Raw genomic sequence first — 255,087 nt, forward strand, 5'->3', positions numbered from 1 at the left:
CTTCAGCCTGAGGCAAAGCAGCATGTCTCTGCCATGAGACTGGGCCTGAAGGAGCATGTCTCTGCGAGGCACCAGTGGATGCACTGGTGCAAGAGAATGCCTCTACCTGTGTGTTGTTTTAGAACTTTGTGTTTCAGATTTTGCTCTGTATCTGCTCTGAAAAGGAAAAAGAAAAAGCCCACTGGCAGGCAACAAAGACCAGGGTACAGGCACCCACAGCCCTCAGCCTAGCTGGCTTAGACCCAGACCAGACTGCCACAGGGCTTCAGAAACTCTCCCACTCCCCTTGGAGAGGCCCTGGCCAGAGATCTAAAATCATTCACCGAGAAGGAGACTGACCCAGTGTTACTGCAGTGTGTAGATGACCTCCTTCCAGCCGCGTCAACCCAAGATGGGTGCTGGGACGGCCCTTGCCAGCTGTTCGAACTGTTAACCAAGACAGGGTACCGGGTGTCCTTAAAGAAGGGGCACAAATTGAAACAGAGTGGGCACACTGCATACTCATCTCAGAGCTTGGGAAAAGTAGAGTGCATGAACCAGACTCTCAAGGAAACTCTAGCTAAGTTCCACCAGGAGACTGGACGACCTTGGACTGATTTGCTGCCGCTGACACTACTTAGAATTAGGAATGCCCCCAAAGTCTTTAGGAGACCTCCTCCCATCCTCAGAATAGATAAAGGGCGGGGGGGAGATGTAGCAGGAGACCTGCTTAGACAAGCCCAGACCAGTCAGAAGGACATGGTCCGGTTTTGTGGAGCCACTAAGATAAGGAGGGGTAAGCAACTAAGTAACTAAGAAGTAAGAACAAAAGAACATTGTATGACCCTATCAGCAGCCCTGCTTTCTTGCTTCTGTAAACCTGCTTAGCTATGTGCTGCTGCTGTGTGGACACTGCAGCAGTCAGGTTCTCTGTGTAACTGGTTCTGATGGGAATGGCCCTGGTTTTGAAGGTCATGAACTGAGGTCCAAGGCTGACCATCTGATTTATAGGGTGTTTGCAAGGTCTAAGCTTCAGAAAGGTGCATAATGTCCCTGGGAATCTAGGGACTTTTACTAGAAGATGCCTATAGAAGATGACTATAGTGCTGGGGACTTGTAGCTGCCAGATACTGAGTTTAAGAATAATCCTTCCCAGTGTGGGAAAGGAACAGGGATTAAAAGTGAATTATGGATAAATCTGGATAGGTAAAAAGGCTGTAGAAGGTTTATAAATATTGTAGAAAGTCTGTGGGAAGTTATAAAAATAAATGGAAATGTGAAAGTTTTGGAAAGAAATTATGTGGTGTTAGTATAGAAGGTATAAGGCATGGAGATGCATCTTGATGGGTATTAGGAGAAAGATTTTCCTTCAAGCTTTGTGTTTTTCTCCTTACCCGATCCCTCCAGAATTTGGCATTCTGAAGGAATAAATGATAACATAAGGTTTCTTTGCATAAAACCAATAAGACCAGTCATTAATAGTGGTTTTGTTAACCAAGACTTTGACTGGAATGTCACGCCTGAAGGAGGCATTTATGGGTTCTGGTCATTACCAGAGAGCTCAGAGGAACTGGGATTGACCTGTGAAGCTAGCAAAAGCCCACGAGAAAAACCTGGTACTTTGGTTGGTTGTGCGGTTCGTGCCAGTCTTTCTGGGGAAGGAACGAAGGTTGCCTTCCTGAAAGATGGCTGAAAAGAAACCTGTAGGCATAATAGAGGCTCAAGGATTTGAGTGAAATGACTGGTACAGGTGAAGCAGATGGCAGATGTGTGGCTCTGCTTCTGTGCCCTGAGGGGCGGACTGAGAAGTCAGTCTAAGGGTTCCCTGTGTGAGTTCCAGCAAAGCGGATTTAAGGGTCATAAGTGATCCAGGCTGCTCTTGTTGTCTTTATGCAAATGAACAGTCAAAATCAAAAGTGGGACCCAAAGTAGTCCCCGTAATAACAGTAAGGGTGATCTTAAGGAGAAAAATTATAGTTCAAAGAAAATCACTATGCTCAGTATTGGATATCAGAATGGCGCAGCTATCTTAAAACTGTGTTATTTTCATTTAAGAGTTGAAACCAGGTTTGTGATGTCACCAAAGATGTACAATTTACAGGTGCAAAGGACCTGTCAAATTGCCACTGTTAAATGTAATTTCAGGAAGGACCTTGCAATGGAATGGCTTCCCAAGACAGTCTCACAGGCACAGCTACTGGATTGGGGATTATTATGTGAATTAACCTGTGTGTTCTTCTGTTTTCATAGGGCGTATGCCTATGACCTGCCTATGCCTATAGATGATTAGTTACAATATAGGCCGCACTTAAGGAGCCCATCTACGTCATCGCCCCCCAAGACTCAATGGTTTGATTGAACTAAGTAGTTAGGTTGATAAAGGGTTGGGGCAGTCTTGTGGGCTTCACTTTAGAACTCATTTTCCTTTTCTGTCTTGATAGCTTGGACAGAAAGGGCTCAGAAATCTGAAAGGAGGGAAATTATAATGTATTTCCCTTAGCCCAAGTGAAGTATAATGGGCCACAAGTCTTGGATAGGTGTAGCATGCCTTGTACACCTTCCTCCAGATAAGGCATTCTTTACTGAAGTCCCTGCCTTTGTCATTTAGTGATTATGATTTAATCGTGCTTCCAATTTCTTGCCTAATCTGTCACCTCCAGAATATGACATGACTAGAAGACCAACAGTCCAATAATGCCAGCCTTTGGACACCAAGCCTGCGACTTCCTGGTGACAACCAACTGACCAGGACCCTGTAAGGTCCTTCCCCTTGCAGGAAGGACTCCCTCCATGCTGCATCCCCCCCTCCTCTTTCAGGGTACCCCTGACCCAAGGGTAAGTAGGACAATGTCCATGTCCAGCCGGAAGTAGTTATAAGAAGATGAGACCTTCATCCATTGTCCTGTATATGATTCCAGAAGGAGAAAGGAATCTCAGAACCCCTCCCTAATAGTAAATCACAGGAGGAGAAAAATGATGAGGAAAGAAACCTCATTAATGCTCTGAATCCAGGAAAAGGGGGGCTTTGTACGTTCTTAGGAGAGAAATGTTACTACTATGTAAATCAGTCAGAGGTCATAGCAAAGAAAGTTAAAGAAATCGGAGAGAATATAAACCGCCACACCAAAGAAACAGAAAGTTAGAATTAGAGAACTGGGGAATAAACCCTCAAGCCCGGCTCCAGTGGTTGCTCTCCTTCCTGGGACCCCTAATCATCATTTTCTTAGGCCTGAGTTTTGGCCCCTGTGTACTACGGACCAGTCTAGAGACCACAGTGACTTGCAGAACAACCGCCAAGATCCTGTCCCTCCAGAGACATCATTATCAGAAGATACTCCAAGATTATAGGCCAGCCTTTTAATGATGCTAGACCAGCTAACGGCGCTGTCAAGCATCAAAGCGGGGAATGTTCGGGGAAATTGATAGCTGTTTTAAGACACAACACAGTGACTAGAGAGTGATTTGTTTTTGCAGCCCAGTTGTTTTTGCAGCCCGGTGGCTTGTTTTGGCCCAGAGGCCAAAAGCCTCTTTTGGCTTCTCTGGACTGTTTATCGTCTACATACCAGAGATAACGCTTTGCTCCTTCTGCTTCTGTAACTGCCTCCTGCTTTCGCATCAGAAGTAAGGGTCTGAAGGACGGGCCCTCCTCCCTTGCTCTGTAAAAATAACTGCTCCCCCGCTGCTCAGGGCCCAGAATTTGGAGACTGAGTCCTCTGGGTCTGTTCACGCACGTAAAATAAACTTCCACTCTGTACACCGGAAAGCAGCTGAGTTGTTTTCTGTAACACTTGGTCCTGAAATATCCCTCCTGAATTTTTATCCACCACACATGGGCATGGGACCACCTTGCCCTTCCATGTTTGCATCCCTCCTATCAATCTGGATGGATGTGGTTTCTTTAATTCCACAGCTGTCTGACTTCCATTCAACTCTATTTCATAGTTGTGAGGCTTCTTTCATCTCAATTTCTGATGGTTCTGATCGATGGTTCTTTTATCTTTTAGTTATAAGTTTGATGTGATTGTGCAAAAAGGCAAGCCATGTCTGCCTACACTGCAACTTTGACCAGAAGTTCTTCTAATTTTCTTTTATTTTTAAGTATATTTTATTGATTATGCTATTACAGCTGTCCCACATTTTTCTTCCCTTTATCTCCCTCAGCCCTGCACTACCCCTCCCACCAGCATTCCCCAACCTTAGTTCATGTCCATAGGTCATACATATAAGTTCTTTGGTTTCTCCATTTCCTATACTATTCTTAACCGCTCCCAGTCTATTTCATTTTATTTTTTAAAGATTTTGTTTATTTTTTAGAGAGGGAAAGGGAGAGAGAAAGAGAGGGAAAGAAACATCAGTGTGTGGTTGCCTCTCACATGGCACCTACTGGGGACCTGACCCACAACCCAGGCATGTGCCCTGACTGGCAATCAGTCCAGCAACCCTTTGGTTCATCCACTGAACTACACCAGCCAGGGCTCCCTCAGTCTATTTTGTACCTACCAATTATGCTTCTTATCCCCTGTACCTTTTCCCCCATCCTTCCCCCACCCACTCCCCACTGATAAGCCTCTGTGTGATCTCTATTTCTGTGATTCTGTTCCTGTTCTAGTTATTTGCTTAGTTTTTGTTTTCATTGTTTTTCTTTCTTTTTTTTTTTTAGGTTCATTTGTTGATAGTTGTGAGTTTGTTTTCATTTTACTGTTCATAGTGTTGATCTTCTTTTTCTTAGATAATTTCCTTTAACATTTCATATAATAAGGGCTTGGTGATGATGAACTTCTTTAACTTGACCTTATCTGGGAATCACTTTATCTGCCCTTCCATTCTAAATGATAGCTTTGCTGGATAGAGTATTCTTGGATGTAGATCTTTGCCTTTCATGACTTTGAATACTTCTTTCTAACCCCTTCTTGCACGCAATGTTTCTTTTGGAGAAATCAGCTGATAATCTTATGGGAACTCCATTGTAGTTAACTCTCTCCTTTCCTATTGCTGCTTTTAAGATTTTCTTTTTATCTTTAATCTTGGGTAACTTAATAATGATGTGCCTTGGTGTGTTCCTCTTTGGGACTCTCTGAGCTTCCTGGACTTCCTAGAAGTCTATTTCCTTTGCCAGATTGGGGCAGTTTTCCTTCATTTCTTAAAAATAAGTTTTCAATTTCTTCTTTTTCCTCTTTTCCTCATGGCACCCCCATGATTTGGATGTCGGAATGTTTAAAGTTGTCTCAGAGGTTCTTAAGCTTCTCTTCATTTTTTTTGAATTCTTATTTCTTCATTCTGTTCTGGTTGAATGTTTATTTCTTCCTTCTGTTCCAAACTGTTGATTTGAGTCCATTTCCTTGCCTTCACTGTTAGTTCATTTTTTTTATTTCACTTTTCATAGCCTTCACTTTTTCCTCTATTTTGAGACCATACTTGACCATTTTTGTAAGCATCCTGATTCCAGTGTTTTGGACTTTTCATATGGTAGGTTGGCTATCTCTCATTGCTTAGTTATTTTTATGGGGTTTTGATCTGTTCTAAAATGGGGCCATATTTCTTTGTCTCAGTGTACCTGTTATTTTGTAAGGGGCAGATCCTTAGGTATTCACCAGGGCAGGGCAACCCACATCACTGCATTGTGGTGCTGTATGTAGTGAAGGAGTCTGAGAGGGAACCATGCCACTTGCTCAGCTCTCAGCTGGCTTTCAGTCACTTTTCCTGCTACCCCCAAGCAAGTTGGGCCCTTCTGGTGCTGATTCCCAGGTGGGTTGGTTTGTGTACATCCTAGGACCCTGTGGGTCTCTCCAACGAACTTTCCTGTGAGGCTGGGAGTTTCTCCTGCTGCCACAACCCTCACAGGTTTTTATAGCCAGAGGTTTTGAGGCTTCAGTTTCCTGTGCTGGAACCCTGAGTTGCTCAGTCTGTCTTACTCCCCAGTTATTCCTCCCAGCTTATCTGCATACTAATGTAGGACCACCTGGTCTGCCAGCTGCCACCTCACCTGCCTGGTCCACTGCCTTGCTGTGCATCCTCTCCACCCCAGCTGCCTGTCTCTGCTGCTGCTACTAGTCTGGATGAATGTTCCTTCTTTAACTCCTTGGTTATCAGACTTCCATACAGTTCAATTTTCTGGTAGTTCTGGTTACTTTTTGTTTTTAAACTGATTATTGTCCTTCTTTTATTTGTGTGAGGAAGTAAAGCATATCTACCTATGCCTCCATCTTGGCTGGAAATCTACTTTTATTTTTTATATTTAGATTTGGAGTTGATTTTTATTAATGGAATGAGACTGGATTTTATACTTATCAGTATTTTTCAACTATATGATTGTCTAAAAATCATTTATTGACTATTAACAGATTTTACCTCAAACTTTGAAATGCCATTTATAACATATAATAAATTTCCATATGCATGGGTCAATTTCTGTAAACTATTTGTTTCTACTGAATTATTCTTTTTATTAATTAAAAAAATTGCTTCATCCTCACCTGAGGACATTTTTTTTCATTGATTTTTTAGACAGAGAGGAAGAGGGGGAGAGAGATAGAGAGGAAAACATCAATGTGAGAGAGAAACATCGATGGGCTGCCTCCTGCATGCCCCCCAACCAGGAATACGACCCACAACCCATGTATGTGTCCCTATGGGGGATGAAATCCAAAACTTTCAGTTTATGGGATGATGCTCCAACCAACTGAGCCACACCAGTCAGGGCTGATTTATTCCTGAGCCAATATGACAAGGTATCAATTGCTACAGCTTTATAGTATGCTCTGATTTTCATTCAATCAAGTTTCTCTTCTTTGTTCTTTTACAACATTGTCTTCGCTATTCATAACATTTACTTTCATATAAATTTTAAAATCATCTTGTCAAATTGTATTTAAAAATCCCACTGGGGTTTTTACTGGTTGCATTAAATTCATGAACTAATTGAGAGAAATTAACTAGGAGAAAAATGACACTTCACAACCTTGAGTTTTCTTATATCACATAAATGTGGTATACTCTAATCTTACCATGGGTATCAATTACCTTCTTGACTGGTTTTAAACCTCTGCTTATAGATAAATTCCTCTTTTCAGTTTTCTAAGAACAGGATCTTCCCTTTTTTAGCGCAGTAGTCTCCAAATTATTTTGGTAACACATCCCAATGTGTAAAATTTGTGAGCATGAAAAAATATATACAAATTACTTATACACATTAGTATACTAATATATAGTTTATAAAATATACAAAGTATCTAAATAATGAGGTAGATTAAATAAGAATTATTTTGTAAATGAATTTTAAAGGGAGCAGGGAGAGAGAGAGAGCTGTTATTCCGCTGATTTATGCATTCACTGGTTGCCCCCTGTATATGCCTTGACTAGAGATAGAACCTGCAACCTTGGCACATCAGGATAACACTCCAACCGAGACACCTGGCCAGGGTAAACAATGATTTTTAAACAAATGCCTTATTTCGTTAAACCATTTGCTCCAGTTAAAAATCATTGCAGTTGCCCTGATTGGTATGGCTCAGTGGTTGGGGGTCATCCTGCAGAGCAAAGTGTCACTGGTTCGATTCCTAGACAAAGCACACGCCTAGGTTGCAGGTTTGTCTCCAGTCGGGGTGCATTCAAGAGACAACAAATCGATGTTTTTCTCTTGCATCGATGTTTCTCTGTCTCTTTTTCCCTTCCTTCCTGTCTCACTAAAAATAAGTAAATAAAAAATTTTTTAAATCATTGCAGTTGGGCCCTGGCTGGTGTGGCTCAGTGGATGAGTGCTGGCCTGCAAACCAAAGGGTTGTTGGTTCAATTCCCAGTCAGGGTGCATGCCTGGGTTGTGGGCCAGGTCCCCAGTAGGGGGTACTCAAGAGGCAACCACACACTAATGCCTCTCTCCCTCTCTTTCTCCCTCCCTTCCCCTCTGTAAAAATAAATAAAATATTTTTTAAAATCATTGCAGTTGGAAAACAGCAGTGGTAATATTTTAGTGAGAACAAGGTGCTTGCATATGCTTAAACATTTCATGAAACAGAAATGTGAAAGGCTGATTTTCTTAATATGAGGTATAGTTTATATGTAATAAAGCGTACTCATTTAAACTGTACAGTTTAATAAATTTTGAAAAATGTGTAATGTACTCATTCCCCTGTTTGAGCATCATCACAATCAACATATGGCATAATTCCACCCCCCACAAGACATCCTCTTGTCTTTTATAGTCAGTGCTAAGAAAGTGATATGTTTTCCACCATTGTGAAAATAGGTCCTAGAATATGAAGCACTTTCTAGAATAATATTATACATAGTCATAAAATATGGACTCGGTTATTTATGTCTGGATTCTTTGACTTAGTATGATGATTTTTGAGATTAATCCATGTTTTTGCATATACCCAGAATTCATTCTTTTTTACTGCTGAGTACCACTTCATTATTATGGACATGCCATTATTTGCTTATTAATTCACCTGTTGGTTGACATTTGGCTTGTTGCTTGCATGGTATATAGTGAATTGAGCTGCTGTGAACATGCATATACAAGTCTTCGTACTGACATTCATTTCTCTTAGATAAAGACCTGCAAATGGAATTCCTGCATCATATAGTGGGAGGATTTTCACCTTTAAATTTTTTATTGTGGTAAAATATACACAATAAAATTTACCATTTTCACAATTTTTATGAAAGAAGTTTATTGGGAATTTTTACATTTATGTTCTTCTTTTATGTTCCACATTTATGTGCTTTTCCTCTCCTGCAATGCCTTTGTCTGGTCTGGATATCCAGGCAATGCTGGAACCGTAAAAGGAGTTAGAAAGATTTCCTTCTCTTCAGCTTTTGGGAAGATTGCTCTTTACCTTAAATGTTTAGTAAAAAACACCAGTGAAGTCATCTAGGTCTATAATTTTCTATGTGAAAAGGTTTTTAACTAAATCTGAATTTCTATGATATAGTTATTCAAGTTATCTATTTCTCTTGAGTGAGGTTTGGTAATTTGTCTTTGAAGGTATTTGTCCATTTCACTTAAATTGGCAAATTTAGTGCCAAGAACTTGCTCATAATTTTCCTTTATGGTGTATTTTGCTTGTTTGTTTTTTAGTTGTCTAGAAACATTTTAAAACCTGAACTCTTACTCTGAGATGGAGTTATTGGACACTTTGAGCAGAGGTATGGAATGAGTTCTTAGTTATAGAATTCTTCTGGATGTTGTGATAAGAATAATCTGAAGAGTAAGGTTAAGGGCAGAATCAAGTAGATAAAGTGGTACTTAATTACGAAAGACTACACTGGCTTGTACCAGTGCAGTGGTAGTGGTGGCCAGAAAATGGTAGAATCTTAAGTTAGAGCTGATTGAGCCATTGGAAGAGTTGGTGTTGGGTATGAAAGAGGTAAAGGATGCTTTTAAGGTCTTCGCCCTGAGTAACTGAAGAATAGTTTCATTGAGAAAGGAAAGACTGCAGGAGGAACTGAAGGGAGGGTAAGACAGGTTCCCTTTAAGATGCTTATTTAACCTCCAAATGTAGATTTCAACATAGGCAGTTGGTTACATAGACTGGGGTTGAGGGGACTGGTTGGTGCTGGAGATACATACTGAATCATAACCATTTGGATGGTATTTAAGGTCCCAACTGGATGAGGTCATCAAAGGAGTGAGAGCAGGTGGGAAAGAGATCCAAAACTAAATCCCGAGTTAGAGTTCCATTCAAGGTCAGGTAAGGGTGGAGAGGAGAGGACCTGCAACAAAATGAAAACAGCCAGAAAAGTAGGCAGAACAACAATCAAGTGTGGTTTCTTAGAAGCCTGGAAGTGTTTCAGAGGTTGTAGTGATTGGTTATGTCAAATGCTGATCGATCAAGTATTCATAGACTGAAAAATGACTACAGATTTAACAATGAGGAGGTCACTTATAACCTTGGAAACAGCACTTTTAATGGAGTCGGGTGGGTTAACTGGAACTGATTCAGGAAAAAAATGAGAGCCCTGACTGGCGTGGCTCAGTTAGCTGGATGTCAGCCTATAAAGTGAAAGGTCCCTGTTTCCATTCCTGGTCAGGGCATATGCCTGGGTTACTAGTTTGGTCCCTGGTTGGGGCAAGATGCAGCCAATTGATGTTTCTCTCTTACATCGATGTTTTTCTCCATTTCTCCCTCCCTTCCCCTCTAAGAAAAATACAGCCTTTTAAAAAAAGAAATGAGAGAAATTTCATATTTGTTAATTCACCTACTCACTAAAATGTAAACTCAAATTCCACCTTTTGAAGACCTGTGCAGAGTGGCAGGTTTGAGTTGCTGGCTGCACACGTTCCCAGCTGAGGTAGAACAAAGCGACGGTCTGATTTCAGCTATCTCTCTGGACTGTTTCATGCTATGTTTTCATATTTTTGTACTCTTCGTTGGTTTTGCTATTTAAAATGCCTCTCAAGTGCAGTGCTAAGGTGTTTTCTAGTGTTCCTAAGCACAAGAAGGCTATGATGTGCCTTTTATAGAAAATACATGCTAGATAAGCTTCCTTAGGCATGAGTTACAATGCTATTGGCCATGAGTTTACCTAATGAATCAACCATATATAGTAAATATCTTTAAACAGAAACACACATATAAGATTATATATTGATGGGGTCACAAAAACGTAATGACCAGAGCCTGGAAGAAACCTAACCTTGTATTTTCCCTGGTAGAAATGGTTCAGCATTTGTTATGACTTTATAGAACAGAACTCTACTGAATAAGAATCAACCCTAACATAACAAACATTTTCAAATATCTTTTTAAAAAGATTTTATTTATTTACCTTTAGAGGGGAAGAGAAGGAGAGAGGGAGAGAAATATCAATGTATGGTTGCCTCTCATCCGTCCCCCCACTGGGAACTGGCCTGCAACCCAGGCATATGCCCTGACTGGGAATAGAACCGCGATCATTTGGTTCCCAGGCCCGCACTCAGTCCACTGAGCTACACCAGCCAGGGCTTCAAATATCTTTTTTTGATTTTAGAGTGAGTGTAAGGGAGAAATAGAAACACCAATTTGTTATTCCACTTATTTATGCATTCATTATTTGCTTCTTGTATGTGCCCTGACCCTAGATCAAACCCACAGCCTTGGTGTGTCAGGACCCTGCTCCAACCATCTGACCCACCCAGCCAGGGCCAAACATCTCTTTTTTAAATGATGTCAAAAAGGCAGGTACTTTCTCAACTAATTGTTGAATTATCTTTACTTTGAAAGTCGATGAAAAAAGAAGAAAACAGCCATCTACCAGGAAGCATATTTTTGTTAACCACCTAAAAAATATCAGCATATTTGGGACACATCTTTTTACAAAAGAAACTATGTATTAGAACACATATTAACTTCAAGACAGCAGTTACCTTTTGTCAAGGAAAGGCAGAGAAATGAGGCCGTTCTTCAGTTATCTTTTAGTATTTTTTTTCATATAAAGAAAGCATAATATCCTAAATCTGAACAATGGGTAAAAGTTTTATTATCCTATTCTTTTGACATATTTAAAATAAATATGTAACTAACTCAATCAGATTAAATACTATTGTAATACTTGACTATTTGTTAAATTGCCATCATCAACTGATGGATAGCTCTTGACTGGTCACTGGGAAGGACACAGCGTGTCCTGACACACTGTTACAGTTTATAACAAACAACTCTGGCTTTAAGGCAGCTTCACTGGGCATTGGAGTTGTGACCTCACCCCTCTAAAGCTACACATTTCAACCATACGAAGCACATGAAATAACCGCAAGAAAGTACGTCCACGTTTGGGGGCGGTATCCAGGGATGAGACCAGACACGTGTCAGCAGTCAATCAAAGGCTGGAGAGGGATGATCACGTCTAGCCTTCAGCTAAACAGGGCTGAGAGCCTCCGAACAAACTCAGTGTGCATCTGAACTGGATTCGGCATCACCGGAAACGGCAACTCCCACTTGGGGCGCTGCGGACACACGAGTTGAGGCTGCCTTCCAGGAAGCCAAAAAAAAAAAAAAAGGGGGAGAAAGAGAAAAAGGAGGAATAGTGGGAAGCAGGCCCTCGACCGCCATTCACACGACACGATTCACACGACGCGACCCCCCCAACTCTTCGTCGCCCCGGCTGCCGCCCTTGGCCTTTAGCCGCTCCCGGGTGGCCTAACCCTCGGACCTCGCGGCCCGCCGGCCGCTGCCCACTGGCTGGGACCTCAGGTGCGTACCCTGCCCCCGCCGCCATTAAGAGCGGGTGCTTTTCTTGGAACTTTCTCCTTCTGCGGGCCCTACAGCTCCGAAAGGGATGTTTACGGAGGCCGCCCGCCCAGGCGCACAGAGGGAAGAGCCCCGTTCCCCGCTGGCTCGGCGGGCCCCGAACCCCTTTGCTCGAGGGTAAGGCCCAAGGAGTGGGGGTGGGGCGAGGAAGCCCTGTGGTGGGGGGCAACGGTCTTACGCACAGAACGCGCATTCTTCTCCCTTCTGATTGGCTGGACGGAGCGATGGAGGAGGATGCTGCAAGCCCTGGGCTCTCGGGGGCCTGGGTGCCTCTGAGCTCACAACCAGTCTAATGTCTCGCTCTGCATGAAGGCGTGACTGATTGGTTAGGCGAGGGGGCGGGGTTTCACCTGTTGCTAGGTAACGGCGCCCAGGTTCCATAGTGAAGGTTCTCTGACTGTCCCTCACATTGCGCGTTACCCGTTACTGAGTGACCCGCTGCGTGGGGTTTTTAGTGGACGAGGTCAGCCCGGCAGTCTTCAGCGGTATGATGGCAGAAAATAAACCCAGAGGCATCAAGAAGAGTTTCTCGTCCAGGACTGTAGTCCATCATTTATGGTTTAAAGACAAAGTGGGGAAAAGGCTCTCAGAGCTCCAGATTCCAATAGCAGTCATTTCCCATGTCCCACCTTAACCCCTTGCAACCACTAATGGGCGTTCTGTCTCTATGGCTCTGACTATTCTGAACATTTTCCTTAGATTTTTAAAAAGATTTTATTTATTTTTATAGCGAGGGGCAGAGAAGAAGAGAAATATCAATGTGTGGTTGCTTTTCCCATGGCCCACACTGGGGACCTGGCCTGCAACCCAGGCATGTGCCCAGACTGGGAATCTAACTGGCCACCCTTTGGTCCGTAGCCCACTCAATCCACTGAGCTACACCAGCCAGGGCCTTAGATGGTTTGATTGATTCTTTTTTATGCTGAATAATCATTGTATGAGTATAACACATTTTCACTCTCTGTCAATGTCAGTTTGGTTTGTTTCCACTTTTTTGGCTGTTATGAATAATGTTGTGAGCATTTGTGTGTGTGTTTCTGTGTACATATGTTTTTAACTTGGATATATATCAAGAAAGAATAACTGGGCCAAGTTTTGTGTTTTAAGGGGGAAATTTTTTAGTTTAGTTTCATGCTGGAATTTGAAATAAACATGTTTAGATAGGAGGTTGGATATTGTTCAGAGCTGCAACTGAAGAATTAAGCAGCCTTTTCTTCCTCTTTTCTTCCACTTGGAGAGGAAGGCTTGATCAGTGTGACTAGCCACCTTGCCTTCAGTGGACACAGGGCTTGGCGCCAGCTGCAGAAGGTGTTACTCTGCAGTGGCGATTGGGAGGTCGCGGTTCTTCCCTCCTGCCTGTTGTTTAGCCCCTGATGTTTTCTGCCCACAGCTTTGCCCACACCTTCCACTGGGACAGTTTTTTCCCTCATTCTCAGGCTGAAGAACTTGCTCAAGTGCCCAGTTGTTGGCTCTGTGTTCCCACATGCCCTGGAGCAGTTGAAGGGTGTCTGGCTTTCATTTTACCGTTGTTACCTGCTATTTGCCCTATTCGTGCAGGTCCACCTCACCTCCTCATATGTGCAGGAAGTGGGTTTTATTCATCTTTGTTTCTTCCATGCCCATCCTGTCAGTATGTATGTTTTCACATATGAGGTGCTCAATACATTTTTGGTGGTGGTTTTTTAAAATTTTTGTCAGTGCATTTGGCTAAGCTAAACAACTTTACCATTTGTTAATCATTTAAATTCTATTGAAAATACATGTTACTTATATTTCTTTTCCATACTCCTGTATCATTGCAGAATAGAAAGAATACTTTGTGAAATTTGTTACTTTTTTTATTTTGAGTTTTATTGAGATATAATTGACATATAATATTGTTTTAGGTGTCCACTGTAGTGATTTGATAATATGTATGTGTTGTGAATAATTGCTACAATAAGAGTAGACATTCATCACCTCATATATTACAATTTTTTGTTCTTGTGGTGAGATCTCTCAAGATCTACTCTGTTTGCAACTTAGTACAGTATTGTTAACTGTAGTCACCATTACATTACATCCCAGGACTGACTTATTTTAAACTGGGAGTTTGTACCTTTTGACCATCTCAGTACATTTCTGTTGAATACTGAGTTCTGGAGAAGGTGGCATCTCAGGAACTTGTTAATTAAAAAATCAAGACCTTAGAGACCTGAAAAATTAACCTTCAGAAAACAAAATTAGAAACATTCTAAAAAATAAACCAGGCCTCCATTTCAAGATTTCAGAGGTTTGATAAACAGAGTGGATGACATTCCAAGTGATGAAAATTGTGAGTGATGGAAATGAATTCTAGATCAGGGATGGGCAAAGTTTCTCTGTAAAAGGCCAAATAATATTTTCGGCTTCAGCAGCATGTGCTCTCTGTCACATGCATACAACCCTGCCTTGGTGGGAAAATGGCCATAGACAAGATGTAAATGAATGAGGCTGTGTTCCAATAAAGGTTTATTTATAAAAATAGGTGGCAGTCTGGATTTGACCCACAGACTGCAGATTGTTGACCCCTGTTCTAGATTTATTAAAATACTATGTCGAAAAGGCAAGACAGTCCTCCAGGATTGCTAAGGGAGCTATGTGAGATTTGAGAGTCTTTTTTAGTTTACATGTCCAGTTTCTAAAGAGCAAAAAATTAAGTGTTATATAAAATCTGTGACAGAAAAGAAGTTAATTACCATATAAACTTTGGGAGATTTTATTCTGTGGTACAAGCTTTCGTTGTCAAGAATTTTTAGTTTAAAAAAAAAGAATTTTTAGTTTTATTGGGATGAAAAGATTTTTTTCTCAGGGAAATGTATAGTGTGGGGGGAACCCCATGTTAGCTTATAACCATATTTCATTATTTTTAATGTTGTATTAATGCATGGTGTGTTCTAAATTAAAAAATATAAAAGACGAAAAGTTTCTGCCTAGATTCATTAAGTAAAAGATACAAACAAAGCAGTAATTATAAAACATGCATTTTTAAAATTTTTGCTGGTATCCTAGTTGATACCAACTAATATCATTTTGAGATCCACCTACTTTCATTCAGCCTATTCTTTTATTCTCTCAAAAACCAGAGTTTGACATCACAGTCCTCTTAGGGATTGCAGTGGTGTAATTAGCAGAAACAATTATCTTTACCACTGGCACTAACAGATATTGATCAAGCAATTTACTTTTGTGTTTTAGAGTAAGGCTCTGTTGGAGTCTTCTCTAAGGAAAGAATTGTGTGAAATAATAGACAATGGAATCACAGTATGGTTGAGCTGCAAAAATGAAAGGAGAAGAGTGCCTATTAAAATATTTTAGGCACTTTCTGCCGTTCCGATACAGGAGCAGCAAGCATGAGCTGGGAACCTGGAATTTGCCAGTCCCTGCTTGAATAGTCTTTCTGGGACAGATACTGCTCCCTTGGATAACTTGGACGATGCTTGAATTTACCTTTGGGAGTACCTACTTCCATTGTAAATAGGACTCTGCTGTATGAGATCTTGCCTTTGTTTTTTTTAAACAGTGTTTGAAGTAGTTTATTCTGAAAGATAATGGTCAAGAATACCAGTTTCCTTTTTTTTAAAAGATTGTATTTATTTATTTATTTTTAGAGAGAGGGGAAGGGAGGGAGAAAGAGAGGGAGAGAAGTATCAATGTGTAGTTGCCTCTCACATGGCCCCCACTGGGGACCTGACCTGCAACCCAGGCATATGCCCTGACTGGGAATCGAACCGGCGACCTTTTGGTTCACAGCTCACACTCTACATCTAAAATCCACTGAGCTACACCAGCCAGGGCAAGAATACCAGTTTCTTAGTCATAATTTTTTAAAAATATTTATTTATATATCCTTAGAGGGGAAGGGAAGGAGAGAGGAAGAGAAACATCAATGTATGGTTGCTTCTTGTGCATCCCCTGCTGGGAACTGGCCCCTGCCAGGAACCGGTCTGCAACCAGGCATGTGCCCTGACTGGGAATCGAACCGCGGTAATCTGGTTCGAAGGCCCGCACTCAATCCACTGAGCTATACCAGCCAGGGCTCTTAGTCATAATTTTAAATATCAATAATGTTCTGAAGAGTTTTGGTTGTAGGTATATCTTTATAACTATGTGCATTTACCCTCCATTAATGCTTTTTTTAAAAAAATGTATTTGATTGATTATGCCATTACAGTTTTTCAACTCCCCCCCTTCATTTCCCTCCACCCTGCACACACCCCCCACCATTTCCCCCGTTTAGTTCATGTCCATGTGTCACAAGTTCTTTAGCTTCTACCTTTCTCATACTATTCTCGCCCTCCCCCTGTCTATTTTCTACCTACCATCTATACTACTTTTTCTCTGTACCTTTTCCTCCACTCTCCTCCTCCCACTCCCCTGTTGCTAACCCTCCATGTGTTCTTCATTTCTATGGTTCCACTCCTGATCTAGCTGTCCTCTTAGTTTGCTTTTGTTTTAGGTGTGGTTGTTAATAACTATGAATTTGCTGGCCTTTCACTGTTTGTATTTTTTATCTTCTTTTTCTTAGATGAGTCTCTTTAACATTTCATATAATAAGGGCTTGGTGATGATGAACTCCTTGAATTTGACCTTATCTGAGAAGCACTTTATCTGTCCTTCCATTATAAGTGAAAGCTTTGCTGGATAGAGCAATCTTGGATGTAGGTCTTTGGATTTCATGACTTGGAATACTTCTTTCCAGCCCCTTCTTGCCTGTAAGGTCTCTTTTGAGAAATCCACTGACAGTCTGATGGGCACTCCTTTGTAGGTGACTGTCCCCTTATCTCTTGCTGCTTCTAGAATTCTCTCCTTCATTTTAATCTTGGCTAATGTAATTATGATGTGCCTTGGTGTGTTCCTTCTTGGGTCCAACTTCTTTGGGACTCTCTGAGCTTCCTGGATTTCCTGGAAGTCAATTTCCTTTGCCAGAGTGGGGAAGTTCTCCTTTATTATTTGTTCAAATAAGTTTTCCACTCGTGGCTGTTTCTTTTCCCCTCTGGTACCCCTATAATTCATATGTTGGAACGTTTTAAGATGTCCTGGAGGTTCCTAGCCTCTCCTCACTTTTTTGAATTCTTGTTTCTTCCTTCTTTTCTCTTTGGTTGTTTCTTTCTTCCTTCTGGTCCACTCCCTTGATTTGAGTCCCAATTTCCTTTCCATCACTATTGGTTTCCTGTGCATTTCCCTTCATTTCAATCAGTTTAGCCTTCATATGTTCCTCTAATTTGTGGTTAAAATCAACCCATTCTGTGAGTATCCTGATCATCAGTATTTTGAACTGTGCATCTGAAAGGCTGGCTATTTCTTGGTCACTTAGAATTATAGGCTCTGGGGCTTTGAACTGTTCTTGAGTCATAATGTTTGGTCTGTTTGCACCTGTTATGTTTGAGGGGCAGAGCCTTAGGTGTTCACCAGGGCCGGGGGACCCAGTCGCTGAGTTGTGACACTGTATGTGGGGGCAGGGTCAGAGAGGGGGAAAATGGCACTTTGCTCTGTTCTCTCTCAGATTTCTGTCCCCTCTGTGGCTTTCCAGAAGCAAATTGGGCCCCTCTGGTGCTGGTTCCCAGGTGTGTGAGCCCATGTACTCTCCAGGACCTTGTGGGTCTCTCCAGTGAACTCTCTGAGCCTGGGAGCCTCTCCCGGCCCCTCGACCCCGAGAAAGTCTTTCCACTTGGTGCTTTCAGGCTCTAATTCCCGTTGCTGGGGCCCTAGCCTGAGCGGTCTGTCTCACTGTTTGCTCCTTCGCTTGGGGTGTGAATGTATGACCACAGTCAGCCAGCCACCCTACGCCCTCACTGGATCCGCCTGTCGCCGCCCCACACCTGGGATCCACCAACAGCCTCTGCCTCTGCTCCTGGGTCGGTTGGACCCAATGGTCTTTGCAGGCCAATCCCACTCTGCTGCTGGCTCCGCCCCTCTTACTGGTCTGGCTGAGTGGTTCGTTCTTGTCGGACTTCCATACAGTTCAATTTTCTGTGTTTTGGCTGTGTTTTTGTTCCTAAAACTTTGCTGTCTTTAAACTTGGTTGTGGGAGAAGGCACAGTGTTTCCACCTATGCCTCCATCTTGGCGGAAGTCCCATTAATGCTTTTTTAAAACAAATATTTGCCTAACTTTAAATAAAAAATGAACTAATGTTCAGTATATTTACAGTTTATTTTATAGAAATCTGTGAGATATCTATAACTTCTATGGGAAAATAATTTTAATATTTCAACCTCGTAATGCAGTTAATTTAAAAAATACAGACAAGAAATTGGAATGAAAAGTCTAGTTTTGCCAATGAACATAGTCTGAATAAAATAGAAATCATTTCAAGTTTTGCTTCTTCACATGAAATTATTTCATCTGAATTCTTGATGAACATTCTAGATACTGATTTTCCCAAAAGGAATCACATACTACTGACCATATAATTATTGAAAACAGAAATGAACACGTAAGTGACATATATTTAGGTCAATTTTTGTAAGTAATTTTTTAAAATCTGAAACAATCTTGAACTCACAAAAAATTGCAAGTCTAATACAAAGAACTTTTCTTTGTATCGAACTACATAAGGGAAATTATCAACCCGGGGGCACATCACCCCAAATATGTGACCATGAGTGTTTTCTGTAAACAAGAATATTCTCCTGCACAACAGGAATATTACAATCAAAATTAACCTTAATTCATTACAACGCTAAAACCTCATTAAGTTTTCTTAAAGACTTTATTAATTTATTTTTAGAGAGAGGGGAAGTTGAGGAAAAAAGAGAGGGAAACATCAATGTGAGAAACACCAGTCGGTTGCCTCTCACACACACCCTGACCTGCAACCCGGGCTCGTGCTCTCACCTGGAATGGAATCTGCGACCTTCGGCCTGTGGGACAGTGCCCAACCAACTGAGTCACAGTGGCCAGGGCTCCTCATTAAGTTTTACAGTTGCCCAGTGATGTTCTCTCCAGCAAAAGGGAAAACTTTCACACATCACGTATAAAGGTCTTGTCTCCAGAATATGTAAAGAATCCTCTAAATTCAGTACAAAAATAAGGAAGCAGTCCAGTTTTTAAATGGACAAAAGATTTGAACAGACATTTCAGCAAAGATGGTATACGGATGGCAGATAAGCTTATGAGAAGATGCCCAGCATCTATTAGACACTATGAAAATGCAAATTTCAACCACAGAGTGGTATCGCTGCCTGCCCATTAGGATGGCTGAAGTTATTTTTAAGCTGTTAATACTCCGTGTTGACAACGATGCAGAGCAGCTGGAGTTCTGTGTTAGCAAGGGGGACACGGAGTGGTACACTCACTTTGGGAAACAGTTGGATACTTCCTTGCAAAGCTAAAAAAGTACTTACAATCAGACCTAGCAAACCCCTTTCAGGTATTTACACAAGAGAAGTGAAAACTTAGGTACTTAGGTCGACACAAAACCTACATGTGAATGGTTTTAGTGCCTTTATTCACAATCATTAAAAAAAAAACCCAGCAAATAACACAAAAGTTCTTTAACTGGTGATGTAAATTGTGTTGCATCCCTACAATGGTAAACTCAGTGATAAAAAAATACTGATACAGTGAACAGCACAGCATGAGATTGCATTCACGTGACATTCTGGGACAGGCAAAGCTACGGGGACTGAAGCCAGTCAGCTATGGGTGGGGACAGGCCAGAAATTGACTGCAAAGAGTCATGGTTTGGGGAGTGATGGAACTATCCATCCTATACTTTGGTTTTAGTGGTGGCTATAGACTTATATTTGTCCAAACATATAAAACTATACACTGAAAAGGGTGAAGTCACCATATGTAAATTACACCTTAATTAAATTTTTATGACATGAACAGGTATTTCACCTTTAATAATCAAAGAAATGAAACAATTCTAATGATGATCTAGTTTATATCAGTTGAAAGAATTTTTATAATATGATAAAAACATTCCTTTACTTAACAGGAAAGAACAAACCGTCATTTTAACCATTTTTCTTCTTGCTAAGTAAAGCATGCAGACATGGACAGTGTCTGAGCTCAGGGATGATGCCCACTCTGATCGCTTCATCCGGGGACCTCTGAGCCTGGAGGTGGTTTTAAGAACACACCACGCATGTCCTCATGATGTTTTCCATTTCACAAAGCGCCTGCGTGAGAACATTGTGTAATGCACCCTCCAGGCACCTGAGAGGGAAGGGAGTGCTGTGACCAACCTCACCTGCAAGGCAAGGTGAAGGACTGTCCTGGCCTGGACATGTGGTCACTCTAATCGTGGGGCACCCGCCCCTTGGAGGTGCTTTATCTAGGGCTTCGGTGTGCTGGTGTGCCCCTCCGCTGTGGCCCAGCCCTGCTCCCTGTGGTCCAGCTGCACAGCCCTGACAGGCCCTCTCCCCACTCTCAATGCTTCCACGGGAGTGATGTTTCCCTTAAGAGAGTGTGCGAGTGTTGAATTGGATTGTGGGAGAAGCACTGGCTCCTAGTGTGGTTCTCTGAGTGTTAATCTTCTTTTTCTTCATCCAGCCTCTATTTTATTGCACTTTATTTTATTTTTTATTTCATTTGATTTTGTTTGTTTTTTTATTGTATCTTTTCCATTACTATTTATCCCCCTCGTGCCCTCCTCCACCCACCTGACTTCATCTGATTTTTAAAAACAGCTTTGTTTAGCTAAAATTCACACACCACCCAATTCGCCCATTAGAGTGTACAATTAAATGGTTTTTTGTGTATTCATTGTCGTGTGGTCATCACCACAGTCCACTGTGGAACATTTTCATCGCGCCCTAAAGAAATGCTGGGCCCTGCAGCTGCCCCTCCCCTCGGGCCTGAGCCACCACTGATCTTGGTCTCTGCAGATTTCCGAATTCTGGACATTTCATTTGAATGGGCTCATAAAATGCGGGGTATCCTTGATTTTAACGTGAGGGGGATGACTTAGTGTCTCCCTCATAGAATAGGGGCCTGGGTGCAGCCCACTGGGGGTGCAGCACTGGGTAGTCGGGAACAAGCAACCTGGCTCTCGCGGCAGCTGGTTCTATGGGGACCATCGCATCGTGCCTCCGACTCCACATAAGCTTCTGTCAGCACCAGCAACCTGTCCTGCTTTATGTACCTTTTCATTACAAATGTAATTAAGCCTACTATGGCAGGGGCATGACAGGTATTAACTGTTGTGTGCTTAATATTAAAAAACATTCTATGGTATTAGAGAAACTTTTTCAAAGAAAAATTTCAATGCTACCAATATAGACTTTGGCAAAATTTGAAGTAAGCTTTTAAGTAGGAGAAGTCCTAACAGAAAAGGAAAGGGGATTTTTCTCTCCCCGTCTTTAGTGTGCAAACCCCCTCATCTCCTTTTTCTGTGTATGTGAACGGGTTGTGGTACCTGGCACTGCCGTGCTGAAATCGGACAGAACATCACTGGGTCAGTAAGGGCCATTTCCTTCCCCAGGTCAGCTAGGAAGTAGCTAACCTGCTTCTCTGGCATAACACCTGAATTTACTTTGTGAGGAGGTGACGGATGTCTAGATTGAGTGGAAAGTACACTGTGTGAAAGTTAGCATTTCTATACAGAGGTCTTGGGTAAATCACTTAATGTCTTTAAGTGCCAATTTCTTCAACACTCAGGAGGGTTTGAATGAGGTCAGGCGAGGACCCTCACAGCTCTAAGTGTGTGTTTGGCAGGACACTGGGTTTCTCCCACTCACTCTCTTCTTCTCTTGCACAGGGATCATGGCCCAAGTAGCGATGTCTGCCCTGCCCATCGAAAATGAGGCGTCCTCAGAGAGCAGGATGGTGGTCACGTTCCTCGTGTCTGCTCTGGAGTCCATGGTGAGACGGTCTATGGTTCTGTAACATGAGCCGTGGTTGGGTGGCTGTAGAAATACCAGAACTGTGACACACTGCACTGTCGTGTTTAATATTCAACTTGAGTTTGCTTCCTGTCGGTGTTCACTCACCCTTCTTCACAGAGGGTGATGGGCTTGGCGGATAATTCTCTTAATTCTCTTTTTTTTGTTTTTCTTACATTATGGATTTAATGATATAAATTTAAGCTTTCCAGATCTGAAAATTTAATGAAGGCACTTGTATCACCTTGTTTGAGAATATATTTTGTCTAAATTCAAAGGTAAATTAATAAGCCACTTACATGCATCTGTTTACATCCAAATGTAAACTTCACCTTATGTGTGAGAATTTGAGGCTAAATTTTTATACCCTCAAAGTATCTGATCACAAAATACTTAACTGATTAAGAAAGGGAAAACCAGTAAGTTTATAAAAGTGGAGAAAGCCCACAGACAGCCCCAGGAGTCGAGTGACAAATGGGACAGAATAACATCGTGTGTCTCTTGCTATGATGCCCTTAGAAGGAGCAGACCCAGTTCTGTGGCATTACCACCCGAAGTGCACAGCCTCAGTCTGATGGGGAAAAGATCGTTTGAACAATCTTTTCCCAAGTTAAGGGACATTCGACAAACCCAAGTACAAAACCCAAGTTAAGGGACATTCGACAAAATAATGGACTGGACTTATATAAATATCAGCATCATGAAAGATGAAGAAACTGTTCCAGATGGAAGGAGACTGAAGAGACAGGATACCAAATAGAAAATGGGACCCTGGGTTGGATTTCTTTTTTTTTTTTTTTAAAGATTTTATTTATTTATTTATTTATTTATCTTTAGAGGGGAAGGAAAGGGAGAGAAACATCAATGTATGGTTGCCTTTCGTGCATCCCCTGCTGGGAGTTGGCCTGCAGGGAACCGGCCTGCAACCCAGGAATGTGCCCTGACTGGGAATCGAACCTCGATCCTCTGGTTCGCAGGCCTGCGCTCAATCCACTGAGCTACGCCAGCCAGGGCCCTGGGTTGGATTTCTGACCAGAAAAAATATATATATATGTAGCTATTTATTTATTTTTATTTTCCTATAAAGACTATTATTGGGTCAATTGGCAAAATGCCAAGAACACACGTAACTCTCACGTACACCCATGTATGAGCATACACATTTCTTTTTCCGTATCTGCTATCACTAAGATTTTATAATATGCATATTTCATAATGAGAAAAATGCTTTCAGAAAGATCTTTTCTACTGATGGCAACCAAAGTGAGGCTAACATTTGGTGCCTTCGCCTGGAACCAGGGTCTCCATGTTAGATCAACTGCTGAATTTTGGGCTTCTTTGACATAAATGGGTTTGCTGTGAAGCTAAAGGAGCCTGAGCTCCGGGCTCCCGCTTGCCCTGGTCCTTCCGTGGTCCTGGGAGAGTCCCAGCAATAAGGGCACGTGTGTTTTTGTCGAACTTGCTAGAATAAGATAGTTTAACCACATTGGTGAAGGTTGCTGTCTCCCTGTTACAGTCCCTGTACTGGTTTCCTGTGGCTGCCATAAACAAACGACACCAACTTCATGGCTCTAAGCAGCACATATATGTATTATCTGATCATTCTGAAGGTCAGAAGGCAGAAAATGGGCTTTGTGGGGCTAAAATCAAGGTGTCAACAGACCTGCGTTCCTTCCAGGGGCTCCCGAAGGGACTCTGTGCCTGGCCTTTCCCAGCTCCCAGAAGCCCCCCAGGCCCCTTGGCTTGTGGCCCCTCCCAGCCCGTGCACCACTCTGCTCTCTGATTCCACTGTCACATCTCCTGCCGCCTCCTTCTCTTCCTTGTCAGGATCCTCATGATACACTGGGCTACCCTGGATAGTCCAAAAGTATCTTCCCATCTCAAGATCCTATAGACAGTCATGTCTACAAACTCCCTTTTGCCGTGTTAGGCACCCTGTTTATAGGGTCTGGGGATGAGGTCAGGGACAGCTGTGCAGGGCCTTTGTCCTGCCAATCGAATCACCGTGACAGGTGACGTAGGAGTGTACATTTCATCTCTGGGGTCCTGAGAAGGGGAAGTGGGGCTGGGGATACCTTTAGTTTTAGGTTAGTGGTATTATGTGGCTTGCTGTTATTCTTATGGCTGGATAAGTTATTGCTGCACATCTCAGTGTAGGAATAGTTTCCAGGATTATTCCTGCAGTCCACTGTGTCCACTCATTCAGTAGCATGACATCAGGGGACAAAGCCTGAGGTCGAATTGTGGTGTGGACATATCTGGGTAGTGGAGACAAAAGGTTTTAAATGTACAGAGCTGGAAGCTAGTCTGGGGGCAGTTCTACTCATGAAACGTTAAATTGTAGACAGAGGATTTGTTTTTCACTGATGCCTTTTAGAAACCAAAGTTCTTTGTCAGGAATATACCCAGTAATGTAGCATATGTAGTTATAAATACACCGAACATTCTTTTAACTTCTTAAAAGGAATTACACAGAGTAGAATGTATCAGAATGCTTGTCTGTAGACCATAAACCTGCAAGTATGTCTGTGTATGAGGTTTCATGTTTTATGCATTCCTACCTTTAATAATAAAAATGTAATCAACCATGATGGAGGAAATGTTAAATTATTAAAATGATATTTAAAAATTATTGTCATAGGAAGAGGCAGTCTAAAAGTCTATAGCCAAAAGCATAGGAAAAAAGACTCTGCACCTAATTGCATTGTGCCGGGCAGGCTGCCCACACCAGCCAGCACTTTTCCAGCCCCAGCTGGTGTCCCGCACTTCAGCTCAGTTCAGACACCCTCTATCCAAGGACAGCATCTGATCTGCCAGCTCAGTCCCACATGACTGCCCCCTCTTTAGATGCCAGTTGCAGTCAAGGTTGTCACCTGTGCTTCTGATCTATCGTGTCTGGTCTGTCGTCAGTGGGGGTTCCCACAACCCCCTCCTCAGATTTGATTCATTTGCCAGAACAGGTCACAGACCTCACCTTTATTCCTCTGTTCACTTAGAGACTTCCAAGGGCTTGAGAAGCTGTGTGCCAGGAACAGGGGACAAAGACCAAATAAATATATTTTTACTGTAAATCACAATATCACAGGTAGTTAATAAAAATATGTTCTTCTCCAGGTTTTGTGATGTTGATGGTATTTGCTTGATAAATTTGGTTTTTTCTCTTGGTGATTTTTCTCATTCTAAATAAATATTCATTTAGTACCTAAAATTTTGTGTTTTCTTAAAGCAGACCTCTTAGGCCCTACAAGGTCTGGATCTGCCTTTGAATAAAACACTTCATTCTTTGTGTTTCAGTGCAAAGAACTGGCCAAGTCCAAGGCAGAAGTGGCCTGCATCGCAGTGTATGAAACAGACGTGTTTGTCGTGGGAACTGAAAGAGGACGAGCCTTTGTCAATGCCAGGACGGATTTGCAGAAGGACTTTGCACAATATTGTAGGTGTTAGCAATTTTATCCTTTGTGTTCCTAAATCTTAAAGTATTTGCAGGCAAGTCTTATGTAATCTTTTCTTCTAAGCTATCATAAGCATTATTCTAAAACAGTGCTGACACACCTCCTCTGCCTGGACACAGCAGGGAAGAGCTGCTGAGGACAGTGAGTCGGGAACACAGCCATCGCCTCTGGCTGTGGGTCCGCGGCGGCACTCAGGTTTGCAGACGGTGTGTGAAGCACATACAGTAAATTGTCTTCGATTCCTAAAATAAGCCCACATTTAAAAAAATACTCTTATTTTGCTCCTTCCCCCCAAAAAGGGTAAAACTCCATCAGGATTTATTAGATATTATTTTTGGTTAATAACCATTATACTCCTTTCCCCCTTTTTATGTGCTGGCGTGTGTTACGAGTGCCCAGGGACACTAATGAGCAATGTGGTCACATTGTAGGGAAATTACACTCCAAGGCACCTGTTTCCAACTGTTTTCATCTCATGGAACACATAAACTAAGTACTAAAATTCTGCAGCACACCAAAAATACATTTTTTGCCAATCTGAAAAAAAATAGGTGTAATTTTGATTCATTCATACTGGACAGCTGTTGTGTTGGCTGTTGTCATTTTTTAATTTGACAGCCTGAAGGGAAAGGGGTGAGTGCCCCTGACTAAACAAGCAGGTGTGACGTGTTTTAAAAACTCTTATGGCACACCAGCTGAAAATCGCTGCTCTAAGGTGTTACAGCGTTTTCTATAGTGACTGACTGTACTGCTGTAGGTCATCTACCAAGTATTGAGTTAGCAATTTTGTCTCTCCTGGAATCAAGAAAGAAAAAGAAGAAAGTTTAATCAAAGGGTAGATATAGAGATAGATATAGAAATAGATATACATATAGATATCGATATATAGGTATGTAGATGTCCCCAAGGGCTGGCAGAGGGTATATATGTACACACATATATGTGTACATGTGAGTGATCTTGATGCATTTGTGTGTGTGTGTGTGAGCTTGATTTGATAGATAGACATTTGTTTTTAATTAAAATTATATATATAACTTTTTTCGAGGATGATGCCTGAGTCCTGTTGCGCGACTCACACAACATCACCTTGGTCAGACTCTGAAGGAGCCCATCAGCACAGTGTTTGCCAAGGGGAGCAGCTGGGGGAGATATGGGGAACATGGAACAGGACTAAAATTGGAAGGGGCCTCAGAGATGTACAGGGAGAGAGAGAGAACAAGCTCCTTTGGAGCCATCTCTCAGACACCAGAAAGGCAGGACATGTGACCAAAGGGGCTCAGGGCCTGGGAAGGAGACCGCAACGCCCAAGTGACTTTAAGAAACAGGCTGATTCCCAGTCAGGACACATGCTTGGGTTGCAGGCCAGTTTCCGGCAGGGGCCAGTTCCCTGTAGGGGATGCACGAGAAGCAACCATACATTGATGTTTCTTTCCTCTCTCCTTCCCTTCCCCTCTAAAAAGATAAATAAATAAAATATTAAAAAAAAGAAAGAAAGAAACAGGCTGAGATTGGGCGTGTCCACCAGCTCCCTTCCCACTCACAGGAGGCTTTCATATATATATGAGATTGATTGATTCGGACTGACTCCTAACACCAAAATGTGGGGTCTGTGCTATCATGAAGACTGATTGCAAAAGGCAGCAGTGGGTATGGTGAGTATGTGATCGATGAACAAGAAGGGGGTATTCTCAGTTCATTAATGTCAGCTGGCAATTGGATATCTAATTGTTGAAAACTAGTTACAGAGACTTTTAAAGTTTCACAATTGCATGCTAATTTTTTCAGATATAGGGCTGTTTATGTTTTCTATTTCCTTTTGCACCCATTTCAGTAAACTTTATTTTTAATTTCTTTATTTCATCTAAGTTGTCAAATTAATTGGCATTAAATGGGTTGTAATATTTGTTTTATAATTTTACTCTGTATTGATTTCTCTACTTTAGTTTCTGATATTGATAATTTGTGTTTTCTCTTTTTTTTCTTGATAAATTTTGTAAGGAATTCATCTATTTTACTTATCTTTCCAATGAGCCAACTTTCAACTTTGTGATTTTCTTTGTCTGTTTTCTTTGTCAGTTATTTTTGCTCTTATCTTTATTATTTCCTTATTTATTATTTCTTTGGATTTATTTGCTTTTCTCTTGTAGCTTTTTGATTTGGTAGCTTAGGTCATTGACTTTTAGAAAATATTGAAGTTATGATTTTCTCTTCAGGTTCTGCTTTAGTTGTATTCCAAAGACTTTGAATGTTGTGTTTTTATTATCATTTAGTTCAAAATATTTTCTAATACCCCTAGTAATTTTTTTCAACCCATAGTTACTTAAAAGAACATTTCTTAATTTCTTTATGTTTGGGGATTTTATTTATAGCTAATTAAAATTCAGTGGTGCTCCAAAAATATGCTCAATATGATTTTAATATTTTTTAATTTATCAAGCCCTAATTTATGACCTAGCATATCATTTATGTTGGTGACTATTCCATATGCACCTAAAAACAGTCTGCAGTTAATAGACCAAGTAGGTCAGGTTGTTAAATAATGTTACTCAATTCATCTGTATCATTTTGATTTTGCCTCCTTGTATTTATCTATTACTGCCAATGGATTGTTAAAATTTCCAATTATATTGCGTGGAAGAGTTTCAGGAAATTGCTGTTCTTTTTTTAAAATTTTTTAGATTATTTATTTATTTATGTATGTATCTTTAGAGGGGAAGGAGAGAGAGAGAGAAACATCAATGTATGGTTGCCTTTCGTGCATCCCCTGCTGGGAGTTGGCCTGCAGGGAACCAGCCTGCAACCCAGGCATGTGCCCTGACTGGGAATCGAACCGCGATCCTCTGGTTCGCAGGCTCATGCTCAATCCACTGAGCTACGCCAGCCAGGCTTTTTTTTTAAGATTTTATTTATTCATCTTTAGAGGGGAAGGGAAGGAGAGAAGGAGAGAAATATCAATGTATGGTTGCCTCTCATGAGTCCCCTGCTGGGAACTGGCCTGCAACCCAGGCATGTGCCCTGACTGGGAATCAAACCAGGATCGTGTGGTTCGCAGGCCTGAGCTCAAACCACTGAGCTACACCAGCCAGGGCTGCTGTTAGTTCTTAAAATATTTGATAGAATTCTCCAGTGAATCCATCTGGTCTTCAGCTTCTCACTGTTGGGGGATTTTTCGTTATTGATTCAGTCCCCTTACTCATTATTGATCTGTTCAGATTTTATAGTTCTTCAGAGTTCAGTCTTGGTGGGTTATATGTTTTGAGGAATTTATGCCTATTTTTCTAGGTTATCCAATTTGTTGGTATACAATTACTCATAATATTCTCTTACAGTTCTCTTTATTTCTCAGGCATTGGTTGTAATGTCCTTTCTTTCCTTTCTGATTTTAGTTATTTGAATTTTCTCCTTTTTAATCTAGCTAAGGGGTTTTCAATTTATTTGACCTTTTAAAAAAACCTAACTCTTAGTTTCATCGATTTTTTAATTGTTTTTCTATTCTCTATTTCATTTGTCTCTGCTCTAGTCTTTATTTTGTCCTTCATTCTGGTACTTTTGCGTTTAGTTTGCTCTTCTTTTCTAGTTTCTTTTTAAAATATTTTATTTATTGATATGAGAAAGAGCGAAAGGAAGAGAGGGAGAAAGAGATTGATTATGTTCCACTTATTGATGCATTCCTTGGTTGCTTCTTGTATGTGCCCTGACCAGAGATCGAACCCACAACCATGGTGTATCAGGACAACGCTCTAACCAACTGAACTAGCTGGCCAGGGCTCTTTTCTAGTTTCTTGAAATGTAAACATTAGTTTGTTGATTTGAGATCTTTTTTAAAAATGCTAATTTTTGTCTACAAACTTTTCTGTTAGCATTGCTTTTGCTACAAGCCATAAGTTTTGGTATGTTGTATTTTCATTTTCATTTGTCTCAAGGTATTTTCTAATTTCCATTGTGACTTCTTTGATTCATTGTTTAATTTACACATATTTGTAGGTTTTCCAGTTTTCTTTATGCTATTGATTTCTAGTTTCATTCCATTTGGATTTAAAAAAAGATGACTTTGTATGACTTTGATCTTCTTGAATTGGTTAAGATTTGTTTTGGGGCCTGACAGCTGGTCTATCCTCGAGGGTGGTCTGTGTGCACTGGAGAAGAATGCACACTCTCCTTTTGTCAGGTGGCCGTGTCTGTTATGTCCATTAGGCTTACAGTGTTGTTTCATTACCCGTTGTTTTTTCGATTTTTTTTTGTCTAATTGTCCTCTCCACCCTTTTTTTTAAAGATTTTATTTATTTATCTTTAGAGGGGAAGGGAAGGAGAGAGGGAGAGAAATATCAATGTATGGCCGCCTCTCGAGAGTCCCCTGCCGGGAACTGGCCTGCAACCCAGGCATGTGCCCTGACTGGGAATCGAACCTCGATCCTTTGGTTCACAGGCCAGCGCTCAATCCACTGAGCTACACCAGCCAGGGCTTGTCCTCTCCACTATTGAAAGCGGGGGTAGTGAAGTTTCGTACATTATGGTGTTGTTCTCTATTTCTCCCTTCATTTGTTTCCTATATTTAGGAGCTCCAAGGTCTGGTCCATAAATATTTGCAATGTTCTGTCTTCCTGGTGGGTTGACTCTTTTATCATTATACAATGTCCCTCTTTGTGTCGTAACAGTTTGTGATTTAAAGCTTGTATTGATTGACGTGGAAGAGCCATTCCTGGCTACCATTTGCGTTACCGTTCCCTTTTGCATCTATTTTGGTTACCATTCGTGTGGCATTTTTTTTTTTTCCATCCTTCCATGTTCAGCCTAAATATGTCCTTAGATCTGAAGTGAGTCCTGTGGATGGCATAGTGTCCTGCAAGTCCTTTATATCTTTTTCACTTTTTCATTGTTTTCTTTTTGCCCCTCTAACACAGTGACCTCAAATGACTTGTTTTGAGTCTATTCTTTCTCCTGCCTAATCAAGTAAGTTGTTGAACACCTCTAATTTTTCAGTTCAGTTATTGTATTTTTTAGCTTCATAATTTCTGTGCAGCTCTTTTTATAGTTTCTGTCTTTGACAGAGTTCTCCTTCTGTTCGTGTGTCATTTAGTCGTCTATCTGCATTCTCTCCAGCTCATCAAGCATCTTTGCATTACGACAGTTATTTTAAATTCTTTGTCAGGCAGTCCATAGATCGACATTTCTTTAGGATTGTTTCTGGATTTTTATTTTGCTCCTTTGATTTGGCCTGTTTCTATGTATGCCTTGTAAGTTTTTTTTTTCTGGGATTTGGGTGTTTGAAAAAACCATCCACCGCTCCCAGGCTTTGCATACTGGCTCTGTGCAGGGGAAGACGTTCACCAGTCTTCTTGCTGGGGTCCTGGGACCTCTCCAGCCTTTTTGAGTCTCTTTCTCCCCTAGTGTCTACCTGCAGAACTGCAGCTCTGACGTGCTATTCAGCCCTGTTTTCAGCAGCTGCCAAACCCTGATATGGATCCCATCAGGGCTTGAAATAATGTGAGACAGATTCTACCATATTTTGCTGTGTATAATGTGCACTTTTTTGCCCAAATTTTTTAGGGAAAAATAAGGATGCACATTATACGTGGGTATAATGATCCCGTGTATAAAGTGCACAAAAACGTGGGCGTGCGTTATACATGGCAAAATATAGTCGTTCCTCCTGTAGCCACCAGACAAGCCAGAATGTTGGACACACGACCCACTCTTTGGTTTTCCTCCCAGTTACTCTGCAGTTATGCCATGTGAAGGGAGACGCACAAATAGTCACACCAGGTGCCGGGAGTTTCCCTGCCCCCTTATACTGGAATCCCTTCGTGGTTTCAGGTGGCTCAGGTGCTGTGGCTTCACAGCCGCTCTGTGCAGTTCTCACAGAGGTGTTCTGTCTGTCGTTAATTTGCTCCGTCTCGGGGGGAGGGAAGGGCTGTTACTACTGAATCTGCTGTATTGCCAGCATCACTCTCCTGCTTTTGTTTTTGAAGAATATTTGGACTTGATATGGAATTCTAACCTGACGGTTTTTTTCTTTCAGCCCTTTAAAAATTTTATCCCATTGCCTTCAGGCTCCATCATGTTAGATACAACATCAGGTTAGAATTCTTACTTCTGTTCTGAAGGTAATGTGTGGTTTCCCTTTGCTCTGTTTAATCTTTGGTCTCAGCACATCTGGCCATGATATACTGTGGTCTTCATCAATTTTTGGACGTTCTTGCCATTGTCTCTTCAGATATTTATTCTGAGCCATTCTCTTCCTTATTTAAACATATAGAAGAAAACTGATATTGCCCCACAGGTTATTAAGGCTCTTTTCCTTTATTATTATTATTATTCTATTATTTTTCTATTTAAGCTTCAGATTGGACAGTTTCTGTTACATTTGAGGATGCTGATTCTTTCTTCAAAAGTGTGCTGCTGTTAAGTCCATCATGTGAAATTTTCATTTCCAATTACTGTTTTATTTCTAGAATTCTGTCTTCGCTCTGTCTCTGTTTCTTTCTTTTTTAAAGATTTTATGTATTTTGTTTTTAGAGAGAGGGGAAGGGATGGAAAGTGTAGGAAACATCAATGTGAGAGAAATCCTTGACCAGGGACCGAACTCGCAACCCAGGCTTGTGCCCCATCCAACCAGGAATCAGACTGATGACCTTTCTTTCTGCCGTCTGGTGTTCGATCCACTGAGCCACACCAGCCAGGGCAAGAATGCTGCTTTTTGGTTAAGTTCTATTTCCTTGAGAACTTGAGCAACTAAGGTGTCCCTACAGGGGAAAGACAGCTCAGTGTGAATCTCACTCGGGATCGAAGTTTTCCCTCTTTCACAGACAGCCTTCCTTCCTGTTTCTGCCTGGCTTTGGTCGTGCTTCAGTGCCTTCAAGTACCCAACTTCAGTATTTTGTCCAGAGCCTATCACTGTTACAGGCAAATATATATACTTCTCTGCCGTTACTGGAACTGAAATACTGGTTGCGATTCTTGAATATGTGGTGTTTGTTTCCTTCAAAGTTGTCTTGGGTATAAAAAAATGACTGTGGAATTACATCAAAAACACATTTAACTCTGGCCAGGGGCTTGGTTGGTTGGAGCATCGGTCTACGTGCCAAAATATGGCAGGTTCAATTCCTGGTTGGGGTGTATGTGGGAGGCAACTGATTGATTTTTTTTCTCTGTTTTTCTCTGTTTCACATCTGTTTTTCTGTCTGTCTCTCTCTCCTCCCCCAAACTCCCTTCCTTTCTCTCTAAAAAAATAAATCTATATACATGTTTGGGTGAGGATTAAAAAACGCACACACATTCACCTCCACTCTGAAGTTAGAAACCAACATAAATTTAGAATCACCCTGTATTAGTATTATAGGTGCCTAATATTAGAAACTAGTGTAAACCGGGAATTGGCAAACCTTTTCTTTGCTTTAACGGGCAGAGAATAAACAGGTCACTCTCTGACTGTGTACACTTACAGTCTCCACTGCAGCCCCTCAGCCTGCTGTGGTAGGTGCGTGCAAAACGGGAAAATGAAGATGAATGAGGGTGGTCAAGAGAGCCCTATTTATGGACACTGAAATTTGAATTTTGAATTTCATATGATTTTCACATGTCATGAATGATATTCTGGTTTCAAACTTTCTTTAACCATTTCTGAATGTAAAAAACCATTTCCACCTCACAGCTCATCCAAAAACAGGCAGTGAGTCTGTGGGATCTGGCCTACAACCTGTAGTTTGCTGAGCCCTGGAGTGCACCCTGCAGGGAATAGTGTCACCTCTCGATCACTCTGTTCACTCTTCACCTGTGAGCCAAAATTGTCTGAATGACCAAACACATTTTCAACTGCTTCCTTCTTTTAGCCTAGTTGACTAGGTCTAAGATGTGAGTGTGCACGAGAGTTGCTTTGCAGAACTATATATACAAAACTATGTATTCTGTACTTAATTGCCTGTACACAGTTTTTGCTTTACGTGTGACCTTAGAACATGACTCCAATGTACAGACCTCCCTACATCAAGAAATTTCCGTGAGCGTTTTCAGTGTGACAGTTGCCAGGCTACTGCCTCTCTACTCCGGGTCCTCCGCTCTCTGCCCTGCCTTGGATGTTGGAGGTGGGCCCTGCAAACACTTCTTCAGTGGGACACAGCCTTCACCTTCATCAGAGAGGGCTGAGGGGGTCTGCTAGAGAGGAAGGAGCTTCTCTCCCGGATTCCAGTGGGTTCTCAGCTGCTTGTGCCTGTGGCCCCTGGTGACCAGAAGCAGTTGGGAATCCCAGTAGCTCCCTTGCCACACTCAGGGTCTAGGCAGTTCCCCCGGCACCCCTGCCAGCTTCCCAGCAAGTCTCACAGAAAGTTCCAGAAGGGGACTTCCCAGTGAATCTCAGCAGCAGCAATACTGCCCCCACAGCTAGTTTTTCGGGAAGGTCCTCCAGGGCCCCAGAGAGTGGCTTCCCAGCGAATTCTGTTGGCATCACCCACAGCTGGTTTTCAGGGTTCCACCAGCACCCCAGAGGACAGCTTCTTTGCAACACCCAGCAAGCCGTGCAGGCAGCCAGGGGCAACTTGCCTGTGGTTTCCCCTCGTACCTCCAGGTGGGTCCTTGCTCTCTGGCCGCCGCTTGCTGCACCGCAGCCGACTTTTCCGCTGTCTGATAGGCCACGGCTGCACCCACCCCAGAGAGGTCCGATCTCTCTGGGGAACTGTCTCCCAGATGAGTCCCTTCCTCGGGGCTCTGCTTCAGCCCCAGCAGTAGGGCTGCTCCCAGTACCGACGCGGTGTGTCTCTGGAGTTCTCTCACCCCTTAGTCGTCAATCCCTTGCTAGTATAAATAGTTAATGAATTCTTTATTACACTTTCCCTGTTCAAATTAACGTGTGGTTTTTGTCTCCTGACTAGCTCTGGTTAAACCCACCTGTCCTGGCCTGGTGGTTCAGTTGGTCAGAGCCTCATCCCATGCACCAATGGGTTGCAGGTTCAATCCCCAGTTCAGGAGCGTGTTGGAGGTGACCGATAGTGCTTCTCTCTGTCTCCCTTCTTCTCTAAGGTCGACAAACATATCCTTGGGTGAGGATTAAAAATAATAAACCCACCAGTTTCAAAACTTTTGGAATAGCAGCTGACAGGGGGACAGGGGGGCTGGTAGCAGACCAGGGGGTGGGGCTGGTCTGGAACGTGTTCACTGGTGAGGGTCTCTACACATTGACTGTTACTTTCAGACCATAACAAATAACATGCCTGTTTGAAAATAACCTCCTTTGAACTACAAATGTTTCCTTGTGTGTTGAATGACTTATAGTACTTTATCAGTAGATTCATTTCAGAGGTGATCGCCACGTTACATTATCCCGTTCATTGTAAGTAATTATTTAAATAAACAGATCTTGGGTTACATTCATTGCTCTTTCTCCCTTTCTCTTTCCCGTGCACCAGCAGCCTAGCGGTTGGGGACGTGCACATGTGAATGCCTGCAGGCTGACCTTGTGCCATGACTCATTCACAGGCGTCTCGGAAGGCCTGCCTGAGGTGAAGCCCCCGCGCCAGGTGAACGGGACGCAGCTCCACTCCGGAGAAACGGAAATACTCAGAAAAGCAGTCCAGGACTATTTCTGCTTTTGTTACGGTAAAGTGCGCTTGAAGCATTCGTTCTCTGAATAGTTCCCTGTGGAGCAGGGCAGAGTGAGATCACCTTATTGCCATGACTCTTTAGGTTTTAACATTTGAAAATCCACATTCTCTTCAAGCGAAGAGCCCGTTCTTTTTCTTTAAGATTTTATTTATTATTTTATTTTTAGGAGAGGGGAAGGGAGGAAGAAAAAGAGGGAGAGAAACACCTATGTGCGGCTGCCTCTCACACACCCCACACCAGAGACCTGGCCCGCAACCCAGGCACGTGTCCCCAGTGGGAACCAAACCAGCGACCCCCCGGGTCACAGATTGACGCTCAGTCCAGTGAGCCACACCAGCCAGGGCGCCAAGAGCCCGTTCTTAACGTACCAGATCAAGTTTGTTGCAGAAGACAGTTTGCTTTGGTCTGGTCCACTGAGACCTCCGGCCTGGTCAGACTTCAGTCTTTGCTCCTGTTGTGAGGAGCCCCGCTCCTTGGCCAGCCCAGTTACTAAGAGACTTTTGTTACTGCTGTGGTCGGCAGCCTCACCCTCATCTGTCTCTCCCTCTGCCCATATCTTTCCACAGGCATTAAGACAGGGCTTTTTTAAAACATACCTACACATTGTTATAAACAGCTGGATAACCAAATAACCATGCAGGTGTCACACTCGATTGTGCAGACGTACCTTAGCATCTTAGGGCCTCAACAGCTGTGCACACTTATGTGACCTGCAGGTCCCTGTGAGCACTAGACTTTGGTGACCCCCAGCACAAGGGGCCTGGGGGCCTCAGGCCACACTCCTCCATGCGAAACGGAGCTCCAGCACCGTTGGGCTGGCGGCCAGTGTAGAAAGACACACAGCCCCCAGTGGTGACACGAGACCCTGTTGACATCATAACTTTTCCACAGGCAAGTTGGCCTGACTTGATCAGTGTGACAAAGATACAATTAAACTTTGAATAGAGGCCCTGTCCTCATTTGGTGACAGCATCCTGAGTAACCATGGGGTGCTCTCTGCAGGCCTGGTGTGCCAGGGGAATTACCCTGAATTGTACAGCCTCCAAGAGAATGGAAAAAAAAAAAGATCTGTGGTTTCCTCTTCCCTATGTGAAGGATTAAAATAAATATTCAAGGGTTTTTTTGCCCCAGCTGGTATGGCTCAGTGGATTGAGCACCAGCCTGTGAACCAAAGGGTCACAGGTTCAATTCCCAGTCAGGCCACATGCCTGGGTTGCAGGCCAGGTTCCCCAGTGTGAGGAGCGCGAGAGGCAACCACACATTGATGTTTTTTCCCTCTTTTTCTCCCTCCCTTCCCCTGTCTAAAAAAATAAATAAAATATTAAACAAAGGGGTTTTTTGTCCCCTTGGTTGGGAATTTTTCTAACTTGGGGTATGGAGAAATAGGGTGTCTCATGTTTCTAATGTATCTTCAAAGCCAGATGTCACCACCTGTGTTTGTCACACTGAGTGAGTCTGCCTGGTAGGGTTTCGTGCTCCTACCATTTAAAGTCATCGTGCCTCTTCTTCTAGGGAAAGCGTTAGGAGCAACAGCAATGGTGCCTGTTCCGTATGAGAAGATGCTGCGAGATCAGTCGGCTGTGGTGGTGCAGGGCCTTCCAGAGGGAGTCGCCTTTAAACACCCTGAGAACTACGATCTTGCCACTCTGAAGTGGATTTTGGAGAACAAAGCGGGGATTTCATTCATCATAAACAGGTGACAGGCTCTATCCCTTCATAACAGTTAGCTTAGTTAAAGATAAACTGAGGGCTTAATTGCAGTTGGTTAATTATGTTCTGTGACATTTAGAAGTTGTTTATTCCGATGTTTAATCTGTCTGTCTTGTGTGTTCATACTGGGTAATAGTGTTGGTTTTCTTGCAGGCCTTTCCTAGGTCCGGCAGATCAGCGAGGTAAGTGCCAGCTTCTCCTACTTCGTGACTGCCCTTGTCTGCTAAACACTTCTGCTTTTCTAATGAAAATGCAAGTTTGGCACATTCTAAAGCTCATTTAGTCTTTGCTTTTCTTCTTGGAGTGGAGGAGGCAGCCCCTGACATTCCAGGGTGGGTGGTCATGATGTTTGCAGGGTACACGGTCAGGGAAAGACGCCCACCTAGAAAGCTGAGACACCACCCTCCCCTGAGCCCGCACGCCAGCGAGTTTCTGCATCCAGACCGCAGACAGCAGTACACCCACCTCGTCCTTGTGCCCAGGCATGTGAGCGTTCTGGGGTCACATCCTGGTCTTTGACCACCGCCGAGGGCCAGGCATTGTTTGGTTCAGGAGTGGGTCTGGGATGTGTGACTCTTCCCATGCTTTAGAAACTCAGTCTCGGAGGAGTGAGACTGTCCAGCAGGGAACCAGGTATGGCCCACACTGTCAGAAGGGCTGGAGGAAATCCCTGAGGACCCCTGGAAAGGGGTTAGAGGTGTGTAATTGGAGGGGCTTCCTGGGGAATGGGCCCTCCAGATACACAGGGTGTCAGCAGGCTGGTTCTGCTGGGAAGCACATGCAGTGCGATCAGGCAGAGGGCGGCGTGGGGTGTGTTTGAGGACACGTTGGGAACCAGGGAGCCCTTATAATCTCCTGAACTTGTGATTATGAAGAGACAGATGATAATAATGAGAATAGTAATAGTAATTTACCAGAAGTGTTTAGAGATCTATCTATATCCAGTTTTCTCAGATTATTATTCAGAATGTAATTGGAAACCATGGCTGGATATGAAAAATCAGGTCTAACGAGGGTGTCATATTGAGACTGTGTAGTTAGAGGAGGCCTAGGGGGTGTAGGGCAGGGTACGCACAGTTCACAAGGCACACCGTGGGGTACAGCGGGCAGTGTGACATGCTCTAAGCATGGACCTCTCACAGGGCAGAGTTTGCTCCTGGAACAATGGTGGGCTCCTGGGATCCTCTCACTCACTTTAGAGGAGTGATTTGAAGGTGAGGGTGGCAGGGCACCAGGTGATTATTGGCTGGATGACTTGTGTTTTCATTATAGAACAATAATGATAGTGGCCGGCCCTTCTTTAGTGCTCATGGTGTGCCGGGCACTGTTCTCAGCACTTTACACATATTAGCTCTCACCCAGCCACCATATTCAGACAGAGGACCTGAGGCACATGGAGGTTTAGTAAGTTGCTGGAGGTCACCCATCTGGTGAGCAGCGACATGGGGTCCACACTTGAGCCCCAGCCCCAGTGAGCGCCTCGGCCCCCGTTCTGCCCACACACACGCAAACCCAGAGCGTGAGGTCAGGTTTGAGTTGGGGTCCGCCCGCACTGCCATTCCATGATGACTTAGAGGTGGGAGTTCTGCTCTGTGTGTACTTGCTTTCACTTAATATGCCTTTGAACATAGTTGTTGTAGTTCAAGACGTGGAAAGGGGCTAGTGTGTGTCTTTTTGCTCCTGCACAGGTGGACCTGGGGCTGTAACAGAGGCTGAGAGATCAATGCTATCGCCGAGTGAAAGGTAAGGGATAAATAAAAAATGTAACCCACATCTAGTCCCAAAGGGTGACTTTTTGGACCAGAAGGTCTTCCTTACTTTGATATACAGCTGACCCGTGAACAGCCTGGCTTCGAACCACACGGCCCCTCTGGCACCAGTGGTGGACCGGCGCGGTGCAGAGCCCGTCCTTCGGGGGTCGCCTGCACTTTCAGTCTGCGGCTGGGAGTCCACGTCTGTGGAGGGCCGACTTAAATTACGTTCAGGTTTTCGACTGTGTGGTGGCTTGGTGCCCCTCACCCCTCGTTGTCCAAGGGTCAGCTGTACATTCTTTATTGAAAAAGATGTTTGGGATTATAAGGCTATATTCAGTTGACACACCTTTAATTTTGTGACATTATTAAGAACATTCATGTTAAAGCTGTGGCAGTTTTGCTCTCAGTTTGCTGTGGGAAGAGGGATTTGGCAGCATGGAGGTCTGGGAATTTGAACTCACCGTGTCCAGGCGCCTGTGCTCAGTCCTCCTGCGCCTGTCTTGACCAGGGCTCCCTTCTCCTTTCAGTTGTGGCCCCATCCATGTGAAAACTGAACCCATGGAGGATTCTGGTAGGTACACCAGTGCTTTTAGAATCCAGTCACTTGACTCCTTTCTTTTGTTTTACTTAAAAAAAAAAAATCCCAGTAAACTAAGAATAGAGAACTTCCTTGACTTGGTTTTTTAAAATCTACCAAAAACTGCAACTAACATTAGAGTCAATGGCGAGAAACTAGACTCTTGCCCCCTAAGTTGCGGAGCAAGGCAAGGCTGTCCCCTCTCCCCACTCCTTTCCACTTTGTGCCGCAAGTCCTAGCGAATGCAGGCAGACAGGAAGAGGAAATAAAAGGCACACAGATCGGGGAGAAAGAAAGAAAACTGTGTTGTTCACAGATGACCTGATTGTGCAGAAAATCTGAACGAATCAACCACAGAAATGGAAAGTGAGATATTTGCAGAATAATCGTATTTTATTCACTTATCTAGGAAAGAGCCTTCTAATTCAGTAAATACTAGGTACTTTATGTTATTTAGTCGATATATTTCTGGACAAAATATTATTTTAACTATATTTAAATTAGAACCTGATTGTGAAATGAGTAAAAAGTCTTGAGCACACATTTGGAATTATGACTTGATTTACAAATAGAGCAATGTTTTCATTTTCATATTTTACTACTTTCTTGAACTCTTCCTTCATTTATAAACATTGTACAGCCCTGGCTGGTGTGGCTCAGTGGATTGAGCGCTGGCCTGTGACCCAGAGGGTTTCTGGTTCAATTCCCAGTCAGGGCACAGGCCTGGGTCGTGGGCCGGGTCCCCGGTTGGGAGCACGTGAGAGGCAGCTAATCAATGTTTCTCTCACACATCAATGTTTCTTCTATCCCTCTCTCCCTCCTTTCCCCTCTCTTTAAAAAATAAATTTTTTTAAAATAAATAAATGTTCTACAATAAACATGCATTACTGAAACAATGTATATTGGAAAAAACCCCTCTTCAGTGGATCAGAAGAGTTTATCTCCATCCCTGCCTCACCCCACTCCTCAAAAAAGAAAAATGGCATTGATTAGATGGAAAATGTTAAAATGTTAAAAATAGGTTTAAAAAAAACCTCAAATGTTTAATCAAGAGAAGGGAAAATATTGAGAGTATTAAAAGTGGAAAAGTTGCCCTGGCTGGTGTAGCTCAGTGGATTGAGCGCGGGCCTGCGAACCAGAGAATCGCGGTTCGATTCCCAGTCAGGGCACATACCTGGGTTGCAGGCCAATTCCCGGCAGCGGACACATGATACATTGTGTGTCCTCGGCAGAGGCAACCATACATTGATATTCATCTCCCTCTCTCCTTCCCTTCCCCGCTAAAGATAAATAAATAAAAATATTTTTAAAAAATAAAAATAAAAATAAAATAAAAGTGGAAAAGTTAAAAAACTAAAAATCATCAAGTACATGAAACTAGAACTCAGACCTCAAAAAGAGAAAATGAACTCTGGCTAGTGTGGTTCAGTTGGATAGAGGAAGGGTCGCAGGTTCAGTTCCCAGTCAGGGCACAGACCTAGGTTACGGGTTTGGTCCTGGTTGGGGTGCATGCAAGAGGCAACCACACAATGATTTTTCTCTCCCTCTCTTTCTCCCTTCCTTCCCCTCTCTCTAAAATTAAATAAGTAAAAAGCTGATGCTTTTAAAGATTTTATTTATTTATTTCAGGGAGATGGGGAAGGGAGGGAGACAGAGAGAGTGAAACATCAATGTGTGGTTGCCTCTAACACACCCCTTACTGGGGACCTGGCCTGCAACCCAGGCATGTGCCCTGGCTGGGAATCAAACTGGCGATGCTTTGGTTCGCAAGCCTGCGCTCAATCCACTGAGCTACACCAGCCAGGGCTCAGTAAAAATCTGTTTTAAAAATGTTAATGAATTCCACTGTGGATTTCGTGATGCAATACAAATCACTTCTAGCTCCTCGCAGGCTTCTGTGAGCCGGCCATCAAACGGGCCTTATTTCCCGCGACGTGTGGGTAGCGCTTGTTCCACAGATCAAGTGTTTAAATGGTTTTGAGTTTTGAATTCCTCTCTCTCTCTCTCTCTCTCTCTCTCTCCCCCCCTCTCCTTCCTCCCCTCCCTCTCCCTCTCCCTCTCCCTCCTTTTGAGGAAAGGCTGCAGTGAATGTTTTCATCAGCATTTCACACAAATTCCACACTGTTAAAGCTGGTTTCAGTTGCCTGGATTAAGAAGGAACTTTTCCTTGATGGCCCAGCTGTCACATACTTATCAGATGTTTCTCTTAGTAGAGTCTGTGCTTCCTAATCAACTCGAAATGTGTACTTTAATCAAAGTTTTATTATAAACTATTAACAAAAGTTATACATGTTAAATTTTTTCACAACTCAGACTTATGAGTGTAATAAGAAAAATTCTTTCTCACCCTTTCACTCTCTCCTCTCAAAACTCCATGCCCCCCGAGGCTGCCTGCACAACTCACATCCCTTCTCTGTGGTTCAGGTAACAACTTCTAACCAATTGGTAAAAATTCTTTCAGATGACTTACAAATTAGCACATAAACAGCATTTTTCTTTTTTCTTTTTTAAGCAAAAGTAGACCTCCGTTTGTCGACTTCCCTTTGATCTTTCCATCAAATTACCTTCTTGTAATTCCATCAAACTACCTCCCATTTCTGAGCAGGCTCCTCAGCGTAATCAACCATTTCACTAACACACCCATCAGCCGTACCCGTTCTGTTCCTCGGTGCTTCTAACAGATTTTCCTTTTCGATAATCACATTTGAAAGATCCAGTCTCACTATTCTCATCCCAGCAGCTGTTCATTTTCAGAAAACCCCTCAGAACGTGTAAACTGATGCTGAACAGTGAAGCCCAGGCTGTCCCACAGTCTGTATTTGATGTTATTAATATTCACGGTAAAATGACATGTAGACTTCAGTAGCAGTCATCTATTGCTGTATTAAAAGCACCAAAACTAGTGGCTTCAGTGATTCGGTTTTCTCCCAATTCTGTGTGTTAGCTGGCATGGTTTCTTATTGGAGCTGACTGGGGTGGGGCTGCACAGCCTGGGAGGCCTCGCTCCTGGTTGGGAGGCCTCAGCTGGGGGAGCGGGGCCCCGCTCTCCTCACAGCCTCACAGCCTCCAGGAGACCAGCCCAGGCTTGTTCTCATGGACACTCAGCTTCAAAAACACTAGGCTCTAGGCTCTGATGCAAACCTTCCCCCCCCCCCCCAGCCTCTGCTGGTGTCCCATTGGCCACAACAAGTCACGTGGCCAGGCCCAGCTTGAAAGGGTGAAGTGTGGGCCTGACTCCAGAGAACTGGAGTGGGCAGGTCACATGGCAGACAGGTGTGCGTACTGGATGGGAGACCACTGTGGCGAAGTGTTTCAGTCTGCCACACCTTTCCCCGATAAAGGCTTTTTTGTTTTACTGTTGTAGTTTCCCCCGGTTCTCAAGTCCATTTCATTGTGAGTTAAGATTATATGTGCCATTTCAAGTCCCACTGCAGAAGAATGTTTACATACTTCGCATAAATGCATGGATATGTTCAGCCACTTCATAAAGGGAAGCTTCCGCAAACTGTGATCTCGATCTCTTTCTCCTTCCCATCTTCTCCTCCCTCCATTCCTTCCTTCATTCTTCTCTCCCTCCTCCCTTCTTTCCTCTTATATTGATTTGATTTTATTTTTTTAAATTCTCACCTGAGGATATGTTAATTGTTTTAGAGAGAGAGGAACAGAGAGAGAGAGAGAAACATCGATGTGAGGGAAGCATCGATTGGTTGCCTCCCATATGTGGCCTGACCAGAAATCGAACCCACAACCTAGGGACGTGCCCTGCGTGTGGATCAAATCCACAGCCTTTTGGTGTATGGGATGGAGCGCCAACCAACTGAGCCACCTGGCCAGAGCTATTTTATTTTTATGGTATTTATATTTTTATACGCTACGCCATTTGTTCATAGCAAGTGAACAAGTTCCTTTGCTGATTACAATGTTGCTCTGGTAATCAAAATGGAACCTGGAAATTCTATCAGCTGGTCATATTCTCTGTTGGTGGGTTGGTCTAACACGTAATTCTGTAATTTCCATTGTATTCAAAGGCCTTCCCCTGAAAGCAGCAGTGGTGTCAGTCAAGAAAGAATCGGAGGATCCTAATTACTATCAACATAACATGCAAGGTAATACTCTTTTATACCCACTTTCTTCTCCAAAAGTTATTCTCGAGGGAAGACTAATAAAGGCCCATGCACTTCTCCCTGTGCTCTCACGCACGGTGTCATCTAAAGTTTGTCCTTAGTACTCTCAGTTTTGTGTGTTCTAGAATATTTCCCCCTTAATCCTGGCCAGTCCAGTCTGTCCCTGTGTTACTGCGAAAATGCTCAAAGTTAAAATAAATGGAGATGAGAGTTAAGGAATTCAAATGTCCCTAATAATAGTTGCTTCATTGACATCTTGCAGGTTAAATGGGGGGCAGAAGGGCGTTATTAGCAAACACACAGGATTTTGAGTGTGGCGCAGGTAGGCAGCCTGTGCAGTTCTGTGGCTCAGTCCTCTACCCAGAGATGGGAGGAATCCTGCTGGACCCCAGCGTGATGCCGGTAGCATGAGACGGTTTGTCACTTCGATGGCTGTGGTACCGCACCCCGATCCTTTCTCCATCTTTGTGCTCCCCTGGAAATGTGGGCAGAGTGCAGGACAGTTTGCAATTTCAGTCCTCAAACATTGTTATCACATTGGAAATGTTTTCTGCAAACTCTTAATTTTAAAATCTTTCAACAGCATCATGTAACTCCATAAATTTTGCTAAGAACTTTTTTATAAAAACATCTAAAGGTAGAGACTAACGGGAGTGTCTGTTTTTACTGCTGTCCCAGGCCAGGCCCCCACCTGTCTGTGGCACCCCCTGACGACCAGTCTCCCTCCCGCTGGACAGGGACCGTTCATCCTACGCCATTGCCTCCCCTCACAACAGTTGTTCTCTGAAGCCTGGGACCTGCCCACTGTCCTCCCCTGCTCACACATTGCCTGTGGCTCCTTGCCTCCTGTAAAGTCCCAGTTGGCAGCCGCACGTCTACTGCTCTTTCCAGACCCCCCTCCTTTTCAATCTGCCTCCCTCCCCACCTAAGAGCCCCCTAAGCTTGATCTTCAGCTGAATGTGGCAGATACAGGTGAACTGATCCAACAGTTTGCAAGTTCAGTTGTCACACTTGCCCTCTAGCTGTTGAAAGGCTTTCCCATCCTCAGGTGAGGATTTTTTAAAATAAAAATAATAAAATGTCTAACATAAAGAAAGAAAAGAAAGGCCGTTCCTGTATCTGTTCTGCCTGTGAGCAGCTGGGGATTAATTTGTCTCTCATGAGCACAGAGGCTGTGCAGTGGTGCACTGGAGGTTTAACAAGGCGGTGAGAGTCACGGGTTAGGGGTCCGAGGGTCTGGGAGTGCTGGTGGGAGGGCCCACAGGGGTCTGTCCTGGTCTGCGTGGGCGGCCCTCCACCTCTTACCAACAGCCTCTCCGCAGTGCACACTCCTTGCAGCCTCAGCCTCCCTCCTGCTCCTTCCCTTCCAGTATGACCAAACGTGGGCAAGATGCTGGAGAGAGAGAAAAGCTCTCTTCAACTAATTGCAGAATTTGGTGAATGAACAGAAAGTTAACTGTGATGTCAGGCTGCGGGCCCTCCCACAACACTGGCTGTGAGTGTCCCACGTGAGACATGTGAGAGTCTTCCTCCGTGACCTCAGTGGCTCTGATATCAGCTGTGGGAATGGGACCTGAAGCCCCACGCTGCTAGTCATTTCACTCTGGACAGCGGTGGCTGCTGACAGGTTTCTTTTTGTCACTCACTGGTGAAAAAGCTTCCTGTCAGGGCCCTGGCTGGTGTAGCTCAGTGGATTGAGCGTGGGCCTGTGAAACACACGATTGCGGTTCGATTCTCAGTCAGGGCACATGCCTGGGTGGTAGGCCAGTTCCCGGCAGGGGACACACCAGAGGCAACCATACATTGATGTTTCTCTCCCTCTCTCCTTCCCCTCTCTCTTAAAATAAATAAATAAAATATTTTTTTTAAAAAAGCTTTCTGTCAGTTAACTTCCATGCCCGTGTCTGCCCTTCATAGTGAAGAAAAGAATATGAGAAAAGCATGAGAGCAAGCCTTTTGGGTTTCTCGTTGTAACTGGCACACAGACATCAATTAATATAGTTAGAGTCACTGATAATAAAAACCAAAATGTGTTGAGATTCTTTTGTCTAGTAAATAAAGTATTGCTGAATTCCTCCTCTCTCTCTCTCTCTCAGAAGAATTTGGGGGAATAAAACATAAGGCTTTCAGGAAGGAGTCATAAGATGCGCCCATTTTGCAACCCCTGGTGTAACAGTGCATCTCAGCCGTGACCACCGGTGGCCATTAAAACCATTCGGACTTGACCACAGGTGGATCAGGCTGACAGGTCCTGACTCACTGGCCCAATGTTAACCTTACAAAGTAGAGGTACCCTGGTCTTATATACCTCCTGACAGGACCTAGTGTGAAGTACGCCTTTGGAATTCTTGCTCCCCACAAGCAGACCTAAGTCTGATCCAGCCTCTGGACCTAACTACCAGTTTGTAGGAAATGCGGGAGATACAAGAACATAGGAAAACACACCACAGGGACGCAGGCAGTGAACTCCAGGATGGGAGAGACGCAACAAGCCAAATGTGCTGATTTCTTCATCATATAATTGCAAGGGGTTTTTTGTTTGTTTGTTTTTTAATGGGCAGAAACCTGTTCTGCAGTAATAAGGACTTAAGAGGCATTTTGACCAGATGCACAGTGTGTGGGCTTTGTTGGGATCTGGATTTGAGCAAACCGCCTGCGAAAGGACTGCTTCCTGTGCAGTGCCAAGTGGGGACTGGTCAACAGCGGGAACGCTGGAACTGGGGAGTCACTGCTTTTTAACTGTTATAACAGAAGATTGGAGCAAGAAGGAATCATCAGTGGACACTAAATCTAGAGAGAAATTCAGTAGCGGAATACTCACACAATCTTAAAATTGCTTGTCAGTTGCAAGAGAGAGGGAAAAAAGCTAATTATACCATGGAGAAATCAAATAACACCTTGATCAGATGATCAAATTTCGCATCAGAGAGAGAGAGAGAAATGAACTCTCTCTTAGTCACTCCAGGCTGCTGTGAGAGAGTACTGTAGATCAGGGGGCTTAGAAACAACAGACATTTACTTCTCACAGTTCTGGGGGCTGGGAAGTCCAAAATCCACGTGCTGGCAGACCCAGTGTCTGGTGAAGACCCACTTCCTGGTTCACAGATGATCATCTCCCGTATCCTCCCATGTGGAAGGGACAGAAGAGCGCCCTGGCATCTCTTTGATGAGGACACTAATGCCACTCATGACGGCTCCACCCTCGTGACCCGATCACCTCAGAAAGGTCCCAGCTCTAAGTACCGTCGCACTGGGGCTTAAGGTTCCGACATACGAATATTGAGGAAACACCTTTAGTCTATAGCAGACATTACATGCTCCAGATGTGATTCCCTGAGGAGGGCACACCATCATTTAGGCAGTGTTCTGGCTGAAAAATGGAAAACGTGAATCATATCATGAAGAAACATCAGAGAAGCTCGAAACAAGGAGCATTCTATGGGGGGAGGAGGTTTCTAGTCTTAAAAAGTGGCAATGCCATCAACATCAAAGCAGACTGTGGAACTGCTGCAGATGCAAGGGACTCAGAGACGTGACAACACAACAACCGTCCTGATCTCAGACTGGATGCTCTACCGAAGAGGAGGAATTGTAAAAGACATTGGGGGCAGCTGACAAAATTGGAGTATGAATGATAAAATAAGTAGAAGTATTTGTTTCAATGTTAAATGCTATGATTTTTTTTAATTTCTAGAAGATTTTATTTATTTACTTTTAGAGAGGGGAAGGGAGGGAGAAAAACATCAATGTGTGGTTGCCTCTCGTGCTCCCCCTACAGGGGGCCTCGCCTGCAACCCAGGCACGTGCCCTGACTGGGAATGGAACTGGTGACTCTGCTTCACAGGCTGGCAGTCAATCCACTGAGCCACACCAGCCAGGGCAGTGCTGTGATGTTTGTAACTATAATGTGATCATATAAGAGAATATCGCTGTTCTTAGGGAATAATCACGAAAGTATTTTGAGATAAAGGGCCATGGTGTTTGTAACTTTCCCTCAAATGGTTCAGGGAGAAAGAAGTGTGTATATACACAGATCTCTCTCCCATATAGGCAGATTGGAGTGAAGGGGGAGGAGAAATTACAAACGATAAGGAAACGGTAAAATGTTAACACGTTCTCTGAGTAAAGGGTATGTAGATCTTCTGTTTTATTTTTGCAACTTCTCTGTAAGCTTATAACTACTTCAAAGTAAAAAGCTCCTTTTAGAAAAAAATTTATGAGACAATTGAGAAAACTTGAACAATGACTGGATGGGAGATGAGATACAGAATAATTGTTCATTTGGGGAGTCATCGTGATATTGGGGTGATGCTGAAGGAAGAGAGTCGTTGTCTCACTGGTACCTATACAGCATTTGCACATTGAATTCTGCTGTATCCGGGATTTACTTGGCACCAGGAGCAGGGTTGGGGCGGGGTGGCCTCAGACGGGGCAGGATCCCGTGAGTCAATAGCTGGTGGCGCTGGGGCCTGGGCACATGGCTTCTTTGTACCATCTCTCTGCTTTGTAGGTTTGAAATTTCTCCAAAGAACAAATAAAGGAACAAAGGGAAAATATAAAGAAAGGATCTTTTGTGCAAATGTTATTTAAAGAGTCGAAATATTTTATGTACATTCCTGTGCAGGTCTTGAATTGCTTGTATTGTTTTAAATTACTTGTTTTTAAAATTTGTATTTCTACCTTTTTAATACATCATTTGCTTTCCTTTCAGAAAGCCATCATTCCCCTGCAATCAGTGAAGTAATAGAAATGGAATTGCCAATGGAAGGTTAGAAAACCAAAGCATTTTAGTGTGTGTGTGTGTATATGTGTGTGTGTATATATATATATATTTTTTTAAGTTTACAGTATTTTACAGAGAACATGCTCTTTTAAACACACATTTGAAAATAAAGAAAGGGACTCCCTGGTGTGCTTTCTTAGAAAACTAGCTGAATCCTAGTCCTAAGATGTAATTTTTTAAAAGATTTTATTTATTTATTTATTTTTAGAGAGGGGGAAGGAGAAAGAAGGAGAGGGAGAGAAACATCAATGTGTGGTTGCCTTTCCCACACCCTCTACTGGGGACCTGGCCCACGGCCCAGACATGTGCCCTGACTGGGAATTGAACGGGTGACCCTTTGGTTTGCAGGCCAGTGTTCAATCCACTGAGCCACACCAGCCAGGGCCTGAGATGTAATGTCAGGAATGCTCACACTCTGTGCTTCCTGATCTGTAAGTGATTCTGCTTAAAGCACCTGGATGTAGACGTTAAGTGGGTAAAAGAAAAAGTCAGCACTGGTGCCACTTGTTGCTTTATTTCATTTTGACTTTCGATGGGCATGCCCAAATTCTTTTGAACTGAGTTGAAAAGTATTATAGAAAATTGTTTTTTTTTAATCCTCACCTGAGGATATGTTTATTGATTTTAGAAAGAGAGGAAGCAGGGGGAAAGAGAGAGAAAAACAGGAATGTGAGAAAGAAACGTTGATGGGTTGCCTCCTGTACTCACCCCAACTGCAGATCCAACCCATAATCTATTGTCTATGGGACGATGCTCCAACCAACTAATCCACCTGGCCAGAGCTTGGGAAATTCTTGAATTAGAACTGAAATTTGATCATACTTCCCTCCGTTCATTTATAAATCTTGAGCCTCATATTTAAAGCCTGAACTCTTAAAGTGATTTGTATATGTCCACAGTAACATTAATAAAGTAAACGTCCTCTACAAATCTAGAGGCATGGAACGTCTTTGTCAGTTTACAGGCAAGACGACCTTGTTTTTAGGAGTTGTACATCTGTCTTAGTAGCAGAATGATTTGTATTTTTCTCTAAGTCAAAAGTGTTTTCCAAGGAGCTGATTGGCAGTCATTTTATTTTATTTTATTTTAATTATTTTTATTGTTATTCTGTTACAGTTACAGTCATTTCTATAGCTTTTCTGACTTGGGGGTCTGGGGTTCTTTATTGAGGAGGACAATTCCAATGCTACCCTGAGCCATTTGTCCAGTCTGCTGACCTAAATGAATTTGGGTAAATTTTGCCAGAGAAAGTACTATGATAGATTTCTGGTGTTAGAATTGTTCATTCACTCATAAAATTAGTCATTTGAACTTAAGTGCTTTAAACCAAGAGAACAGTTAATTCTGTCATTATTTAACTTCTATTATTTTTCTGAATTATATTCAGGGTCCAGCAGAAGTAACGCCTGCTGGAGTGTGGTTGGTAGGGCAATAACATGGGTGTAATAACTTACAGTTTTGATTTGAACATTTCACCTAAAATGTTATATGGTGTGCTTGAGTGTCACATTGTTATATTACAGAATTACATGCTTATGATTTTGTAATAAGAGATTTTGTAATAAAAAGGGGGTGTTATTTGTGCTGGACCCTGTGTGTGTATATACATACACACAAAACATATATACACATGCATGTAATATATACATATATAGTATATATATACACACACTAAAATATATATGTATTTTATTGTGGTAAAAAAAGACGTAAAATAAAATTTACCGTCATAACTTGTTAAATGTGCAGTTCAGTACTGGCTGAGCCCTAAGCATCAAGTTTGTTCACATGGTTGTGAAACAAATCCTGGGAACTTTTCATTTTGCGAATCTATTTCACTAAGGAACTCCTTCCCTCCTGCCCTGGCAACCCCCTTCTACTTTGTCTCTATGAATTTGATTCCTTAAGGGCCTCATGTAAGCGGAACTTTATAGTGTTTGTTCTCCTGTGACTGATGTATTTCCCTGAGCAGGATGCCCTCAGGGTCCTTCCATGCTGGGGCATGTGACAGAATCCTTCCACCTAGTTTTGGTTTCTCTCTTTTTCTTCAGCGCAGTCTCTGGCCCCTCTGGATGTGAGGGAGGACAGTTATTTTGAATCCTGTTGAAATCTGTTCCCCCTCTACAACATTTTGCTTCCCTTTTTTAAAGTCTAAGGTGTTGTTTGTCATTTTTTAATGGATAGATAATATTTACAAAAAAGAAAACCTGCATGGGAAACAGTTGTAGAACTGGGGTTGAACTAGAGTCAGAAAGACTTCATTAGGTGTTGGCCTTTGGATTACTTTATTTCTGAAGACATTTTTATTATCACACTGTAATGGGAAGCCTATTTTTGATAGAGCTGAGTTGGTTTGATTTTTTTTTTAATTCTGAATAATTTTAGATTCACAAGATGCTGCAAGAATAGTACAGAGAGGTCCTGTATTCCTTCACCCATCCTCCCCAGAGTTACATCTCACGTAACAATAGTACAATAGCAAAACAGCTAAAATTAGTTTTGAGTGCTTGTCTTTCTTCCTTTACTAACAATTAATGTAAGCCTTGCCAGATCTTTCTAAAATAAGCCAGTGTTAAATGAGAAATCTAACCAGATTTTATCTGCATGTAAAATTTAGTAATCTGTCATGATTCTTGTCCACCAGAAAACTCAACTGTGCTTCTGTGCAGTGTAAACTGTGAACAGCCAGGGGCTGCTAGCAGGATCAGAGGGGAGCTGTTAACCAAAGCAGACAGCTTTTTCTTTATCCCGTTAATTCCTGATGACAGCAAGAAAAACTCAAATAAAAGGATATTCTGTATCCATTAGTGTGGGTAACTCTGTATTATTGGATACTGTCTGAAAGTTTCTTATTTCTTCTTACCCCTTATAAGATTATCCTTTCTTACCCTTTTTTCCCTTCTAAAATTAAAATTATCTTTATTAAGTGCAAAAATGTATTTAAAATGCCAGGATAAGCTACATTTTTGGTGTAGGAGCAGTAAAATGTTGGAACATGAGAATACATAATAATGAATGTCATTTTAGAATTTTTTTTTCAAGATTCTACTCAGCTTGTCCCTTCAGAATCGAATGAGGACCCTGAAGCCAAGGTGAAAATTGAAGGTTAGTTGCTGAAAGCTTCCTCACGTTCACACTACTAAGTACAGTTTTTATTTCTTAAAGCATTATTGTGGGGAAAAGATTGAAACTGATGTGTGTGCTTGTATGACAAGAGCAGCATGTGTTCCCATCGAATACATGGTGCTTTTGGCTTTTTAGACTTTGAATTAGGGCCTGCAGATTAGCACTGGGCCACCGTGGGAATGGAATGAAGGGGCGGGGCAGAGGAGGGGGCGGGGAAGGAAGGGGCTGGTTCACTGGAAACATTCCTCTCCTGCCAGAGTGTGATGAACAGCTCAAAAGTGGCCACCACCCAGGCCTGGAGTCTGTGAGCTCAGTCTAAGTGCAGGTATCCACAAAAGTGAACTTCAGAGTGTGATTTTAAAAAGATTTATACAAACCACTGTGTAAGGTTATTTTCTTTAAAATGCAGTCTGTTTGGGTTTTTTATTTAATGTGGCGTAATATTTTATTAAAACTAAATCTTTTCTAAAATTAGATTTATTGGGGTAACTGGATTTTTTGTTTGATGTTTACTTAAAAACTACACCTAATAGTTATAAACGTATTCTAAGGATATTCTTTACAATTAAAAATTCTTTTAGAACAAGTATAAAGGACACATGGACAATAACTAAGGGTGGGGGGTGGAAAGGGGAGGGAGGTGGGGAGCATGGGGCGGGGGGTGGGCAGGGTTGGGAATATAAGACAGAAACCTGTACTTTAACAAGAATTAAATAAAAATTATATTTAAAAAAAATAAAATAAAAATAAAAATTCTTTTAAAACATTTTTTATTGTTCATATAAATGAGACCATTTATCCTGGAGTTTGTGGGTTCTCAACCCATTTAATTAAAAGAATGTACCTATTTTCTTTCACTGTGATCCATTTAATAATCTGCTAAAAAACATTTTTATCTCTGATGCTAGAATATATGAGCTGATCCTTAGTGTCTTCCTAGTATGAGAAGTTCTTCTATTTTATATATTTAGGAATTAAGATCATTAGGTATATAATTCTATCTTAGCATTTAATAAAATCTCACTTATATGAACAGATGTGATTTTGAACTCGGAAAATCTGAATTATAAAATAGCATTAGTAAAATCTGAATTATAAAATTGCAGTTTTTCTTCTTTTTATATTTTATTTATTTATCTTTAGAGGGGAAGGGAAGGAGAGAAGTCTCAATGTATGGTTGCCTCTCATGAGTCCCCTGCTGGGAACTGTCCTGCAACCCAGGCATGTGCCCTGACTGGGAATTGAACCACGATCGTGTGGTTCGCAGGCCCACGCTCAATCCACTGAGCTATGCCAGCCAGGGCATAAAATTGCAGTTTTATCATTTTTCCATTGGAAACATGATTTAACAAGAAAACAGTAGTGTTTGGGTGATAGTATACAAACTATACAAATTATGCTTTGAAAGGAAACATTTATGCCCTCAAAGTTGTATTTACTTTTTTTTTTCAGTGAGTCCTTTCTATTTATATATAATATTACTTCCCTTGAAACATTACAGCATCTGAACTGGTTTTGCCATGATGGGAAATTTTGAGATTGAATGAATATTTGCATCCTAATTCAACTGTTCCGACGTACTTCACTTTTTTGAATTCTAAAAATGGTTTCATTAAGTTGATTATTTTAGGGGCAAGAAAACCTCTCTTGCCATTGTGTATAACAGAGAAAAAGTAGGGGCAATGTGAGTGCCTGGCAGATAGAGAATGGCTCGTGGTGATTCTTTTGGAAAAACACACACGTTCAGCAAGAAACCAAACCACCTGGCTCAAGACGAACTGTACACAAAACAGAGTGGACTAAAGACATCACAGTGTACTGTGGGAATCTCAGTTTTGCTTAGAAAAATTAATAAACGGGCTTCCATTCAAGATGGCAGAGCAGGAAAACACTGCGCTCGCCTCCTCCACAACCACATCAAAGTTACAACTAAACTGTGGATGACCGTCACTGAGAACCCCCTGACATCTAGCTGAACAGGAGACCTGTGACTGAGGCTATAAAGAAGCAGCCACCTTCAGACCGGTATAGTGAGCAGAGACATAGAATGGGCTGGTCCCACACCTACGCGTGGCAGTTTAAATCTGAAGGGATATCTTGGCTTCAGAGGTCCCCCCTGCGGAGCGAGGGATCCCAGCCCCACACCAGGCTCCCCAGCCCAGGGTTCCAGTGTCAGGAAGAGAAATCTCCATTAACTTCTGGCTGTGAAACCAGCGGTTGTGGCTGAGTAAGACAGAGGATGGCTGGAGTTTCAGGTGTTCCTCTTAAAGGGATTGCACATCGACTTACTCAGACTTACTTACTCTGAGCTCCAGCACTGGGGCAGCAGATCAGAGGGCAGCAGGGAGGTAGGGGGAGGAACTGAATTGTTCTGTTCTAGGACAAGGGCTCAAGGGACAGCTTTCTCCTACATAGAAGTACTAGCAGACACACTGCTCCTTTGTTGAGCCTTCCCACTCCTCCCTCCCACCACAGCCTGCAAGTAGAAGCAAGTGCCCTATCTGAGTCTGCATCAAGCTGGCTAATACCCTTCATCCTGACCTGTTGATTCCCTGAGACCCAAACCTATCCAACTTGAGGGCTCAAGCCTCTTTCACTGGCTTTTTCATACAAATGGCTTGTCTTTTGTCTTCATACAACGACTTTCCTAAAATCTCTCAAAAGCTCACCCAAACAAGCAGCATCTGGCCTCATTGTGCCCATACCTCTTGCTAAGCAGCCTCAAGCCTGGACTACCAGCAGCCAGCCTCAGTTTGCAGGGTTGCAGGCCAGGTCCCCAGGACAGAGTAAACAAGAGGCAACCACACATTGATATCTCTCTCCTTGTCCTCTCCTCTCTCTAAAAATGAATAAATAAAATATTTTTGAATAAATAAATAAATACCTATTTGAAGAAATAATGACTGAAAATTTCCCTTAGCTGGTGAAGGAAATAGACATACAAGCCCAGGAAGTACAGAGAGCCCCAAACAAAATGAACCCAAAGAGGCCCACTCTAAGACACACCGTAATTAAAATGCAAAAAGTTAAAGGTGAAGAGAGAATCTTAAAAGCAGCAAGAGAAAAGCAGTTAGTTACCTACAAGGGGGCTCCCATAACATTAACAGCTGATTTTTCAAAAGAAACTTTGCAGGCAAGATGGGACTGGCAAAGACCTACAACCAAGATTACTCTAATCTAGTGATTTTCAACGTTTTTCATCTCAAGGCACACCTAAACTAATTACTAAAGTTCGTCAGCACACCAAAAAATATATATTTTTTGCCAATCTGACAAAAAATATGTATAATTTTAATTAATTCACACTGGACAACTGGTGTTGTGTTGGCTGTTGTCCTTTTTTTATTTGACAATCTACAGAAAAAGAGGTTAGTTTCCCTAACTAAATAGTAAGGTATTACATGTTTTAAAGTTTTTTGCAGAGCACCACTTGAAAATCACTGCTCTATCCAGCAAAGCTGTCATTTAGTATTAAAGGACAGATAAAGAGCTTCTCAGAAAAAGCTAAAGGAATTCATGATCCCCAAACCAGTATTACAAGAAATGTTAAAGGAACTTAAGTACAAGAAATGTTAAAGGAACTTAATTACAAGAAATGTTAAAGGAACTTCTTTAAGAAGGAGAAGGAAAAGGAGAAGAAGGAGGAGGGGGAGGAGATAAAAAACATGAGTAAAAAATGTCAATAACTACATATCAGTGGTTACTTAAAATGTAAATGGATTAAATATTCCAATCAAGACACAGATTGGCTGAATAGATAAGAAAATAAGATGCTTGTGTATGCTGTCTTCAAGAGACTCACTTCAGATCAAAAGCTACATGCAAACTGAAAGTAAAGGGTTAGAGAAAGATGTTTCATGAAAATGGAAATGAAAGAAAAGCTGGGGTAATAATTCTCATACCAGACAAAACGGACTTTAAAACAAGGCTACAACAGGAGACAAAGAAGGGGGTGGTGGGGAGGGGTTGCGGGGGAAAGGCAGAAAACTGTACTTGAACAATAAAAAAAAAGTTAAAAAAAGAAAAATCTCACAATAACCAGAGGGGAGAGAGGAGGTAGCAATGGGGGAGGAAAAGAGACAAAAAAGGACCCAGCAATTCCACTTGCGGATATTTATCCAAAGAAACCTAAAGCACTAATTCAAAAAGACATGTATCCCTACGTTTACTGCAGCATTACTCACGATAGCCAAGATGTGGAAGCCGCCAAGTGTCTGTCAATAAATGAAGTAGTACTACATATACGATTCCATAAAGAAGAACGAAATCTTGCCATCTGCATGGATGGGCCTAGAGGGTGTTTATTAGGCAAAGTGAAATAAGTCAGAGAAAGACAAATACCACGTGATATCACTTATATGTGGAATCTAGAGGAAAAACGAACAAACAAAACAGAAACTCAGATACAGAGAACATTTTGATGGTTGCCAGATGGGAGGGATATTGAAGGAATGGGTGGAAGGGGTGGAGGGATAACAAAATGCAAATTGGTAGTTACAAAATAGTCATAGGGTTGTAATCCAGGGAACATAATCAATAATACTGTTAATAACTATGTATGGTGTCAGATGGGTACTAGATTTATCAGGTAAACACATCATAAGCTATATAAATGTCTAATGACTGTGCTGTAGCCCTGAAACGAATGTATTTGTATGCCAACTGTAATTGAAAAATAAAAAATTATTTAAAAATTAATATATAGGAAAAATACATGATAAAAGAAAATACCAAAAGAACTAGTTGCAGGATTCAATTTTTCCTCCTACCTTCCCTATTTCCCTAATTCTCCACAGCAAGCATACATTACGTAATTATTAAGGGGTTAAATTCAGCTATTGACCTGCTCTGTACGCATGGACAGCTTCTGCTGGGCTTTTGCCCTGACAGCCTTCCTAGAAGTTATGTGTGATGTTGTCAGGCTAACTGAGCAGTGAGGAGATGGTGTCCCTGGCCCCCAGATATTAGTGAGGTTGGATTCGTGCTCGTTCATCTGTTCTTGAAGTCAGTGGGGCCTGAGTAGGTTTATGGACAAAATGTATTTACATGGCCGAGGTTCAAAGTCATCTTAGGGTGTCAGTGTGGCATCAGGTTCCACCATGCTGAGCCATACAGTTTTTTTCCTTGAAGTTCCACCAAAGGAACCCCTTCAATTACTTCTAAAAATATTTTATTGAGGTGGAATTACCATAACATAAAATGAACTGTTTTAGAGTGAACAGTGCAGTGGCATTTAGTACATCCACAGAGTTCGGCAACCGGCACACCTCTGTGTGTAGTTCTACACATTTTCCTCTCCCTGAAGTAAAACCCCGTCCCCACTGAGCCTTCCTCCCTCTCCCCACTCCCAGTCAGCTAACTAACCCCTGCCGGCCAGCGATTTGCCTTCTGTTTCTGTTGATTCACCTCTTCTACGTATTTCATATTGATGGGATTATACGGTATGTGCCCTTTTGTGTTGGGCTGCTTTCACTTAACCCCTTCAGGGTTTATCCATGTTGTGGCATGTGTCAAACTTCCTGTTCAAGTCTGAATAATACCACCTGTTGATGGACACTTGCGTTCTTTCCCTAAAGTATGGTTTACATTATAAAGTGAAGCATCCCACATTAGCATCCAAGTCCAGCCATGATTTGAATGCCAGAAAGTGTTCTCCAAGGCAGACTCTACTGTGCCGCATCAGGATTGCGAGGGAAGTATAGGCTGGACCAGCCTTTTGTTTTGGATCGAAGTTTTTTAAAGAATTAGCCATAAATTGGCCCGGGCTGGTATGGCTCAGTGGATTGTCAGCCTATGGACTGAAAGGTCGCTGGTTCAATTCCCAGTCGGGGCACATGCCTGGGTTGCAGGCCAGGGCCCCAGCTGGGGGTGCACAAGAGGCAGCCAGTTGGTGGTTTCTCTCATTCATCAGTGTTTCTCTCTTTCTCCCTCCCTCTTCTCTCTCTAAAAATAAATAAATAAAATCTAAAAAGTAAAGAATTAGTCAAATTATTCGGCAGTTAATATAGCTACTAACAGCATACGTCTGCAGAGGTCTAAAAGCTTTTGGAAGTCCACCAAGGAGCGTTCACGTCCTTCGTCTGTCAGGGATTGTTATGTTGGCTCATAGAACGCCGACCAGATGAGCAGTTTTAAAGTACCTTACGAGGTTGTTGAGCAGTCAGTTCAAAAAGAGGCATTGTTTACGTAAAGTGCGAGTTTTAGAGGAGTGAAGACTCGGACCCATGAGTGAAAATGCCATCCATTTATTTGGAATATGTAGGGTAATTAAAATGGATTAACTGCCCATTTATCCACTAATTATAACTGGGTTTTGATCAGTTTTTGAATTGTGCTTCCTGTGTTTTGTGACGAATATTCCTATTATGAGGAGTCCAGCGGTAAAACATGAGCACTTTATGAGAACATAGTGCCGCCCACCCCTCCAGCACCCGCTCTCTCCATCCGACTGGAATGCCCTGAATTGGGCCCTGGTGTTCAGGGCTCAGTGGCATCGGCTGCCCTAGGAGAGTCCGCGTGTTTCAGGAGACCTCACAGCAGTTCAGTGGTCCCTTCATGTTGAGCCTGACTGTTAAGAATCAGACCTTGCAGGGTTTATTAGATCAGAAAAGTGACTAATTTTGAGGAAGAGAGCAGCACATTTCCCCACATTTCCTTCAGAAATATGTGTTTGGCTGCAGGAAAACCTGGCGGTGGTTGTTGTGAGTGCAGCTCCTCGTGTCCCCAAGCGAGTCCTGGCTCTGAATTCAGACGGATCACCCTAGGGGCCGAGTGCTCGCTCACACCATGCTGGCCTGAGCTCTGAGTTCCTGGGAGGGGACCAGACAGGAGCCACACTTCTCACCAAGAGCTTGAGTGAAGGGTGTGTCTATCGTTGGACAAAAAAACGGGAAACGTCAGCTCTGCTTTGACTGTCCACGCTGAGCACTTTTGTGGCTGCGTTAAATCTTATTTCATCTTCCTACTTCATTGTCTTCCCAGACACATTTATATGTGTTATGTCCTGTTTTCCCCCTTTCAACTGAGAATAACAACAAAGGTCAATATCTTTAAACATCCTTCTTTTAATATCTAATTAGACTGACTGAAGCAGTGGAGCTACGAACTAAATAAAAGCAACGGAGCCCTTTCCCCCCTGACATCACCATTAAGCTGCAGAGACTCAGATGTCAGTTAGTGCCAAGCCTTCGGGCTTTCCTCCAGCCAAATGCTCTCAAGATTTTAAAAAACTCATTCTGGGCTTCTGAGTAATGGCACTTTGACATTTTTAGAGGAGAATTGACCTAATTCTCTGTAAGTTCTAAATTTTAATTTCTGTCTTAAGGAAACATAAATTCATCCAGTACTTCAAGTTCTGCAAAAGGTGTTGAAGATCTTAACATCGTTCAGGTGACAATTCCAGGTATGGAAGTTTATCTGGCTTTATCATAGATAATGTTATATTTTTAATTTTATTATATTTTAACCATTTTGTGACATGAATCAGTCTCTTGGACTTGTGACATCTTTTGTTTTCCTTAATTCACCCTGTCAACTGTGGAATGATAATTCATGAATAGAAAATATGCTGCAGATTCCCACACACTGAATGTCTTGCTTAGAGCATTGTTAACAGATACGTTGCTCTCCCAAACATACCCTGGCGTTAGGTGGAAAATGTGTAACGGCAGACAACTCCAAGCATTAGCTACCATCGAATTAGACTTAGCCACACAGGTGAAGTTTATTTCCTGCCCATGAAGTAATCTCCTTTTCTGAGTAAGTGACGTAAAATATATCTGGAGAGACACAACAGAATCTAATAGCACAGTTCCTCCGGAGAAGGAAACTGAGAGCTGAGATAGGGGTGGAAGAAAGACGTTTCACTGTGTACTATTTTAAATCTCTTTTTAAGTATATTTTATTGGTAATGTTATTACGGTTGTCCCAATTTTCCCCCTCTGTCCCCTGCTGCCCTGTACCCTGCCCCCTACCATCATTCTCCCCCTTAGTTCATGTCCATGGATCGCACATACGAGTTCTTTCTTTGGCTTTTCCATTTCCTGTACTATTCTTAACATCCCCCTGTCTGTTTTGTACCTACAGTTATGCTTTTTAATTCCTACACCATTTCTACCATTCTTCCCCTTCCCAGATGATAACCCTCCAAATGGTCTTCATACCTATGAATCTGTTCCTGTTCTGCTTGTTTCCTTAGTTTGTTTGGGGGGGTTTTGTTAGATTCAGTTGTTGATAGTTGTGAATTTCTTGCCCTATTAATGTCCAATATTTTGATCTTCTTCTTTTTCTTAAATAAGTCCCTTTAACATTTCATGTAATAATGGTTTGGTGATGATGAACTCCTTTAGCTTTACCTTGTCTGGGAAGCACTTTATCTGCCCTTCCATTCTAAATGATAGCTTTGCTGGACAGAGTAATCTTGTATGTAAGTTCTTGCCTTTCATGACTTAGAATATTTCATGCCAGTCCCATCTTGCCTACAAAGTTTCTTTTGAAAAATCAGCTGACAGTCTTATGGAAACTCCTTTGTAGGTAACCCTCTGCTTTTCTCTTGCAGCTTTTAAGATTCTCTCTTTATTTTTAACTTTTGGCATTTGAATTATGATGTGTCTTAGTGTGGTCCTCTTTGAGTCCAACTCCTTTGGGTCTCTCTGTGCTTCCTGGACTGGTATGTCTATTTCCCTTGCCATATTAGGGAAGTTTTCATTCATTATTTTTTCAAATAGGTTTTCAATTTTTGCTCTTCCTCTTCTGCTTCTGGCATCCCTATAATTTGGGTGTTGGCACATTTGGAGATGTCCCAGAGGCTTCTTATACTATCCTCTTTTTTTTTTAAATTCTTGTGTCTTCTTTCTGTTTTTGTTGGATGTTTATTTCTCCCTTATATTCCAAATCATTAATTTGAATCCCAGCTTCCTTCCTTTCAGGAAGGAAGGAAACAGAAACTATTGGTTTCCTATAGATTTTTCTTTATTCCATTTAATGTAACCTTCATTTCTTCCTTTATATTGTTGCCATACTCAATGAGTTGTTTAAGCATCCTTATCACCAGTGTTTTGAACTCTGCATCTGATAGGTGGGCTATTTCTGTTTTGTTTAGTTCTTTTTCTGGGGTTTTGTCTGTTCTTTCATTTGGGTCATATTTCTTTGTTTCCTCAATTTGGCAGCCTCTAAGTGTTTGTTTCTGTGTATTAGGCAGAACTGCTCTGACTCCCTATAAAAGGCACCTGTAAATTGTGTGGGGCAGAGCTTTAGGTAATCACCAGGTTGGGGCAATCTGCTTTACCACTTTGTGGCTCTGGGTCAGTGGAGGGCTCAGAGAGGGGACTGTGCTGCTGCCTGGCTTCAGCACTTGCCCCATTTCCCAGCACTTGCCCAGCACTTGCCCCATTTCCCTCAGGGATCTCTCCTGATTTTTTGCCACCACTGCCTCTCCACGCCACAGTGTCTTCTCTCCTCTCCATGCAGTCTCTGTGTCTCTGACCCTCCTACCCATCTGGAGGATTGTGGCTTCTTTAAATCCTTGGTTGTTGAACTACCATACAGTTTGATTTTCTGACAGTTCTGGGTGTTATTTGTTTTGAGATTTTGTTGTAATTCTTTTTGTGTTTGCATGAGGAAGTGAAGCATGTCTACCTCTGCCTCCATCTAGACTGGAAGTCCTTTTTTTATATCTCTTGGATTTTGAACCATATAGTTTCTTTATTTATTCAAAAATTAAATTTAAAAAATGTTAAGTATTGAAAAATACTCTCTTCTAATCTTAATACATCTTTTTCCTTTTACACGTCATACTGCATTGGCTAGGATTTCTATTATAATGTTGAATAGTAATGGTGCAAGTAGACATCCTTGTCCTTCATGGTATTAAAAATGTTCCTGAAAGTAGTACGTAGTATGTTTATACAGAGTTATAATTTTGAAAAGTCTATACCATCTGTAATGGCTTCCATTTACAAATTTCTAAAATGCTTAATTTTTGCTAAAACTAAACTGAATAATAAGCTAGGTAAAATGATTTTTCATATGCCAATGAGCATTTCCTTTAACAGCTTTCTTGAGGGCAAATACATTTATAATCCTAGTTTGCACATTTGTTTAATTATTTTTAGATAATGAGAAGGAAAGGTTATCAAGCATTGAAAAGATAAAACAACTCAGAGAACAAGTCAATGACCTCTTTAGCCGAAAATTTGGTAAGTTTTTATATCATTACATATCCAAGTTTTATATATTTGCAGTATTCCTTTTTTAAATAATTTTTAAAGGTTTTATTTTTTAGAGAGAGAGAAAGGGAGGCAGAAGGAGGAAGAGAAACACTGATTGGCTGCTTCTCACATGCCCCCAAGTGGGGTCCCAGCCAACAACCTAGACGTTCGCCCTTGACCTTTCAGTTTACAGTCCAGCACTAAGCCCACTGAGGCACACCAGCAAGGGCTTGCAATATTTCTTTTTTTTTTAAAGATTTTATTCATTTATTTTTAGAAGGGAAGGGAAGGAGAGAAGGAGAGAAATATCAATGTATGGTTGCTTCTGGTGCATCCCCTGCTGGGAACTGGCCTGCAACCCAGGCACGTGCCCTGATGGGGTGATTGAACCATGATCTTTTGGTTTGCAGGCCCGTGCTCAATCCACTGAGCTAGGCCAGCCAGTGTATATAGTGTATATTTTTATTGAAGAGGTTTTATGTGGAAACACTGATTACAATAATAATAATAATATATTTGATTTACTGCATTCTTACCATGGCTGAGCATCATTTTTAGTGCTCAACACATGATTAAGCATTTAATCCTCACAAAACTCTTTTTTGGTAGATACTATAATACCTATTTAATGGACAGAGAAACTGAGTTTGCTATACTACCCATTGCCAATTTCAAAATCGGTAAGATTCTTCATACATCACAGAACTACTGGAAACTAAAGTAATCATGGCTGATCACCAGTGCTGCCCTTGATACAAATGATTTTTAAATCTTGACATTAAAGATAAAGCATAGTTTGAGTAAGTAAATGACGAACACAACTAATGTTTTCCTGTTTATCTCATCACAGGTGAAGCCATTGGCGTGGACTTCCCCGTGAAAGTTCCCTACAGGAAAATCACATTCAACCCTGGCTGCGTGGTCATTGATGGCATGCCCCCGGGGGTGGTTTTCAAAGCCCCTGGTTATCTGGAAATCAGCTCCATGAGAAGGATCTTGGATGCTGCAGAATTTATCAAGTTCACAGTCATCAGGTAAGTGAGAGGTCCCCTCTTAGTCATGAAAAGGAATCTGCAGATAGTAACGTGACCGACAAGGAGGGATACTCCAGGAGGTGGGCTGTGGGCCCCTGGGTCGACTGCTGTGACATGCTGCCTCTCAGCTCATTTTATCACATCCTGCTTCTGTGAGCTGTGTGTCCCTGTTCCTGTTTCTTGGTGATCGTGGGCAGCCTGTCTCAGTTTCATCTGCCTAGTGTAGAGTTGGCACCCATGAAGGTTTGCCAGATGGAACTAAAAGAACATTGTTGTATTCACCAATGTCTCTTTCTCTTCAGACCTCTTCCAGGCCTTGAGTTCAGCAATGGTGAGTACTTGGGGTGGTGACATCATTCCAGCCACCGAGTGTAGTGGGAAATGTCGGTGGGAACTGACCATAGGGTCCTTGCTTCATGAGCCGTAGAGCAAAGCATGCTGCTCTTTATATGCATTTTATTTTTCCTGCCAGGTGGAAAGTCTTGTGATTCTGTTCCTTGAATTTTATCAGCCAGGCATTTTTTTCACGTATCAGTCTGAGGGAGCTTGCTACACGGCAGACTATGTGTGTGTGTGTGTGTGTGTGAGCCCTTTGTGGTCCGGGCTCATATCGTGATACTGAACTACTCTGTCTCAGTTGGTAGATAGTGACTGCTTGGCCACCCCAGCCCCACCCCCTGGGCACAGCCCCAAACTCCCAGTTCAGAACCACAAGGGGCGCAGCAGGTACTCCCGTAGCCCCCCCTACCCTGCCCCAAGTGCTGAGGTTGACATCTGTTCTGATGAGCAATGCCCCAGGCACTCTGCTGGGTAAATAAATACCCTGAATGTCTGCCCTAGAATTCTTGCAAGCAAGTCAGTATCCTACAGTATGAGTGAGGCAGGAGGTGTAGAGATGTTCTCAAAAGCTTGGATTACTAGGGAACCTCTTCAAAGCTTGGAAACTTAAGTATCCTTTTCAAAGGTGCAGTTATTACTCCTAAATTCCTGCAGTTCTAAATGATTGTTTACATTTTAATAACTTTATTGAGGCATAATATACATGCCAGAAAATGCACTTGTATAGAGTATACGCAATTCAGGGTTTTTTTTTAAGGAAGCTGTGCAGCTATTACCACAGTCTGGTGTTAGAACATCGCCGTTACCTCTGCCCCCCAAATATTCCTCCCAACCATTTTCAGTCATTTCCCATTCCTACCCCAGCCCCAGGCAAGCCAACCACTAAGTGGACTTCCTGTCTCTGCATATATTTTCTTTTTTTTTAAATTTGGTCTGAAGTTCAAGCATTTAATTTTCTACTGAAAGACGACCAAAAGTAAGTTTCCATGTTTGTGTTCTCTCGAAGTAAAGCTCACCTGCCCCGGGGCCAGGTCCTTTAAATTTAAACCAAGTGAGCTCTGTGCTGTGCTACCTCCCGTGTCTTTGTGCCTCACGGCAGGTGGATTCTATACCTTCCGTGCTCATTCCCTTCCCTGGTTCCAAAGTTCTCTTGAGAATCAAGTGAAAAAGTATCTGTTAAATGCAAATATACTTTCAGATCCTTCTTGTTTAAACCAAATGTGGCAAGTGGAGCTACTTGCTGAACTTCACCAAAGACGTCTTTTGTGTGGCTCATATATCTTTTAAAAATGGGAATTATTTGCCAGTATTAAAAAGCAGGGGCTTTTTCATGAAAATCGATTTCTAGGCTTTCTCTAGAAATCTGAAGCTCTGGCCTCGGAGGGGCAGCAGTGTGCTGGGGCTGAGCGTCAGCCGTCCCTCCCTGCAGGGGGAGCTACTCTCCAGTTAACCATGCCTCCTAGCCGCTTTCTCTCTCCAATTTATCATCATGCGTTTGTGGCTGTTTTTCTAATAGTAGAGTTAAAAGGAAAATGAAATGTATTTGTCTTCATGTCTCTATCAAAAGTGGGAAAAAGAAAGATAGACCAAGAAGGCCGTGTATTTCAAGAAAAGTGGGAGAGAGCGTATTTCTTCGTGGAAGTGCAGAATATCCCTACGTGTTTAATATGCAAACAGAGCATGTCTGTGTCAAAAGAATACAACCTTAGACGCCATTACCAAACCAACCACAGTAAGCACTATGACCAGTATACTGAGAAGATGCGTGATGAGAAGCTTCATGAGTTGAAAAAAGGACTCAGGAAGTATCTCTTAGGGTCATCGGAAATTTTGTGTCCTGAGCAAAAACAAGTATTTGCAAATGTGAGTCCAAAAGAAAATGCTGCCGTGCAGCCTGTAGAAGACGTGACTGGGAACTTATGGGAGAAGTTACGTGAAAAAATCAAATCCTTTGTGGCCTATTCTATTGCAATCGATGAGATCACAGATATTAATAATACCACCCAGTTGGCCATCTTCATCCGTGGTGTTGATGAGAATTTTGATGTATCTGAAGAACTTTTGGATACGGTGCCCATGACAGGTACAAAATCTGGAAATGAGATATTTTTGCGTGTTGAGAAAAGCCTTAAAAAGTTTAATATCGACTGGTCTAAATTAGTAAGTGTGGCCTCCACTGGCACCCCTGCCATGGTAGATGCGAACAATGGGCTTGTTACAAAACTGAAGTCCAAGGTGGCGATGGTGTGCAAAGGTTCAGATCTGAAATCCGTTTGTTGCATTATTCACCCAGAATCACTTTGCGCTCAAAAGTTAAAGATGGATCACGTCATGAATGTGGTGGTTAACTCTGTGAACTGGATATGCTCCCGTGGACTGAACCACAGCGAGTTCACAACTTTGCTTTATGAACTGGACAGCCAATATGGCAGCCTTCTGTACTACACGGAGATTAAGTGGCTCAGTCGTGGGTTGGTGTTGAAGAGGTTTTTTGAATCGTTGGAAGAAATCGATTCCTTCATGTCCTCCAGAGGAAAGCCCGTTCCTCAGCTGAGCTCTCAGGACTGGGTGAAAGACTTAGCCTTCTTGGTTGACATGACAATGCATCTCAACACTTTAAACGTATCTCTCCAAGGGCATTCACAAATTGTTACGCAGATGTATGACTTGATTCGGGCATTTCTGGCAAAACTGTGCCTTTGGGAAACTCATCTGGCAAGGAATAACCTGGCCCACTTTCCCACACTGAAATCCGTTTCCAGAAGTGAAAGTGATGGTCTGAACTACATTCCCAAAATTGTGGAATTGAAGACTGAATTCCAGAAAAGACTGTCTGATTTCAAACTCTATGAAAGCGAACTGACCCTGTTCAGCTCCCCTTTCTCCGTGAAGATCGAGAGCGTGCACGAAGCGCTGCAGATGGAGGTCATTGATCTGCAGTGCAACACGGTGCTGAAGACCAAGTATGACAAGGTGGGAGTGCCGGAATTCTATAAATACCTCTGGAGTAGCTACCCAAAATATAAAAACCACTGTGCAAAGATTCTCTCCATGTTCGGGAGCACCTACATTTGTGAACAGCTGTTTTCCATTCTGAAGCTGAGTAAGATGAAGTATTCCTCCCAGTTAAAGGACTCACAGTGGGACTCTGTCCTCCACATCGCGACATGAAGAACACTTCCGGCGATTCCCCAGGGGGTGGGAGACGAATCCACCCGGCCCGAGGGATTTTGAGATGGGGAAGTGAATTATTCAATGTTTCTGTTTTTCAGTGTTTTTCACTATGACTTGGAAACATAAATTGCAGTATCATACCTGTTTTTTTAATGATATTTTATGCTTCATTATAGTCCAGTAAAAACCAAGAAAGATTTCTTGTATTTCTAGGAGTTGACTTTTCGTTATGCCTGGCCTGTGTCACTCAGTCACATACTTGCTTCCTGCCTGTAGCCATTGGGGCCGGCATCTCCAGGTTTAACTAAGTCAACTGAGAACAGGGAGGTAGACGGATATGTGTATTCATTGAGGGGCACACATGCATACACATTTATCACCCCCCCTTTCAGATGGTGTCCCTCTTGACCTTCCATGGTTCCAGGTTCAAGTAGGGTTGGTTGGAAACATGTTTGCAGGCTGTAGTATCCCTGTGTTACCGGCCCATCACCACCTCCGGGGAACTAGAAATACAGAAAAACATGGGGAAAAGGGCTTTACCTTAAAAAAACCCTAAAAGTTATGAAAATAAGTACTTTATCTTACACTGTGTTTAATTGTTTTAAGTTATAATTACAACTGAACAAGCTAAAAGGTTGGAGTGCCTATATTTAATTTTTCCACAGCTTTGCATGACAGTCCCTGAAACTGGACTTTTCCAGCAAACAGGAGCCTGCAAAAAAAAGCAAAAGAAGGGCCCAGTCATTTTCTCAAGGCCTGTCTCAGTTGTTGGATGATCACTTACCCTCCTGAGGAGCACCTGTCCCCTTCCCAATTTCTTCTGATCTCTAAGGGACCAGCCTTGCCTGTCCCCAGGTAGCCGCTCTCCCACAGGAGGACAGCTCTTCATGTCACCCATGGCCTTTGTTACAAGCTGTATCTGCAAGATTTGCAGCTCCAGTGTGCACCTTAGAGTCTTTGCATTTTGAGAAAGACCCACCAGTAAAACGTTTGAGGCCACAGGCTGGCAGTAATGCTGGGGTAAGTGGTTAGGATCTGTTCATCTGAATATTTGCTTTCTGGGACAGCCTCCTAACTGCACAGGCTCTCAGTGAGGAATCAGAGACACCTCCTCCTTATACCTAAATTACAATTTTTTTTTGTCAACTAAGGTGCACACACGAAGTCACACACTCCCCTGACCCCTTTGCTGTGTACTGCGTCCAACTTCACGACTGTTCTGCAGTGGGGCCGGAGTATGAGAAGGCATCTGGGGTCCAGAAGTTCCTCTTGCGTTTGGCCTTATGCAAACTTGATCTTGGCCAAGGCCAGGTCAATATGCAATCAGACCTCGGCTCTTGCAACTTCCCCCCTAACCTCAGCAGAGCTCACAGCATGTCTTAATTGTAGCCCAGCATCCCTCGAGTCTCTGCAGAGCCTCTGTCCACTCCAAGCAACATTTATTGAGGGTGGAGGGTAGCTAGCTAGGGCGATGCCCAGGGCTGCCCTAAGCAACCAGACCTCAGACTCTAATAACATATACAGGGATCCAGGCCAGAGGTGGCGGAGGGGCCAGAGGGTCATCTGGGGGAGGTACCCGGGCCTCAGACGGCGGACGCCAGCTTCCGCTTCGTGCTGTCGCTGCAGCGGTTCAGGATGAGGTCTGCACTGGGCCGTGGGGGCACAGCCGGCTGCGGCTTCGGGCGCTGAGTCTCCGGCTCCTCAGCTGCCAGAGAGTTCCACCGCGTAAGAGGCCCCGCCTCCCGCTCTCACTCCAGTGCCCTCTCCCGGCCCCGCCTCTCATTGCCCTCCCGTCCGGTCCCAGCCGCCCCTCCTGCTCTTATGTTGCGGGATCCCAGCGCTGGGTCTTAACTGATCACGCTGGCCCCGCCCCCAGACTCATCTCACCTTCTTGGCCCCGCCCCTCGGCTCCAGCACTTACCTAGCCGGCTCCCCGGGCTCTGCGGCCCGGGCCGCACCTGGCGGCGGCGCTGCTGCAAAAAGCGGACGCTGTTGCGCCGATAGGTGTCCTGGCTGAGGCGCTTTCGTGATCGCTGGTGGATGCTGTGCGCGTTGCGAATGGACGACCTGGGCCCAACGGGACGGGGACCTTGGTCATCGCCCCGGAGCGGCCGCGTCCCTGCCCGCGGGGACTCCTATGGCCACCTCTGGGATCCAGCTACTGCCCCGAGGAAGTGGGGAGCGACAGATGGGGGTTCGGGTGGGGAGGTCCGACGCGGCCTGACTGCGGTTGCCCTTCACCGACGCGGTCTCTCACCGTGTCGCAGAGCCCAGGTCCATTTCCCACGCCCCTCACCAGACTTCAGCCAGCCCCCTTCCCAGGAAGCCCTCCGGGCTGCCTCAGCCCATAAAGACCATCCCCAAAGACCGGGCATCAACGCCTTCACCTCCACCTCACACCCCTACTTTCCTACCACCCCGGTGCCAGTGCCACAGCGCGAGGTTGGGGAGGATGCCCTGACCCAGCGAGGGTGCTGCGTTCCCCGCCAGGCTCCGAGCTCCTACCCTGTCTCCCCAGCACCAGTTCCGCCAATCCCGGAACCACTGAGGGAACCCATGGTACCCCCAGTCCCAAGGACTCACCTACGGGGCGGTGCCCCTCGGCTCTTGATCCGGCTTTGGGCCTGGGCTATGTCCTGCCCAGCCTTCTGCAGGTACATGGACGGGAAGTAGCCCGTGATGTCTTCTTTCCTGCAGCAGAGATAGACGCCAGGGCAGTGGGGAGATCAGGGTTCCCTCTACACAGTTGGGGTGAGGCACCTGCGAGGTTGCAAGCACCCAGATGGCAAACACCAGACTCTGACCCTCTGGGCCTCAGTTTACTCATCTGTGCAACACAGACCCTACCAGCTGTGAGGCTAGGGGAGGAAATTAGCAAATCCAAACCTCCCCAGGGACATGTGTTTGCCATAAAACGTCTGCAAATACTGCATTTGTCAGTTTTTCTTTCATGGGGATTGTCTTGTGTGTACTAAAGACCTTTGCCCAACTCCACTCACCAAGTTCTCCTATGCTTTCTTCCAAAAGCTGTGGAGGTTAGGCCTTTGTGCTTGGTAAAGTCTGTGATCCAACCCAAAGAAATGTGTATGGTGTGAAGTAGGGGTCTAGGTGGGGTTTTTTTCTTCCATATGGATATCCAGTCATTGAAAAGACTTTTTTTTTCCATTCTCACAGTTGTATTTGGGAGTGAAAAAAACCTTTTCAATATAAAATTCACTCAGTAAAACTCTGATTCTTCTTGGTTGGTGGAAGAATCACAAGCAGACTCTCAGGGGTGCGTGATAGGGTTTAACAAGTGTGAGTCTAAAAGGTTGAGAAACCCTGTCTCAAAGCCTCCAGCCCTGAGCCATGCTGAGGACGGGTGTTGTGGCCACAGTTCGCTGGGGTCGTGCACCGGCCTGTGACCCAAGGGTCTGTAAGCATTGTACTGGGACCTGGGGAAGGCCCCGTGGCTCCAGGGAACTGTCTCTGCTTTCCCAAAATTAAAGGGGAAATGAGTATGGAATTGCAGCAAAAGATTTAACAGGAAAAAAATGGATGAAAGGTCTGTTCTACCAGTTATCAAACATAGCAATTAATATAAAACTTAGCTGTGTTGCTGGACAAGGGACAATAGATGGACCGGTCATGGTAAGTGACCCCAAGTCACAAAGGAAAAATGTACCCACTCTGACAAGGACACTGAACCCAAAACAGGAAGGATGGGATCACCACTCGCCTGCTACCACAATGGACACTGAGCCAGAGAGGAGCTCACCCATATCACACGGCCAAGTCAGCAGCAAGTCAGCCAGACCCCAAACAGGCCCTGCCTGGGGCCGGGGCTGGTGCTGTGGGAGGAGGCCTGGTGTCTTACCTGATCACCCACCAGCCATCCAAGAGCTTATGAATGACCTCGACGGTTTCACCCTGCTGGAGGGACAGCTCATCCTCCATTGCAGCAGTGTAGGCTTTGATGGTGACGTAGGGCTCACCTGGTTCACAGTGAGGGAGAGGGGTATGGTGTGAGGATCCGCTTAGCACAGGACGAAGCAGCCCTCCTCTCCTCTCTGGTCCTGGGGCTTCCTCCAACCAGTCCTTCTTGGTCTCCTTCTGCAGGCTCCTCCCAGCCTCTTGTGGGGCATCCTGGAGTTCTGCCCTTCTGACCCACTCCCACCCATCCCAGACCACCCCAGGGGCCAGGAGCTCCCATGACTTCGAAGCCTTGGTCAGGCCCCAGCATAGAGGCCTGGCCCTGAAGGAAGTGTGGGAGTGGAGCACGCGTCTACTGACTCCAGCCAACGGTGGGCATGTGGGGCTGAGGCCCAGTGTGCACACCTTCTCCAGTTTTTAGGGAGGATCCACAAATCCACATGAAATTGTGAAACCCTTCCATTTTAAAATATGGGGAACCAGTTCTAACTTTCTTCAAACTCCACTGGAGCCCCATTCAGCCTGGGGGCTGCCAGTTTTTTCCTCTAGTCAGCAATGATGCCTTCCTCCTTCAGGCAGCCCTCCTTCCTGAGCCTTGAGTCTATTCACCATTCAGCTTCCCATTGGACCTAGCCCCAGTCAACTGCCACCCAGTGTCCCAGGCTGGCCTCATCGTCCCCACCTCATACCTCCTCCTGGTTCCCTGCCCTGACCACCTCCTACCACAGCCCCCAAGCCAAACTGTGGGGTCTCAGCTCTGACCCCCCTTCTGCCAGGCCCCATGATGTCCAACCCCAAAGGGGTCACTCTGGCTTCTCAATATCCCCAGGCTCCTCCCACTCCTTCCTCCCACGCCCCTGTGACCATGGAGCATAAGGGGTACCTGCATAGTTGGGCTCTGGGTCCTCGGCCTCGTCGGGACTGTCCAGGGGCTCCAAGTAGGAGGCTGGGACCCAGCCTCGCTTTTTCTTCATTTGGCAGAACCACCAGCCTGTGCCCAGGATGTGAGGCAGTAAGTCAGGTCCAGCCTGGCAGCCTTCCTCAGCCACGGGGTGGTGAAGACACTCAGACACACAGACATCCAACACTTGGATTCAGAAATGTCACCTTCACCACACTCCATCATACACACCCATAACACACAGGGTCACAGAATCAGAGTTTGGAACCCGCTTCACACGCACGATGAGGAGCTGGCCTGCCCACCCGGATGCGGCCCCCAGAGATGTGCGGCGAAGCCGGCCTGTGTGCAGATGCCCACAGCGGCCCCAGAGCGCGCACTCAGAGACAGGGAGATGGCAGGGTGGGGAGGACAGCCAAGGGCCCCGGGGCAGAGCCTTGGTGGGGGCTTGCGGCCATGGGCCCAAACAGCAGGGGAGGAAGGCCTGGGCAGGGGAGGAGACTGACCGCTCTCGCCCTTCTCCACGACTTCTACCACATCGCCCATGGCCAGAGCCATCTCAGAGCCCGAACTCTTCTCATAGTCAGCAACGGCCCGGTACGTCTGCAGGATGATGGGGCCCGTGATGTCTGGGCAGAGGGAGCACAGGGTGAGTGGGTGCTTGGCGGGGGGCCTCCTGGCCTCCCTGTGATCCCTGGCGGGGCCATCAGAACTGGCACTGGCGTCCCATCCCCACCCAGCTCCAGGTATGCTACAGGCGGATGCGCCCTGCAAGCTGGAAAGCAGCAGAGACAAGCTGCACAGCCCTGCATTTAGTGAGCACCTCGTGTGTTCTAGTCACACACTTTACACACGTTCTCGCTCTCATTTCATGATGTCAGTGAGCAGTCCCTCGCACCTTCAGCGTGCACACGAATCACCCCGGGTTCAAACTGAAATGAATCTCTGATTCCATAGGTCCGTAGTGAGACCAGAGTCTGCACCTTCAACCAGCCCCGAGATGATGCAGCTGCTGGTGCCGTGTTATGGGCTGAACTGTGCCCCGACAGCCCAAATTCTCACACTGAAGCCCTAACCCCCAGTACTCTGGAATCTGACTGGATTTGGAGTCAGAGCCTTTGAGGAAGTGACTAAGGTTAAATAAAGTCATAAAGGTGGAGCCCTTATCTAATATGATTGGTGTCCTTATAAGAAGAGGAAGAGCCCCGGTTGGTGTGGCTCAGTGGATTGAGTGCCGGCCTGTGAACCAAAGGGTCACCAGTTTGATTCCCAGTCAGGGCACATGCCTGGCCTGCAGGCCAGGTCCCCAGTTGGGGGCATGTAAGAGGCAACCACAGATTGATGTTTCTCTCCCTCTCTTTCTCCCGCCCTCCCCTCTCTCTAAAAATAAATAAATAAAATCTTTAAAAAAGAAGAAGAGACACCAGGGATGTGTGTGCAGAGGAAAAGCCACGTGAGGACACAGCGAGCACGAAGGCAGCCGGCCGTGAGCCCAGGAGAGAGGCCTCCGCAGAAACCACCCCTCACACCTTGATCTCAGACTTCCAGCCTCCAGGACTGGGAGAAATAAATGTTTGTTTTTCAAACCACCCAGACAGCGGTACTGGTATGGCAGCCAGAGCTGGAAAAGACACGGCTGTGTCACCCCTGAAGGCCACCTTGCCCCTGAACCTGTTCATTCATTCAGCCACCACGTCCCCCAGCATGTGCTGGGCTCTGCAGCCACGGAGGCAAGGGGAGTGCCTTCCCCACAGCTCCTACCTCCTGCTCTTTGCCCGGCACACCCTGAGCTCAGGTCCCTGACCATGTCAACAGTCCCCTTGGGGTGACCTGCACAGGCTGCCCCTGGCCCTCTCACCTGCAATGTTAGTCTTGCCGTCTTTAGGTACCAGGTATGTCTCTGGCTTTTTCACCCTGCAAGAGAGAACAGCCTGGGTTAGGTGCTCAGCTTCCCACTGGGAAATGGGATGCTGCCGGTGGACGTACAGAATTTCCCACAAGAGAAAGGAGTGTGGGAAATGGGGCCACTGCAGACAGAAGGGGTATCGGGGATTATGGGGTGATTGTCTTGCCAGCCTGATATGGGGACCCCAAGGAAAGGCATCAGCTATAAAGACAGCAAGGGCCTCCTGCCCTGGTGCCCTGGTTCTGGAAGAGGCTCCTATCAGCTCCTGGGCCAGCTCCCTTCTTCTGGAGCCACAAGAGAGTGGCCAACGTGGGGGCGGGGCCTGCCTCTGGGGCCAGAGCTGATGGGAGCTGCCCTTCCTGCATCAAGGGTGAGTTCAGGGGTCAATAAGCACTGGCCGGAGTGTCGGTCTGTGGCAGCCCTGTCCTCCAGTCACCCCCACACTCAGTGACCAGAAAGGAACCTTCCCAGCCTGTCCCCCTGAGATCTCAGCCTCTCGGGTGACTTCCATGGGGGCCCTGAGGACAGGAGACCCCTGGGGCAGGGGCAAGCAGAGAATGAGGTGACAAAAGGGAGTCAAGGGTCCGAGAGGTGGGCAGCAGTCAGCAATGGCCACCGGAGCCCCACACCCTCTGGCGCTTCGCCATCTGTGAGCACACCACACGGAAGAAGGGCTTTCAGAAGGCGCTGGGGGCCCCCTCCCCTCAACCCATGCCTCCAGTGGCCACGCCACTCGGAGGTGGCTGAGCAAAAACTTGGATAGGATGCTCAGTGGTTAGAGGTCACACGGGCCAGAGTTGGAATCTTGCCTCCTTCTCTCTCTGTCTGTGTGCCTTTGGGCAAGTTGCTTCCCCTCCCTGAGCTTCAGCCTCCTCATCCGTAACATGGACAAAGTCCAGCCCGCGACTCGGAGAACCATCCCATATCCTCTCCCACCTGCCTCAGACCAGGGCAAGGTCACTCACTGGCTGTCCGTGGGGAGCTTAAGGTCGTCGGGGCGCACCTTGAAGAACTCAAGGAGGTGCGGGCAGCGGGAGATCTTGACTGGCAGGCCCATGAGCGTATTGCAGTACTCGGTGAGTGTGCCCTGGCGGCTCTCCGTGGTCCGCTGCCCATCAAACCACTTTGGTGCTGACCGGACCAGGAAGGGGGGCCAGAGAAACAGTGAGCACATTTCTTGAGGTCAAGTCCAAGAAGGGGTGGGGGAGGAGGGGGCAGCTTGGAGGGCAGGTGAAGAGACCCGAGACAAGTAACCCGCCCAGGTGACTCAGCCCCTCACCTGGCAGGTGGGGGATGATTCTGTTCTCTGAGTTGATGTCCCCCGCCTCAATAGGGAACATTTCCTTCAAAGTTTTCTGGACAGGATAAAAGACATGAAGTGTTTTTCATTAAACACTAAAACACACTGGACATGACCCAAATACCCTCCTGATCGGTCAGGCTACAAACTCCCGGTGGCATTCCTCTCTTTCTCCCCACCCTGCTCGAATCCAGCCACCAGCAGACGCTTTCAGCTCCACTCCAGGTATCTGTCCAGAACCTGACCCTCCTCACTAGCCCCACTGCCACCACCTTGGCCAGAGCTTCCACCAGGCCTGGGTTTTACTATCTTATGTCATTCCCTGCTTCTACCTAGTCTGCCCTCAATCCAGCCCCCAGAGGAATCCTCTTAAAACCTAAGTTGGACCCTGTCCCTTCCCGCCTCTCAGCTCACTAAGAGTGGAAGCCAAAAGCCTCGTGTCGGTCAGCAAGGCCCCACCAGACCTGGCCCTGCCCACCTCACTCACCCCTTCTGCCCCCCTCTCCCCCTTGCAAACCGCAGGCCCACTCCTGCCCCAGGGCCTTTGCACTTGCTGTTCCCATTCTTTCTCCACATATGTCAACAGTGCCCTCTCTCCTTCCCCTTCTTCAAGTCTTTGCTCAGATATCACCCTCTCATTTAAGCCTTATCCTTGGCAACTGCCCCTCCTTCCCTACCCAGTCCCCCTCCCCCACCTTGTTTTATTTTTCCCCATAGTTCTAATGACCATCTAACATGCTACACAAATTACTTATATTTTTTTTGGCCTGTTATCCTGAGTTCTCCACTAGAACTTAAGGTCTACAAGGGCAGGCTTTGCGCCCATCTGTTGTTGTTCCCCCCGTCACCTTCAGTAGTGCTTCCTGCTCACCGAATAGAGCACGCCTGGTGCTTAATGTTCAATAAATACTTGTTGAATGAATGAGGGAGTCCACCAGTTAATAAAAGGGGCTAATCCTACAATGAAGTAACTCAGAACAGTTGAAAGAGGTGAGATGGAGCCACACACCTATCGGCAAGGACAGGTTTCCAAAACGTGGCCTAGGAAGCCAGTGGCCTCCTGACAGATTTTATCCAGATGACAGAAAACGCATCCTCAACGCCACGCACATAGTTCCAGAGCTGCGCGCACATGCAGCCACCCAGGGCAGGAGCGGGGATGAGGTTTGGGACACAGGGGGCCTCCCGCTTCTTTGGGAACATTTTATTTCCCCAACCTAAAAACACCTCGCAGCGAATGGCCCGGTGACCTCAGTGGTGAGGACAGGAGCTGGGTCTGTCTGGGGCCCGTTAGTTGTCGTCACATTTATCCTCATTTTGCTGTACATTTTTCTCACAGGAGAAATTCAGGAAGCCACAGTCAGGACTCCCTCCCCGGAGAAGGAGGGCCCTGCACATTGAGTGGGCTCTTGGGGGACCCATCTGGCTTTTGCGGCCCCTCCACCCACCTGCGCCTGTCTCGGACCGGGACTAGGCTGCTGAGCTCTGCACACCCTGACCCCCCCAGTAACCGCCCCCCTAATTCTGTCCAACCAGTCGCCAGTGTGGGGCCCCATGGGGTTTCAGAGCCTGTGGGATTCGCTCATGTAAAGCTCCGTGACAGCGGGCGCCCACACAGAGGAGCGCCCAGTTTCTTGGGTGTCAGGCTTCTCAACCCTCTTTCTGACCCACCAGCAGCCCTCCTCAGGCCACTGACCGTGAGCGACAGTGCACGCCCCTGGGAAGACGTCCTCCCCTGGGAGGACGGCCATGGTGCTGGCACTGGCCGGCTGTCCCCCTGAAGGGACAGAGCATGTCCCTACAAAAGGCCCCTTGGAGCTTCTGCCAAACGGGCACAGAGTTTCTGTGTGGGAAGGTGAAAACGTTTTGGAGCTGGATGGTCGTGACCGTCACATGACATGGTGAGTATATTTAATGCACTTAAAAGGGTTCAAATGATAAATTTATGTTACGACTATTTTACCACAATAAAAAATATATTAGTAAAATGTTTCTTCAAGTTAAAAAATGCCCCCTTAACTGTGGGCTGGTGCCGGCAGACCCCAGACCCCTCACTCCCAGCTAGCACCTGGGTCGCTACCCCGCCCCCGCTCCCCCCACCCCCCCACCCCCCGCAAAAGGCAGAGAGAACTGGGGCTGGGTGGGGGTCCCGTCCCTGCCCCCCTGACACCAGCACTCACATGGAACTCGTAGATCTCCGTGAACCGCCGGTAGACCACCTTCTCAGACAGGTCCTGCCACTTCACCAGGAACATGTACACCTGGGGGCGGGAGGCTAGTTCAGCTTCCAGGGGGCCTTGCCATGCATCTGGGCCGCGCGCCCCCACCCGGTGGGAGCCTGAAGGACCGGGGTTGGAGTGCTCTCTAGGGCAACCTGGGCCGTAGAAAGGGCACTAGCCGCATGGACCCCGGAGCTGTCACTCTCCAGTTCTGCGACCCGGGACAAGATGACCAGCCTCTCCCATATCTACTAAAACTCCTCTCCTGTCCTTGGGGATAAACGCAGGCCCTCCCCCAGGACTGGTGTGAGAGAGTTACAGGAGATGAGGTGCAGACAGGGCTGGGCCCGGCAACTCGAAAACTCAGTAGGGTATCGTGCAGTTCCATGTACAAGGGGCACCCCAAAACCGGAATTCATTTATAACAAATTGTGTATTTGTTGGTACACGCTTAAACTTCAGACACCTTCGAAGTATTCTCCATTTGATGCAATACACCTATGGAGACGTTTTTCCACTGTTCAAAACAGTTTTTGAATTCATTGATTTTGTTGCCTTTTAGTGCTTCTGCCATTTTTCTTGTTTCACCTTTTCCATGGCAAAATGTTTCCCTTTGAGGACTTTTTTCATCCAGGGAAACAAAACAAAGTTGCTTGGGTGAAATCAGGTGAATAGGGAGGGGCACAGAGGTCGTGCTGATTTCGGTCAAAAACTGCCCAACACTCAGTGTGGTGTGGGCAGGTGTGCTTGTAGACCACCCATCATGAAATGGACAAATGCACTGAAAGAGTTCAAAAAATTTTTCACTAGCCCTGGCTGGTGTAACTCAGTGGATTGAGTGCGGGCCAGCTAACCAGAGTATCGCGGTTCGATTCCCAGTCAGGGCACATGCCTGGGGTCGTAGGCCAGTTCCCAGCAGGGGACTCATGAGAGGCAACCATACATTGATATTTATCTCCCTCTTTCCTTCCCTTCCCCTCTAAAAATAAATAAATAAAATCTTTAAAAAAAAATTTTTTTTCACTAAAGTTGAATGCAGCCTCTCACAACACCACCAGGTGGCACACTGATACAGATGGGTTACCAGAACACTCACCTAGTGGAGAAAGCCTGAACTACAAAGGGCCAGCACTCCAGAAGATAATTCCAGTTTTTTAGGTCCCCCTCCATATGTATATATGTACACAAAAATAAGTATATGTGTATATACCTTATATGTACATATATATACATGCACTTATTTTCGTAAGGAGAAATACAGAAAAGATGAAGCAGAATGAGTCTTTGAGTATATTTTATAAAGTTTTGATGTCTGATCACATGTGGATAGTTTACATGTTTAAAAATAAAATTAAATCAAGAAGGAGGGGCTTCCGGTCCAAGAGGTCCAGAGGCAGTGTAGGAAGATGTTGAACTCACCTCCTCCCTCAAACACATCGAATTTACACCTACAGACAGAACGATTTCCTGAAGGAAAACGGGTCACTGAGCAGCTTCTGCACAGCAAATGACAGAGAGCACGAAGGAAAGGAATTGAGTGCAGGAGACAGGCAGGTTGTGGGCAACCCACCCAACACACACCCTGCAGTCGCCTGCCCCTGGGCACAGCTTAAAAACAGTGGTCTAAAAGGACACGGAGGCACTACCGGAAGGACATTTATTTACTAACCCTAGAGCATTTGCCAAGTGGTGGAGGAAGTACAGAACTCTCCAGGGTTGAAGGCGACAAAGCGCCATTTGGGCCCCTACTTCTTGAACCAGGTGCTCTGGCTGCAGCCGAAGCTGTCCCAATGCGCGCCCCAGGCCCCCAGCAGCTCTGCTGCTTGTCCCCAGTGACCTGCTGCAGCTGGCTGGCTCCAGCTCCTGGCTCCAGCCAGCCTGTCAGGGCAGCCCTGTGCTGGTGGCCTCCGGGACTCTCCTCAGCTTCACACCTGCCCAAGCTACAGTTTCTGCCCAGGTGTGGCTTGTCCCCGGGCCTTGCTGTAGACCATGCCAACTTCAGCTACAGCCCCTGTGGTGGCTCACACCAGCTTCAGCTCCAGGCCCTGGCTCAGCTTACCCACAGGGCCTAACTAAAGCCTGAGCCCACTACAGCTACAACTCCTCCCTGCCTGCCAAGCCAGTGCCAGCGCAGCTCACCCCAGTGACTCCCCTTGGCCTGTGCCCACTCCTCCTACAGCTCCAGGCCCCAGTAAAGCTCACACCCAGGACTCCCTTAGGCCCACGAACACTCCAGCTCCAGCTGACCTGCCAAAGACACCTGGCCACACAGTGGACAAAACGGCAGCCCCTACACAAGGTCGCTCCTTCGAGACCAGGAGAGACTGCTGCTTCACCCAGTTCACAGGAACACACACAGAGAGAAAGCCAAAATGCACAGACAGAAACATCTTCCAAATGAAAGACCCAGACAAAGCCCCAGAAAAATAACTAAATGAAACAGACAAGCAACCTATCAGATAGAGAGTTCAAAATACTAGTTACAAGGATGGTCAGTGACCTCAGGAGAGGAGCAGATGAACTCACCGAGAAATTTAACAAAGAGATAGAAACCACAAAAAAGAACCGGTCAGAAATGAAGAACATAGTCATTGAAGTGAAGAATACATTAGAAGAAATCAACAACAATTTAGTTGATGCAGAATAATGAGTCAGTGCACTGGAAGACAAGGAGGTGGAAATCACCATTTCAGAATAGCAAAAAGAATAAAGAATTTTTTTTTTAATCCTGGTAGTTTAAGGGACCCCTTGGACAACATCAAGCATACTAACATTTGAATCACAGGGGCCCCAGAAGAAGGAGAGAGAGAGAAAGAGATAGAAAACCTATTTAGAGACATGATGGCAGAAAACGTCCCCAGCCTAGGGAAGGAAACAGACACCCAGGTCCAGGGAGCCCAGAGGGGCCCACACAAGGGGAGCCCACAGAGCCCGCACCAAGGCACGTCATAGTTAAAATGCCAAAGGTTAAGTCAACAGGGTTTTTCTTTAACTTCAACACTTGAAACAAACAGGAACAAACCCTCCAGTATATCAAATGGGCAACAATCATATTAAAGAGAAATGAAAAAGACTCCAGGTACCTTTTAGCTACAGTATTTCTACTCCCTCAGTCTGAAGATAAAAGGACCAGAAAAACTGCAAAGAAACCTTCTGTTGGACTTAATATGTTAGTAGGTTTATTAATAGCAGTGAGGGTGTAGTAATTCTGAAACAAGTTGATGTGTATTGTAGAACTGAGCAAAGGAGTAAATACACTGATTTGGTTGGGAGCCAGGCTTCCTGGGTGAGAGAAAGGAGCTACAGATATAGAACAGTGAGAGGAAAGAATGATAGGAAGTGGCTCTTTTCCCCAGCGTGTCTCCTGGAAAGACCTGAGCACACCTAGCTTCCAGATGGGAGTTCTAATATCACTCCCCACTAAAAAGAATCAGGAGTCCTTAGCCAAACGGCTGAGTCCAGGGCTGGGGCTGGGAGGCTAAGCCTGGACCATCTTGTGCCAGAGTAAGAATGTGCTCAAAGAATGGCAGGCACAGAAGCCAGCCTGAAGGAGTTCCCACGGCCAAGTCTGGGACAACCCGACCATCAAAATAACTCGTGGTAGTAACGGATTTTAACTCATTGAATAAAGTCAGAATCCATGGACCCATACTGACAGAAGTAAATACGGGAGAAGGAAAGACCCTGCAGTAAAATGTTAAGTAATAAATGCAGAAGGAATGTTAAAGTTTAAAAATCACTATCTCGGCCCTGGCCAGTGTGGCTCAGGTGGTTGGAACTGTGCTCATAAACCAAAAGGTCACAGATTGGATGTCTGGTAGGTTCAGTTGTGGGTCAGGACACATGCCCGGGTTGCAGGTTACTTCCCGGTCAGGGCGTGCCTGAGAGGCAACCACCCACTGATGTCTCTCTCTCACATCCATGTTTTTCCCCCTCTCTCAATCCCTTCCTCTCTCTCTAAAAATCAACGAGCCCAAATGGAGGGACAGTCTACGAAATAACTGGCCCCATCTCTTCCAAACGTCCAAATCGAGAGGACCAGGAGAGATGGGACTGACCGGGACAAAGGGAGGCTGGAGAGACGCGACGGATGAAATGCAGCAGGTGGTCCCGGCCGGACCCTGGACCTGAAACATTCTCACCGCGGAGGACGAGTGGGACAGAGGGCGACAGCTGAGTAACGTGTGCGGGTGGACAGCAGTGTTTTCTCAATGCGCCTTTCCTCGTTTTGACACGTTTGCGTCGCGGAAATGTAAGAGAATGCCGCTGGTTTTAACAAATACCTCAGTATTTAGAGGTTAAGAAACAGTCTCTCCAATTTGGTCTCAAATGTTTCAGAAGGTTTACATTCAGAGAGAGAAGGTTTGAGGGAAGAAAGGGGAGGGCAGAGGGAAAGAGAAAGGGAAAGGGGAAGGGAAAGTGGAAGGGGAAGGGAAAGGGAGGGAGGACGGAGATTCTCCCTGGTCTTCCTCTGGGCTTGGGGCCGCTACGCTGCGGTGCCGCGTCTGGGCGGACCCTTCCCCAGCTGCCCCGGGGCAGGAGGGGGCACTTCCCGGGACCCCGGAGTGCTGTCATCCTACTGGAAGGGATACGACTCTCAGGTAACTGACCCCCCGAGTGGCTGAGGGGACAGAGAGCCCACCGCCCTCCCCCAGCTCTCCCTTCGGGAGGACCACCCCCTAAGAGCTGGGATGGTCCGAGAGGGCTGCCCGGAGGAGGGCGCCCTGGACTCGAGCTCCGGCTGGCTGCCTGGAAGGGCACTGCAGGGCGTGGAGAGGGGCCCCCTGGGTGGGGCCGAGTCTGCGAAGTCTGGGGCTGGCGGGCTGAGGCCCGGACAGGGAGCTGTTTGCCCACGATCTCGCCGTCCCCGCTGATCTCACCGTCCCCACTCCGCCGCCCAGGGAGCCGGTGGCTCCGGCGGTGGCTCCCGCGCGCGCGGGCAGGGCGCTCCCGCTACTCACGTAGTGCTGGCTGGGGACGAAGCGCTTCTCGAAGCCCAGGAGGGCGATGTTCCGGATGAAGGTGTCCTCCATGGCGGGGCTGCGTGAGGCCTCACTGCTCGGGGCGCCCCCGGGCTGGGCCTTAAAAGGGCTGGAAAGAGGAAGTCGCTGCTGGGGACGCGGAGAGCGGTAGGGGGGCGAGAGGGCTTCCTTCTTCTTTCAGCTGCTGGGACTCCCCGGGCTCCCGCCACGTGGACACGGACGGCCACGCGCACGCGTGTGTGAGAGAGCGAGCTCGTGCTTGCCCTCCCCACGGCGCCTCCCGCGAGGCCTCGCAGGCCGGGGGGTCCCCACCTGCCCCCTCTCCTCGCACCCTCCCCGTCCCCGTTCCCGTCCCCGCGCCGCTCCGTCCTGGTGGCCTTTGGCTTCTGCCCCCGGAACGCGGCCGCCTCGGGGACCTCGCGCGCTGCCGGCCCGGGCCTCCTTCTCCGACAGACGGGTCGCTCGCTGCCTCTCCGGGTTTCTGCTCGGATGGCGCCTCCTCCTCGAGAGGGCTTCCACGGTAACTACACGTAAAACAGCGAAACTCCACGCTCCCACCGCGCTGCTCACCTGTCTTCACTCTGAGCACTCCCCTCAACCGACACATTACTTATTCTACTTTTCTACGATGTCTCTCCTCACCAGAGTGTGAGCGCCGTGAGAGCAAGGGCTCGGCCTGTTTGGGCGCCCAGTGGGCTCTCCACAAATGTCTGGAGAGTGACCGCACCACTCACTGAGAATGAATGAATGAATGAATGAATGAATGCATGCATGCATGCCTCCAAGGGAGGGCGTGCAAGCGCTGGTGCATATGGCAGAGTGCGAGCCCGGCTGAGTGCCCGCGGCAGCTGGGACGGGCTTTCTCACCTGGGTTCAAATCCTGATCAAAGAATAGCCCCTCGGAGCACTGGCTGGTGTAGCTCAGTGGATTGAGCAGGGGCCTGCGAACCGGAGTATCGCGGTTCGATTCCCAGTCAGGGCTCATGCCTGGGTTGCAGGCCAGTTCCCAGCAGGGGACTCATGAGAGGCAACCATACATTGATATTTCTCTCCCTCTCTCTCCTTCCCTTCCCCACCGCTGCCTTCCCCACCGAGTCTGTCGGCTGTGGCTGTGACTCGGTCGGGGCCTGGTTCCACAGATGAAAGGTGAGCGGTGGACTCCCCGTGGGCCCGAGCGGGGGTGGCGCAGGGCTGGTCCCTGCCCCGCTGGTCCCTGGTTCAGGTGCGTGGCGGTTGGATCTCCTATCTATACACCGAAGGTTGTGGGTTCCATAGGTTGTGGGTTCCATGCTCCATGCCCCGTTGGGGCACATGTGGGAGTCAGTCACTGCGTCTGCGCGACCTCTCTATACTTTTTTTAAAAAAAATAGGGGACCACCATTTCTGCCATCTCTGCCCAGAAGGGGATTTGGGAGGAAGAGGGGAGCAGGGGGCAGCATGCCCGAATAGAGGCAGGGCCCCTCTCACTATAATCAAGTGCCCTTGGTCTGGGGCACTGGGTCCAAGGAGATGGGGGCCCTGGGGGCTCGGAGGTTACAGAGCTGATTCCCAGCCACACAGCAAGTGGCTCAGACCCAGGCAGTCTGGCTTCAGGCTCAGGTGGGCAGGACCAGTTTGTGGCCCAGGGGAAGACTGCAAGATTGAGAGACATGGCCCTGGCTGGTGGCTGAGTGGATGGAGCACCAGTCTGCCACACAAAGGGTTGCAGGTTCCATTCCTGGTCAGGGCACAGGCCTGGGTTTCCGGCCAGGTCCCCACAGTAGGAGTAGGGGCACCCAGAGGCAACCACACATTGGTGTTTCTCTCCCTCTCTTCTCTAAAAAATTTTTTAAAAAGATTGAGAGACATGGCAAACACTTCGCACTGAGAGCACTCATAGCCACGGGTCCCTCAGGACCATGGGGGCAGAGGGTTGGCATCTGGCTCAAAAAGGTTTGCTTAGGAGGCCCCCTCCAGTCACTCCTGCTCCCCACACCCCACCAGGAGGTCATCAGCCCTGGGTGTGGCAAGCCTTACAAGTCCCTTCTCTGGTCATTTCCATTTATGTATCTAGGATCTTCCCGCACAGAAGGGGACACTCCACAACAGTGGAAAGGAATAGCCACACACCTGGGCAAACCTTCCAGACACAACATGGCGGGAGAGAAGGCAGATGCAAAGCACCCGTGCAGTTCCTGTATCCCAAGCTCCAAACGGTGCTAAGCCAGCATACAGTGTTGGGAGCCAGGGTGACCTGGGTCGAGGGTGGGGGCCAGTAGTGACCGGAGGGAAGCAGGAGGCAGCAGGCAGCAGGCCACTCCTTGATAAGGGTGCCAGCCCAACAAGGGTGCTCACTCTCTGAAGATGAAGAAGCCCCAGGCACAGGAGATTTGTGGACGGCTCTCTTCTGTGGGTGTGTTTTACTTTAATAAAAGGCTGAAAACAGCATGGGTTGAGTGAGGTCATAGGATGGATGACTGTCCTCACTGAACTTCCTGGCAGGAAGGCAGCCCCCGGCGGCACAAGGCCCAGGCTCACTGCTGAGCAGCTGTCCCTCAGGATGCTGCCCTCAGGTCCCCGACAGAGCCTGACCCAAGCATTGGTCACTTGGAGGCAGAGAGAGGAAGGGCAGCGTGGGACCTCCCACTGAGCGCCGGCCCCTGGCCCTCAGCACTTCCTTCTCTTCCTCCCAGGGGTCTTTCCACTCTTGCGTAACTGCCTGGCCAGACGGCCCTGTCCAGAGGACACCCGCCACAGCGTCCAGAGCCACCAGCTGCTACCTTTCCACTTCCCTCCTGTGGCCCCCCTGGCAGAGAGGCGTCTGAAGTGCGGGGTGAAAGGAACGGCTGTTTCACCGAGTCAGCAGGCTCAGAGCCTTTTGTCAGGATGAGGCAGGATTTCGTCTCATGCACGGATGGAACAAGTGAGTGACCAAGTGATTAAAAAAGAAAAGGAATAAACAAAAATGGAGGTAATAAATCAATGTAAGAGGGGGGTATGAGATAAACTTTGTAACATTTTATAACTTTTAAATTGTGACATACATAGAAACTTGCAGAAAAATGTGCAGTTTAACCAACGATTATAAAACTTTATTATAAAGTCGATACCTAGCTACACGGGTCTGGCAGAAGTAACGCCTGCTGGATGGAGTGTGGTTGGCAGGTTAATAATATGGGTGTAATAATTTATAGCTTTAATTTGACCATTTCACCTAGAATGTCATATGGTGTGCTTGAGTGTGATATTGTTTTTTTAAATATTTTATTTTTATTTATTTATAGAGAGAGGGGAAGGGAAGGAGAAAGAGTGGGAGAGAAACATCGGTGTGTGGTTGCCTCACATGTGTCCTGCGCTGGGGACCTGGCCTGCAACCCAGGCATGTGCACTGACTGGGAACTGAACCAGCGACCCTCTGCTTCACAGGCCTGTGCTCAATCCACTGAGCTACACCAGCCAGGGCATGATATTGTTATGTTACAGAATTACATGCTCATGGTTTTGTAATAAAAAAGGGACATTATTTGTGCTGGACCCCGTACATCACCTGGTACGAGAACAACGCCAAGTCCCTAGAACCCTCTTCCCCCTTCCCCTCGAGTGTTAGTGAGGGATTTAACCTGGGTCAGGAGTGTCGAGTATCTATGACCATATCTTATCCTCCTGATGAAGCGATCAGGCAGGGACTACGATCGCTCCTGCTTTACAGATGAGAAAGCCGGTCACCGGGAGGTGAACAGGTTGCCACAACTGGTAAGTGAAGAGCTTGGGTTTGAACCTAAGCAGTCTGGGTCCCAGGCCATGCCCTTAACCACTGGGCTCCCCTGCTTTGTTCTGGAATGCTAAGTGAATGAATGATGGTTGGGGGTTCACAAGGGAGGAGCTAGCCTGCATGAATACCCCAAAAGAAGGAGACTCTCACATCAGGCCAGAGTGCAGGGCGGGTAGGGCTTCCCTGTCGGGCCTCAAGAATCTTGGCTTCTCTCCAGATGCCACTTTCTCCACACTCGGACCACTTACCCAGATAGGCTGGGTGCACCAGTTCCTCACCCAGGAAATCCCCAGGGCTGGTCCCCGGGGACAGGCTGTGTGGAGAGAGGTTTGGCACCACAGCCTGAGGCCCCAGCAGCTCCTCTGAGGGAGCCTAGGGCTTCCTGGGACTGGAACGAATCAGGCCTCGCTCTAGGACAGTTCTTTCCCCAGTGTATTTATTTATTTTTGAAAATCCTTACCTGAGGATATGTTTATTGATTTTGGAGAGAGTGGGGAGAGGAGAGAGACAGGAAGAGAAGCATCGATTGGTTGCTTCCCATATGCAACCCCAAATGGGGATGAAACGGGCAACCTAAGTATGTGCCGCAACCAGGAATCAAACCCAAACACTTCCGGTGTATGGGAGAATGTTCCAAACAACTGAGCTGCCCTGCCAGGGCTTTTCTCCAAATTTAACTTGTCCCCTCTCAAGCTAGAACAGCCTGGCTCCCGGTGCCCAGCCCTGTGATGGCTTCCTGGGCCGGCCCACAGGACTGGTTCTCACCTGGCAGCTGTAGTAGACAGGGCCTGAGGCACTGCTGCCTGGCAGGCAGAGGCCACCGGTGGTGACGCCAGCTGTGTGGGGCTGAGGCTCTAGCCACAAGCATGTATCTCTGCAGAAATGCAGGTCACTCACAATCTACTTCCCAAGGGGCCTCAAGGTTTCCTTTCTCAGCAAAATCAGGCTAGGAGTGGGCTCCGTCCGGGGCTGGGCTGGACCTTGAGGTTGAATCAGAAGGGAAACAGGTGCCTGCACTTGGGACACAGGCTCAGGGCACACCAGAGTCACAGCCCTGGCAACCGCGCACTCTGAGAGTCCCTTTCCCCTTTGGCCTCTGGACATGGGAGGGTGAGCACACACTGACTGCTGGCCTGGGCACAGTGGCTTGACAGTCGCATAGACCTGCTTTGCACTCTGATTATTTCATTTCTAGTTGTGTCTTTTGGCTCGGTAATTCAGGCTTCATGCTGTTTTTTAATCTGTAACAAATATACCTGTTTCTTGGGCCACTGTGTCCCGTGAAAGCAGGCAATCCAGGCTGCTGGGACCACCTGTGCGAGGCTGGCACCATGGGGCAGGCTTGTATTCTCTGCAGGAACCGTGGGCGGAGAGGTGGGCGGCCGTGTGTGGTGCAGCCTCTGGCCTACACCTGGGAGGGCTTGGCCTTTGCTCTGCCCAGGGATGGAGCTGAGGGCAAGGCCTATGGCATCTCTCCCAGCCCAGGCTGGGCTGAAAACAGCGACCAAGGCCATACACGGAGAGCCTGGGAGTCCTGGGGGCGGGGCTGTCTGTTCCACTGTAACGCAGTTTCTGGCGGAGCTCCCATCAAATACCTAATGAATGCAGACTTCACAAGCAAATCCCACTCCAAAGCCGGGGGCCCTGACCCCTCCCACAATGGCCACCAGGGAGCCCCCAGGGCCTGCTGTACACGCCCCCTCTCCAGACCCACCTCCTGATGGTCTTCCTTACAGTGTGGGGCCAGGTGTGTCACGCAGGGAGTTATTTGAAGCTTACCAACCAACCACCAAGGCTAAAATCCAGCGACAAGCTATGATCACATGGAGTTTTGTGGTGTTTGAATTTGAAACTAACTCCTGTCATGGGGAAATTAGGCCTCTGGATCCAGTCACCAGGGCTGGGCGGCCACATCTCTCCAGCCCTGACACACAGATTGCAGGGGACCAGCGGTCAGCATGAGGAAGTCCCACTGGGACTTGCCACGAGCTCAGTACCTTGCCAATTCTAAAGGGATACAGGACAGTAAAGATACACAGGATACCAACTGGTGTGGCTTGGTGCATTGAGTGCTGTCCTGCAAACCAAGGTCACTGGTTCGATTCCCAGTCAGGGTATGTGCCTGGGTTGTGGGTTTGATTCCCAGTCACAGCACATACGAGAGGCAACTGATCGATGTTTTTCTCTCATATTGATGCTTCTCTACCTCTCCTTCTCCCTCCCTTCCCCACTCTGGAATCTATTGACTAGATACAAATTTTTAAGTGACATACAGATCTGGAGTGAGGGGACGGGGCCCCTGTAAGCAGCTGCTCCTGCACCAACCATCAGAACCAAAGTGAAGCCACCTATTGGTATGGAAGCTCCCAAAGGCCAACAAGTAACACTTGCTATGGCTTTATGACCATATACCACGAGTTGCCTGCTCTGACCTTGCCTTTTTGGAAACCTGCACTTAGCATCTTTTATCAAGGATTTTTCCTAGAAGATCTAGATGCCTCATTGTAAGGGAGAGGATAATTTTGGTCTAAATGCAAAGCACCAAGTCAATAGACCCTTTCATGACTGACCTAGACCCTCTCACTGCCCAGGTAGGAGGCCGGCTGCCTCTTCTCTTGCTGCCTCTCAGTAGGTCTACCTCACTGCTTTACTGAAGTGGGGGCGACGCCCCCTGCCCCCTCCGGCACTGCCAGGGCATGGTTGTTGACAAGGGTCGCCACCGCTTTACAGAACTTGAGCACTGTAGACCTGACAGCCTTGAGAGCACATTTGTCAACTACCTGCTCTTGCTTCTGAGGAAACGCGGCAGGAAACACCTTTACAAACGGGTATTGTACCATAGCTTGCTTTCAGTGCTCTTTTCTGACACTTCCTCAAAGTAGAACCACAAACTATGCATGGTTTGGGGGTGAGGCAGGGCAGGAGGGGGAGGTAACGTGCCCCTTGTTGACCAGAGTAGGGAAGCTAGGAGAGCTAAGAGCAAACCAATCCTGCTGTTTTTCCCAGTCCCAGGGGTGCGGAGGCCCCTCTGGTCATGATTTCCACAACCTGTGAGTGGCAAGCTGCCCCAAACTGTTCTTTGAGCCAGTTGGCAGCCATGAGGTGAAATACAGAAGCTAATCATCGCTCTGGTTGGTGTGGCTCAGTGGACTGAGTGCTGCTGGCCTGCGAACCAAAGGGTCTCCAGTTCAATTCCCAGTCAGGGTACCTGCCTGGGTTGCAGGCCAGGTCCCCAGTATGGTGCTTGGGAGAGGCAACCACACATGGATGTTTCTCCCCCTCCATTCCTTTTCTAAAATAAAAAATGCTAATGATCTCTCATGATGTAGAAGAACACTGGGGGCCTGAACAGGATGAGCGGCCCCATTCGTGCTCACCCCATCAGGCTCACTGGTCTGAGCAGCTCAGTGAGTTGATTACATGCCCTTCAGGTCATCTCAATTCTTGAAATCCTGCCCCCTCTTCCTCCCTGTCACAGGGGACACTCTTGCTGGGAGAACTCATCTTCCAAACACATACAGCCATTGAGAAAGTCAAGTACTAAGTAGCACACTTCCAGATGCCCACTAATGGTTATGCCAAGCAAGTTCCAGGAATTTTGGACAGGGGCTGGGGTGCTGTGCACACAGGAAAGACCTGGCCTTCCTCTGAAACAGACCCTTTTGTCCCAGGAGGGGCAAGGCGGGGCAGTGGGGAAGCAAGCAGAAACAAGCAAGGAAGGATGCTCAGAATAACCAACCTGCTTCAGAAGGGAACTGGCTGCCTGCTGTAAACAGCACCATCATGGGAGTACTGAGGACTAGACCTGGCCCTCAATCTTGGAGACAGGCTGACACCCAACCTCACTTCCTGTATCACAGGTAATTTAGCCCAATGAGGAGATAAAAGTAGCACAAGTGTGCTGCTGAAAACAGCAGTCGCTGTGCTCTGAGCAGTTCAGCTTTAGGAAGGCCTGGCAAAGGACAGTAGACACTCTCAGCCCGCCCTCAGCTCCTCTGACCAAGTGCCCCTTGCCCCCAAACACCCAAGGGTCCTGCTCCTGGCAACCACTAAAGGTCCAGGACTTGGGATGGGGTTAGTTAGCATTTAGCCCAATTCCATTTAATACTATGTAGACATTTCCTTGGTTTCACTTTTTTTCTAGTGGCTGTTTCCTCAGGACAACAGCTGTCTTAGAAGTGGAGCTTGGATAGGTCACGGGGCCTATGTTCCTAGTCACTCCACTCCCTCGTAAATGTTTAGCCTTTAACTATCATGGAATCAGGACACTGTTTTACAAACACTAACCACGTTGCAACTATTTCTAAGACCTATTTGAACTATACTTTAAGCCTGGTTCTTACTGACCTCACAAAGGTCTTGGTGGGCAACTTTACCTACCCGCCCCCCACCGCCCCCCGCCAAAGAATCGTGCTTTTTATCCATTGTCTCACTTATAAACTTCGTCATTCCAGGAGCTGAAGGCTTCATCTTACAACTGGGCTCTGGTTTAGTGAGCCAGGGTGACTGCCACCCAACCTCAGGGCTGACCACACTGAAACAAGGGCTAATTTTGCCATGTGGGTGTGGATGCAATTTAGGAGGTAACGATGCTATTCTAAGGGAAGCTTTTAGTAAGAGATACCCAACTGTAGGAAGCAGACTAAAAAGTATTAAAGCTTCAGAGAAGACAGTGAGTTAAAAGGAACCTGTACCGCCTCAGTTTTCCAGAAGACAGATGCAGCAGCAGCACCCCCTGCCCAACATTCAACAAAACAACAAAAAGATTCTTCTTTTTCATTCTTAAAGAGAGGACAAGAGGGAAACAACCATGTGTGGTTGCCTCTTGTACATGCCTCACTGGGGACCTGGCATGCAAACCAGGCATGTGCCCTGACCAGGAATCAAACCAGTGACCCTTTGCTTTGCAAGACAATGCCTGACCAACTGAGCCACACTGGTTGTGGGTGAAGTTTAACATTTCTTGAATGAAGCCTGTTTTATTTAGGGAAGAGACATAAGGGGACAAGAATGTTCCTTAAACCATTATAAAGTTATGAGGAAGATACAACACTGATTCTGTGCTGTTTATCCAGAGTACAGAAACTGGTCTACTTGGTAGATGTGAGAATATTTTCTTAAAAAAAAAAAAATGCTTTCTGTGTGTGTGTATAATGTGTACACATAAGACTTTTTTTTTGGATCTTGGATCTAGACACCTTTTATCTGCAGAACCCCCAATGCTTTTAATTTTTATTTTAATTGTTGTTCAAGTAGTTTTCTGCCTTTTACCCCCATCCCAGCCCACCCCTACCCACCTCCCTCCCATTTCCACCCCCTCATTATTGTCCATGGGTCCTTTATACTTGTTCCAGCACACATAACAGATTCTAACAATATATAAAAACAAAAAATGTGCATGCACATACAGGCTTTAAAAAATCTTTAGGTCGTTTTATTTTGAGAGGGATGGAAGGGAGAAAGAGGGAGAGAATACTGATGTGCAAGAGAAACATCAATAGGTTCCTCTCACTCACCCTCATCCAGGTACCTGGCCCACAACCCAGGTATGTGCCATGACCAGGAATCAGACTGGCGACCCTTTGGTTTGTGAGACGATTCTCAACCCACTGAGCCACACCAGTCAGTGCTCAATAGACTTTTTATACTGGATAGGAAAACAAATCTCTTTGGTATGTCGGTGATCCCACAATATTATAGGTAAAATAGTAAGTGCAGTTATGTATAGGAGCTGAACCCCCTTTAGAAGCCACCTCTGGAGAGAGGGCTCTCTGGCAGCTGAGCTGAGAGGAGTGGGTGAGGGCAGCACGCTGTCTGCCCATTCTTAGAGCCCTTTAGAAGGGCTCTGGGAGATTCTACTGTAGCTAGAAACCATCTCTTCCTCATTTCAGTTGGTAGATTAAGGACAAATTAGTTTCCCTGAACATAGATCGTACGGTACAGCAGAGGTAGAAGGGCTCTGCTGAGAGAACAAAAAATATCCCGAGCCAGTGGGATTTTCACATGGGAGGAGCTAATGTGTACACGCTGTTTTGGAGGGGTTCTGACCCCAACATCATAGACAGGCAGTGGGTGTACACAGATAAAAAGCGGGGGTCCCCAGCCTCCGCTCAAACTAGATGCACAGCGGTCTCAGAAACACCACAAACAATGGTGTACTTACGAGGACTGGAGCCCCTGAACAGTGCCAACCTAACCTTCATTCTGCATTCCATCTAACACCAACCCACCCACCAGTTTCCCCAGACATAATCATGAAAACACTTTAGAAAGAAATAAATTAGTGTGTGAAAGGCATGGATGGATTTTATTTATTACCCTATATCTACATTTTAATTTGAGGTAAAATATAAGCAACACATAAAAATGCCTATTTCTGCTACCATGTAATATAATTCTCCATTATGAATATTGTGATAAAGCTAATGAACACGCTATGCCATCACATACTCTAGCTTTTCGTACAGCTGGTATTTTACAACTCTTATTGTCTGAAATCTCAACACGTGTAAGATTCTCCTACAAACGGCGCAGAATATCAGCGGGTGCATAATTAGCTTATGACCCCTCACTCCCCACACTGGAGCCTCAATGTCACAAGTAGAATTATAAAATAATGAAGGCAATGAAAACCCCTTGAGATTGATCCAAACGAAAGTGTTCCAAAAAACCCCCACACAACAACAGGTTCCACGACAGTGAGGCTTTAGTGTCATTTAGCCTGCCCCAACCCTCACACCCCGTCTTCACCTTCTGGTGCACCACGCATTTTATCTGGATGAAATGTAAATGTGGAGAGGTCCTTTGTATTCACACTCTAAGCCACACGCTGAGATACTACTGACCTCTTACTACCTATTAGGTAATCCAGGTGGTTGTTTTTTTTTAATTATGATAAAAAATGTATGAACCATGATAGATAGCTTAGGAAAAGATTTAGTCAAATATACAGACACTAACTGTTCACTCAGTCATTAAGGAGAGTTGTGAACAAAAGGATGATATAATGATTTTTCAAACAGAAAAACTAAAGAACTCAACTATCTCAAGTGTTTTCTTCACTGCAGAAGCTGAGATGTTCCAGTAGGAGATGTATCTTCACTTGATTGGAAAATAGACACCATGGCTGAAGGCTCTGCTGAATCCGTAAAAAAATCCGGTGAGATTCATCCCTGTCATTTTCCCTGTCGTTTCTCCAGCATTGCTGTAAAATCCTTATAATACATTCCAAAGGAAACCAGCCATTCCAATCTACAGTCACTCTGCTCTTTAATTCAATTCACAGAACTGCTGAAAAAGTAGACATTTCTATCTAAAAGTAGAAAAAAAGGTTTGTATAGAAGGTATTTCTGTTATACAAGTATATTACACATCCTGGGGCAGTAACAGGTCCAAAAGGCTCTTCTCACCCACTGATACTTGAAGCTGAAATGGGGGAGAAAACAAATAAGAAGAGAGGTTCATCTAATTATAGGAATTAAACATTCACAAACACCACAATGTAGCACTTAAACCCACGTATGCACAGTGCAAGGCAAACTCCATAATGAAGGGTCCCCGTATGGGAAAAAAGCGCCATGAGACACAGACCAGGACTGTCAGGCTGGAACCCGTGAACTACCACCTGGTTCTAGACACCCAACAGCGCATCCTTATCGAGATTCTACAGGCGTGAGAACCAAGTTTTGCTGATTCCTGGTCTCGGGCTGCCTGTCCTGGTACTAACCTGGCCAAGTTTAAGAAGTCAGAATAACAGGATCAGGCTTGTAACTTATGATTAGTGGACATGTCAGTGTAGTGATACTAACTCAGTGAATTCTAATGTAAGGACAAAATTTACCCTGTCGATTAAAATAGTTTCCTTTTAAGGCAAAAGCGCACTTATATCTTTGAATAACAGACAGATATTGATCCAAGAAAAAAATCTCTGCTTGAATTTTGTAGCTAAAAACAATCCTATATGGCTTACACTTGGACCACAGAAGCCCTGAAGGCGGGGCCCCCATTAGAGCTGAAGCAGGGGAAACGCATGTACATAAGCAGGTGGGTTTGGACAGACACGACACAGCATCCCAGACACAGAAGCTGAGTTACCCTAGGAGAGAAGAGGTCTACCACGTAGGGTCTGGCTCTTGCTTAATCTGAGAGCTTCCATCAGTCTCCTTTATTTCTATCAAGAAAAACAAAAAAGAACTCTTTAATTGCATTATTAATGCAAATCTGCTCAATTACAAACCCACACCAATTTACTAACACGATTTAACAGGAATAACAAGATACTAAAAAATGATAACATTTTCAGAGACAACAATGTTTCTTTAGCTCTAAGTCCTAAATTTTGCTACTTAGGTTTTCCAAGTAACACACATCTTAATTCCATATGTTTGCAAAGGATCCTCACTGTTTATGCCATACGGTAGTCATTCCGTGGTTTCGGAATTCATTCAGACTCACTTGAGGGAAATGGAACCAAAGAACCCATGAGTCATTTCTGAACACAATGTTTCTGGACACAAAACAACAAATCCCATTCACCCAGAAACAAAACCAAACCACCATAGTTCTACTTTAAGAGCTGTAAAAACATAATTAATCTTTTGTCCTAATGAAAGTCTTGAGCAACTTTTTTTGACAACCAGACCACCCTTTTTACCTTCTGTTGCAGGAACCTCCAACTGGCTCGGCTCAGCTGATTCTGAAAGGAAACACGTCAAGATTCACTGTGACACTGCTCAAAAGTTGCTTTCAATTATTTCAAGAGAACAGAGGGAGCAAAACGAGAGAAAGCTCTTCAAACCGTGTACGTAAGTCACAAGTCTAAGATGAAAACAACTGCCCCAGACTCTCGGAATAAGCACAATTACTCAACTAGACTTTCAAAACTTCTGAAATGTGGTAAGTAAGCTTACCTAACCGAAGTCTTAAATAATAATGCTAATCAACTCAGCTCTAACATGAGATCAAGAAGTTCCTTTTTTATCATCCCCCTTTCTTCTGTGAGTTCCTTTTTAGTAAAAGTCTTTCCCTACTTTCAATGAATCACAGTAACAGGCCTAAATATTTGTTTCTAAGGAATTTAAAAACCACAATACATCCATTTCTACCTGACACAATTTGGCTTTCAACTACCAGTATAAACAAATGGCATGAAGAATAAAGTTTAAAAAGATGACCTTCTCACTGAAAAACTGCATTCTATATCAATGATCTCATGGTGCCTGACCCCATACCCACGCTGGGACAGTGGAGGCAAATGGTACACGGCCCATGGTTCTCAATTAGGACCTACAAGCTGAGCTGCTCCCGGCTTCCAACCACAGGAGTCACAGACGCCAAGTCCAAGCACACACACATGCATGCACTGAGGACTGACTGCAAAGTCGGACAAACATAAGTATGTGGAGCCACACGATTTTATCTGATCTATTTTACTGAGAAAAACAGGAATAGTCCTGTTTTATCCTCCTTAATTTACCTTGTATCACTGGGCCTTCTGACTCACTCTGATCAACCAACTCTGAAAATAAAGCAAATTCATTTCATAATGTAATGGCATGCTATTACATTCGAAAAGCATTTTTACAAACATTCTTTATTTTGATGCTCCAATTTTGCCATAACAGATATTATTTTCCTTATGACAAGAAGGGAACAAACATTAAGAGTTCTGGTATTTCCCACCAAATAACCAATTCATAGTAATTACCACAAAACTCTACTACAGACCTGCACAATGATGAGAACAAAACTGAACATATTAAACATAAAGAGAGTAAAAAATATTACAATACAATGTTCTCTGAAACTAAAAATCAGAAAGAAATTAGGACTAATAAAAAATAGAAAATAATTATAATGGGATTTCTTTAAATAACGAAATCCCTGGCATGATTAAAGCTGAGTGTCACAAAGATGACTTAAAAATCTTTAAAGCAAGACACACCTCTCTTTCATATGGAGAGTACCAAATACTAACATAGTTGGCCACGATAGAGCACATACCAAAAACAAAATGTATTAAAAAAGAACTCATGGATTCGGGGTATAAGCAAATGAGTAAGTTTTATGATAAATCAAATTCAAAACGTGGAGGCAAAAGAGGGGTAACCAAATCCATGGTCCCGAAGCACAAAGACCAGAGACCAGAGGTCAACAGTGTGAAGCGGACGGAATGGCAGGGGACAGGTGCAATGACAGCATACCTCTCAGGTCAGGGGGACAAACCAACAACCGAGAGACAGGCAAAGTTCTGTCTCTCAGGGGCCACTGATGAGTCCTGAACATGAGACTGAAGGGGCTTCCATTACACTTTCCCAGTGAATAAACTATAGTACTGAATGTAGACAGATTTTATTTATGTATTCACATATTTTACTCCTCACCCAAGGACATGCTTATTGATTTCAGAAGAGGGAAAGGAAGGCAGTCGGGGAGAGAGACATGAATGCAAAAGAGATACAGAATTGCTGTCCTACACAAGCCCTGACCGGGGACCGAGCCTGAGCGCCTTCCGCTCACCGGATGACGCCCAGCCAACCGAGTCACACTAGCCAGGGCAAATGCAGGTGGACTGTAAAGAATCAGAATAATTATACTAACTGGAAAAAGACTGGAATGCCAATGGTAGAAAAGGATCATTCTCAATTATAAAACAAACAAGCAAGCAAAATATAACCAAAGACACTGAAACTGAGAACAGGCTGACAGTGACCACAGGGGAGGGGGAGGGAATTTCAGGGGGAAAAGGGGAAGGGTTTGCAGGAACAAGTATAAAGGACACATGGACAACAACAAAGGTGGGGGGTGGGCTGGGATGGGGGTAAAAGGCAGAAAATTATACTTGAACAACAATTAAAACAAAATAAAGAATAAAGATAAATAATAAACGAAAAACTATCTATTACAGCATGGTAATTACGTAACAATAACAAATGTAATTAACAGTACTGATAACAATAATAGATAGATCACACTTCCTGAGGACATACTATAAGGCTAATAAGCATTGTTCTGGGTCAGGGGCCAACAAACTTTTTCATAAAGAGCCAGTTAGTAAATATTTCAGGCTTTGCAGGTCACGTAGTCTCCATTGCAACTTCTGTGAACCCTGCTGTAAGCAAACTGTTGTGGCAGTGTTTTAATAAAACTTTATTTACAAACACTGGCAGGAGACTGCTGACCCATTTTAGATGCCTGACATATAATGAGTCATTTAAAATGTCCTAAAACTCCCCAAATGGGTACTAATATTATTACTATCTTATAAATGAGTAAACTGAAATTTTAAAAAGTTAAGCAACTCACCCAAAACTACATGTACTTTATGTATGACTAGTGCTTTTAACACTAAGGGCTAAATTAACAGTGACTCTGCATGGTTACTGCTATAGGTATAGTAAAATCTGGTGAGCTAATAAGTCCATGGGCACACAGCCACACCTGTTCATATTCAAAAAAAAGAAAAAAAATTTATGAAATACTCACGGTTATTAATCACAAGTCCTGGAAATGGTCTAAAAAAAAAGAAATAAATTGCACAGCAGTTTATTTTTAATCTACAGAAATTTACAGACACATTCAACTTATACAACTAATTTTTAAAAAATATTTTATGTATTTATATTTAGAAAGAAGGGAAGGGATAAAGACAGGGAGAGAAACATCAGTGTGTGGTTGCCTCCCATGCATCCCACTCCTGGGACCTGGCCCACAACTCCGGCATGTACCCTGAGTGGAAATTGAACCGGCAACCCCTTGGTTCACAGGCCCACACTGAATCCACTGAGCTACACCAGCCAGGGTTATACAACTAATTTTTTTAAAAGAATTTTTATTTATTTATCTTTAGAGGAAAGGAGAGAAATATCAATGTATGGTTGCTTCTGGTGTGTCCCCTGCCGGGAACTGGCCTGCAACCCAGGCATGTGCCCTGACTGGGAATCGAACTGTGATCGTGTGGTTCGCAGGCCCGCGCTCAATCCACTGAGCTACACCAGCCAGGGCCTATACAACTAATTTTTAAACCATGACATGTATGTGCTAGAATGAGAAATGTTGTCCACTACTTTTTAATATTCTATCCTTTAAAAAAATCTCCACCTGAGGATAAGTTTATTGATTTTAGAAAGAGGGCAAGGGAGGAAGAAGTGGGAGAGAAAAACCAATGTGAGAGAGAAACATCAGTCAGTTGCCTCTGGTATATGCACAGACCAGGGAATGAACCCACAACCTTTTGGTTTATGGGACTTTGCTTCAACCAAGCCACACTGGCCAGGGCTTAATCTCACATACTTTATAATTAATCAATTGATATATATATGTATGAGCCCTAATATGAAAATGTTACACTAAAGATGGTGGGAAAACAAACAACATAAAAGGAACAAAGAAAGGGGAATATGTGGGGGCCTGCTAGGCCACAGGGGATCAAGGACAGAGTTCTCCACTGTGAAAATGGTGGATGAACTTGGTTTCTGGTCCCTGGAGCCGGCGGGTACCTTGACATTTTCCTAACCTTCTCGTTCCCAGCCTTGAAGAATATAACAAGATTTTGGCATAGGTGTCATGTTCCAAGACGGTTATGAGAACTTCTTGCCCTTTTGATAGCTTAAGGGAGTGCACGAACTTTGAAAAACAACATTGTTTCTAGTTCCTTGCAGTCTTGCTTCAGGCGTTAGCAGTTTGTATATAAGACAGCTGTTCCTTGAATAAAGTTGCCATTTGCCAGCAGAGCATTTGGTCCTCTCCATTCTTTTAAGTCCCTCGCCTAACCTCGCGACCACCCTTGCTGCAGCGGGCTGCGGCAGGAATAGACTAATTCTAGTGAAATGGTCTAATGGAAGAAGGTGGTTTCCTAGACCCCTTTGGCATGGCACAGAAAATAAACATTGGTTATGTAGGACAAAAATATGGAAATTTTAGGGAAAGGGTTTTGAGAGAAGATGAATGGATGAGAAAAAGCCCTGGGAGGGTATTTAGCTATTTGAGGGCTAGTCCTAAACCATTTAAACTAAGACAGTGGGAACTTGACAATGAACTGACTGAGGTAGACTTAGTGATGGCTAGGTTTTTGTGAGTTGCGAGAGAAGAGTGAAGACACCTTGGGACTTCTGAGTAGGTGGACAGAAGAGAGGTGGTGGATTTGCTGTACACGGATTGTGATAAGCATGTATTAATGATGTGATTCTCGTCCTGCTGTTGGAGGTGTACTCACCACTCCTACTCTGTGGATAGGGAGCTGATACTCCCAAAGGAAACAAGTACAATCTCTAACTGTACACAGTGCAGAAAACAGAAGGGATTTGGCTGACTTGGGACCAAACCCCTGAAATGCCTAAGATAAAGCTGACGACCGTTTTCTATAAAGGCCAGACAGTAAACATTTTAGGGTTTACAGACCCCAGTGTTTCTGTCCCAAAGACTCAATTTTACCACTATAACATGAAAGCAGTCGTAGATAATATGTAAACAAATAGATGTGACTATGTCTGAATAAGACGTTATAGAGGCAGGAGGCAGGCTGGATCTGGTCCACAGGCCATGGTTTGCTACCCTCCTGCCTTAAAACCCAGAAAATTAAGAGAATCAGCTCAGGGAAGGGAAAATCTAATAGTATAGTAACTACAGTACTTTGTTCATTTGTTACATCGTAAACTTGACTCTATTACTATGTATGACTACATGTTAGAAGAAGACAGTCTCATGACCTGCATTCACTGTTACAGGCAAGCAGGGGACTCTCTCACTTACCTAATGACTGTGAACTTAATGAACTCAGCTGAATCTAGAATCCTTCTCATGGAGCTGATTTCCAGGTAGCTGGGGGCTTTGAATGATACTCCAGGAGGCATGCCATCAACCACCACACAGCCAGGGTTAATTGTGATTTTCCTGTAGGGAACTTTCACAGGGAAACCCATACCAATAGCTTCACCTATAATGAGACAAAGAGCATAAAAGCATAGGTTAATATTTATAAAACACATGACCAACATTTACTTTAAAGACTGTCTCTACTATTAACTAAGGTCTTTGAACACTTCAAACAACTTTACGTATAAACCTAAGTTTTATTCACCATGATACTAACCATTATTAATAGTATTGATACGAACAATGCATTCTTACTAAACGATGCATTCTTACTAAAAGAACTTCAGCAAAACCAAAATGCTTATTTTATAACTTCTTTTCCTTTTAAATAATATTACAACTATCTGAACATAATCTACTGTTAAGATCTTATTGAAACAGCCCTGTTTGCTGTGACTCAGTGGACTGAGCACCAGCTTAGGAACCATAAGGTTGCCAGGGCACCTACCTGAGTTGAGGGCCAAGGTCGCCAGTTGGAGGCAGGTGAGAGGCAACCAGATTGATTTAAACCACACATTGATGCCCCCCCCCCCCTTTCTCTTCTGTCTAAAAATAAAATCTTTAAAAAAAATTTTTTTAAAGATTTTATTTATTTTTAGAGAGAGGGGAAGGGAAGGAGAAAGACAGGGAGAGAAACATCAATGTACGGTTGCCTCTCAGAGGCCCCCTCCTGGGGACCAGGCTCGCAACCCAGGCACGTGCCCTAGACTGGGAATCAAACCAGCAACCCTTTGGTCTGCAAGCCTGTGCTCAATCCACTCAGCTACACCGGCCAGGGCTAAAAAATTGTTTATTGGAACAAAATTTCCTTGCTTATTATTGCAAGCTGTAATACACAAATGAAAAACTTACCAAATTTACGACTGAAGAGGTCATTAACTTGTTCTCTTAGCTGTCTAGCTTTTTCAACTTTTGACAGTCTTTCATTATCATCATCTAAAAAGAAGTTAAGAGAACGCTCATAATAATTAAGCAATGCCACTTTAATTCTAAGTAAATTTTATGTTCCTTGTGTAACTAACTTTATGTTTTTGGAATATTTAAGTATTTTAAACTAATGAAGATTGTAATGATTTAACAACATGATTTAACAATAACACCAAACTGAAAATGCTGCAATTTTATTCCTGTGATAAAGAACTTTATCTGCTGTTTTATAGATTTTTTTTTTAAACCAAGACACTAGGTGTCTGGGTGGTCAGCAGGTTTTAGTTCATGCCAAGTCCAGTGAACTGCCCAGAGCAAGTTAGCAATAAACTGACAAGGGGATGTATTTGGTTAATTTCTGAGGGGTGGGAAGGAGAACACAACAACATGACCTGTACTCAGCAGCTCTGAACGAGTAAGGCAAACCTCAGTAACCCATACGCCGAAAGTAAAAAAGTGGAAGAGGAAAACACCCCACAAATTATGATAAAGGCAGAAAATTCATACCTGGAATTGTCACCTGAATGATGTTAAGATCTTCAACACCTGATGCAGTAGTATTAACATTGGGTGACGAATTTATTTTTCCTTAAAATAAGACACATAAAATTGTAACACAAACAAAATATTATTTATGTAAATATTTCTTTAATAAAGAATTAAATACTCTCAATTAATGTGTTTACAATTTAGACTACACAAAATGGTATTTTAACCCAAACCTTTGTTCAAGGTTTGTTAGTTTTCACAGAATGTTTTGTCATTTAGCGATCGGTATTAAGCTTCCCAAAAGGCTTTCTACTTTTTCTCTTCTGTGTGATGCCTAGTATAGCAGACACATAGATTCTCAATTACTGGAAGAACTAAAACCCATAAACTAATCACAACCCCCAATTTTGAATGAGCTTTCTTGATTTTAGCTCAATTATGGTCTTTAAACAGTTTTTAACCATTGCCACACAATAAATTTCTAACAGCATGTTTCCTGCAGCAAGAGCTTACTTGGAGGGCTCTTAGAGGAGGACGTGCTCTCCTTAATTGCCGTTTCAAACATTTCAGGCCTAAAAACCAAGAGAAAAAAACCATGTACGCTAATATTCCAATGGTAAAACATTCAAAACTAAACAACTAAAAGATTTTAAAACCAGTAATTCTCTGTAAATATACTCTAGGTTTTTAGTTATGTAAGAACAGAAAGAAAAGGTTATCTCAAGGAACACATACAAAAGGACTAATTATAACTGTGATTATAACATCCACTCAGCCCTATCTAATTTAAACAGCTGCTTCTTCCCGTGATTTTAAGATCTCCTGGAAAGATTCAGTGTTAAAGTTGAGAATGGAAACAGGAAGTGCCCTGTATGCAGCTACCCTGGAAACACAAGACAGGTGGGGAAATCTTGAGCAAAAGTTTTTCTTCTGAGGAAGCAGAAGCAGAGGCCATACCTCTACAGACCTGGATGCAAGTACAAAAAATGGCCATTATGCTTGCAATGTCTGTCAGCTTTGATTATTTAACAGTATCTCTGGGTGACTCAAAAGTCAGTGTTAATGAACAAAACCTAAAATTCATTTCAGTTAATTTCAAATAATTCCTGGGTATCAATAAGTATTTCCTAATTCCAACTATTTCCATCTGTTTCAATTGAAGTTTTAATTGTTTCAATTCATAGCTCTCCAAGCAAACAGGAGAGTAATTCAAAGTATTGTGTAAGTTGGAGAAATAAAAGGGTTTTATAAAACTGGAACCGCTTGTTAAATTCCAGTAGCATCAAACCATTAAAAGACATGACTGTGGGTAGATTTAACAAAATGAAATTGTTATCCTTCCAGTAAGCTAGAGCCCTTCCTTCCCTCTTCTAACCAATTAAGAAAAATTTAACAGACAAGAGTGCAGCTTAAAGAGCTTTCTGACGCCAGGGCTGACATGGCCCCACCACGGGGTGGATCCGTGTGCCTGCCGCCCAGTGTCAAACTGCCAATCTCATGGCCAATCTCATGTCGCCTTATTTCCTTACTTTTTAATAATAAACTTAATTTTCGCTTTGTTTCTGAGTATTTTCTCCAGCCTTGGAATGCCAAAAGTAGATGGTCTGCGAAACGGCACACCCTCAGGTAAGCCTTCCACATAAAAGTCCTCCGGGAAAGACTCGAATAATGCAAACGGCACCTTCACGGCTTGTTTAAGGCCCAGGGCTTCACCTACAAAACACACACATACACTTCTCACATTTATAACTTAAAAAAAGAGAAAGCTTTTTAAAAAATGCACTTTAAATTACATTTTATGGCAAGTAAAATTATATTTTTAAAAATTGTATTAATTTTAATTTGTAAAAAATTTCTTAATGCTCAGAAAAGTGGAATAAATTATGAAATATGCCTACACTTCCAATAAAAGCATAACTTAAATGTTGGACATTTTATTTAGCTCACATTCTTCTATTTTTAAAAACTGCCTTATATTTTAATAATAGTGTTTGAAAGTAAACTTACCACATTTTTCATTGAAAAGATTTTCAACTTTTTGTTTTAGGTCTGTGATTTTGGCATTCCAGGCCTCTGTATGTAAAAAACCAAGACAGTTAATCTGTTACTAATATTGATCAATATACTTTCCATGGCCAGGGGTTTATTTTAAATACAAAATAAGAAAATACACAGACTTTTAAAATAGTCATGGCTTGACAACTACTCTAATATAGTGACACATTATTTAACCGTTTGGTTATATGACTAATACACTGGCTACTAATAAATGACACATGCTAAAGCAAATAATAAAAAACAAATAAAGCATCCAAACCTCCCAAAAGACAACTGTAGTATCTACTAAGTGCCAGGTATAGTTCTACTCTGTACGTGATTTAGTATTTATAATCCTCATAATAACCCTATGAAGCAGAAAGTAATGTTATCTCCATTTACAAATAAGGTAATGCACAGAAAAGTGAAGCCGCTTGCCCAGGGTCATGGAATCATATGGTACAGGCACCGGCTTTGAACTCCAGCAGCCTGACTCTATGAGTAAGGGCTAATATATACTGCTTACAAAATACAAAATAATTAGTAAAATATGTTTATGAATTCCTTTTTTATTTCAAATGACAAAGTCAAAACAATAAAATGCATATTTACCAAAGGAAAACTCTCTCCCTCGGGGCTTAAAGGGAACATTAGAACCATTAGTCTGAGTAGGAGTTCGAACAGCGGACGTCTGAGGGTTGTTGTTATTAGGGCCTAAAGAAGAATTAAAAACAAAACAAAACATAATCAACACACATTTCATCACGCCTATTGAAGCCTAGCCTGTGCTGGGAAACAAAGTTAGATTCAAATAGTACATAATCAGCCCAGGCTGGTAGAGCTCAGTGGATTGAGCATGGGCCTGCGAACCAGAGTATCGCGGTTCGATTCCCAATCAGGGCACATGCCTGGGATGTGGGCCAGTTCCCAGCAGGGGATGCACGAGAAGCAACCATACATTGATGTTTCTCTTCCTCTCTCCTTCCCTTCCCCTCTTAAGATAAATAAATAAACAAACAAATAAATAAATAACCCCACAAAAACAAATAGCACATAAGCAGCCTGCAATGAAAATGGGTTCTGCTGCCAGTTCCAGAGACTCCTACCCATTTCCCTACTTCTGTCCCTACAATGAGGCATCGTCCCCAAATCAGAATTAGTTTTCTGACTCACCTAAAGTTCTTTCAACTCACTTAAGGCTTCATCATGCCCCTTGGAGCCATGTAATTTTTGGTTGCCTATGTTTGCTTATATGCTTTCCTTTCAACCCTTGAACACAAGGACAACTTTAGGTACAATTACATTATCTTCAGTGTGAACCTTTCCTCTGAATTCTCCAACTGCCCCTGGCATAGCCTTTCTTGAATTCTTAGTACAACTTAGAAACAATCAGTCGTTTTCCATTAAATGAAAATGAATGTTAGTTTCAGTGATCCTTATAAACCCTAGGCCCTAACTCTTTTTTATGTGGGGTCATCGAATGCTTAAACAGTAAGCTTATCTTAATCTGAACCTAACAATTAAAAAAATACACAGAGTTCTGGTCAAAATGGCGGGCATAGGTAGACATCGCTCCCCTCTTCCACAGTCACATGGAAATTACAATTAAAACCTAGAACCACCATCACTCAACTAAATGAGTGATGAGTTGCATGGAAGTCTGAAAACTACAGAATTAAAGAAACCAAATACATCCAGACTGATAGGAGGGGCAGAGATGTGAAATGGGCTGGTCCCACACCCATGTGTGGTAAATAAAAATTCAGGCAAAGTATCTTAGGAGTGAAGAGTCCCAGCCCCACATCCAGCCCCCCAGCATAGGGTTCCAGTGCCAAGAAGATAAGTCCCCACAACTTCTGGCTATAAAAGCCAGCAGGGATTGAGTTGGAAGAAGAAACTGCTAGAGCCCCAAGCAGTTCTGCTTGAAAAACTCATACACAGACTCACTGACTTAAGACTCACTCCCTCTGAGCTGCAGCACAGGGGCAGCAGCTTGAAAGGCATCAGTGGCATAAAAGGAGAAATTGAGCCCTGGCTGGTGTAGCTCAGTGGATTGAGCACAGGCCTGCGAACCAAAGGATCGCGGTTCGATTCCCAATCAGGGCACATGCCTGGGTTGCAGGCCAGTTCCAAACAGGGGACACAAGAGAGGCAATCATACATTGGTATTTCTCTCCCTCTCTCCTTCCCTTCCCCTCCAAAGATAAGTAAATAAAATCTAAAAAGGGGGGGGGGGAGAAAATGAGGTGTCTGGCAACAAGGTTAGCAGAGGCCATTGTCCCTTTTCTAAAGCCTCCCCCACCACAGAGCTGGCAAGTGGGTGCCATACCTAAGACTCCACCAACCTAACACTGTCCTTAGAGGTCCCCAGAGACTGCTCCACCCAACTTATGGGCCCACCTGAGCTGCTTTTCCATTTGAATGGCTGGTCTTTGCTCATGTTTTACAACTCTTACATCCTATCAAACAAGCAATAGCTGGCCTCAGTGATCCCTAGGAATGGAACTGATTCATAGCTTGGCTTGCCTGGGAATCTCCAAGCCCTGCACCAGTAGCAGCCATCTCAGAATGCTTTATAGCTCAGGTAGGGTGGCCCTGGGCAAAACAGAGGTGGGGGTTGACCTTGGCCTGCACAACCCAGGAAATCCCAGGGCCAGTGCACCCAGTGGACAGCTACATTCCATGTTGGAGCACCACCACCCTGCCCCTGCACAGTTGATCCTCCATGGAGGGTAAAGATTGGTCAGTGGTCACAGCTAATCCTTGCAGCTGGCCTGGGTAAATCCCTCCCACTGATCTGACAACAGCCACCAAGGCCTAACTACAAGAGGAGGGTGTACTCAGCCCACATGAAGGGTGCATCTTGAGTATCCAGCTTGGGTATAAGAGGAAATCTGTGCCACTCATCTCTACAGAGCATCTACTACATTAGGCCACACTACCAAGGGAGTGATAGTAGCTCATCTACCTAATATACAGAAACAAAAGTAAGGAGCCTCCCAAAACGAGGAGGCAAAAAACATGACCCAAATGAAAGAAGAGATCAAAATTCCAGAAAAAGGACTAAATGAAATGGAGATAAGCAATCTACCAAGTACAGAGTTTAAAACACTGGTTATAAGGATGCTCAAGGAACTTAGTGAAGACCTCAACAGCATAAAAAAGATCTAGTCAAAAATGAAGGATACACTAATTTAAATAAAGAACAATTTACAAGCAAACAGAAGTAGAGTGGATGAAACTAAGACTCAAATCAATGATCTGGAACATAATAAGGAAGCAAGCAACAACCAATCAGAACAATAAGAAGAAAAAAGAATCCAAAAAGCAGCCTCTGGGACAACTTCAAGAGGACCAATGTCTGCATCATAAGGCTGCCACAGGGAGAAGAGAAAAGAGCAAGAATCTGGAACTCTATTTGAATAAATAGTGAAAGAAAACTTCCCTAATTTGTTGAAGGAAATAAACATGCAAGTCCACCCAGTCAGGGCACACATGAGAGGCAACCATACATTGGTATTTCTTTCCTTCTTTCCGTCCCTTACTCTTTAGAGACAAATAATTAAAATCTAAAAAAAAAAAACAAAAACCAAAAAACATGCAAGTCCGGGAAGCACAGAGAATCCCAAACTGGATGGATGCAAAGAGGTCCACTCTAAGACACATCATAATTAAAATGCCACAGGTTAAAGATAAAGAGAGAATCTTAAAAGCAGCAAGAGAAAAGCAGTTAGTTACCTACAAGGGGCCTCCATAAGACTGTCAGCTGATTTCTCAAAAGAAACTTTGCAGGCTAGAAGGGATTAGCAAGAAATATTCAAAGACAAAAAGCAGGGACCAACAACCAGGATTACTCTATCCAGCAAAGCTATCATTTAGAATGGAAGGGAAGATAAAGAGATTCCTATACAAGAAAAAAACTAGAGCACTTTAGTGTCACCAAAACATTATTATATGAAAAGTTAAAGGGACTTACTTTAAAAAAAAAAAAAAAGGTCAAAATTATGAGTAATAAAATGGCAAAAAGTACAAATCTATCAAAAATCGATAAAAAACAAAGCAAAGAAGAAGACCAGAGACAGATTCATGGATATGGACAGCATTTTGATGGTTGCCAGATGGGAGGGGGCTGTAGGGGAATGAGTAAAGAGGTGAGGGGATTAAGAAGTACAAATAGAGCCCTGGCTGACGTAGCTCAGTGGATTCAGCATGGGATGTGAACCAAAGTGTCACTGGTTCGATTCCCAGTCAGGGCACATGTCTGGGTTGCAGGCTAAGTTCCCACTTGGGGGGCATATGAGAGGCAACCACATATTGATGTTCCTCTCCTTCTCTTCCTCTCTCTCTAAATATAAACAAAAAAATAAAATCTTAAAAAAAAAGAAGTACAAATAAGTAGTTACAGAATAGCCACGGAGATGTGAATTACAACATAGGAAATGGAGTAGCCAAAAAACTTATAACCATGACCCATGGACAGGAACAATGGTGTGAGGATTGCATGAGAGTGGGAGATACTAGGTGGACAGAGGTAAAAGGGGGAAATCAGGACAACTGTAATACCGTAATCAATAAAATATGATTTAAAAATAAACGAGAGCTCAAATAATGAAAAAAGAAATTAAATTTCTTTGGAAAATAACCAACATTCTTTCTAAAGATACATCCTGAAACCAATTTTTCCAATTTGCAGAAATGTGTGTACAGTCTCCAGGCTTTCATCTGAATTGCCATTCTATTGAGTTACCTACTTCCAATGGCTATCTTCACATAAAGACTTTTGCTTAAAGAAGATTTTCTGCAGCAATACTACTAACAGCTAAAAGTATGTAACAGTCACTGTACCAAGAATATCATATGTAAAAACTAATGTAGCTTTCATAGGCATCTCCACTTTACCTATGGAGAAACGGAGCCATGGTGGCCATGTGGTCAATTCCATTAGTGGTAAATGGTGAAGCTGGGATATCGACCTTCAGAGTCTAGCTCCTCAGCCTTTACCACTACACAGCATCTCCCTGAAACACTTACAATACTCTCATGAATCACTTTCTAGATCTAGGGAGTGGATGGCATACACAGTACACATAGAGCCACCTCAATCTTATTTAACATGGATACAAACTCAGAACCCATAAGAGTATCAGCAGTGTCTGATGGGAACGGATGATGAAGTTGAAATTTATCTGTTGTTCCCTATGAGATGTGAAGATTCAACATTCTAGTCTTCAAGTATCTCAAAACTCCTGAACAAAAACCACAACTTCCTTAGACAGGACAGTGATGACGGCAAGATGTTTCTGGAACACTTGGCTCTATCAAGCTGGTTTACAAGGCAGATACAACAATACAGAAGAAATCAGTGTATTCTATTAATCATCATTCTGTATCAGGCTACCAAGGTCATCTGACTAAAATCTCTGCTTAAACTCAATGCTCTTGAAGCGACAACAGGGCAAGACTGAAGAAATTTACGATCAGCTGACAGAACTGAGTTGAGTAAAATATTCAGTTCACATTCTAAGTATAATGTGGCCTTTGGTTTATACTTCTGTGAAGTAACACTATGCACGAACTAGAATAACTAAATTAAAGAGACTGAAAATACCGAGTACTATGAGGATGTGTAGCAAGCAACTGGAATATCCATACGTTCCTGGCAGGAGTGTAAAATAATAAAACCAGCCTGGTAAACTGCTGGGCAGTTTCTCAGAAAGACAAAAACCCAGCAACTTCACTCTTAAATATCTACTCAAGAGAAGGAAAAGCATGTATCATGTGGTATGCAAATGTTCACAGCATTTTTATCAGGGTAAGACTAAAAATAAACCCAAATGTTCACGGACAAATGTGTGAGCAAAATGTGGAGATCCCAAACATGGAGTAATAACTGACAAAAAATAGATATACAGCAATAGGCAACAACAAGTATAAATCTAATTATACTATGCTAAGCAAAAGGAGGCAATCATATAAAAAGATACAGCCAACAGTCCATTTATATGAAATTCTAGAACTGCAGAAGTATACTGTGGTGATAATGTGGATCAATGGTTGCCTGCGGGCCGAACTGTGAGGGACTGACGGCCAAGGAACATGAGGGGGAAACATTTTAGGGTTGACTTAAGTGATTATAACAAATACTTTTAAAAGCTCAAATGGTATCATTAAAATGGGTACATTTTGCCCTGGTTGGTGTGGCTCAGTGGACTGAGTGCTGACCTCAGAATCAAAGGGCCAATAAAATTTATTGTACCTAACTACTTTGATTTTTAAAGTGATAATAAATTCCACTTACAAGCATGACACATAATTTAAAACGTAATATTAGTGAGATGCAACCAAAATACCTCTTTCTTACCACTAAACTGACAAAAAGGCCCTGGACACAGAGAGAGCTATTTACAACTAAAATCACTTCAAAGCACTAATAACTATTCGGTAGTATTTTAAGCTATTTAAATTAAACTGAGAGTATTTATAGCGCTAGAAAGCTACTATGAGAAAAGCACCTCTATTACCCACATGGGTAAAGTAAAATAAAGCTACTAACTCTTTTCTTTTAAAGTAGACAACAAAAACAGAGGAAAGTGTAAGTGTGCAAAGTGAGGATTTAACACTAAGATGGTATTTCTTTTCCAATTTAGAAACATAATGGCTAGTGTAATAAACAGGTTTGTTACCTAAGCAAGAAAAGCTAAGGAGCATAGGAGAAAGATTTTAGGATGATGGCGATGTCCTCTATGTTGCATCTGCAGTTCCATAAGAAATTATCTTAATTCACATATTTATTTGCACTTACGTAAAAAATCCTAAAAAAAAATAAATGTAGTTAAAAACATGACCATACAAAGATCTGTATATGAATGTTCATTGTTGCATTATTTATAATAGCTGAAACGTGGACACAATCCAAATGTCCATCAAATAATGGATAAACAAAGAGTGGTATATCGACATAATGGAATATAATTCATCTATAAAAAGGAATGGATACCATTAGGATAGCTACTATCTAAACACCACAGAAAATAAAAAGTAGTGGTGCGGATGTGCAAACTCAAACCATTGGTGCACTGCTTATGGAAATGTAAAATGATGCCACTGCTATGGGAAAAGATGGCTGTTCCTCAAAAATTTAAACATAGAATAAGACATGACCCAGCAATTCACCTCTGGATACATAACGAAGAGAACTGAAAAGAGGCAGATGAACAGCTTTTTGTACCTCCAAGTTCATAGCAGCATGTTGCTAACAACCTAAAAGTAGTCATCAGGGACTGGGGTGAGCGGGGAAATGGATGGGGAGTTCCTGTTGGACAGATGGTTTCAGTAGGACAGATGGAAAAGATCTGGAGGTAGGAGGTGGTTATCATCCCACAACAATGGAACTGTGCACTTAGAAATGGTTAAAATGGTAAATTTTATGTGATATATACTTAACCACAGCTTTTTTTAAAGTGGGAGAAAAAACACATGGAATGTTGGACTTCCGCCAAGATGGAGGCGTGGGTAGAAACACTGTGGCTTCTCCCACAACCAAGTTAGAATAAGACAAAGGTTTGGAGAACAAAGACGCAGCCAAAGAACAGAAAATTGAACTATATGGGAAGTCCAACAACAACGAACCATTCCACCAGGACAGTAAGAGGGGCAGAGCCAGCAGCGGAGCAGGGCCGGGCAGGAAAGATCCCCCGACCCCAGGCGCCTAGGCGCCCAGGCAGCCAGGTAGCATTGGGCAGACCCAGTGAGGGCTCCAGACGGTGGGAGTGAGAAGTGAGACGGACTGCGCAGACCCCAGAAACGAACCCAGCAGCGGCTGACCTCGGTGGCACATTCAAGAGCAGTGGGACGAATCGCAAGGCCCATTTGCACGCAGAGGGAAAAATTGCCCGGCCGGTGGTGGTGGTGGTGGTGGCGGCGGGAAGAAGCAAAGGGTGCCCATCATTGTTTTCCTTCGGCCCCACCCCCACATACAGCGTCACAACCCAGCGACTGGGTCGGCCGGCCCTGGTGAACACCTAGGGCTCTGCTCCTCACACAGAACAGGCACGAGCAGTCCAAAATATGGCTCAAGAACTCAAAGCCCCAGAGCCAATAACGCTAAGTGACCAGGAAACAGCGAACCTCTCAGATGCACAATTCAAGACACTGGTGATCAGGATGCTCACACAACTGGTTGATTTTAGCCACAAATTAGAGGAACATATGAAGCCTAAACTAATTCAAATAAAGGGAAATGCACAGGAAACCAATAGTGATGGAAAGGAAACAGGGACTCAAATCAAAGGGGTGGACCAGAAGGAAGAAAGAAATGCCCAAACAGGAAAAAGTGAAATTACAAGAATTCAAAACAATGAGGAGAGGATTGGGAACCTCCAGGACATCTTTAAACGTTCCAACATACGAATTATAGGGGTACCAGAAGAAAAAAGAAACAGCCACGAGTGGCAAATTTATTTGAACAAATAATAAAGGAGAACTTCCCCAGTCTGGCAAAGGAAATAGACTTCCAGGAAATCCAGGAAGCTCAGAGAGTCCCAAAGAAGTTGGACCCAAGAAGGAACACACCAAGGCACATCATCATTACATTAACCAAGATTAAAATGGAGAGAATCCTAGAAGCAGCAAGAGATAAGGGGACAGTCACCTACAAAGGAGTGCCCATCAGACTTTTTCAGCTGATTTCTTAAAAGAGACCTTACAGGCAAGAAGGGGCTGGAAAGAAGTATTCCAAGTCATGAAATCCAAAGACCTACATCCAAGACTGCTCTATCCAGCAAAGCTTTCATTTAGAATGGAAGGGCAGATAAAGTGCTTCTCAGATAAGATCAAATTCAAGGAGTTCATCATCACTAAGCCCTTATTATATGAAATGCTAAAGGGACTTATCTAAGAAAAACAAGATAAAAAATATGAACAGTGAAAGGACAGCAAACACACAGTTATTAACAACCATACCTAAAACAAAAGCAAACCAAGAGGACAACTAGATCAGGAGTGGAACCATAGAAATGAAGAACATATGGAGGGTTAGCAACAGGGGAGTGGGAGGAGGAGAAGGGGGGAGAAGAAACAGAAAATAAGTAGCATAGACGGTAGGTAAAAAATAGATAGGGGGGAGGGCAAGAATAGTAGCGGAAATATTGAATCTAAAGAACTTGAGACACGTGGACATAAACTAAAGGGGGGAAGGGTGGGGGAAGGGGTGTGGAGGGGAATGAAGGAGGAAATAGAACAACTGTAATGGTATAATCAATAAAATATATTTTTAAAAAACACATGGAGTGCTGGTACATGCTACAACACAGATGAGCCCAGAAAATGAAAAAAAAAAACCAGTTGCAAGGAACCACTTATTATATGCTTCTATTTATAGGAAATGTCTAAAACAGATGTAACCATAGAGACAAAAAAAGAGCAGTGGTGGGAAACGGGATGTGACTACGAACTGGTACGCTTTTCCCTCCCCTAGGTGATAAAAATGTTCTTGAATTACTACTGATGCTGCACAACCTTTGAATATACTAATAACTACTCAACTGTGTATTTTAAAATGGTTAACTTTATGTGTGAATTATGTATCAATTTAAGAACAGCCCGAGTTAAGCATTACTTTTGTCCCCATTTTACAAATATACTAACTAAAACACAGAGATTTTAGTTTTGTGCCTACAATTCAAATCCAAACACGTTGGTCTCAGTACCTGTGCTTTGTTATATTTTAAATACTTTTTTCCCCTTGGTCCCCCAAACGACTCAAGCAAATGCCTGCTGGGGTACTCTAGGAGACTGCCCTGCTTTCCCTGACGACGGGCGTGGGCAGGACTGAGGCTGCATTTCCTCTGTCTTGCCATGAACGCACACATGCTCACTGAAGCTCTACGGGTCACCCTGCACCCTTGAAGGGAGGGCCTACAGCAGGGGTGTCGAACTCATGTTCACCGGGGCCCACATCAGCCTAGCGGTTGCCTTCAAAGACCGAATGAAATTTTAGGACTATAAACGTAACTACTCCTTAACAGTTAAGCAAGAGCCCAGTGCTGCCACTGGATAGAAACGGTAGGGGGCCAGATTTGGCCTACAGGCCCTGTGTTTGCCACCTGTGGCCTACAGGAAATAGTGAAGCCAAACTGGATTTGAGCTACTGAAGGAAACCTACCATCCGAATTTTTTGTATGAGAAAAGCAGGCATCTCCCTATTGGTAAAAGCACTATTGGTTATAATGGAATACAACCCTAAATTATAACCTTACTTCTACAGGCCTAATCATTTTAACTCATTACATTCCATCTTCACTTCTCTAGTTTCCTAGCATCAAACTGATAAGTTTACTTGATAATAAGCTTTGCTTTAACAGACGCAATGGATAGTTTAAAAATACAAGAGGAACTTCCAGAAGTTCCCTTGTGTGTGAACTAACAATTATGAATTAATCTATATTTGGGAAATATGCTAATTCTAACAATCTGTAAACAGTGCCTATAAAAACAGTGTGTATTAAATGGCTGCTCGAAACAATCACAGATTAACTTTTGGAGATCAGGACACCAGTGTGTACACAATGTACCTTTATACTAGTCAAAAGGAAAAAAAAAGTTTAGAAGCCGTAGTGACTTTTTTAAAACAGCTTTTTATCATAATCTGTACTTTCATCATTTTAAAATTTTTATATTTTATTGACTATGCCATTAGTTGTCCCATTCCCCCCTTCACTCCCCTCCACCCTGCACACCCCTCCCCACCATTCCCCCCTTTCAGTTCATGTCCACATGTCACAAGTTCTTTAGATTCTATATTTCCCCTACTATTCTTGCCCTCCCCCTGTCTATTTTCTACCTACTATCTATGCTACTTATTCTCTGTACCTTCTCCCCTCTTCTCCTCCTCCCACTCCCCTGTTGCTAAACCTGCATGTGATCTCCATTTCTATAGTTCCACTCCTGATCTAACTGTCCTCTTAGTTTGCTTTTGTTTTAGGTGTGGTTGTTAATAACTGTGAGTTTGCTATCCTTTCACTGTTCGAATTTTTTTCAAATACTTTATTTATTTATTTTTAGAGAGAGGGGAAGGGAAGGAGAAAGAGTGGGAGAGAAACATCAATGTGTGGTTGCCTCTTATGTGTCCCCTACTGGAGACCTGGCCTGCAACCCAGGCATGTGCCCTGACTGGGAATCGAACCTGCCACCCTTTGCTTCACAGGCCCGTGCTCAGTCCACTGAGCTACACCAGCCAGGGCCACTGTTCGTATTTTTTATCTTCTTTTTCTTAGATAAGTCCCTTTAACATTTCATATAATACGGGCTTGGTAATGATGAACTCCTTGAATTTGATCTTATCTGAGAAGCACTTTATCTGCCATTCCATTCTAAATGAAAGCTTTGCTGGACAGAGCAATCTTGGATGTAGGTCTTTGGATTTCATGACTTGGAATACTTCTTTCCAGCCCCTTCTTGCCTGTAAGGTCTCTTTTGAGAAATCAGCTGAAAAAGTCTGATGGGAACTCCTTTGTAGGTGACTGTCCCCTTATCTCTTACTGCTTCTAGAATTCTCTCCTTCATTTTAGTCTTGGCTAATGTAATGATGATGTGCCTTGGTGTGTTCCTCCTTGGGTCCAACTTCTTTGGGACTCTCTGAGCTTCCTGGACTTCCTGGAAGTCTATTTCCTTTGCCAGACTGGGGAAGCTCTCCTTTATTATTTCTTTAAATAACTTTTCCACTTGCTGCTTTTCCTCTTCTCCTTCTGGTACCCCTATAATTTGGATGTTGGGACGTTTAAATATGTCCTTGGAGGTTCCTAAGCCCTTCGTTTTTTTTGAATTCTTGTTTCTTCATGCTTTTCTGTTTGTTGTTTTTTTTTTCCTTCTGGTCCACTCCCTTGATTTGAGTCCCAGTTTTGTTTCCATCATTACTGGTTCCCTGTGCATTTTCATTTCACTTAGTGTAGCCTTCATTTTTTCATCTAATTTGCGACCAAAATCAACCAGTTCTTTGGGCATCCTTATCACCAGTGTTTCCAACTGTGCATCTGATATGTTGGCTATCGCTTGGTCGCTTAGATGTATTGCCTCTGGGGCTTTGATTTCTTCTTCCGTTTGCGCCGTAAGTTTTTGGTGTGGTCTCGCCTGTTAAGTAGTGAGAGGCTGAGCCTTAGGTGTTCACCAGGGCAGGGCAACCCAGTTGCTGGGTTGTGATGCTGTATGTAGGGGCGGGGTCAGAGAGGGAATAATGGCACTTGCTCTCTCTCAGATTTTGGTCCCCTCTGCCACTTCCCACAAGCAAATTGGGCCCTTCTGGTGCTAGTTCCCGAGTGGATGGGCTTGTGTATGTTCTAGGACCCTGTGGGTCTCTCCAACGAACTCTCCTGTAAGGCTGGGAGTCTCTCCCAGCATCTGCACCCCCATAAATGTTTTTAATCGGTGCTTTTAGGCTTTATTTCCTGTCAATGGGTCCCTGGGTTGTGTGGTCTGTCCTGCTGCCTAATTTTGCCTTATCTGCGCATGAATGTGTCACTGCGGTCAGCTAGCAACCTTGTGCGCCTTGCTGGGTCTGCTTGTTTCTTCCCCTCGCCCGGGGTCTGCTAGCCCCATGCTACTTGCTTGCTTCGGTGTGCCAGCCACCGCTTTTTCCTGCTGCGACCCCTCTCCACCAGCCACCGACTCCACCTCCTCTTTCCAGTCTGGATGAATAGTTGTTGGACTTCCGTACAGTTCAATTTTCCATCTGTTCTGGTTGTGTTTTTGTTTCTAAATCTTTGCTATCCTTCATTTTGGTTGTGTGAGGAGGCATAGTGTTTCCACCTATGCCTCCATCTTGGCCGAAAGTCCAGAAGTTGTAGTGATTTTTACAACATGTTGTCATCTGCATACAGAAGGTCTCATGCCTTGCTTAAGGTCCACAATGTTTCAAAATAAGATAGTTTGTAACTCTACCAGGGTTAACAGCAGTCTCTCCTTTTCTGAGGTACATGCTGTTTTCTTATGCCATCTTTACTCCTATATCACAGAATATATGGTATGTTGTAAAATACCTTTTCTATCTCTTTTTTAAAAAAGGGTTTTATTTTTAGAGAGAGGAGAAGGGAGGAAGGTAGGCAGGGAAAAAATATCAATGTGTGGTTGCCTCTTGTGTGCCCCCTACTGGGGACCTGGCCTACAACCCAGGCATGTGCCCTGACTGGGAATCAAACCAATGACCCTTCAGTTCACAGGCTGGAGTGCTCAATCAACAGAGCCACACCAGCCAGGTCCCTTCTCTACCTCTTAATTTAAGCACGTGTTATTCTGCCCCATCTTTCCTTCTGACTTTCACTCTCTTTGTGACCTCTAATCTCAAATGCTAGTGACATTTTGGGGCCATTACTCCTATAATGGCTCTACTCATCAATCTATCAAATGAAGACTGCATGGATCAATCATTTCAAGAGGACAACTTTCATGATCCTAGAATCAACTGGTGCCAGGACTCTTCTAGCATTGATATCTTAAAAGTTCCTAAGATAACAAGTACAGTCGGAACAAAACATAAAACCATGCTCCCTAAAAATATGAGATTATTTGTCATCAGACTGTATTACTATACTTAATCAGCACCTTTGCTCACACTATGCTCTCTAAAGAATGGCATTCCTGAGTTTCTGCCTGAACATATTCTACTCTTCCAGCAAAGCCTAATTTAAATGTAATCTTTTCTATGACGCTTCCACCACCATCTTATGCAATATCACATTGTTCATATTGTTAAAATCTATATGGTTTCAGTCCCAGGTTTGTCTGGTTCCTCACCATCTGTGTCTTTCTACTAAAACTAACACCACAAGCATCTTACTGCCCATACTTGGTACTTGAGGTCTCCCAGGAAAGTACAGGAAAACTTATGTAACAGAGAAATCTCCCTTGGATCTTTTCAAAAGGAGGAAAGTAAAGGATTGAGTACATTTAAATTTAATTCTTGACAATTTTTAACAGAAATGATTAAACTGGCGTATGATACCCATAAACTGCACAAGGATCCCTGAATAGGATGGACTGAGGTGTCACTTAATATCAACGTGAAAGCTCAATACAAAACTTGAGGTTACGGGACAGCAAAGAACTACCCTAATGAAGCTATCCTTTTCTTCTGAGTTAATGAGAAGACAGAAGGAGATGTGCACACTTAAGAGGAGGCTGAGGACCGTCTTTAACATGGTACAAAGTACTTTAATACTATGATTCTGAAAAGTAAGCCTCCCACAGACCCAATGGAAGTGGAGAAAAGGAAGTAAATCTGAGGATAAAGAAGGAACTAGTTTAATACAAGGTATTGCTATTTAAACCATCCCTAAACTTTCTTTCTTGAAAAGTACAGGAAAAAAAGGAGATTAAAAAATCCCACTCATTCCCATCAGCATCCTTACTGTTTTAATAGGATAGAAAAGCATTTCAGGGATTTTCTTGGAAGCAGTTTACACTATATTCTCAATAAGCATCATGCAACTGTTTTGAAAATTTCAATCAGAAACATTCAGGAATTTAGCTTTTATCAGGTCACCTATTCACATCTAAACAAGTTTTGTAAAACTTCATCTGCATAACAACACACACAGTAATCTGAATAATCAATAGATGAAAGGAGCGAACTGGAAAGCCCACAGAAACATGCCACAGGGGGCCTCACCTTCCACAGTGACCTCAATTTCTGGAACTTTTGAATTACTCCCAGGGCTGCGTGGTCTTTTCGGGGACTGCAAGGCTATAAAGTGAGCACACAATTACCTTTTCATATTATAAGAAAAAAACAGAAGGGGATGCTTTATAGAGCAGAGTATTAAAATTCATACAGTTTGGCTCTTTTCAAAGAAACCTGAAGAATTAAACTGGTTGTGTAATCCTCCACATGTGTCTCAACAAAGCTGTGGAAACATGAATGAAGGAGGATTGCAAACATGAAATTTCCAATGAATGTGTGAGAAAATAAAAGGTCCACTAAATACAATAACTTAAAAATATTGGCCAATGATTCAGTATGATTTGGGTAATGTTGAAAAATAATGTTTTAATGCACTGAAGTATATAATAAAGAGCATATACAATCTCTTACCTTTAGTGTTTATTTTACTAGCCATTCCAGGAGGCAAGTAGGAAATAACTAGTTCAGGTCTAGAGAAAAAACCAAGAAGCATTACAGTAACCAGTGTAATACTGGTCCTCACAGCCAGTAAAAATGATCATGACCAATGTTTTTTATAAAGGCGATCCTAGGATCATTCTGTAATGCAGCAATAATGCCTGTATTTCTGGACCAAAAACCTCACTTTTCCTTCCCACGACTATTTGCTACATAATTTTAGCAAGAGCAAATAACTTCTTTCATGGAAATACAAATTAACTCTATAGTTTCTTCAGCTACTAAAATTCTGGAGACATGTAAATAAAAAATTTAATCCATGAAATTCAGTTGTCCCTAAGTTCAATCAGCATTTTCGTCTTCCATTCAACTATTTAGGAACACTAAGAGACACAGCGTCTCTGACCAACTGGAACACCACCACTGGGAGGCAGGGGTTCCGACTCTCCTTGTACTGGTGAAGAAAAATCAAGTACGAGTGAAAGGAGTTGCAAAGGGAATGGAAAAGGTCAGGGCTGTAGCTCAGAGACATGCTTTTCCATCATGAATGTCAAAGCTTTAGTTGTCACATATAGCTAAAAAATAATTTAAATAAAAATAAAGCTTTATGATTTTAATTCCAAAAATGACTACGATAGCAAAAACAACTTACTTTTTAACAACAAACTTGATTTTATTACTGCCACGGACGATCCTTTCAAGCCGTGGAATTCCAAACCAGGTAGGGCTTCGAAAGGGAATGCCCTCTGGCAAGCCTTCTACATAAAGAAACTCAGGATTTGATTCAAACACAGGGTATGGCACTTTTACTGCTTCTGTGAGTCCAAGAGCTTGAGCTGAAATTGTAAGAAAATATAACTTACAGAAGGTAAAATTTTATACTCTTTTATTTTTGTCTGACAGCATCCTCTTTTTAATTATTATCTTTTTATTGAGGTGTAATCAACATATAACATTAGTTTCAGGTGTACAGTATAACAATACAGTCTTCATATATATTGCACAATGTTCACCACAATTAATCCAGTTAACATCTGGATATTATCAAATGTGCTATGCCAAAGTTCCTTATACTCTATTAATATCTATTTAATATGAAGGCATTTGCTCAAGTACACTGTGCAAAACTGAAGAACAAGCTAAAAGATAAGTACTTTTAGGATGAACATTTTAACACTTCAAATCAAAAGAACAGTTTATATTATTAGTCAAAATTATTTCTGTGCTCTGGGCAGAAATGAACTATACAGCCATTCCACACTGAAACGACACGCACCCAGCCTTTGTGTTGTCAACTAGGTGCAAAGTTACTGTTTAAAAAAAAATATGCTGCATATGATGCATCTAAGCAGAACCTCAGCTACAGATCAGAGGCTGAGGAATTAAGATTCCTGATCTAGGACAAAATCGTCAATACCAAGTAGTAAAACGACTGGACAAAAACCGCCCGTGAAATACTGCTATCACTCTCACTCCTTATTTCCTTTTCCATGACAGACACACCCAATAAGCTGAAACACTCTTCCTGAGCCTCCTCAGAATCCTCAAGACAGGCTCCAGGAAACTGCTATCAACAAATCTATGTTGAAACAAAGGGTGAAACCTATTTGCCATTCAGTATCAGCCAGATTTATAGTACAGACAGTGGAACTGAGATTTATCCCACCTCCATCCTTCTCTCCCATTTTGACATATGAGAAAACTGAATCCAAGAGAAATAATGTAACTTTTGGGTTAAGTAGCAAATCTAGTAGCAGAAATAAAAAAAAAGCCTCAGCTTCTGGGACCATCCTTCAGGTCCTGAACTGCTGTAATTCATTCAGAACACTGCCTTTCATTTGTTTTTAAAATTAAAACATAATCACTGAGTTTTACTTACCAAATTTCAAATTAAAAATCTCTTCCACTTGCTTTCGTAGCTTAGTAATTCTGACATTCCAATCTTCTTTAACTAGAAGGCAAAAATAAATCTAATTAACAACGGTCCTTACTGGTTCTGACACAAAATTAGATTGGAAGCTGTTTTTGTATTAGTTTTAGGGTACAATTCAGTTATACTCTTAATTGTACTTTGTTAAAGATCAAAAACTCTGGGTCTTAAGGAAGACAATGATTTCTTATACTTGTCAAATACCAGAAGAACTGAGGGAAACAGGATTCTAATTTAAGTCCACACTGTAAATACAGAACTCATTCACAGGAGCGCTCTGAATGAGTGTCTCTCAGACACTCCTCGGAGCCGCGTCGGAGAGTCCTGTGGGGACTGGAAGGCCAGCCGTGCAAGGCTCCAGACTTCCTACACCAGGTTCAAGCACAAAAGCTTCACTTTCCATACTGCCATGCCTTATTTTATTGAACAGGTATGTGCCTAGAAATCCACACAAAACACAACTTCACTAGTCACAGCAAGAAATAAATGGTAAAGAAAAGGAAATTGAAGGAACTCTCTAACCTCTTGTTAAAGAGGTTAGAGAGTTGTCACTCAAAACTACACATATCTACAACCCAGTTTATTTCCTTATCCCTTATTGTAAGACAACCACTCCTTTTTAAATGTCATGTAAAAATGGAGGAAAAAATAAGCCATTATAAAAGACATTTAGGGTGTCACTTACTGGGACAGATAATCAGGGCATGTTTGGTGAAGTTAAGGATGAAGAAGATGGATCTGGGGGACTACGGAGGGATGACTGGGGCATTGGGTAAGAAAAGGAGGTGGAGCGAGCACAAGGAAGAGCAGAGACTACAAGAATCACATTAAGTGCGAAAGTCACTACTGTTTACTGACAAAGGCAGTGGAAGACATTGGGGAAGTTCTGCAAATACTGCTAAAGTTGGTGGCCTCAGAAAGTCTTTTAACATTTTTATTTTTTACTTTTACTGTACTAGCATCTCAAGGGTTTAACATGGTAACTCAACCATTCAACCAGAGTAACTCTGGTATAAATCAAATCTGAATTATTACCATAAAGATGTCTAGCCTCTCCTTTCCAATGGCAAAAAGCTTCCCTTAACTTGTTGTTCAGTTGCCCTCTTCTGCCACATCCTTCACTTCCTTCTCTGGTATTTGCTACTCTAATAAAAACAATCTCTGAACTACCTCCTCACAAGAGCCAAGTAACACCTCCCCATTCTTCCCATTCAAAGCGCAATTACTTGGCTAGAAGCTCAATTACTTGTCTAGCATGACAACTTGCTCACAGATGACATACATCTTTTACCAGACTGAGGGCAAAGTGTACCCACAGTGTATTTAAGCGTACAACTGTTACCTAATCGCAGGCCATGCCTAGAATTAAAAAGACATTGCTCATGACAATAGTGGCTAACAAAATCCTTCTGTCCTGTAGTCTGACTTGAGTTGGCCCAGCAAAATGCTATAATGCCCGGTTCACTGCCAGAGCAAGTTAAGGTTTTGTTGGAATGAAAAATGATAACCATCAATTCTTTCCAAAATCTATGAATAACAGTAGGCTAAACATCAATGATTCAAGAATGTTAGAGAATTGAGATTCTTCTTTTGATAATGGGCCTTAAATCCTCTAAGCTAGAAGATGGCAGATCAAGTACTACTGAAAATGACACAGCTCAATCCTTGGAGTAACATCCATGGTTCCTGTACACCCTACACCCTTTCAACAACATGTTTAACATTTCCATTTGCGGTCAATATCACAACTGTCCCTAATAAAAACACTGTTGATCACATTAATTGCAGCCTTGAATTTGAGGTCTTAAGAAATGAGGTTCATACACAGACTTTCATCATATTCTCCCTTATTCATATCAAAGCTCTACCTTTGGGAGTATTTTTCCATTACTTCCCTTGGTAAAGTCTGTGTCATCTCTAATCTTCAATTCATCACCAATACTTTGTTTCTTTGCCTAAATCACAAGCATGCTGAGGAGGCCACTGTGCTGACTTTGATGCTCAACTTCATTATTAAACATTGATTCTACCTTCTCCCCTGCTAAATTCCTGGCACAAGATCATTTTTCTTCCCTAGTTCAGTTATCAGTTATCACACCATGATAAAAACAAAATTATGCAATCCATTTGGCATATTGGTTGACCTTTACCAGTTACCACAGGTATACTATGAGCTGAAGGATCAGTATTTTAGTACAAATACGCAACCTTAGCGTTCACAAGAATGATAAGCTGCATGAATTCAGAAACAACCACTGGTTCTTAGCAACGAAAGTCCCCAAAGTTGTAAAAGTTGTGGTCACCTTTCTGACATTATGCAATGGTAAACAAAGAGATGTGAAAGAGATAAAAGTACACTTATGGTTCAAATGAAGAATATAAAACCATTAACACAACTGAGACTGATGCTTCACGGTTCTTTTTACTGGGCAGGGATGTCAGTGCAGCTGCTGGAATTACAGTGTTCATCATTTAGAAAACAGGATCTGTGTGACTACAGATTCAGATCTAAACCCACATGGTCTGAATAGTCTGACACATCAGCCACATTTGGGACCAAGCACTTGAAATGTGGCTAGCTAAAATTAGACAGAGTGTAAAATACAGACAAGCACTCCAAATAAAATATGAACATATAAAATAAAACCTGTAAATTTCTTCATCGTGTATTTTTTATATAATTACATGTTGAAACACAGATTTGGCTACTAGAAAACTTTAAAATGATATATGTGGCTTGCGTTTGTGACACACCATTTATTCTTATTGAATACCAGTGGTCTAAATTCAAAGCTCAACTTTTCCAAAACTGCTCATGCTTATGTTCATACTGATATATCAAACATATGCTATTGAGCTTCCTCAAAAGATATTTCTGGGAAAAAAGAGGGAGTTCATCACTTAAAAAAATTTTTAAAGATTTTATTTATTTATTTCTAGACAGAGAGGAAGGGAAAGAGCAAGAGTGGGAGAGAAGCATCAATGTGCCTGCAAACCAAAAGGGTCTCCAGTTTGATTCCCAGTCAGGGCACATGCCTGGGTGCCAGGCCAGGTCCCCGGTAGGGGGTGCAAGAGGCAACCACACATTGATGCTTCTCTCCTTTCTCCCTCCTTTTCTCTGAAAACAAATAAGTAAAATCTTTTTTAAAAATGTTAAAAACAATTTACCTAATAAGCTTTTTAAAAAGAAATTCACAATTATTTTACCTGGTGTATTCGTTCTCGGCTGAGTAACTTCAGTAGTGCTGTGAGTCAGAAGTTCTGGTCTGTAAAAATTCAGTTGAAATTAGTCACAGAGCATTTAGGAATGCCTTAAAGGCTTTCCCCACACATCTCCGCAGTGCTAATGATTTTCAAAATGGCTCACTCTGCCTTCTTGTAGAGTGGAAAGTATCGTTTTGGTGACTACAAATTATTTAGAAAACAGCAATTTTAACAGATGCACATGGGACCACCTTTGTGTCCTCAAAGGTGTTTTAAGCTTAAATGTACAAAACTGTTACCAGTTCAACCTTCTGTTTCTAAACCTCAGATGCACTATACCACAATACAGCTAGAAGTATCTAGCTGTGCCATCCTCAAGTTGCCGCTCCTTTCTATAATTAGTACAACAAACATATACAAATACACAATCCCCAAAGAGTAAGCAAGTACCAGAGTCTACCCCCACCACAATCATTCTGTAGTAAAGACAGGCCTTCTGTTCACAGTCCCTCCCTGCTCCTGAACTGTCCACTCTGCTATCCTTTAAACCAAGGCCAAAATAGCATCTCTAAAATGCAAGTCCAAATTATTTAATGACTCCGATTGTATTACCCCCCACTTGGCCACCACCATCTACCATGCCATACCCACAAGGCATCTCACTTATTCTACACAGAATGGTACAGTCACGTAAACATTAGAGTACGTTTGACACCTCCCTGCCCCTACTTATATTATTTCCTTTACTTGAAACACCTTTTCTCCAATCTCTAGGTACAACTGACCAATCTACATGCTACCCCTCGTCTCCTCCCCCAAAGTGCTCACTGACATTTTATTTCATTTATCTCTGTAATAAGCCTTCCAAAAACAATTTTGTGTATCTGGTGCCTGGTACTAAATATACATTTGCTCAGTAAATGAATCAAAATGTAACACCTTAATTCTGAATACCAGAGAGGGGAACACAAGGCCCATTTTCATGAAATCAATCTTTTCTGAAAGACGGCACTATATTTGTTTCTGCAGATTATAATCTTACCTTTTAATAACAAACTTAATTCGATTGCCCACTTGAATGATTTTTTCCAGTCTTGGGATCCCATACCATGAGGGACTTCTAAAAGGAATGTTTTCTGGCAGTCCTTCGACGTAGAGATCATTAGGATGTGCCTCAAATTTCTGGTAAGGCACAGCTTTGGCTTCAGTGCTCCCCAAGGCTTCAGCTTTACAAAAGAAAAGCAATTCAGGAGACTAAGTTTTCACTGAAATCAAAGTTTAGTGTAATTCAAAGCCATGTACATGTCAACTTTTTAAAAAGTTAAGTATACTCTGTAAACACATACAGTAAGTACTAAAATAGACTTAATGCAGCAAATGCAAGTACAAAGGGCCCCTGATCAAGGGTGACTTATGGCAGATTTAATGTTTCCTGATTCTAAGACCATCTTAATAACACTAAATCTCATAGATTTTTTCAGTATCTTTAAAAGAAAGATTATCAAAAGAAACTTATGACACAATAAAGATCTCAACCTAAACACTACTTTTTCAAATATTTGAAGAGAGGTTTTTGTTACTTAATGTTTTGAGTACAATAATCTTTTTATTACCTCCTACAACTGTGAGATTAATATTTTTTTTGAGATTAATATTCTTTACGCTTTAAACATCATGAATGCATCATTTTACAAGGAAATAACCCTCTGCAAAGAATTTATGGAATGGGAAATAAAAATAGTAAGCGGAGACTGGTTTAGACTAAAAGAGGAATATCAACCAGTTAGTGCATGAACCTTATTTAGATCTACATTCAAAAAAGCAAAGGCTTTGAAGGTACTTTCTGGATGAATGAGGAAACTCAACAAAGGGCTGGATGAGAGTGGATACAGACAGAGTCAATCCTGTTGGGTATGATAATAAATGACACTGTGCTTGTTTATAAGAGAATGCCCACTCTGTCATGGATGCATACTAAATAAGGATAATGATACAACACCCAAAAGAGGTAAAGATGAACAAATGTGGAAAAATCTTAATGATCACTGATTTTAAAATTGGGTATATTTTTCTACTGTTCAACAGGTGTAGCATTGAAATTTTAAGATGTAAAAGTGAAAAGTTCTAATCCCTGCTCTGTAACCACATCCAAATGTAGTTTTAATAAATGAGTCAAACGGCCCTGACCAGTGTGGTTCAGTGGGTTGAGCGTCCCACAAAGTGAAAGGTTGCTGGTTCAATTCCCAGTCAGGGCATTTGCCTGAGTTGCAGGCCAGGTCCCCAGTTGGGGGTGTGAGAGAGGCAACCAATCGAAGTTTCTCTCCTCTTTCTCCCTCTCTTCCCTTCTCTAAAAATAAATAAATAAAAACTTTAAAGTAAATAAATAAGAGTCAAACAATTTACACATATATTTATCAGCATATATAGGTTTCCCTTGTATTCTGTATGGTACATTTAAATATTCTACAATCTGATGGTTTATCAGTGCCTCCCTGAAGAATTAATTTGCATTTCTTTGACTCTTAGATTGACTTTCTTCTCAAATGTAAAGGCCTTCTGTCTGATTTTCTTCCTTTATTTCATTAGCACAAAATCTGAAGGGCTCAAGTACAGGATCTCTTTGATACGAAAACGCTTTCACACTCATCTGCGAGTAGTATTAATTACAGTTCAATATAACAAGAAAAGAATATCATTATAATTCTAACAAATTTTCTGTAAAATAACAAAAGAACAGCTGAGGAAGAGCAGGAGTTTCAGAAAACAGAAATAGCCCACTGCATCGGTTACTCATCAATGAGGGCTCCTCTCTGTAATAGTCACCCTGTCTCCCCAGTCCCCTTGTTCTGCTTCAATCTCCCCGAAGTCTACTTAACACCTTGTGTAACCAATATTTAATTGCTGCCTTACTATGTGCATCTTTCCCTAATTTATTAATAAATGCTTTCTGGGGGGAGGCTACTGTCTTCTGCTCAGCCGGGCTGTCAGCACCCAACACCCAGGCGCTCATAGGTGCTGAATGACCGGCTCCACTGCTGCTGTAGTGAGAATTTACCAACTGGTCGTGTTTGACGGTTACAGAGAACCTAAGTTTTTGTCTTTCCCTTCCAGGAGACTTAATTTAAAGAAAGCAGCATTTCCGCTGCCTTCTCACTCTCTAAAGTCGCTAGACTGCCGAACCAAGTTAAGGCCATTACTACCAACAAAAAAGAACTAGGCTTTTGTTGTTTGTGGCTTAATAAAATATAAACTCTTCCCTATTTTCTTAGCTCTGCTACAATGCCAAAATATTTTCCATTAGCCACTTTTTCTTTATTTTGAACTATTTACTTACTTATTTAATCCTTACCCAAAACCCTTTTTATTTCCATTGGTTTTAGGGAGAAAGAAGAACACGGATGTGGAGAGAAGCACAGACTGTTGCCCCCTGCACATGCCCAACCAAGAATCAAACACGCCCCACAACTAGGCATGTGCTTACGGACCACACTCCAAACCAGACGAACTGATCTGACTCCTCTTCCTTCCATGGCACGAAAGTAAGCTTGCTTGGCAAGAAGCAATGATGCCATTAGGCTTGGCTGCTTCTTTTACCAGGCTCATTTCCAGAACTAAAATGTGAGGGCAAAGTTTAAGCCTATTCAGGCAGATACTCATTATTAAATGTCACCTACTCATGAATTACAATGACACTACAGTGGATCTCTAATGATAAACAATGCTCTTCATCTGATTTATTTTACTAAATTTCTTGGAAATAATTATTTTTAAAGTGAAGACTTTTAGTTTACTGTTAATTAGCTGATTTTGACAGATTAAGAAGACACATCATCACTAAGGTTCTATATTTGTGTTCGGATGTTGAAGAGGGAAAAAAACTTAAATTTCTAATTTTTTCCCTGATGTGTTAAATTCTCAGGGAGTACAGTAAGCCACAAAGTAAGTACATGGATTCTGCAAACACCACACAGTGACCTCGGTTTGTAGCTGCCACTTGAGTTGCACCTAAAAAATGTTTTACTGAGACTTTAACACCCAATGCCAAACAATCCTCTTGGAAACCACAGGACAAACAAGAATCGTCACTCGGGAGACTTTCCATGCCCACGAGAGCGGTGGCAGCTCTGTACTCTGGTCTTGTCAGTGTTGTGTGACTGACTGAGGTACATGTACGCCATGTGACAGAAAGGCCCAGTGATTTCTGAGAGCTTTAGAAGACACTTGAATGGCATGGATCCACTCCGTGAGTATTAGTTTAGCACCTGACCAAGCACCAAGCAGAGCTCTAACAGTCAACCAGACAGACAAGATCAGTTAGGGGGCTCACTCATGTCTACTGTGTTAAGAGTAAGAGGAAATAGACAACCATTAGAGTTTTGAGGAAAATAAAAGGGTGAGGAGTTACAGTATGCGTGGCAGTTTATGCCAGATGGGTACTCAAGGAAGACCTCCCCGATGTGGTCACTTACATTGAGACATAAATAAAAAGGCGAGGCACAAAAAGACCTGAGGTAAGGGTATTCTGGAAATAAGAACACTAGAAGTGCCACAGTTCCATAAAAGGTATGAGAAAAACAGAGAACAAGCACATGGTCTTTAGAGCTGGTGTGAAGTGAGCAAGTGGGATAGGGAATGAGGTGACATTAGAAGGAAGGATGGCCATGACCAGGGACTGTGGAGTTTATTCCAAGTACAAAGAAAAGCTAATGAGTACCCAACAGGGAAATGACAAGTACCATTTTGTTTTTAACCAATTAAAATCTGGCCGCTTTGTGGCACTGGCTTTGACTACAGTTGATAGACAGCAATGAGGAAGAAAAGGGTATGAATTTCGGGTGTGTTTTAAACATAGAGTCAGCAGGATGCCTTGTGAAAGTAAAAAATAAAGACTAACTAGCTCCTAGGGGATTTGGCTAGCACAACTGGGTGGAGTGAGGTGCCAACGGGTAGACCAGGGAAAAAACACATTGCAGCAGGGAAAACCAAGGTCTCTATTTAGAACATGGGAAGTCAGAAGAAGTATCAAATAGGTGGGTGAATATAAAGGTCTGGTGGTAAGAGAGTTTTTAGGACTACAGACTTCAATTTGAAAGCCACCAGGATATAGACAATATGTTAATGTAAAGATACAAGATAAAGTGTGGTTACTTATGGAAAAAGCATAACATGAAAAGAAAAACAGGAAGGGCTCAGGCCTGAGCTATAGAGAACCACTCCCAAAATTTAAAAAGTTAACAAAATGGAGGTGCCATCAAAAGAATGAAAATTAGCCCTGACTGGTGTGGCTCAGTGGACTGAGTGTCAGCCTGTGAACCAAAGGCTCATGGGTTCAATTCCCACTCAGGGCACATGCCTGGGATGCAGGCCAGGTCCTCAGTTGGGGTGTGAGAGAGGCAACCGCACACTGATGTTTCCTTCCCTCTCTTCCCCTCGCTCTAAAAATAAATAAATAAAATCTTTAAAAAAAACAAACATAAAAAAAGGAATGAAAATGACAGCCAACAGGAAAAAACTCAGAGTCAAGAGAGTTTAAAACTGTCCCATTATATTAGTCTTAAAAAAGAAAAATAAGATGAAAAACAATTCCATTGAATGCCACCAAGAAGCAGGATAAAAGCAGAGGAGGATGTGACTTTTGCCAAACACCTTGCTATGATAAGCAAAGTCTAAGCATTTTCAGTGTTTAGGGATGTAAGCACAGCAAGCACAACAAGATAACCACAGTAGTGTGGTCATGTGACATTTTTGATAACCACCGGTGTATTTTATAGCACCCCAGTGCTACACAGCCACTGAAGGTCTCCTTTATTCCAGAGAAGCAATGAAACACTATTAGAAGATCCCAAGACAAAATGATTCCAAAACCGTGACACGCCCTATGCTGAATAAACTATCCTGTATTAGAAAATATTACACAAAAAGAATATCTGGGGGTTTGTTACATTATTCTCTTTTACACAGGTTTAAAACTGTTCATAATAAATATGTATTTAAAACAACAAAAGAAAACTGGAAAACTGAAACTGAGTCATATTCACTGTATTTACTTTCATAAAGCAAATTTAGGAAAACTATTCTATATCATGCTTCAGTTGATGGAAAATTAGACTTACCAAATTTTTTGCAGAAAAGCTGATCTACCATCTTTCGTAATTTAGTGATTCTGGCATACCATTCTTCCTTTACTGTAAGAATAACAAATATAAAAATTTCCTCAATTTGATGTAATTAGTATAATTTTAAAATAAGCAGTATTATTTTTTATTCTGACTAAAATTATTTGTAAGATTTCAGAATATGTTTGTTAAAACAATGCTGACACTGAATAGAATAAGAAAAAACAAAACATGGACAAAATGGGAATTTATAACTGAAGAGTAAATTTACACAGGTAGTGTCGTAATTAAAGGTAGGAAAGAGCACAATTCAGTTTATTTCAGAACAGCTGGCAGGAGGTTTTTGCAATGATAAATTTAGACATTAGTAATCATTCCTTCACACAAACTCTTAAGTGATGCAAATTCTGTGTTTAATTTTTATTTACTGATTTGAGAAACATTAATTTGTTGTTCCACTTATTTATATGTTCATCAATTGGTTCCTGTATGTGCCCTGACCAGGGACTGAACCTGCAACCTTGGTGTATTAGGATGATGCTCTAAGCAAGTAAGATACCTACCTGGCCAGGGCCCGAACTCTGTCTTACATATGCACCCCCACTCCACTCCAGAGCAACAGCAAGCCCAAGAACACATCATGACTGTATTTCCTTCAAAATACATCTAACAAACAAGTGATGATACCAGTGGCTATATGCTTTAAGTAGTGTATCTTTTTATGTTCTGGGTATAATGAATGATTATTCAATTTACTAATGTAGACTTGGGCAATAAATCAGTGAATATTTTATGCCAGATAACATTTGCATTTCAAAAGCAGAACACACGTCTTTGCAGGGTGACTGAGGTGGCTGGAGCATTGTCTGGTACAGCAAAAGGCTGCGGGTTTGATGTCCGGTCAGGGCACTCACCTACCTACATTGTGGGTTTGATCTCCAGTTAGGGCTAGTATGGGAGGCAACTGATTGACGTTTCCCTCCCACTTTGATGCTTCTCTCTCTCTAAGCAATAAACACATTCTTGAGTGAGGATTGGGAAAGAAAAAGTACAACAGACATGCTTCTTTAGTCTATCCAAAAATATGATGCAGACTTGCACTTATCTCCAATGGGTTATTAAAAAACAAAATAAGTTTATTCTTCTAGAGAGTACTGGACAATATTTTGACATTGTGTATTTCCTACACATAATGTTGTGATTGGACACATGACTAGAGACCTACCTCCTGAAGCTGGTTTATCAAGCTGTAAGTCTTCACGTGTTGAATTCAGAAGTTCATGCCTGCAAGGTGAGAAAAAGTACTAAATATTCACAAAGTAATACTGAGCAAAAATAGTAACTACTAATACTTATTTAATATTCAGTCATCAAGACCAGTTTAAAAAGAAAAGACAATCTGGAGTCCTGAGAACAATTAAATCCTAATTTCTTGAGATTTCCTCAGAGTAATAAAGCTAAATGGTAATTGCACATCATTTCATAAGGTGTTTCATAGAGCCTACATCCTCAAAGAAAAAGAGTTAATTATGCAAACCAAAGGCATGTTATAAAAGCATAACACCAAAGAACAAACTACTAAAATTTTAAATGAGGTCCTTTAATTTTATACTTCATTTAAGATTACCTTACTTCAACCTATCTACGAAGTCTGTCCAGAAAAATTCCAGCCAATGTTAATGTAACTACAACAGTTGACACAGTATCAGTGTAACCTGGCAGCCAAGGAGAGTAGACTGGAATGCACATGGTGCACAATGACGAATTCACTGCACGAGTCAGCTGCTGCTCAGTGAGCATGTGTACTGTGTGGCCCTAGCTTTCAAAATAACTGAGCTAGCAGAGCAACAAATCTGCATACCAAGTTGTACATTAACCTTCAACATTCCTCCATGGAAACTACTCAGATGACTCAGAAGGCTTTTGGAGACAATGCAGAGAGTGCAGTGCAAATAAAAGTGTGGCACAAACGTTTCAAAGATGTTCAAGAATCTGTTGAAAGTGATCCACGTTCTGGAAGGCCTGCAACAAGTAGAACACTTGAGAATGTTGAATGTGTACAGGCTTCAATCAATAAAGATGGGCGACTGACAGTGTGAGAACTAGAAGCTGATCTGGGGATTCCAAAAACTACTGTGTCTGAGATTTTGATGCAGGATCTCAGCATCAAAACATGTCATGGTGAAAACATGTCATATCAGAAACATGTCATGGTGAAATTCATTCCATGGATTTTGCTACCAGAGCAGAGGGAACATCTTACTGCAGTTGCTAATGACTTGATTCAAACTGCTACCAATGAACCAGATTTCCTCAAGAGGCTCTTAATCAAAGAGGAATCGTGCATCTACAGTTAAGATCTGGAAATATACCAACGGAAGGCACCTGGCTCTCCTTAACTGAAGAAAGCATGGCAAAATAGCAGAAAGATCAAGACCATGTTAACCCCCATTTTTTCCCACTGGAAATGTGTTGTCCATCACGAGTATGCCCCTTCAGACCAAACAATAAAGAGGGAATGCTACTACCACCTCACTGTTCTTTATCAGTGAGAGATGGGAACATAAAGGGCTGCAGCTATGGGCAACTGGCGATTGGCAGCTTCATCATGACAATGGACTTGCTCAAGCATCATATCTCGTGCAGTTTTTTGGTGAAACTTCAAATCACCCAGGTGATTCAGCCCCCCTAGAGCACAGATGTGGTGCCCTGTGACTTCTGGCTTTTCCCAAAACTAAGATCACCTTTGAAAGGGAAGTGATTTCAGACCATCAATGAGATTCAGGAAAATACTAAGGGGAGGCTGATGGTAATTCCAACAAAGGGTTTTTTGTAGTGTTTACACAGTGGAAGAGATGCTGGGAGACCTGTGTGAGATCCCAAGGTGCTGACTCTGAAGGGGACTGAGACATCATCGTCCTATATACAATGTTTCTTGTATTTTCTTCAGTAAATGCCTCTATTTTTCATATTACATAGTGGATACTTTCTAGACAGACATCATATAAATTAATGATAAAAATCCTACATATATTCCAATACTACCATTTGCAGGACAATATGCTTGATTTTAAGAATTTTTCCCAATAAACAGACCATAAAACATAATTTTTAAATCACATAATTTTTACAATCTTAACTTCCATATCCTGTATCACTCTACTTTTTGTAATGACCTAAGGTAATTGGGAGTAAACATGGAGGAAGAGATGGCAAAAACAGGTATAGCCATATCTATATAAACAATAATCCCAGAAATGAGAGAAACTAATAAAGGATGAAGTCAATGATATACACACAATATTTGATCAACACTAATAAGTGAAAGAAAACATTTGCTAAACTCTATGAAATTACCCTTTTAAATAAACAAACTAGTTTATGTTTATCAAGACTAACCACATTAACCTTTGGGAAAAGGGTTTACACAGTCCTTTCCAAATGTGAATGATGGTTTCCCATACCCGAGTGTATTGAAAAGATGTGAAGCTGATTATGCAGAGCATCAAGTACCATATGATAAGCTTGCATAAACATTTAAACATCCAAACACCGTTTTACATGCTTTGAAAAGATTAGCAAACATAATCAAAACCTGTAAATTTATGTATTGTCTTTATTTGGTACTAAAAATACACTTCAAATTTCTATCAAGTAAAAAAATATCTTATAAAGTAACAGTACAAAAGAATTCTTAAAACAATACACTTAATATATTAACGTTGGGGGGGGGGGTCTTGTTTCTGGCTCTTGGCTAGGGTGAGGGTCTTAGAACAAGCCATTTTTGCTCACTTTTGTAAGAAACTAATAAATGTTAACTACAGTTTACTGGGGAAAAAATTCTAGAAGCAACAAGTTCCTCTCTGTGGACAATAGCTCACCTATCATCTTAAGGTAAGTCTCCGCCCCTTTCCCATTGTAAAAGCTAAATCCTTTTAAAAAGAGTCATTCCTTATCTCATGCAAATAGAGACAGGTGAGCTTGCTTAGTTGTTCCTTTTAATCAAGGTTGTGACCTTGTTGGTTGTGACCTTGAAGGTTGTTGTGACCTTCTCCATTTACTCAACACTACTAGAGCATTATTAGAGAAATGCACTAGAAGCTTTTGCAAATGATATGACTATTGGCTCACTAATGTTATTTCGTTATCGTTTATAGCTAAATGACAATCAGTTATAATATGATCCTGGTTCAGAGACTCATTGGAAATAGAAGAACTTAAAGTGAAAGCCACACCCTTAAGGAGAAGCAAACCCATACACACTCCCTGGGGGGTGAGTACTACTTGACCTACACCCAGCCAGACACTACCTTTCCCATGCCTGTGCCTGGCTGAGGAACAAGCACTTGACACAATTCTCACCAGAGAATTAAGGCCATAGCCCAAGGTGTCCTTGCTCTCAAAGAAACATAGGTAGCTACTGCCTCTCCTTCAGAGATATATCTAGCTGTGATGCCTGGACTGCTGCATCGAGCTCAAGACCAGTCGAAGGAAACTATCCAAAGAAGGAAGGAAAGCCCTGGCTGGTGTGGCACACTGGGCTGAGCGCCAGCCTGTGAACTGAAAGGTGGCTGGTTCAACTGCCGGTCCAGGTACGTGTCTGGGTCGCGTTGTGAGACGCAACCCATCTATGGTTCTCTCCTCATTCTCTCCCCTGTCTCCTCTCTCTAAAAACAAATAAATGAAACCTTTGGAAAAAAGGAGGACTCTAGAAAAGAGCAGAAGCAAAGCCAAATGCCACAAGTCCTACTATCATCCTATCTCAGGTCTCCTTGCTACATGAGATAAGCAACTCCCTCTACTGACCTAATTTGAATAAGGGTTTTATTTCGTTTACCTCCACAGAAACCCTAACTGCTGTCTTTCCTTTTCCAGGCTGAAAAATTTCTATTTGCTTTCATATTTGTTTGGCTGGCTATGGAATCTGAGGTTCAAATCCCTTGACCCGGAACTCAGAAAGATATTGCTTAGTTAGCAGTACCACATCTTTCCTGCTCAAAGCAGGTTTTTCATCAGTGTGGCTTCATTCTTTATGGATGACCTGGTTTACCCTCTAGAACCAAATGATTTTCCCCCCTGGTCCTTAGGGCACTGACATTTTATGAGGGGACTCATTTTTGATACTTTCCTTCTCTTTTCACTTCAAGTCCGATGGCACTAGATGACTCAGTATATCCTTTCTCTGTCTCACAGACAGAACCTTCTTTACAATTTACAAGACTAACAACCCTTGTAATCCAATTTCATTGAAAATTTTACTTTAGCAATTACATTTCATATTTCCTAGAGAACTATCCTCCAATTGTTCCCTTTTACAAGGATATCTAGTACTTGTCTCATGAATGAAGTGTCAGTACACTTGCACTGTAGGCATCTGTTGACAAATGTCCTCCTAGTTTTTTAACCTTTTACTATAATCTCAATAGAATCTAAGAGAATATAAAAATCTAAAATGTATGATGTGGCTGTCATTTTAAAATGGAAACCTTTATACATCCAATCCCAATTCTGTACTTAAAAACAAATTATACCTATCTTTTTAAAAATGTTTTTTTCTTTTTATTTTTCAAGAGGGGAAGGGAGGGAGAAAGAGAGGGAAAGAAATATCAGTGTTTGGTTGCCTCTCACGGGGCCTCCAACTGTGGACCTAGCCTACAACCCAGGCATGTGCCCTGACTGGGAATCCAACACGTGGCCCTTTGGTTCACAGGCGGGCACTCAATCCACTGAGCCACTGTCCTGTAAAGCAAAAGGTCACCAGTTTGACTCTTTTCAGACACACAGCTGGGCTGTGGGTTCAGTCCCCCATTTGGGTACATGAAAGGAAATGGACAGAGGTTTCTCTCTTTCACCCTCCCTGCCCCACTCTCTAAAAATAAATGAATAAAATCTTTTAAAATTATTTTTAAAAAACTTGTCATAGGCTTTATGTCAATGCTAAACAATTTATAGCATTTTACTATCTTAGTTTTCCTCCCATTGTTACTTGTGTTATTTCATTTATTTATTCTTAGATATTTTATTTATTTATTTCTAGAGAGAGGGAATGGGAGGGAGAAAGACAGGAAGAGAAACATGAACCTGTGTTTCCCTCTAACAGGCCCCCAAACAAGCGCCTGGATCTCACAATCCAGGAACATATGCCCTGAGTGGGAACCGAACCAGCGACCTCTCAGTCTACAGCCAGTGCTCAATCCACTGTGCCATACCAGCCAGGGCTTGTACTGTTTCACTTATTTTGAATCCTACAGTTTATATATATTTCGATATGTGCTTTAAAAACTGAGACCTAAAAACAAGACAGTACTACTGTACTACTACTTCCTTTAGTATATTTTGCAGGAAATTGGAAAAGAGAAAGACAGTTGTATGCAATCAGGAACTACAGGTGTTCAGGTTCCAAAACCCAACTCGGGCATGATTGACACAGACACACTGACAGGTGGAAACTAAAACAATATATAATAATTACACTTGATTTAAATTTAGCCCTGGTGACTGAATGTTTGACAACAGCATTTTAAAAAACGCACTAATCATGAACAAAAAGGAAAGTCCAGAAGTCTTACTTCTTAATCACAAAACGAATCCTTTCCTTTGCAAGTAATATTCTCTCGAGGCGAGGAATTCCGTAAGTAGACGGCCTTCTGAAAGGAATCCCTTCCGGAAGTCCTTCCACATAAAGATCTTCAACATGTGACTGGAAAAGAGGGTATGGGATCGTCACGGGACCTTTGGCTTTTATAGCTTGAGCTTTAGGGATAAAAAGAGACAGAGAAAAATCACTAAATGACAAGGATTAAGCACAAAATGGTTGAATATGTATTGCTCTGGAACTTTTACAAAACTTTGTATTTACTTCCACTTATTATAATTCAAAATAGTACAGAAAGAACTAAAAGGAAAAGAACACTAAAGATGACAATGCTCTATGTAACTGAATCTACAATGAACTAAACTATATTTTGCAGTAATGAAGATATAGTCAGACTTTCTATTGAATCTGAACCAAAAATGAACCCAGAAGAACATGTCAGTTAATCTCAGCTAATGCACACAATATGTGGTGAAAGAGGAGTATTTTTTAAACATTTAGAACACAAGGGAATAAGAAGTTAAAAACACAGAAACAGAAGATTTAACTGAAAACTCTGCTAGATTTATTTACCCAACAGGAAAATAATACAACAGCTTCAAAAATGAAAAGCATGGGGAGTGATAAGAACCAAATGCACTCAATAATATCACAGTAACTTTATATGGTGACAGACAGATAATAATCATGGTGATAGTCACCTTATAATATATAAATGTCAAAGCATTATGCCATACACCTGAAACTAACATAGTAATGTATGCTAACTATACTTAAATTAAAAAAGAATACACTATAATGAGTAGACCTTCATTTTATTAAACAAACTATAAAGGGTCAATTTTTCTGAATAGCAGACATTTAAGTATCACTGGGTATTAAATGTTTTTATATGTGAGAAGAGAACTGAGATTAAGACAATGCGTTCTTCTCACCCAACTCCCTCTTTGAAACAAACTTTTGGGAGGTGAAATTACATGATATTTGGGACACAGGAGTTTTAAAATATTCTTGCATGAAAAAGACATGGGACAAAAAAGGACAAAAACAATACTGTAAAATGTTCAAGGCTGTTGAACTTGAGTAATAAATATATAAAGAGCCTATATTTTTCACTTTTGTTTTCTTTTGGAAATTTTCATGATAAAAAGGAATTAAGAACTATTAGTATGTTCATGAATACAAGCACATTTTTTAAAAGGATTTATTTATTTATCTTTAAAGGGGAAAGGAAGGAGAGAAGGAGAGAAACATCAATGTATGGTTGCCACTCATGAGTCCCCTGCTGGGCACAGGCCATGAACCCAGGCATGTGCCCTGACTGGGAATCGAACCACGATCATGTGGTTCGCAGGCCCGCACTCAATCCACTGAGCTACACCAGCCAGGGCAAATACAGGCACATTTATAGTTAGTATTAAATTTTCCACAGTTAAGCTTTTTGTCACTAAGTCAAACAACGCCAAATTTTCTATGACAATAGACACATACCATACACATTCCATTTTTCTTTCAAAGGCTTCCATCTCATTTAACTCACACATCACGGCCACCTACAATGCATTCTAGTAGCTGAAAGAACAGCGGAGATGCTTCTGTCCCTGCCCAGAAGGCCCCAAACCAAACACGACTCCCATGGATTCCACTCAACCTCTCCTCCCTCAGGAATTACCATGAGAATAGTCCAAAAATTGTTTGCTGGTATTTTACACAAAAGTCTATTCGCTACATATTAATACTTGTACTAAAGTTTCAAGTCTACCATATTACTTACTAATAATGAGTTAGATGTAACATCTTTGTTGATATACTACACCTGAAAATCATATTCACATTTAAATCACCATGTTATACTGCTTCCTGTGTAGAACATGTTATCAGTTTTTATCCCCCTTTTTTTAGATTTCATTTATTTATATTTAGAGAGAGGGGAAGGGAGGGAAAAAAAGAGGGAGAGAAACAGCCATCGGCTGCCTCTCACACGCCCCCGACACCCCAGGCTCATACCAGGAACTGAACTGGTGGTCTCTCACTTTGCAGTACTATGCTCCACCAACTGAGCCACACTGGTCAGGGCCAGTATTTGTTCGGAAGTGAACCAATTAACATCACTGGCAAAACACTCTGACCACTGAAAAGTGAGATAAACCCTGGCAGGTGTGACTAGTGAACTGAGTGCAATCTGAAAGGTCCTCAGATGGATTCCCGGTCAAGGCACACGCCTGGATGGTGGGCCAAGTCCCCGGTGGGGAGTGTGCAGAGGCAGCCAATTGATACTGCTCTCCCCTCTCTTCCTCCCTCTCCTTCCTTTCTCTCTAAAATGAATGAATGAATGAATGAATAAGAAAAAGGAGATGAATACTAAGAGAATCTTAAAGAAAAAACAACTGAAAACTTGACAAAGTAAATTTTTTCATCATTAAATTTACTCCAATTCTAGATTGTGAGGTTCATTCATGATAAATAGAGAAATGTTAATTTCAAGTTCATTAAAGTAAATAATGCCAATGTGGTTTATCATTTAAATACTTAGAAAAGCTCAGTCATACAGAATAGCATCACAGAAATTAGATTTCCAAGTTAAGTCAGTATATTACACAATATTACTAACAGTCGATAGCAAAGAATACTCCAAATAACAACAAAAGCCCCAGCAAAACATGTATTTGAAAATACTTGTTACTATTTTTTATTTACTTTTCTTATTATCATTACCACCTTCCATGAGGACATTTTCATTTGCTTTTTATTTTTATTTTTTAAAGATGTATTTATTTCCCTGGCTGGTGTACCTCAGTGGACTAAGAACGGGCCTGCAAACCAAAGGGTTGCTCGTTGGATTCCGTCAGGGCACATGCCTGGGTTGCAGGCTGCTTCCCTGCAGGCCAACTCCCAGCAGGGGATGCACGAAAGGCAACCATACATTGATGTTTCTCTCCTTCCCCTCTAAAGATAAATAAATAAATAAAATCTTAAAAAAAAAAAAAAGAGGCAACCACACATTGAGTTTCTCTCCCTCTCTTTCTCCATCCCTTCCCCCCTCTCTAAGAATAAATAAATAAAACCTTTAAAGAAAGATGTATTTATTTATTCTCAGAGAGGGGGGAAGGGAAGGAGAGAAACATCGGTGTGTGGCTACCTTTCATGGCCCCCATCTGGAGACCTGGTCCACAACCCAGGCATGTACCCCGACAGGGAACCAGACCAGCGACCCTTTGGTCCATAGGCCAGCACTCAATCCACTGACCCACACCAGGGCTCATTTGCTTTTTTTGGAGAGAAAGAGGAAGGGAGACAAAGAAACATTGCTGTGAAAGAAACATCAATTGGTTGCCTTTGTATGAACCCAGACAGGGGACTGTACACATCTGAAATGGGGGTCACAAGTGTCTGACTGGACAGGGGATGAACTCTCAACCTAGGCATGTGCCCTGACCGGGAATTGAACCCACAGCCCTTTGGTTACAGGACAATGCTCAACCCTCGGAGCCACACCTGCTGGGGCTGTCACTACTTTTTAGGTGAGCATCTGATATATACCATCAGATGATGACAAACTGCTTGTTTCTTTTACTACTATATAAAGTATAGAATAGTAAAATAAGGTAAAGAACTTGTGATCTAACTTAAAGCCAGTTACATATCAAGATGAGAAAATAAGAACATCTACATGAATACTAAATTTAACACAACAGATTAAGACAGACTATTATTTAAGAAAGTAATCTTAAATCTCTAAGATCCAGGACTTTGCAACATCTATGGGTGAAGGGGAAAAAGTAGGTTTACAATTGTTTGTGTGATAGACAAGCAATTATTAGTAAATACAAGAATCAACTTTGACCCTGACTGGTGTGGCGCGGTGGGTTGGATGTCGCCCTGAAAACCGAAAGGTTGTCAGTTTTATTCCCGGTCAGGGAATGTGTCTGTGTTGCAGGCCAGGTCTCCAGTTGGGGGAATTCGAGACGCAACCGCCAATGTATCTCTCCCTGTCTTTCTCCCTCCGTGCTCCACTCCATAAAAATAATTAAACGAATACAATCTTAAAAAAAGAATAAATTCTTTCACATGCTCACAACTGTAAACCTACTTCCCCCGCTTGAATACAAATAAACTCCCAAATATACATGCTGAAAGTTTAAAAGAAATGCTTGTTGAAACCTAAAGGGAAAAAAAACTTTCTCTAAGCTTTGAAGAAATCTAGAAACAGAGACTGTAATATCTGGACAGACACTATCCAATAATCTTTCGAGGGGCAGATAGGTAAGTAAGGCACCGTTTACTAACAGAGCTGGACCTTCTCACGTTAGATCATCAGTGACTCCATTGTTAAAAACCTATGAACAAGCCCTGGCTGGGTATGGCTGGGTAGCTCAGGTGGTTCTAGTGTTGTCCGGATACGCCAAGGTTGCAGGTTCCAACCCCAGTCAGAGCACATGCAAGCATGAACCAATGAATGCCGAAACAGGTGAAACCAGAAATCCATGTTTCCCCCCTCTCTCTAAACTCAATCCATTTTAAAAATGTCAAAGGACGCACATAAACAAAATATTACAAGAACGCTTTCGTTTTGACTTACCATATTTCCTTTCAAACAATTCTTCGACTTGTTTGCGTAGATCGGTAATCCGAGCATTCCATTTCTCTGAAGATTAAAAGTTAAATCTCAGTAAGAAACTCCTCTTTGGGGGTACTAACAAGTTCTGAGGACACCTAACATCTAAAAACTTTTTTCTACATAACATACCCTAATCTTTTTATAATCTATTTTCCTTTATATAATTTTATTGCTTTCTTAAGAATTTTTTCCTTTTTCGTGGTTCAACAGGGGCTGTTTTAAAGTTGACTTTTGAAACACCTCATACCAAGTCCCTCTTTTTTTAGCCTTATAATCCCTGAAAGGCAGGAGGGCAGAAAGACCAATGCAATACAAGAAACACTGCAAAGTGAAGGCAAAAAAGGAGTGAGGTCTCCAAGGTCATTCAGGAATGTTTCTAAATCATGTCTAAGTTTTATGAACATGACACTGCATGACAAGTTAAAATATTAACATGCTATCTTAAATGTTTAACACGCTAAAGGCTCAAAATGGACACCACAAACACAATCTGCCACTCCTATTTTCTTTAGTCCCTTCAAAAGGCCACTGGCAGCAGCCTTTTGGTTAGATTAGCTGCTGACAGGTACACAAAGAAAAGAAAAAAATAATGAAAGTATAAAAAGATAGAGGTTTTAAAGCTAAGAAAAATAATCATATTACTAAGTTATGAACACTGATTTAAAGTCTACTAACTGTAATTAGCATCACAAATGTAATGTCTTGCGCTCTGGTAAACCCAAACTATGTTTAAACAATGTCGAGTTACTTCAAACTGTCCATGGTTTTCCTCAGAGTAGATTATAAAACAGTAAGACACTGGAAAGCACGCCCCTAAAGAATGACGGAATTTTTATCAATAACACGAGAAGTTCAGAATCAAAGAAAAAGGGTGTGTACTTAATCAAGAACTTACCAAAGTTGAACTCCCTCACTTTCCGTTTTCCAGCATTGGCAGGTTCCGGGACTGGCGGCTGGGGTGGCTCGTTGCTCTTTGGTCTCTTGGTAGGTGGAGAATAATCATCATCTTGAAAAAGAAAACTGTCATCAGTGGGGGGACAGACTAAAGGACTTACAGCCATCACCTGTCACATCCTCAACAGTCAAAAGATAAGGGGAGCTTGAAATCAAGCCTCCTGTGCTGGCATGTTCAGCATATTTTCCCCAGCTACATGTGAGGTTTCCCTGCTCTCCTGGGGTGTGCTCGAGGGAATATGCCTCCTTTTCCCTGTCTTCTTCATTGTTTTTCCTTCTTCCTTTGCTTAATCTGAACGGTCACTATAAATTTCTCCTCTCATTAACTGCTCTCAGATAACTGCCTACACTTATACTCTACTTTGTCTTTCAGAAAAAAGGTTTTGTTTGATGGAGACAGATACCTCCAATTACACAAATATATAAGAAAGGGGAGAGAAAATACAGCTTGAGTGGAAAATTAGTTAAACTCACATACAATTCACGCACATGAACAAGGGAGGATGAACAACTACATATCAAACACTTAAATGCAGAATATATAGAATTAAGGACACAGAGCTATATTATTTGTGAAACAGGTAAGACTGATTTGGTCAATATAAAGCCTATGTAGAAACGAGCAATCAGGTATTTAGGCACAGAATACAGCCATCGCACACACCTGTAGCAGGAGTTCATGTTGACTTGTTCGTGGTTAAGAATGTAACAGAGCACCGCTATGATGCTTTAACGTACCTCGTGCTAGAATTAAGGACATTTGGCTCAAATAAGAGAGTTCTCCCTACCATCATATAGTCCCTGGAAATGTCACTGCACACTGCTAAGATTTCTGCTCAAATACCATGGGTAAATAACTGAAATTATAACTTTACAGCTATACTTTGAGTATGGGATAGAAAATAATTACTCTGTAAAAGATACTAGCAGTAACAAAAAGATACCATTAAAATATAAGCTACCTCTTTAGATCAGTGTGATTTTCATTTTCATTTGAAAGGTCAAGAAACAATCTCAGAGAATGTTATGCGACTTAATCATGACATAACTCTCGATAGTGTGGCAGAGATTAGATTATGGGTAAAACTCTTTCCATTAAACTAACAGGTAAACTCTCAAACAGATAACATAAAATCCAAATTCAGCCTAACATACAATGTTGCCTGGAAGACTAATGGATAAGTATTATATACAATGTATATTAATCAAGAAAATAATCTGCCTGAAGCCCGAAACATTTGGCATCTCGTCCCTATCACAGCATTGAGCACAAACTTTGGCTTCTTCCTGTAATGACTACGGATAGTCCAGTAACCCGACTATAGGGGCAAAACCTACCAATGTCACCAGTACCACATGCAGTGCCATTATGATCCAATTTGTGTGCTGGCAAAGGCAAAAATGCTAATTTAGGGGATGCTATTTCAGGAAAACATCATAAAGACCATTTACAACACTATAAACACTTCATGTGTAGAAACCACTGTAGAAATGCATGTTCAAATACAGAAGAAAATAAAACCCATGGTACAGAACTAGTGGAAAATGACAAACTACTAGTAAAATAAAACATGACTATGTCACCTGGGTTTATAATTATTACATTACAACGTAAAGAACTAAAAATGGTCAAAAGACCAACAGTAGATTCTTTAAGTAATTAGATTTAAACCTAAGTAGATACATTTGGGAAAACATTAGGTGTCATTCACTCCTTTGGCCTTCAACTCTGGAGACACACTCAAAGAATAAACCCTCTTTTCCAACCTCCTAACAGATTGTTAGAACCGTAACAGTATTTTTATGCTAGTTTCCAAAAGGTAAAATGAAATATACTAGTTCCATCTATAAATATTATCAAAGCATTTATATGTTTAATATTGATATTTCTTCTCAAACATTAAACAATGAGATTTAAAACAAAAATATTTTTGTATTTTGTAAAAATACAAAAATATTTTTCCTGTATGCTGATGCCTAACATATTTATAGATCATCATTTAAACCTGTTAATTAAATTACATTAAATAAAAAAGAAAATACAGCTGTAGGATGATAATAAAGAACTGCAGTGTTTATATATATTTTAAAGATTTTATTTATTTATCTTTAGAGGGGAAGGGACGGAGAGAGGGAGAGAAATATCAATGTATGGTTGCCTCTCGTGTGCCCCTTGCTGGGAACTGGCCTGCAACATGTGCCCTGACTGGGAATCGAACTGCGATCTTCTGGGTCGCAGGCCCCTCGATCAATCCTCTGAGCTACACCAGCCAGGGCCCTGCAGGGATTACATCAATCCCAGTGATCATCTGCACTGTTTCAAACTGAGGCCGACGTGAAAGGCCAAGAGTGATTTTCTTTAATGATAAGACCTCACTTCTTTGGTCAAACCTATTTTAGAACACGAAGGGTTTATAATAGTATAAATACATTTAGAAAGGTAATATCATTGATTGTAAACAGAAAAAAGGCAAATCTGGGAGAGTATTTTTAACAATACAACAATGACTTAAAATCTTTAACAAAGTTTATAAAAAAATTTAAAAGTGTTATCACGTTTCCGAAGGGACAAATAATGAATTTCAGTCTACCATATGTGAACAATACACAGAGATTAATTATTTGTAATGATAAAATATCACACCACATATTACATTAAAAGAGTAACCCATTTAAATCATATAAAGCATGGAATTAGATCATCAACGCTATCAACTTAGCCACACCTTCCATTTTTTTTCTCCACTCTGCTAAAAACAACAACTATAATTGGTATTAAGAAAGGATGAAAAATGTTTTTATTGACTGCAAAATCAAAATTATTTCTCTGTAGCAGAGAATATAAAGAAAACTCTGAGACTCCACCTCTAATAACGGGGCCCAGGAGACAGCACCATTTCTAAGTGTCATGCTGTTCCGATGTTACAAACAACCATTGTTCTGTAAAAAGACACGTATTTCAGGATGCTTCAAAATTAAGCCCACACTACTCATTAGTATTAAAACTAGAAGCTTAAAAAAACAAGTTTCAAAATGTTTTGAACATACAAAACCTGTCAATCAGAAATGACAGCTATTCTACCAGAGCGGACACTAGGGGTTCCGTGCCTCTAAAGATGGCGGCAACGGTCCCCAACTCAAAAGGCCTGTTTAGAAAATAATCTGTTTTTCTTTAGCATCCCCTTTACAGATACGGTTAGAGATAATACAGACTTCAGAGCTAAAATATGTTACTATAATCTCACTGGTAAATGCATAAATTGAATATGAAGCTTTTTCCTGATACTTTTATTTTCATAACCAAATTGGTAATGTTTTGTCATGCAAACTGATGCCCATTCAAAGAAAACAAAAGACAAACCAAAATTAACCAAGCACTGTATCCCTTCGGAAATCACTCAAGTCATTAACTACCCTTCACATTTCAAATTAATAATTGGCATTTTTTGCCGATGGATCCCTGTCATAACTCCACTAACAAAATCTTTAAATGCTATCCTACTCGGTTACAGGTTCTATGACCTCCCCAGTTACATTTACAAGGTAAGCAGAGCTCTGACTGGTATAGCTCAGTGGGTTGGGTGTTGTCCTGCAAACTGAAAGGTCGCTGGTGGATTCCCCATCAGCACATGGTCCTGGGTTGTGGGCTAGGGCGTGTGATTGATGTTTCCCTCTCATGTCAATGTTTCTCTCCCTCTCTTCCGCCTCCCTTCCCCTCTCCAGAAATAAATAAATAAAATCTTGAAAAATAAAAAGAGAAGCACAAGAATTAAACAATGACAAACAGAAAAGCATATCAGCTCTATCTTTAGAAACACCCAGAATTTAACCCTTTCTGTCCACTTCTACCACCCTATTCTAAAGCACCATGTTGTCTGCCCTAGACCATTCTAACAGCGTCCTAAGTTGGATTTCTTGCTTCCACTATGCTCTGCTCTCAGACTTCTGAAACACGGTAGCCGTTTCTACAAACTGAAGGACAGAACCTGTTGCTCCTTTGTTCAACACCCTCCAGTGAACCTTGCCTACCTCGCTCACTCCTAAACCCTTGGCATCTGATACAATCCTTCTCCACTACATACAACTTGCTTGGCATTTGTAGAATGTTTAAATGAGTATCTGAATAGTGTAAGCCTTAATCACATGCAGCAGCCAAATACCTACCAGCATCCTAAGCATGAATCTCACAACAAAGGATACCACCAGAGGATGACAGGTAATCCAACTCCTGAAGCTCCAAAACAGTGCTACCCGAATTGTAGTCCATGTACTGGAGGAGGTGACGTGCACCAACTACATGGAGAACTGCACTCTTTTGTTCAAATATTTATGTATATTTTTAAATGTTTATGAGAAAGAAATTTAAAAATTTCAAAGACAGTTTTACTTTGGAAGATACAAAATTAATTTTTAAATGAATCTGTTTAAAATCAATTTAAAGGAAAAACTACATAATGAAGGGTAAGGGTGGGCCACAGCAGAACGAACATATGTGAATGGCTCAGGTTTGGGAAACAATGCCCTAAAAGAGAACTGCATGCTTAGTGAACCTCTTTGAAGCAAAAAACTTCTCCTATTAGCTTGTTTCATGACAGCTAGATCTCAAACAGGGATGCGTTAAGACGTTCTCAGCACACGTCAAAGACAAGCGCTTCAAAGATGGGAGAGCAATTTGAGTTTACCCCAAAACATCGTCATTCACGGTTCTTATGAAACTAAGGCTTGCGCAGTTGTAGAATTCTAAGGACTATTTCTCAAACCTAAGTCACATAACTTATAAAGGTGTCCCACTGATCTAAGTACAGGGGGACCACCACAGATGGAAGAGCGCACCACCGGCAATAGGCAGGGACCGGTATCCTACAAGATAATGCATCTGCATTAACGCCAGTCGGCCCCGCAGAACGCCACATGATTTCAAAGAAATAAATCAAAGTTAAAGTGGTGTGGAAAACCTGACAGACTCAGACAGCCGAGTTATTTCTTAATCTTTTCTATAAACTATTTGGGAAATGCAGAAAGATACAACGGGAGAAAATAAAAGTCATCCACAGGCATGTGGCATTATCTTCATTTATCTTCTTCTTCCAGTATTTTTCTGAACAGAACATCATTCTCTACATACACTTTTCCTTTTAAACTTGCCTCGTCTGTGAGAGGCAAGAGTCCCTCCCTGCTCCCCAACTAAACATATGACAACAGGGACCTTTTTCTGGATCATTTACATTAAACAAACCAAAAAAAATCACAATTCCAGCGCCTGTGTATTTTTTATATTATGAAGATGCACCAAAAGTTAACTTCTGAACTATAGTATTTACTGAGTTTCTACCATTCTACAATCTTTCCAGAGAAAATAGACAGTATTTATCAAACAGATGCACAAGTTCTCATTTGACCTTCCTTGTAAATAGCACAGACTTACACTTCACCTTCCGTGGCATACTGATAAAAAAAACGTCTAGGTGCTTTATACACAGCAAAACCACTTAGGAGTCCCTGAGAAATCATCAATGTTTTTCTCTTGTCAGATCCTTTTACCTTCTTCTTGTATCATCTTGGTCGAAAGAGTGACCCCAGTTTGACACTGCTCCAAATTTCAAGTCTTGACCTCCTGCTCCACCTCCGGCCACTTTGGAGGTTTTGGAGGTTTCCCTCGCGTTGCCTTCTTCTGTCTTGGCATCTGAAGAAGCTTTTCTTCCTCAGATGTTGCCTCCACAATCTGATGACACTCTCTGTGGGAGGAGGTCCTTAGTGTCTCTCCGCAGCTCTGTTGCCATGCTTTTTAGCATATTTAATAACTTTTACCTTAAAGCTTGCAGTGTATGAAAACCGTTTCCACATTTTCCAAGGGATTTTCCCATAATTTCTCCCGCCTAAAGTGTACGAAGAGAAATGTCGCACTGTTCACCAGATGGTAATAAAGTCCGCATCACCTATCTCATCAAGTGGATTCCCATCGGCATCATCTATCTTTCTCTGAGGAAAACAATATGTTGCTCTTTGTTTCATTTCGTTGAATCGTTTGTGAAAACTGCTTTCATTATAAGTTCGCCATAAGTTCAGCAAAACCAATAATCATGTTCCAGGGTATTATTTTGCTTACGGATATCAGTGTTGCTTTCTAGAGTTATACTTTTAATGCATAAGCATAAATAAAAGAGTTAAAAGCATTTTTATGATATGGAATTAGTATTACTTATGTATAATGCGCATCCTTATTTTTCCCTGTAATTTGGGTAAAAATGCGCATTATACAGGACAAATACAGTAGCAATTTAATTAAGGTTGATATACCGTTTGTTCACATACATATGCACCATAGAAAAGTCTACTCTGTAATTACTTACACAGACCTGGTATTTCATTGATACTGATTGTGAACAAAAGCCATCTAAATAGCAAAATTCTACTACTTGTTGACAAGTTTGGATGATAAAGCTTTTCGTACTATATGTTTTAGTTTAAAATAATAAGATTTATCACTTCTTCCAAAGACTTAAAATTGAAAAGTTTGACACATTTCAGGTTCATGAACCATTTATTTCATAATTATCACTAACATCTCTTTAAAAGTCCTATATTATAAAAGCATGTGTTTCCTCTCCAAACAAATTTAATACAGCCGTTATCTGCTATAAGATATGAAAAAAATAAGTTGGTTATTTTCCTATTTAAAGCTTTGTCCTAATAAATTTTATTACAAATACAATCCATTTGCCCCATATGTTTAGAGAAGACAAAGTTCTCAGTATTTATAATGTTTATAAACTCTTAAGATTTCCTTTTCTGACAGTTAATGAGGTTTATAAATAAAAAATTTTCAATTATTTAATGCTAAACTACAAACAATTCAAAACTGCTTTTAGGTTAGTAAAATTGTATTAATGATAAAAGAAATACATATATTATTTTGAGACGTGAAGGATGAAAAAAATCTCATGTTAGGTGACAGCTACCACTATATTATAGTGTTTTAGAAGCAATGAAGACATACATTTTGAGCAGTTAGTTTAGTTAAGTGGCCAAATACTATAAATAATCAAGTGACATCAGGAGGAGACTTGTTATTAGACAGATAAAAAGCGAGTGATTAGAGAGAGCGAGGCAAAAGGTAAACCCAAGAAAAGCTATGCAGCAGGTAAAAAAAAAAAGGTGAAGTACCAAGATGTGTGGTTATGGGGAGAAAAAAAAACCTATGGGAAATGTGATGTATGTGTATTTTAAATATTCATTATAATGTTGTATATGCTGAAAGTATGTAATTTATAGAACTATATACATGTGTATAAATCAAATTATTTTTAGATGTATACACAATCAAGTGAGTAGAGGGACTTTACATTAGGGCAAATATAAACATAAAATAGTGTAATTTGTTGTTTTGTTTCAATATTTTTCCTTAGAATAGAATTACTTTGAGGGGAAAAAATTATAGGGGAATAGTATGCAACAATGTAAAAGGAAAAAATACGTACTTAACTATTAAATATGAACGATGATACTGTTAACAATTGTATTAGCTGAATTTTTAAATAATTCAGGATAAGCTGGCTCATCTGCATTCATGCATTATCTTTGAGGAAAAAACTAGGTTTAAAGAAACTGGTTATAAAGATTAGTTTAGCCCTGGATGGTATAGCTCAGTGGACTGAGTGCAGGTCTGCGAACCAGAGGATCACGGTTCGATTCCCAGTCAGGGCACATGCCTGGGTTGCAGGCCAATTCCCGGCAGGGGCCAGTTCCCAGTAGGGTATGCATGAGAAGCAACCATACATTGATGTTTCTCTCCCTCTCTCCTTCCCTTCCCCTCTAAAGATAAATAAATGAAATCTTAAAAAAAAAAAGAATGGATGAAATGCATACTTAGAAATGTGAGTGTGAGTTACAAGTGTTTTTATGACCAGAAGTAAAGTTTTGGAATCAAGGCTTTTCAATAACTAACCTTCAATTGTCACCTCAACTTCAGGGTCCTCACTTGTTTCTGAAGGGATATGCTGAGTAGAATCTTGAAAAAAATAAAATTCTAAAATGACATTCATTATAAAGCACTTTCTCTGTTCCAACATTTTATTGATCTGACACTCCAAAAGCAGCCTACTATAATGTTTTACTGGCATTTTATTTCATCTCATATTTACTAAAATAGCTAGCCCCTTTACTTAGAAGTAGGGATAAAAAAACAAAAAGGAGAAAACTTCTGGAAGACTATTAGATAATACCAAGTTACCCGCACTGATGGACTCAAAAAATTTCAATTTTTAGAGGAGTAACATTATAATAAAGTCACAGTTATTTTCCTACTATAACTAAAAAATGCTAAAATGAAAATAAAGGCTTTAGTTTTTCTTTCCTGTTTTTACTATTTCTCCTCTGCTATGAGAAATCCTAGGAGTGATTTAATTGTTAAATCAAACCACAGTTTTTTGCAGTGGATACCTTTAGGTTAGGACAGTGACTATAAGAAAATGCATAAGGACTATATTGCCTAATGTTATATGCAGTATTATTTTAAAAATTAAATATTTCATTAATATTTGTGTTACTGCACCAAACAAATATATGTACATCAGAATGTTAGTGCTAGAAGCTAGAAAGTATCCTTATCAACTCTCTTTGATTTTGAAAAGGTTGAGAGATTGATTTGCCAAAGACTGTTTACTGGTTAGTTAGTGAAGGAAGACCAGAACCCAGGTTTGATTGAACTCTATTAACACTGCGATAAAACAACAAAAATCTCCTAAAAAATAAAGTATGTGAAAGCCTAATATCTAATTACAGAATTGCAAACTGTCAAGTAATTCATAGTGCCTGATGAAACCTGTCCTGTGTATATTATATATTGGTATTTTGTTGCAAATACCATCTATTCAACATAGAAGATTTTGCTACATCAAAAATATTTAATTACCTCCACACACACAAAAAATTTCATGTACACTATCTTCTAAAAGAAATCGAAAATATTGTTTAAAATGAGTACTTTATTATTTCTGCAAGAAATGTATTCCAGTTAGAAATGTTACTTATAAAATTGAATTTGGAAAGATTAAGAGGACTTTTGGTCAAGATGGAGGCGCAGGTAGACTCACTATGCTTTCTTGTACAACTGAAAAAGGAGCAACAATTTACAAACAAAAAACAACCAGGAACTGACAGAAAACGAACCACATGGAAGTCAGACAACCAAGGAATTAAGGGAGAAACATTCATCCAGACCAGTACGAGGGGTGGAGATGGACAGTGAAGCAGAGAGGACTCGCGGCAAGGTGGCGGCTGGCGGACCTGGCCATCCCACATTCGTTCGCCGATAAACCTGAAGAAACTACTGGGGAGTGGGACGAACTGCGCAACCCAGGGTCCCACTGCTGGGAAATAAAGCCTCAAAATATAGATTGAAAACACCTGTGGGGGCTGAGACACTGGGAGAGACTCCCAGGCTCACAGGAGAGTTCATTGGAAAGACACACATGGTCTCAGGAAATACACAAGCCGACCCACATGAAAATCATTACCAGAAGGGCTCAGTTTGCTTGGGGAAGTGGTTAGGGACTGAAATCTGGCAGAGGGCGGAGCAAGAGCCATTGTTCCCTCTCTGACCCCTGTCCCACATACTGCGTCACAACCCATCAACATTGGTTATCCCACACCCCCCAACACCTAAGGCTATGCCCTTCACTATGTAACAGGCACATCAAGACTAAAAAAAAATGGCCCAAACTAAAGAACAGATCAAAGCTCCAGAAAAAATACAACTAAGTGACAAGGAGGTAGCCAACCTATTAGATGCACAGGTCAAAACGCTGGTTATCCGAATGCTCACAGAATTGGTTGCCAAGTTAAGATGAACAAATAAAAGGTACACTAAGTGAAATAAAGGGAAAATACATAGGGAACCAGTAGTGATGGGAAGGAAAGTGGGACTCAAATCAATGGTGTGGACCAGAAGGAAGAAAGAAACATCCAACCAGAAAAGAATGAAGAATCAAGAATTCGAAAAAGTACGTGGAGGCTTAGGAACCTCCAGGACATCTTTAAATGTTCCAACATCTGAACTATAGGGATACCAGAAGGAGAAAAGCAACAAGTGGGAAAGTTATTTGAACAAATAATAAAGGAGAACTTCCCCAGTCTGGGAAAGGAAATAGACTTCGAGGAAATCCAGGAAGCTCAGAGAGTCCTAAAGAAGATGGACCCAAAGAGGAACACAGCAAGGCACATCACAATTAGATTACCCGAGATGAAAGATAAGAAGAGAATCTTAGAAGCAGCAAGAGAAAAGGAAGCAGTTACCTACAAAGGAGTTCCCATCAGACTGTCAGCTGATTTATCAAAAGAGACCTTACAGGCTAGAAGGGGCTGGAAAGATGTATTTCAAGTCATGAAAGGCAAGGATCTACATCCAAGATTACTCTATCCAGCAAAGCTTTCATTTAGAATGGAAGGGCAGATACAGTGCTTCTCAGATAAGGTCGAGTTAAAGGAGTTCACTGTCACCAAACCTTTATTGTATGAAATGTTAAAGGGACTTATCTAAGAAAAAGAAGATAAAAAATATGAACAGTAAAATGACAGTAAACTCACAATTATTAACAACCACACCTAAAATAAAAACAAAAGCAAACTAAGCAAACCACTAGCATAGGAACAGAACCACAGAAATGAAGATCACATGGAATATTAGCAACACGGGAGTGGAGGAGGAGAGAGGGGGGAAAAGGTACAGAGAATAAGTAGCATAGATGGTAGATAGAAAATAGACAGCAAAGGGTAAGAATAGTATGGGATATATAGATGCAAAAGAACTTACATGTATGACCCATGGACATAAACTAAAGGGGGGTAATGAGGGTGGGGGAGGTGTGCAAGGCAGAGGGGAGTGAACAGGAAAAATGGGACAACTGTAATAGCATACATAATGAATAAAATACATTTAAAAAAGAAAGAAAAATTAAGAAGTCCTTCCACTCAGGGAGGGTAAAAGATCCAACTAATGATTTTTAAAAATAAAAAAAGCAAATATATGGAGTATAAAGTTACAGAACACACTTCATTTTTAACCTAGAAAAATACGGTGCCACACGACCACTCTATGAGAGAAATAATTCTAAAACAAGATTCAGTTACCTTACCAGTCATTTTCCTTGGGAACAATCTATAAAAACTTTTTGGAAACTATATAAACCACTTAGAAATAGGAAGCCATACTACATCCTAACAGTTTAACTCAAGATCCCAACAAGGTAAAAAGCTGTACCATAATTAAATATTCATTCAACCCTGAGAGTAAAGGAGGATGGATGATAAATAGAAAACATGGTTCACGGGGTAGTTGTGGGTATCAAATAAGCTAAGCACAGAGAAAATCCTTCCTTTATTAGTCTCCTGTAGAACATAGTATCCTACTATGACGCCATTAAATAGTATGTTTAAAATTGACGCCATTAAATAGTATGTTTAAAACTGAAAAGAGGCCCTGGCTGGTGTAGCTCAGTGGATTGAGCGTGGGGCCTGTGAACCAAAGGATTGCGGTTCGATTCCCAGTCAGGGCACATGCCTGGGTTGTATGCCAGTTCCCAGCAGGGGATGCATGAGAGGCAACTATACATTGATGTTTCTCTCTTTCTCTCCTTCCCTTCCCCTCTAAAGATAAATAAATAAAATCTTCAAAAAAAGAAAACCCAAACAAACAAAAAAACTGAATAGGAACCGAGCTAGTAATAATTATAATTCTAAATACTGAAGCCCTTTTTTCTTTAAAAAATGTTAATATGGCACAAGATGACCAGGAAAAAAAGGGGCAGCACTTTGCATCACGAAGAGTTTTACTTACCACTTAAGTTTTCATCTCCGTGTGCTTTATTACTCAGTATAGTTAAAGAGATATATTGCATCTTAGCACTAAAGAAAAACCCTGGTGGCTAAGAAGGTATACCAAAACAATCATCTTTTTATTTCCGAATAAGGGGTCGTAAGAATAGTATTCTCTATAATATAGAACACAAACATAATACAAATACAGCAAAATAAAAGTCCCTTGATTTCTAACCTTCTGCTGGTACTTCCATTTCTGCTCCTTCATTACCCTCTGAAGAATGATGGCTTCCTAAAAAGAAAATAAACCACATATAATAAACCAATAGAAACCTACACTGAAAGAAAAGAAACTAGGTACCAAGGCAAACCATTTAAAATATGTAATACAACATACACAAACTGAATCTTTAACTCAGCAATTATTTCAAACACTGTGATCTAATTCAGAAGACATTTAACACTTCTATTTGAAAACTCAAAACAATTATTTTAAGTAGGTTTGGGGATTTACTGTTAGTTACTATAACTATACAATATAGTTACTCACAGATGTTAGAATTCGAGAAATAGAACAATTAAGTTTCAATGTACCATGCTCATCTGCCAATGACTCACACACAAAAAACCACAAACCACAGTAAATTCTTTCTTTGCTCATAGGCTCTATTAAGTCTAGATAAACAAGTTCAGGTTTTGCTGTGACATGTTTCCTGCTTTCTATCTTTACTATGGTGGAAGCTATGGAAACTCAATCCCCATTATTTACTCAAAGCTGAACTTAAAGGAAATTTGTAAGTTAAAATTTAAGACACTACCTTTAGTCTCAAAAGCATTTTAATTCAGGTAATATTATCTGCCTGCTTCTAAAAACTGGAACATAAAGCAATGTATCAGGTTAGGCAGTCACAAGGTAAACAGGCTCATCCCACTAGCACGGAAGCTTCACTCATAAATAGGAAGAGAGTCAACTAAAACATCAGAGAGCCACTTAGAATTAAGTACCCAAACTGCCCCAAAATAGTCATCCTCTGCCCTTAAGTACATGAGCTGCTACCATGGAAAAGGATGAAAATCCCTGCCTTTGTGTATAAATATGTTACCTATGAGTAAAAAAATAAATCCCATGGGGGAAAAGGAAAAAGTCAATCACTTGCCCTCTGACAACTACTTTTCGAAACTGCAAACATACAACACTGAGACACAGGTTTTAAATATATTTTACCTTCATCAGTTTCAAAAGCTATCATTCTGTGTTCAGTGTTTTTGAATTGGAAACGTCATACTAAGGTCAAATATGTCTGGTTTTCGTTATCTAGCTTTATGATACCGTAATTATCTTCGGATTCTTTTCCACTTCGTACTATGAAAACTCACCCGAGCTCAAAACACTAGGCAAATCTATAAATCTAGATCAATGAGTTACTCTTCAACTTTTTCCAATATATTTTCTCAACGCTGAGACCCTTCCTTCTTTTTCAAAATTTCAACATTGGGATTTACGAAGTATTAGGTTCTTTGACTCTAATGTCGAAGAAAATAGAGTGAGTGAGGTCAAAGGAATGGGAGGTAATAGAGAAGAGACCAATCCTTAAATAAGGAAAGACTGTGTAAAGAATAATAACACTTAAGGTGGTGGTTCTACCCTCACAATTATTGCAAGAGTGCATATAAACAAAGATTCTTTGTCTCATTTTTGTTCTTTCAAAATCTGAAATAGCAATTACACTTACATTTAAAAAGTCAAGCTAACAAAAATAAATCTTATGTGCTCAAAGCCAGGATAGAGAGAAGCAAAAGCCATCACAAAGAGCTTACAATCATCAAGTTAGGGAACACTATAAAAATTTTCAAAAAAGTATTCAATTAATTAACTCAGGCATTTACAAGTGATCAATCTTTCAAAAAAAACTAAGTATCAACACGTCCTTATCTATAGTTACATTACTAACCATACAATAAAAACCTTACTTCTGACTATTCTGATATAAGGTATTTATAAATGTGTACTTTACCTTCAATATGAAAGTGTGTCATGTACCCATTTCGAGATTCATTACTAGATTCACAAAAGGGAAAATTGGTTTTGAAAAATTGTTGCTTGTGAAGTTCATTTATGTTTTTCAAAAAATAAAAAGGCCAATACATTTTTTCCTTTTCCATTTAGAAAAGTAATAATACGAATATAAATACTAAAACACAGTCTGTCCAATATAAAGAAACATTGAATAAAAACAGTATGTGGGAAAATGGAATGAAAAGTTATATATACCTTGCAAAGACTTTGAAAGGGGAAGTTTGTCATCAACATCATCAGTTTCAGAAGGGCCTGCTTTGGAATACAAAGATAACACTTCAAAAGCAATCCCAAAAATGTATTTTGGGTCACTTTAGTAAAGAAATTTGGGTGAAAGATATGGAATACTACAGCCTTTTCCTGAACAAAAAAAGGCAAAATTTTAAAAAAATGACTGACAAAATGAGTGGTATCAATTTACAGTCTCAGTGAATGAAAAAACTGAGCTCAGATAAATTCACATACAGACAGTCAAAAGAATTTTTAAAAATGACTAGACATGAAGTGAGCGGGAATGATATGTCTGAAACGGTGAATATGGGTTTTTTTTAAAACAACAGTAAAAGGTTCATAACAGCAAACTGCAACTTTTACATTGTACAGTGTATAAATGCAGGATTATTTTACAAGGTGTATTTTTGTTCCTTCCTTGACAAATATTTGCTTAATCTTCTGCATACTGAAGAAAAATGCAGAATCAAGTTCTTCTACCTTACTCGGGATCTCTAAAGTCATGTAATTGAGCTACCAGTAAGCTTGAATCTCCTTGGAAACAGAAACATGACAAACTAACAGTTAATTCAGAATCCCCCTTTCCTGCAGATTCATAAGCACTTTCAAATAATTTAAACATGGTTCTTTCCAATTATTAACATATAAAGTATTTGGGGTTAATTAAACCTTCACCAAGTGCTATACAGATTATGATAACACATTTGCATGTTATTATTCTACCACTTTAGTAATGAAACATTTAAAACAGAAAGTGTTTTCAATGGCTGCTTAACATGAAACACCTAGCATGAATATGAAATATACAAACTATCTCTGACTATTTATTTGGAGAATATCCTAAGACTCTTTGGTTTGCTAATGGTGAGGAATTTCACAGAGGCACAAAACCACACATTAGAAGCAAAAGACACATCACAGAGGAACACACTTTATAGAAAATACAAAGACTGTATTTGGAATCATAACTAAGAGCAAGGCACTGAATGAAAGAACCCTAAATTTAAATGTCAGATTCACGGCTTCCTAGTCATGTGATCTTGGGTAAAGACATACAGAAAAAAATTCATGACACCATATCTAAGGGTAGTAACTGATTCTAAATGTTGCTTCAACTGCTTTTTCACAAGGTTAGGCATATGGTATTTTCAGTATTGTTTTGTTCTGAATTCTTTCTCATGAGGTCCTTGTTACATCAAAGTATATTTCTTAGTCTTCTATTACACAAGATTTCTATTTTAAATAACCTTTTTATTACTAAGTTATACATTACATTATGTTCAGGGAATTTTTAAAGGCTATCTGTGAACAAGTATAAAGCCAATTTTGTAAAAAATCCATGATTTGTAAACAAATATTTATTTGCTAGGTATAGAGTTCTGGATATACTGTAGATTCAAATATTCTACTTATCATTTATAAGTATTCAATGACTGTGGATTTGTAAATATGTCATAACTATGTCCATTCTTTTACTTTTATTTTGAGGCTACGTTGTTAGGTATATAAAATTAATGACTGCCTTATCAACTTAGTAACTTATTAACTTATATTATGTAATCTTACTATTCATACCTATCTTTTCCTTTTTTGGCCTTAAATTAATATTGCTTTAATATTGCTTAACTTTAATTTCTTCTAGTATACTGTTACAGATCATTAAAATTTCAAATTATCTATGATATTTAATTTTAGCTACCTGTTTTAACAGCACACATTTGGATTTTATTCATATTTGACCCTCAGACTCAAAATGCTAGTAGTGTCTACCAATCACTGCGAACGTCCAACGTTACCAACACTCACATCTGAGTACCACTATCTCACAGGGAGACTGACATGTACGCAGAAATACGTACAAGCCTATTTGGGGATACCAGAGTTTTGGAAGAAAACATAAACGTGCTTATGTAGAAGAATGAACAAATGATCACAATAACTAGCACAATGACAGTATTAAATCTACATGTGACAAAATACATCCATCTTGAAGACATACTGAGTGATACACAAGAACACATACATAATAATAGATATAGTGTGATATCATTCATGTCGAGCTTAAAAACTGACAAAATACTATAGATAAAATATATGTGCACAGATACACACACACACCTCTGTGGGATTACATACAAGGTACAAGTATAAAACCCTTATCAGGAAGGACAGCCCTCATTTCAATAGAACGGTTAACTCAAGAGGAACAGGGAGAAAGTGGTCGTCTGGGAGAGCTCAAAGAAGGATGTCAATTACACATTTAACAGGTTATGTCCTGTGGGCAATGAGGGCGACAAAAGATTTTCAGTAAACCTGGGCAGATGTACAATTTGTGTGTAGATTTGAAACATTTCGCTTTAAAAAGGCATTTTAGAAATACAATACAGCAATGCAAAAAATGAAGTACACCAAAAGATAATGTCTCACAAATTCTGTTTTACAAAAGCAGCCTGAAACAAGAGACAACCTGCTGAAGGATTCGATTTACACGAAATACAAAACACACAAAACTAATCTGGGTTCTTACACGTCAGGACAAGGGTTGGTTGCCAGGAAAGTAGCCCAAGAGAAGGAGCTTCTATGACAATGACACCTAACAACAGACCTTCAGAACGCATGAAGCACAAGTGACAGAAATGAGAGGAGAAACAGACAAACCCACAGAGGCGACTGACATTTCTATCCTACTGTGATTTACAGAACAAGGAGACAGAAATATGAGAAAGGATCGAGCAGGTATGTACCACTTTATCAATCAACCTGAACAAAGTTAAATGAAATTACACAAAGAATGTTCTCTAAGCACAATAAAAATAAACTGAAAATCATTAACAGAAAGATACCCGAAATGTCCACAAGCTTTAATTTAGAGAAGTCAAAACTACATACTTCTATGTAAACCACAGGACAAAGAGGATACCACAAGAGAAATTAGAAAATATTTTGAACTGAATGAAAATACACATCAAAGTTCATGAGGCGTTGCTAAACTAATGCTTTGGGGGGTAGTTTATGGCATTAAATCCTTGCAACAGAAAAGATCTCAAATCAATGATTTAAGCTTCTATCTTAAGAAACAAATTAAAGCAAGCAGAAAACAAAGAAACATTAAGAGCAAAAACTGCAAAATAAAAGCTGGATCAGTGAGGAAAAGCATTTTTTGAGCAAACTATACATCTGGACCAGTGGTTCTGTTTTGGGAACAATACTGTTCCCCAGGGACATGGCAATGTCTGGACACATTTTTAATTCTCATAACTGCGAAGTTGCTACTGATACCTACCTAGCGGTTAGAGGTCACGGAGTTTACTGAACATCATACAACACATGGCATACAACAAATACCGACAGTAGTTAACTGTTTAATCTAAATGTCTATATTGCCAACCTTGCTAAACCTGAGCTAGACCAACCGAGAAAAATAATGAAAGGCACACATCAGAAAACTGAAAATGAGGAATCAGGATAAACCCCTACAAACATTAAAATTTAAAAAGCTTAAAGACAAAATACACAAACTCCTTAAAAACATACAATGTGCCAAATCAGTCAAGAATAAATACGTAAACCGAATAGTCCTATAACTATAAAAAGAAATTTAAAAGTTAACCAAGTATGGGTCTGGCCAGTGTGGCTCAGCTGGTTGGACTGTCCTCCTGGGGACCAAAAGGTCACAGGTTCAATTCCAGGTCAGGGCACATACCCGGGTTGTGGGTTAGGTCAGTGCACGCAAGAAGGCAGCTGATTGATACTGCGGTCTCCCTCCCTCCCTCTCCCCTCCTCTCTCTAAAAGCAATTTTAAAAATGTCCTTGGGTGAGGATGAAACAGAAAAATAAATAAATAAATAGAAATTAACCAACTAGGGTTTACCCCAGGAATACCTGGCTGATTCCACATTTCAAAATTAATGTCAATTATCATTTGAATATTTTAAACAAAAAAACCCTGTCATCACCTCAATAGCTGCAATAAAAACCTTTCACAAGCACCCAATCACCATAAAAACTCTTCACAAACCGACACAAAAACATATACCCACAGCTATCATCCTGAAAGATTTCTTCTAAAACTGTGCACAAGGTAGGATTATCTGCTCTCACTCCAACTCAACATAACACTAGATGATCCCAGCCAGTGCAACTAACACAAGGGAGGGTGGAAGAAAAAGAATAACAACGTCTATTTAGAAAAGCCAAAAGATTTTACCAAAAAGTTGCTAAAATAAGGGAACTTTAGCTAGGTCACAAGAGACAAAGTCAGACTTTAAAAAAATCTACTGTAGTTAGCAATAAATAATAGGAAGCTGAAATGTAAAAGAACAGTACCACTTATTAACACCATAAAACGTTAACTATTTAGATATAAATCTTAGAAAGTGTGTACAAGACCTCTGTACTGAAAACAACGCACTGATGAAAGAAATCAAGGAGGAGCTGAATAGCTCAGATATATATGCCATGCTCATGAATCACGGGGTTCCACATTAGGATATTTAACCCAACTTACTCTATAGATTCAGCATAGCTGTTGTTAAAATCCCCAACAATTTTTTAACCAATCAACAAGCTAATTTTTAAAATTTGTATAAAATGGTAAGAAGCTAAAATAGGCAAAATTTTGAAAACGAACAATTTTGAAGGACTCTTCCAATAGGATTTCAAGACAATGTAATTTTGGCAAAAGGACAGACACAGAGATCAATGTAACAGAATATACTCAGGAAACTGACAGAGATGTAAAGCTAATGCAATGGGAAAAGAACAGCCTTTTCAACAGAGGATGCTGGGAAAACTGGGTACTCACTATCTTGCACTCAGTACAAAACCTAGGTCTAAACTGATCACAGTCCTATTTGTAAAACTATAAAACTTTTTATGAGATAGAAAAAAAACATCTATGATGTTGGGTCAGACTAAGATTTCTTAGCATAAGAAATCTTACCATACTTAAGATTAAGTATGGTCAGACTAAGATTTCTTAGCATAAGAAATCTTACCATACTTAATCTTACCATACTTTCTTACCATACTTAAGCACAATCCATACAAGGAAAAAAACNGGGAAAAGAACAGCCTTTTCAACAGAGGATGCTGGGAAAACTGGGTACTCACTATCTTGCACTCAGTACAAAACCTAGGTCTAAACTGATCACAGTCCTATTTGTAAAACTATAAAACTTTTTATGAGATAGAAAAAAAACATCTATGATGTTGGGTCAGACTAAGATTTCTTAGCTACCATACTTAAGCACAATCCATACAAGGAAAAAAACCCCTAATTATGCAAATTACACCACAAAGGACTTTCACTCAGAATATACAAAGGAACTGTCAAAATTCAATTATTAAGAAAATATCCAAACTTCATGACTGTATCTCTCAGCTTGCTAGATGAAAACAAAACAAACAAAAAAACTAGTTGTCTAGCTCCCACCTTCTTCAACTGCATTTAAGATATTACCATTTCAGACAATCTTTCTCCTCTCATAATACCTGATTTCCAAATCTTATTATTCGGGCATCGTCTTAAAATCACACTCCTAATTTCTAAAGGAGAGCAGGAAAAAAACTTTTATAATCCTAGTTGACATAACAGAAATGTTAAAAAGACAATACTAAGAAGAAAGGACTTCCGGGCAAGATGGAGGTATAGGTGGAAACACTGTGCCTCCTCGCACAAATAAGTTTAAAAACAACAAAGTTTTAGAAACAAAAACACAACCAAAACACAGAAAATTGAACCATACAGAAGTCTGACAACAACGAACTATTCAGCAAAACTGATAAGAGGGGCGGAGTCAGTGGCAGAGCAGGAAAGATCCTTAGGTCTGACCAACCCAAGAGCGTAGGAGGCAGCGGCGGCTGGTGGACCCCAAGCGCAGCATGGCAACCAACGGATCCAGTGAGGGCACATGGCGGCTGGCTGACCACGGTCTCACATTTGCGCGCAGATAAACCAAGCGAAGGAGTGAGCAGTGAGACAGACCGCTCAGGCTAGGGTCCCAGCAACGGGAATTAGAGCCTGAAAGCACCAATTGGAAAGACTTTCGGGGTCAAGGTGCTGGAAGAGGCTCCCAGGTTCATAGAGAGTTCCTTGGAGAGACCCACAGGGTCCTGGAGAGTACACCGGCCCACACACCCGGGAACCAGCACCAGAGGGACCTAATTTACTTGTGGGAAGCTGCAGAGGGAACAGAAATCTGAGAGAGCAGAGTGGAGCAAAGCGCCATTTTTTTCCCTCTCTGACCCCGCCCCCTGTACAGCGTCACAACCCAGTGACTGGATCGCCCTACCCTGGTGAGCACCTAAGGCTCTGCCCCTCATACATAACAAGTGCGAACAGACCAAAACATGGCTCAAGAACAGCTCAAAGCCCCAGAGCCTATATAAGCGACCATGCAATAGCCAACTTTTTAAAAATTTTTATTTATTTATTTATTTATATTTAGAGGGGAAGGAGAGAGGGAGAGAAACATCAATGTATGGTTGCCTTTCGTGCATCCCCTGCTGGTACTTGGCCTGCAAGGAACCGGGCTGCAACCCAGGCATGTGCCCTGACTGGGAATCGAACCGCGATCCTCTGGTTCACCGGCCTGCGCTCAATCCACTGAGCTACACCAGCCAGGGCGAAATAGCCAACTTTTCAGATGCACAGTTCAAAACACTGGTGATCAGGATGCTCACAGAATTGGTTAATTTTAGTCACAAATTACAGGAACAAAGGAAGGCTAAACTAACTGAAATGAAGGGAAATGCACAGGAAACCAAAAGTGATGGAAAGGAAACTGAGACTCAAATCAAGGGAGTGGAACAGAAAGAAGGAAAAAATGATGAAACTGAAAAGAATAAAGAAACAAGAATTCAAAAAAATGAGGAGAGGCTTAGAAACCTCCAGGACATCTTTAAATGTCCCAACGTCCGAATTATAAGGGTATCAGAAGGGGAAAAGAAACAGCCACGAGTGGAAACCTTATTTGAACAAATAATAAAGGAGAACTTTCCCAGTCTGGCAAAGGAAATAGACTTCCAGGAAATCCAGGAAGCTCAGAGAGTCCCAAAGAAGTTGGACCCAAGGAGGAACACACCAAGGCACATCATAATTACATTAGCCAAGATGAAAATGGAGGAGAGAATCCTAGAAGCAGCAAGAGATAAGGGGACAGTCACCTACAAAGGAGTGCCCATCAGATTGTCAGCTGATTTCTCAAAAGAGACCTTACAGGCAAGAAGGGGCTGGAAAGAAGTATTCCAAGTCATGAAATCCAAAGACCTACAGCCAAGATTGCTCCATCCAGCAAAGCTTTCATTTAGAATGGAAGGGCAGATAAAGTGCTTCTCAGATAAGGTCAAATTCAAGGAGTTCATCATCACCAAGCCCTTACTATATGAAATGTTAAAGGGACTTATCTAAGAAAAAGAAGATAAAAAATATGAACAGTGAAAGGACAACAAACTCACAGGTATTAACAACCACACTTAAAACAAAAGCAAACTAAGAGGACAGCTAGATTGGGAGTACAACCATAGAAATGAAGAACACATGGAGGGTTAGCAACAGGGGAGTGGGAGGAGGAGAAGCGGGGAGAAGGTACGGAGAATAAGTAGCATAGGCAGTGGGTAGAAAATAGACAGGGGGAGGGCAAGAATAGTATGGGAAATACAGAATCTAAAGAATTTGTGACACATGGACATCAACTAAAAGGGGGGGAATGATGGGGGAGGGGTGTGCAGGATGGAGGGGAATGAAGGGAGGGAATAGGACAACTGTAATGGCATAATCAATAAAATATAATATTTTAAAAAAGAAGAAAGATAAACTTATTATTTAAAAAACTAAACAATCTGTTTAAAAAAGAATGTGAAACAGTATTTAATAAATTTATGCATGTTTTTAAGGTACTAACAACTGCTATGAAATTGTAAATACCTTCCAAAATTTTAACTTTTTAATTAAAAACCTTCCATTTCTCTCAAGCTTTTGGCCATGCAATTCCTAATCTCACAAGCAATAAAATGTTCCAAAACTGACAGATAAAAATCATGAAATTCCCCATAACACAGTTTAACATATGGATACAAGTATTCATTCCCATCATTACAAACCAGAATAAATTAATTCACAACACTTTCATAATATTCTAGAAGTGATAATGGCTTAGCTCTTTAAATGAACTAATCCTACTGTGCAAATGCATATTAAAACCAAAATGAGGTATCGTAAGATATTCAATAAGATGACTACACAGAATTAAGACTGACCACATAAGTTTTGACGAGGATGTGAAGCAACTTGAACTAGCATACACTGCTGAAGAAAATGTAAAACAGTAGACTCATGCACTGTGAAAAGCAGTTTGGCAGTTTCTTAAAAAGGTGAATACCTACCATATATGTCCCAGCTATTCCATTTCTAGGAATCTACTCAAGAGAAAGGAAGGCATATTTCCACACAAGAATTTGCACACAAAAGTTGACGGCAGCTTTATTTCCTAACAGCCCAAACTGGAAACAACTAAATGTCCATCAATAACCAAAGGGACAAACAAATGGCAGTATGGCCATACAACAGAATAATACCGAGAAATGAAATGAAACTAGCTACTGGTATATGGAACACCATGGTTGGACCACAAAGCAACTGTATGGAATGAAAGAATTCACAAGCACACCATCCTCCACGAATAACAGTACATACTTGGTGATGATTCCATTTATATAAATTTCTAAAAAATAGGAACTAAGCTATAATGATAGAAAACACATCATTGCTTGGGGAGAGCAGTGAATTGACAAAGGGAAACAAGGAAACTTGGAGGTAATGGACATTTCCTTATCTTGATTGAAGTGAAGATGGTTTGATAGTGATGGGCATATACAAGAAAACTAATCTGATTTTATTCTTTACATGTTTTGATGTAATTTACACATGCAAAAAAATGAAACTTACTATTAAATCTAGAAATGAGAAAACATTAAATCTATTAAATCTATTAAATGAGAAAACATTCTTCTAAACTAAAATCCATTAAGGCTTAAAAGCAAAACTCATTGTGAAATTATAAACTTTAATTTTTCCTCATAATCAAGCAAAAAGACACGTAACAAAAAGTAGCTAAAACTTATTACTTCTTACCTTTTACAGATTTTTAAGATAATGATAATGTTTACACAGTTGTTTTTATTGCACAAATAGAACTATTAAGTTTCAACGCCCCAGCTCAACAGTTCAGTTGGTCAGAGCATCCGCCCAATCCACCTAGGTTGTGGGTTTGATCCCCAGTCAGAGCACATACAAGAATCAACCAACAAAAGCATACATAAGGGGAACAACACACCAATGTTCCTCTTGCCCACTCCCTAAAATTAATTTTTAAGAAAAAATTTTAAAAAGAACTATTAAAGCTTCAGAAGATCATTCATGCCTTGCAAATATCAGAAACTGGAGTTGAACTCTAGCTTGTGCCACTTTTACGGTACCTTTCAAGAATAATAATGGCTTTTCTATGTTTCTCCTGTAATTCAGTTTATTGTACTGCATAATTTTTTAAATCTATTTTACTCTAGTATATATTACAGGCTCGCATGCCAATCAAGGAACAACATAAAAGAAGTATTTAAAGAACTCAGGAAATTGATAAATTTAAATTTTCACCAGTGATAACCTTTGGAAAGAAAAACTGTATTAGATAGGATTACCTTGAACATTATATTGATAGTAATCAGGATCTTCTGATTCTTCCTTCACTGTCACAGCTGCCATTTCCAAGGAAATACCTGTAAAAGTGAATGAAATCATACGATTATACTTCAGCACGTTCAGTTAAGTGGTACAGGGAAGCCTCTCCTGCCCCCTCACAATGCAGGGTAACGCATAGTTTACAGACTCTGGGAGGACAAAGGGCGCTAGGCAGCAGGGTTGGAGGTAGCAGGGCTGGTGGGGGAAATGACCTAAAATCCACCCTATACTAAGTGTTAACTACTATGAATGTTCTGGGATTTTTTGCTGCTCGTTTTTTCTCTGCCAGTTCTTATCTTTGAAATGAAAGACAATTAGTCATACTCTGTATTCACTCACTATTAAAAATACTTTTACCGGCCACTGAAAATTACGTGTGAGTATTGGTTTTAATGACTCAATATTTCAGAGTAAAGACAGTGTAATTTTTACCCATTTTAATAATGAGATACAGTGATTTTTTTCCTCCTAAAAATTCCTTTGTTAACAAGAGTACAAAAAGCACACTTTTCCATATAATCTTATGCCCACGATCAGAGGGTTGATAACCTGAAGTGCACTTTTGTAGCCAGATATAAAAGCAATCATGTCACGTAATTCCACATACAGAAAGGTCAAAATTAGGGAAAAGAAATCTTTGTTATTAAAACTGAAATAATGGCAAGTATACCTCAACAAAAGTGAAGAAACAATAAAATAAAACACGGAACTCTGGTGAAAAAATAAGCGAGTGGCTGGCTTTGGGAGAAGAGGAATGAGAAGGGGACATGAGCGACAGGAGAGGAACTTCTTGGCGTGTCACTACTGTTCAGTACCCTGATGTGAGTGTTAGGTCACAGAGGTGTGATTACTTTTTATCCATATTTTACATGATATCTCAATTAAAAGTTTTAAGAAACATTCTTAACAAATTCTTTAATAAATTCTTATTAATGATATATTCCTCATATACAGGGTGGGGCAAAAGCAGGTATACATTTGTACATGTGGAAACTAATACAATAATTAGTAAATAGTAACACAAGAATAAAGGTGTATTCACAAGTATAAACCTACTTTTGCCCCGCTCTGTATTGTTAGAAAATAGGGTGAAGCCCCAGCCAGGTGACTCACTTGGCTACAGTGTCATCTGCTACACTATAAGGTTGCGGGTTCAAGAACTAGTCAGGTCACATACCCAAGTTGCAGGGTTATGGGTTCAACTGCCAATCAGGGTGAGTGCAGGAAGTAACCAATCGATGTTTCTCTTTCTCTCTCCCTCCCTTCCTCTCTCAAATCAATAAACATGCCCCCCCTTCCTCTCTCTCTCTCTCTCTCTAGCAAAAACAATAAACATATGCTCAGGTAAGAATTTTCTTAAAGGGTGAAACAGGTAAAGGGATTAAAAAGTACAAATGGGTAGTTACTAAACGGTCACAAGGATGTAAAGTACAGCATAGAGAACATAGTCCATACTGTTAATAACTAGATACGGTATTGGGAGTGTACTAGACTTATTTATAGGGGAAATCATGTCATTAGTTATATAAGTGTCCAACCACTGAGTTATATACCTGAAACTAATCTAATGTTGAATGTCAACAGTAACTGAAAAAGAAATTTTAATAACGAAAAAAATAAATGAACATCCTTTGCTGAGCAGTTGAATGAGGTTACACCATAGGAGCTGTAAAAAAACAAAACAAAACTGTTTTCCTCATACGATTGCAGGAGTAAGTAATACTCTAAGAGAGCAAGAATCAAGAAATAAACAACAAGGTGGTGAAATCTGAACAGTCTAATTAATCACTCAAAACAAAACAGATGTCGGTACACATTTCAGACTAGGATACTCAACCATAATCATACTAGTCGTGTTATGAAGTTAATACTGCATTGGTGTCATGTGATTTGAGAAGTTCTGCAAAGCATATTTTCAACTAAACAAAATAGCTTTCACCCTGGCTGGTATGGCTCAGTGGACTGAGCGCCAGCCTGCAAACTGAAAGGTCGCTGGTTCCCTTCCCAGTCAGGGAACATGCCTGGGTTGTAGGCCAGGTCCCCAGTTGGGGGCGTGCAAGAAGCAACCAATCAATGTTTGTCTCCCTCTCTTTTTCCTTCCCTTCCCCTCTTAAGAATAAATAAAATCTTAAAACAAAAGAAATAGCTTTCAAAGAGAGAGTTAGCTTGATATGCTGAAGGACATTTATCCCTAAAGCACCCAGCAAAGAAGGGGCTACTCTGTGGGCTGCCAATGGGGAAACTGCCAGAGCATGGTCAGGGACAATGTCTGCAGCCCTGGCATTCCGTGGGCTGCCTCTTCAGGACATCTGGTTTGTCAGGAAGAGTTGACAGAAAATCGGAACAAAAAAGGCAGATCCACGGGGGACTCAGACCCTTCAGGACTAAAGGTCTGGGTCACCTCACCCAGCTGAAGATCTTTACCAGCTAAAGGCCTGGCTAATAGCAAGTGAAACACAATAAAATGGGTAACAGTTAAGGAAGGTATAAATTCTTGTCACAAGTAGCAGAAACATGGACACTGTGTATAGTTTATTCCTTCTTATGAGTATGTTTCTGTGAATATTATGCATCTGGATATACTAACTGTTCTCCCTTATCCTTCTTCACATTACTGCTTTACAGAAGTATTGTTGGCATTTCCTTTACCGTTCAGCCATTAGATAAGAGAAGAGTCAAATGGGTTAGGAGTGAATCTGAAGAGGAATTAATACAGCTCACGACTGGACAGTAAACCAGTCCTCCCAAGATGAATACCATGACTGTTGGAGCACCGCACCGCACTTCGGGGAGAGGGCGAAGATGAATTATTTTGTAAAAAGGAAAACTGCATCCAATTAGATGGGAACAGTCCTTTGTTATACGGAAGTTAAACGGTGTGGAAAAGGGGGTGTGTGAATGTTGAGTAGTGAAAGGGTAGCCTGCGCAGACATCAGGCAGTTGCCCCAGTTCCAGACCGACCCTCTGAGACTCTGCTGAAGCAAACCAACTGGCTCCTTGCGAGTGTCTGCCACAAAGGAACACAGTGCCGAGACCAGAGGAGAGAAAAGAAAAGGGACCTGCACCTTTCTCTTACCTTCTTGTCAAGACTCATTCACTGCTTGGTATACAATTTCAACCTACTGAAAGCAGACCCTCCCCATAGGTGGACCCACTTACAATTTTTCCAACACTCCCAGGACAACTTTCAACATATCCCCTAGTACATCAACCAGAACTATATCAATACTCAATAATCCCCCAACTCAGAAGTCACAATTAAGAGTTTAAGGGGTAGCACCAATTCCTTCTTACTTACATCATACTTTAGCATACTCCTCCTTTTATAAATAACTATAACTTGTTAATCTTTACATTAAAATTTTCTCCATTCAGCCCTGGCTGGTGTGGCTCAGTGGATTAAGAGCAGGCCTCTGAACCAAAAGATTGCTGATTCGTTTCCCAGTCAGGGCACATGCCTGGGTTGTGGGCCAGGTCCCCAGTGGGGGGCACATGAGAGGCAACCACACCTTGATGTTTCTCTCCCTCTTTCTCCCTCCCTTCCCCTCTCTCTAAAAATAAAAAATGAATGAAATATTTTTTTAAAAAGCATTCAAATAATTATTAAATTTTTTTCAAGTGCTTTTAATCCAAGTTATTATTTTATCCGGAATTTTCAACACTTACTGAAGTAAAAGTCAGGTTATGAATGTTTGATTTAAAGTAGGTGTCTAGTTGATTCTCTTTGAGTTCTATAAATATAATATCACCTTTAAAAGTTAATGGTGCCCTCTACTTTCTACTTACTTACACTTCATATTTGTATTGGTTTGTGCATCTACAGCACTGGTAAGAAAACTGGTAAAAATGTGCTTCTTTCTTATAAGGAGTGCTTCTAGTAGTTCACTATTTAATATAATGATGAGGTGGCATTTACAATGAGATATAATAGTCCAACCAATCATGTTAAGAATTTATGCTGCCTTTCCATAATCTGCCCAGATGATATATTATTTCCATTAGTTCAATACCATAAGAAAGTGAATTAAGAGATTTTCTAAAATTATCCCTGTATTCCTAGATGAACCCTAAATCTGAAATTCACTGCATCTAAGATGATTTTTTAACTCATTTCAGGGCACAGCAAAAGCCCCAAAAACACACACTCTACAACAGCAAGAATTCAGATACAAACAATGATCAACTAGCTTCCATCTTCTGCGAGAGGTCAAACCAAACATATGTCACTACTTTGCAAGGCCATGAAAATGCGTTTTACATACTGGAAATGTCTGCACCCAGCCTATAGCCTATGTTCAGGTTACGTATCTTAATTATTTCTTTGATAAGAAAATACTGTAGCCCTGGCTGGTGTGGATTGAGTGCCAGCCTGCCAAGCAAAGGGTTGCCAGTTTGATTCACTGTCAGGGCACATGCCTGGGTTGCGGGCCAGGTCCCCAGATGGAGGCATGAGAGAGGCAACGGATTGATGTTTCTCTCCCTCTCTTTCTCCTTCCCTTTCCTTCTCTGTCAAAATACATAAATTCTTTCAAAAACAGAAAATACTGTAATATCCATTTTTCTTTGCCATCACAGAGGCTATGATAAAACATATACAATGAGCCTTTTAAAGATACACATTACTTTTAAAAGATGAAGTTCCTTTCATTCTGAGTTTTATCATAGAATCACAATTACAAAAGAAATTGTAACGTAATTGTAATCAAGTTATGAAGAGCTGTGTCTTCTTTAAATAAGTAAAAACACTCGTGTCCATAGAAATGGAACGTGGCAAGCAACCAAACATTAAGTAAAGTTTCCAGATCATACTCAGATCTGACGGAACCTGAACAGTAAAAATAACTGTAACTATATAGTAGAAGTGGAAAAAGGAAAAGTACTGAAGTAAATGGTCCAGCCCAGACCAGTGGAGCTCAGTTGGTTGGCCATCGTCTGGCAAAGCAAAGGGTCGCCCGCTCAATGCGAGGTCAGGACACATGCCCATGGTTGAGACAGTTGATACATGTTTCCCTCTCTTTCTCACTCCCTTCCCCTTTCTCTAAAAAAGTAAATAAATCAAATATTTAAAAAAAAACAGAAAAGAAAGTAAATAGTATAATAATGATATCCTTGCCCTGACCAGGGTGGCTCAGTTGGTTAGAACATCAACCCGAACACCAAAGGGTTGAAGATTCAATTCCCAATCAGAGCGCAAACAGGAGGCAACCAATCAATGTTTCTCTCTAACCCTGCCCTCCTCTCTAAAATCAATAAACATTAAAAACATAATAATGATATCCTCATTTTCTGTATGTTGACAGGAAACAAAACCAAATTTTTAAACTACATAAAATACAATGTGGTACAATGTGGTACTGGGATAAAAATAAACGTTCGAGTTCAAGGCCATAGAAATGAAAGTAAATTGGGCCACCTGACTTCTGACAACGGTGCTAAGGCAATCTAATGAAGAAAGGATATCTTTCCCATAAACGGCGCTGGGACAACAGTAGACCCGCATACAAAATGATGAATTTAGACTCTTACTCAACCACATGTACAAAAATTCATTTCAAATGGATCTTAGGCCTAAACATAATAGCAACAAATATAAAATTCCAGAAGGAAACATAACTGTAAAAATCTTTATGACTTAGGGGGGTAAAGTTTTTCTAATATAATACCAGAAGCATAAGCAATTTAAAAAAATGGAAAACTGGGTTGGATACAAATAAAACATTTTAGGCTTGAAAAAAAATTTTAAAAGTGAAGGAAAAAACCCTGACCACTGTGGCTCAGTGGGTTAAGTATCATTCCACAAAGTGAAAGTTCACAAGTTCAAATCCTAGTCAAAGTACCTGCCTGGGCTGAGGGTTCAGTCCTCACTCAGGGCACATATGAGAGGCAACCGATCAATGTTTGTCTCTAGCATTAATATTCTTTTTCCCTCCCTTCCCCTTACTCTAAAAATAAATAAATAAAATATTTTAAAAAAAGTATGGGGGATATAAGGGGACTAAATGGTAAGGGAGAAAATGCAATAAAAAATAAACAAAGTTTTAAATGAAGCAACAAAAGCCACGGACTAGAATATATGTATGAAACCTTATCTCTGATGATAGACCTATAGACAGAATATATAAGGAGCTCATATAACAACAACAACAAAAAAGCAAGAACACAAACAATTCACTTTAAAATAAGGCAAAATATTTTAAAATACACTTTTTACAAAAGATTTTATTTCTTTTTAGAAAGATGCAAAGGGAGGGAGAAAGAGGGAGAGGACTGTTGATTCGTAAGATACACCAACTGGTTGCTGCTCCCATGCCCAAAGCGAGGGACCTGGCCTGGAATCGAACCAGCAACCTTTCAGTTCCCAGGCCAGCACTCAATCCACTGGGCCACACCAGCTAGGGCTAAACAGACATTTCATCAAATGTGATATATGAATGGCTAATAAGCATATGAAAACACACTCAAAATCATTAGGAAAATGAAATTATAACCACTGTCATTTTACTGCACACAGTAAAAACATCAATGATGGCCAGCTGTCGGGGGAGAAAAATGAAAAGGCAGAGCACAGAAAACTTTTAGGACAGTGAAACTATGTTACTGTAATAGTGGACACGTGTCATTAAACAATTGTTAAAATCCACAGAATGGACAAGACACAAGCCTAAAGTAAACTATGGACTTTGAGACCACGATGTGTCAAGGTAGGTTCATCACCATGAACAATGCACCGCTCTGATGTGGGATGCTAATAGCAAGGGAGGCTGTGCATGTGTGGAGGTAGAAGGTGTATGGGAACGTTCTGTACCTTCCGTCCAATTTTGCTGAAACTGCTATAAAATCTCTATTTAAAGCAAAGAAAACAAAAAGAAACACCCACCAGGACAGCTATAATAAAAAAAAGACAGACAATAACAAGCGCTGACCAGGATATGGAGAAACGGAAACCCTCATACGCTGGTGTTAAGACATAAAATGGTGCAGCCACTTAATGGTGTTAAGACATAAAATGGGAAAAGTTTGTTCGCAGCTCCAGTTAAGTGCAGAATTACCATAGACACAGCAACATTCCATGATATTCACTAAGAAGAAACAGAGATATTATTTCCACACACAGACAAGTAAGTAAATGTTCAAAGCAGTGGTATTCAAAACCACCAAAAAGTGGGAAAACTGAGATGTCTACCAAATGGTATTTGGATAAAGAAAAGATAGTGCACTAGTAGAATGGAGTAACACTTGGGTATGAACTACTTAAATGCACTATAGTGTTTTTTGAAGATGAGCCTCAAAACATGATGCAAAGTAAAATAATTAAAATGTAAAACATTATGTACTGTTTGATTGCACATATATTAAATGCCTACTAAACCTGAATCAGTGTTGGGCACAGAGAGTGACTCAAAACAGGAACTAGGTTTCTACTTGGGGTGATGGAAATGTTCTAAAATTAAACTGTGGTGACCACTGCAAAACTATGTACCTACTAAACATCAAGGAATTATACACTTAAGATAGGTAAATTCTGTGGCATATAAATTATATCTCAATAAAGCTATCTAAAAAAATCTATATGAAATAATATTATGAACATAACATTTAAAAATAAGGAATCAGGAATCAAATAGCAAAAAAAGCTTTGAGTTAAAAACAGTTTTCTTGGAGAGTAGAAAATGAGAGTGTGCAAAAAGGAAAAAGAGAATAAGAAAGTGCTATATTGATTTTTGTAAAAAAACCCCACAAAACTAGGTGGCATTTTACATTATTATTTTTTTAAAAATATATTTTATTGTTATACCATTACAGTTGTTCTATTCCCCCCTCTTCATTCCCCTCCACCCGTACTCTCTCCCCCACCATTCTCCCCCACTTAGTTTATAACCACGCGTCTCAAGTTCTTTAGATTCTATATTTCCCCTCACTATTCTTGCCCTCCCCCTATCTATTTTCTACCTACTGTCTATGCGATTTTCTGTGCCTTCTCCCCCTTCTCCTCCTCCCACTCCCCTGTTGCTAACCCTCCATGTGTTCTTCATTTCTATGGTTCCACTCCTGATTTAGCTGTCCTCCTGGTTTGCTTTTGTTTTAGGTGTGGTTATTAATACCTGTGAGTTTATTGTCCTTTCACTGTTCATATTTTTCATCTTCTTTTTCTTAGATGAGTCCCTTTAACATTTCATATAATAAGGGCTTGGTGATGATGAACTCCTTGAACTTGACCTTATCTGAGAAGCACTTTATCTGTCCTTCCATTCTAAATGAAAGCTTTGCTGGATAAAGCAATCTTGGCTGTAGGTCTTTGGATTTCATGACTTGGAATACTTCTTTCCAGCCCCTTCTTGCCTGTAAGGTCTCTTTTGAGAAATCNATAAAATCTTTAAAAAATAAAATGAAGGAGAGAATCCTAGAAGCAGCAAGAGATAAGGGGACAGTCACCTACAAAGGAGTGCCCATCAGACTCTCAGCTGATTTTTCAAAAGAGATCTTACAGGCAAGAAGGAGCTAGAAGGAAGTATTCCAAGTCATGAAATCCAAAGACCTACATCCAAGACTGCTCTATCCAGCAAAGCTTTCATTTAAAATGTAAGGGCAGATAAAGTGTTTCTCAGATAAGATCAAACTCAAGGAGTTCATCATCACCAAGCCCTTATTCATATGAAATGTTAAAGGGACGTATCTAAGAAAAAAAAGATAAAAAATATGAACAGTGAAAGGACAACAAACTCACACTTAATAACAACCACGCCTAAAACAAAAGCAAACTAAGAGGACAGCTAGATCAGGAGTGGAACCATAGAAATGAAGAACATATGGAGGGTTAGCAACAGGGGAGTGGGAGGAGGAGAAGGGGGGAGAAGAAACAGAAAATAAGTAGCATAGACGGTAGGTAGAAAATAGATAGGGGGGAGGACAAGAATAGTAGAGGAAATATAGAATCTAAAGAACTTGAGACACATGGTCATAAACTAAAGGGGGGGGTAGGGCAAGTGCAGGGTGGAGGGGGAATGAAGGGTGGGTATAGAAAAACTGTAATGGTACAATCAATAAAATATTTTTAAAAAGAATATAGAATATTGATTTTTGTTAAAAAAAAGAAATTAGGTAGCATTTTATATTATTATGCCTGTATAACTGAAAAATAAAAAGTATTTTAAAAACTGTCTACCCTAACTTATGTGGCTCAATACAATGAGTGCTGGCCTGCGAACCAAAGCATCACCAGTTTGATTCCCAGTCAGGGTACATGCCTGGGTTGCTGGCCAGGTCCCCAGGAGGGGGCGCGCGAGAGGAAACCACACATTGATGTTTCTTTCCCTCTCTTTTGCCCTCCCTTCCCCCTCCCTAAAAATAAATAAATAAATAAAATCTTTTCAAAAACCACACAAAACTGTCTACAAATGTGTATTTAGCAAATTTCTAGCTACCATTCATCAAACAAATTACTGTTTTGAGCTTTTGTACAATATGCTAACACCAATGTCACCATTGAAATAAATTTGTACTTCTCATTAAAAAAAAAAGGCATTGAGTCAAAATATAACCTACTAAATTAAAAGGCTCCCTTACTCAAATGTCATAATTGATTCTAAAAGCACTAGTACTTACCAGAGTCTTCTGTGGGTTCAGTCTTCACTTTGATGGAGCCACAACTAAAAGGAAAAGGAAGCTCTGCGTTGGTGAGGGCCACTCACACAGTATTCAAACGCACTGGATCTCAGCATAAAATCAATCACCTGACCAAGCTGAATGCAAACTGAATCTACTCTGAAATTTACATATTTATTTCTTAAATATGACTTCTGAACTGAATGTAGTGCTTTAGTTCTAACCGAACATTTTTGGGGTGGGGGAGTATTAACAAAATAATACAGAGTAGCAAATTAACTTTCAAATTCCACTTTACAAATAAGGCCTTTCTTTCTATCTACAATCTGATCATCAGAATCACATCAGTTTCACCCAGGAACTACTTTCATGCGGAACTAGTAAGTCAAAAACTGCATCTTCAGAGGATCCCCGAATGATTCAATTGCATACTAAACTTCAAAATGTCTGACATAGGCCTTTTTAATATTCTAGTAACTCAGTCATTGAAAAACTAAAACTTGGTGAGGTGTGCAAGCTAATTAGTACTAAGGAAGTTTTTTACCTTCCACTTGCAGATAGCATTGACCTTTCAGCATCTGTCACCATCACACGACCACCTATATGTACAAAAACAGAGTTAGGTTCTTCAAACACTTGAAATAGGACTAATATTCCCAAAGGTCCTAAATATAGAATGAACTGGCAGAAGGGGAACTCACACTTGTGGGTCACACTAGAATGAGTATAGCACTATTTAGAAAAGTGTCTTTTGTTCTCCCTCACAAGGAAGATAATTAGAGATAACAATGATCTAGCCATTTCCATCCCCTCACCCACAACACCCTCCCTTTAATGAAACACTCTTATTTTTATCAGTGAAACAAATACAGCAATATACTATTACTCTGGTAATGTAGAGTGAGACACTTTGAAGTATAAACGATAAAAAGATTTCTATTAAGACTAGAGCTGCTTTTGAGAATCTGGAAAAGAGGGGCTGCTGACAAGCACACGGTTTCTCTTTAGGGTGATGAAATGCTCTGAAATAACACAGCAGTGATAGTTGTTCATCTTGTGAACATACTAAAACCCAATCAATTGTACACTTTAGCATCAAGAATTTTGTTTTAGGGAAGGAAGGAAGGAAGGAAGGAAGGAAGGAAGGAAGGAGCTCCCCACCAAATGCTGATGAAGCTGTAGTCTCATACACTGCTAGTGGGAATGGAATAATCATGTAAAAACAGTCCGGCAGCTCTTTTTCTTTCTTTCTTTCTTTTTTAAAAAGATTTTATTTATTTATTTTTAGAGAGATGGAAAGAAAGGGAGAAAGAGAGGGAAACATCAGTGTGTGGTTGCCTCTGGCGTGCCCCCAACTGGAGACCTGACCCACAACCCAGGCATGTGCCCTGACTGGGAATTAAAATGGCCACCCTCTGGTTCGCAGGCTGGCACTCAATCCACTGAGTCACACCAGCCAGGGCTGCCCAGCAGTTTCTTAAAAAGTTAAATGTATAGCTACCATATGATCTAACCATTCCAACTTTACATATTTACCAAAGAGAATGAAAATATATATTCATATGAAGACTTGCACTCAAATATGCATAGCACATTCTTTGTAATAGCCAAGTAATGAAAAACCAAATTTTCACGGACAGGTGAATGACTAAACTAATTGTAATGTACCAAATACACTGGAACACTACTCAGCAATTTAAAAGTATGGATTGCTGATACATGAAACAACATGAATTAAGTCTCCAAATAAGAAGTCAAACCAAAAAAAGATACATACTATACGGCTCCATTTACATAAACTAATCTAGAAAATGCAAACAATCCAGAGTGACAGCACATCAGTGGTGGCCTAGGGAAGAGGGGTGGAAGGGCTGGAGGGAGGAATCACCCAGGGGTGTGCGGAAACTCTGGGGTAAAAGACGTATTCACTATCCTGATTGCACTGATGGTTTCACAGTGTCAAAACTTATCAAACTGTACATTTTAAATATGTGTGGGTTTATTGGATATACACCTCAATAAAGCTGTTAAATCTTTTTACAAGCAAAAAAATACAATCCCATCATAACCACAACATTTCAATTACATCAAGAGCTGGTATGGCAAGAAAGCCAAGTAATACAAACCCACCAATTCAAACCACTCATTACAAAACACCCTGCAGAAACATTCATTAGTTCTCACCGGTGTGGCTCAGTGGGTTGGGCATAATCTCACAAACCAAAAGGTCTTGGGTTTGATTACACATAGGAGCACATGCCAGGATTATAGGCCAAATCCCCATTTGGGGGCACGCAAGAGGCAACCTCACATTGATGTTTCTTTCCCTGTCTTTCTCCCTCCCTTTCCCTTTCTCTGAAAAAAAAAAAATAAGCCTAAACAAAATCTTCATTGATTAACGCCCAGGCCACAACATTTGAAAGCAAGTTTCTAATATAAAAGATTTCACAAAATACAAATAGCAGACTTAAGTCTAATCTAGAAAACTTTTAAGAAAAAAAATACTGACCACAAAAAAGTCTGAATTTTAACTTAAACATGAGAAAGAAATCTTCTTTCTCCGTCTTCAAAAGGACATACACAGAAAAACAACAGCTACATCACAACGGCGGAAGCCTGGATGCCTTCCAGCTAACATCTAGGACAAGGTGAAATGTTCTATTGGATGTTCTAGCCCCATCAACAGAATTGAAAAATAAAAAGCATTCATTTCACAAAAAAACAAACAAACTGTCTCAGTTCACACCATGTAGAAAGCCCAGAAATAAAGTCAGGGTCAACTAACTTTTAACAAAGATGCCAAAGCAATTCTAGAGGAAAGAATAGTCTTTTCAACAAATTCTGCTGCCGAAACTGGGTGTGAATTTATACCCTTACCAGGTACCAAAATTATCTCAAAATTGAAAGCACATCTAAATATAAGAACTATAGCTATAAAACTTTACAGAAGAAAACATAACAAATCTTCAGGACCTTGAGGTCTGGCAACAGTCTCTTAGATAACACCATCAAAAGCAGTGCAATGAAAAGTGAAATGAACTTCACAAAAATTAAAAACTTTTCTTCCTTGAAGAATATTATCAAGCAAGTGAAAGGGCAATTTGTAGAACTAGAGAAAATATTTATAGGGAGAATATATAAAGGACTCTTATAACTCAGTCATAAAAACACAAATGACCCAATTAGAACGTGTATAAAGGGCTCTGGTTGGTGTGGCTCAGTGGACAAGCGCTGACCTGCGAACCGAAAGCTGCTGGTTCGATTTCCTGTCAGCAAATGTGCCTGGGGTGCCTGGGTTGTGGGCCAGGCCCCCATTGGGGGCCATGTGAGAGGCAACCAATCAATGTATCTCTCACTCATCAAAGTTTCTCTCCCTCCTTCCCCTCTCTCTAAAAATAAATAAAATCTTAAAAAAAAAAACAACCATGGGGAGAGGATCTGATTAGACACTTTTCTGAAGAATATACACATTGAATGGCCAGTAAGCACATGAAAAGATACTCAACTTTAGTAATTAGGGTTACACAAATCAAAACCACAGTGTGAGGGCTTCCAGCCAAGATGCAGGAGTAGGTGGAAACACTGTGTCCCCTCCACAACTAAATTTAAAGACAGCTAAGTTTGAGAAACAAAGACGAAGGCAAAACAGTGAAAACTGAACTGTACTGAAGTCCGACAACATCGATCCACTCAGCCAGACCGTGTCACAACCCAGGGACTGGGTCGCCCGGCCCTGGTGAACACCTAAGGCTCCACCCCTCAAACGTAACAGATGTGAACAGACCAAACATTATGACTCAAGAACAGCTCAAAGCTCCAGAGCCTATAATTCTAAGTGACCAAGAAATAGCCAATTTTTCAGATGCACAGTTCAAAACACTGGTGATCAGGATGCTCACAGAATTGGTCGATTTTAGCCACAGATTAGAGGAACATATGAAGGCTAAACTGATTGAAATGAAGGGATATGCACAGGAAACCAAAAGTGATGGAAAGGAAACTGAGACTCAAATCAAGGGAGTGGAACAGAAAGAAGAAAAAAATGATGAAACTCAAAAGAATAAAGAAACAAGAATTCAAAAAAATGAGGAACCTCCAGGACATCTTTAAACGTTCCAACATCCGAATTATAGGGGTACCAGAAGGGGAAGAGGAACAGCCACTAGTGGAAAACTTACTTGAACAAATAATAAAGGAGAACTTCCCCACTCTGGCAAAGGAAATAGACTTCCAGGAAATCCAGGAAGCTCAGAGAGTCCCAAAGAAGTTGGACCCAAGAACAAACACACCAAGGCACATCATAATTACATTAGCCAAGATTCAAATGAAGGAGAGAATCCTGAAAGCAGCAAGAGATAAGGGGACAGTCACCTACAAAGGAGTGCCCATCAGACTGTCAGCGGATTTCTCAAAAGAGACCTTACAGGCAAGAAGGGGCTGGAAAGAAGTATTCCAAGTCATGAAATCCAAAGACCCACATCCAAGACTGCTCTATCCAGCAAAGCTTTCATTTAGAATGGAAGGGTAGGTAAAGTGCTTCTCAGATAAGGTCAAGTTGAAGGAGTTCATCATCACCAAGCCCTTATTATATGAAATGTCAAAGGGACTTATCTAAGAAAAAGAAGATGAAAAATATGAACAGTGAAAGGACAGCAGACTCACAGTTATTAACAACCACACTTAAAACAAAAGCAAACCAAGAGGACAGCTAGATCAGGAGTGGAACCATAGAAATGGAGATCACATGGAGGATTAGCAAAAGGGGAGTAGGAGGAGGAGAAGGGGGGAGAAGGTACAGAAAATAAGTAGCATAGATGGTAGGTAGAAAATAGACAGGGGGAGGGCAGGAATACTATGGGAAATACAGAAACTAAAGAACTTGTGACACATGGACATGAACAAAGGGGGGGAATGGTGGGAGGGTGTCGGGTGGAGGGGAGTGAAGGGGGGAATGGGACACCTGTAATGGCATAATCAATAAAATATATTAAAAAACAACAACAAAAAACCACAGTGAAATACCACTTTATACTCATTGGGAAGGCAAAAACCAAAGGGGTATGGAGAAATTTGACCCCTCAAGCAATGCTAGTAAGAACATTAAATGGAACAGTCACTCTGGAAAACAGTGTGGCAATTTCTCAGGTAAATCAAAAATTGCACTATGATCCAGCATTTCCACTCCTAGGTATATATATATCCAAGAGAAATTCAAGTACATACAGATAAAAACTTGTTTAATTATGGTCAAAATATTAGTGTTAATATCAGCCAAGTGGGAACTATCTAAATGTCTATCAACTCATAAATGGGTGGTATATTAATATTCAGTAATATTTAATATTCAGTAATTAAAAAGGAAAAAATAATGATATTCCCAACAACCTAGATCAGGGGTGTCCAAATTTTGACATTTCTGGGCCATAATGGAAGAACAAGAGCTGTCTTGGGCCACAAATGAAATACACTGACACTAACAAAAACACAAAAACCTCTTCATGTTTAAAGTAAATTTATGATTTTGTGCTGGGCCGCATTCATAGCCTTCCTGGGCCAAGGTTGGTTCAAATGAATTGTGCTCAGTGTAAAAAGCTAATTTCAAGGCCCTGGCCACTAGCTCAGTTGGTTGAAGCGTCATCCCAAAGTGACACATTGTAAGGATACATCCTGTGTAGTTCGATTATATAACATCCATGAAGTAACACACGGAGATGATGGAAATATTCTCAAATTAGACTGTGGCAATGGTTATAAAACTCTGTTTTTTAATTTTTTAATTGTATATCTTCTAAAAATCACTAAATGATATACTTAAAATTGGTGAATTTTATGGCATGTCAATTATACCTCAATAAAGCTTCTAAAAATAAATCTTTTCATCCTGATGAGAACAAAATAAAGATTACTTGACAGAAAACAAAATAGGTTTGGGTGGGTATACATTATCCTTACACTTTATCCTCACACTGGTTAAGAGGCTGCCAATGACAATGGTTATTTATTTCCAAAAGTCTCAAATAAACCTTGCTCCAAGGAGTCCCAGTCTTCTATCACTCTTCCCAACAAATGGAATGGCTTGGCTTCCCAAAAGAAAATCCTGCTCAACTCCTCCTCATTTCTTTAAGGGTTCATCTTAATGCTCTCCTCTTCACAAAAGCCTTCCTGGGCTATGAAAGAACCCTTCCTCCGACAAACTTCCACAGTACTTGCTCTAACCATTCCTGTGGCACACTCTTGCTCCGGTGACTTTATGGATTTTGTCATCTTTCCCATTAGACTACCAGCACTCAAAAGCTTTAATGCTTACACAGGGTCGTGTATCCCCTCCCCACACAATCTTGTGCTTAATCATTCCATGCCTATTCAATAAATACTAAATAAACTAAGTCGTATTCATCTTGCAACCATAAAACTCTGAATGCACATCACAAACAAAGTAGCAGAGCTGAAAACAAGTCTACTTTTTCAGCTCAAAGACCTTTCATTGGTTTATATAAATATCACAACGCCCCACTCCAAAATATCTCCCATCATATTCTCAAAGGAAGTAAGAGAAATCATTACGATGTATTGCACTTGGCACAACAGATTTAGGAACACAACCAGCTATCACACAGGCAAAGCAATTACTTACCTAGGTGCTTCTTTGGCTCCAGGAAAGGTCTGCATTAAAAGAAAACCAAAAAAACTAAGAATACAGAAACCAAAATTACTGTAGAGCATACACTTAAATGACTTCTACAGTAAGCATGAATGTTTTAAATATAATAAAATAAGCTGAATTATTCAATTTTATATAAATACACTATTGGTGGGCAAGGGACACAAATACTTTACCTCTTAATGATGAATGAAATCCCCGCTTTGTTCTCCAAAATCCACTTCAGAGTGGCAAGGTCGTAGTTCTCAGGGTGTTTAAAGGCGACTCCCTCCGGAAGGCCCTGCACCACCACAGCCGACTGATCTCGCAGCATCTTCTCATACGGAACAGGCACCACTGTTGATTTTCCTAACGCTTTCCCTGGGGTAAGAGACAGTGGTGAGGTGACGTGGAAAGAAGATAAACATCATTAAACGTTAAGATTAAAAACTAGACCATCAGTTTATCATGGGTCAATAAATGGTATTCATGCTATCTTGTAGCATCTAATTTCAAAACTACTTTGAAATATCATAGGCCTTAGTCCCATGTTAGCAAAAGTTCTCAACCAGAAACAAATCCAAAGGGCCAAAAAGCAAATACATGAGACACTCACATAAAATCTACACAGATAGGAACAATGGTCGATTGCTTGCACTATTCTCTTTCTTCGCCAAGGTCCCACTCTGGTATAACACAATCTGTCCATTTACAATTCAGCCTCAGAACATGGAAACCTGACAAATCCAACTGCCACCCCAAGAGGCAATTTTTGATTAATATTCTCACTGAAAACTTTCTAGATGAACAAAACCTACCTTTACAAGTGACTGGATTCTGTCAGGCTGTCGGTACGTATGACGCATTGAGCCCACCGATACTGGAACTCCATCCCCCAGAATTCAATTTTATGTACGACCTCACACCATAACCTATATCGGCCCCCTCTGACCACTTTTCTTCCTTAAAAGAGCTTTGTTTGCCACATAACTGGACTAACGAAAGGTGGTTTTTTCCTGGGAAACTGGCATACATAGGAAAAATAGACAATTCCTTCTGGATGATTGTGATGTGCTGGTGAGGGTTCTCTGGTGCAGGATACTCATGGCAAAAGGCTATGCATGTGTGAGGGACACTGGTATTCGGGAGATCTATGCACCTGCCCTTGATTTTGCTGTGACTCTAAACCTGCTCTAAGAAAAAAAAAAAACAACTCTAATGCTGTATTTGTTTCTCGGTTCCTTCAAACTGCAAATAGAAAACAAGGCTGTTCCTAATGTTAACATCCAACATTGACAGATAAATTCAATTTGTGAAAGTGTGTTGTATGATGTTAAAACCCACCTTTTAGAAAACTCAGTCATATAATCTATCTTTTAAAAAATTCAAGTGTATAACCTTACCATAGCAAAAGCAGAAATAATCCTCAACAGTTTTTCTGAGTGCTTCGATCTCTACAGCATCTACACTCATCCGATTTGCCTGGGTTGTAGATTTCATTTTATGCATCTTGGCAGCCTTTTCCTCTTCTTCAACACCTGTAAAATAATTAATGATATACAAAGGCCTGTATCCATTTCTTATTATCTGGCTTTCAGTATGATTATTTTCCAATATTCTAACATTTATGATGTATTATATAAACACAGAAAGGAAAGAGAAGAGGGGGAACTTTAAAAATAAAAGCAAAGCCCTGAGCAGGTTGTTTGGAATGTAGTCCAGTACACCAAAAAGGCTGTGGGTTCCATCCCCAGTTGGGGAATGAATGTACAGAAGCCACTGATTGATGTTTCTCTTTCTCTCTCTCCCTGCCCACGCCAACTCCCTTTCTCTCTCTCTAAAATCAGTAACTGTATCCTCAGGTGAGGATAAAATATAAAAGTAAAAAGCTAGCCCTGGCTGGTGTGGTTCAGTGGATTGAGGGCCAGCCTGTGAACCAACGCTGCGGGTTCAATTCCCTGTCAGGGCACATGCCTGGGTTGTGCCCTGGGTTGTGGACCAGGTCCCCAGTTGGGGGCATGCGAGAGGCAACCGATCAATGAATTTCTCACATACTGATGTTTTTCTCCCTCTATTCCTCCCTCCCTTCCCCTCTAAAAGTAAATAAATAAAATCTTGTAAACATTTTTTAAAATGAAAGCTAAAAGACATGTTACTTAAATGAAAATAAGAAATGATGATCATCTCTGACATAAGCTTAGCTTTAACATAAGCTTAGCTTTAACTAAAAATCCTATAAATCAGTTACATGCTTTTTAATTGACGAGAGAGAGAGAGCGCGACATCAATTAGTTGTTCCACTTATTTATGCATTCATCAGTTGCTTCTTATATGTACCCTGATAGTAGATTGAATCCACAACCTTGGTGCATGGGACTGATGTTTTAACCAATTTAACTACCTGGACAGGGAAGCTACTAATTTTGCCTTAAGACTAATTTACCAGCTACAAACTTAAATAAGGGAATATTATCAACACAAAACATGTTCTAGCCTTGCGGAGTTCAAACACAACAGCCACTAGACAACTGTGGCTACTGAGCACTTCAAACGTTGACAGTCCAAATGTGTTCTGTGTTTACCAGGTTGGATTTTTCAGACTTAGTACAAAAATAATATGCAAAATATGCCATTAATAATTTTACACTGATTACATGTTGAATGATAATATTTTAGATGTATCAGGTTTAAATATAACCACTAAAATAGATTGCACATCTTTCTTCTTTCTTTTTACCAATATCATAACCAGGAAATTCTAAATTTCATGAGTGATTCACATTATATTATTTCTAGTGCTTTTCTAAAGCACAGAAAAGAGCTTTGATTTTTTCCCCCATATTTTCTAAAACTGACCCCAAACCTATTGATTGGGCTTCAGAAGACCTCTACTAATCCATATCCACAAAATAATTTATAAAATTATTAGTTACCCAAAAATTCTCTCCAAAAATTATTCACCATGGAATCAAATTAGTGTTAACAAAAAGAAAGTGCGGCCCTGGCTGGTGTAGCTGAGTGGATTGAGTGCAGGCCTGCGAACTAGGGGATCGCAGTTCAATTCCCAGTCAGGGCACGTGCCTGAGTTGCAGGCCAGTTCCCAGTGGAGGACACGCGAGAGGCAACCATATTTTGGTATTTCTCTCCCTCTCTCCTTCCCTTCCCCTCTAAAGATAAATAAATAAAATCTTTAAAATATTTTTTAAAGAAAAAAAAGTGTGAATACTGATAGGCAAGGACTACAATTTGCAACGGAGTTCAATTTCACTGAAGCTTAGTTTCAACCAATGGAGAAACACACAAGCAAGACAGTACCTGGAACAGGAACACAAATACGGCTGCCAGTGGGATGACAGTGTTCATGGGACAGATAGCACAACATATCATCGAAGTAACATTAGTATAAACAAATACACAAACATAATCAAATTCTTAAAAATTCATAAAGTGACAAGAAATGGAAAAAAATTAAACACTGATTACTACCATAAAGTTTAACAGCTCACAGCTGGGTGGGGAGGAGGGAATATAGTGAAGGAGAGAGGGGTTTTTTTGTTTTTTTTTTTTAAATATTTTATTTATTTATCTTTTTAGAGGGGAAGGGAAGGAGAGAGGAAAGAAACATCAATGTATGGTTGCTTCTTGTGCATCCCCTGCAGGGAACTGGCCCCTGCAGGAAACTGGCCTGCAACCCAAGCATGTGCCCTGACTGGGAATCGAACCGGGATCATCTGGTTCGCAGGCCCGCACTCAATCCACTGAGCTACACCAGCCAGGGCTGAGAGATGTTTTTTTAAAAGGACTAAAAATATAATTGTGAATTGGAATTCATGAATTAAGAAACCTATTTTTACTTACCCATAATCTGCCTGATTTATCATAAATAGGATCTAACTTGATAATGGAAATATAAATTTGGATGTTAACGACACATATATAGCTATAGACATACTCATCTTTAATTGTTCTTTTTCTGTGTATCACAGTTAATATAAAAGTTATGGCTCTGGCTGGTGTGGCTCAGTGGATTGAGTGCAGGCCTATAAACCAAAGGGTCGCTAGTTCGATTCCCAGTCAGGGCACATGCCTGGGTTACACACCGGGTCCCCGGCATGGGGCATGGAAGAGGCAACCGCACACTGATGTTTCTCTCCCTCTCTTTCTCCTTCCCTTCCCCTCTCTCTAAAAATAAATCAATCTTCAAAAAAATAAAAACCCAATAAAAGCTATGAAGAATGTTAGGTTAAACACAGACACAAAATTGTCATACTGTGAAAAGGAATAGGTATTAATACCCTACAGTGACTTTCTCTACTGCACTGGTTCCAGTGCCAAGTGACCTCACCAAATGCAGGAAGTCCCCGCTGGCAGAACTCAATGAAATCTCTGTCAACTCTATTCCACCGAGGGAGTCAGAAAGACCTATTTTAACATTGTATCATGCTCACAAAAAAATGAATGCACAGATAGACTTGTTTTTAACACATTATTTATCAAGAAAAGAATGGCTTATCTGAATAAGAACTTTCAATCAATTCAAAATTTATGTTCTCTTTCATGTTTTTCACAAATTCAGAGTAAAGCCAAGCAAGGAACAGGGTATAATAAACATTTACCATTTTCTTACACTTTTCAGTATTTATCCTTATATGTTACCATGTCAGTGATTCATTCTAAGCATTTTTTTTTACATTTTATTTATTTTCAGAGAGAGGAAGGAAGGGATAAAGCAAGGGAGAGAAACATAGATGTGGGAGAGAATACAGTTGCCTTTTGCAAGCCCCCAACAGGGCACCAGGCCCGCAACCAGGCATGTACCCTGACCGAGAACGGAACCAGCACCACTTCGGTTCGCAGGCCAGCGCTCAATCCACTGAGCAACACTGGCTGGGACTCATTTTGAGCATTTTGCAATGTCACCATGGACATTTCAGAAAGTACTTTTTTTACTATAAATCTCATTCTGCTTTAGAATATAGTATGATGTGTTAATGCATAAATATTTAGGTTTAATATTTATGAAATACAAAAGCTAAAAATACAATACTTACAGTATCTCACAAAATCTTTCTGAAAATCCTTTCTGGTGTTGACAAAAGCACGTCCTCTCTCAGTTCCAACGACAAACATGTCTGTTTCATACACTGCAATGCAGGCCACTTCTGCCTTGGACTTGGCCAGTTCTTTGCACTGAAATAGAAAAAATGAAGAGTTACATACAGATACAATTTAAAAGTATTGTGTCGGGAGCTGACTAGCAGCCATCCCTGGATGGGGATGGATGAGATGCATCTGCACAGCAGGGGCAACTGTGGCTGGACTTCCTGTCTATCTCTCCCTGCATGTTTGTTTTTGCGATTAATAGGTGGTGGGATTGTCAGACAACTGCATTTCAGGTCCAATGATCCGCATAATTCCAATGAAGTTGTACAAAATGATCTCTTGGCCAGAGAACAAAGTTCCCCCTAATGAAGTAGCCCCTGAATATCTAAAAGTTGATGGAGTAACAGCCCCTCCTCTACCCTGGACAGGAATATATATTAATGGAATTAGGCAAAGAAACAGGAGAAGCTGGTTAGCTACTACAGACTAAGCACATAGAAACAATTACCAAGGAGTCAGAGTCTATACTACATAATGAAACATTTTAGACAGAAAGATAGATAGCTAAAAGTTAGACATCAAAAAGGCCTCATAATGAATTTCCTAACCTCTGCTCGGTCTAGTGTACCTTTTGCCCCATGTCAAATTCTAAGAACTTTATTAATCAATAAGACATTCAAACTCTGTACATAGAGCTACTTCAAATTGTCTGATTAATGGTTCCCCTGGTCAAAGCAACTTTTAACATAACTGAAACTATGGAAATTCTTGTACTTTTCCTGGTTACCTCTGTATTGGTTTTTTCTGCTTAACTGATCATGCCCTGAACCTACTTCTTTAACGTTAAGTAACAATCTCCATAAAAATAAAGCCTAAATCAAACTCTGAGAGTTCATTCAGACCCACAGAGGCTGGCTGCTCTCTGGCACCCACTCGGGTGTCTGACTCATCATTTGTCGCCTGTGCCGTCCATCCTTCAGGGATCCTGAACCCTGCCGAGGCTGGACCCCGGCAGTATCGTTTCTGATGGGTGAATAAAAAAATCTTATCCCTTAAACTGTCTTAATACATAACCTGGAAACAAATAAAGTTTCTACTTTTTGCACTTGTTATGTACACAAAAACAAAGAGTTCCCACTTTTCAAGGGGGCTTTCTTTTTTAATATTTTTTTTAAAGATTTTATTTATTTATTTTTAGAGAGGGGAAGGGAGGGAGAAAGAGAGAGAGAAACATCAGTGTGTGGTTACCTCTAATGTACCCACCCCCAACCAGGGACCTGGCCCACAAGTCAGGCATGTGTCCTAACGGGGAATCCAACCGGCACCTCTGGGTCACAGGAGGCATTCAATCCACTGAGCCACACCAACCAGGGCTCTTTTTGTATAGTTTTTACCGCTGATTTTAAACAGAAGTACAGAATTTATAAGAAAAAAGGCAGCAATCCCTGCAAACAGATCCCATTCGATCTGTTAAAGGTCAAATTCATAAGACTCAGGTACACACACAGGCTTACTGGGGAGTACTCTGGGTACCAAACCTGAGGAGTACAAAGGGTGCAGGCGCCACAGGGAGTGGAACGTGACACACCTGCGTCAGGAGAGCTCTGGAACTGAAATGGCCCTCCCCAAAGAGGCAGACAGATCTTGGGCAAGGGATCCTCTAACACACAAAGTAGCTGGGGAGATGAGTGCCACCAGTCCTAGAGAGAGGTCTGGAAGTCACAGCACAACATCCATTATGCGTAGCCTGCGGGCCACATAGGGCCCAGGATGGCATTGAATGTGACCCAACACAAAAATTGTACATTTATTTAAAACCTTTGTTTTGCTCATCAGTTTTCATTACTGTGTTTTAGTGTATTTAGTGTGTGGCCCAAGACAACTCTTCTTCCAGTGTGGCCTAGAGATGCCCAAAGGTTGGACACCCCTGCATTACATAATCCCACCTCCAGAAGTATTTCCATAGCTATACACAACTGGAATCACATTTAGGTGTGTATACTTTTACTAAGAATGGTTTTTACTAAGTATATTCCCATGAGATTAAATATTCTTTAAAATCTTAATAAGAGTATACAATATAGCATTCCATTTTGTGGATATACAATAATTCATTTCATGCTAACCTTATTGAAAATGTTGGCGATTTTAATTGCCACTCCTAAAAGCAACACTGAAATAATAATCTGGGAAGAAAATACTTGTGTGTATCTTGAATGACCTTCTCAGAAGAGACTGAGACATGGAAAACTTCGACTATGAAAGTAAATATACTTTCTCCACTGCCTGGGGTGGCTCAGTGGACTTAGTGCTGGCTTGAGAACCAAAAGGTTGCTGGTTGACTCCCAGTCAGGGCACATGCCTGGGTTGCAGAACAGACCCCTAGCACAGGGTACATAAGAGGCAACCTCTCAATGATGTTGCTCTCCCTCTCTTTCTCCCTCTCTTCCCCTCTCTCAAAAAATAAATAAATGAAAGGAAGGAAAGAGGAAGGGACGGTGGGCAGAGGGAGGGAAGGAAGGTGGGAAGGAAGGCAGAAAGGGAGGGAAAAGAAAGGAAGAAGGAAGGAAAGAAAGAAAAAATACTTTCCTTTTTATACTCACCTAAGGATGTTTATAGATTTTACAAAGAGATAGGGGAAGGAAAGGAGGGCGGGTGGGGGAGAGAGAGAGAGACATCAATGTGAAAGAGAAACATCGATCAGTTGCCTTCTGCATGTGCCCTGACTGGGGATCAAACTCACAATCTTTGATGTACAGGGCAATGCTTCAACTGAGTCACCAGCCAGGGCTGAAAATAAATACTTTTAAGGTTCTCAAAACCTATGAAAAGGGGAAAAGCAAGGCTCTTTCAGTTTATACTCTCACTTGTACTTCTAAAAGAGCTAACAATTCCCTACCGGGCAAATATTATTGTGCAAATTTCCCAGAAACATTTGAGAGGGTAATTAGCATAGTCAATAAGCCACTGATTAGTATCAAAATGAAAGAGTTTTGTATTTTAGGTAGTTTTCTGTCAATTAACATATCCTTTGCTAATTTTACTATTGTGTTAGTAGTGTTTTTTTTTTTAAAGATTTTATCTATTTATCTTTAGAGGGAAAAGGAAGGAGAGAGGGAGAGAAATATCAATGTATGGTTGCTTCTCGTGCATCCCCTGCTGGGAACTGGCCTGCAACCCAGGCATGTGCCCTGACTGGGAATTGAACCGCGATCGTCTGGTTCGCAGGCCTGCGCTCATGTTAGTAGTGTTTTCCCACTGATGCATTAAAATCCTCAATGTCGGGCATAGAAAGCTGCTTACAGAATTAAATACACAATTACAAAATTTTTCTGATTTTTAAATTTTTCTTAATATAACTATTTTTTATTTTTCCTCATCTAGATTTTAACCCGACACATGATAAACACTAAATTTATTTATTTTTTTTGCCAAACAGCCTGTTCTCATTTGCTGAAAACCACAGCTTCCCTCCATTTCTCCTTGATTTGTACAATAATGACCTTCTAATTTTTTAAATGGAAAGTGCTTCCATAATATTACCTTAAAATGTAATCTAGAATAAATAATGTTATACCTGCTGCAATGCAGAAATCTTTTGAACTATAATAAAGCCGAAGTAGAGAACATCAGACCAAGAGGTGAGCCAAAAGTCATTCCCAGCAGGAAGAATCACGCCATACCAAAATTCTGTTACACTGCATCTGTATGAGATGCACTTTGGCTGCTCACCTGTAATAGCAGTGCGTTCTTGTTGCACTATCCCCCCTCTTAGTTGGACAGCCCGTCACCAAAGGCAGTATTTATGACACAGCAAAGCAAGGTTCACGCACTATCCAAGGATTAGATCAAACAAACCTATAGGCCAAGGGAAGGGCAAAACCAGCCTATACGCCTATAATTATACTTCATAACATACAACTAGGAACATGAGGAGAGATCTCTTACTCCTGCTGGTGAGGAGGAAAAGCTGAGAATAATAGTGACCGACAACAATGAGAAAACTCTAAAGACATTCTAAGGAATAAAACAGATCCTATGTGACCCACCCTATGTTCATTCTGTGCACACATCAGCAGAAAATATTTTGATGCCAACAGAGTAGATCTAATCTCTAAATTAATACTTAACATTACAGCCCAAATTTTGGCAGTTTTTATGTTTACAAGGAAGAAATAAGTGACTTTCAGAAAATAATGGTAAATAGCCACTAATCCTTCTAAAATTTTTCTTTCTTTAAGGAGATAATTTTAAATGATTAGATAAAAAAAAAGAATTTCCCTAATGGGAAAAGAAAAAGGAATCTACAAACTATGTCACACTGCAATTTATGGGGTTAAACACAACCTAACACTAGTCAACACTTAACACAGAAAATACACAGCTTCCTCCAACTTAGAATATTTCATTTCAATGGGTCAAAAAATACCTAGCCCTGACCAGGTGGCTCAGATGGTTGGAGCGTTGTCCCGTACACCTAAGGGTTGCAGGTTCAATCCCCGGTTAGGGCACATACCTAGGTTGCATCAATCAATCCCTGTTCAGGACACAAGTGATCAATGTTTTTCTTTCAAGTCGATGTCTATTTCTCTCCCCTCACCTTCCTCTCTCTCTAAAAGTCAATAAATATATATCCTCAGGTGAAGATTAAAAAAAAAAAGAAACTAAGTCTGATGCTGTTTTCAAAAAAATCTATGAGATCAAACACAAGATTTCCAGCTATCTATTTAAAAAACATGATAAGCAAATTGTAACTCTAGTATTTTGCTGTAATTATGTTTAATATAGGTCTTTTGAAAATAAAGAGCTAAGAGCTACCACACTACATGTTTAGAATTAGGTAGCAGAGTAAGGATAATTACAAATGCACAGCACCAAGAAGTAAAAGATATAAAATAGTGAATATACTCTTATGTCCCAAAATTCTGGTAATGTTATTGATACAGATATAATAAAACACCAGCACTACGCTATAATATACCAACTCATTCTGAGAAACTCCAATATTACACATAAAATGAATGCTTGCACAGACTTCCAGCCAAGATGGAGGCGTAGGTGGAAACACTGTGCCTCCTCGCACAACCAAGTTTAAAAACAACAAAGTTTTAGTAACAAAAACGCAACCAAAACACAGAAAATTTAACTATACGAAAGTCCAACAACAACGACCCATTCAGACGGACTGTTAAGAGGGGCGGAGCCAGTGGCTGGTGGAGCAGGGTTGCTCAGGAAATTGGCCAGAGTCACCCAGGCCCACAGGCAGCAGTTGGCAGATCCCAGGCGTGGGGTTGCAACAGGCAGACCCAGTGAGGGCGCAAAGAGGCAGACTGACCGTGGTCACACATTCACGCGCAGATAAACCAGGCGAAGGAGTGAGCAGTGAGACAGACTACACAGGAACCAGAGGTGGGAAGCAGTAGAGGGGGTAGCCATTGACCCTCTCTGACCCCGCCCCCACATACAACATCACAACCCAGCAACTGAGTTGCTCTACCCTGGTGAACATCTAGGGCTCTGCCCCTCATGCATAACAGGTGCTAACAGACCAAAACATTATGGCTCAAGAAGAACTCAAAGCCCCAGAGCCAAAAACTCTAAGAAACCAAGAGATAGCCAACCTATCAGATGCACAGTTTAAAACACTGATGATCAGGATGCTCACAGAACTGGTTGATTGTAGTCACAAATTACAGGAACAAATGAAGGCTAAACTAACTGAAATGAAGGGAAATACACAGGAAACCAAAAGTGATGGAAAGGAAACTGGGACTCAAATCAATAGAGTGGACCAGAAGGAAGAAAAAAATGACGAAACTGAAAAGAATAAAGAAACAAGAATTCAAAAAAATGAGGAGAGGCTTAGGAACCTCCAGGACATCTTTAAACATTCCAACATCCGGATTATAGGGGTACCAGAAGGGGAAGAGGAACAGCCACGAGTGAAAACCTTATTTGAACAAATAATAAAGGAGAACTTCCCCATTCTGGCAAAGGAAATAGACTTCCAGGAAATCCAGGAAGCTCAGAGAGTCCCAAAGAAGTTGGACCCAAGAACAAACACACCAAGGCACATCATAATTACATTAGCCAAGATTCAAATGAAGGAGAGAATCCTAGAAGCAGCAAGAGATAAGGGGACAGTCACCTACAAAGGAGTGCCCATCAGATTGTCAGCTGATTTCTCAAAAGAGACCTTACAGGCAAGAAGGGGCTACAAAGAAGTATTCCAAGTCATGAAATCCAAAGACCTACAGCCAAGATTGCTTTATCCAGCAAAGCTTTCATTTAGAATGGAAGGACAGATAAAGTGCTTCTCTGATAAGGTCAAGTTCAAGGAGTTCATCATCACCAAGCCCTTATTATATGAAATGCTAAAGGGACTTATCTAAGAAAAAGAAGATAAAAAATTTGAACAGTGAAAGGACAGCAAACTCACAGTTATTAACAACCACACCTAAAACAAAAGCAAACCAGGAGGACAGCTAAATCAGGAGTGGAACCACAGAAATGAAGATCACATGGAGGATTAGCAACAGGGGAGTGGGAGGAGGAGAAGAGGGAAGGTACAGAGAATAAGTAGCATAGATGGTAGGTAGAAAATAGACAGGGGGAGGGCAAGAATAGTATGGGAAATATAGAATCTAAAGAACTTGAGACATATGGACACAAACTAAAGGAGGGGAATTGTGGGGGAGGGGGTGTGCTGGGTGGAGGGGGATGAAGGGGAGGAAGAAGACAACTGTAATGGCATAATCAATAAAATATATATTTTTAAAAGATGGATGATAAAAAATTAATGCTTGCAAAACAAGGGATTACCTCAGATATTTATAAATAAAAGTTGAAATTAAATGTAAAATATTAAACATTTAGAAGTTAAGAATATTCTGAAACTTGGTAATAAAATTTGATCTGAAAGGCTTAAATCCATAACTATCACTCAAGAAAAATATATTATTCTTATTAGGAAACTCAAAACCCTTTGTTTTTCAAGAACAAACCAATCTCATCCACAAGTCCATATCCATCCGAATATGGAACATTTGATAGAACTGTAAAGCCGTCTCACCATGGACTCAAGAGCTGACATGAGAAATGTCACCACCATCCTGCTCTCTGAAGACTCCTCATCCTTAACTGGCAGGCCAGACATCGCTACTTGGGCCATGCTCCCTGTGCAAGAGAAGGAAGAAGAAAGTGAGCGGTTAGAAATCCTCAGTGTCCTGCTAAACATAACCTTATACGTATGAGGTCCTCCACAGACTGCTTTAATTTACATTGCATTGAGAGAAAAAGAAGGTTCAAAAAACAAACTATTATTTGCCACAAACTCCTAATCTATTAATTAGAGCACCTATCTTATAACTTTCCATTTACTTTTTAAAAAGATTTTATTCATTTACTTCCAGACAGAGGAGAAGACAAGGAGAAAGAGGAAGAGAAACATCAGTGTGTGGTTGCCTCTTGCACATCCCCCACTGGGGACCTGGCCCTCAACCCAGGAGTGTGCATTGACTGGGAACCAAATTGGTAACCATTTGGCAGGTCCACGCTCAATCTACTGGAGCCAGGGCTCCCTCTAGTTTTATTTCCATAAAGTTAGACCAGCATCATCCCCCCAAATAAATTCCAGAACAAGCTGAAATTTCTCCCAAGTAGAAGGAAGAAGTGATACACTTCACAACCTAGCAATAGTTTATCAAAAATCAGCAAAGGAAACAGATGCACAATTCCCTTTCTCCAATACACACACTGATTATAGAAAACAGTAGGTAAAGTAAACTGTGGCTGCATGAAGGTAATTTCTTCTTTCTTACCAAAATGGAAATGGTGCCCAGACTTGTGTGGCTCAATTGCTTGGGCACTCTCCTGCAAACCAAAAGGTTGCTGGTTCGATTCCAGTCTGGGCACATGACTGGGCTGCAGGTTTGGCCCCAGAAGGGGCATACTCGAGAGAGAACCCATTGATGTTTCTGTCCTTCTCTTTCTCCAACCCTCCTCCTCTCTAAAAATAAAATGTTTTCTAAAAAATAAAGGAAATGAGTTGCAGGACAAATGTCATCTAAGATTCCTTTGTAATACAGCATAGTACTCTCTTTAAAAAACATTTTCTGATACTTTGATATCAGCAAAAAGCCTCAACTGAATTTCAAGCACTATAAAAATACAACATACACACTCTGAATAGCAAGTGTTGGCAAGAATGTGGAAAAAATTCAAACCCTGTGCATTGCTGTTAGGAATGTAAAATGACGCATCCACTGTAGAAAACCATTTAGCGGTTTCTAAAACAACTAAACAGAGTTACCACGATGCAGAAATCCCACTTCTGGGTGTATAGCCAAAAGAACTAAAAGCAAGGATTCAAGCCATATTTGTACACTCATGTTCACAGAATTATTCACAACAGCCAAAAGATAAGAACAACTCAAAAGTGCATTGTTATATAAATGGGTAGACAAAATGTGATGTATAAGGTTTGTCTGGAAAATATCCAGCCATTGTTAATATAACGAGGACAGTTTGTGCGACATCCACGTAAACTGGCAGCCAAGGAGAATGGACTGGAACGCACATGTGTGAACAATGACGACTTCACTGTACTAGTCAGTGGGGGCAGTAGATGCCATTGAGTGAGCATGTGTACTGGGTGGCCATAGCATTCAAAATAACTGAGCAAGTATGGCATGGTGGCGCATGCCTATAGTCCCCGCCACGTGGAAGGCTGAGGCAGGAGGACCGCTTGAGCAAAGGAGTTCTAGGCTGTAGTGTGCCATGCCAAACAAGTGTCTACACTAAGTTCAGCCTCAATATGGTGACCTCCCAGGAGCAGGGGCCACCAGGTTGCCTAAGGAGGGGTGAACTAGCCCAGGTAGGAAATGGAGCAAAAGCTAAAAGTCCCATGCTGATCAAGATGAATGAGCAATGAATGAGCAATGAGTCCCATTGCTCTTGATAGAGCAATGAATCCGCATCAAATTTTGCATCAACCTTGAACAGTCTGCCTCAAAAACTATGCAGATGATTCAGAGGGCCACAGCTATAAGGGCAATTGGTGATGGGCAGCCTCATCATGACAGTGAGCCCACTCATGCCTCACGTCTCAGGCAGAGTTTTTTGGCCAAACATCAAATCACCAAATCACCTATGTGACTCAGCTGCGCTACAGCCCAGAGATTTCTGGCTTTTCCCACAACTAAAATCACCTTTGAAAGGAAGACATTTCAGACCTTCGATGAGTTTCAGGAAAATATGAAGGTGCAACTGATGGATTCGGAGAACTGTGTGAGAACCGTGTGCCTACTTTGAAGGGGAGTGAGGCATCATTGTCCTCTGTACAACATTTCTTGTATCTTCTTCAATATGTCTCTATTTTTCATATTTGCATGGCTATATACTTTCTGGACAGACCTCATAAGCATACAGGTACATATTCATACATATATACGCAATAGAATTCAGCATTAACAAGAAATGTTAACAAGAAAGTTTTGACATATATGCTATGACATATGTGAACCTTGAAAATATTCTATAAAAAGAAAATATTATTCTAAAAAAGAAAATATTATTCTAAGTAAAATAAGCCAGATACAAAAGGACAAATATTGTATGATTCCACTCACATAATACCAAATTCATCAACAAGATACAATGGTAGTTGCCAAAAACTAGGGGAGAGAATAACGGGGATGTTTAATGCATACAGAGTTTTATTTTGGGAAGATGAAAAGTTCCAGGCACAGTGGTGATGGTCGCACAACAATGAGAATGCACTAATGCCAGAAAAATGTACATTTAAAAATGATTAAAGTGATAAATTTTGTTATGAGTATTTTCCCAAAATATAAAAATAAAAACACCACATGAAAATTCTAAGGCAAAATCTAAAACAAATTTTTAAAAATGATCATGCTAAAAAATTGTTTCCCATCCATCAGTATGCTAAATTAGATATCTGTTAAAAGTTATCTCTTTCTGCCCTGGCTGGTGTAGCTCAGTGGATTGAGCACCGGCCTCTGAACCACAGGGTCACTGGTTCAATTCCCAGTCAGGGCACACGCTTGGGTTGTGGGCCAGGTCCTCAGAGGGGGTGTGCAAGAGGCAACCACACATTGATGTTTCTCTCCCTCTTTCTCCCTTCCTCTCTCTCTAAAAATAAGTAAATAAATAATTTTAAAAAGTTATCTCTTTAGCCCTGACTGGTATAGCTCAGTGGATTGAGCACGGGCTTGCGAACCAGAGGATCGCAGTTGGATTCTCAGTCAGGACACATGCCTGGGTTGCAGGCCAGCTCCTGGCAGGGGACACACAATACATTGTGTGTCCCCAGCAGAGACAACCATACATTGATATTTCTCTCCCTCTCTCCTTCCCTTCCCCTCTAAAGATAAATAAATAAAATCTTTTTAAAAATAAGTTATCTCTTTTAATTTTGAATTAATTTTAGTTTTAGCTAAATATCAAGTAATCAAATGAAAGGATGGTTAAAAAATTAAACACTGAAAGTTTGAATGTAAATTCTAAAAACCTATCTATGACTATAATTAATTTACTGAATATCTGGGTATGCCTTAACTGAAACCCCAATATCCCAGAGAACATATGAAAATTATTTTGGCTAAAAATGTACCTAGCCCTGGCTGGAGTGGCTCAGTGGATTGAGTGCAGGCCTGCTAACCAAAAGGTTTCCAGCTGGATTCCCAGTCAGGGCACATGCCTGGGTTGTGTGCCAGGTCACCAGGATGAGGAGGGAGAGAGGCAACCATACATTTATGTTTATCTTCCTCTCCTCCCCCCTCCCTTTCCCTCTGTCTAAAAATAAATAAATAAACTCTTTAAAAAACAAACAGTACCTAAATCTTTTCCCAACTATTAAGTAGGATGATCTACTGTTATTAAAAACTTACCTCTAGCCCTGGCTGGAGTGGCTCAGTGGATTGAGAGCCGGTGTGCAAACCAGAGGGTTGCCAGTTGATTCCCAGTTGGGGTACGTGCCTGGGTTGCAGTCTAGGTCCTTGCTGGGGAGCTCTTGAGAGGCAACCTTGCATTGATGTTTCTCTCCCTCTTTCTCCCTCCTTTCTTCTGTCTAAAAATAAATATATAAAATATTTTTAAAAATAAAAACTTATCTCTAAAAATAAATTTTTTAAATCTTGAAAAAAACCCCTAAATATCGTCCATCTGTTACGACATAAATTAACTGCTAGATTAGAGTTAGGCATCAACAAATAATAAAGTATACATACTGAAGAAATAAAAGTTGATTAATAAAAAATGATAATAAAACCAACTGACACTTATCGCCACGTCTATGAACAAATAGAGGCAATTTTGTTTCCCCAAACAAGATCTCTATTCTCAATGGAGACAGCACAGGAAAAAACATCAAGAAAGTAATTAAATCAGAAAAAGTTTTCCCTAATTCTTTTCTCTTGGATAAATAAATTCATATTAAAATGTAGCTCAGAAAAAAATGGACAACAAATGCACATTACTTTTCCATAATCAAAGCGTTCACTTAGAATGCTATCCTTATTTCTGAAAGTTCGTATTTCTTAATGATCTCTCTTTCCTCTTAATTCTCCAGCAAAAGAAAATGTGTTCTCAATTTACAAATGCAGTGACTTATCAAGGTCATATATCCACTATCAGAGCCAGAACATAACACTAGGGCAATTTTCCCCCTCCTGCTATTTCCACTTCTCACTTTAAAATGTCCTAAATCTGGTATGATGTCATTCACACTGAAAGTTAAGAAACAGGAGACACCTGCCACACCAACAGTCCCAGAGCGGTGCCACAAGCAATGAGAGGCCCTATCCCATTAGCAGAACTTTTCAGGAAGCATCTTCAAAGGAAAGAACCTTGAGGTGACCAAGTTCATTCAGGCTTGATACAAAACAGTGTATTTTGTTTGGGGCTTTCTGCTCTCTACAAATGGGTGAATTTGGATCTCAACAGAAAATTCGCTGAACTGTTCTTCACAGTCCCAAGAGGTTATTTCCCTTCAGTCAAGACTATTCATAGAACATTTCCCCCCGCCTCCCACCAGGCCCATCATTCACTGACTGCTGCCTCTCTCTTCGCCCTTTCCCCAAAAGAAAATGCCTCACACAGTGGCGGTAACAAACACCAGAGGACATACCAGGCCAGTGATGCAAGCTTAATGAGGCATGAGGCACTGGTCCTCACAGAACCAGCCACCAAGAAAGCCAGTTGTGGGTTACCCTACTAACAAAATTTGTAACTCCAATGGGTGGCACCCAGGCTCTCCTTCCACGAACAGAGAAGCAAGATCGAATCAACCACTTACTGTGAAAGTTCCTGACCTTTCAAGAGCGCCCTCATGAGTTGGATAGACAAGAAAGAAAGAAACATCTAGTGACTATTCTCCCATGAGAGGCCATGGGAGAAACAAAAAATTTAAAGGAACTAGGGGAAGAGTTTACTGGAACTAGCATAAAGGACACAGGGACAAAACCTAAGGGGGTGGAAATGGGAGGGAGGTGAAGAGCACTAAGGGGGTGGGCTGGGATGGGAATAAAAGTCAGAAACTGTACTTGAACAACAATTAAGTAAATAAACAAACAATTTAAAAGAACTAGAATGGGATATTTAGCTCTGCACTTGTAAGTAATGCAAATGAGTATGATCCGTACCTCTGAACTTCATCAGTAATACTTCTTTGGAACAAAAGGGAAAATGACCAAAATGATCACGTACTCGGTAACACATTAAATACAAAAAGGATGACTTGACCCCTTTAAATCTTTTTAACAGCAACGGAACAAAAACTGAACTGAGTCAATTCACATGTTGAAGCCAGTGTTAGATGAGAAAACAACTTTGGTTTCTGCGTTTGTAACATAATGTTCCTGCTTCCCCATTTGGCTGATGCTGCCTTGGAAGAGGAGTGGTGTGGGGAGAAAAGGTGACCTCTCTTCATAAGGAGGAAGGTCATCATCCAAGGCAGAAAATCAGGAGTCAAGGAACAGAAGGAAGGGTGTCCCCCTGTGTGTGCGCTACCCAGTATGGTAGCCAATAGCCACATGTAGCTATTTAAATTAATTAAGATAAATAAAATTTAAAACTCCATTCCTCAGAAGCACTGGTACACTTCAAGTGTTCAGCAGCCACATGTAGCTCGTGGTTACTACAGTGAAATTCACAAAGAATGTTTTCATGATCACGAAAACTTTGTACTGCTATAGAGATTAATCTATGTTGAATAAATTCTCATGCCCCCTTGAACCACCATTGTGGGAGCTCTAGTAGAAGAATGAGTTAACCGAGGGAAAAGAGAACTTAAGGGAACACGAGCCAGTGTACAAAGTCCATCCCAACCCCATGGGAGCATTCTTTACTGCCCATCTCCACAGATTATTGGCACAAGGGTATCCACGTGGAACCGGGTAGCAAGGTAGATTCCCTAAGAAAAGGAACACAGAAATACAATCTTATGATAAGCTAAGGTTAATTAATATGCATGTGAGACATCAGGGACACAGATTCTTAGGATAAATTAATGAAATTCAGAAGAGCCTAACCCACCGGGTGCAGTGTGACCTTGCCTCAATGATCAACTGGCACCAAAATGGAATCACACCATTTTCTTAACATCTCTGTAAATAACTTAACTTTTGCCTTTTTACTTCCATAATTTATAATTCTTAATACTTAAATATGAAATAAATAGCATGAACATCATTATAAATCTTGATGCATAATGCCAAAATTTCTAATAGCTACCAGAAATGTTTATATATACTAAATTCAGTCTCACCAACATTTTGGATTTATGACCTAATCACTATGAATACCTCATTACACTAAAACTGTTTCATTTCTCAGGTTACTACAGAAACCCTTTTCAGACTTCCGCCAAGATGGAGGCATAGGTGGAAACACTGTGCCTTCTCCCACAAACAAGTTTGAATACAACTAAGGTTTGGAGAAACAAAGACACAACCAAAAGACAGAAAATTGAATTATACGGAAGTCCGACTACATCTAACCGTTCAACGGGACGGTAACAGGGGCGAAGCCAGCAGCAAGCAGGGTCAGGCAGGACAGGTCCCCCGACCCAGGCGCGCAGGCAGCCCGGAACCAGCTGGGGTGCAGGGCAAACTGACCGCGGTCGCACATTCACGCACAGTGAGACGGACCACGCAGGCCCCAGGGGGTGAGGGCTGACGGCAGTGGCACACTCGCATGTAGTGGGATGAAACGCGTGGGCCTGGTGACGGCAACAGCTGCGGCACCGGTGAGGGCCGAGGCGGCAGGCGGCAGACAGGACCCCATAGTCCCTCTTTGATCCTGCCCCCACATACAGCATCACAACCCAGCGACTTAGTTGCCCTGCACTAGTGAACACCTTAGGGCTCCAATCCTGCTATGGAATAGGCACAAACAGCCCAAAAGATGCTGCAAGAAGAACTCAAAGTCCCAGAGCCAATAACTCTAAGCGACCAACAGATTGACAGCCTCTCAGAAGCACAATTCAAGACACTATTTATCAGGATGCTCACAGAACTAGTAGATTATAGTCACAAATTAGAGGAACATAGTCACAAATTAGAGGAACATGTGAAGGCTCAACTAATTGAAATGAAGGGAGATGTCCAGGAAACCAATAGCAATGGAAAGGAAACTGGGACTCAAATCAATGGAATGGACCAGAAGGAAGAACAAAAACATCCAACCAGAAAGGAATGAAGAAATGAGAATTCAAACAAATGAGGAGAGGCTTAGGAACCTCCAGGACATCTTTAAACATTCCAACATCCGGATTATAGGGGTACCAGAAGGGGGAAAGCAACAGCCATGAGTGGAAAACTTATTTGAACAAATAATAAAGGAGAACTTCCCCAGTCTGGCAAAGGAAATAGACTTCCAGGAAATCCAGGAAGCTCAGAGAGTGCCAAAGAAGTTGGACCCAAGAAGAAACACACCAAGGCACATCATAATTACATTAGCCAAGACTAAAATGAAGGAGAGAATCCTAGAAGCAGCAAGAGATAAGGGGACAGTCACCTACAAAGGAGTACCCATCAGACTGTCAGCGGATTTCTCAAAAGAGACCTTACAGGCAAGAAGGGGCTAGAAAGAAGTATTCCAAGTCATGAAATCCAAAGACCTACAGCCAAGATTGCTTTATCCAGCAAAGCTTTCATTTAGAATGGAAGGACAGATAAAGTGCTTCTCAGATAAGGTCAAGTTCAAGGAGTTCATCATCACCAATCACCAATCACCAAGCCCTTATTATATGAAATGTCAAAGGGACTTATCTAAGAAAAAGAAGATAAAAATATGAACAGTGAAAGGACAGCAAACTCACAGTTATTAACCACACCTAAAACAAAAGCAAACTAAGAGGACAGCTAGATCAGGAGTGGAACCATAGAAATGAAGAACACATGGAGGGTTAGCAACAGGGGAGTGGGAGGAGGAGAAGGGGGGAGAAGGTACAAAAAATAGCATAGAGAGTAGGTAGAAAATAGATAGGGGGGAGGGTGAGAATAGTGGGGGAAATATAGAATCTAAAGAACTTGAGACACGTGGTTATAAACTAAGGGGGGAGAATGGTGGGGGAAGGAGTGTGCGGGGGGGAAGGGAATGAAGGGGGGAATAGAACAACTGTAATGGTATAATCAATAAAATATATTTTAAAAAAAACCCTTTTCATAGTTTTTGTATTTCTTCTTGGGTGACTCATCATGTAAGCCATTACTAAACTGATTTCTGATAATAACTATATTTTTGCATAAATGGTCAAAAATTTTCTATTCAAGTCCGTTCTTTTAATTGATAATTTTTATGTACATGCAGGTCCTTAATTATTTAGCTTTTCTATTATGTTTATTTTAATTCTGTACTTTGAAATGCAGTATTTTTGTCTCAGACAATTTTTCATTCAACCACATTTATGTCATTCTTTGCTCATTCCTTCTTGCATCTTAGACTTTTCTTCTGCTTGAAGTTAAAACCCTTAGAACGTCTCCTTCTTATGGCAAACTGTTACTTACTAAAATTTCCCTTTAGTTCAGAGACAAAAATATACAAGGGGGGAAGAGATTTAAGGACTAACATGCAGACAAAAATATAGGAGGGGGGAAGAGATTTAAGGACTAACATGCAGACGCAGAGTCAACTGCATGTTAGTCCTTAAATCTCTTCCCCCCTTGTATATTTTTGTCTCTGAACTAAACTCTATCTTATCTTCTAAGTTATCTTCAATGTCATTAATTCTTCACCTCTGCTTATTCTGTTATTAAAACCACTTACTGAATTTTTATTTTGTTTATAACTTTCATTTCTAGAATTTCTATTTGTTGCTATGTCACATGATATCATTTCCTACTCCTTGAAGAGTTTCCAGTGTGACAAATTTCTTTAAACATAATAGTGATAATTGTTCCATAGTCTCTAATAATTTTAAAATCTCAAGTTTCGTAAGTATATTTCTGTTGTTTCGGGGGATTCTTGCTCACACTCATGGTACTCGAGCCCATGTATGCCTCACTATCTTTTACTATGTCCTGATAACTTTACATTCACAAATTATTTTAAATTTGAGGCCCACGATGAAGGTAGTTTCCTCCATGCACCTGGAAATACTACCTGCCTGGGATCACCATAATCCCACTTCAATGGCTTCAGGCTCCTTGGACTACCAAGAAGATGACAACCCAGACCGCAAATAGGGATGTAAGCTGGTTTACTTCTCAATTGCCTTTTTTGCACTCCCAGCTTAATGAGAAGAGTCTCCAATATAACCCCTGAATTTTGGCCAGGTTTACAACTTTGATCTCCTTCTTTTTTAAAATAGTGTTCTATTTTTGTCATTAACAAAAACATTTTATTTTTATTTGCTTATTTATTTGTTTTAGAGAGAGAGAAACATCAACTGGTTATTCCACTTATTCATTCATTGGTTGATTCTTGTATGTACCCTGACTGGGGAATCAAACCCACAACTTTGGCTTATTGGGATGATGCTCTAACCAACTGAGCTATCCAGGCAGGGCTGAACTTTGATTGCTGAACCTCTCATCTCACAAGGTTTGCAAACCTCAAGTTGATGTGGGGACACTGGCAAATGCCCACAGGGCAAAGGTAATCCTGATTTCTCATACTGGAGTTCCCATTTTCTTTTTAATATTAACCTGTTCACATTACCCCTCCAAATTCCTCTGTGCCTTATCAACTTTTTGCTATTTTTACCAATGTTTTGCTTTATAATTTTATAACATTCTACTGAGTTCCACCAACTCCAGGAACCACACCTTACAATGGCCTTCATTCTCAAGAACAAGTTATGAATTATCCAGGTTAGAAGGTTACAAATTCTCAATTCAAGCCATCTCAGGTAAAGAAGGGAATTTCTATTTTATTTTTAACTATTCAGTCTAAAGGTTGCACTGACTCTACACACAGCTAGATCCAGGAACATAAGACATGCCATTAGATCTATCTCTACTCCCTCCCTGTGGGCCTCCCTTGAGCACATGAGATGGGTTTCTGCCCCAAAACAGATGACAGCCACATCCATCTTTAAGTTTACCGCACAACTATACAGTAATCCCAGACGCAACAGACTATCGAATCTTCCTCCTACTGTCTGCACAAAAGTTTCAGGAGTTTGTGCCACAAGCTTACCATATCCGAGCCTACTGTGATTGGCACTGTAGCTAGAACCACGTGAAATAGGAAGACAGGCAGCTACTCACAAGGCAAAACAGGACCCTCGCTGGAGAAAGGGATGAGAAAGGCATGCCAGGAACACAGAACGTATCAGCTGCCTGAGTCCTCTTCTTTCAATTTCCTTAATTCTTCCGTTCTAAGTTTTTTTATCTTTTGAGTCCCTCATCTGATTTTAATCCTTCTTTATGAGTTTCAAATATGAACTAATTGCCCTGTTCCATTTCCTTATCTTTTATTCTTGTCAGCTATTGTTTCATAGATACTCGCACGGCCTTCTTTCATCTTTCTGAAAACAGGCTCCAGCCATTCTTTTTATTTATTTATTTATTTTGCAACAAGACCGGCTCTGCTTTATTTAGATCATCAAAAATAGCATCTTATGGAATGGGAACCATAACATTACACAACAAAGTATAGCTGTAAAAATCTCAAACATGTCAGGCAACACTTTTTTTAGATCACCAAAAATAAGGTTTTACAGAAAAGGAACTGTAAAAGCAAATGTATAGCTGCAAATTTCCTTTTGCCTTCAATTTCAATTCTCTGTAAAATATTTTGGGACCACTTTGCAGTTTTCAGGCAAAACTCAAATTTGTTGGACAGAGTTGCTCAGTATCATCACATGAATGAAAAGAGTTTTGCAAAACAATTTTGCTTAGTGCTAACAAATAACTAAAACATGTGGTTATTATTAATAACTCCAACTTCCACTGAAACAGCCTAACCTATGCTCACTTTCATGAACGTTTCACTGGGAACAGAGCTGTTTGTCCCTCCCAGCACAGATGGCGTGTACAGTGACCATGGTCAGGTGTTGGAGGCTGTTCAGGCGCCACTTGAAGTGCTGCTTAACAAAAGAACTAAGTATGTAACAACTCAAATAACTGGGCTGGCATCTGCTGCAGCCTCCCCACGGTGGGCATCACATCCCCCACCGTCTCCCCAGTTCTCTACCGGGGACCTAAAACCCAAAGCTAGGTTGGAGAGGCTGTTCTCGCAGAGCCATGGAAATGCTAATAAATCGCCCTGGGATTCTTAGTGCTGTAGTGTGCCTCACAGGCAGTGACATAGGCAGACTCTGGGAAGAAGTCATCATGGTATTCAGCTAAAAACCTCAGAAAGAGATCCAAGTGCTTCAGTAAAGCCTTCAGATTCTTTTCAGAAAAAGACATCTTTCCAAGGATTTCTGGAAGTTTCACAAACAAGCGCAGCAAATGTTGTGCCCCATAAATGTAGGAGGGTGGAGGCAGCTGGTCACCTGGAGAGTAACTGTCGGGTACAAGTTTCCAGGAGAGGACCTCATTTATTTCGTTCGTTCTTCTACCCTCAAAGTTGGCAAACACCGCACTGCCTTCCTTGCTGGGGGTCACAGGAACAGGCGAGGATGATCTGCTGTGCATGGGGGTCTTTTTCTCCAGGTGTAGGAAGAGCTTGGGCATGCTGGCGGATGTGTCCTGCTGCCGGCGCTTGGGCTGAGGAGAGGCGCTGCTCTCAGACAGCCTGTCGCTGTTGGCAGAGTGGCGTGTGGAGCGCCTGAGGGACTGCAAGGCTTCTGGCTCAGCTTTGCGCCTTTTGGGGGTTGCCGGTTCATTTGTGGTCGGCTGACTCTCCGTGGACTGTGGGGTGGATGGATTCAACAAAGGTGGGCTTGGAGAGAGCTCCTCCTGGTTCCTATTAGTGTTTGTGGCACTTTCCTTAATTGGAAGAAAAAATTTGGACGAAGTCACCTTTTTATACTGAACTTGTTCATATGGATACAGCAAAACCAATGGGAGCGTGTAATCAAAGGTTATTCTTAAGCCGTCCACCATCTCTTTACAAAGGTCAACGTTCTTTTCTGCTGGGATGTAATGCACATTCATGGTGGTGTGTGCCATAGCGTGATGATGACGGGGCCTCTCACTGGCTGAAAAGGCTGCATTGATGGCGAAATGCTTCACGTACGATTCCAAAATAGTAATGATGTTGGTCTGGCACGGGAGTTTCACTAACCGTTTCCTCCTGTTGATATAGTAACAATCGTCCTCCAGCTTCTTCTTCAAAACTTCAGGAATGTCTATAGTTATTGCTCTTTCTTCCATCCCCTTTTTTCTGTGTGGCGCCACTTCTTCCTTCACTTCAGTCTTTTCTTCAGTATCACTTTGTTCACTTACTGCTTCATCCGTTTCTTCACTGCTGTCATCAGAGGAAGTGATTATTGAGTTCTCATCATTTTTATCTTTTCCTTCACCAGGGAGGCTTTTTAGGACAGAATCGACACCAGGCAAGTGGCAGCGCTTCTTCTTTCTTCCTGTGCTTAGGCGAGCTACAGCTTTTCTTGCCAATTTACGCTGTAATCTCCGATTTTCATTGGTGTCACGGAGGACATGATCTTCAGCTGCCCACCTATCCCAGCTTCTGTTCCAACCATTAAAATGGATCAGATATTCTGGGATCTTTCTGCCTTTTTTGTCTTTCCCAACAACAACATCCACAATCTGGGTCGGTTGGTCAGGGTGTTGCATGGGAGTCCACGCGGCGCTCCACGTAGAATGAGACTTAACGCGCCATCCGTAAGCGGCTTCCTGTCCAGCCATTCTTTAAAACCTTCTTGTGTTTCTGGTTGGAGATCCATCTCAGGGATTAGGTTTCACTGTGACCTTACTGGTCTGTTCTACCTCAATATATGCCAATAATTAATTGCACATAAAGGTTTTCATTTGCCCATACTTCTGCTTTGAATTTGTTGCTCCTTGTTGTTAATACTGAACAGCAAAATAACAAAAATTAAAGTGAGTCAAAGAGCTCTTGAAGATTTTCACACATATTATCATCATTCTTAACAAAAAAACTGGTATTGTTCTGAATATTTTTTATTATGTTGATCTCTAAAATATTACTAAATCTTGCCCTGGCTGGTGTAGCTCAGTGGATTGAGCGTGGGCCTGCGAACCAGACGATCGCAGTTCAATTCTCAGTCAGGGCACATGCCTGGTTTACAGGCCAAGTTCCCGGCAGGGGTCACAGGAGAGGCAACCATACATTGCTGTTTCTCTCCCTCTCTCCTTCCCTTCCCCTCTAAAGATAAATAAAATCTTTAAAAAAATAAATAAAATAAAATATTACTAAATCTTCAACATACATCTGCTTCAAATTAAGTTTCAGGTCAGACTGCCACGTGAGGGAGGTACCATGACCCTGATCTGGTTTTTGCAGTACATTCATACCTTTTCTTCCTTGTGCTATTATGTTGTTTTCAACAAACATGTTCCCATTTCAAACTTACAATGTACAATCTAACCAAGAAAAAAATTTAAAATATTTTAGTGCAATGATTTTGTCATATTATTTTATAAGTAAGCCCAACCTAGAAAGATTACCCATCTTACTTAGGTTATCCAGTTAATTTTATAACAAAGGAATAGAATCCATATCTCCAAATTCCAAACTACCTCTTTCATGCACAATAATAATCAAAGACAGGCTAAAAAAAAGGTAAATAATTATATAGTAATTAGACTGCAGGACTTCCACCAAGATGGAGGCGAAGGTGGAAACACTGTGCCTTCTCCCACAAACAAGTTTAAATACAACAAAGGTTTAGTAAACAAAGATGCAGCCAAAGAGCACAAAATTAAACTATACGGAAGTCTGACAACAACGAACCGTTCAAACGAACTGGCAAGAGGAGCGGAGCCAGCAGCAGAGCAGGGTCAGGCAGGAAAGATCCCCCTGACCCCAGGCGTGCAGGCAGCCGGGGTAGCATCATGGACCCAGTGAGGGTGCGGGGCAGGCTGATGGCGGTCAAACATTCGTGCACAGATAAATCAGCAGAGGAGTGAGCAGTGAGATAGACCTCTAGGCCCCAGCGGCAAACCCAGTGAGGGCGTAAGGCAGTGGGCTGACTGGTCACATTCACGCACAGTGGGACAGACCACCCGGCCCCGGCGGCGGGAGATGGCAGAGGGAACTACCATTGCTGTCCTCTGACCCCACCCCCACATACAGGGTCACAATCCAGCGACTGAGTTGCCTGGCCCTGGTGAATACCTAGGGCTCCACTCCTCATATGTAACAGGTGTGAAGAGTCCAAAATATGGCTCAGGAAGAACTCAAAGCCCCAGAGTTGATAACTCTAAGTGAAAAAGAAATAGTGAACCTCTCAGATGCACAGTTCAAAACACTGGTCATCAAGATGCTCACAGAACTGGTTGATTATAATCACAAATTAGAGGAACATATGAAGGCTAAACTAATTGAAATGAAGGGAAATGCATAGGAAACCAAAAGCGATGGAAAGGAAACTGGGACTCAAATCAATCAAATCACAATTTTCTGCAGAGTGCTAAAGTTATGTTATTTTACTTAAGTATGATGAAGAAACTTCAAGATGGCAAAAATCACTATGTATAGTACCAGAACTATACAGTAACTGTACAATATTTTCAGTACCAGGTGGGTACTGAAAATATTGGAACACTTTGAAAGTGTATGGATGTTTAACCACCTGAAACTAATACAAAACAATACTGTATGTAAACTGTAACTTAAAAATATTTTTAATGAAAAGGAAAAAATAAAAAACAAAGACTTCAAAAATCAGTAACTTTCCCTAACTCAATGTTTTGTACTACAGCCATCATCACTACACTCCAGATACTTGGATCAACTAAAACTGAGCAAATCTTCAAAGTAAGCTAAAATACCTACCACTAGTGTATTACTCCTCAAAGGCTACAGACAGTGTTAAAGAAAGGTAACGGTATTCAATTCTTTTTTTTCCCTTTTATTTTTTATTTTTGAAATATTTTATTGATTATGCCATTACAGTTGTCCCATTCCCCCTTCATTCCCCTCCACCCTGCACACCCCCTCCCCCATTCCCCCTTTAGCTCATGTCCATGTGTCACAAGTTCTTTAGCTTCTACATTTCCCATACTATTCTTGCCCTCCCCCTGTCTATCATCTACCTACTGTGTATGCTACTTATTCTCTGTACCTTTTCTCCCCCTCTTCTCCTCCCACTCCCCTGTCACTAACCCTCCATGTAATCTCCATGTCTGTGGTTCTGTTCCTGTTCTAGCTATCCGCTTAGTTTGCTTTTGTTTTAGGTGTGGTTGTTAATAACTGTGAGTTTGATGTCCTTTCACTGTTCAATTTTTTTATCTTCTTTTTCTTAGATAAGTCCCTCTAACATTTCATTTCAGATGAACTCTTTGAACTTGACCTTATCTGAGAAGCACTTTATCTGCCCTTCCGTTCTAAATGAAAGCTTTGCAGGATAAACAAATCTTGGCTGTAGGTCTTTGGATTTCAAGACTTGGAATACTTCTTTCCAGCCCCTTCTTGCCTGTAAGGTCTCTTTTGAGAAATCAGCTGACAGTCTGATGGGTACTCCTTTGTAGGTGACTGTCCCCTTATCTCTTGCTGCTTCTAGAATTCTCCTTCATTTTAATATTGGCTAATGTGATTATGATGTGCCTTTGTGTGTTGCTTCTTGGCTCCTACTTCTTTGGGACTCTCTGAGCTCCCTGGATTTCCTGGAAGTCTATTTCCTTTGCCAGATTGAAGCAGTTCTCCTTTATTATTTGTTGAAACAACTTTTCCCCTTGTTGCTCTTCCTCTTCTCCTTTTGGTACCCCTATAATTCGGATGTTGGAACGGTTAAAGATGTCCTGGAGGTTCCTAAGCCTCTCCTCATTCTGTTCTTGCTGACTATTTCTTCCTTCTGGTCCACTCCATTGATTTGAGTCTATTGATTCCCTGTGCATTTTGCTTCACTTCACTTAGTATAGCCTTCATTTTTTCATCTAATTTGTGACTAAAATCAACCAGTTCAGTGAGCATCCTGATTACCAGTGTTCTGAACTGTGCATATGATAGGCTATCTCTTGGTTGCTTAAAAGTATTTGGTCTGGGCTTTTCAGTTGTTCTTCTGCTTGAGCCATAATGTTTTGGTCTGCTTGCGCCTTTTACATATGAGGGGAGAAAGCTTAGGTGTTCACCAGGGCGGGGCAACCCAGTCACTGGGTTGTGACTGGGGGCGGGGTCAGAGAAGGAAAAATGGCATTTTTTCCACTCTCTTTCGGATTTCAGTCCCCTCTGCGCCTTCCCACAAGCAAATTGGGCCCTTCTGGTGCTGGTTCCCAGGTGGGTGGGCTTGTGTTTGTTTTAGGACCCTGTGGGTCTCTCCATCGGACTCCCCTGTGAGGCTGGGAGCCTCTCCCGGCACCTCAACCCCCGAAAGTTTTTCAATTAGTGCTTTTAGGCTTTATTTCCCAGCGCTAGAGCTCTGTGTTGCGTGGTTTGTCTCACTGTCCGTTTTTCTGCCTGGCTTATCTGTGTGTGAATGTGTGACCACGGTCAGCCAGCCGTCTTGCACCCTCACTTGGTCGACCCATTGCCACCTCACGCCTGGGATCTGCCAACCACCGCCTGCACGCCTGGTTCATGAAAAGTGCCTAGGTCACCGCTTTTCCTGCAGTGACCCCTCTCTGCCCCTCTTACTGGTCTGGATGAATGGTTCATTGTTGTTGGACTTAGGTACAGTTCAATTTTCTGTTTGTTGTTGTTGTGTTCAATTTTCTGTCTGGTTGTGTTTTTGTTTCTAAATCTTTGTTGTCCTTAAATTTGGTTGTGTGAGGAGGTACAGTGTTTCCACTTCTTCCATCTTAGCCAGAAGTCCTGGTATTCAATTCGATAATTATTCCACAGGCTGAAGGGGGGAGGAAGATACTTTTAACAGGAAAATCTTCCACCCAAACTTACATTTTTGACCTTTACTCCAAAAAATGCAGTGTGACTTTCCTCTGCAGTGGATGTTCTTTTTCTGGGCCAGATTTTAAAACAAGCTGATTATCTATCTCTTCCTTGTTTTTTCAGTCTTCCAGTCGTCTCCATTCTTTGAGACCTACTCTCAGGTTATTTTGTGTACGTGAGGTAAAATTCAAATTAACCAATTCATTATATTAAAAACTACAGTAAAGCCAAGTTTCAACAAAATTAATGACTGCAGGTTCCAGCATAATCTTAAATACTCGTATATACACTAAGAGAAACATCTTCAGTGAAAAGTATAACGTAACTGCAAATATCACCTAATCCTAAAAAAAGTGAAATCTCAAACTTTAAAAAAAATCTATTTATAAAATAATTTCTTCGAACTGAGTACTAAGAACAAGTTACAACTCATCATCTAAGTTGTTACAAATTTTGTCATATGATGGTGCCTAAAGTAAAAGGATCTAATACTTGAATTAGTTGACTTCATCCTAAATAAGACTCAGTTGCATTAATAGTACTTATATTAGCATGTAATACTACATTCTGGCAATCCGTTAAGAGTTGTCTTTCTACCTCTGACATTAATCATATTTCAGTAACTCCATGTTCAACCTATAAATACTACACTCCAAAAGCTACTCTGTTCTTCAGAAGAGGAAACTTATCCCTAAAATGTCAGTATACATTTAACAAAATCAGTTCAGATTTTGACACAGAATTTACAATTGTCGTCAGTTTTTCAACATACTACCATTTGTTCCAATTATGTCCACTTAGGAGCTATCTCAGAAAATGTGTTTAAGGTAGTAATTCACTGACCATATTCATCTGTCTTCTGAATGATACCAAAGAAATTAACTTAGTATCTTGGTGTGTTTATTTATAAAAAAGTGGCATCTACCTGACACAATTTACAAAAAACACCTTTTTTCCGCATAAAAACATAACTGTGGTAACTTGGACATATGATGTAAATTGCCCAAGATCACAAAATTATTAAGTAGTATCTAATCCAGATCTGACTGCTCTTAATTCCCCATATTCTTTCAAACCACATCACACACTGTAAAACTTACTCTAGTTCTTAACATTTTTATATTCAAACCTCAGAAAAACTTAAGTCCTAAGTCCCTTCAGGACTTAGACAAAAACTATAAGGGAATTTTTAAGTCCATGCACTATCCTAAAAATTAAAAACAAAAAAATAACCAGACTCAGAGATTCCTTAATTCTAAAAAAGGTATTTTCATTATCCCGAAGTATCGCCACACAAAATACTCACCAACAAAGGAAAACAAGGCACACACCATCTTAACCAGGTGAGCAAAGTCAACACTGGTCCCAGGACAAACATCATGTCCAACCAAACAGAACACAATGAGAACACTGTGGCATTCCTGCCCAAAATGCATTAGACACACCCAAGTTTATAAAATAACTGCCCTGCCCTTCAATCTTCAAATAGGTCAAGGGCATGAAACTCAAAGACTGAAGAACTGTTATAAAGTGAAGTATATTAGACAACTGGGTGAAAATATAATCCCGGATTAGACCCTTCTGCTATAAAGTGACATTTAGCAAAACTGAGTGGAGTTTCTGTGTGGGGAATTTTGTTTCTTTGTTCTTGAAACGACAGTTGATCTTTAGCAACACTGGGTTCAAAGTGCGTAAGTCCACTTATACAAAAAAACTTTTTAAAGATTTTACTGACTTTTAGAGAAAGAGGAAGGGAGGGAGAAAGGGAAACTTTGAAAAGTGAGGGAAGAAACATTGATCGGTTGGTTGCCTCTCACATGCCACAAGCCAGGTACCTGGCCTGCAACCCAGGCATGTGCCCTGACCAGGGATTGAACTGGTGACCTTTTGTTTCGTGGGACAACACCCAATCCACTGAGACACACTGGCCAGGGCTGTATTTTTGCAATAAATTCATACAATACTGTAAATGTATGTTTTCTTCCTTATGATCTTCTTAACATTTCCTTTTCTCCAGCTTACTTTATAATAATACAGTATATAACACAAAATATGTGTTAATCAACTACGTTATTAGTAAGGCTTCCAATCAACAGTAGGCTATTTGTAGTTAAGTTTTGGTAGGGAGTCAAAAGTTATAAGCAGATTTTCAACTGCCAATATTTACACACCCCTAACCTCCACATTACAGAAGGGTCAAGTGTATTTTGTGAATTTAAAAGTGTTTCAAAATTAGCCCTGGCTGTGCAGCTCAGGTGGTTAGACCCTCATTGGGATGTTTCAGGGCTGCAGGTTCAATGTGCAGTCAGGGGACAGTCAAGAAGCAACCAATGAAGGCACAGATAGGAAGAACAACAAAGCCATGGTTTTTTTTCTCTGTCCCTCCTCCCCCTTCCTCTTTCTCTCTAAAATCAATAACTTTTTTTAAGTGTTTCAAATTAATTTTTAAAGCAAATTAAAATTTCTCCTACTTTTGTCTTATTTCTTTTTCTGCTTTTGCTGTCAACAAGGGTTCTGAATATCAGAACTGGGAGAAGAACTAAAGACATTAAAAAGTAAGTTACTGATTATGATTCTAGCTAAAAAAAAACCACCCTGGAAATGGGCTATTTTTCCTTTTTTTTTTGCATTTTAAGAAGGGAATGATTGGAAATTCATACAGGTAAATATGTCCAAAAGTACTAACAATCTGAAGGATATTAAATAAAACTCAGCAGACTGTACATCAACCAGTAAATTAGGTCATCCAATTTGGATAGCATTTGTTACTGACTATAAGACAAGTTGGGGGGAGTTGAGGGGAGAACCCTCTCATCCCAACACGAACACAATGCCTTGCACAGAATAAGCATGCAGGACACAAATGCTGAATTCCACAATAAATTCTAGGCTCCACGTTGATCCTCCCTACACCAATACTAGAATTTACTCCTAGTGCTATCAGACAGATCAGTTCATCTATGGCCATACCACCCTGAATGTGCCCGATCTCATCTGATCTCGGAAAACAGATCAGATCACAAGCTACAATATAGAAGCCATGCCCTGGCTGGTGTGGCTCAGTGGACTGAGTGCTGACCTGCAAATCAAAGGGTCGCCAGTTTGATCCCCAGTCAGGGCACATGCCTGGGTTGTGGGCCAGGTCCATAATAGGGTGCATGGGAGAGGTAACCACACATTGATGTGTCTCTCCATCTTTCTCCTTCCCTTCCCCTCTCTCTAAGAACAAATAAATCTTTAAAGTAAAAAAAAAAAGAAGTCATAATTTTACCCCAGGTAATTTTACCCCATTTTCAACTTTGTACCTATCTTGTTTATTAAGAGTTAAAATTAGCCCTCATTGCTGTGCTTCAGTTGCTTGGGCGTTGTCCCACAAAGCAAAAGGTTGCTGGTTCAATTCTTGGTCAGGGCACATGCCTGGGTTGTGGCCTGGTCCCTGGTTGCAGCATGTGCAAGAGGCAACAAATCTGTTTTTCTCACATGTTGATGTTTCTCTCCTTCTCTTTCTCTCTTCATTGCCCTCTCTTCAAGACTAAATAAAACCTTTTTTTAAAATTAAAACCCACACAAAAATGTTCCTTGAATTTATCTAGCCAATATCATTATCTATAAACAGTATCAGAAGTTGAAATAAGTATAACATGGTAGTTAAGAGCTCAGAATCCAACTGCCAATATGTAGATTAAAATTATGCCTCATTATGTTTTTTTTCAATTAGTCAGCATCTCGAAACCTCATTTTCCTCAACTTTAAAACAGTAAGACTAACAGTGCCTATTTTAGGACACAGGATTGCTATGAGCATTAAATGAAGTAGAGAAGGTAGCACGACAGTAGACTAATTATAAGCTCTCAAAAAATGTTACTAGTTTTTACTGGTGTCATTGCTTAATTCTCAAACCAACTCCCAGTTTTGGCATGTCCTCCAGTAGAAACCTTGCTTCTTTTAAAGTAATAATTTGCAATTATTGGACTAGTTTAAAATCAGTCCTTATAATGAGGAGAGACTTCTTCTACAAGAGGCCTTTCAATAATGCACTGAACTCCCCTCACAATCCTCTTCTCCAAACTAAGCATGGCCAGTTGGTCACTGCTTTACCTGTAACATTATCTCCAAAACATTTTTTTTTAATTTATTTATCTTTAGAGGGGAAGGAGAGAGGGAGAGAGACATCAATGTATGGTTGCCTTTCGTGCGTCCCCTGCTGGGAGTTGGCCTGCAGGGAACTGACCTGCAACCCAGGTATGTGCCCTGACTGGGAATCAAACCGCGATCCTCTGGTTCGCAGTCCTGTGCTCAATCCACTGAGCTATGCCAGCCAGGGTTCTCCAAAACATTTCACAGCGGTAACAGCCTCAAAATATCCCCTATTTTGTCCAGACAATGTCCAGAAGTGGACATAACATTTTGGATACAATCAGTTCACCAGAAGATACACTAGGACTTGAAACTCCCAGAATTTCCCTGTTCCTATTTACACAGAAAAACATTTTAATTCACATTTCTTTTTTTAAAGATTTTATTTATTTTATTTTTAGAGAGAGGGGAAGGGAAGGAGAAAGAGGAGAGAAACATGAATGCGTGGTTGCCTCTCGTGTGCCCCTCACTGGGGACCTGGCCTGCAAACCAGGCTTGTGCCCTGACTGGGATCGAACCAGCGACCCTTTGGTTCACAGGCCTGCGTTCAATCCATTCAGCTACCTGAGTTGGGGCAAAAACTCACGTTTTCAATAAAGAATAAAACAGTGGTAGAACTGAGATGAAATGCAATGCAAAAAGCCAGTCACCGGTAATAAGAGAAAAAGTTAAGTGTTTAGTAGTTTTTCAGCGTTTTATTTACTGCTCCTTTACATAATAACAACAACCTGGGTCACGGAGCTTGTCTTCTATATTTTATGTTTTGGAACACACCATCAAGCTAAGAATCATAAAAAATGACAGACCCTAATTGTAAACTGATTCCATTCCTCCTACCTACTTTGACATTACTTTCCCCATTAAGAAATTCATTCTACTTCTAGCCAAGATGGAGGCGTAGGTGGAAACACTGTGCCTCCAAGCACAACCAAAATTAAAGACAACAAGATTTAGAAAGAAAAACACAACCAGAGGAGACAGAAAACTGAACTGTACAGAAGTACGACAACCATTTCACCAGACTGGTAAGAGGGGCGGAGAGGGATAGAGGCGGGAAAAGGCAGTGACAGCAGACCCGGGAGTGCAGGAGGCGCAGGGCTGACAAAGGCCACACATTCACACGCAGATAAACTACGCAAAAACGGGCAGCAACACAGACTGCGCAACCCAGAAACCCAGCAAGGGGAAATAAACCCTAAATGCACTGAATGAAAAAGTGCTGGCTAGTGGGAAGTGACAGAGGGTTCTGAAATCCCAGAGAGCAGAACAAGCGCCATTGTTCCCTCTCTGACCCCGCCCACACACACAGTGTCACAACCCAGCAACTGGGTTGCCCTGCCCTGGTGAACACCTAAGGCTCTGCCACTCATACATAATAGGCGCAACCTGACCAAAAATTGCTCAATCAAGAGAACGAATCAAAACCCCAGAGCCAATACTATTTTTATTTTACAGATTTTATTTATTTATCTTTAGAGGGGAAGGGAAGGAGAAAGGGAGAAAAATATCAATGTATGGTTGCCTCTTGTGCGTCACCTGCTGGGAACTGGCCTGCAATCCAGGCATATGCCATGACTGGGAATCGAACCACGATCCTTTGCTTCACAGGCTCGTGCTCAGTCCACTGAGCTACACCAGCTAGGGCCAGAACCAATACTTTTTTAAAAAATATTTTATTTATTTATTTTTAGAGAGAGGGGAAAGGAAGGAGAGAGGGAGAGAAACATCAAAGTGTGGCCGCCCCTCAGGTGGCCCCCACTGGGGACCTGACCTGCAACCCAGGCATGTGCCCTGCCCGGGAATCAAACCAGCGACCCCCTGGTTCACAGCCCACGCTCAATCCACCAAGCCACACCAGCCAGGGCCACAGCCAATACTTTTAAGCTACCAAGAGATAGCCAACCTATCAGATGCACAGTTGAAAGCACTGGTGATCAGGATGCTCACAAATTTTGTTGATTTTGTTCGCAAATTAGATGAAAAAATGAAGGCTACACTAAGTGAAATGAAGCAAAATGCACAGTGAACCAATAGTGAAAGAAAACTGGGACTCAAATCAATGGAGTGGATCAGAAGGAAGAAATAAATAGTCAACCAGAACAGAATGAATAAACAAGAATTCAAGAAAATGAGGAGAGGCTTAGGACCCTCAAGGACATCTTTAAATGTTCCAACATCAGAATTATAGGGGTACCAGGAAGGGAAGAGAAAGAGCAAGTGGAAAACTTATTTGAACAAATAATAAAGGAAAACTTCCCCAGTCTGGCAAAGGAAATAGACTTCCAGGAAGTCCAGGAAGTTCAGAGAGTCCCAAAGAAGTAGGACCCAAGGAGGAACACACAAAGGCACATCATAATTACATTAGCCAAAATTAAAATGAAGGAGAGAATCCTAGAAGCAGCAAAAGATAGGGGACAGTCACCTACAAAGGAGTACCCATCAGACTGTCAGCGGATTTCTCAAAAGAGACTTTACAGTAAGAAGGGGCTCAGAGAAGTATTCCCAATCATAAATTCCAAAGATCTACATGCAAGATTGCTCTATCCAGTGAAGCTTTCATTTAGAATGGAAGGGCAGATAAAGTGCTTCTCAGATAAGGTCGAGTTAAAGGAGTTCATCATCATCCAGCCCTTATTATATGAAATGTTAAAGGGACTTATCTAAGAAAAAGAAGATAAAAATATGAACAGTGAAAGGACAGCAAACTCACAGTTATTAACAACCACACCTAAAACAAAAGCAAACTAAGTGCACATCTAAAACAGGAGGGGAGCCACAGAAATGGAGATCACATGGAGGGTTAGCAACAGGGGACTGGGAGGAGGAGGGCAGGGGAGAAGGTACAAAGAATAAGTAGCATAGACAGTGGGGAGAAAATAGGGGGAGAGCAAGAGTAGTGTGGGAAATGTAGACGCTAAAGAACTTATGACACATGGACATGAACTAAAGGAGTGGAGGGTGGGTAGGAGGGGGTGTGCAGGGTGTAGGGGAATGGAGGAGGGATAGTGGGACAACTGTGGTAGAGTAATCAATAAAATATATTAAAAAAGAAAGTATAAAAAAAGATGGGATTGATAGGGCAAATGAAAACATGGAGCAAAAAACAATAAAATTCTGCCCATGTTAAAAAAACAATTCACTATAATAAAAAAACAAACCAAATCTTTCTCAACAAGACTTGTGCCACAATGAAGGACTTCCGCCAAGATGGAGGCATAGGTGGAAACACTGTGCCTTCGTCCACAACCAAGTTTGAATACAACAAAGGTTTGGAGAACAAAGACACAGCCAAAGAACAGAAAATTGGATTATACAGAAGTCCTACAACAACGAACCGTTCCACTGGGACGGTAAGAGGGGCGGAGCCAGCAGTGGAGCAGGGTCGGGCAGGAAAGATCCCCAGACCTAGGCGCACAAGTAGCCTGGACCCAGTCAGGGTGTGGGGCAGACTGACCGTGGTCGCACATTCGAGCACAGTGAGACGGACCATACAGGCCCCAGGGGGCGAACCCAGTGGTGGAGGGCTGACGGAGATGGCACACTCGAGTGCAGTGGGATGAAACGCACGGGCCCCGGTGACAGTGGCAGCTGCGGCACCTGTGGGGGCCGAAGCGGGAGGCGGCAGACAAGACGCCATTGCTCCTCTTTGACCCCGCCCCCACATACAACGTCACAACCCAGCGACTTAGTTGCCCTGCTCTGGTGAACACCTAGGGCTCCGATCCTGATATGCAACAGGCACGAACAGCCCAAAAGATGGCACAAGAAGAACTCAAAGTCCCAGAGCCAATAACTCTCAGTGACCAGGAAATAGTGAACCTCTCAGATGCACAATTCAAGACACTGGTAATCAGGATGCTCACAGAACTGGTTGATTATAGTCACAAATTAGAGGAACATATGAAGGCTAAACTAATTGAAATGAAGGGAGATGCACAGGAAACCAATAGTGATGGAAAGGAAACTGGGACTCAAATCAATGGAATGGACCAGAAGGAAGAAAAAAACAACCAAACAGAAAAGAATGAAGAAATGAGAATTCAAAAAAATGAGGAGAGGCTTAGGAACCTCCAGGACATCTTTAAACATTCCAACATCTGGATTATAGGGGTACCAGAAGGGGGAAAGAAACAGCCACAACTGGAAAACTTATTTGAACAAATAATAAAGAAGAACTTGGACCTGGCTGGTGTAGCTCAGTGGATTAAGCACAGGCCTGTGAACTAGAGGATCACGGTTCGATTCCCAGTTGGGGCACATGCCTGGGTTGCACGCCACTTCCCAGCAGGGGATGCACAATAAGCAACCATACATTGATGTTTCTCTTCCTCCCTCCTTCCCTTCCCCCTCTAAAGACAAAAAAAAAAAAAAAAAAAAGAAGAACTTCCCCAGTCTGGCAAAGGAAATAGACTTCCAGGAAATCCAGGAAGCTCAGAGAGTCCCAAAGAAGTTGGACCCAAGAACGAACACACCAAGGCACATCATAATTACATTAGCCAAGATTAAAATAAAGGAGAGAATCCTAGAAGCAGCAAGAGATAAGGGGACAGTCACCTACAAAGGAGTACCCATCAGACTGTCAGCGGATTTCTCAAAAGAGATCTTACAGGCAAGAAGGGGCTAGAAAGAAGTATTCCAAGTCTTGAAATCCAAAGACCTACAGCCAAGATTGCTTTATCCAGCAAAGCTTTCATTTAGAATGGAAGGACAGATAAAGTGCTTCTCAGATAAGGTCAAATTCAAGGAGTTCATCATCACCAAGCCCTTATTAAATGAAATGCTAAAGGGACTTAGATAAGAAAAAGAAGATAAAAAATTTGAACAGTGAAAGGACAGCAAACTCACAGTTATTAACAACCACACCTAAAACGAAAGCAAACCAAGAGGACAGCTAGATCAGGAGTGGAACCATAGAAATGAAGAACACATGGAGAGTTAGCAACAGGGGAGTGGGAGGAGGAGAAGGGGAGAGAAGGTACAGAAAATAGCATAGACTGTAGGTAGAAAATAGGGGGGAGGGCAAGAATAGTAGAGGATATATAGAATCTAAAGAACTTGAGACACGTGGTTATAAACTAAGGGGGGAGAATGGTGGGGGAGGGAGTGTGCGGGTGGAGGGGAATGAAGGGGGGGAATAGAACAACTGTAATGGTATAATCAATAAAATATATTTAAAAAAAAGACTTGTGCCACAATGAAAAGAACCCAAAGCCTGTATTTTAATGTCAGACTCTATAGTCTTTTTCTTAAAATGAAGTGCCCTGGCTGGTATAGCTCAGTGGATTGAACGCAGGCCTGCAAACCACACAATCGTGGTTCGATTCCCAGGCAGGGCACATGACTGGGTTGCAGGCCAGGTCCCCAGTAGGGGACACATGAGAGGCAACCACACACTGATGTTTCTCTCCCACTCTTTCTCCTTCCCTTCCCCTCTCTCTAAAAATAAATAAATAAAATATTTTTTAAAAAAACCAAAAACTTAATCTGCCATTGTGAAAGGTTCTCAAGTATCAACACCAGGAGGGAACTGGTTAGAAATGCTAATTACTTGGCCCTACCCCAGGACGGACCTAGCAATTGTGTTTTAACAAGTCCTCCAGGGGATACTGATGCTCATAGTTTGAGAAACACTGGCTTCCAGGTCAAGAGTCAGGTGGCCTACAGTCAAACCTTGGAGTCAAGGTTTACTCAACTAGGGTGGATCAAGAGTAAATTACCCAGATTCTCTAGCCTTGTTCCTCATCTATAAAATGGAATTACATGGTTGTGTAGTGGCCTGCCCAGGAAGGGAGCTAACTGGTGAACCAATAAGATGAATGTAATGGCTAATGGCCTACCCAGGAGGGGAGCTCCCGAAGCTGAGTCAACAAGATTAGGGAGAGCAAGTAACTAGGTAACTGAGGAGAAAGAACAAAGAAATTCGTATTAACTCCTATCAGCAGTTCCACTTTCTTGCTTTCCTGCCAGCCAGAAGTAATGGTCCAAGTGGCAGACCACCGCTCACCCTATATAAACAATTGTTCCCCACTGATCAGGGCCCAGAATTTGGAGACTGACTCCTCTGGGTCTGTGTGTGTAAAATAAAGTTCCACTCTGTACACCCAAAAGTGGCTCTGTAACAGTTGCTTTTAAAAGTAAATAAGAAAACATATAGTAAGGGCTTAAGAGCAATGCCAGACACATAAGAAATATTCAAATATTCAAATATTTAGCTGTTGTTAAAGCACTTTAACAGTTGTCAACTAGGAGGAGAGACAAAGGCAGAAAAGCCTTGAGTTGAATACCTGGTGAGTGGGCCAGACACATGCACAGAGGGAAAAAAGATGCCCTCCTAGAAGGGGCAGATGAGATGATTGAGATAATGTAAGAACAGCCAAATGTGACCCAACAATATAACATAGGCTTTAAAAAACTGAATACATATAAGCAAGAAGAGCCTGAAAAACAGAAAAAGTCATTCTAACCTACAGGTATGAATGAAGATACTGAGAAGCAGGCTAAAGGAAAGCACAAGGCAGTACAGTAGCTTAAGAACGGACAAAGCAAAAACATTTACAGTAGTCCCCCCTTAGGCAAAGGGTATACATTCCAAGACCCCCCAGTGGATACCTGAAACCACAGACAGTACCAAACCTTGTATGTACTGTGTTTTGTTAATACTTATGTACCTTCCTCCTTGACCAACTTTGACTCTGCCAGAAACGTGGCAGCAGCTTCTCCAACAGCAGGCACAGGCTCTGCAGTGTTTACAGTTCTCAGTCCAAACCTGTTCCTGAATCTGTGTAACCACCCCTTACTCGTAGTAAATGGCTTGGTGTCACTCCTTTCAGAGGATCCCTTGCTGAAATGTTCATAAAGACTCAGTGCTCTCTGGCACAACATGCTGCCGTCAACAGGAACACATTTTCTGTGCATGTCTTCCACCCACAAACTTAATGCCTTTTCCATCTTAACTAAGCATTTATCACGCACCGTGGCAGTAACTTTTGCAGTCTGAGGTGCAACAGCAAAACTAGCACGGATTTCTTTTTCCTTCTTCACAATTTCACGGATAGAAGATTCGTTCTTACTGTAGATCTTAGCAACTTCAGCATAGGATTTTTTTCTTTCCTTATTAAGTCAAGAATTTTCACCTCTTCATTTAAAGGAAGCACTTTTCGGCTTCTTTTTGGCATATCCAAATTGCCAGCATCACTATTCTTGCCCTTCGGGGCCATAATTAAGGAAAATGAGTGTTAGTCGAACACCAGCACTGTATACCAAAAGAGTCGACAAGCGGCTGGTGGCACATATAGTGTGCACAGACTGGACAAAGGAACGATTCACATCCCAGAGGGACAGAGCAGGACCTCATCACTCTAACCAGAACAGCCCAAGAAACCTAAAACTTACGAATTGTTTATTTCTGGAATTTTCCATTTCTGACCTCGACTGGAACCGCGGGAAGCAAAACCGTGGGGGGGGGGGGATTTCTACTGTAATAGAAAATAAAATTAGTCATCCCAAATGATAGGCTTCAGGGAGAAGGAGTGAAACCCCTGCCTCCTCAGGGCAGTCTCCTGCACAGTCTCATTTGCAAACTAGCTTCCCCTTTTGTCTCTTTAGCACCCAGAGACAACTCTTAGGCACTGTGGCCCATCCAGCAATCCACTGTCTGCAGCAAAGTCGAATGCAGAAAGTGTGAGAAGTCTGCACCGGGCCCGCATTCGCAGAAGTGAGAACTACTTGAACTGGACCCGACATCTGAACACTCTCAGCCGCAAACTAGCATAAAACCATAACACTAAATAATAAGTAAATAAATAAACAAACCTCGCTTTAATAAAAGAAAAACTTGGATAAGCAAATATGGAGTGGGGAGGAAAGGCAAAGAAGACAGTTTTTTTGTCTTCTTCCTCCCCTGAAACCCTCCTGGGTCCTGACCCAATACACATGGCTTATATTTGTGGCCTGAAGGCTGAGGTTTTCCTTTCGACCATTCTGTGTATTTCTCCCCACCAAAACCGGCCCAGCAGGACAGGAGCGCCCGCCGGACGAGGACAAAGCCCACTCCAGGTACTACCTGGGAGAAAGAAGGGAGGGAGGGAGGGAGAGACGGAGACGGGGAGGGGCGACGCTCGCCCGCCTGCCCGCCCGCCGGCCGAAGTTACCAAGCACCCAGGCGCCGACCCCGCCCCCGCCGCTCAGCGGCCAATACCGAGAGTCTGCTGCTCTGGCGCTCCGGCCCCGGGACAGCACAGATCTTGCCTGGCACCGGGGCGCGCATCTGCACCGCCCGAGCTAGCCAATCAGCAGTCGACCAGGCGCTGCCAGAGTGAGACCCCCCCCACCAAAACACAGCGCCGGCGCGCGCGCCCCTCCCCCATAAGTACCGAACCGCGCGCGTGCAACTGTCGTCCCCCGCGACTGCGTCTGTTCCTGCCTCACCTCGAATGCCAGCCACCCGAGGAACCGCGATACCCCAATTCGGCCGGCGATAGTCCCTAAACTCCTCTCCATGCAGGCCCGGAGAGGCAGTCTCAAATAAACTCTGCTCGCGATGGCAACTGGGGTGGGGAACGCGGAATGAGGCGACTGGGACTCACCCGAGTGCAGCCGCCTCCAGGCAGCGCCGGGGTACGGGTGCTGAAGGAAAGCGAGTGTGAGCCGTGCGCCAGCTGTGGCCGCGGTGGAGCAGCCTCAGGCTGAGGCGAGCTGACTAGCGGGCAGGAGGTGAGAGGGCGAGGGCCCGTGCGTCTCAGCCGAGCTTCTGTCACCGCTACATGGTCGCCCGGACAGGGCCTCGCTTAACGCCTAGATCCAATCTCAAGGGACCGAAAGAGAGGCCGGCGTAACCGCGTCTGGGGGTGCGGCCACGGCTAGAGAGCGCGTGTGGGGAAGCGGGTTGGGGGCGGCTGGCGATCAATGGCCCCTTTTCTTTCCTCTCCAAGCTTTCCCATCTAACCCGCCTCCTTTTTTTTTTTTTTTCCTGTCCGTCGAACGCTGGAGGCGTTTGTGCTCCCGCAGCGCCTCCCAGCGGGAGATGTAGTCTCTGATTTGTGTCCCTTAACCCGATGGAGGGAGTGGTGTACTACAACTCCCAGAAAGCGTCGCGCGGCGAATCCCGAGCCCGGGAACGCCAGGAATACCGCGCTCGGCCCTTTCTGCAAGAAATGTCAATGGGTGGTGGGATCGAGTACCAGGTTGCATCTGGAACCTGGTCGGCCGCTCCGGTAGGGGAGGGGAGCAGGGGCCAAAATCTAGGCCGGTGGTGGCTTCCCCCTGTTCCCTACGGAGCTTCAGCCGGCTTCGGGTACCGCCGAAGACTCATACTTACTCTTGCACCCGAGATTCCCTGCAAATTGCGAGTCCGGGACATGGCAAAGGCTGGGGATCCTCAGGGCGGCCTGGCAGCCTCCTTGCTCCTCCATGGAATTTTCTCCGCCCTGCACCACCCTCTGGGACACAAAGAACTCCCCTTAGTTTTGTAAGCTTGCCTCAAAAGAAACATTTTGCCCGGACTTTGGACAGTGGAGGGGTGGGACCCCTGCTTTTATTTACCCCTTGCGGATTTTCTCTCGTCTACACTAGACATTTAAAAATATTGATGAAAAGCCATGAATGGTCACAGATAACCTGATTTGTAGCCTGTTTTGTCCAAAGACTAAGCAGTTTTACTCAACTATCCCAGTTATTTTTGGCTTGTCAACTGTCATTAGCTCATGAATTTTGGAAATGCAGAGACATTACTGTTAACCTAAGTTAAAGTCAAAAGTTGAAAAAACTTGACCCAGAGATTTTATATGTTAATATAAAGCGCACAATTGAGTGATTTTCTGATTTTTCTCCCCACCCGGGATTCAAGCTACGCTGGCCATCCTTCCCTCCCCTTCCCCCTCCTTGGTAGGTAGCAACCACAGCAGCGCTTTTTCCAGCCTGTCTTTCTGGCAAGAAAACTTTGCAAACAGCCACTCTTGGTGTGCAGCAGTGCCCCCTTATCCTCGGGGAAATACCTTTCAACGCCCCCAGTGGATACCTAAAACCCCAGATAACACGAAGCCCTGTATACACTGTTTTTTTCTATACATACCTTCCTCCTTAACCAACTTAACTTCGACTGCCAGGAACGTGGCAGCAGCTTCTCCAACAGCAGGCACAGGCTCTGCAGTGTTTACAGTTCTCAGTCCAAACCTGTTCCTGAATCTGTGTAACCACCCCTTACTCGCAGTAAATGGCTTGGTGTCACTCCTTTCAGAGGATCCCTTGCTGGAGGAGTCTTGGTACAGGCTCAGTGCTTTCTAGCGCAGCACAGTGCTATCAGCCAGAACACATTTTCTGTTCATGTCTTCCACCTACAAACTTAATGCCTTTTCCATCTTAACTAAGCATTTATCACGCACTGTGGCAGTAACTTTTGCAGTCTGAGGTGCAACAGCAAAACTAGCACGGATTTCTTTTTCCTTCTTCACAATTTCACGGATAGAAGATTCGTTCTTACTGTAGATCTTAGCAACCTCAGCATAGGATTTTTCCCCCCCTTATTGTCAAGAACTTTCACCATCTCACTTAAAGGAAGTTCTTTGTGGCTTCTCTTTGACATTTCCAAATTGCTGGCATATTACTCGTGTTNACTCCTTTGTAGGTGACTGTCTCCTTATCTCTTGCTGCTTCTAGGATTCTCTCCTTCATTTTAGTCTTGGCTAATGTAATTATGATGTGCCTTGGTGTGTTTGTTCTTGGGTCCAACTTCTTTGGGACTCTCTGAGCTTCCTGGAAGTCTATTTCCTTTGCCAGACTGGGGAAGTTCTCCTTTATTATTTGTCAAATAAGTTTTCCAGTTGTGGCTGTTTCTTTCCCCCTTCTGGTATCCCTATAATCCGGATGTTGGAACGTTTAAAGATGTCCTGGAGGTTCTGATAGAGAAAAGCCACTTTTCTGCTAGCCTAAGAACGCCCCGTAGGAGAGTCTAACTTCCACATTCCGCTTCTGTAACCTGCTTCCGCTATGTAGACAGGAAGGTCTTACAGGTTATGAAAACCCCAGGAGCCCTTTCTTCGGGGCTCAGAATTTGGAGATCACCCTCCTCTGGGCCCGTGCATGTAAATAAAGATCGTGCTCCTGAACCCTCTGTGTCTGGTCGCTTCATTTTTCTGTAACAGTTCCTAAGCCTCTCCTCATTTTTTTGAATTCTCATTTCTTCATTCTTTTCTGTTTGGTTGTTTTTTTCTTCCTTCTGGTCCATTCCATTGATTTGAGTCCCAGTTTCCTTTCCATCACTATTGGTTTCCTGTGCATCTCCCTTCATTTCAATTAGTTTAGCCTTCATATGTTCCTCTAATTTGTAACTATAATCAACCAGTTCTGTGAGCATCCTGATAAAGTGTCTTGAACTGTGCATCTGAGAGGCTGGCAATCTCTTGGTCGCTTAGAGTTATGGGCTCTGGGGCTTTGAGTTCTTCTTGAGCCATCCTTTGAACTGTGAGGATCGGAGCCCTAGGTGTTCAGCAGAGCAGGGCAACCCAGTCGCTGGGTTGTGACGCTATATGTGGGGGCGGGGTCAGAGAGGAGCAATGGCGGTCTTGTCTGCCGCCTCCCGCCACTGCGGCCGCAGCTGCCACCGTCACTGGGCCCATGCGTTTTGTTCGACTGCACACAAATGTGCCACCGCCGTCAGCCCTCCACCACTGGGTTCGCCACTGGGGCCTGCTCGGTCCATCTCACTGTGCGCGAATGTGCGACCATGGTCAGTCTACCCCACACCCTGACTGTGTTGGGATCCTTGCGTGCCTAGGTCGGGGGATCTTTCCTGCCCAACCCTGCTCCGCTGCTGGTACTGCCCTTCTTACCGTCCCGGTTGAACAGTTAGTTGTTGTTTGACTTCCGTATAACTCAATTTTCTGTTCTTTGGCTGTGTCTTTGTTCTCCAAACCTTTGTTGTATTCAAACTTGGTTGTGGGAGAAGGCACAGTGTTTCCACCTATGCCTCCATCTTGGCGTAAGTCCCATCTTAACTAAGCATTTATCACGCACCGTGGCAGTAACTTTTGCAGTCTGAGGTGCAACAGCAAAACTAGCACGGATTTCTTTTTCCTTCTTCACAATTTCACGGATAGAAGATTCGTTCTTACTGTAGATCTTAGCAACTTCAGCATAGGATTTTTTTCTTTCCTTATTAAGTCAAGAATTTTCACCTTTTCATTTAAAGGAAGCACTTTTCGGCTTTTTGGTATATCCAAATTCCCAGCATCAGTACTCTTGCGCTTTGGGGCCATTATTAAGTGAAAAAAAGGGTTACTTGAAGACCAGCTCTCTGATACTCAGACAGTCGATCTGATAACAGAGACAGCTACTAAGTGACTCATGGGAGGGAGCGTCTACAGCGTGGAGATGCTGGACAAAGCATGGGAGGATGTGAGAAAGTGAGTTGTCAGACAAAATTTTATCTGGGCAAGATTACCTTTGTCATCATTTAAAATTTGGGGGGAGACAGTGCCCTGCTTCTATGAATTTGTTTAATGCTTCAGAGTGGAAATATGCTGCTTTTTAACGAACAACTCCAAGTTCTTTGATGTTGAAGCAATTCCTAAAACTCTTAAATCCGAAAGCAGTTTCTAAAAGGTTAGGTGTCTTTGAATTGCCTCTAGACAGAAAGCTGGCCCTTTGGGACAATGAACAGTATATGGAATGGTATGTGGTTTCAACAGCATATGGAGGCCAAGCCTTTTTCCCAGTGTACTTATTTCATTTAGCATAATACTCTCCATCAACTGATTGCTATTTCTCTCCCCCGCTTTTTTTATTCTATTTTATTTTCAGAGAGAGAGAATGTGGGAGAGAAACATTGATTGGTTGCCTCTCACATGTCCCCAAATGGGGATCTGGCCGGCAACCCAGGCATGTGCCCTGACTGGAATTGAACCAGGGACCTCTTGGTTCACAGGCCAGCACTCAGTTCACTGAGCCACACCAGCTAGGGCTCTCTCCCTCTCTTTCTCCCTCCCTTTCCCTCTCTCTAAAAACAAATAAATACATAATCTTTTTTAAAAAACGCATTGGAGCCTGATCTGATCATATGTTATGAACTCTGCCGTCAGCCAGACAATTCCACTTTTTCCACCAAAATAGAAGGTTCTAGTCCCATAAATTTTCCAAGAGGTCCCACCAGGGAAGCGGCTGTTGCCTCAGGAGGGCAAAACCAAGGCAATGGTCTGCACTGGTCCCTTAGAAAACCACCAGACCAACCCAAATGCTCAGCCCACAACTTTTTCACAAGCCCAGATATTTACAGACAAGGTTGCCACTGACCAGTCTGGCACCAACGCAGCCACTCCCAGAGCACAGGCTGCTCTCCTCACAGTCCCAGTGGGGGCTGAGGAGTGGGCAGTACGGCTGTTCTGTGTACACTGGTTATGAAAAACCAGTGGGCCCTCCCTCTCAAGCACTCTCTTGGTGGTTATACATGTTTGGTTAGTTTCCAGAGTTTTGAATTGTTCACTATAGTTGTTCTTCCCCGTTTAAAGTTTGCTTCAGTGGAGGAGGAACTGACTCCTGGAGTCAGTTTCTCCTTCACCATTTTGCATGATACAGAGCGGATCTTTTGGGTCATAGGAATTTTTCCTTAGCTTTATTGAGATATATTTGATATATAACATTGTGCAAGTTTAAGGTGTATACCGTAATGATTTGATACATGTATATATTGCAAGATGATTACCACAGTAAGGTCACTTAACACATCCATCACCTTACACAGTAATCTTTTTTTGAGTATGTGAAAACAGAGTGGATTATCAAAAATGAACTTAAGTGTACCCATATTTAAGAATACAGTTCTAGCCATCGCTTGTATAGCTCAGTGGATTGAGCACGGGCCTGTGAACCAAAGGGTAGCAAGTTCGATTCCCAGTCAGGGCACATGCCTGGGTTGCAGGCCAGGTTCATGTTTAGGGGTGTGCGAGCAGAAATTAACCAGTCAATGTTTCTTCAGCACGTTGATGTTTTTCTCCCTCCCTTTCTCCTTCCCTTCCCCTCTCTCTAAAAGTAAACAAACAAAATCTCTTTAAAAAAGGATTTGTTCATTTTTATTGAAATATATTTGACATACAACATTCTGTAAATTTAAAATGTACGACATTATACATTTACGTATTGTAATGTGAGTGGCATTGTAGCATTCGTACCTCTATTGCATCACATAAGTATCAATGTCTTTTGGGGGTGTGAATAATTAAGATATTGTCCCTTAGGTAGTTTGATGTATTTGTTTCTTTATTAAATAAAAATGTAAGAACAATTTGAAAGAATTATATAGGGCAAAATCCTACAATATTCATCAATTAAAATAGATACAGGTAATCTTATAGATTACCCTAAAAGACAACAGGTCCAAAATGCTGAGTAAGTTAAAGGAAACCATTCATTTAATAATGGAGAATTAAAAACTGAAAACAAATTTTATTTTATTGTCTCCACTTATTAGTTTACCAAAGATAAAGCACAAATAAGTGAAAATCCATTATTTAATGTGGAAAAGGTGTTGAAATTTAGTTCCATTGCATTTTTTATTTTTGTTGATGTATTTTTTGTTTTATGTAGTTTTAATTCTAGAAGGTCAAGGCCTTTGCCCATCTTCCCATGGCTCATGTCAATGCCCGGCTCTGTGGCATCCAGGCACAAAGAGCCAAGGAAGTTACAAAACAGGATGTGGCAAAGGAAAACTAAAATGCTGTTGGCAACTTGTGATAAAATTTAAAAATAACAATAATAAAATGGAAAAACAATAAAAATGGAAAAACTTATTCACAATAAATATCTGGGTATCTGCTACATTCTACTTGTTCTAAACACCAACAGAGACATTAAATGTATAAACTGACATGGAACATTATTTTGGCTTAAATGTATGGTGGCCACATAGTCCAACTCAAATTCTAGCAAAAATGCAAGCAGTGCTTGCCTAAACCTAGTTAATAAAATCAACCAGATTTTTGTATTTTAAAATACAAAACACACCCATAGCTGGTGTGACTCAATGGACTCAGTGCCAGCTTGCAAACTGAAAGGTCACTGGTTCGATTCCCAGTCAGGGTCCATGCCTGGGTTGCAGGCCAGGTCCTTGGGTGGGGGCATGTGAGAAGCAACCGACCAATATATAGCTCACACATCAGATGTTTCTCTCCTTCTCTTTCTACCTCCTTTCCCTTCTCTCTAGAAATAAAACCTTTTTAAAAATAAAATAAAATACACACCACAGCTGGGACTGAAAGCCTACCGTCAAACCATTCCCTTCCATCCATAGCTGGCTGTCTCCTTTGAGGTGTGGTGCACTGAGGTTCTGAGGATTTGGTCCCTCTGGGGTGAAGGAAGGAACTTTTTGAATGAGAGCCAAAAGAGGGGCACTTGAGTGAGGATTTGAAGGATGCCTGAAGGATGCATGGAATTTGCCTAGCAAAGGAGGTGGGGGGAGGGGTATTGAAGGCAAAGAGAAGGTGGGTACCCGCTGCTCATATTGGTGCATGCTGGTGCAGACAGCAGAGGAGAAGAAAGGCAACTTGTGTTCATTCATTGATTCATTCATTCATGCATTCATGTTTCCATCCAGTGTATATTTTCCACTGTTGGTGAGCTTTTCTCCTGTATAAGCTCTGTGAAGACAGCAGCTAAGCTTCATTCATTGCCCCACCCTCTGAGCCTGGGACAGTGCCTAGCTCACAACACACATTTGGTGTTTGTTGCCTGAGTGAATGTAGGTAGAACACAGGCTTTGGACCCTTGGATTTAAGGCTGCCACATTCTGCCTTTAAGATCTTCAGAATCAGCCCTGGCTGGGGTGGCTCAGTGGATTGAGTGCTGGCCTCTGAAAAAAAAGGTTGCTGGTACTTGATTCCCAGTCAGGGCACAACAACGCATTGATGTGTCTCTCCCTCTCTTTCTCCCCCCCTTCCTGTCTCTCTAAAAATAAATACAAATCTATATAAACACACAAAAGTTTAGCATCATTGCCCAAATTCTCTGAGTCACATTTTTCTCATCTGCAAGTTGAGAAGGAAAACATCTATTTCTTAGGGAGGCTGTGAGAATTTATTCAGCAAGTTTATTTTGACCTACCATACTGCTTAGCAGGCATTCAAGGAACATTTTGTTGCTATGTTTAGGGATGCACTAGGTACTGGGGGGAGGCAGAGGGAAATATGGCACTGTCCTTAGTCTCAAGGAGATTACAGACTTGTGGGAGGACAGCAAATAGGTTCTAATACAGTAGGACCGGGGCAGCTATAATGAGAACCTGGGCAGGGACACTTGAGTCGGGCTTTGAAGGATGCATGGAACTTTCCTAGGAAAGGAGGTGGGGTAGGGGGTGTTAAAGTCAAAAAGAAGAGTTTGTTGAAGAAACAGAAGTGTTTCTGTCGTAGTCCTTAGGGCACCTGCTTGCTGCAAGTTCCTCCTGGATCCAGCCTACCTTGAACCTGGGCCAAGTTGGCACAGGAGGTGCAGATAACACTGAGAGGCTTAGGAACAAACCCTCAAAGGCAAACCTGCAGAACCAGACAGAGTCTTTTGTGAAATTCCCAGGCAGAGCCCTGAGCTCCCAGGCCTCCCTGCGCACCTGGCCCTGGTTTGATGTCTGAGGTGGTTGCTGTTCCCCTTTGCAACTGCTTTCATGTTGGGTTGCAGCTCCAGGTTGTGTCCTGAGAACCCTCTCTGCAGGTCCATTCTTGTACAGGTTGAAAGCCCTTGACCTTTCCCAGTTGCCACATACACACTTCTGTTTTCTGCTCACCCAGGTGGAACACCCGGAGCAGAATTTTCACAAAACAGGCTGTCATTGGCCCCCATAGATGGACTTTGTCTCAAACTCAGTTCTATACAAAGCGTGTACATGTGACAGGGTGCACAAGTGTTTTATATACTTTTCATAAAGTTTAGGTTTTCAGCTCTTCTGCTTTCTGACTGTGAACTTGATGTGATACGACTTTGGCGAAAAACGTTTGGTTGCACAAAGAGACAAACATCATGATTCTCCTTACATGCAGTACTTAGAGCAGTCGAATGCACTGAGATAGAAAATAGAACAGTGGTTGCCCGGGGCCAGGGGGCTGGGAAAGAGAAGGTGGCATTTAAAGAACACAGAGTTTCAGGTTTGCAAGATGAAAGGAGTTCTGGAGGGGGGTTGTACAGCAATAAGAACGTACATAACACTACCAAACCGTACACTTAAAAATGAATAAAATGGGACATTTTATGTTAAGTGCATTTCACCACAGTTAAAAAACAATTTGCCCTGTCTGTAGAAGATGGTGAATATTTTGTGGCTTTGTAAGACCTAGCAGTGAGTGGCTTTGTGTGCAAGGATAGCCATCAAGCACAAGCTCTTTGCAGCCACAGAATATGATCTGGATTAGGATGTGCCATCGATGTGGTTAGGATGATATGACAAGGGTGTTACAGATATGCAGTGTGGCACATCCCAGGGGATGTGTGTCCCCAGTAGAGACATATCTAGACCCAAGCAGCCTGAGTTTTGCTTTTGGCCAGAAGCTGCTAGCATGGGCTGTCCTTCCTCCTGGTCTCTAAGGCTGCAAGAGCATCTCTGTTTTGAAGAGGGAACATTCAATGCACATTTGTTTTCTACCAAGACATGTCAGGACCACATTTTACAACAAGGCCTTGTTTCATCTGCTATTTCTCCTGGAAACAAGAGATGAACATTGTTTTCAGTCCTGGCTGGTGTGGCTCAGTTGGTTGGGCGTCATACTGCAAACTGAAAGGTCGCTTTTCAATTCCCGGTTAGGGCACATGCCTGGGTTTTGGTTCTGGTCCCCGGTTGGGGCACGTGCAATGTTTCTGTCTCACATTGGTACTTCTCTCCCTCTGTTTCTCCATCCCTTCTCCTCTCTCTAAACAAATAAGTAAAATCTTTTAAAAATTGCTTTGCAGTTAATACTGAATAGAATTTAAAAAAAAATATTTTATTTATTTATTTTTAGAGAGAGCAGGAGGGAAAGAGAAAGAAAGAAAGAGAAACATCAATCGGTTGCCTCCTGCGTGCCCCCAGTCCAGGATATGTGCCCTGACTGGGAATCGAACCAGCAATCCTTCAGTTCACAGGCCAGTATTCAATTCATTGAGCCATACCAGCCAGGATCAGAATAGGCTTTTTTTAAAATGTAGGGCTCATTTTGAAAAGTTATGAGTTCATTTTAAACATAGGCAGATATCTTCTAGAGAAAGTTAATATTATGCCAAATTATTCTTGATAATATGGCATGAAGGAACTTTCTGGAACATTCACATTTAAAGATTCCTTATCATGAATGCCTTTGGCTTAAAACTAACCAAAAATTGCTGATATTTTCATTAGAAAGGCTTATATTACTAAAAAACTCTGAAGTTAAGCATTATTTGGGGGAAGACTGGGACAGACATAGAAGAGGAAAAGAAGGGAGGTGCTAAAATCATGTATTGGAGTAGTCATCTAACGCCTTTGGCTATATGGACATTAATTCCACAAGTGTCCTTTAATTATACTAGAGATTTCTCAAGTTACGGACCACAAATACCCACTTTCAGTGTTGAAATTCTACAAAGATGCTCATTAAAATGCTGCTCAAATCTCAGAATGAGAATATGCCCATTTACCTTGGTGAGGTCAGGCCAGCGTTCTACCCCAGGGGATCTGTTAGGTGGAACTTGAAGAAGCCGGTTCACAGACTCATTTAAGCAAAAGCTTTGCCTTCTTAGCTGGCAGAGTCCCCAGCAAGGAAACCACGTGACCACTGAGAGTAAGGCCCAGTCCCTTCCAGGGCAGTGGGGGGATTACCATGTGGCTGCTTCAAGACCCGCCCCACCCCAGAGGGACTGTGTCACTTGTCCTCTGGTGGGGTGAGGGCTCCCTGGTGACTCTGATGTGCAGCCAGGCTTGAGAACCAACCAAGAATGGTCGGCAAGATGATGCTAACTTTGATTTTCCTTCCATACAAGTCTTTCTTGTAGGGGAGACAGGCAAAGGAAAAAAAAAAGCCCATGGGTAAAAACATTTTCGTACCCTGATACGTATTTGCTGTAACTCCAGCCAAACTTAAGACTTTTAAAAGTGTTTTCAAGGACCTGCTCCCCTTTGTGCTCTACAGTCCTGTGAATAGATATTGTCATTCTATGTCGAGTTGAAAAAACTGGTTTGGAGAGATCAGGTGAGGGGCCCAGCTGGGAAGAGGTGGAGCCAGGACTCAGACCAGCCTAATCCATCTGCCCCTTTGTCCACAGCCTGAAACAGTTCTCTTCTGTAAGGGCCCGTCCATTTCAGTTTTTTGTTCTGTGCTGCCATTCAGCTAGCTGGATTCTTTTCTTACTCTTTTTTTACTCACAGTGTAAATTGAGATCAGTGTAATTTCTGCGGAAATAGAAATTAACAGGGCAGCCAGCCTGAGAGTGGAAAGTCAGGGACATACTCAATCGGCCTTGAAGCATGAAACACTTCCAGATGCCAAAATCACTCACTGCTGGCTTCCCTTTGTTTGGCAGGGCTAAAATGAAACACTGCTTTCCAGTCGCTGTGGTGGGAATTGAATTTGCATCTTCATTAGACCGTGTGGAAATGACCTTGAAAGATAGAGGAACCTCAATTTGTGTTATTTGGTAGAAAATAACATCAAGAAAATAGTGACACTTGAAGACAGTTCTGTTTCTACATCCAGGGATTTTTTTAAAGCATAGATTTTCTTTAAAAATGAGCAAAGTTCAAATGTATGAAAGTAATCTCTTTAGTGGCCAAAAAAGAGAGAAAATGTCAGGCAAGATCATGTTTTCCACAACTACTTGAAGAACTGCTGCCACCTCATGGAAAATGTTTAGAAGCTTCTAATTTAGCCAAGAATCCATGTTTGCCGTCTTCCCCGGTCTTCCTCTGGTCAATGCCACCTGTCATGTTCCCTCCGCCCCAAACCCGGAGTCTCTGGCCTGCAAACGGCAGATTGTATGTCATTGTGGGTCAGTTCAAAATTTGTTGGAATAGCAGAGAGACAATGTGATTAGAAATCAAGAACTAATATTTATTTTAAATGTGTTAAATATAAGTACTTTACATTAAAATTTAAATTAAAAAATTTCTTTTTTACAGAAAGAAATATCATTTCAGTTATAATTGAAATGAGCAGAGAGGACATAATGATTAAGAACTGGCCGTGGCTGGTGTAGCTCAGTGGATTGAGCATGGTCTGTGTTGTTGGTTCAAAGTGTCAGTTCAGTTACCAGTCAGGGCACATGCCTGGGTTGCAGGCCAGGTCCCCAGTAGGGGACACATGAGAGGTAACCACACACTGATGTTTTTCTTTCTCTCTTTCTCCCTCCCTTCCCTTCTCTCTAAAAAGAAATAAGTAAATAAGTAAATAAACGAAACTCTTCCCTAGCTTTCTTCATCCCTGTGATTTTAGGACAGCACTCTGTAACAATCAGACCTGTGCTAGCTGAACACAGTGAGCGCCTTCCTGCCTGCCTGATTTCACAGATACCTGAAATGACCTTCCCACTGTTGGATTCCAGTGAATTCTCTTTCCAGGGGTCAGCTCAGGAATAGCCCCCCTGTGGAAACATCCCCAGCTCATTCTGGTTTCTCATTCCCCTCTTTCTTTCTGCAAAACTTTCTGCCTCTTGCCAGGGTCACATTTGTTGTCACTGTATTTCCTGCCAGACCACCATATTGGTTTTATTGTGATAGTTTTCTAGAGGGAATGAGTAACGTGAGAGCCAGGAGTTCCCAGTCCAAGTTCAAATCTTGACTCTCCTATTACTAGCTGTATAGCCCTGGGGCTACTTTTCTGTGCTACAAAAGGGAGGTAGTAGTATCGCCTCAAAGGCTTGTCTGTAGTGGGCCTTAAATGAATCAATATGCACTTGCTTAGAGCAGGGCCTGGCAGAGGGAGCACCATGGAGGTGTGAACTCTCACTGCTCCTGTCCACACTGTCATTGCCCATGAGCACTTCTGCCTCTCCCCCGCTCGGACTGGCTTCTGCAGAGAAGGATGGGCTTTGTTCATCTTTGATGCCCCTGTGCTGAACAGAGTGTGCATGCTCCGTTGTGTTTGATGGGTGCAGGTGTGCACAAATGAGGCATTTAAAACCTCATTTTCCACACAAATATTATCACAAGAATGAGCTCAGAGTGAGTGTGTACGTGCCAGAGCCATAGCTCTCTCACAACTGCCCCAACATGTTCTAGCTCCACCAGCCAAGTCCAGCCCCAACATGTGCACATTATAGGAGGCTCAGGAGATGCCAGGCTCCAGGCAGCTGCTGGCTGCAAGGTTGACAACAGCTAATCTGTGACCCAGAGCAGGACCGGTGATGTGCACATGACAGGAACGCATCGGTGTCAGAAGTCCAACTTGGGAAGTAAGGCTCCCTTACCGACCCCAAGCCACAGACATGGCCAGGAACCTCCTAATTTCTCCATTTCCCCTGTCTCAGTTATTGTGTTCATTTCCTAGGGCTGCATAACGAAGAACCATGAACCGGGCGACTTAAAATTGTCAGAAATTTATTGTCTCATAGTTTCAGAGGCTGAAAGTCCAAGATCAGCATGTCAGCAGGGTTGCTTCATTCTGAGTGTGGTGAGGGAGAGTCCGCTCCAGGCCTCTCCCCACGCTTTGGCTGGGCGCCCAGCACTATCAGGCGCTCCTTTGCTTTCCTGTGGCCTTTTCCTCTGTCTCTGCACACAGTCTGCAGCTCTGCGTGTCTGTCTCTGTCCATGTATTCTCCTTCTATAAAAACACCAGTCATGTTGGATTGGGCCCATCTAATGACATCATTTCAACTTAATTACCTCTGGGAAGACCCTGTTTCCAAATAAGGTCACAATCTGGGGAACTGGAGATTAGGACCTCAGTGCTTTTTTTGGATATGACAATTCAACTCTTCACGGTTATGGAGACGATTTAGAGATATTACTGCTGGGGATTGGCAGAATTGTCACATTCTCTAGCTTCATGAGTGGAGTATTTCAAATTTGGGGCTACTACTTTTTCCAGTTTTATTGAGGTGTAATTAACATGTGGCACTGTATATGTTTAAGGTGTACAGCATAATGCCTTGACTGACATATATTGTGAGATACTACTTGGTTCTAAAAAGGCATAAGAATCAGCACAGATATTCATTGCTGAGTTATTTATAATGGTCAAACAGAAGAAACATCTAAATGTAGGACGATGATTAAGTGGATAATGATGATGATAACAAATATTCCTCATGGCTTACTCTGCGCCAAAACTGTGCCCATGACTTCATCCTCTTAAAAGGAATCTACAAAAACTCCTACACTTAACATCATACTTAATTTTGAGAGACTAACATCTTTTCTCCTAAAATCAAGACTAAGACCAGGATATCCATTCTTGCTATTGCTATTTAACCTTTAACTAGACATTCTAGCCAGGGCAATTAGGGAAGAAGAAGAAATAAAAGTAATCCAGGTTGGAAAGAAAGAACTAAGTTCCTTCTGTTTGCAACTGACATGATCGTGTATATATCAATCCTAAGAAGCCCATAAACACACACACACACACACACACACACACACACACCCCTACACACCCATCAGAGCTAATAAATGAGCTTAGTAGTGTTGCAGGATACAAGACCAATACACAAAAAAATCAATGTATTTCAATCCAAAAATGAAGGTAAGAAAATAATTCTACTGATTATATCATCAAAAAGAATAACATATTTATTTATTGATCCCTCACCCGAGGAATAAATTGCATTTTAGAGAGAGGGGCAGGGGGTAGAGAGAGAAAATGACAGAGAAACATCGATGTGAGAGGGAAACATTGATTGGTTGCTTTGTAGGTGCCCCAACTGGAATGGAACTGGTGAACTTTCCATCTAAGGGACAATGATCTGACCAACTGAGCCACGCTGACCAGGGCAAGAATAAAATATTTAGGAATAATTTTTTTAAATGTAAGATCTTTACACTGAGGACTGCTATACATCCATTAAAGAAATGAAGGAGTTCTTCCTGACAAGATGTGAGAGTAGACATGCACACGCAGACACAAACAATTCTGTGCTATTGTTATTCACAGCAGCAGTATTACTGCAAAGCAAGCTCTCTAGAAGGCCATACTGAGACATGAGGATGTCCTCAGAATCTCCTAAAGCTAACGATAAAGTAAAGAGGAGGTTCAAAATAAAATATCATTTTTAAACTTTGTATATGTGTGTGTGTGTGTATGTGTATATATATATATGTGTGTATGTGTGTGTGTGTGTATATATATATATATATATATATATATATATATATATATATAAACAAAAAATCAGATTTAAGAAACAAGTGGCATTAGCAAACCAAAGGGTCTTTGGTTTGATCCCCAGTCAGGGCACATGCCTGGGTTGCAGGCCAGATCCCCAGTGGGGGCATGTGAGAGGCAACCACACAGTGATATTTCGCTTCCTTTTTCCCTCCCTTCCCCCTCTCTACAAAGAAATAAAGGAAATCTTTAAAAAAAAGGAATAAGTGGCATTAAAAAAGTCTGTCAAAAAGAAAGTCTGTCCAAGAATTTTCTCTCAAGAACAATAGAGAAAAAATGAATTAAGGAAAACTTTAATCAGTGTAAAGTTAGCACATGTTCCTGGATCAGAAGTCTTAATTTTGTTAAGATGACAATACTCCTCAGGTTGATTTATGGAGGCAAAGCAATTACTATCAAAATCTGAACTAGTTTTTTACAGAAATCGAGAGGCTAATCCTAAATTTACATGGAAATGTAAGGGACCTAGAATAGCCAAATGAACGAATAAAGTTGGAGGACTTACTCCTTTCTGATTTCAATACTACTACAAAGTTACATAATAAATAGAGTGCAGTACTGGCACGAGAATAGACATATAAACATGTCTTACATATATGTATATGTATGAGTATGTATGTATATGTATGTCTTGAGAGACCAGAAATAAACTCTCACTTTTATGATCAGTTAATCTTCAATGAAGGTGCCAAGACCATTCAGTGGGGGAAAAAAGTTAGTCTTTCAACAAATGGAGCTGGTACATATGCATACAAATTGTATATATACATGCAAAAGAATAACATTAGACCCATATTTTATACCCTATCCGAAAACTAACTCAAAATGGGAGAAAGATTTAAATGTGAGAGATAAAATAATAATAATCTTTTTCTTTTTTTAAAAAGATTTTAATTATTTATTTTTAGAGAGAGGGGAAGGGATGGAGGGAGGGAGAGGGAGAGAAACATGGATGTGTGGTTGCCTCCCACATGCCCCTCCTGGGGACCAGGACCAGAACCAGTAGCCTTGTGACCTGACTGGGAATCAAACAGGTGACCCTTTGGTTCGCAGGCCGTCACCCAATCCACTGAGGTACATCAGCCAGTACAAAATCATAATAATCTAAGCCCTGGCTGGTGTAGCTCAGTGGATTGAGCGCGGGCCTGCGAACCAGAGGATCACGGTTCAATTCCCAGTCAGGGCACATGCCTGGGTTGCAGGCTGGTTCCCTGCAGGCCAAATCCCAGCAGGGGATGCACAAAAGGCAACCATACGTTGATGTTTCTCTCCCTCTCTCCTTCCCCTCTAAAGATACATAAGTAAATAAAATCTTTAAAAAAAAATCATAATAATCTTAGAAGAAAACAGAATAGTCAGTGGTTCCTTAGATATCACAACTAAAGCATAAGCAACAGTAGTTAAAAATAGATAAATTTGACATGATTAAAAAAATTTTAAAATATTTTTAACCACCATCAAGAAAATTAAAAGACAACCCACAGAGTGGAGGAAAATTTTTACAAACTATATATCTGATAAGAAACTTGTATCTAGAATATACAAAGGACTCTTATAATTCAGTAATAAAAAGATAACTGAATTAAAATATAAGCAAAGGACTTAAATAGCCATTGCTCCAAAGAAGATATAAATGGTCAATAAGCACATGAAAAGATGGTCGTGATCATTAACTATCAGGGACATGCAAATCAAAACCATGATGAGACTTCTGGCCAAGATGTGGGCATAGCTAGACAGACTGTGCCTCCTCACACAACCAAAATAAGGACAACAACAATTTAGGAACAAAATAACAGCCAGAACAGACAGAAAATTGAACTGTATGGAAGTCAGACAACCTAGGTGATAAAATAGACACATTCATCCAGACCAGTAGGTGGGGCAGAGTCAGGTAGCTGGGCAGAGAGGGGTCGAGGCATAAAAAGCGGTGGCACTGGGTGTGCAAGGCTCCTTGGGTGTGTAAGACAGTAGCTGGCATACCCTGGGCGCAGGGTGGCAACAGGCAGACCCAGCGAGGCGATGATTGTGAAAGGAGGCACTGCACGCAAGGCAGCTGGCTGACCAGGTGGTCCCACATTCACATGCGAATAAACCAGGCGAAACTGGGGAGCAAGACATACCTTACAACTCAGGGTCCCAGCACTGAAAAATAAAGCCTCAAAACCCTGATTGCAAACACCTGTGGGGGGTTGAGGTGCCAGGAGAAAATCCCAGCCTCACAGGAGAGTTTGTTGGAGAGACCCACAGGGTCCTAGAATGTATACAAGCCCCCCTCCCCCCCGTCCCGGGAATCAGCACCAGAAAAGCCCAGTTTGCTTGAGGGAAGCGGTGTAACTGATTGAAATCTGACAGAGCAGAGCAAGTACCATTGTGCCCTCTCAAACCCTGCCCCCACATACAACCGCACAACCTAGCAACTGTGTTGCCCCACCTTGGTGAACACCTAAGGCTCCACTCTTTATGCATAAAAGGTGTGACAAGACAAAAAAATGGCCTCCACAAAAAAGTAGATCAAAGCTCCACAGCAAATACAATTAAGCAACGAAGACATAGCGAACCTGTCAGATGCACAGTTCAAAGCACTGGTGATCAGGATGCTCACTGAACTGGTTGATTTTAGTCACAAATTAGATGGAAAAATGAAGGCTACACTAAGTGAAATTAAGCAAATCGCACAGGGAACCAATAGTGATGGAAACAAATCTGGGACTAAAATCAACAAAGTGGACCAGAAGGAAGAAAGAAACAACCAAACAGAAAAGAATGAATAAACAAGCACTCAAAAAAGTGAGCAGAAGCTTAGGAACCTCCAGAACATCTTTAAACATTCCAACATCCAAATTATAGGGGTACCAGAAGGGGAAGAGAAACAGCAACTAGTGGAAAACTTATTTGAACAAATAAAAAAGGAGAACTACCCTAATCTGGCAAAGGAAATAGACTTCCAGGAAGCTCAGAGAGTCCCAAAGAAGTTGGACCCAAGAACAAACACACCAAGGCACATCATAATTACATTAGCCAAGATTAAAATGAAGGAGAGAATCCTAGAGGCAGCAAGAGATAAGAGGACAGTCACCTACAAAGGAGATCCGATCAGACTGTCAGCGGATTTCTCAAAAGAGACCTTACAGGCAAGAAGGGGCTGGAAAGAAGTATTCCAAGTCATGAAATACAAAGACCTACAACCAAGTTACTCTATCCAGTGAAGCTTTCATTTAGAATGGAAGGGCAGATAAAGTACTTCTCAGATAAGGTCAAATTCAAGGAGTTCATCATCACCAAACCCTTACTATATGAAATGTTAAAGGGACTTATCTAAGAAAAAGGAGTTAAAAAATACGAATGGAAAGGACAGAAAACTTAACAACCACACCTAAAACAAAAGCAAACTAAGCAGACAGCTAGATTGGGAGCGGAACCACAGAAATGGAGATCACAAGAAGGGTTAACAACAGGGGGGTTGGAGGAGGAGAAGGGGGGAGAAGGTACAGAGAATAGGTAGCATAGATGGTAGGTAGAAAATAGACAGGGGAGGAGGGTAAGAATACTATGGGAAATGTAGAAGCTAAAGAAGTTACGACACATGGACATGAACTAAAGGGGGAATGTGGGTGGGAGAGGTTGTGCAAGGTGGAGGGAAATGAGGAGGAAATAGGACAACTGTATTAGCATAATGAATAAAATATATGTTAAAAATAATAATTTAAAAATAATAATGAGATAACAAAGCTTTTAGCTGGGTAGTAAAAATAAAGATATAAAAGAATATGTGGTAGCCAGTTACTGGGGAAACATGGCCCCCAACATCTCCATTTCCTAGTGTTCACACCCTTGTGTAGTCTTCTCTCATGTTGTACTAGGGTTTGTCGCTGTGATCAGCAATACAAGGCAAAAAGGATGACGTTAGGTTATAAAAAGATTGTGGCTTCTGACTTGGGTACGCACTTCTCTCTCAAATTACTCTTTCTGGGGGAAGCATACTGCTGCGCCGTGGGCAGTCCTAAGGAGAGGCTCATGGGCTGGGAAACTGAAGCCTGAAGCCCCCAGCCGTGAAGAAACTGAGGTGCCCACAGCCACATGAATGAGCTTGGAGGCGGATTCTCCTGCCCCAGCTCAGCCTTCAGATGGCAGCGGCCCAGCCAACATCTTGTTTAGTGCAACATCCGGGGGCACTCTGACCCGGAACCAACCGTGGAAGCTGCTCCTGGATTTGTGACCCTCAGAATTATCAGATAATAAGTGATTGTTGTTTTAAGCTACCTAAGTTTCAGGGTAATTATTTCATAGCAATGGGTAACAGCAATAGATACAACATTCTTTCACTCAATAAGCCAGTTGGAGAAATCCGAACTTCAGAAACAGAAGCACCCGTGCCAAAGGATGGATCTACAAGGATGTTTATTGCCACCGTCTGAGTTTTAGAACAGTGGTTTTCAATCTCCTTTTTCTTCTCATGGACAACATAAACTCATTAGTAAAATTCTGTGGCACACTTAAAAATGTATTTTTTCCTGATCTGACAAAAAATAGGTATAATTTTTATTTTTTACCAAAAAAGTAATTACCTACTCATTTTGCTCCAAAGTGACTTTTTAAAAAAATCAAGTGCCTATATTTGTATATAAGGATTTCTGCTGCTAAGAATTAACCAATGACATGCAATCTTATTTGCGACAGGACCCATAAGATGGAACTTTTTAAAAAAATTTCTTCTTTTTTCACATCTAACTTACTTTTATTTTTTTATTATTTTTTAAAGATTTTATTTATTTATCTTTAGAGAGGAAGGGAAGGAGAGAAGGAGAGAAATATCAGTGTAGGGTTGCCTCTTGTGAGTGTGTGAGTCCCCTGCTGGGAACTGGCCTGCAACCCAGGCAGGTGCCCTGACTGGGAATCGAACCACAATTGTGTGGTTCGCAGGCCCGTGCTCAATCCACTGAGCTACACCAGCCAGGGCTTGGAACTTTTTTTTATATGGTTCAAGACAGGGCATTCACACCAGAGGGCTGTTGTTGTGTTGGCTGTTGTAATTTTTTTTTTTACTATCTAGGGGAAAAGAGGTCGGTACTTTTTACTAAATAGGCAGGTATTGTATGTTTTAAAAATTCCTATAGCCCACTTGCTTGCCACTCTAGCATACTGGTTAAAAAATCACTGTTTTAGAAACATATTGAATATTATTATAAATTATGGTGGTACCATTCTATGGGACTATTGTGAAGCTTTTGATAGAAATGGAGTAGACTTATATGCATTAATCTGGAAAGATTCATGTCCTGTCCTGTCCTGTGCAGAGTGGGGAGAAATACTAAGGTGCAGAGTAACCTTAGTTACTTATTTTATTGATTATGCTCTTATAGTTGTCCCATTCCCCCCTCACTCCCCTCCACCCTGCACACACCCCTCCCCCACCATACCCCCCTTTAGTTTATGTCCATGTGTCACAAGTTCTTTAGATTCTATATTTCCCATAGTATTCTTGCCCTCCCCCTATCTATTTTCTACCTACCATTTATGCTACTTATTCTCTGTACCTTCTCCCCCCTTCTCCTCCTCCCACTCCCCTGTTGCTAACCCTCCATGTGTTCTTCATTTCTATGGTTCTACTCCTGATCCAGCTGTCCTCTTGCTTTGCTTTTGTTTTAGGTGTGGTTGTTAATAAATGTGAGTTTGCTGTCCTTTCACTGTTCATATTTTTTATCTTCTTTTTTTTAGGTAAGTCCCTTTAACATTTCATATAGTAAGGGCTTGGTGATGATGAACTCCTTGAACTTGACCTTATCTGAGAAGCACTTTATGTGCCCTTCCATTCTAAATAAAAGCTTTGCTGGATAGAGCAATCTTGGCTGTAGGTCTTTGTATTTCATGACTTGGAATACTTCTTTCCAGCCCCTTCTTGCCTGTAAGGTCTCTTTTGAGAAATCCACTGACAGTCTGATGGGCACTCCTTTGTAGGTGATTGTCCCCTTATCTCTTGCTGCTTTTAGAGTTCTCTCCTTCATTTTTATCTGGGCTAATGTAATTATGATGTGCCTTGGTGTGTTCCTCTTTGGGTCCACCTTCTTTGGGACTCTCTGAGCTTCCTGGAAGTCTATTTCCTTTGCCGGATTGGGGAAGTTCTCCTTTATTATTTGTTCAAATAAGTTTTCCATGATTTGTCTTCTCAGTCAATGACTCTTTGCTTCCTGGGCCTTCATGGCACCCACTCTGCACAGACAAGGTGTTGGGGATGGAGGTGACAGTGCTGTGGTCCTGGATCTGGACCGCCTTTGCCACCACTGCCTGCCTGCTCTGATTTCCTCTCTTGTAGCAGCCAGGGGCTTCCTGTCCCCTCTGGCTGGCTGAGCAGCTTCCTTGTTTCTCTCTGAACATCTTGCAGCAAATCTGGATTGCTTCTGCTTTTGGAAACTCAGGCCGGGACCAAGCAGAGAGCCTTTGCATTGTTCAAAGGGGCATCAGGGAAGGAACTCAGCCTGGCAGGGCCTAGCTAGGGTGAGGGGCAGCTGGGGCAGGGAGGCCGCCATTTTCCTGTACCTGCCTGACTGCTCTGCTTCTTGCTCCACCCTCCCCCACTCAGAGGCCTTCTGTTTGCTGATAACAAAGTCTGGCTCACAAGGTAGGTTGCCAGAAAAATACAGGGAGCCTAGTTCAATTTGAATTTCAGAGGAACAACAAATAACTTTTTAGTATGTATGTCCCACTTATTGCATGGAACATATTGGAACTAAAGAATTATCTGTTGTTTATCTGAAATTCACATGAAACTGAGCATCCTGTATTTTTATTTGCTAAATCTGGCAACCTGATCCTAAATGGCTCAGCTTTCAAAGTTCTAATCAGATTTCCCAGAAAGGAAAGAGGGGGAGGAGGAGACAGCACAAAAGAAAAGAAAAAACTCCACCTGAAGAGAGCATGTGGGTGACTCACAGCTGCCTCTGGGGTCTGAGAGCTGAGGGACCCTCTGTGTGCCCAGAGATGAAGGCCAGCCTAGGAGGCAGCACTGGGTGCCAATCCTGGCTTAGCCACCAAGCCCCTGTGGGTCACTCTGGACAGTGGCTGGGTAACCCTGCCTCCTAAGCTGGCACCTGTGGCCTCCAGTGCTCATTCATTCATCACACTTGTCCTGAAAACCCTCTCCACATGCCAGGCTCAGGCCTGGAGAGGAGTGGGACTCAGGGCCCTTGAACAGCTGGCCAGCACTCAGCATGGGGTGGGTGCAGCCGAGATCCAGGGAGATCGAATTTCTGCTTCTGTCCTTCAGCCAGAGAGCTACTTGGCCCTCACTTGGCCTTGCACCTGCCCTCTGCCTGGTGCCAGTGGCCACTGGGGAATCCGCAGGGGATGCCTATGGGTAGCATCTGCTGCGATGGCACTTCTCACATTACCCAGTGGTGGCACTGCCACCATCCACAAAAAGCCATCCATGCAGCCATTCTTTCTCCTGCAGCCCCTGGGATGGCGGTGGTGAGCTTGGTGAGCAGGAAGGTGCTATGGAGGGAATTGCTTTCCCTGGACCAGCTGGATCACGCTGGGCTGAAGCAAGCTTGCTGTGTCTCCCAGACACCAGCCTATGAGTGTCCCTGGGTTTCAGATTACCTGGTGGGACAGGGATGAAACTGAGATGGGAGTCTTTGAATGGCAGGCAGAGGATGGTATGGTCAGTACTATCTGCTTTATCCAGCTTGGCTGGACGGGAGGTAAAGTGGAAGGAAGGAATTTGATTTTGATGACCAAGGGGATGATCTAGAGGCTGGCTTTCTCCACACAGCAGCCAGACTGCTTTTTTAAAGAATGTTTTTACAGAGGGTCCTAGGTTCATGAACTTCATTCATTCCAAAAGGCTGTTCAAGAAGCGATTTGTTCAAAAACTGAATCACGCCTCAGACACGCATGACTGACTGATCATACCGGTGTCACCATGAAAGAGTCACTGGGTCAAGAACCAGTTTTGTTCCACGACCAGGGCACTTTTTCTCCGTGAACGACTTGGTCGAGAACCGAATTCTTCAAGATGGGAGACTTTCAAGAGCCAAGCATCGACTTACTGTGGTAAAATTATGGTATTAACGTTCACTATTTGGGGTACAACTCAGTGGCATTGAGCACATTCACGGTGTTGTGCGCCCCCCACCACTGTTTCCAGAACTGTTCCATCGTTCCAAACAAACTCTGTACGCACTAAACAATAACTGCCATTCCTCCCCCTTCCCTCTGGGGGCTCAGAGCTAGTCACCTGAAGATGTGCCTCTGTGGTATGCAGGTCGCTTTGAGCTAAAGGCAACTTTAGCTGGAGGGCAAGGAGTTGGAGTTCCAGCTGAGGAAGTCAAGGCCCAGAAAGGCCAATAGGCCCTCCTCCCTCCTATCTGAGCCTGTCCTCTGAGCCTGTCCTCTCCTGTCCCAGCAGCAGGAGAAAGAGAAGGGGGAGGTGGAAACCAAGGGAGCACAGCCAGACTGCCACCACCAGGCTGCGAGCCTGCAGGACCTCACATGATGGCAGAGCAGGGAGAGCTTGTGGGGAAGGACAAATCATCACGAGACCCACTGAGCCCTGGCTGGGTGCTCTGTTTGCTGGAGAGTCGTCCTGTGCACCAGAAGGGTTGCAGGTGCAATCCTGGGTTGGGGCACCTGAGGGAGGCAACTGATCAATGTTTCTGTCCCTTCCGCTCTATCTCTAAACCAATAAACATATCCTCAGGTACAAATTAAAAAAAATAAATGACAGACTAAATGGGAAAAATACTAGCAAATCTTACATTTGATAATGAGTACTTAATATCCAAAATATATAAAGAACTCAAGCAACTCAATAGTAAGAAAACAAATAATCCAATTTAAAAATGGGCAGAATACTGCAAAAGACATTTCCCCAAGAAGATACACAGGTGATCAACAGGTACGTGGAAAGGTGCTCAGCATCACTCATCATCAGGGAAATGCAAATCAAAACCACAGTGAAATATCGCCTCACACCTGTTAGAATGGGCATTATCAAAACAACAAAAAACAAAAGAAGAAAGAATAAGTGCTAGCAAGGATGTAGAGAAAAGGGACCCCTAGTGCACTCTTGGTGGGAATGTAAATCGTGCAACCAACTATGGAAACGAGTATGGAGGAGACTCAAACATTAAAAGTAGAACTACCCTATGACCGAGCAATCCCGCTTCAGTGTATTTACCAAAAGAAACCAACCCAAAAATACTAACTTAAATATTGCACCTCAGTGTTCATTGCAACATTATTTATAATAGTCAAGATATGAAGGCAACCTAAGTGTCCATCAATGGATGAGTGGTAAAGTGGTATATATACAAAATGGAATATTATTAAGTCATAAACAAGGAGATTTTGCCATTTGTGAGAACATGGATGGACCACGAGAGCATTATGCTCAGTGAAACAAGTCAGAGAAAGACAAACACCCATATGATTTCACTTACATGTGGAATCTAAAATTAAACCCTAGAAAAACCAAACTTATAGATACAGAGAACAGATTGGTGGTTACCAGAGGTGAGGGGTGGGTAGAATGAAGGTGGCCTGAAGGTATACACTCATGTTGTAAAATAAACAAGTCTGGAGGACCTTATTTATGGCAGGGAGAACTAGAGAGGCTTCAAGAGGCACCGTGGATTTCCTGAGCAAAGAAGGCCTGTATCTGAAAGCTTGTAGAGCATGATGTCTGATAGGCTCTGGAGAAGAAAAGGACGTTCTTTTTTCTGGGGGATATTTAGGACATGTTAGGAGTTTGTGTGTCGGGCCCTGTGTTCAATGAGCTGGTTTTTTAGAGGACAATAGCTCATTGTGCTAAGTGCCCTGAGAGCACCTGCTGAACAGGAACGCCTGGGGAGGCTGCACAGAGAGGACCCTTCTGCTGGACCACAAAGCAGGGCAGGCCCTTGCCAAACAAAAAAAGTGGGGGGTGAGGAGGGCCAGCCAGGCCAAGGGGAGAAAGCCTGGGCAGTGCTATGGAAGCATGAGAGGCCCCAGAATGTTCTGAGAACAGTGAGGACGTGGTTTGGCTGGAGTCCAAGGTGCACTGGGAAATACAGGAGTGAGCTGTTGGGGGCTGGGCCTTCGATGCCAGAGCGAGGCTTGTGGATTTCCTCCTGGGACGGTGGAGGCCATCAGAGACAGGCTGAGAGCCAGGCTGAAACCCGGGTGGGGGAGCATGCTCAATGCTGTAGGCGGCAGGGCTCTTTTCCAGATGCCAGTTTCTAAATATGTGTGAGCCAAGCACTGCGCTATGGAACTGGAGATTGTGGCAACACCTCTAATTAAGTTTTTAAATGTGTGGCATGTGTGTGTGTGATATGAGTGTGCGTGTACTCCTCTAGTCCTTCCAGCTGTGGTCTCTGCTGAGGGCCCCTCCCTAAGGGTTGAGAGTGGTGTCTGGTCTGAACAAACTTGCTGACACTCACTTGTTTTTTCTCCTCAAATGCACTGTACCTCTCTTCTTCCAACATGGGGAAACCAGGAGGGACGCTCCCCTCCCAGCCTGAAGTTGCCACTGCTTTCCCATCTCTGCTGGAAGGCCAGTTGCAGGCAGGAATCACTCTGGGACTTGGTGGCCTGAGTCTCTGAGTCAGGGCCCTAATATTGAATCCTGGCTTGGTGCTTAATTTTTCCTGGTTGTGTAACCCTGGATATAGCCCTTAATCTTTCTGAAACTGATTCTTTCATCTGAGTTTCAGAAGAAGTAATACTTACTTTGCAGGGCTGTGAAGATTAACTGCACACAAAAGGTCTTGCCAATGGCTGTGACACTGTAGACATTAAATATATAAAAGTTGTTTTTACTGTTGGGTTGGCCAAATAGTCCATTTACTTCTTTTCTGTAAAACAAAAGCTTTCATTTTCACCAATAACTTCACTGATTTGGATATTTTGAACATGTTGGCTGTCCGCCACTATTGGCTTCCAGCAGGTAGGGGCAGGGGTGCTGCTGAACACCTTCCAGTGCATCAGACAGCCCCTCAGCCAGGAATCATTCGGCTAAAGTGTCACCAGAACCAAGAAACTTTGCCAACCACTTCTGACACATTTGATCAGTCACAGCAGTTCATACACACTGCACAAGTCTTTGTTTGGCATTTCAGTTGTGTTTTTATTTTTCTTCAATAATACACTGGAAATGTTGCATTTTCTTCCACCTTCAATATTAAGATGACTGCACAAAAATTCACCAGTTTTTTCCCCTGTCACACCACCGATTGCAGTGAAACAACACGACATGCTGTCGCTTCACCCAAAAGATGTTAAAAACTCACCAGTTTTGATGTTTTTTAGCGAATGCTGATATGACAGCTGTCACAATGCAATCTAACGAAATTGTTTCCAACTAAGCACCACCAGAGCCATGGTATGGAAAAAACGTAACAGACTTTTTGGCCAACCCAATATTAACTGCAAAAGTGTAAGAAAGGTGGAGTGTTTCGGAAACTACTAGTGGTGGCCTCCCCTGCCTCTTCCAGCACCCAGAGGTCATCCGGGGTTCCATTTCCTGCATTTCGTGTTACAGGACAGGGGCCTGGCCCAGAGGGGATCTGCCTAGGGCCAGTCGGTGGGGTGTGAGTTCTTGACTTCAAGTTGAAAAGACTTTATAACATGAGTCCAGGTGACTATGAGGGTACATTTATTAAGGCTGGGGACAGTGAAACAAGGAAGGGCTTAGTATAGGTGAAGCAAAAGGAGAGCCTAGGCTAAGCTGCCCAGCTCACTAGGAAGTCAGAGAAAAGGGGCTTTGGTGACAGGTTCCAGGGTTTGGCCAGGGACAAGTTGCTGCTGCCTGTTCGTTGCCTTTGAGTTTAGGGAGATGTGTGCCTGTGGGGAAAGAAGTGGAGGAAGAAGGGGAAGGGAAAGGCGGCCTATATTCCCCAGAAGGAGAGCACATGCTGGGGCCATTATCTTGAAGCTTTTCTTTTTCTTTCAGGTGGGAACCTTAGGGGAGGTCTCAGGGGAGGGTTTCAGTGGAATATTGATCAGTTTTCCAGGTAAGTCTCTTCAGGGTTGTGGCCTCCACTGATTGGTCAGCTCTAGGGCGGGGTGTTTAGTCACTGCAGTTGATCCTGGTGTCCTGCACCTGGTTCTGCTGCTTCCTGAGCCGGGAGCTGAAATAGGACAGAGGCCTAGAAGTTCTCTGTAGGGAGGTGACCTTCTGTACCTGGCTTGTAAATTGCTCGGCCGCTGTGTTCAGCTGTCTCAGTTTCCCTATTCCACTTGCCAAGCAACTCTCCTGCTTTCTTCCTATCCTGTCTCATTGCGTGGGCTCTCAGGGACACTGATGTTGACATCTAGGGCTTCTGCAGTCCAAACACCTACCCAGCAATAAAGAAAGCAAGCTTTAATGGTGGAAGGACAGGCAGAGGCACCTGTCATGGTTTCCTTTGCATGGATCCTGGGGGTGGGGGAGAGGGCACGGTTTCTGGAACTATGGTGGAGGGATTTAGAGTTAAGGGAGCACTCACTTGCCCCGTGGACACAGGTGTGGTTGATGCATGCTTCCACGTGGCTCACATTTTGCGAGCAGCTCCCATGTCCTGTGTCTGTGGTAGGTGGTGAGGCTCTAACAGCAAGCAGATGAATGCTGTGTCTGCCATCACAAAGCTAAATAAAGCAAGGCAGACAGCCAGAAAACAACTGCACAGAAAAGAAAGTATTGCACATGGTAGTAATAACATCACAATTTAAAAAGGAGATGAATTGAAAATTGACGAGGTGGAGGTATCTGCTTTAGACTGGGTGTTCTGGAAAGGCCTCTTCGAGGACAGGACATCCAGGGGCATTTTGGTGAAACGTAAAACAGGAAGGAGCCATCCCATGAGTTGGGAAGGGGAGGCCGTTTTGAGGACCCGGGTGAAGGATGCCCAACCCCATGTGGCAGAAAGGCAGTGCTGTGGAGGCGGCCCAGGAAATGAGAGCAGAGAAGCATGGGGCACAGGCCAAGTGGTGTGGAGTCTTGGGGTTGTTGGAGTCCTGTTTTTGACTCCTCCTCTGAGAATGTTTTCCCCTTGCTTTAGAGAGAGAGGAAGGGAGGGAGAAAAACACCTGTGTGAGAGAAACTTGGATTGGTTGCTTCCCATACATGCCTGCACGGCAGACCATACTTGCCTGAACTGGGAACCAACAACCACCCAGCATGCACCCCGACCTGGAATCAAACTCGCAACCCTTTGGTTACAGGGCGGTGCTTCAACCAGCTGAGCCACACCTGCAGGGCTGCTGGGGTCCTGTTTTGATCCACACCTCAATTTTGCAATTTCCACGTCTGTATCCTTTTTTTTTAATCTTTAGAGGTGAAGGGAAGGAGAGAAGGAGAGAAGTATCAATGTATGGTTGCCTCTCATGAGTCCCCTGCTGGGAACTGGCCTGCAACCCAGGCAGGTGCCCTGACTGGGAATCGAACCGCAATTGTGTGGTTCGCAGGCCTGCGCTCAATCCACTGAGCTACACCAGCCAGGGCTCCAGGTCTGTATCCTTGAACCTCAGTTACCCAGAATGTTGCCAACAAGAGTGGTGCTTGTGTCCTAAGAGCTGCCTGCCCAGAGGACATTAACATTAACCTCCACTCATGCTCCTGCACTGTCTTTGTGCCTCAGTTTCTCCACTGAAAAAGAGTTAATGTCATTTTCCCAAAAAGAATTCACCTTTTATTGAACCAACGCATAAGGCTTGAAAGAGGGGCTATCATTCCTCCCCATCTTTTCTTTCTCCTTTTCTTCCTGGGCCAGGTGCGAGGAAGAGGACCCTGCACAACAGGGGCAGAAGACTATCATGAATAAAACTTTGATGATTTGGGGAGGGAGATATTTTATTTATTTATTTTTAGAGGCGGGGGAGGGAGGGCGAAAAAGAGAGAGAAAGAAACACTGATGTGAGAATCATCGATCGGTTGCCTTTAGTGCATCCCCACCTGGGGACCTGGCCAGAAACCAAGGCATGTGCCCTGAGTAGGAACTGAACATGCAAACTTTTGGTGTGTGGGACGACACCCAACCCACTGAATCACACCAGTTACGGCAAAACCTTTTCTTAATGAAAGTATTAAAAAATAATAAAAATAGTCCTGCCTCCTGTGGCTCAGTGGATTGAGCACTGGCCTGTGAACCAAAGGGTCACCAGTTTGATTCCCCCTCAGGACACATGCTTGGGTTGTGGGTGGGTCACCAGCAGGGGGCGTGTGAGAGGCAACTACACATTGATGTTTCTCTCCCTCTCTTCCTCCCTTCCCCTCTGCCTAGAAAGAAATAAATAAAATCTTTTAAAAATTAAAAAAATCACAGTTGTTGTGAAGCCCCTCCTACTGGGGCTCAGGACCAACCACCCCTTCTTTGCAGAAGGTGAGCACCTGGGCAGTGAGGGCGCCTTCGGCACGGGAGCAGGTGCAGCGAGAGCTGCTGTCCCTCATCGTCTCCCAGCCCTCCCCTCCCCACGTGCCTCACCCCAGCTTTGTCTCTGTGCTGATTATTGCTTTATTACTGTTTTCAGTCACATGTAAGTCTGGCATTTTCTATAATCTCGATCTTCTCTTTGATACCAGATTTTTATACAAAGATTTGTATATAAAATGATTATCGACCCACCAGAATGCATTCCTCGGCAATTAGAATGTTTAAGATGCAGCTCCTAACACTCCTTCTGCACATTCCTCATTTATTACTTTTGAAAGTGCTTTGTGATTTTTTTGTGGATGTGTTTACAAATCCAGTAACAATTCTCATTTAGAGTTGCAAAACACGAAGCCATTTTGAACCCTGACAGATGGCAGCTAAATGAAGTTTAATTAAAGAATGAGTGCTTTGAATCAAATCCCTTTAAAAAGTACAGTACACTGAGATTCTGGAGAGGTTGCATAAACAGCATCTGGGCTGCTCTGTGGAAAGCAGCGAGTGCTTGTGAGGAAACAACCAGGAAGCGTCTCCATCGGATCAGGGCTGGGCAAAGCAAGAAGGCAGTTGGCCAGGGGCCCCAAGCTGGTCCTCTACCCGGACACACCGTGCAAAGCTCAGAGCTCCCGGGACAGGAGGGGACACTAACATGGGACACAAACAAAGAACACCTCTTGGTTCAAGAGCTTTACTGGGGAGGGAGAATCCCCTTCTAACTGCACGGAATGTGGCCGGGCACTAGGGTGAGAAGGTTTGCTCACCCTCATCCAACTCACTTAATTGCACACGTCCACTGCGAGGGTGAAAGGAGACAGAGCGGGGAGTCTCTACAGGCCTCAGCGCCACTGGATCCGGGTTCCCCCGCTACACGCAGCCACCGGGAGAACAGCCCTGCTGGGCGCCTTCGCCCGCCCTCCGGGCCCCGTGAAAGCCACTTCCGGCTCTGGCTGCAGATCAGAGCTTCGGGAAGAAAGCAGCCAGGGCTGGTCTGGACAACCGAGAGGCGCTAGCCTGGCCGCAGCTGCTCACTGCAGGGTGGTGGCTCCCGTTTAGAAAGGGGACGGAACCATGGGGTGAGAGGCAGTGTGGGGGACAGATGCTGTACCTATCTAAGTCTGAAGAGCCTGGGAAGCCGAGGTTACAAGTTTGTACTTGGTGCTATAGGGTATTAAAAACTCACGGAGGTTTGCAATTCAGGGAGAGACAGTGTCAGATGGGGGAAAGATGGGTTCCAGGAGAGAGGGGCTGAAGGCACAGTGTCAGCAGCTAGATTGACCTTGTTTTCATGGGCAGTTTCTGCCTTGAGGGTGGTGGTCAGTGTAGAGTTGACCTTCCCCTGACCTGGAGAGAGACCTGGCCCAGGGCAAGGACCACAGGATGGAGCCCAGTGCCCTGGGGAAGCACTGGGCCACTGGGCTGTGGGAGCGAGGGGGTGGCTCCAGCCTAGAGGAACAGTTTGGGTGGGGTGGGCCAAGCTTGAGGTTTCTGACTTTTTCCATCATCTTCCCACGAGGAAGTGGAGTCTGGAAGGCTGGGAAGCCTTCCCTCCCAGCTCTGGGCACAGAGGTGACCCAGAGGGCTCGCAGAAGCTACTGGACCGCTTGGATCATGCACTTAGCCCACTCAGAACTCAGTTCCTCCAAGCCTGAAGCCTCTTGCTGAAACTTGGCAGGATCCTGTGGTCACCCTGACCCCTCCGAGTCCCAGCATCCAGACCAATTGACCTTCAAGTTCTGTTGGCTGACCTTGCTACTCTCCTCCACCGGCTCAAACCACTGCCAGTTCTTGCTGGAACGAATGTAAGAGCCTCCCACGGGGTCTTCCAGCTCCTCTCAGGGAGGCTACTTCCTCGCAGCAGGTGGGCAGACCCTTGCATAATGTGGTTCTGGTCAGGGCTCCCCTGACCCCCCCAACTCCGTAAGTCTGTGAGAAGAAGGATGAATCCTGGCCCCAGAGACCAGGGCTGGACAAGCAGAACCCAGCCTGCATTTGTGCCCTCACTCAGTCCTTCAGCCCAGCACCATGTCAACAGCCTGCTGACGGCCCCCACCTCCCCCTCCATCTCACCTCCAGCCATTCTCAGGCCCTCTGCTCCGGTGACTCCTTTCTGTTCCTGGAATGCCCACGTTGTCTGTCCAGCATCCCTGCCTTTGCACCTGTGGCTCTCTCCACCCAGAGCACCGTCTGCCCCAACTCTCCCACTTGGTCCCACCAACTCCGCTTCAAGAACTGGTTCCCCGATTCTGTACTAGGTGAGGTCACCCTGCCTTGCGACCTCAGAGCTCTCTGCCCTTCCTCATCAGGATCCTTGGCTGGCATGCCTATCACCCCACCAGTGTGCCAGTGACTTGTGTTTCTACCTGGGGTCTCACCTTGCCACTGTTCCACTTGCCACCTAAGTGGTCTTTCTGAGATGTAAATATGACTCCTTTACTCTGCTGCTCAAACACCCCGAGCTCCATCAAAAATCCACCCTACCCTCCAGGCCCAACCCAAAGCTCTTTGTCCAAAACACCTTCCCTCCAGCCTCGGAGATCACACGCTTGATGATCAGACTTGATGAGCCTGACTTCCCCTGAGTTACTGGGGCCAAGACAGACTCCTACCTCATGGTGGTGCCCTTGGGGCACTTGGCCTTCTGGGGCCCCCTTCCTGATGTCCCATGGACCCAGCAGCAGAGAAATGAGCCAAGTCTGTACTCAGACACCAGGGCCCAGTGGTCAAGGACACCACCACTGCTTTGGGAAGGTAAGAGGGCATTGGCAGGCCACCTGAGGTGGGTCTCCTGACCTCGTCCTAGGGACACCTGTAGTCGCAATTCCAAGAGAGAAGACGCCGCAACAGTTAAGAACAAAG

At 42.3% G+C, this 255,087-nt stretch overlaps 4 protein-coding genes and 2 long non-coding RNA genes across 8 annotated transcripts; 2 read left to right on the forward strand and 4 right to left on the reverse strand.

Moving 5' to 3' along the window:
* Nucleotides 1-11,290: 11,290 nt before the first annotated feature.
* LOC118984027 (uncharacterized) lies at nt 11,291-12,495 on the reverse strand. The gene is made up of 2 exons (XR_005065851.1): nt 12,392-12,495; nt 11,291-11,926 (listed from the first exon to the last, which is right to left on the reverse strand). It is a non-coding gene; the product is annotated as an uncharacterized LOC118984027 (long non-coding RNA).
* On the forward strand, nt 11,924-66,146 carry LOC118984025 (general transcription factor II-I repeat domain-containing protein 2B). 3 transcript variants are annotated; one of them, XM_037041739.1, is made up of 16 exons: nt 11,924-12,152; nt 21,939-22,042; nt 25,357-25,495; nt 34,986-35,105; nt 36,624-36,807; nt 36,975-37,003; nt 38,510-38,564; nt 39,103-39,146; nt 43,181-43,258; nt 47,988-48,044; nt 51,087-51,164; nt 58,510-58,587; nt 61,298-61,381; nt 62,244-62,427; nt 62,730-62,758; nt 64,334-66,146. In XM_037041739.1, exons 2-16 carry the CDS (start codon nt 21,944-21,946, stop codon nt 65,935-65,937), a joined length of 2,862 nt encoding a protein of 953 aa, XP_036897634.1. In that variant the 5' UTR covers nt 11,924-12,152; nt 21,939-21,943; the 3' UTR covers nt 65,938-66,146. The 3 variants fall into 3 exon arrangements, with proteins under 3 accessions (XP_036897634.1, XP_036897635.1, XP_036897636.1); XM_037041740.1 differs by having other exon boundaries at nt 51,102-51,164; XM_037041741.1 differs by lacking the exon at nt 51,087-51,164.
* A 369-nt stretch (nt 66,147-66,515) lies between these two features.
* On the reverse strand, nt 66,516-81,352 carry NCF1 (neutrophil cytosolic factor 1). The gene is made up of 11 exons (XM_037041742.1): nt 81,140-81,352; nt 76,140-76,220; nt 73,939-74,014; nt 73,625-73,790; nt 72,612-72,667; nt 71,260-71,382; nt 70,736-70,843; nt 69,797-69,914; nt 68,524-68,631; nt 67,862-68,007; nt 66,516-67,645 (listed from the first exon to the last, which is right to left on the reverse strand). The coding sequence occupies exons 1-11, from the start codon at nt 81,209-81,211 to the stop codon at nt 67,524-67,526; spliced, it is 1,176 nt and encodes a 391-aa protein (XP_036897637.1). The 5' UTR covers nt 81,212-81,352; the 3' UTR covers nt 66,516-67,523.
* A 5,865-nt stretch (nt 81,353-87,217) lies between these two features.
* On the forward strand, nt 87,218-94,751 carry LOC118984031 (uncharacterized). The gene is made up of 4 exons (XR_005065852.1): nt 87,218-87,739; nt 89,366-89,494; nt 91,979-92,070; nt 93,577-94,751. It is a non-coding gene; the product is annotated as an uncharacterized LOC118984031 (long non-coding RNA).
* GTF2I (general transcription factor IIi) lies at nt 91,200-223,442 on the reverse strand. Its single transcript, XM_037041743.1, has 35 exons — nt 223,136-223,442; nt 193,039-193,142; nt 185,915-186,053; nt 182,267-182,401; nt 181,061-181,244; nt 180,858-180,886; nt 174,768-174,822; nt 174,224-174,267; nt 164,581-164,658; nt 154,849-154,908; nt 152,812-152,868; nt 148,708-148,770; nt 140,704-140,814; nt 139,770-139,835; nt 135,165-135,348; nt 129,821-129,879; nt 128,593-128,664; nt 123,522-123,705; nt 122,483-122,541; nt 119,225-119,296; nt 117,998-118,181; nt 117,319-117,377; nt 116,896-116,970; nt 102,849-102,950; nt 102,207-102,272; nt 101,729-101,912; nt 100,713-100,771; nt 100,218-100,298; nt 99,636-99,719; nt 98,661-98,844; nt 96,396-96,424; nt 94,387-94,428; nt 93,565-93,606; nt 93,006-93,081; nt 91,200-92,336 (listed from the first exon to the last, which is right to left on the reverse strand). Exons 2-34 carry the CDS (start codon nt 193,135-193,137, stop codon nt 93,023-93,025), a joined length of 3,000 nt encoding a protein of 999 aa, XP_036897638.1. The 5' UTR covers nt 193,138-193,142; nt 223,136-223,442; the 3' UTR covers nt 91,200-92,336; nt 93,006-93,022.
* LOC118984030 (male-specific lethal 3 homolog) lies at nt 204,338-206,215 on the reverse strand. The gene has a single exon (XM_037041744.1). The coding sequence runs from the start codon at nt 206,177-206,179 to the stop codon at nt 204,689-204,691; it is 1,491 nt and encodes a 496-aa protein (XP_036897639.1). The 5' UTR covers nt 206,180-206,215; the 3' UTR covers nt 204,338-204,688.
* Nucleotides 223,443-255,087: the final 31,645 nt, after the last annotated feature.

This window comes from Sturnira hondurensis, unplaced genomic scaffold (genome assembly GCF_014824575.4).
Source record: "Sturnira hondurensis isolate 20B ecotype Veracruz unplaced genomic scaffold, ASM1482457v3 Scaffold0003166, whole genome shotgun sequence".
Classification (NCBI taxonomy): Eukaryota; Metazoa; Chordata; class Mammalia; order Chiroptera; family Phyllostomidae; genus Sturnira; species Sturnira hondurensis.

Coding starts and splice junctions, on each gene's coding strand:
- LOC118984025 (XM_037041739.1), top strand. CDS start 21,944: ATGGCCCAAGTAGCGATGTCTGCCCTGCCCATCGAAAATGAGGCGTCC. Junction 51,165..58,509: donor AGCCAAGGTGAAAATTGAAG/GTTAGTTGCTGA, acceptor TTCTGTCTTAAG/GAAACATAAATTCATCCAGT. Junction 62,428..62,729: donor ATCAAGTTCACAGTCATCAG/GTAAGTGAGAGG, acceptor CTTTCTCTTCAG/ACCTCTTCCAGGCCTTGAGT.
- NCF1 (XM_037041742.1), bottom strand. CDS start 81,211: ATGGAGGACACCTTCATCCGGAACATCGCCCTCCTGGGCTTCGAGAAG. Junction 69,915..70,735: donor CCCAGAGCCCAACTATGCAG/GTACCCCTTATG, acceptor ACTGTGAACCAG/GTGAGCCCTACGTCACCATC. Junction 68,008..68,523: donor CGAGGGGCACCGCCCCGTAG/GTGAGTCCTTGG, acceptor CGTTGGGCCCAG/GTCGTCCATTCGCAACGCGC.
- GTF2I (XM_037041743.1), bottom strand. CDS start 193,137: ATGGCCCAAGTAGCGATGTCTGGCCTGCCAGTTAAGGATGAGGAGTCT. Junction 140,815..148,707: donor AGTTGAGGTGACAATTGAAG/GTTAGTTATTGA, acceptor TTCTTTTTCAAG/ATGATGATTATTCTCCACCT. Junction 102,273..102,848: donor AGGGAGAGAGTTTTCCTTTG/GTAAATATGCAT, acceptor TTTTACATACAG/AGGCCTGGAATGCCAAAATC.
- LOC118984030 (XM_037041744.1), bottom strand. CDS start 206,179: ATGCAACACCCTGACCAACCGACCCAGATTGTGGATGTTGTTGTTGGG.